Here is a 244,568-nt window from a genome sequence, read left to right on the forward strand (position 1 = left end):
CGGGACAAGGGGTCAATATCAGCCAGGATATATCCAATTTTGTTATTTTAAAAGAAAAGAATAAAAGGTTTGTAATAAAACTGTGTAGTAAAATATCACAATAAAAGCCCACTAACGAACAACAATGTACCTTTAATGGTGCAACCTGCCAGCAATGTAACAATTACCTGATAACTTGCTCACACCTGAAGAAAACAGGTGCCCGTTGTTTTAAAATACAAAATCCACCCCAGCTAAATACAACCCATAGAAACACTTATCACATGCACTAAGTGTTTCAATAAGAAAGTGATTGGTACCACTGCAATAAAGTAATCTTAAATATATCACTTCACCATCAGCACCTATGTAAGGTCTAGTTTCTAAGAGCTCCACCTCAGGGACTACACTCAAATACAAAAATAAAAGTTTTAAAATGCGCAAGGGAAGGGGCGGGGAGTGAGAAGAGAAACGCAGGGAAGGGGCGGAGAGTGGGAAGAGAAACGCAGGGGAAGGGGCGGGGAGTGGGAAGAGAAACGCAGGAAAGGGGCGGGGAATGGGAAGAGAAACGCAGGAAAGGGGCGGGGAGTGGGAAGAGAAACGCAGGAAAGGGGCGGGGAGTGGGAAGAGAAACGCAGGGAAGGGGCAGGAAGTGGGAAGAGAAACGCAGGAAAGGGGTGGGGAGTGGGAAGAGAAAAGCAGGGGAAGGGGCAGGGAGTGGGAAGAGAAACGCAGGAAAGGGGCGGGGAGTGGGAAGAGAAACGCAGGAAAGGGGCGGGGAGTGGGAAGAGAAACGCAGGGAAGGGGCAGGAAGTGGGAAGAGAAACGCAGGAAAGGGGCGGGGAGTGGGAAGAGAAAAGCAGGGGATGGGAAATAGAGGGGCAGGGAAGGGGCGGAGAGTGGGAAGAGAGACGCAATTCATCTCATGTAAACAATAACGTGGCGCACAGCGTGACGTGAAAAAAGTCACATACCTTTGACGTTGCCTGACGAACTCTGTATTCCTCGTCCACACGTAAACGCAAAAAAGGAGTTTTAAAAAAATCTCAGTTTTCAGTGATTCCAAACGCCGTTTACGTGTGGACGAAACAGCTGCGTTTTCAAAAGTAGGTGCGAACGTAGCGTAAAAGAGTTAGTAGTTTATTTTCTTACTACCTGTAATTTATTGCAGATTACTTGTATTTGCTTAATTGTTTACTAAATGTTTGAGGTGTGAAATAAACTGCAATGGAGCAAAATATGGGTGTGTGTGGTTGCAGGATGTGTTTGAGTGTGCGCTTGCGCGCAAGCATTTTTCTTGTAAAACAAGGGGGGCCTTGCAAAAAAAGTTTGGGAACCACTGAGTTAGGGCAACAAAAGATGCCTGGGACAGTTCAGCCATAACTTAAATCTTTTCCTGCTCATACATGCTTGGAACGATCTTGCCACTAAAGTGGGCGCGAATGGCAGGGCCCTAGAGTGCGACCAATTTGCTCGCAAATGCGACCAAATTTTTCAGTGGTGCGACTAAAAAAAAAAAATTTGGTCGACTGTTCAGGTAACAAAACAAATAAAAAATCTCTGCAACTCTCCGTGTGGTGAACAACAGACACACATTTTGCCCCTATCGTGGACTAAACCAATCAGAGATAGTCAGGGGCGGGACCTCTCTGATTGGCCGTGGTCCAGTTGAAAGTGCAGGTGGAAGAGAGAGGTGAGTAGTTTGAATAAAGCGATATCGATTCATTAACGGATTCCACACAAAGACGTAAACACAGAGCGGACCCGACGCATCAGAATCAGCTTTGTCTTTCTCGGCTTTCTCACCCAACGGCCCATAGACGGATACACTGTCGGAGCTTAGCGATTCTGATGACACCACGATAAAAATTACACTTCATACACTCTCTGTGTGTACTTCAAGAACAGTTTCCCATCTCAAAGCTGTTTTCTCCTTCATGTTTTTCTGTGTTTTATTCTCAGTTACTTTCACTCAAAGGCATCTGCTGTGATGTTCACAATTCTGATGAAGTCTCATGTGTATCAGTACTGATAAATGATCAGAGTTATAATATTTCTGACTGTCTGAGGCTAAAGTGAATCAAATCAGGACTTTGAGAACCGGAATCGAATGGATTATAGAAATCAGTGATGATACCCAGCCCCAGTGAGCAGCCTACGCCCGACAGAAGTGGATGTAGCTGTGGGTAATAAGAAAAGATGAAAAGAACGATTGATAACTTTTTTGTTAAGGCCTGAACCGTCTGAAATGCACTGCCCAAGTGTCCCCTCTCCCCAATGCCTTTCAGCAACAGACAGCAGCAAACAGGTCGTCAGAGGAGGCCAAGATGATGATTAAGTTTAACATTTTCTACAATATTGACAAAGCACTTTAAGCACAAGTTTGTTAGTTAATAATTTAGAAATGAATATTGTCTGTATGGACTTACCCCCCAAAGAAAGTGCACATGTAAAACTGCAGTGATAAGCGATGTGGTTGAAAAATTTGAGTGCGCCTAACTTTTGTGCCGGTACGCCTAAATTTTTTAAGTTAGGTGTACCGGTGCGCCCATGTCAAAAAGTTAGTCTAGAGCCCTGAATGGGATATCATAGCGTGGCTCAAGCACGTTCATCATAGTTTAAACCCCTTGTTTTGCACAACGGAATACGGCCTCCCGTCTGCAGCTAAACACACCAATAGCTTTTGTAATAGCTTTAGCCCGGTCGGATTGGGCAGCAAAGGGCTGCTTAAATTCCGCAAACTCCTCTGCTCCTCCACTTGGACCGCTAGCGCTGGCCATAACTATCGCTGGCCATAACTATCGCTTGACAGACCCACCACGTGCACCATACACATACTTTTTTTTCTTCTTTTTCGAATCTTCGGATCACGTGCGCGCTGAACCGTGGAGTGGGATCAGTTCGGATTACGAATAAACCGTGATCCAGTGCACCACTACTCTCTTGCTCTCTGTCCTGCCAGGCCCTCTTATTGGCCTCTGTGACCTCCTTAGTGATCAGGAGGGGGTGTAGTCTCCCCAGGACACAATAAAACATGCAATAAAATATAAGAACAAAACACTGTACATTATTAAAATATTGAAACTAAAAAAACACATGCACATGCAACACATGCAAAATAAAAACACTTAGGTGAACTTGTCCATTTCACCCCGTGACATAAACAAAGAAATTGTCTGTGTGGTGGCTGACGGGAGTAAAAGTGACTCGTGAGATAATTAACCAAGAGTTTTTGAATTGCCTTTTTTATAACGTGGCCTACCCTTTTTAGTTTTGTCAATATTGTAAATACTGAAAAGTGTTATTGTAGGTGTTGGGTCTGCACTTCAGCAGGCCCGCTAGTTCAGACTTATTCCTGTGAACAAAGCAAGACAGCTCAACCAGTTTTACTCGCTAGCAAGGGGAGGATCTCAGAGCAGCACCTCTGCCTTCAGTCTCAGACCACTCCAAAAACCCAGCTTCCCCTGCAGCCTTTTATTCTGTGACACACAGTTTATGCAAACACACATTATAAACCCCCCCCCCCTATGGTGCATCATAAAACTAGGGCACTGAGTGTGTGTGTGTGTGTGTATGCATATGCAATCGTGTGTGCGTATATGCATGTGCACGTGAGTGAGTGTTGTGTGGATGTGGGTGTTTTTGTGTGACTTCCTGCTGATCACAAAGGGTCATCTCCCCTCACCCTTTATATGGCACAGGTGCAAGCACAGGTGAGGACATAAAGGGCAAGAAGTAAAACATCCTCACTAAATAAGGACATCCAGAACCTTACATGCAATGTCTGCAGTTAAACACTATAACTAATTACCTCCCCCACCATTGAGCCCGGGGAGGAGGACAGAAACAGAAGAATGTCTTTGATCATACAGTTTAAGGCAAGGCTTACAAATTTAAGTACAATATTGGCAACATGTAACAATTTCAACCTAACAGTTGGGCTTGAATATATTTGATATAGGCCACCCAATTAAGGTAAATATTATGTTTTTAGTTGTTAGAAGAATCTGATGAGCGATATTTAATTTTTTGTTGTTTTGTTTTTCTGGTTTCCCCCTGAGGGATTGCCACCTTAACGTTGTCAGGGGCTTGCATCCCTCAGTGACTCTAAAAGCTAAACTAGCAGAAGCTTAGCCTTCAGGTGGGACACCCAAGTTGATCATGTCTTAGGATAGTGGCCTAACAAAGTGTAATCAGCTGAGACTGAAGAAGTCACTTGGATGAGAGACAAAACGTTTCTCCCACAAAACGCTACGTCCAGATGAACAGAATCAACTTTTGGAGATAGAGTTATGAACCTTTCACATGCCATGCTAGATTAGCAACATTTGTCTGCTCAAATATAAATATGCATAATAATAATTAAATTTTAAATAGACAAAAAAACCCAACAATGTAACAATGAAATTAATATTTTACCTACATCCTCAACTTGTATAACACATCTATGTCCACATGACAATTATGACCCAAGAATGTGTTTATAGTTTAAGTATCCATGTGGACTGTCTTTTATAATAGATGATGAACTCTCCACCTAAACTAACTCAGTCAGTGCCTTGTGTCTCAGATATTTCTCCAAGCAGTAGATAGCAATGGGATCTCTGTCTGCATCAAACTTATTTGCAAAAAGGTGATGCTGTTCAATCAACCACTGCAGGTCTCCAGCACCATACACACATACTGATTTGACATGGTGGCCTTTACATTCTGGGTATACTGCTTGCAGGGAACCCTCTGACCCCTCGTGCCACTGCCACTTGACCATCCGGGCAATTGCATTCATGTCCGTCATGTCGAATTTACGGTTGGGCCATGTTGAGCCAGGAACACCAGGTATTCGTTGTATTGTTGCCCACAGAAACTCATCAGGACTGTAGGTGTCTTTGGCCCACTCAATGAGGGCCTGTATTCGCTTGTCTTCAAACACACTGCGAACGTAACCTCGGTTGACCACAATATAGGCATTTCCTGATAGTATGGGCAGATTGAAGGGAGCTGGATCCTTTGTTTTTCCTATTGGCTGGGACAATTGAAAAGTTAATATGATGGTGAAGTTTTTTACAATAGCAAGGTGAATTGATTAATAGCTACATGATACAATGTAAAAAATCTCCAAATGAAGTACCTGGACTTTTCCATCAACTACTCGGTGAGCATTAGACACTCTTCCCTTCTTTCCTTGAGGCATTTCCTCTGACTCCAAACTGTTACCTCCTTTTAGTGCACGCAAAGCTTGCACAATTTCCAAGTTAGTTTTTAGAGGGAAATCCTGACCACAGAGGTTGATGAAGTATTTCCATGTTGTACTGGTATTATAGAGATCAGCCATGCAGTTAAGATCAGCCTGGACACGTGTCCAGCCAGTGTAGACCACATTCATAGCTTCGCTGACCATGAACACATTTGAGAAACAGGAAGTAATGGCTTTGATGGCAGCAAAGACTGAGGCCTGTGCTTTTTTGTCCACATGGACACAATAAATATTTTGAGGTGCGTAAATAGCTCGCAGTAGTCGCTCAAAGTTCTGCACCTATGGATAAAAATAATTTAGTTTTCTTTGTGAAATGTTTTTGCTGGAACTGTACTGTACTAATGACTTAATGGACAACAATGTTTGATATATATATATATATATATATATATATATATATATATATATATATATATATATATATATATATGCGTTGTTATGGGTTAACTGTCCGTTGTTATGGGTTAACTGTCCGTTGCCATGGGTTACCGGTCCGTTGCCATGGTAACCGGTCCGTTGCCATGGGTTACTTGACCGTTGCCATGGGTTAACTGTCCGTTGTCATGCGTTAACTGTCCGTTGCCATGCGTTTACATGTGTTGTTATGGGTTAACTGTCCGTTGCCATGCGTTTACATGCGTTGTTATGGGTTAACTGTCCGTTGCCATGCGTTTACATGCGTTGTTATGGGTTAACTGTCCGTTGCCATGCGTTTACATGCGTTGTTATGGGTTAACTGTCCGTTGCCATGCGTTTACATGCGTTGTTATGGGTTAACTGTCCGTTGCCATGGGTTATATGACCGTTGCCATGGGTTAACTGTCCGTTGCCATGCGTTAACATGCGTTGTTATGGGTTAACTGTCCGTTGCCATGCGTTTACATGCGTTGTTATGGGTTAACTGTCCGTTGCCATGGGTTATATGACCGTTGCCATGGGTTAACTGTCCGTTGCCATGCGTTTACATGCGTTGTTATGGGTTAACTGTCCGTTGCCATGCGTTTACATGCGTTGTTATGGGTTAACTGTCCGTTGCCATGCGTTTACATGCGTTGTTATGGGTTAACTGTCCGTTGCCATGGGTTACCGGTCCGTTGCCATGGTAACCGGTCCGTTGCCATTGTAACCGGTCCGTTGCCATGGTAACCGGTCCGTTGCCATGGGTTACCTGACCGTTGCCATGGGTTAACTGTCCGTTGCCATGCGTTAACTGTCCGTTGCCATGGGTTATATGACCGTTGCCATGGGTTAACTGTCCGTTGCCATGCGTTAACTGTCCGTTGCCATGCGTTTACATGCGTTGTTATGGGTTAACTGTCCGTTGCCATGCGTTTACATGCGTTGTTATGAGTTAACTGTCCGTTGCCATGTTAATGCAACGGACAGTTAACGGACAGTTGTACTATATATATATATATATATATATATATATATATATATATATATATATATATATATATATATATATATATATATATATAAGATAGATGTGTGTGTGTGTAGAAAATTTTGAAATTTAAAATGTAAACAATCCAAATGTAAGCACCGTTTACATCTACTGCAAAGATTTGCAGTAAAATTTTATTATACAAAATACATACCTTGTGATGGACAACCATAGAGTAAGCCAGAGGAAAGTCCTCTTCTTCCTTGCTTAACGGGAATGTTATGTATTTCCTACTTTTTTGGAATTTCCTGTAAATTCACAGTTTTGAAGAAGTAACGTTGCTTTTAAAAGTCCATATATTAAAATCATGACCAAGAGTTAAAGAGTTACTGAAAGCTGCCATTTAGAGCAACAAACCTGCAGTCTTGGGTTGCATTGATGTAATACTCATCAGGGATCTGAATAACCTTCTGGAAGTTGTTGGTGATGGTCAGTAATTTGGCTTGCAGCAATGCCTCCTTCTCTCCCTGCAGGATTGCTGAGCAGTTGCAAACTTTCTCTGGGCTCTCATCTTCATCGGTATAAACTAGCCATTGATACTTGAGGATGTAGGCAGGACTTTCGCCTGTTTTTAGCTGACTAAGTAGGAAAAGTATCCATAGTGATCCCAGTACAGCACTGAACTTGAATAATTGTAGCCAGCAGCCTCGTTTTAAATATCGCATTATTTACAGTAAGTAGAAAATCTCAAATACAATAATAGTAAAGCTTGTGATAGCTGCTAAAAATGTCTGTCAGACACCTGTGAAACAACAAAATAATAATGATTAATGTTTGTTCCTTTCATGAAGGTATGCAAATCAGTCCATCCATTACTGCACCTGGAACCAAGCAATAATGTGAGTAAGGAAAACATACACAGACACACTTTTTTTTTCATGTGAAACGCTACTTCTTTTTGGAACTTTAGAACAAAATATTCATATGTTGGACTGAAATGCAAAGCAACACTACATGTTTGGAAATCTCTGTCGTTTAACATCGTAAATCTGAGTGGATTCACTTGAATCCACGTTTTTTTTTGTCTTCCATGTTACAGTGGGGCAAAAAAGTATTTAGTCAGCCACCGATTGTGCAAGTTCCCCCACTTAAAATGATGACAGAGGTCAGTAATTTGCACCAGAGGTACACTTCAACTGTGAGAGACAGAATGTGGAAAAAAAAAAAAAATCCATGAATCCACATGGTAGGATTTGTAAAGAATTTATTCGTAAATTAGGGTGGAAAATAAGTATTTGGTCACCTCAAACAAGGAAGATCTCTGGCTCTCACAGACCTGTAACGTCTTCTGTAAGAAGCTTTTCTGTCCCCCACTCGTTACCTGTATGAATGGCACCTGTTTGAACTCATCATCTGTATAAAAGACACCTGTCCACAGCCTCAAACAGTCAGACTCCAAACGCCGCCATGGCCAAGACCAAAGAGCTTTCGAAGGACACCAGGAAAAGTATTGTAGACCTGCACCAGACTGGGAAGAGTGAATCTGCAATAGGCAAGCAGCTTGGTGTGAAAAAATCAACTGTGGGAGCAATCATCAGAAAATGGAAGACATACAAGACCACTGATAATCTCCCTCGATCTGGGGCTCCACGCAAGATCTCATCCCGTGGGGTCAAAATGATCATGAGAACGGTGAGCAAAGATCCCAGAACCACACAGGGGGACCTGGTGAATGACCTGCAGAGAGCTGGGACCAAAGTAACAAAGGTCACCATCAGTAACACACTACAACGGCAGGGAATCAAATCCCGCAGTGCCAGACGTGTTCCGCTGCTGAAGCCAGTGCATGTCCAGGCCCGTCTGAAGTTTGCCAGAGAGCACATGGATGATACAGCAGAGGATTGGGAGAATGTCATGTGGTCAGATGAAACCAAAGTAGAACTTTTTGGTATAAACTCAACTCGTCGTGTTTGGAGGAAGAAGAATACTGAGTTGCATCCCAAGAACACCATACCTACTGTGAAGCATGGGGGTGGAAACATCATGCTATGGGGCTGTTTTTCTGCCAAGGGGACAGGACGACTGATCCGTGTTAAGGACAGAATGAATGGGGCCATGTATCGTGAGATTTTGAGCCAAAACCTCCTTCCATCAGTGAGAACTTTGAAGATGAAACGAGGCTGGGTCTTCCAACATGACAATGATCCAAAACACACTGCCCGGGCAACAAAGGAGTGGCTCCGTAAGAAGCATTTGAAAGTCCTGGAGTGGCCTAGCCAGTCTCCAGACCTCAACCCCATAGAAAATCTGTGGCGGGAGTTGAAAGTCCGTGTTGCTCGGCGACAGCCCCAAAACATCACTGTTCTCGAGAAGATCTGCATGGAGGAATGGGCCAAAATACCAGCTACTGTGTGTGCAAACCTGGTAAAGACCTATAGTAAACGTTTGACCTCTGTTATTGCCAACAAAGGTTATGTTACAAAGTATTGAGTGAGGCAAATCTGAACACATCCTGTCAGCATTTTTCAGATGAATACATTTAAGTAAACAACTTAGTTTCACACTTTAGGATCTGTAGCCATTACAAGAGTTATAGAGCATTTTGGGGATTGCACAGGCATCGGTTTTCTATTGCCCATTTGCGGGGAGTAAGCGCGCCCCCCATTTGCGAGGTGTGCCCACTGCTTGCTCCACAGGGTGGAGACCAACAGAGAAGGGCGGGGGATTCTCTGGCTTCTGGATTCATCTGATAACCAGCTCGCAAAAAAAAAACGAAATAAAAACAAACCAACAAACACAAAAACAGAAGATATTATGACACAGCCTTTCAATTTGCACCGATGTGTTTTCCAAATTCTATCATACACATATATGCAAAAAGTGAGCGCGAGGGTCCTCGGTGCACCTGCTTGCTGCTGTGTTGAAGTCTCTCACACGCACGCACGCACGCACGCACGCACGCACGCACGCACGCACACACACACACACACACACACACACACACACACACACACACACACACATTGTTTTAATCACTTTCTGTCCTGTGCTTGAAGTTTGATTTAGGCTTCTGCAGGAAATCTATGTCCTTTTAACCCTATGTTCCAACCTTCCACGCCATTCAAGTGTAATTATATTTCATGGGAGGTGCACATCAGGTCACGTGGAAGGTTATGGTGTAGATTTCAGGGATTTTTCTCATCATGAATGTATTAATGTAACACTTCCAGCTCTTCAAGAATCACAGACGCTCAGAAGGGTTGGCTTTTCACAGTTTACTTCTGCAGAAGACATAAAACACATTCAACAGGTGTCTTCTGGTGGTACCGGCAATTGTAGCTCCCTCACAGTGCAAGCGCGCGCTGTCTTAACAGACTTACAATTAACTTTTTAATAAAGAAAAGGTGGAAAATAATAATTTCTCCCATTTTACAGTCTGTCATACTGAGCTTGTATACAAAAGAAATCTTATGACTAATAAAATACATTCCACAATCGTATAAAACAAAATAACAGGATAAACATAAATACCACCGACTAAACATTTCCCTCTAGTGGACAAATTAACAATAGCGCATTACATCTTCACTTGCTTGTGCTTTACAGACAAAATGGCTGTTAACAAGCTCACATACCTGCAGAAGACATAAAACACATTCAACAGGTGTCTTCTGGTGGTACCGGCAATTGTAGCTCCTACAATGTAAAGCAACATCACAAAAAGCACAGAAAAACGGTAAATCCAAACACATTTCCTGCTATGCGCAGCAACCACTAGGGGGCTGACAAAGACTAACTGCCAAAGAGCATAAATACGGCAGAAACACTATTTAACAGCAACCCGCCTTTGTTTCAGTTACACAGAAACTTTCTAATATCAATATGAACCTATATACATCGACATATATAACTTATGTAACAACATTCACACCAGAAACCATAAAAATGCCAGAGCCTTTCATTACCGGACTTACCCTCACAGTGCAAGCGCGCGCTGTGAGGAGCGGAAGCCTTAGCAGCTTCTAAACGTTAGGGTGAGATCCGGTTTCTGGGTTTTCAAAATAAAATACAATTTAAAAAAAAAAAAGATAAAATTCACACTTAAAATGATAATTAAGAACAGGTAAGTGCATGTTTTTCATATGTATTATTAACTCTGTTACACTAATGCAGTTTAAAATGCTCTGCACAAACACCTTTAGACTCTTTTAGGCCACAGTAACGTGATGCCAGCCAGAAAACAAGTGTTCCAGTATGTGTTTCTTGTGTTTTTGTGGGTTTTTTTTCTCTTCTTTGGTTCTTCAGTTGTATTTTAAAGATTCAAGGACAGGGGCAGGTTAGCTGAGAGTAAATGCTGTGCTACATTCATATCGCCCTACACATTAATGTCAAATAAATTAGATTAAGATTTGCAAGCTTAGCAAAATTAAGGCTATAAATGATCCATAATGCAGCTCTGCATTTCAAACCTGTCAGAGAACAATCGGGGTACATTTAATACATATAATTAATCGTCTTTTCCTTTCTTTTTTTTAGGCTTGCTTTATATATTATACTTCATATTAAAGATTGACAATCCAAAATATATTACTTTTAATTAAGCCTTTCTTCTCTGCGGGCTCTTTTGAAACACACAGAGTTGGTGTTTAGTTTGGTGTTTACTTTAACACAATCTGCCGCATGCGTGTGTTTGTGTGTGTGTGTGAGACCCTTAACATTAATTTCCTGTTTAAATTAAACGGATCAGAGTCATGAGCTTAATGGGCACGCTCTCTTTACGTTTCTGTCTCGTTGTCATCTTATCTTTAATGCTGTTGTGTACTGTTGAAAACACGCAGTTCTTTGAATCTTTGGGCTGAAGGAAGGACACTACTCGGTGTATATATGCTCAATCAACAATCATTTATTTCGGTACAAATCACAATAAGAGCATTACAACGTCCGGACGGGAGAGATGCCTGCAGAGGTTCGACAGCATGTCTCAAAATGGTGGCAACTTTCACAGACTTTTATAGCTAATCCCAGCCCCCCTCTTTGTCATAAAAGCTGCATCTTCACATGTTTTTCTAATTCTTAGTGAGCCTGGCTCCTGACCTTGCCTCCCTGTCTTTCTGTGTGAAACTGGAAGGGGGGGTAAAGAATGTGGTTTTATCTCTTCTGCCCAGACACCTAGTCTCCCTCTTATGGCCTTCTTCACATGATTCAGCAGTAAAACATTCTCAAGAAAACAGTGTCAGACATTCACAGCTGATCAAGGATACAGAGTAATGCACATTTTGTCTAATGAACTACAAATGATTATGTTTCTTTTATTCAAGAGTATAATAGAGACTAAACTACATACATAGCACACCATTAGAACTAAAGGATAATATATGGCCTGCAGCTGTTAAGCTAATTTACTACCTTGACTACTGGTCATAAAATGGCATATGTTTAACTACTAGTCTTTAACAGTACACGTTCTGTTATTTTTACAGCCTTTGCCCTTTATTTTCGCCCTCGTGACCCCCCTGCTGTGAGTTTTATAGTAATGCACAAAGCTGACAGGTGAATGGATAGTTCTATAGAATAAAACACAAAAGCGGCTAAATAATCACCTACCATGGAAAATGCAGACAAAAGACGGCCAAGCGTCATTTCTCCAAATAACATGTTGTGTTTGTCTAAGCGAGACAGTCACTGGGTGTCACGTACGTTCACACAAATACACAAACGCATGACCTGCTGTCATCTATAACATAATCTGAAGATCCCACTTCCTCTTCCTCACATTTAATCTGATGACTGCTGGTGTCTCGTTTTTGTTGCAGTGATGATCGATTGATTAGTAAGAATGTGCAACTTTATGATTGGATCCCAAAAAACTAGTCATCACACACAGTACTGTGTAAAAGTCTTGAGCCACCCATTATTCTTTATGTCTTGGCAGGTGGATGATTTATTGAAACATACATGGATATACATATACAGCATATACAGTAAAAACAGAGCTTGTACTATTCTAACGAGCTTCAGAGTGAATATTAAGTATGAGTGCCTTTATTCTTCAGCTCTATGTCAGCTCTGTGAGGATCTTCAGGATCAGTTCTCCAGGGTTCATGAAGGATGTTCAAAGCTCTTCTTTGGATGTTTCTGCCTTTTGTTCTGTTCTCTGTCATAATGATCTCACAGAGATCTGGCTCTGGGGAGGCCCATCCATCACTGATAGTGTTCCTCTATATGTTCTTCTATCCAGGTATGATTTAATTATTAGCAGATGGGTTCCAGAAGGTGGATCAAACTGATTGTATTTTTCTTCCTTCATAATTCATCTGTTTATCAAAGATCTCCAACATCACAGACTGACCTGCAGCTGAGACCATGACAGAGCAATCTGTCTGAGAGACTGCAGTCAGTCCAAATTGGGCTGCAACTGTTTGGAGATGGGTTGCCTCCCACCAGACAATCTGTGCAGTTACTCTGCAGTCAAAAGACGCTGAGGGTGTTACACGATCAACATCTGGGCCTTTAGTTGGTTTAGTTGGTTGCTGGAACTACTTGCAGTTCGTCATCAAACAAAAAAGAAAATTCAGTGTAATCACGGGACAACCACAGATTTATCTTTCCCTCGTCACAAGGAGGTTGTCATCCTATTTTTACTCTAATCCAGGGGTGGGGGACTCTAAATTGCGTCCTCAACATGTCTTGAAGTTCTCCAGAGGCCTGGTAATGAACTGATCATTTGATTCCGGTGTGTTGACCCAGGGTGATATCTAAAACCTGCAGGAGACGGGGCCTTGACCCCTGCTCTAGTCCAATATGATAAAAGCTAGCTTGGCTCGTACTAACTGCTAAATGGAAGGAATCCGGTCTTTGGGTGATGACGTGATGAATCCTGCTTCCGGGCCCAAACTACTCTGTGTTTAATAAGGCTTTTGTGTTTTTTACATGTTTTAATGCTTTGTATCTTGTTCTATTTAATCTCAACAAGCCCTAAAAACAGTCAGTGATCACTGTCGGCCCATGCAGCAGTATATTAATAACTAATCTGGTATTGTGGATGGATTATCTCAGCTGTTCTCCCGACTGAAGTTCGGTCCGTTTACAGCATCCTGCCATGCGATTGCATTTGTCCCGAACCTTCGGGAACACTCACGTTAACTTTGAGTGGAAAAAAGTTAGCGTTCATCGTCTAGCTTCAGTTTATATTATGCTAACATATCTGTGTCGCTAGCGATCAAGTAGCACATCATTATATACCAGCTAACCCAATTTCAGTAATCCTACAAACGTCACTGCTGTTTAGTTTCCTGTCTTTATTTATGTTGGAAGTGATAGCAGAGCTGTACGTTTTAATTTGTTTTGCAAATCTCTCATTCAGAACATGGTATATTTTATTAACAGATAAGTTACAGAATAGAGTAATCTCAAGAAACATCCTTCAGCTACTTTTTTACTTTTACTTGAGTAAATGAGTTGAGTCAGTACTTCAACTTTTAGTGGAATATTTTTTAACAGTAGTTTATGAACTTTTACTTAACTAATGTCTGTACTTTTGCCAGCTCTGATACTCAAATGGGAATGTCTGACTAGTTGATGGTATAAATTTCTGGATTCAGACTAGTTTTTGCACCTTTACAGTATAGTTTCTCGGTTAACATCTCTCACTTACTTTTGCTCTCTGCCTTTCAACCTGCATTAAAGAGAACACCTCAAAGGCAAAGTATGGTTTAATGCCACTCAAGCAGATCAATACTAAAACTCCATCCCTTTTAATTACATTAATTAAATTTCATGCAGCAGTTCATTCACTTTAGTTAATTTGTGTGAAAAAAAGCAAAGTAGAAAGTTGTGATTTAACATAAACTTTATTTTACAGTTATTACATAGGAGAGAGAGAGAGATTCTTAAGCATTCTGGGCCTGAGCTGCCATCATTCGCTCTTTTTGCTTCATTAGACATTTCCTTGCACTGGCATAAGCTCCCAGGTCTCCATCTACAAAGAGGAAAGATGACAATTTAATACATGAAGCGACTGTGCAGCAAAACAGAAAAAGCTCTCCAAAAATCAGGAAATCACAATATGCAAAAACCCAAATCTCCTTTACATAGGAAAAGAAAAGCAAACTCACAAACTCAAAAGCTGGAAATAATGACACTTAATGATAAATGTTGTGTGCCATGACTGAACACTTATTGCTTATAAACTGCACACATCAAAGCTCTGGAACAGCTCAGTACTTACAGCGTGACTGGAAGTTCTTTGTCACCTCATTGAACTGCTGAATTTCCTTAGCACAGTTCTGCTGGTAGCTGTGTCCTTCTCTCTGCTGGCAGGCCCTCAAACGCTCCTGGATCACCTTCACGATCTCCTGATCCACTTTGCTGAGGGACAAGACAGAAACACAAGGGGATTTTCATTTTCTGTCAAAGTCTGTCAGACAGACTTGCCATCTTCTGATCTCTCCCAAATTGTTATGTGTCTTTCAGTCTGGCTGACTGGAATGCTCTAATGCTGTTTGAGACCGTTTCTGAAGCCAGCAAGCACCATACTGGCAGTTTGCTTTGTGTCATTGTGCTACAAGGTGAACTGCTGCCCCCTATTCATGTTACTGCACTCTGGTGAACACAGTTTCTTTAATGTTCTCCTATATTTGGCTACACTCATGCAATCCCTGCAAAAAAATCTCCAAAGCATGCTTGGGGATATGTGCTCGATCCTGTCACCACCATGCTTTTTGCAGAAGGTGTGTTGGCCAGGTGATGAGCTGTAGGTATTGCTCTGCCAGAATGCTGGGACTTCTGGCCAGTTACATCTTTTGCTTCATGCTCTGAGTCATTTAGAAGCATCAACACAAACGCAAAGAAGTCTGTCAGTATCCTGTCACATAAAGAAAAAAGCCCAGAGCCTCATGAAAGATCCACCCCACCCCAGACACTGTTTTAACTTTTCAGAACAGTAGAAACAGTGAGAAAAAAACAAAAACAAAAACTTTTTTTTTTTAACCAAAAGCTATTTTGTAAAGTGAAAAACAAATCGTGCAATAAATGGCTGTAGAACATGACATGTCCTGTTTTGGCATGATCTATGTTTTACTTAGACATTTTATAAATTCTATGTTTACTTTTACAGGCTTGTACATATATTATAGGCTTTATACAGCTGTTTGTTTTTTAAATAGACATATTGTAAGCCTCTTGTCCCCCAGAGCTTTGTATTGAGAGGACATTGCATGCAATTTCACTATATATTCATTCATCTATAATATGAACCAAAGCCTAACCTTATTTTTTATTTATTAAATACAGTACACATTTTCTTTATAAAATGAATTTGAGCTTTGTAAATATTAACTCGGTTACTTTCCACCCTACTGATTAAAAAAACAAAAAACAAAACAAAACAGTGTATGAGACTTTTTTGATGTCAGAGGGGCATGCTAACAAAACTTGTACTTCCTGACCTGCACCATGTTATTTATTCAAAATGCCCACAAACCTTTTGACAAAGATGAAGCCCAAAAGATGAGGTTGTGATGTGAGTATTTTGCGTTTTTGTAGACGATTTTACCTAGGCATAATGCAATATGTGTTTGATTCATTAACAGTGTGTGTGTTACACTTGTGCCTCCACTCAAGTTGAAACATCTTTAGGACTTTTAATGCACAATAAATGATGTCTGTATATATTTGCAAAACGCATTTCAGTTGCTTAAATTTAATTAGTTTACAAAACAACTCTAAAACTATGTTTTCCTTTGTCATTAACATTACAAAGTGCAGACTGGTGGACAAAAAATGCATTCATGTGAAAAGTTTTCATCCCTCTGAATCTCACTCGTATGTTACTTACTAGTCTCTCCTCCACTGCATCTCTGCCTCGTAGTAGCAGGGGTAATCTCCCTCTTTGCACTCCGTCAGGTCAGGAACACGACGGAACTTCTGGTGGTAGTACACGATCTTGTTTTTAGCCCGAATACTGTCAACAGCATCTGGGCGAAGGAAGGAAAGGGTTCAAAGCTCATATAAACTCAGTCCAGGCTGAGTAGGTTGTACATTGCTAGCATAAACATCTAACTAACCGCGGACTTCTACCGCAAAACCTGACATCTACTCGCACAAAACAAAGCTTGTAACTTATCTAGATTTAAACAATTCAGTGGAAGAAAAAGCACCACTTTAAATAAACCAGAATGCGTATACAGCGTCCTCAGTTCTTGTGCTATGTTGTAGAGCTACCCTGTTAGCCGAGTTAGCTTCCAGTTACCTCTAAATGTGGTGACAGGCAGGTCCACGGAATAATAGAAGAGCTTAGACAAAATCAGAGCTGGGTTTGGCAGTGCTGTTTGTTTGTCCACAACCGGAGTCTGCCGAGGAGGCTCTGGGTATGCCCCTTTATCGTAGTCTGCAGGCATTTTTGTACCCTGTTTTGAACAAAACTGAAAAACCCCTACAATTCGACCTCGACAGGTCTCCTTTGGACGGAGCGCATGCGCAGGAAAAGCAACATAATGGCGAATTAGAGGTCAGCAAATAAAAGCGTTCGAACGTCCTTATGCCAGTCTTTATTACTGAATTAGAATTATTACAAATAAAAAACAACTTAAAAGAAAACTTGGAACGAGCTCACTTCAGTTTTCGTAAAATATGAAGGTCGAAGGGTAAAGGTTGCAGGTTGGACTGTTGTACTAGTTAGCTACAGTAGGGGGCGGCAGGGAGCCGACTATGATAACTTAAGTTGGAATGCAAAAGTCTTGAACCGCCCTTTTTTTCCTCAATATTTTGCTAGGAAAGTATGGAACTCCAAAGTGTTCAAAATTAAATAAATAAATAGGTCAAGATGAAATAAATAACTATGTGAATAAATAAGACACAGATATGTAATGTGAGAATGATATTGTGAAATCATGGAACACATTTTGAAAAAAATGCTCATTATTGTGAAATATATTACATTCTGCTATATAAATTTACTTATTATTGTGAAATATTATTTCATGGTCATTATTTTTCACAATAACAGAGATTATTCCTGAGGCATTTTATTTATTTCCAGCCGTTTTTATTCCAAAATGACCTTTTTTCAAAGTCAGTCTTTATTTCAAAATCCCGTTTTTCCCGATGGTCTATTTATTTCATAATGCGACTTTTCAGCAGAATGACTTTGTCTGTCAATCAAGAGAGACAGGGCGGAGCCAGTTGTGTGATTGGTTGCTCCTTTACTCAGACGTAAGTAATAGCACATGAATTGTCGATTTAGGTTTAATGGTGCAATGCATCTCCTATGCAGCTGGCGGCAGTATGCAGCTCAAAATAAACTTAAGGCACCGACAAATGCAAAACACTGGGCGCGAATAACGTTACAGGTGTATCAATTCTTGTTAAGGGCATGGCTGCAGGAAACAAGTCCGTTTCTGAGTTACTCAGAGAACTTGCTAACCGCTTAGATTGAACGTCTTCACCTCAGTCTGAGTATTGCAGCAGTGTACTGGAGATGAAGTGGTCCCTGGTCCAAGTTCTCATCACAACCGCACAGGGTTAACGTTAGCAAATGCTAACGCTATCACAGCTAGCTCCACTCCACGAAACGCTGTTCAGGGTAAGTAACGATATGTTATTATTGCTTGGTTAGTCTGTCTGTCTGCCAAATATGAGCTTTTTAAACAGTTTAGTCACAGATTTTTTTTAATACTGTTTTTTATCATAGCAAAGAATTCTATAAATTAGGTAAGAGAAAATAATTGTCTTCTGGTTTAATGTCTGTATTACTATTTACATTGTTGTAGGTAATAGTTATTCATGACTGTTTTAAAGTGACTTATCTTCTGTGCTAATATGGAAGACAAGTAATCTATGTGAAAGAAAAGAAAGCAATTTTAGTTCAACGTAGTGATTTTGTAAGTGGGTATAATTTGAAAATGCTTTTACTAGTATAGTGGATGTTCTTTAAATATTTAACATTTAAAGTGTGTGTCACTTTACAGACTCCAACTTCAGTTTTGGTTTGGTCTCACCGTTGTAGGTCATAACACAAACAAGTCGTCAAGTCAAGCAGCTGAGGAAAGGGCTTAAGGAAACCATGGTATGGCCGCTTCTGACAGAAAGATCAGACATCATTCCTCTTTTCTTACCAAGGGAATCAGAGACTGCTCCCTGTTGTGAGGTAAGGTCAGGTCACATCTTTTAACATCTGAATAGTAAAGGTATTTGGTTAATTTATGAAGGATGAACATTAATTGTTGACACAAAACACCAATATACTGTTTTGTATGCTTGGGTTAGTTGAACAGCTGGGTTACATTTAATAAAAATACACCTAATGTTGCTGATGCTCTTAAGACTACAAGATAAGTAAAGCTATAAAATGACTGTGGCCTGCCACAGAAGATGAAGATGAGGAAGAAGAGGAATGCTCTCGAGGATAAATGCAGAGTGGCAGGTTACCTTCGGTCCTTCATTGAAAATGGTAAGTCTGCTGCGATAGGTATTTTGCCATTGGTTTTCTCTGATTATACTTTGGTAAATTACATACAGTCCAGTGATCTTGGGTCATTAACAAAGTACACTATAGTAGAGCTGGGCGATATGAGATTTTTTCATATCACGATATATATATTTTTTTTATAAAAGGACAAGAGCGGTGAGGTCTATCACAATAGTTTAATTTTTCTATTGAGAAAAAGTTATTTCGCAATACATATCGTTATCGTTCTATCGCCCAGCTCTACGCTATAGTATAATTTTGTTTTGTTATTTGCTCCATGCAATACATAAGTGGTGGCATTATCAGTTGCACTAGAATTGTATGTAGACTACTTTTAGCTTTGTTAACATAAAAATATCTATAAAAGCTACAACAGCAATTTGAGTGGGGCAAAAATGTCTGGTGCCCTGTAAGTGGTCATCTTTTATGGTATTTCTCTATAAAAGATTCAAAATAATGAATATAGGATGTCATTATAGTTTAAAACAATCTTCTGTTGCAGCATCTTGTGCACAACAAAAAGCCCTCATCAAGTTTTGGACAGGATGGGAAGTCTTGCCGAGAAATGACTCTGGAAGTGGTCAACAGCAATCTTCCAAAGTCTTCCACCGGTTTTGAAGTACTACGTCTTCCTGCACACTACTGTACCTATGAGTCATTTCTAATGGACATTCAGGTGTGTCTCAACTCTACTGACTCAGGTTTTGGTCTGGTTTACGATTGATTCCATAACCACATGGTAAAATTAGACCATTTCTTATTTCTTGCATCACATTACTGTACTCGGTGTTCAAAGAAACGGACAATCTAGTGAGTTCTAGTTCTTTTTAATACACTTGACAGTGAAAAATACACACTACAGGTGTGCATTTATGGCTTTTTTAATATAAACTGATGAAGAGTTCAGATATCAAAATCAGTTGTTCACTGTACATTATAAATTACACAATATGTTTTGTTTATACTCGCTACTGATACAAAAAAAAATTTCTAGAAAAAATTATTTGAATTAAGATGTTACACTACTGTACTGTGTTCATTGTATTAAATCTGCTCAGAGTTGACATGTACTGTATATCCAACCAAGAAATGAATATCATTAAAGTGACAGCTGTATAAAACAAATCCTGTTTTATAGCCACTCACTGTTTTGTTGAAAATGAAATTGGTTATGCTGTTTTGAGTCAGTATTAGCTACAAAGCTGTAAAAATTAAAAAAAAAAAAAAAAAATCCTCCTGACATAGAAACTGATTAAATGTAATAATGTCTTTCTACAAGTGATTCTGAAGTATTGGTAGCACAGCAGGGTCTTGTTCATTCAGTGCATCTGGGAGCTGAATCTCAGGAATGGTGATCTCATTTGATGGGCGGCGATTATGTTGTCCTGTCCAGTCCACACCATAATCCTCATCAACCTGAAAGAGCATGCACATGTTTTAAATCTAAACTGAAGAGGTGTTTCCTGCAGCTGTTCCTAGATGGACTTATTGAGTCTGCCAGGGCCTATGTGAGTTGCTTAGGCATTGGCTACCAACTAATTATTCATTCACCCATTCTAGGTTAGGATTGGTTCTCTTCAGGTATAACAAATTTAACTTTGTTTAAAGTATTGCCATCTATACCTGACAGGTGGGATAAAAAAGAATGGCTTGGGAGACACACAGCAAATCTCAAAGTTTTCCAATTAATGCTGAAAGAACCAAGAATGTAAATGTATTCTTGTTTTAGCTTTGCCGAAGACACCAGAGAAAGTATGATATCTATAATGCTGCTGAAATAGACAAAACCATTTCAATAAACTCGCTATTTAACATCAACCTTGTTATGCATTATCAGAGAACATTCAACTATGTACTATTTAAAGCACTAATGACCCTGTTGTCTAACAAGATGTGATAAGTAAGTAGACTGTGGAAAGCTGGTGGGTCTACTCTCTGTGTAAAAGGTTCCTACAGGCTCCACTGACCCCAGTCTCCGAGTTAACACACTAACAGCTAACACTGCTAAACGTGTCTCAACGCCGAGATGGCGCCGATCGCTTTAGCCGTAGCTGCCCCACTTAGTTTAGACAGTAACAAAAAAAAGTAAGCGATAATAATTCATTGTCAAACGTCATAATTAAGGTCAACATCTAAACAATGCTGTGTACAGAATCACACAGGTGCTCAATTACAGCATAAACTTACCTTAGACCTTCCTCCGTCATTTCCCTCCTAATTGTGCTCGGAGACACAGAAAACGTATCGGCAATTACCCCGATGGTTATCCCGGACAGCACTAAAGTCCTGAGTGCTGCACCGGGATTTCTAGACGTGGACGGCCAACATTTGAAGACTGTTCTTCCTCGGCGTATTCCAAACGAACACGGTGCTGAATTGCTCTTAAACCTTCGACAATGCTGTCATCGATGCTAAGATTTTGAAGAGCAATTATTATCCAGACATTTCAGAAACATCATCTAAACGACTCAAAACAGTATCTACAGGTAAATGATCCCTCTCTGATTTGCTTAAATGAGCAGAACTGGCTGAAGTTCACACCAGTCCGCCATCCTCCGTGACTTTTGACCTAGCACGCTGTTGCTAGCTGTAGCAGCCGTCCGCGGAGCCGGTATCCAGGAAAACTAGTCGATGGTAAACGATAAGCCAATAGGTGCAAAGGTCCAGCCCACTTACATTGATTGACAGACAAAGTCATTCTGCTGAAAAGTCGCATTATGAAATAAATAGGCCATCGGGAAAAACGGGATTTTGAAATAAAGACTGACTTTGAAAAAAGGTCATTTTGGACTAAAAACGGCTGGAAATAAATAAAATGCCTCAGGAATAATCTCTGTTATTGTGAAAAATAATGACCATGAAATAATATTTCACAATAATAAGTAAATTTATATAGCAGAATGCAATATATTTCACAATAATGAGCATTGTTTTCAAAATGTGTTCCATGATTTCACAATATCATTCTCACATTACATATCTGTGTCTTATTTATTCACATAGTTATTTATTTCATCTTGACCTATTTATTTATTTAATTTTGAACACTTTGGAGTTCCATAGGGGAAAATGGGAAATTGTGCTTGAAAGTACTTGTACTCATCAGTACTTGGCATGACAACTTTTATTCTTTAATATAGTCTGAACTTTTTTAGGTAAGCTTTCTATCCAGTCTATTGTGATGAACCAAGATTTGAACCTGACTTGAACAAGAATTTCAAATTTGGATTCTATGCTATTCCAGACCTGTTGCCACAGATTTTTAGTGCAGTTCTCGTGTATTTCAGCATACCTCAACCTTTTTTACCTTCACTAAAAATAGCCTCTTGACAGTCACCCCTTCCACTGAGACCATTTCAGCAAAAAGTAGATGGGTCAGCTGAAGGGCCAGATGCATCTCTCAGGTCCTGTGTCAGCTCTTTACTGGATCCCCTTGCCCCCTCAATTTCTTAAGGACATGAGTTTCTGAATTCATCGGTGTGGAGTGGTCCTGGGCTGAAAAAACTAAATCAGGTCAACATTGGTCACATGATCACATGGCAGCGAAGACTTTCTTCCTCCTCCTCTCCTTTCTTGGTTGTACGGTTCCTGTCCACTAGGCCTCCCCACCACCTCAGACCTCTGACATTACCATCTTCCCTCCTCCTATCTGGTCAGGACTTGGCAGAGATCGTCTTGTTTGAAAGCGAATACGTCCCCTCATCTGGGCCAAACACCAAATTAGAGCCCTGTGTGTCATCTTATGTATGACTCTAGCATCTGCACTGGTTTCTCTCTCTTTCTATCTGTCGCTGGGACAATCCGCAGACATGGTCAGTGCTCCTTGTGTTTTTGGTTGTTTTCTTCTTTAGAGGATAGTTAAAGCTGCACTTTTTGGACTGTCTTTGCCTCCTACATGTGTGCATGTGTGTGTGTGTGAGATGATTTATCACTTTCTTTGACCTTTTGAATTTATAAGAGTGTATGAAGCACACTGAAATCTAGTAATGGCTACGCTTAGGAGAGCACGTGGAACACTGCGCTGGTGACCTTTTTTTTCCTATAACAAGACACCATCGTTTCAAGTTTTCTTAATTATTTTATTTGGATTTCTGAATTACAGATATGAAACAGAAACAGAGTGAAGCAGAAGCACATGGCCTGAATACAAAGGCAACAGATTGGAAGATCATGACAGATGACTCTTTTTGTGTTCCGCTAACTTAACACTGTTAAAGATTTGGAGGACGTTAAAGAAAATGAGGAAATGATCACAAACAGTTGCTCAAAAACATGACTGATGTCACCATATAATACAGTAACTAAAATGAATAATTTGTTTTGCTATGTAAATGTGTGCTACACTTTTAGTATAAAGTGATGTGGGTGTCTCCCACCACTGATGTGTACATTCGAATGTACACATCTGGACACGTGTGGACATCAGCTTATGTTGTACACTGGCAGTGTGTTTATGACCTGACAAATAATCAAAAGGAGATGGTAACTGTAAAAATGAAAGTAACACTAAACACCCATGGGTTATCTAAATGTCATCAATTTGGGCGTGCACCAACTCCATTGTGGCTTTTCAGTCTCATCGCAAATTCCATGCTCCTCGCCACGGGCACATGGGGTTCCTGCCTTGCAAGCGAAGCAAGAAGCACAGGGGGAGGGTGCGTTCATGGCCCAAAGATAACCCCAGCCATCCCGTCCACCTCACTGCCTTCCTGGGATATAAGGCGGGCATGACCCACACGCTGAGAGAGGTGCACCGCACTGCCCTCAGTATGTAAACATTGATGGATGCAAGACTTTAGACAATCTGTTATCTATTTAGTATATAGCATGCATTATTTTAGAGATGTAAATAGAAATTGAAAGTTGAATAAAATCAAATGATACAGAAAGAATAAACTGGGCATTGCTCAGGCTGCATTCAAGCTGTTAGTGTTAAAAACTGAAAGCTGCTTTGATTTTGTGCTGAGGCTAAACTTAAAATGCATTCCTTCACGTCTCTTTTGTTTTGCATATTTTTACCTTTTTATCACCTTCTGTTTACTTGCTGCATGTTTCACTGACTTGAATCTGTCAGTTTTCCTAGCAGGATCTGCCTCCTTCTGTCTTCCACAGAGCAATCAAAGCGAGAAGAAGTTGAGGCGGTGACCATCATCGAGACTCCGCCTGTCATTGTGGTGGGTGTTGTGGGATACATCAAAACGATCCGTGGTTTGCGCTCCCTGAAAACCATCTTTGCTGAGCACCTGAGTGACGAGTGCAAGCGCAGATTTTATAAAAACTGGTACGCGTGTGTGATCATTTAAAGCTCTCCTGTGCATAGAAGTAATTGACCCGCACATACGGTCTTGTCACACTGTTGTTCCTTCAATATGTGCTGAGCTTTTCTGTGTTTCAGGTATAAGAGCAAGAAGAAGGCCTTCACTAAGTATGCTAAGAAGTGGCAGGACGAGACAGGCAAGAAGCAGCTTAACAAAGACTTCAATGCCATGAAGAAGTACTGTTCAGTCATCAGGGTTATTGTTCACTCACAGGTAGGTTCTAAAATCACCATCCTGCATCACATTAGCTCCGTTTTTAGTTTTCCATCTGATTTCATCGGCTAGTATAATCACTGATATTTATTTACTTGATCTCCTTCTGTTAAATCTCTCCCATGGAGGGGGCAGAGGTGTCAGAGTTATCCAACTGCCCACATGCAACAGAGACAAAAGCCTCCAAATCCCCAAACTCTTGGCTGTCGGTAGCTGGATGGCTTTGACTACAACGATCACCCTGTGGGGAGCACTGGAGGGCAGTTTCAAATAGCAGTTTATAAATAATTTTCACGGGGGATGAAGGCCACTCACAGAGTCTTTGCCTTTATGTTGGCAGCATGAAGCCAAAGATCAGCCAAGATTTCAGTTCTTAAAATCCTGCTAAGATCAAGCCTCCTCAGCTCATGAAAAAAAACATCAACATGCACATTTAAATATCAGAGTTGTTCCAAGTGACTGGTGTTACATCTGAGAGTTCAAACATGGCCACATGCTGAATAATAAATCTAATTATAGTAACTTGAAAGCAAGATGCTTTTCAGTATGCTTCTCAAGTTCTGCACTTAACAACATAGTTGTTTTAGACTTGGGAGCTGCTTCTGTTTGCAGCTTGCAGGCTTCCCTAATTACTTTCCATCTGCCTCCAGATGCGACTGTTGCCCTTAAGGCAGAAAAAAGCTCACGTCGTGGAGGTGCAGCTAAATGGGGGTACCATCTCGGACAAGGTGGACTGGGCGAAGGAGCACCTGGAGCAGGCTGTGCCCGTATCTGCCGTCTTCTACCAGGATGAGATGATTGATGTCATCGGTGTCACGAAAGGTCACGGCTTCAAAGGTAGGAAATGTGCTGTGGCAGCTCCAGGCGTTGAAAAGTTTAATGAGTAATAAACCGGAAGGTCCAACCATGACTTTTACGTCTTTGGGCTGATAGGCGTGACAAGCCGCTGGCACACAAAGAAGCTCCCACGGAAGACTCACAAGGGTTTGAGGAAGGTAGCTTGTATTGGAGCCTGGCATCCTGCCCGTGTGGGCTACACTGAAGCTCGCGCTGGTCAGAAAGGCTATCATCACCGCACTGAGATCAACAAAAAGGTTTATAGCTTTAACAACTTACTATATTATATTTGCACACACCTAGTCAATGTTTGTTGGTTGCCTAAACATCTCTTTAAATAAGGAGTATTATGAATTATTATTATTAGTATGAGGGGTTTTCCATAATTGAAATCTTGATGTCCTCTTTTGTTTTTTCAGATCTACCGTATTGGTAGGGGTCTTCACATCCAGGATGGAAAAGTGATCCGGAACAATGCGTCTACTAACTATGACATCAGCCAGAAAACCATTACCCCCATAGTACTCCCAGCTTTGTGTTACAGTATCATATTGTGCATGAAAGTTTTCTCGTATCCAAAGTCGATATTTATAATGTATCAACAGTAATATAAAATGAAGAGTTTGCATCAGGTGAGATATTTTAACCTTTATTACTACATTTATGTCATAGGGAGGCTTTCCTCGCTATGGTGAAGTGAATAATGACTTTGTCATGGTGAAAGGCTGCATTATCGGGGCTAAAAAACGTGTCCTCACCCTTCGAAAGGTAGGGTGAGGAATTTAAAGTCTTCAGCTCTTACAGGTATCATTCGTGTAAGTGTAGTTTAACGTTTTTGGCTGCTCCTCCTCACAGTCTTTACTCACGCACACATCGCGCAAGTCCAAGGAAGGCATCGAGCTCAAGTTCATTGACACCACTTCCAAATTTGGCCATGGGCGCTTCCAGACAGCCCAGGAGAAGAGAGCATTTATGGTGAGTGTGAAAAAACAACCATAAAGAAAAAAACAACAACCAAAAAAACCCAACTGAATACCAGGAAGCAAAGATTTTGATCGAGTGAGGCAAAATAACAGCACAATATGATTCAAATGTTCAAACTATCCACTGATGACATAATAAAATCTGTAATTATCCTGCTGTGTTTTAACTCCCGACCTCTTGTTTACCTGCAGGGGCCTCTGAAGAAAGACACCCAAAAAACAATGCCAGGTCCTCTGCCAGAGGAGGCCTGAAAGTGTGGATTATAAACCCTACAAAACAATAAAATGTGTAAGTTATACTTGAATTTTGTGTTTTAACTGCATTTGTGTTTCTAATCAATAAGGAACACACGAGGAAAGTTTTCATCAAATTTTATTCTTTCCTGGATGGATGGACGGATGGATGATAGTTGGCTCAAACAGCATTCCCTTTTAAAAATACATCAATAACCCTTTAATTTTGTGCAGTTAGCAGTTGTCAGCATTGTAAAAAACATTTCTCTTGTCAGTAATGAACTTCACAGTAGGGGGCACTGCAGCATCATTCTCACAGTCAGGAGGTCACTGCTGAGCTCAGCGAGGCTTCAGGAGACGTTTGTCCTGCACTGGTAACAGAGAACCCACTCAAGCTGGGACCCAGCTGCAGCAGCCTCTGAATCCATTAGAGATTCAGGATAATAGCTGAACATCAGCAATTTTGCCTCAACATCTGAGGCATCAGCCGCGCCTACTCTGACAGGTACTCCTGAGACTCCATGGACGATTGCTGGGATGAGGAATGGATTGAGGAATGGTGGGATGCGGGTGGGTTGTCCAGTCCAGATGTCATGAGGGGCAGATAAAGATCATCCATGTTGGGCATGACAAACACTTTCTGTTCAGAGACAAAGGACAACACAACCATATTTAATTACTAATGCAATCATTAAACGTTACTGTCACAGACGCAGGAAATTTCTGCTCATGCTGATATCAATCTGTCAGAACATAAATGCATGAATTATTAATCGGAATCATCCCCGTGGGCAAACGGAAACACTGATGGACTGACCTGGAACTCACACTGCAGTTTTTTCTCAATCCACTCAGTTACATGAGTGAAGGTGACCTCCCTCTCCCCCAGCATGGGACGCACATGAAGGTCCAACCTGGGAGGCACCCGGAAACTGTACCTGAAAGAGAGCGGCTATCACCATGGTGTATAATGAGTAAAGAAACAAAACCTGCAGTTTGCACTGAATTTCTTGATGGTAATTAAATTCAGTGAAGTGGTAAGACAGCCAAGAGAATCAGCACCATATCCTATCAGTAGGAGGAGGAGGGATGTTGATGGCCAGCGTCCCAGAAAGCTCCAGGACCTCAACGCTCAGCATCAGGGGCATGTTGGAAACCTCAGATATCTTCTTTCTTATGTACTCATTCTCTGTGGCTTTCTGGAAGTATTTGGACTTTGCTATCTTGTCCACGAATCTCAAGATTTTCCTGCTTGTCCTGCCACCTGCGTGCCTGTAAAGGATAAAGACCAAGAACAGTCAATAGGGACTACCTCATAGTGATGAAATGTCATCACCATGCCTTCATATTTCTAGGTGGAAAAATTCTAAATAAGTTTTTAAGTTACCCGTCAGCCGCCATTACAGGACTCTTGTCTCCCACGCATCCGTGTAGCTCAGATGGAGGGACCTCCTCTTCATCAGATGACCCTGCGCTGGATGACTCTTCATCACTATCAGCCAGTATACACAGCTTCATCTTAGAGCTGAAAAAAACATAACAGTTCTAGTCATCATATCAACCTGCTCAGGTTAAAAACACATTTCTTCGCAAACACTGAAATGCTAAAGTGGGTCTCACCCCACTTTCTGGGTCTCTGGTACACTGTGAGCCTCATCCTCTCCCTCTTTACCCAGCTTACACAGGTTCATCTTTGTCTCTAGGGTCATCTGAAGGCAGCCGGTGTACACCAACTCCAGCTGTAGCCACAGACCTTGGGGATAAAGGTGTGGGGGAAAAAAGGAAGGGCTTAAAGCTTACAGCAGCTGAATTCTTAATTAGTTCAAAACCCTGAGTTTGGTTTAGTCTCTCTTCTTAATCCGTTTTGGCACGGTGTTGTGCAGAAGGGACATTAGACTGGCGGATGATAGCTTTGGCTAGTTATTGTTGGTCGACGATAGCTCGGGCTAAGAGGATTGCTAATCGCTTCAGCGGGAGACAATGGAAAGCTTTTAGGACGGCCATGACAAACCAAACTCAGTAATGAAACAATTGAGATCTTGGCCTGTACTCACAGCAGGAATGCGACTGAGAAAGAGATCTGGGTATACGCTGTTAAGTAACCAGTAAAGTCTGGCTACTCCTCGCATGCAGTTAAAATGCGTGCGTTAGAAAGTATTTGACAAAGGAAGCATATGAACACAACCATGGTGTACCTCTGGAGTCCAGCGTAGGTTTAGATGTGCTAAGGATGTGAGGTAGGCAGGTGCCCATGTCCAGATCAGCTAGAGTCAGCTCATTCATGAAGTACGGCAGCTACAATGAGACAAAGGGAGTCTTGGTGCATTCACGTCAGTAAAAGAAAGCTCTTAAAATATAGTCAGGCAAAAGCACAGCAGAAGTATTACAAGGCTGGCTAATTACCTCCATGAAATGAGCGAGCAGGGGAAACTATACTGTGTGAATATGTGTGTGACTGTGTAAGAGAAAAAAAACAGAAGGTCTGTGTCACAGAGGAGTGTATGCAATGAGCAATGGGATGCTGCAGGACCATCAGTGCTCCTCTAAGCATTCCCCACCCATTGCCCTGGGAGCCAGAGGGAGTGCATTATCAGCAGTCTCTCTCTCTCTCTCGCTCTCTCTCTCTCTCTCTCTCTCTCTCTCTCACACACACATACACACACACAACCCCATTCAGCTATCTTAGTGAGGACCTTCATTGACAGGTTTTCCTAGCCCCTTCCCCTAATCCTAACCATTAAAAATGAATGCCTAACCCTAACCCTTACCCTAAACCTAACCATAACCATAACCCAACTGTAACTCTGACACTAAAACCACATTTTGAGCCTCAAAAAGGCCTTCAAACATGTGAGGACCGGTGAGTGTGTCCTCACAAGTGACTGTTGGTTCTCACAAGTATAGTAGAATGCAGATTTTGGTCCTCACAAAGATAGCTAGACAGGAACACACCACACACACACACACACAGAAAAGGAGAAAGGCAGCGTTTGTGCACTTAATGTCATGTATTTTGACCTCTGACCTGATGTTCAGGCTGTCCTACAGTTTATTTAGTTTCCATCTCTTTAAGAAGCCACATCATTAGTCACAGGGACACTGCTGATGCTGTGGTATCTGACTAAGCTCGAAAAATAAATAACATTTTCAGCTCCCCTATGCCAACTGCTAACTTTTTGTGATCCATGAAAGGCAGCATAGAATGAGCAACACCCAACCTATTGGGGTGCACTTGTCCCCTTATAGAGCAGTAAACCACAGGCGTAATGCATCACAGCAGTTCTGGTAGCATGCAGGGGCCAAATGTGATTTTTATGTTTCTCTTTCCTTTAGTTTGCTAAAAAACAAACAAAAAAACCCCCACACCTAACCTACACACATTCTCATACACCATCACCTTGATCTTGCTGAGTTTCTTCTGGATTTTGTGCGCCACCTGATCGGCCCAGTATTTCTCCCAGAGAAAGTCCCAGAAGATTCTTCCCACCAGACAGTTAACCCAGGTGGGCTCACTCTCTGCAGAGCATTCCCCCGGCCCAGTACCTGCATCAGCCTCAGCTCCACCCTGACCTCCAGAACCATGCTCTTTGGCGTCAATCTGCAGGAAATATTTTTTAAAAAAAAATGAGACATATATATTTCCACAAACATTTTTCAGGAGTAAAATGACCAAATAGGACTGAGAAACAAAATACGCACTTGCACTGTCATCTAAAATAAATACCACTCTCATTTTCTGTGGCACCTCCTCTAAACATCTGAACAGACTGTCCCTCTGTGGGGGTTCCAATCCCAAACCACCTAATTCAGCATTAGAAGCACAGACAAGTATGTTCCAGTCCCAATGAGTTACTATTTATAGTTTTCCAGCCAGATGATATCTGATATTGCTGAATACAAAAATTTGGTCCAGTCAGCAGGTGTATTTAGCTGAGCCAGCATTCTGGACAAGGCTCATGTGAGCACAGAGAACACTATAAAAGAAAAGTGGATATAAAGCAGCTCTGATCAGTGTGGGTTATTGTGACATGAGTTAAACAGGGCTAAGAAACACTGCTATATCTCCCCCCGATGGAAAAAAAAACTATTTAAATGGAACCTGAAAAACAGTGACGGGAAGTTTAAAGTTTACATCACTTCGAGAGATGCTTGATAGTCAATCTAAAGCTTGTTCACTGACCTTTTTGCAAGTCGTGGGGCTTCCCTTGTCACTGTGGCAGGGGCTGGGGGTGGGATTGCAACTTTCTGAGCCCATTAGCTGAGTCATGTAGGAGCTGTAGTCCAATAGGGTTCTTGCTTTCATTGCTCCTGGGAAATCAGGCAGCTCCTCTGTGCTTTCTTTAATGGTCTCTCCACTGCTTAGTGTTTCTGTGTGACACATTTGAAAGTAAAGAGTTGGTGAATCTAAAAATATTGCTGAAAGAATGATCGAATAAGGCAAATTTGGCATTGAGTAACTTGTAGTACATGTATTTTAAATGAAAGAGGTGACTTTTCCGGGCTACATATAGTATCGCAACCAGCTGAATTTCTCCATATCACTCAACCAAGTCGTCTTCTTACCTGTGTTTCCTTCATCTCTTACACTGGTCTGGGCTAAGGCTCTAGAAGCTGACACAAAATGCTGGAACCACTCCTCCTTCTCTCTTCCAGTGCGACCAAACAGGTAGAGGGTGACGGGAAACTGCTGGTGGGGATCTGTGTTTTTCTCTTCCCTTTCTTCTTCGGTTTCCTGCCCTTCAACCACGCTTTCCTCCCCTACCTCCCCCTCAGCCAGAGTGATGCAGATTGGGTACTTCCTGTTCCACACCCTCTTACGAGCCAAACCAGGAGGCACCAGAGACACCTGAAGTAAAAATGTTGAAAAGAAGGACCAACTATTCATTTCATTTCTGTTCCATCTGCATTTATACAACATGCTCTGAAAGCACTGCCAGTGAATGTGTGTTAACTTTACTCTGTTATCATACAGGGAGAGCTACTTTAGTTTGCCTCAGTGGGCAGGTGAGATAGCGGAGAGGTCCGGTTTATTAGTTTTGGTCATAACTGTTTCAGTGGGCGCAGAGAAATAAGAGCAAGGGGTTCAGGTGGTTCTAATGTCCCTCTGAAAGGCAGGCTTGCTTTCTCACAAATGAACTGACCTTACAGTTAGCCAGCTGGTAAGTGCGTGAACGCAGAAAAACGGCTTTGTGGGGTGTCTCGTCGAAAGAAGCCCACCGGGCGATGTTGGCACGTGGGTATGCTAGTTGCAGCCGGCTGCCTTCCAGTGTAACATAGACAGAGTGTGTGATGGAGGGGTGGAAAGTCTCAGGGTCATAGCTGTGGGTCTCATTCATCCAGCCCTGAAAGTGAGTAATAAGAACATTTAATCCAAAAGGACAGGATTCAAGCAGAAACCTCTGCAGCCACAAACCATTTTATGTTTTCTTGGTAAAACTAAAGTACATCTACAAATACAAATATTTGTATTTGTATTGAGGCTGCATTTAACCAAGAGTTAACATTTAAGCATTAAATACGGCTAGGGAGGCAAAGATTGTACTGTGGCAAATTAGATCCACAGCAAGTGGTGCAAACTGTGACAAACAGCTCAGCAGGAGGGGAAACACGAGCCCGGGCACAATACAACTCTCACTTAACACCCTCTTAAGGCCCTCTATCCTGATACAATTTGTCTTTTTTAAAATCTTTTTAAGTATCACTGTTCTAGTCAGACTGACACAGAAGTACTTTGAGAAAGCTATTATCAGACTGCACCTCTCTTTCATGGATAATAATCGGTCCTCAGGGGCTACTTTTAAAACAGCAATTACCTAAAAACGATTCCATTAAGCACCATTCAAAGCACTATCTTTCTTTGATGCTATCTAATGCCCGCTGATCTTTGATATTTTGATCTCTCATCCTGCAAAACAAACATTTGAGCATTTCCATGTAGCCAAATTAGCAAAAGAGGAAACAGAAAAGGAGTGGCTGCAGAGGTTATTTTGCATACAGAGGCAGATCGGAGTGTGCGTAATCACAACAATGGCTCTTTAAACGGCAACATGTTTGTGATGGAAATGCTGTAATAATCTTTATCATATTAATGGTTGCAAATGAACACAAAGCAGAATTAAAGCAGGTGGAAAGCTATTAAAACAGATTCATTGTGGCGATACAAACTTTGACCTGCACAATTTCATTTAGAGGGAAAACAACAGTCCTCCTGGGTATCTGTCGTCTTGATCTGCCACAGTTTGACTGCATACGGATTTAGAGGTAACATTTAGATTAGTCTTCTTCTATGCTCATGTATAGAGTAATTTTTAAAACTAATTTATTACCTGTAGGTTGTGTAGATTTGCGAGCTCTCCGTCCAGTGGATTGTCATTCACGGCACTGAGTTTGCTATGTAAGACCCAGTTCCTTTTGGCGGCTGAGCGCTGTGGGGCAAACATGAACACCAGTACCAAGCCCAGCATAAAGCCACATGCAACCCCCACTGACAGACCTGTCACGTAGGGAGGAAGAGGCAGGACAAAGAAACCATAAGCTAGAAGGCCCACAGGAAAGAGCCAGTAAAGAGGCAAAGATGAACCCGGCACTGTCACTTGACACTGAGGGTAAGTTCTAGGATGTGTCTCTCTGGAGCTGTTCTGGCGCTCCACCACCTGAATCATATCCCCATAGGTGCAGATTTCCAAATGTTTGTCTCTGCTGAGGGTGTGCCGTTCTGGGGAGATGGAGGATTTTGTTAATGAATCCTTTTGGAGTCGTCTGACGGCAGTGTCACACACCCCTTTGTGCTCACCGTCAGTCCTCCTCCGACACCTGAGGCCTGCTTCGTCGCTGCTTCCATCTCTTCCACCAGTGCTGTGGGAGGCTGGTGATTCTCCTGCACCAGAAGTCCTCCCCTGCTTGGGGCTTCCAGAGCTTTCATCCCCCATAATCTTACTCAGCATGCTCAGTGGGTCCTGCATGGCCTCCGAGAACTTCCGCCGCGTGTCCTCCAGCTCGGCGATAAGGGAACTGCCCCGTGGCTCCGTGGGAGACATGCTGCCCGTGGAGGGAGGTGAAATCCAGGCGTCGTTCTCACCCATTCCTCCTGTTTCAGGTCTGGCCTCCAGTATCTTTGGATATGTAAGCTGCTTAAAAGGATGCAAATGTAGCTTGGAGTCAGACTTGGAGAGGTTGACCTCGGGCTCTACACGGCGGGAGATCTCTGTGCTGAGAGACTTGACCAGACTGAGGAGGGGCTTGCTTCTTAAAGAGCTGTTTTCCCTTGGCTCCAGATCCGTGGAGGAAGATTTCACTAGGTTGGTGGTGACAGGCAGACCTGCTGATGATTCTGATAGATCAGCTAACGAGCCTGGGGAAGAGGGGGAGTGAGGCAGGAAGAGAGGCTGGGAGCGTTGCCCTTGGCTAAGGTCCAGATTGATCCACAAATTGGGTTCAGGCCGGCTCTCCCTGCTTTCTGGTTTATCTTTGGAAAAGGTCACAGAAGGACCCTCCTCATGGCGGTCCAGACTGAAGATCAGCTTGCTGTCCTCCATGATGGTTGTTAATGAGGAGCTAAGATGAGGATGTGGTCAAAAAGATGGAGTTGTAGCCCTCCGAGACACGAATGCATGAGAGACTGTAACTGCATGGACAACTGGAAAATCCTTCTCAGGGTGGGTGCAGTCCATTGTGTTGGACCCTGAAAAAAACAGTGAAAATATAGTTTTAAATCCACTACTTTGACCTGCCCTTTATTTCCTTTCTCTCTGTTCCACTCTTCCAAACCTTTGAAAGTTTCTTTCCCCTTTCTCTTGTCACTTGTTTTTTCTCTCAGTCCTTTCTGCACCTCTCCTTCGTCTTTTAAATGAATATCCTCAGATGTGGCTCTTATTTTCTTAAAAACAAAAGTAAGGTAAAAAAAAAAAATCTGGTAATTCTTTGTTTTTACATTCATCGGGCCCCAATATGCCCAAATATCAAAGAGAAATTAAAAATGCATGTCGTGGAAGAGTTCGGGTCTTAGGAGGTTAAAAACCCTTTAAATCGATCACGAGCATATATCATTGCCAGGCAGACTGTATAGTTTAATTCACTGAGAGTCAACACATCAAACGGCTGTAATCTTCCTGATTAAAGAAGCTTTTGTAACAGAGAACTAAATCACTCAGGGCACAAGTTGCATTTGATGAATCAGTCAGTTTCAAGTGCATTTATCCATAAACTAGCTCACACACACAACACAGTGTGATCTGCAGTATCAGTCAAGCTTTATGAGCAATGTAATGTGACCCTGCTCATCTGCATCATAATAAACTAAGAAATGCGGCTATTAGTGAGCAAATATAGTCATGCAAGGAAATAAGAAGCAAAATTTGAACAACATGATTAGTAATTGGTTCTGTGTGTTATAAATGATCTTGATGAAACCAATTTTCAGGGCCTGAAAAAGAAACCGGTTAACTTGCTTTGGGTGCCACCAAATCTCTCTGTGTCTCTGCATGACGCTCATACGGCGAGATATTAATTTTAGCACCAAGCTGCTGGGCTGCTTGTCAAATCTAATTAACCAAAAGTGCTGCTATTTGAGTGCTTAAGCTGCCCTAGACAGTACTGCATTACCCTAATCAATTTCCACTTGCAAGTCAATTTGGATCAGTTCGTGCTGACAGGGGGAGGAAAACCTCCGCTGCTCAGTGGAATATAGAGTCAGCAGGGAGTTGGCAGCTTTCCAGGCAGGACTGTGGATGCAATTTTGCACAAGTAAGAGTGAGGAGGTGTAACCCTCAGAGGACTGGAGACAAAGATACAGGCAAGCCTAGACCTCGTGTTCTTGGTTTGTCGTTTGGGAGTGGAAAGTGGAGCAGATATTCCTCTGGAAAAAAATATGAAGGATTAGAAGCTAAAATTAGAATCTACACACCAACATTTTTTCTGTCACAGGAAAGAAATAATGAGCAGGAAAAAAAGAACTAAAAACACGGTTCAAAGGAAACAAGCTCATTTTGTAAGAGAAAGTAAAATGCAAAGAAACCGAGACAGCAATAAATCCTTTGTTATAACAGTTTAGTAGCTTGTTAAGAAAATAATAGAGAAATGATAACTGAAAATGCAGTTCTTGGCATTAAAAAGCTGTCAACAGCTGGGTGACTCCCAGCCTTTCAGTGTGAAGGCTTAACCGTGACAAACTATCAGACCTGAAAACTTTCTATAAATGTGCTTTTTTTTAAAAATGTCACAAGCTAAAAGATCTTATACTCACGCACAAGGACACTGATGGAAAAAGTCACACACTGAACTCTAAGAATGCACATGTCGTATTTCATAGGTCTGTAAGTTCAGACTCTGTCTTCAGGTTAAGCTTCTGTATTGCACACGTCATTTATACCTGCCCATACACTCAGAACACGTTTGGTCAATTCAACCATCGTCCTATATTCTCTGTAAATATTAACCACATCATTTAGTTTAAATTTAGGAGCATATTGCCTACTTGTGCGTATTTAGTATTTGCACTGTTCTTCATGTTGAAGCAAAATGTTTTGTTTTATTTGCACTATGTGTTCACTGGGGTCTCCGAGATTTGCAGTTCCATCTCTCTGCACACTTGCATACAGCTGAGATGACAAAGTTCACGTTTGACACTGAAAGCGATATCAAATGATGTGCATTTGATATATTCTTCCAGCATATTCTTCCAATCAGCAGACAGCAACATATGAGTCAGAATGGATTATCCCTGACGTCAACACGGTTTTGAATTCTGCCAAAGTGTCATGTCTCCCCTGCTCTGTCCTCCTCTTGGCCTTTTTATCCTGGATTAAGTGGGGGGAATCGGATAAAGAGGAGACAAAATAATATTTCAAATGTTATTTTTTTCTGAGAAAGATTTAATTCATTAAAATAAATAGATTTAACTGTTACCTGGGATCATTTGAGGACTGGCCCTAGAGGCTGGCATCACGCACCTTTATTTCCATGCCATCCCTGTGCCTCTTAATCTTGCCCTCAAACAACCATTTGACCACGGTGACACATTTGGCACTGGGTGGTGTTTGTTTGGGTATCATAGGGTAAGTATCAGTGGACTTGAACTGAAGCAGGTTATTAAGATAATACTTCAGGGGCTTAAAGAGTCTGTTGGAGCACATCCTCCCTCAAAACTTTTTTGTTTTTTAGCTTTTAAACCGTTCCCCGCTGATAAGTAGAGCTATTTCAAAACAAACCAAATTCACCAGAGCATGATGAGGACGAGAAAATCAGTGTCTCAAGACAAAATCCTACAACTCTGATTTTTTGGTAGTAAAAGAATCTATTCTATTGCACTGACAGAGATTTTTCCCAAACAAAAGAAAAACAGCAATGCGTTAGTACTTACCTAAACGTGCCATGACTGACCATCTGCCCCTCTAATATATCAGTGGCAGAGGTTGGGTGAGGTCCAGAGTAATTTATTGCGCTTCCAGCGCAGGCTGCAGTGATCGGTCTGGATGTGCTGCAGAGTGCGTGCTCTGCACACGGGGATTCACGCCACCCAGCCAACCACCTACCGCAGGAACGCTCACCCAACTTCATTCACATCACCTTCGCTGGGGAAACCATCCAAACTCCCGAGAACAAATGACTGGCGTTTAAACGCGCAGTTCAGCTTTGAGAGACAAGCAAGCCAGCGGCGGTGCCACGACTTGACATCACCACTTCCGCCCGCTTCGGGAGGCGTCAGGCCGAAACAGAATAATGTGATTATTGGTGTCCTGGCTGCAGAGTGGACCAAACTGTAATCCAGATTAGATCTCAGAGGCCAACAGTTGGCGGAGTGACGACTCCTCTCTGCTCTGCCCCACAGCGTGAAAACAGAGCCTGAGCTCAACCCTCCTCTCCGCTCCACACCGCAGTCCCCGCTGTACGCAGACTTATGTAATTGCGCGACCTGGAAAATTCACGCCGGGATTAATGTTCAAAAGACTGTTTTTATGGCAATCCAGCTAACATTGAAGCCCCGCTTTCATCTGTGCGTGCAAACAGGAAACTTTTCATGACTCCCTTCTAATTAATTTACTAATTACTTAATTGACTTAAATCATTAACATTGTTTTTTTTAAAGCTCCATATTAATGATTTGCATCATTGGGTTTGTGCTTGTGTGACTTAAAGGAATATACATTTAGAAAGAGAAGGATTAAACGGGAGGCAATAACCTGATTTCCCGCGACTGCTTTTAGGTTGCCAGCTGTGTTTGTGCTCGACGGTTGTATTGTTTTTATTATTATTATTATTACTATTATTATTATTTGTGCTTCAGATATCAGTTATTGCATAAACCTTTGGGTCCTGTGCTGAAACATGCAAACAAACAAAGGGTGGGTGCTAGCTTAATATAGTTTTTCGGGTAATCCACTGACAATCATTAATTATAAGTAACTGGGGTCTTAAAGGCTTGAAGTGTTGAGGCACGGACCGCCTATAAAACAACAGTGTTGCGACATGGTGCATCAGTCCTAAATTTAGTGTCTGCTGCCACCTGTTGGGAAAACAGCAGAACTCATTATTTGCTCACTTAACCTCCTACGACCCAAACGTTTTCATGGCATGCATTTTTCATTTCTATTTGGGCTGATTGGGACCTGATGAATGTCAAAAGAAAGAATTAATTTATTTTATTTTTATTTTTTTTACCTGATTTTTGTTTCTGAGAAAAATGAGATCCACATATGAGGACATTTGCTTTAAATTTTGATAGGACAGTGGCAGAACAATGTCCTCACGAGTGGCGATCAGGCCCCTGTAGAGCAAAATTTAGTATTTTGATCTGGATAACCCAAAATCTGATGTCCACATATGTGGACGCCAGGTCCCAGGAGGTTAAAGCAGCGTTGTTGAATGAACATTGTGTCTAAGAAAATTCTTGTGCCCTGAGTGATTTACTTCTCTGTTACAATTCAGCTACAACTGAGCAAGTATGATCAAATGTCAAATTCACTTTAGGAACATAACATCATCTGGTTCGATAGGATAAAGTAAAATGGGAGGCAGAGCCTTCAGCTTTCAGGTTCCTCTTTTATGGAGCAACTCCCAGTTCGTATTTGGGAGAGAGACACTCTCTTTACTTTAAAAATTAGGATTAAAACTTTCCATTTTGATAAAGCTTATAGTTATGGCTGGATTAGATGACCTTGAATCTTCCCTCAGTTATGCTGCAATAGGCCTCTGGGAGCTTCCAGTGATGCACTTTTCATTTCTTCTTCAGTCACTTTCTCTGAGTTGGTGTTAACACACCATTCTGCATTTAATCATTAGTTATTATAATTTTTCTGGCTCTCTTCCACGTTGTGACTTTTGTCCTCCCTTATCTGACCCTCAACCAGTCTCAGTAAATGGCTGACCCTCCCTGTGCCTGGTTCTGCTGGAGTTTTCTTTCCATAAAAAACGTGTTTGTCCTTCCCACTGTAACCAAACACTTGCTCACAGAGGGCCATAGGGTCTTTTAAGTATAAAGCACCTTGAGGCGATTGTTGTTGTGATTTGGGGTTATATAAATAAAACTAAACCGAATCTTCATCAGCTCTATCTTCTTACTTCCCCCCTTAAGGGATAGCTGCATGCACTCTCACCTTTACTTATTATCTTATGAATTCTGATGCTTTTCATGTCAAAGTCTGACAGCTCAGAGTACTGGACAGATATCTGACTGATATTTCAATATTGTATTTTGAACGTCTGACAGAAGAAGAAAAACAAAGTACATGATGATTTGTGGTGGTGCAGAGCTAAATGGTTGTCTGCATGCATCTTGTATGCAGACCTCCCCTGCAGGGTCTGAAGGGAAATCTAAATACAGTGTGTCCACGGCTCAGAAAAAGCCTCTTTTATCATCAAAAAGCCACTGTTGGATTTAGTAACGAGGTGCAGCATCAGCTCTGGGTCTGAAAAGCATGGATGCAGCATGCTGGCTGGCCTTACTGCATATGTATTTGTAGCGATGTACTTCACAGCACATATATATTTGGCAAGGGAATGTTTAAATGAACATAAAACGGGGTGTAGTAAGGTTTGCAGCAAACTTTGCTGAACCGACTCTCTGTGAGAATCTCTGTGGGTCTTTTCTCAGCAGTGTGCACTCACAGCAGTTTTCATGTAGTTCATTTTTTAAAACTCCTCTGTATCAGATCCATACACCTGATATTGAAATGTCTATCAAAATGCAGCTGTTAACATGACTGTGTTTGTGTGTCAGACTTTATTAAGTGTCAGCAGCCTCAGTCTGGAGAAGAAAAAGACAAAAATGCACAAATTTACACACAAATTCAAATTTCGTTGTTTTTTTTCTACCATTGCACAGCTCAGCTCTTCCACAGATTTCAGGTTCATATGGTGGAATAGTTTGTAATACTATTGTATTACCACTCCTCTAGTTAAATCTAGTTCATTCACACAGAAAACCATACTGATTATTCTGCAGCTACTTAACATATTTGCTTAGTTCAAATTAAAATTACAGCTAGAGGCAAAGAGAGTACTGTAGTTACAAAAATTGCAGGTGTAAGGCTTTTCTTCCACATGTGTGGTCTGCAAACATCACAAGGGTCCATTTGTTTTCCTGAATGGTACCTCATTTGTATTTTCAGGCGACTGCTTTGCAGAAAAAAGTCTGCCACACTCTCCACAGTGGTACGTTTCTCCCCAGATTGGGTCCTCACACGCACAGTGAGATTATCTCTGCGGTGAAGTGTTTTGCCACTTTCTTGGCACACTAATGTGTGTGTGCGTGTTTTTTTATGAATCTGGAGTCCATGCATCCGGTAAGAAGTCTTACCACCAACATCGCAAAAATGCTTTGTGAGTATTTTACTTGTATGTTTTTATTTGTTTCGTTATAGCAGCGGTGTAGCTTTCTGGTACTATGTACGTCGACTGTGTGTGCATGTGTGTAGCACCATCCATAGTTAGTTATAAAGCTTCCACTCGATACGCCTAGAAAAACAATTTAAAGAACTGAACCAGATTTCTGGTGTCGCAGACTTTCCCCCTCATCATTAGAGTTGATTAACTTCTGCTTCATGCAGTACTTCTGTGATTGTTTTCTCCTGCTGTTCGAGGATCTCCTTTGCTGCGTACAGCTGCTGGTGAACAAATGACCACGGCTGAAACGTCATGCCGTCCTTGTCTCAGGTGGGAGATAAGATGCAAAAACACAGACAACAACAACTGAACTGTCATTTGGTGTATAGGCACCATCGATAGTCAGGACCTGTTTCCCGACTTGAAGGCACAGGTAAGCAATTCTCTAATCCACTGGGGTAAATCCTAATATACAGCCAGTGAATTCCAGAGTGGAACAGAGTCTAACCCCTCTCCTGAACACTGGTTCCAGAGCCTGAGCTATGCATTGAGATGAGCCAGACTATATATATATTTGCTAACTCCCAACCTCACACACCAGGCTTGGGCTCCTTCCGCACCAGTGAGGTGACATCCCATGCACCACAAGCCAATTTTGGAGGCCAGAGATTGGGGGGCCAAGACCTCTGCCTCTGACTGCCACCCAATCCACTAAGCGCCAAACCCCTACGGCCCCTCCTGTGATCTCATAGGACAGGGGTAGGGAACTCCAGGCTCGAGAGCAGATGTCCTGTAGGTTTTAGATCTCACCCTGGGTCAGCACACCTGAATCAAATGATTAGTTCAATACCAGGCCTTTGGAGAACTTCAAGACATGTTGAGGAGGTAATTAAGCCATTGAAACCAGCTGTGTTGGATCAAGGACACTTCTAAAACCTGTAGGACACTCGGTCTCGAGGCCTGGAGTTCCCTACCCCTGTCATAGGAGAACAGACCCACGTGGCTTTTTGGGGCTCACGGTGTAACATAAAAACAACATTCAGTGATTCAGAAGTAATCTAAATGCTACATTTAACAAAGGTGCAAAGACAGCATAGTCCGTGCACTGTCAGAAGTGGCTCCAGTTGAGAGGTCAGGTTTGTTTCGTCATAACCCTTCTGATCTTTCACCTTCACTGGAGATGACCAAGTAATTGCAGACAGAGTGCAGGTGTTTCATTCTTCCAACTGAAAATTAATAATCAGGGTGTTTAATCCAGTTCAAACTGCAACATGAGTTTCTAAATGAGCATCAGAAAGGTGATTTAAGAGACTTTGAGCAGCTCTAAAGGCAAACAGGGTTTTAAGCAGGTGCACTTAATAAGAAGCATGAGTCAGGGCAAAAAACAACACTCAGTTAACACTGTGAATGGGTTTAGGCTGTCGTGTGCTTTTAGTAGCTCCTCTACTCTTATAAAGTGTTCGTACTTTTTTGATCTTGCTAAGTCTCATTGTTGCAGTCAAGAACCGCTTTGAAAGAACTATTATCAAAATGACCCTCTCTTTCATGTGTAATCTTCTGAGCCCAGGGGCCAGTTTTAAACAGCAATTCCCCCAAAACTACTCCATTAAGCACCACTGAGAGCGCTCTCCTTGATGCTATCCACAGCCTCACATAACTGCTCCTCTTTATTTTGATCTCTCATCCTGCAAAGAAAACATTCAAGCATTTAAATGCAAGAACATCACAATCTCACTTCAGCATGTCAGCATGCTGCCAGTTGCAAAATAGCACAAAATTAAATTTGCTAAAGTAGATAAAAATGTAAAGAAAAGTTATTTATTATTAGGATACACCCCATGCACAATCTCATTTGAAGGGTGGTGATCTAGTTCCCAACACACCAAAAAAGAAACTGCAACAACCTAAATGACTTTTAATGCTTTTTTTAAAGCCATGATGGCAGGAGTTTAATTAAGTTACTGCATGTGTGTTGACATTCCGAGTCTCTGATTGTTGTCTTTTTCATAACACTTAAAAAATGTACATATTTACAAAGGTCTTTTCATTATGAGATCATCAAATATTGCGATTAGATCATGACTTTCAGTCAAAGAAGTATTGTAGCTGATAAATACAAAAAACAAATGAAGTTTCTTTATCCTGATTTAGGCATTTTCTCAGAAGTTTTACTGGAATTCAAAATAACAGGAAAACTGTTGAAAATTGACACAAAGAAACAAATAAGCTCCTATGAAATCTACTGAACTTCCTAATTTTGTGGCATCATAAAGACATCGTTTAAAAATAAATAATCAAAAGCTTCTTTCCCTTCATTCAAAGGACTCCCAGACTCTAATCCATCAAAATGCAGAGTTTTATGAAGTAATAACATATTGAAAAAAATCCACATACATTATCTACATTATCCACAGATCTGAGACAATACACATACCAATATTACATTTAACACCATTTACCATCTAAATGTATGCACGTCATGGCTGCAGCCAGAGACAAGTGGATCACCGTAATGTTAAACCTTAGTGTCAACTGTGGAAATTAAACTCACAACACCAGAGCATCACAGAGGGCAACAAGAGCTGCAGATGTGTTGTTCTACACTCGTACTCATGCAGTCAAAGTTGAACTAATCTTGCATCAAAGCCCACTAGGGAAAACAGCAAAATCGTGTTAACCAACAGCAGCATATAGCTGTAGAAATGATGCAATGGTCTTTAAAGCAAACCAAACATTATGAATTACAGTTATTTGACACCACATCAGGCACAGTCGTGTTAAGTGGATGATATTAAAAGCTATCCAATTTCAACTAGACGGGAAAAAAAGGGATCACTCTGCTTTGATACATGTTTGCAAATGCAACTTGAGATTAGGTGCAAACAACACATATAGCAAGGCTAAGGCTTCTCGCCCATATGGGTGGTCTTGTGTCATGTCATGTATGAATTTTGACTAAAGCGCATACCACAAATATCGCAAGGGTATGGTTACTCCCCAGAATGGCTCTTCATGTGCGTAATCAAACAGTGTTTATACCGGTACGTTTTGCCACATTCCTGACACACAAACTCTTTCGTCAGTGTGTGTTTTCTTTCGTGAGTCTGGAGGCTGCGGACTTTGAAAAAAGTTTTACCGCAAACATCACAAAAATATGCATCTCTGTGTTTCTTTTTCAAATGGAAAACAAGTTCTTTTGGACACCCGTATTTCATCCCACAAATAATGCAACTGGTACACTTCTCGTGCGTTTTGATGTGCTTCATTAAAGAGGCGGTGTAGTGAAAACGCTTCCCGCACAAATGGCAAAACTTGCGACCTTTTTTCCTTTTAACCGAGCAGTTCTTATAAGACAAAGCTGCTTGGGCTTTCTTGCCGTCACTGATGCCGTCACCTTGCATCATCTTTGCTCTCTGTTTCACAGTTATGGCCTGTTCTCCTCTCTCCGTCTCCTCACTAACTGCTGCAGACAAGTTTGAAGAAAGCATCTGCATTTCATGTATTTGCGTGTCCGACTGTTCTTCCTCACTTTTCACAGTTCCTGGAGGAGAGAAAAAACTCTCATTCCTATGCTCCTCCTGCTCCATCTTCACCTCAGGCCTCTCCACCAGGCAGTAGTTCCCACTGTTACTGCTTAGATCTGCAGTGGGCTCAGGGGTTCCTGGATTCTCAGGGCTCGGTGTCAAGTCAAACTCTTCTGTGTTTGTGGGTCCCTCGCACTCCTGCAGCAGCGGGGAGTCACATTCATCTCCATGTTGGACGGCACTGTTGGTCATTGGAAGTTCTTCAGCTACAAAGGAAAATATCCACAAATGTTACCCAATCACCTGTAGGGTTTCCTCTTTGCTTTTAAATGGAAATAAATGTAAGTGCTAGAAAATGCTGTCCTGAGAGTTTCTGGAAAAGTGCTCTTCACACCTCTAAATAGAGTTAAGAGAGACCAACATGTGAGATTTTGGTTTTATTTTAGTTGTTTTTAGTGGATTCTATGCTGTTTTATCTTGTTTTTTAATATAGGGCTGTTTTAATTTTTCATGTATTATGTGTTTATTTATTTATTTTTGCTATTTTCTGTTATTCTATTGTTTTTAACTTATTTTCTGTACAGCACTTTGGTCCTGTGCTTTGTATTTTAAAGTGCTTTATAAATAAAATTGGATTGGATTGGATTAAAGCAGTCAAGCCTTAAAGTCAAGAGTAACGCGGCCCCCTCAAAAACCAAAAATCCAATGGAGTTCACCCGACCTTAAATCTTCATTCTAATCAAAATAAAAGAAAAAATAATATATTTGCTTGAAAATGGTATTAAAAAACAAACAAAAACAAAACATAAATAAGACAGGCTGCTGGCTATAAATTGCTATTGCTATCCAGGCCAATGTCTTTAATACGATATCAGTAAATTTAGGTAAGTGTAATGAATAATATCACGAACTAACTATCTCCTGTTTAAGCATTTGCTTAATGTGAATACATTCACATTATTGTTACCCTCCTGCACATTTTTTGGCACTTAACTTCTTCTGCATACTTTGTGCTTACAGAAACTGTTCTGGTATCAAATGTTTAGCGTTTTGTGTCTTTTAAAAACACATATCCTGCTTTAGTAAAATCTCCTTGTGCTCGTAGTGTCAAAAGTTTGTCAGTGGGACCTAAGGTTTTCGTGTGGCAACCGTTTGTTTCTGGGTATCTCAGCAGTGATTTCTTCTGAGTTTCAGTAGGAAAAATAAGGAAAGAGACACAAGCTGCTCCTGATTGGTGGATACAAATTCAGCACCTTCAGATCAATGACTGTATAAAAGACAGTCATAGACTCAGACTGCTTGGTTGGAAGAGAAACACAGAGGCAGGTGTGTATCAATGTGTGTGTGCATATATTTTTAAATAGTGTTAGGTAATAACGATGCACAACTCACTCGTGAGAGTAAACGTGTGCACGTCCACATTTTTAAATACTGTTAGGTGAAGACGTCCTATGGAGTATCTTTAAAAAAAATCTTTTTTTAATATTTGAGGCAAAATCTTCAAATTTTCAACATTCACATTGCATTTTTGCCAAGAAATGCTTTATCTAACATATATATCATTTATATAACTATGTAACTGAGCATACTTGTGAATGTCAGTTATTACCTGGAGCACCTGGAGCTAGGGAACACTTGATTATCAGAATATACCACAAAGTCAGACCTAAGGGATATCAATCTGCCCAGTTAGGAAGCAGGAACCATTGCAAATTAAATTCAGCTCTTTTGTTACAAACGAAAGTGATGGCAGGTACACTGGAGAGAGAACAATAAGACAAAAAGGTGTTGGTTTTGCAGGTGGTGGCTGCAGATCATTGCCATCTCCTTATACTTTCCGACCACCCTTCTCCAGTTATGTTTCTTGCTAGAGTCCTTGTCACTTCTGGCAGCATGAAACTATACTTGCGGGTTTTCTTGTCGTTCCCTCACCAGTGCAACTTTTGTCACTTTCATTCACCAAAGCAGATGAAATGCATTTACGATGGTTTGTACTTCACAGCTGAACAAACTGATATCATTGGAGTAACTACCTTTATCTTATTCTGTGATGATTAAGTGCTACCTTACTATTTGTTAGCTTTGTATTGAACTATCTCTCATTATGCAGGAGCAAAGCTTTCTGGTATTCCGCGCGTGAATTATTTGCGCATGCGTGAACATCATTCATAGCCACAAAGCTGTTTATAAAGCTACGACTACAAAAAACATGACAAAAAAAATGTAAAGAATCGTCCTAAACCTGATTTCAGCTGGTGTCGCAGACTTTCCGCCTCCTCTTTAGCTCGAACGTCTGCCTCGTGCAAAACTAACGTGATGGTGTTCTCCATCTGCCCGAGGATCTCTTCAGCTGCAGCGTACAGGCGCTGGTGAACAAACAACCTGAACTGAAACATCGTGGCGTCCGTGCCTCAGGTGGGCGATAAGAAACAAAAACAGCAACGGTTACCAAAAAAAAGAGAAAGAAAGTTGGTTTTTTTTTTTGTTTGTTTAAAAAAAGACAAACTCCAACGTACTCAGAGCATCAGCCCAACAGCCTATGGACAGTTAAGAAGCCACTATGTTACCTCCGGTTTGGGCCTTTCAAAATTGGAGCGTACACGGAATGTGCAAGTAGAAGTCACATTTTTGGGAGTTACAACAGCAAAATACAAATTACATCGAGGCTAAAACAATCCAGAAAAAAATCTAATATAAAAGCTGAACTTAATTCGTGCTCTAAATACTCTAGGTTTCACATTGATGAAGCCTTTCAATATGCGGAACATTGAGGGTTCATATATAGAAATAATTAAAAAAGTTTTGCTGTATTTTCATATTTGCAGGTTCACAAAAGGAATCACTGGATGACGGTGAAATGTACCATACAGTCATTGATCATTACCCACAAAAAAAGAAAAAAGAAACAAAAGAAAAAAGTAGCAGGATGCTTTTAGTTTGAAGGTCAAAAACTTGGACCGGAAGTTGTTTTGTTTTCAACCGGTTCTTTCTGTGGACTTCAGTGTAGGTTCACGTTGAACATACGGAAAGAAAAAGCGATGTCTTTTTGCTCTTTCTTCGGTGGAGAGGTCTTCAAAGACCATTTTAAGTCAGGTACCGCTATGACTTTTTTTGTTTAAACTTATTGTATTTTATTTAATGTTTCTATATAACTTAATCGGTTTTGGAGACAGGTGAACTATCCAATACAGCACAAATAACTTTTCAAACTGCTGGTTAGCTCGTTCTAACTCGTACTCATTGTCCTATAAAACCTATTAGGAAGTACTGTTTTTATATCCATGGTCGCAGGTGATTGTGATGTAAATAGCGAAAAACGTTCAACCTGTTGTGTAACCATGTTCAAGTTACATAACAACCAGATTACCAAACTAGATTAAGCTTCACATACAAGGATGTCATTAATTTTTTTTTACATACCCTTAACCACAGCTAAAAAGGTAACGATATCTTTAAAGAATTAGTGTTTCAAACGATGTAAAAAAAAATCTTTATATATATATATATGTGTGTGTGTGTGTTTGTGTGTATATATAATAACTGTATATATTATATAAATGTACATATTATTTTAAAACTGCAGTAGAGACACTATCGCTTCATGTTACATAACAGTCTCCTGCCTATTATTCCTCAGGGATTTATGTGTGCACCAAGTGTGATAACCAGTTGTTCTCCAGCCGCTCCAAGTACGAACACTCTTCACCCTGGCCAGCTTTCACAGAGACCATCCATGAAAACAGTGTGTCCAAACATGAGGAGAGGCCTGGGGCATACAAGGTACCATAATTAAAATAGTTTTAAGTTTTTAATTGACTAGGTTCTTCTTCAACTGCCCATGCGCAGTTTCACATGTGTATGATCAGTTTGAACCAGTTTGAATAGGATTTATATCACTTCATTCACCTGCTTGCTTTATACATGCTACTAATGCACATTCACCTAATGTATATATTATGTATAATGTTCTTCCTCCCCCCCACCCCCCTCTTTTTGCACAAGTCGAGAGGCGTGTCATGTTACATTTCACTGTGTGTTATACTTGTATAACTATGCATGTGACGAATAAGGAATCTTGAACCTACTCTCAAGCACTAGCTGGCTGTAAGTCAGAGGACTCCTGTGATGGACTTTCTTGGCTGCTCTAAATGCTGGTTAATTAATTTCTATCACTTTTTTCTCTTCTATCTGTCACTTTTGTCTTGTTCAAGGTGCGGTGTGGGAAGTGTGGGAATGGACTTGGTCATGAATTTGTGAATGATGGGCCGTCCAAAGGAGTCTCTCGCTTCTGAATATTCAGCAGCTCACTGAAGTTCATCCCTAAAGGTATAAACAGCCAGGCTATTTCTCCACACGAGGTTGAGACTAGTGTACCTGTCAAGTTATAATTTGTGATATGAGCCTAGGAATCGCGATTTGCAGTGAGCTCAAAGTTCTAGTGTTGTTAACCAGCTCCCATGTTATTTTTCATCTTTAAATTTGCTTTAAAACCAGAATGTTATGTCCTCGTTCATGTGTGTAGTGTAGAGGAGCCTAAGGATGTGTTACTGTTGTGACACAGTCCTCAAAGGTATTAGTTAAAATCAAACCAGAGTTTAAACATTTCTTCAGAGGAGTTTCACAGTTAACTGTGCTCATCAAGATTTACATATTCCATCTCCTTTTCTTTGTCCCTTGTCCACAGATAAAGTTGATGGACTGTAAGGTGAGATTTCAGGAGTAAGTGCTGCTGGATGGATGTCTCTTTGCATTGCTAAAGGTGTGAACAGTCAATGAAGTACTCTGGGACAAAGCCCAGCGTGGGAGCACCAGAGCTCTGATGGACGATGGTCTCACTAGACAGCAAGAACAGAGGACAGCTTTCAACACATCTGCTATGCAATCATCACAGACTTTGCAACTTATTGATCACAACCTCAATGTCTCCATGTCTCCTTGGTTTTTATTTCGATTGACAGTGCAGTACTTATCACAGTCGTCCCATGAATCTTTTCCAAAGATTGCTCATTTAAAAAAAAAAAAAAATGTCCTAAACTCTTGTTTAAGGCGCTTGGTGTTGAAAATTAGGGGCCACGCAAACCTTTTTTCATTGAATGAAATGATTCCTGTGCAATATACCTCTCTCTCTAGAGAGGCTTTATGTAATAGGTCACAATAACCTGAATACACAGCAATAAAAAAATATATTTTAAATTATAAATAGACTATTTGTTAATGATTATATTTTTATATTCATTTAATTGATGAATTTTTTGTTCCAGTATTTGTGAATGAAGGTAAGTAGGTATGCATTTTAGTTTTTCAGAAAATTGCCACCAGGTGGAAGCAATGAGAGAAGGATCGGGCATTACACAAGAGTCACGGAGCTGCTGACACTTGATCTGTGCACGAAGGTTTTTCAGGCCTAAGCTGGGCAACTGTAGAGATAAACTGCTTTGGCTCTGATGACTTTTGACTGAAATGGATGAAATGTCTCACTGCTCTTTTTCTGGTGGTGAAGAATATAAAAATCACTTCCAGCCTGGTGAGTGAAAGAAAGTGTGAGGCTGCATGTGACTGTGTAACAAGACACTGCTGTAAAAATATAGAAGACTGTGCCTCTTTCCTCATTCTCAGGTATATATGTGTGCTCCGAATGTGGCCACGAGTTATTTTCAAGCATGTCGAAGTTCGAGCACTCTTCTCCGTGGCCGGCGTTTTCACAGACTATCCGTGAAGACAGTGTCTCAAAACACCCTGAAGCTTGGGGACCGATAAAGGTAGTAAACAACATTTGTTAGGAAGCTTCAAATAATAAGCTGGACTAGATGTGATTTAACACTGTTACCAATCAGGTATAAGGTTTGACTTGCACAATCTGGATTAAAATACTTAGGTCTGTTGTGGGAAGTGTGGCAATGGACTGGGTCACGAGTTCTTGTATGATGGACCAAGAGAAGGGCTGTCACGCTTCTGAATCTTCAGCAGCTCACTTATGTTTATCCCTAAAGGTGACTATCAAGGGTTTCCTACATTGCACAGCTGGTTTCATACATTACACCCCCACTGTCCACCTGCAACCAGCTGTTGTTTCTTCTTTTCTCTAAACAGAAAAGGCTGATGGACAGAAAAGTGAGCAGTGAAAGACAAGAATTTTCCCTCCTGCTGATGTGTTCACAGCAAATGAAGTACTCAGGATAAAGTTTAATGGATCTCCTGGGCACTGATGAGAAAGTGGACACTAGGAAGAAAGGACTGGTCTAAACAAATCGTTCAACTGTGAGCATACAACACAAAAAATAGCTACAGCTACAGGAAATAGCTCAAATTCAGCCACATTGTTTGAACTTTGCACTTTTTTTTTAACTTGTCCCCTGGGCAAAGAGTGTCAGATGTTTATCAGCCACAGTCTCAGTTTAAATTAACCCATGTCTGGGAAAATGTGTTAATGACTGTGTGCCAATGTCTAATTTGTGATTCCACCAGCTGATGGTGCTATATAGCCTAAATAAGCTTTGTTTTTCTGCATTATTAGTCACTCTATGATGTTACTGTATAAAAAAACAAAAAACCCTTTTGGTTTGATTGGTCCCAACCTCTAAAGCTCTCAGAGTTTCATGACTGGACTCATACAGTTAGAATCATAAGGAACTATCTTCATTCACACTGCGCTCAAGGAGTGAGCCCTACATGTGCTATAGTACCTGCCAAGTACCTCAAACACTGCACCAATTTGGCTTAGAGCATTGATACTGATTTAAAGTCATTTTAGTTGTTAATTTACCTTACGGTTGTATGAAAGTATCACATTGTACATCAGTTCAATATACATTTATTGGCTACTTTCTTAGGTAAACAGTGCTAATACTGTGTAGGATCTTCTTTTTCCTTCAGAACTCTTAATAAAGTGCTGGAAATATTCCTCAGAGATTTTAGTCCATTTTGACATGATAGGATCACACGGTTGCTCCAGGTTTGTTGGCTGCACATCCATGATGAGAATCCCGTTCCACCAGATCCCAAAGATGCTCTATTGGACTGAGATCAGCTGACTGTAGAGGCCAATGAGAACAATGAACTCACTGTCATGTCACGGCCTGAACTGTTGGTGCATGGAAGAATGGATCTGTGCTTTCATGGTATTTTTTTTTCCAGTCTTCTATTATCCAGTTTTGATGAGTCTGTGGGAACTGTAGCCTTTCTTTCCTGTTCTTAGCAGATTTCTCAGCTGCACATCATTTATGAGAATCCTGTTCCACCAGATCCCAATGATGGTCTATTGGACTGAGATCAGCTGACTGCGGAGGTCATCTGCGTAAAGTGTCCTATCCAAAAAAAACTGTTTGGGATGATTTGAGCTTTGTGGCATTGTTTGTTATCCTGCTGGAAGCAACGATTAGAAGGTTGTTCCACTGTGGTCATAAAGGGATGGACATAGTCAGCAACGATAGTTGGGTAACTGGTGTTTAAAAGGTTCTCATTTGGTGCTAAAGGTCCCAAAGTGTGCCAAGAAAATATACCCCATCCTATTACACCCCATCACAAGCTTGAAGCGGTGACACAAGAAGGGATGGATCAATGCTTTCATGTTGTTTACATTAAATTCTGACTAAATGTTGAGACTGATCAGACCAGGCGACGTTTTTCCCGTCTTCTATTGTGGAGTTTTGTTGAAAGCCTCAGTTTCCTGTTCTTACCTGAGAGGAGTAAGAAGTCTTCTGCTGCCTTCTGCTGCTGTAGCCCATCTGAGCCAAAGTTTAAGATGTTGCATATTCAGAGATGCTTTTCTGCATACCTTGGTTGTAATGGGCACTTATCTGACTCACTGTTGCAACTGTTATCAGCTTCATGCAGTCTGACCATTCTCCTGTACTGTCTGACATTAACAAGGCATTTTCACCCAGAGACCTGCTGCTCGCTTGACATTTTTTCTATGTGTGTGGGAAAATCCCATCAACAGTTTCTGAAATACTCAGGCCTGTCTGGCACCAACGACCATACCACATTGAAAATCTCTTAAACGACCTTTCTTCCTCATTCAGAAGCTCAGTTTGAACTTGAACAGATCCTCTTCACCACGTCTACATGCCTAAACTGATTGGGTGGTGAGATATTTGTTTTAACAAGAGGTTGAACTGATGTACCTAACAAAGTGTCCAGTGACCTTGACCTTGATTAGTGTGAACTGAATGACTGGAGTAAATAGAGAAGAAAGTCTCTATCAGCTCTCTGCACTCAAATTATCCTCATTCTCTGTAGCCAGCAACAACAAAGCAATGCTGAACTTATCAGCAACTTTTCACAGATGTTGTTCATTCACTTTAAGTAATTGTAGTAAAAGTAAGATGCTTCTGCACAAATAAGGCCTGATTTTCTTTTTCTAATGGAATTTAGGTGAGTTTTTTCTAAGATCCACTGATTGAGAGTGCTGCATATATCTGTACATCATGTCTCCACCGCACCGTGCTGTCTGCCTTTCAAGCCGGCAGCTTGTTTCCCAATCTAGATCCTGCAGTTATGGGGCGCTGAGCAGTAATACTCTGGTACAGACGTTAGGGGGTCGTGTGTGGGTTTTTTTTTCTCCACTTGGTAAAGTTTTCTAAATATCTCAGTAAGCAGCAGTTCTTGGCTGGTGGAGTGGTGGAATTTTAAACAAAGTGAGCATGTGGGTGTATATTCAACAGCTCTCATGCTGTTTAAGTGTCTAGGATGAGCAGGTGTGAAGCTGCTGATTTTCAAAGGCTGGTAGATCTAAGGGGGAGATGAAAGCTTCGCTGTCAGACAGAGGATTAAGAACGGAAGTGCAAACATTCATAGATTGTGATGTTAAAGTATTTAAAGCATAGACTTCTTTGCTCGTTTTAGCGGTGCTGATGTTTTCTGCAGCTGCATTTCCCAAAAAAACGAAAACAAAACACTAGTGGAACATCTCACCTGGTCAAACATCTCCCATACAACCTGTAAGTAACATATACAGAAATGTTACTGGATAGAAAAAGAGCATCAGTCTTTCACTTGGAAAAACTGGGAGACGCTAATTTCTCAGCGTATTTTTCTGTGTGGAAGACGCAAGGCTGAATGTAGGGTCGTGATCTCCAATCCTTCAAGCAGCGCTACATTAAAAATGTATACAATCCCATAAAAGAAATCCCTGAATGGGAACACTGAAACCACAGTCGGTAAATAAAGTTGTCACTGCATCCACAGTCCAAGGTAAAAGTCTAGCACGCTTCTAATTGCCTTCTCTAAGCAAAAGCTAATTTTAGGTTTTAGATTTTTTAATGGTTCAAAACCACAAAGCAGTCTTTTTGTAAATCCTGGATTTTGATGCTTACCAGCGCATAGTTTAAAAGTTAGTATCTCTCATGGTGTTGTGGTACGTTAGTGCATCTGGATTTGGAGCAAGAGATGCTGCCATCTCTTGATAAATGATGTGTTTTTCATAGCAGGCCTTGATTATTTTAGCAGGAATTACATCCTAGATATATTAACAGCATAGTAAAGCAGTCTGGTTGCTAATGTGGCTTGCCTGCAGTTGAGACCTGTCACCTACGGAAAATACATTTGGCAAACTATGAAACAAAAAACAGCAGCAGCTGGTCATTGTAGTTTCTCGTGGCCTTGTTAAAAGAAAATGTGATATGTACCACACAGCAGTAAATGTTCTCTGCAAGCCAGCTGCTGGCATCAAAAACTTGTTTAAACTAGTTTTTTTTAAAACCCAAAAAACCATAAACTAACATTTTAGGAAAGCACGATCAAAACAGCAGCTACAAATGTGCAGATATGATGTGATTTTGTCGGGTGTTTCTTGCTGTCAGAGCTTTGTCTAAAGTACTGCTCAGTTTTTCCACAGACTTTAAATCATCAGGCAGACTACACCGGGCCCAATCCCTCAAACTGTCAGCTCTAACCCTAATGTTGGCTCCAGTGTTTACCTCAAACTCTCATTAATTAACTAATACCTTCCATGTGACTGATTAGATGTTGCTCATTCTCTGTAATGTCAACATACGAGTGCACAGACTAAACTGCCCTCTGGGATGAGACAAAAATGCAGAGATAAACCAGATGTGACAACGAGAGATGGAGAGGAAAAGAAAATTGCTCCAACCCCACCTCCAACAAAAAAACAAAACAAAAACAGGAGTACAATTAGCATTTGCTATCTGTGAGAACAGCCTTTCTGGCTGGCATCTGAGCACAGCTGTATGGCCAAAAGGAAGCAAACAGGAAGGAGGAAGTGGCAATTCTCCGATAGAATCACAAGACAGACTTTATTTCCACTGACCTCTGTGTCTCATCCTGCTCGTAAACAAATGGGATCCTTAATTACATTAAACCACCACTGCTCCAAAGTCTTCCTCAGTTCCAAAGGCCAAGCCTCGAGGTTGGGCTAACCATATGTGTGTGTGCGCCAGTGACTCATTCACAGGACATCTTGCTTTAATTGTACCCTATATGAGGCTGTTGCTTAGATGTGGATGTTTACGGGCACTACACCTGCTTCTGTTTTGAGCCAAGCCAGACAAAAAAAGAAAAAAAGGGGGAAAAAGAGCTTATTTTGCTTCCACACGCCATGGCATTAGATTCAAGTTCATCAAGGTAGCAAAGCTCACTAAAACATCTGTCACCCAGTGGCTGCGCGTCTGCACACACCGCAAGCTGTGATCATTTTGCTGGAGGAATAAAGTGCCTGAATGCGTGACTGCAACTTAAATAAAGAGATATCCTTTCATCAGGGGGTAATATTTGCAGTATGTGAGCTAACCCACTATATGTCTCCATCCATACATACGTTGAGGGCCTGCCCTCCACATGTTTTAGGCATACATATGTTGGCCAAAACTCCATCTCCCTGCATAACGAATGAAAGAATAAACAAAGCTTTTATACGAGACACTGGTGGATGATTTCCGCTCTGGATCAAAGAAAGATGGAAACTCGAGGCGATCCAGGTTGGGCATAGTTATCAGGTCAGCATGTGTTCGAAGGAGACAGGGCTTAAACCGAAATGAAAATCCTCTTTGCAAGGTAAACCGCACCTCAATGATGTGTGGTTTACTGGAACTCATGTTATGTGCTGTGGGTATACAAAAAAGCATATCTTGATGACTTATAAACATAGTAAAAGCAGGAAGAAGAGTTATAAAACTACAGTTACTTTAAGGAGGAAACAATAGGCCACCTCACATTTCTGTTCTTTCCAGCAAAATGTCAAAGGTTTCAAAATGCAGGAGACAAAAGCAGACAGAAGAGCCAAAGCAGCGCACTGCACAGCTTACAGCATGAGGGCTCTCAATGAAAACAAAATAAACAACACGTGAAATCTCAGTGGCTTCTGCCACTTTATTGTCATCTCTATCACATTCCTGTCTGCGAAAGCCGCCGACTTCAAAAACACGGCGAGGGTTTTTGAACATATACATGTTTGCAAACATCACTCAGCTGCTATCTGATCTGCTTTAGAGAGATAGCACCCTGAGAGAGCAGCGCAGGTTGGTCCTAAAAGCTTCAAAGGAATACTTGAGGTGTGTGGCACAGGTATTGTTTGCACAGATCAGGCTAGGGTGGTGGTGGGTGGGGGTCATTATTTTCGGGGATGCTGGACCGACTGAGGGATAAAAGCGGAGGTTTAAGAGGAGAACAAGACTGGCTGATTGTGTGCCCACATGACAACTTTTATCCGGCCTTGATCAGAGACTATACGGGGTTTGAAAGGCCTCAAAGGTGGGCACTGTAATCCAGGAAGGAACTTTGGGAAGGTTCTGCCCTCATGTCATGCAAATCTTTTTACTTTTCCTGTTATTTTTCTATATGAGTTCAGCCTCACAGATCACCAAAATGGTCAAATGGAGTCAGGGAAACCTTTATCAAAGCGCTAGCTTCAGGCTATGGAAATACGAGCAAGGTTTAGGATTTCAGTTGAAAAGCTCGCAGATATTCAGAACAGTGACAGACTGGGAAAATGCAGTGTTTTTGTCAGCGCATGCCGAGAAATGTCACAAGTCTTTGACGTCTAAGTAAATGACTGCACACTACAAACATCTTTTTAGACATTTAAATTGTGCTGCAGAGAAGAAAGCAATTACTTCAGCCTTTCTCTGGGTATCGTGCCACAGAGTCATTTTTTTTATTCACATCCCACCCCCTTACCCAGACTACACCCACCCAGTCAGTTAACCCGAACTCCCTGCAATTTGTAGCTGCTCATCCTCTATCATCTTCATTAACAATCTAAGCATGCTTCATGTGCCATCCAGATCATACTGTGCGACTTAAAGAAGACTGCGAGCATGTCGATGCACACCCCTTCCTTGTTTGAGCCTGCATTTTTCTCTTACCGGCTGTCTGTATTTGCATTGTATATACACTGTGTACTGTACATATGGGGTTGCATAGAAATTGTAAACCCTTTACTCCCCACAGACCCCAGATGGGTGGTCGTAATAGTCAAAATTGCTCCTTTGGTCATGCTAATTGCTAACTTCTGTGCAGAAAATGTTCAGAGGTGCCTAAGCTCTTCATTCCACTCGACTCAATCAGAAACCTATAATCTACAGCATACATCATTCTCGGCCTCAGTCACTTGTATAGTATTTGACATTTTTCAGATGACTTTTTCACCAAAGATCAACAAGTAGAGACAGTGAGAGGCAAAAGAGGTATTTTTGTGAGCTTGTGTGCAGTGATAGCTACATCAACAGTTTGACAGTTTTTTAAAAGTGTGCTATGTTAGATGGGTACAGTGATGATACACAGATCAGGCATAACATTCTGACCACTGACAGGTGACGGGAATAACGCTGATTATCTCTTCATCGTGGCACCCGTTAGTGAGTGGGATATATCAGGGAGCAAATGAACATTTTGTCTTCAAAGTTGACGTGTTAGAAGCAGGAAAAATTGCCAAGTGTGAGGATTTGAGCAAATTGACAAAGGCCAGAATGTCAAACTCACAAAAGTGGTTCAAGAAATCCAGAACTAGACAATGGAGCAATGAAAGAAGGTGGCCTGGTCTGATGACTCAAATTGTCTTTTACATCATTTGGATGGCATTCAGGTGCGTCACTTAACCTGGGGAACACCTTGCACCTGAATGCACTATGGGGAGAAGGGTAGCCAGTGGAAGCAGTATGAGGCTTTGGGTAATATTCTGCTGGAAAACCTTGGTTCCTGCCATCCACATAATCAGATTTTGACACATACCACCTACCTAAGCAAACCATGTTCCCCCTTTCATTGAAACAGTACTCTCTGATGGCTGTGGACTCTTTCAGCATGATATTGCACGCTGCCACAAAACGAAAATGGTCCAGGAATGGTTTGAGGAGCACAACATTGAGTTTGAGGTGTTGACTTGGCCTGTAAATTTGCCAGATCTCAATCCAATCGGACATCTGTGGGATGCATGTTGGCCCCACCTCGCGACTTAAAGGACTTAAAGGATCTGTTGCTAACATCTTGGTCCCAGATACCACAGCACACCTTCAGGGGTCTGGTGGAGTCCATGCCTCCATGGAACAGGGATGTTTTAGCAGCAAAAAGGGGACCGACACAATCTTAGGCAGGTGGTCATAATGTTATGCCTGATTGGTGTAAATCATTAAGGGGCAGTTTACGGCCTGTAAGTTTAGCTTAACATAAAGCCATAAAGCAAACATGAGGATGTTTCTGATTAGCACAGAGAAAATCAAGCAAATCATGTTTTTCAAATCTATATGAAAACCAGAATGCAAAAGTACAGTTTTCCTAAGGGTTCATGCACCAGATAGGTACTTACTGCCAGGGAGGAGCAACGTCTGACAAAGAAGTAACTCAGCACGTAAACCGCAGGAAAATAGCAAATTATTGTTTTTACATCGCACTGCTTCAATAGGGCACAAGCGGGATGTAATGCGTGAGCTTTGGAGCTTAAGTTTGGAGAAAAAGAGCCGTCTTCCAAGTTAGCTTCATCTTAAGTGTACAAACAGGAGAATTATATGGATCTTCTTATTTAACTCACCATCAGGAAACAAAGGACATTCCTCAAAATACTGTTTCTTTAAAGCACATGTGAACTCTGTGACACTCTACCCAAAAGAAGAATAATGATTGTATTGTGTATTATATCTGTGAGATTATATCTGTGTGTATTGTATTTATATGTGTGTGTGTGGATGTGTGTGTTTATTTGTATGATCATATCTGTCCCCATGTATGGGGGGGAATTCCATACCTCCATCATAAACCCTTCAGCACATATTGTGAAACACACACACACACACACACACACACACCTGGTTTCTTAATTACTCTTAGATTAATATGTCTTCACCTTCAGCACCCACACCCGCAAACCTTCATTTACTTCCATTTACGTCTGTGCCAGAAGAGCACACATCCCCATCAACTCCTGTGAGCTATTCTGCAGTAATTGCTCCTCTTAGTCCTTCAGCCTCTCCCTATTGGCTTGTCAGTGCCCTGGATTTTTGCAGAGAACACCGTGTTATGCCAATATTAACGACACTGACGACAGAGAGCAGTCTGCGTTTTTTTCCCCCTTGTGTATCTTTAACAATGATTGGAGGAAGCGAATGATTGCTCGGTCAAGAGAACAGAATCCAAATTCTTTTAAAAATTTATTTTGGGGGAGTTCACAGAAGTAAAAAAACTTCTTTTGGACCAGCAAGCTCTGTTGTGTCCCCAAAAATCACAGCCCTCAAAACCTAAAGTGAGTCCAGATGAGAGCTGAAGGCAGAAGAAGAAGAAGGAGAAGGTCTGCGTGTGCGTGACTTTATGTGTGTTGGTGTAGAGGGGGTTTAAAAAGAAGAGGTCAGAGTCTCAGAATACATTCCCACAGGAATGAGGCTAACAGACAACCCGATGTGATTATCAGCTTTAGAACAAAGTGAGGGTGTGGCGGTGTCGGTTTGACTAAAGAGAGCAGATATGCAGATTTTTTTCATGACTCCACTGCAAAATGATAAATGTGTTGATGTGCAAAAGTTGAATTTACAACTAAGATTAAAGACATAACTTTTTTAATATAACCTTTAAAAAAAACCCCACTCAGATAGCCAAAGTATAAAACTGAAAATTCACTTCGTTTGTACAAGAAAGTGAAAATTTGGGGCTGCAACATAGATTTTGGTGACTTTGGACACACCCAAGCTGTATCCCCTCCATTTTTTTTATCCTTTTGCTTTAAAATATGCGAGTTGAATGCATGCATTAGCACAAGATAACTGAAAAGATAATGCAGACACGTGTATGTTAAAGCAATATTAACACTGTCAAATGCTGGATTCAGATGAGCCAAACAAGTCAATCTTTAAAGTGAAAAATCCAATTTTTCACTCCTCATCTATCTCCCACAAGGTCTGATATGTCACGTCTTTGGTACACTCTTGTCGCCCTTGGCCAGAACAACCATCAGCACCTTAGCTGATGGTTTGCTTGTTTGAGTCACACACAATTTCACATTCCAGTGAAACGCAGACAGGGCCCACGGGGGTGGAAGCCTATCTCCTGTTTCTGCAGCATAAAAACAGTTTGGCACACGTGCTCGCTCTCCCTCTGGCCTGCAGGATCGCACAGGACAGGTGAGACCTGACTCAACTGTGAGGCAATGGACAGAAGACTTCTTTTTTCTCCCCCCTCCCTTTTCATTTTGAGGCTGACAGTTCTCGTTTTCTCACAGCCGCGGTGACAGATTGGAATTTGGAAAACATGGGAAACTCCAGAAAAAGGGGGAAGACAAACTGCTTTGGTTTTTACAGCAGTAATTACAGTCAGTTAACACCCGCCTGATGACTGTTTGTGTTTTTATTTACAGACACACATTTACAGACTTGTTACACATGGGGCATTCGCTTCAGTTGATCAATTCGCATCTTTTTCCCCACCCTTTTAATTGTTTTGGACCAGCCGAGCGATTGTGAAAATGGACGAGCGCCTCCATTTGGGTGGCGGTTCTGGCCCGGTAACAGTAGCACAGTGTTCAACCCAAGTGTCCGTGTCAGTGAACTGCACTGATGGAAAGAAAGTTGTTTTTCACGCAGTGGGCGGAAATAGATGGTGACAGTGACACATAAAAGGCAGGGCTGAGGTTTAGAGCTGACGTCATGGCAATCAACATTTAGGAGGACTGGGCCTTTCAGTGAAAGGAAGCCACACAGAGCAGCCCACAAGCATTTCACTAACAGTCTGAGACCGGGTACCGCAAGCTGTACATGAGCGTGCAGACAGGGAACAATAGGGCTCCACAGGCACGTGGTTATATGTAGTATAAAAGCGTGAAGTTATAAAAGTCTTCGTGCATGCCAGTGCACTGCTTCACCTTTGCAGCTCTGTCAGATTTGGAGCCACATGACTTACTGAATCCCCCAAACTGAGCTCGAAGGCATGAAACTCTATACTCCGTCTCTTTTTTAACATCTCTTTTTAAACTTTCTCTCTCTCACACATGCACAGCTCCTGTCACACAGGCAAAAACACATATAGGCACCCTTCACATCCCCGTCTCCCTGCTCCTCCGCCCTTCCTCACACACCCAATATCACTTAAGAGCCAACCACCAGATCCCATTTTTCACCACAGAGCTGCGGATTAGAAAAGAAGGCATTTCCCAAACGGTCTGCGGCTTATGTGATGACATGATTGTCATTCAGTTTAATTCCCTCCGTTCTCTTTAGATTCCTGCTCCCCTGATTCTGGTGCTACAATAAAGCACAGAAAGTAAATAAGAGTTAAAAAAAAGAAGAAGAAGAAAACACGAGGCTCCTGTAGGGACATGCTTCCTCGAAAGGCATTTTAGATTAAATTGTCAAGATGAAAGACGTATAGAAAATTGTTATGTGCAGCTGGTTTCCAGTCGGGGAAGGCTTTTGTGCATTTTTGTTTATGCAAAACATATCCATAGGCTTATACGTGCATAACTGCTACGTAATTGAAGCTCCTGGTTTTGGGGTATTGCCCAGATTTAACTCCAGCGAAGTCAGAATGAACGCCAGCGAACTCTCCCTCAGCTATAAATTATTCCCATGTTGAACTTGAGGAATGATGTGAGCCTAGCACTGTCTAATGCTTCCAAGGCCGTTCAAAGTCTTGCATAATCTCCGAACATCTCTCCTCTCAGATCTTTACTACATTGATCCATTTAGTGATGTCTCTATAAAGTTGCAGAGCAAGTCTGGGACTCCGAAGGTCCCGCTGGAGGCAAAACAAAGAAGAAAAGTTTGATACACCTGCGTGAAGGTGGCGGGACACGAGGGATGGTGGGTAGGAGGAGAAGAGGAAGCTGTGGGGGCAGAAAAAAGTGCGCGGCTGGAGAGATCAGAGTGATTTTGTTCAGTCCTCCATCTCCTCCTTCACGCTGTCCATCAGTCATTCTCACTGAGGTTGCTTACATTTGCAGATAAAAGTTAGGAAGGTGGGGCCTCGCAGCTGCTTTGTTGTGGGCCTTTGAATTCATCCTCACTGCCTGAGGGATCCACCACTGAGCATATTGCATGTAGGAAATAGTGTGCATGGCATCTGTTGTTGCTTCAAAGAGAGATTCAGGCACAACGTGCACATTACGAGCATAAAACTTTCTTTTTGACAAGAAATCTAGGCGAAAAGCGAACATTGTATTGTATTTTTTTTTTTTGTATTTTTGTATTTATTTATTTATTGTCATTGTCAGAGAACAATGAAATTGCATTTGGGGCTTCCATACAACCCGTAAATAAAATAATGAAGAAAATAATAAATACCCCTTAAAACCCAAGTGTAAATATTTAACCCAGTGTGACTCCAGTGCAATAAGACAATCCTTAGCAACAACATGAGAACATGACAAGTAAACATGAGAACCTGACAAGAACATTCATCAGAATCAGAGGGGGACGCTCTTTTGTCCGTATATACTACTTTGCAGTTAACTACTACGAAATGTCTTGCTGATATTCATTCCACACACACACACACACACACACACGGTTCAGGCTCCATTTAAAGGAAAATACAGCCTTGCCTCTGCACTGCTTGATGAGTATATCCTGGTTTCAAACATCTGTCATGATGGTTTTAAGGCGGGGACTCCAAACTCATTTTATATTGTGGGCCACATGCAGCCCACTTTGATCTTAAGTGACCAGTCAAACTCTTCTTTTTGATACTGTAAAATTTAATCACACATTTAATCCCTGGGATATTTTAACATAAAAAAGCGCAATTTTAACAAAACACCTCAATTTTCTTCATGATAAAGAAATGCTGCTTTGGGCCTAAAATGTAAAAAGAAACATGGGAAATTACAGAAACAGTTCACTTAGCTTATTGCACAAACTTTTTGTCTTTTGTTTTGGAAGGGGGCGATTTATGGTGAACCCACTGTAAATATCATACATTTCTATAGTACATAGTGAAAAAACTGGAACTTTCTTTCATTTAACGGTTAATCTTTTAATTATTTACTTTGGTGTAGTATGAATGAACATGGAGGAAGTCTTTATCAATGCGAAAAGCTGACAAACTTGTGAAAATAAAGTTAAAAATCTCAAATGTATGCCCTTCTTCACATTTCCAAAGCCATCCATTGGGCAGGATTGGAGTCTTTGGCAGGCCACTCTGGCCTCAGGGCCTAATGTTTGACACCCCTGTTTTAAGAGTTCTGCTGGGTTTTGCAAATGGGCGACAGCTTCTTCCTCACACTGGAAATTACACAACGAGAGTGGAACATTCAGCTTTTTGCTGTGCAGGATTTGTAATTTGCTGTAATGGCTGACACATGTACGCGCCATCGGCAGGCTTCCGGCTATGGAAATCTCTATCTGTGGTGCACACAGGGATGCGGCGCCAGCACGCACCTGCAGGCACAGCGGTGGGAAATATAGTCTGGACTGCACACATGCATACATAAAAACGTGAGCACACAGAGATAGAGAGGAGCATACAGGCAAACACACCCACAGATTGATATACTGTATTATCCGACCTCAATCCTATATACACAGATGCAGCTCACGACTTGTATATCACATTTGTTTCTTCAACACTGCTGCTGCCTGTTTGTTTCTTTAATCTCACTGTTTATATTTCTGCGTCCAAACCTGCCAGTATAACTCCAGCTAGGGCAATTAGCATGAGGGAAAAGCAAATAAAACGTCTGATGAAAGCAAAGCCCGGATCCTGACCTCACTCTGACTGAATGTGGCACTACAGCCAGCGGACGGTCATTTCCAAAAGCTGTGAATTCCTCGATGCCAAGCTGGCCTCTTTTGCAGTGGATTTACAATGGCTGTTTGTGTGTCAAAACATATCATTATTCTATATTTGCCTGGGTCATGTACGAATCCACAGAGACCTTTGTTTCAGCAGACGGCGGAAACTGCAATCACGGGCTCTGCAATTCTTAACTTTGAAAGCTTTTCCTTAAAGGAAAAGTTAGACACTGCGGGACAGAGCTATTAAGAGACTGTCAAGACTTAGATGAAAAGATTGATACCACTCTCCTATCAGGATGCTAAGAATACTAATAGCAATCAGCTAACTTGGCGCAAAGACTGAAAATGGGAGGGAAATCTGAAAAGTCACAAACTTCACCCAGGATCTACAGAGATCACGTTATGTGTCACTTCTGTAGTTTGCACAGAAACTGTAGAAGTAAAAAGTGTAAAAACACATTTTTTTTGCACTTTGGAGCGAAACATAGAGCGTCTGCTGTTTTTAGCCTCGCACTTCACACCCTACAACCGCTGACACTCTCTTGCCATTTTTGATTTTCTATACACACCAAATACAATATGTTAATAAGCCAGCTCCTTCTGTTACCTTTAAACACAACTGGCAAGATGTTTCACTCGTACAGAAATCAAAAGAGCGCATTTTCAAAAATGCCGAACTCTGTTTTCTCTGAGGATGTTAAAGAACGAAGGTGAATGATAATAAAAAGCTTAAAATTCTCAATTAGTCGGTGCAGTGCCAAGTGGATTTACTATATCTGTCTGCTCCAGGGCTGAGCGTGTCACAGACAGATTATCTACCCTTTAACCCCCCCCCCCCCCCCCCCCCCCCCCCCATCCTCTCATCCGTTCAAACAGCCGGTGTGTTAATCAGGTTCAAAGTCTGAATTCATCTCGTTGCCTGAAGAAACTCTATATCTGCTCCAGCTCGGAGTCAGGGGAATGTCCCAGAGCCAATCCTTCCTGCTCACCCCCAAAGATGACACACTCAGTCTCAGATACTGTATTTATGGGAAGAGGGTACAAGAGAGATATGGGTTGCAGGTATCCCCTCCTTATGTTAGGCCTATTATTTTTGGGGGGGAGGTTTGTGCCAAGAGACCATGTGTTGAGCTTCAGAGTGCAAGAAGAGTACAAGAGGTTTTAGATAGACGTCCTCGGGGCTCGTGTTATTCACAAAGCTGACTGGGATGTCTATCATGAGTTCAAAGGGGCGAGGAAGATTTTCTTTGGTGGGGAGTCATCTTACATTTGTAAAACACTGACGTGGGCTCTTTAGAATAAAGTGCTCATCATTTTTTCCCACATTGCTGAGCTAAAGAAGCTAAATCATGTGCCTTACACTTGACTTGACATAAAATGACTAAATTCTTTATTAACTTATTAAAAAAATCATTTTCCTAATGGTGCTTTAATACGCTACAGTTGTTTTCTTATGATGATACATACTGTAATGATTTATTAAGAATGTTATGCCTCATAAATTTTTAATTATACAGGATAAAAAACCCTTCATCCTATCTGTGCTGGAACGATCTATCTATAAGATGTCACAGCAGGAAAAGGGTGGGGACATGTAAAAGGAAAAAGGGAGGGGTGTAGGGGGTGTAGAAGAAGCAAAGAAACCTTGAATGAGAGCTTCCAGGACCCTAGAGCGCACAGACACAACAAGCTGGAAAGTCTCAGCTAACTGAGTTTTAAAGGACAAACGATTCAAAATGATCAGAGGACATCTTTAGTAGCTCTTTTCTGAATTATGAATGTAACTTCTGACAAGTCCACTGTGCCACTCCACTGCTGAGAGAAGCTCCCCGTGTGATGGATCAGCTTTGCGCAACAGGTTCTCCAAAGAACATTTAAGCTCGAACTCTGATCCATGTAGGGAACAAAAAGAAGCATGCTGTCACCGCTTTGGCCCTTTGGCATCGAGCAGGAGATCAACTCATGGGATGTAGTGGATGCAGATTCAGGGTCAACTTTGGGAAGGCGCTGTCCAAAGTCTCGGTCTTTTTCACCATGGTCCTAATCTTCACCTACTTCTTCTACTGCCTCACCGGATTTTGTGATTCGGCTCCAAGAGCTGCATACAGACAAGAAACTTCAGACTTGGACTATGACATTTTGGACGATCTGCGGCCACCCCGGCGTCTCTTCCCCGATGCGCCGTTTCAGCGGAACCGCACAGGCTCCGAGGACGCTCCGGCTGAGCCGTCACAGAATACGCTGGACAGCGAAAAGGAGACTGTCCAGAGCAACGGCATCCCCGTGTCCAACACTTTCGGGACCAAAAGGTTTCCGCAGGCGATTATAATCGGCGTGAAGAAGGGAGGGACACGCGCCCTGCTGGAGTTTCTCCGCATCCACCCGGACGTGAGAGCGTTCGGCGCGGAGCCGCACTTCTTCGACAGGTTTTACGATAAAGGGCTGGAGTGGTACAGGTAAGGATGAACGCACGAATCCACTCATACAGAATGTGGCTGGCTTTTAGCCCAGGTTTGACCGCAAATCATAAAATGTAAAAACTGTAAATCGTGGACCATCGTAGGCAGTCCAAAACTTTAAAACGACACAGGGTGTCTGCTGTAAAAACTCTTTATAAGAGCTCTTTATAAGTGAATCTGACGGGTTTATTTGGAAAAAGTTTGAACACGATTGCATATTTGGATGTCATGCGGGCCAATGCAGGATTGTATATGCTGTAAGGGTAAAGGGTCAGCTGAGCAGCACTGATGTTTTTGCTGACATCTTATCACCTGTGCAGATGTGCTGATTTCCTCCGTCAATAGAAGAGACAGCAATGCATTGGCTGGTTGATAGATTCGGATCAGCTTTAGACAATGCTCCCTCTCTTGTGCTGCTCTAGATCAAAAGGGCTAGTGAGGTCCCAGAGGAGCGTTTCATCATCTTGACAGTCATCTAAACACCATTTATTCACTTCAGCATGACATCCTGTATAGTGTTCCCCTTTTTGCTCTGCAACAGAGCCACAAAGAACCCATGCAAACATCACATCGATTACTCTAACATGTAAAATCTACAGCAAATACCTCATCATATACCATATAAAGCACCTTGGGGTGATTTGGAGCTATATAAATAACATGAAATTGAATTGAATTAGAGAATTTTAAAAAAGCAAAAACACAAAAATCTGATTGACAAGGAGAGCAAACACTGAGTGATGATCTTAGTTAATGTGATCGCACAGTTCCTTTACAAAAGGCACATAAAATGCTACTGTCATACTGACAGCACATGATTTGGGGTGGCCAGGCTGACCAGAGCCCTCATTTGGGTGTAGTTAAGGCCCTAAAGAAGGATTTATTTGTCCGTGAAGCTGGTCCTGATCATCTCCATATGTTCTACGAGCTTCTGGACATGATCCCAGCTGAGCAGCGTGTGAGAACACAGTGCCATTTGGGGACCTTTAAGCAAGAAAGGTGTCATAACTACACAGAGGTTTGACAGGGTAAGGATCATGAATAACAGGCACTTTGATAGCAAGATGGTGTAATTTAATCTTCCTTTGCCTTATTTTCTAAACCCCCTTTGCTGCCTTTTAATAGGGAACATAAGGACACATGGAAACGGTTTCACCACTGATAATTTTAGCATGCCGTTAAATTTCCTCTCTCTCACTTTTTCTCTGTGCACACACAAACACTCATATATACCGTATGTATGTTAGCAATCTTAAGCACTATGTTACCTATCCTCTGTCTCTCCATGCCACATTTACAACTCATCCTTCTCCCCAGATTCTTCCTTGTGACTTTCTCCTTCTCTCCTTGCTTCTCTTCTCCTCACTCTCCCTTCAGAATAGCAGAATGTGAAAATACCTGTGGCCAAACTGGTGTTTCCGGGGCATTTTTTTATGTGTGTTTTAATTAGGCTGACTTGTGCTGTAAAGCTGTTAGGCCTTAATGGTGTAACACAGCACTGCCACTAACACGGCCTGTAAAAACACGGCCTGTAAAAGGTAGATCAGTCGTGCAGTAATATCGCCTAAACCCAACGACAAATCTAAGTCACCACATGCAACATGAACATTTTTCAAAGTGTAGCCAAGTTAAGAGGTGTAATTACAGTAAAGTGATCACCTGTAAGTGTTTAAGAGATTAAATGGGAGTTCTGCATGGATATAACTGATAATACCTGCATTTGTTCACATTCACAGTATCAGAACGTGAATGTGAATTATGGTTTTGTCTTTTGCTGTGATTTTTTTTAAAGAAGTGAACTTCACTGAAAGTTGAGGCGGAGAAAAGTTGGAAGGATTAATGCAACAATGGAGAGCGACAGCAGCAACATGATACCGGATGAAATCACTGAAAGATGATTCCGCTGTTGTCACTGAATCGCAAAAATTGAGCAAATCTGTTTGCTGTCATCTGCAGTGACCCACAAAGAAGCCGCTGGAAGTTGTAGACAGCAGCATTTTGTGTGTGTGTGTGTGTGTGTGTGTGTGTGTGTGTGTGTGTGTGTGTGTGCGTGTGTGTGTGTGTGTGTGTGTGTGTGTGTGTGTGTGTGTGTGTGTGTGTGTGTGTGTGTGTGAGAGAGAGAGTCAGTGACAGAAGGAACTTATCCATGTGGAACAAGCAAGTCCTCCTCATCTGACTGTCAGTCACAGGGTCAACTCTCTGTCACATCTGGATGTGACACACACACACACGCACACACTCAATGCAGTGTAAAGCAGGAGTTTAAGACAGGCTCTGAAAACGCAACCCCTGCTTTGACATTTAATCTTTCTGAAGTTCTCTGTCTCATCTCATCTCATAAGATAGAGAACCGATTGCTGTAGATATTCCTCCGGATCATCCATTTAATATTACCACAGCACTTATTTATCCATATCATAGGTGATAAAGTGATGATAAACCGCTTTAATCCTGAATCTTTTCCTTCAGACAAATATGACCTTTGCGTGCTTATATATCTGCCATAATCCCCATGAAAAAAAAATGATGCGTTGGAACTGCTGTTGATTATTTTTACAGACGAGTCACGATTTTATAAGTAACAAACAGCCGCTTGCCAAGATACATGGTCACACACTTGCATATCTGAAAGCAATTTGTGCACTGTCATAGTCTGCTCTCTTTCCTGGATGGAGAAATAAGCACAAACCAAAGGCGACTGTAGCAGATGGATGAGGGTTGTAATCTGTCATATTTGAGTCATTGCTGTCAGATGTTGGATGAAACCAGGGGCGATCTGCATGCTGGAGACACTTCATAGATTCAGCAGACAGAAGTACCCTCCCGTGCGTGTTGTTCCAACAGCACTGTCTTCTCGAAGACAAGCTCAGACCTCATGCATGTGTGTTTTCCATTGCTTTTATCTGAGCGATCAAGTCAGTCTCCGCTCTCTTTCCCTCTCCGCCCTGTCTGTCTCTTCATGCCGTTCTCTCGTTTGCATGTGTGCATACGAGCCCATTACGGGAATGGAAAAGCCACAAATAGTGCATTGAAAATAAGGCAAAGATTTAACGGTTTTCTGTGTTGTTTTACGGCTTTAAAGAGACTTCACAGAGTGATGGGTTTCATATGGGACTTAAGAGCCACCGCAGAAAGCTGAAAAACCTCAGCTTTCCATGGCACAATAGTTGTAATTGTCACGGCTTTGTCACAGTGATGAGGCCTGGAGTGAGTAATGATTAAATTCTGTCTGATGACGTCAAAGTGAGCGCATTTATTTCTCATCTTGTAGAAGAACAAACTCTTTTTAGAAAGATTACTTCTTCATTTCTGTTTGAGGAAAAACTCAAGTTCTCATGGCTCATCAATATTTTACAAGGTTATCAATTAGCTGACCTGTAGTCTTGACACCGCAGGCCATGCCTGATTGGATTGCAATTAAAACATGGTATAAATCCATTAAGGGTAACAGCACAAGGGCAAGCAAAAATGCCAGCTCTGCTAAAAATTACATCAGAAATGGATTTATGCAAACAAGACTGGAAATAGATGACAACAGATCAAAATAAGAGGAGGACATGCCGATCTTTATGGGGTCAGACTGATATACACATTTGATTTTATTACTTTAAAACGTATAATCAGCATTTACACCAGCACCAAAATTTAATTTTATCCCTTGATTTTTCTAGCATAACCATTAAAATATACATATCTGCACATTTTAAATGTCTCTTTTTATTTATTTATTTTAGATTACTGTTATATTTCAGCTTTAGTTACTCTGGAAATCCTGACGATGAGAGTCCTAGCCAAAAAAGACAGCAGTGCAATCAACTAAGTTGCATAAACTAGACCACATGCACAAATATAAACAGAATAATACACAAATTAACTATACAAAAATACAGCTGGTGAAAATAAAGTACGACGACAACCAAAAATTTATAAACGTCAGCAGCAATGAAGCCTAAAACATCAATATTGTCTCACGCCAGAAACAAGGGTAATATTCAGGCAAAACATTTGCAGGATGAACGAACTGCATCCAAGTCATTTAAAATCGCCTTAGATTCATTTTAGTGTGACCACTTCCTTAAATTTTAGCTGATTGTATATAAAAAATGGACGCAACCACAGTGCGGTCACCCATTGGTTAATGAAATGCTGGCTTGAAGCCTTAAGCTGGGCGCTCTCACTGCCACCATCAGACTTCACTTGTGCGTGGTGAGGATGGCAGCTCCAAACCGTACCCTGCTTTATCCTCCTTTTGGACTCTCATGGAGACTTTAAATTACAAAGTGAATGTCACGTTCTATTAGGTAAGACTTGAAATTTGCATCTGAGCCCACAAACTCATCAGAAAAGTGTTTAATGAGGTCATAGATCAAAGGAGCCAAAGGCGTGTTTTCCCACAGGCTGAGGTTTTGGAGAGACATGGCTGCTCACAATGTCACATCAACATGTGTTGCTGTAGGGTCAAGTGAATAAGACCCCGTTCACACCGGCCTTTTAAGAGGGGGAAAATGTGTATTCTCCAACCAGTTGCTGCAGGCTGATGGCAGGCACGATGGAATCTAGCGCTAAACTCTACATAGGCCTAGAGCTCTGGTTGGTGACCCATAGCAACCACCAGCAACCCCAACCAGTTGGCACAGACCTCCTTGCAGTTGCTTTGGTTGCCAGCAGAACGCCACAACTGCTGGTAATTTGCATGGAAAACGCCAAGTGGTCTGCAAACACTCATCAACAATCCTCAGAGCTGTAGCGAAGCTGTGAAAACAGCAACACAAACTAGAAGTTGCCTTCAAAGTAAAAGTTGCACCTTTTCAAATGTATTGGCTGCAGCACCGGAGTCAATCCTTTCTTCGAATGTGAACATTCTCTGTTTACGGTTTGCATCGCAGTTCTTTCAGTTTTCATTACGTGTTTGCAGACATGTTAGCGTCTTCTATGCACAATAATGTAACTGCTGTCACTGAAGGTTTGCAAACCTATATGTCAAGTATAATCCGTTCAGCTGAAAAAAAAATAAGATATTTTCAGGCACTTTAGTCAGCTGGGACAGATTTGTGTGCACATCATTTAACAACTTATATCTTTAATATTATTTGAAGTATAAATAAGACAAGATATAGCCACAGTTAAGTCCATAAGTATCTGGACAATGACACACTATAATTTTGTGGTTTAACAAAATCATTGCTTTTTAGGATTTACAACCATTTCTATGCATAGCCCCCCTTTTGCATGTGCTCGCCCTGAGTCCAAATAACAAAAGTTATGTCGCTGTCTAAATACTTAAGGAACTAATGGTACAGTTTGGATTGTTCCAAAGTCATCCTGTGCTTTGTGCATGCTTTATCTCAGTATTATCCGAGAGGGGAGATTCAGGCACTTACCCTGTCAGTTTGGATTTTTGACAGCTGAAATGGTGAAAGTGGAGCCTAATGCACGTCCACGGGGGAACGTTTTCCAGAGTGAGGGTGATTTTCTCAACACCTCATTCTGTGTACAGCCCTCAGGCCATTAGCCTTAGACACTGAACATGGCTGATTGGTGTAACAGGCCAGGAAGTGGTCTCTGTAGTGTTGGGTTGTAGTGTGTTTTAATGGTGCCAGGTTTTGGCTGGACTTAAGTCTAGGTGGTATTATAAGGTTTGAAAATAGCCACATTCACACTTCATATGGTGAGAATTATAATAATTTGGGGTGCTTTGTAATCCATTATGGGGCGCCTGTAAAATCTTGGGGAGGTTTCTGTCTTGTCTTTTTTCCCCCCCTCAGCTCTATGCTGCAGTTAGCTGGTGAGAAAAGTACTTTTTGAAGAAATAATAGTTTGGGCCAAAATTAAATGTTTCAAATGCTTGGTAGTCATGTTCAGTCAGGCAACCATTTCCAGAAAAGAATAGCGTGAGCCTGAAAAAACACGAGAGTATCCAATGGAAACACAATAATATGGCTCCTGGGAAATTTGAAAAGACTATGTTTTACCACATAGCTTCGATGTTTAAAGGGTTTGAATGAATCCAGATCTATAAAAGAAAAGTATGTATCTGATTCTCATAAGAGATGAACAACAACAGAGACACACTCACAATTTTCTCTTTTAGCTCCCGGGTTCATCAAACTTCAGCAAAATCTGTCTTGATTATTAAAAATCCCTGTTTACATATTTATGACAATGTTAACATGCTGATTTAATAATTATAGAGTTTTCACCGCCTTAGCGCAGGGTGTTAGCATGCTAACATTTGCTAATTTAGAAGATCACAGCAACTCTCTGCATGTCCTCCTTCACTGCATTTATGAATCTTTCTTCTGGTCTTCCTCCTGTCTGGCGGCTCCATATTAAGCATCCTTTGTCCAGTATATCCACTATCCCTACTCTGCCTGTGTCCAATCAATCTAAGCCTTGCCTCTACTCAACTTTGTCTCCAAAGTCCTCAACCTGGGCTGTCCTTCTGATATACTCATTTCTAATACTGTAAGGATGCCCAAAGAAAATCAGAGCATGCTCTTCAGCTCTGCCAACTCGAGCTCAGCCCTTTTTTGGCAGCCCCATCATGTCCAAATAAAACATCATATCAGGTCTCACTACCAACTTGTGGACCTTCTGTAACAAATCACCCCGACACTCATCGCCACCCACTCCACCCTCCTGCCTGCATTCTGTTCTTCAGCTCTCTTGCGCAATGACCTTTAATTTGGATGATTGACCTCAAGTGTTTAAACTCATCCACCTTAATTCCATCCATCCATTTGCTTCCGCTTATCCTTTTCAGGGTCGCTGGAGCCTATCCCAGCTGTCATAGGGCGACAGGCAGGGTACACCCTGGACAGGTCGCCAGTCTGTCGCAGGGCCAACACACAGGGACAGACAACCATTCGCACTCTCATTCACTCGCACATTCACACCTAGTGACAATTTGGATTATCCGATTAACCTATCCCCACAAGCTGCATGTCTTCGTACTGTGGGAGGAAGCTGGATACCCCCATGCAGGCACGCTGAGAACATGCGAAGACCTTCGCTTGCTGATAGATTCAAACCCAGATTCTCCCCCCAGTGAGAATTCTGCCCATGTGGGCGCCAACTTCCCAGCAAAGCATCACGGACTTCACATCCTGTCAGGACTCCTAATTATAACTGGACATTCAGTCTTTAATTGGGCATCGACCTGCATAAAGTAATTCCTTTATAGATGGACTCCCCCCTTCCCATGTATGTGTGTGATTTTAACTCCTTTCCACCCACACACTCACACTCTGGTCTCTGTGGAAGTGTTGCACTTCAGCCAACCTCATGCAGAGAAAACCATTTACTAACTCCATTACTTTGTAGAGGAAAACATCATCCAATGCAATTAAAACTAGAGGGTGGCAACAGTTTTTTCTCGCAGCTGGGTTCCAATTGTGATCAAACCATCCAGTGGTCCTGTGACTGACACTTGCAGAGGTGTTTAGTGTGTTTGTGTCTGGTTGAAAGTCACTTCAGTGGTAACACACACACATACGCAATACTATTTGTAAAGTTTCTGCTCCACACTTTCTCATTCAATGTTTCACTTTCTACACATCAGCTTATGTTCTTTTCCAACTTTGATGTGTGACACTTTTAGGTCTCAAACATGGCGATAGCAAGGGAAAAACTGCACTTTGTATCCTAGAGACAATAATGCCTCCTGCTGTATGTGTTCACTTCCTTGTAGCTAGATGAGATTTGCCCCACACTCTTGTGTGTACTGGTTTAGCCCACCTTAGCTTGGTCAGAGGGGAATAGCAACATATGTTTCATCCAGACATGATGCTGTAAATCAAGGTTCCCACACTTATCCTGTCAGACTGACAGACTTTCCGTTGCCTCCAGGTTGCTTCTGTCACCCTTCGAGCATAGCGACACAGTTGGGAAATGTTTCCCTCAGTTTGACATTTATGCTCTCTCTCGTTTTTATAGCCTTGATTTTTCACCACCTGTTTAATTGGATCTCAGCTGAAAAGGCCTTTTGGTGTGGATGCCTGCCAAAGCAGAAGCCTCCTTCAGGAAGACCGTGTGTAGCGTATCTGTGATAACTGATGGAATTTCAGATCGACAAACCGACGTGATAATTGGATTTTCCGGCTCCACTTCTGTGCAGAATACCTTTTGTTTCTGCGCCGCAGGAGTATGTGGCTCCCACTTCAGCGGGAGAGCCCATAATCTTGGGGGGCAGGAAGTCTCTTGGCCACATCCTTGTTGCCAGGGTTGTTATTTAATCTTATGATCCAGGCTCCCTCGAACATATCAGTAGAGTAATCAGCTCTGGAGCACTTCAGGGAGGAAAAGCACTACATCCTTTTAACAGCAGGGAGTTCCAGACTAGAGTGGCGAGTCAGCAAGTCTTTCCGATACAACGCTAAATAGAAAACATGTTTGAGTTCTTCTCTTTGCACATTTAAATGTTAACAATAGTAGGCTAAAAGGCATTTCCCTTAAGCTAAATCAAAGAGGTGTATGTAAAGCATATATTATTGCAGATTAATTGTCCCTGATCTGTTTACAGTATACTGACACCACATACAGACAGATTTATGACAGAAAATGGCCTCTATCGATTCTCCGATAATGAGACTGATTGTGATGAGGGAGATAGGGACCTGAGCAGAGTGGGGGTAAAGTCACAATTCATTAACTATTCATGAATATGGAAAGACAACTTATGGTCAATTACAGAAGTGTCATTTATGTGAAGAAGTGAAGGAGAAATCCAAAACTATGAATGAGAAAGCAGAAGACGGACACTGTGGGTGTAAAGATGTTCATTTTCTCATCAGTATTCACTGACACCTCCGTGCTCAAATATGCACATGTGCAAAAAAGCAGTCATACACACAGCGACACACACTGAGCACAATCTGTCATATAGAGACAGACGTATTGATCAGACACAGATAAACAGGGGACGGGCAGGCAGTGATAGGCCATTTGCAGCTCTTGAAATTGGATAGTAATCAATTAATGGTCTTTTATTATGGGGATCATTTAATGGGGATGGATTGAAACGGCTTAACTTTAAATGCAGAGGAAAGACTCAAATCTCTAAAAGTTTCCTTCTCACTCAAAGTCATGTACTTTATTGTGCACTTTTAACCTTTGTTTCCTCTTAAAACTTCTACAGAGAACATTTTACATAAATAAGAGACCAAACTAAACACTGAACCACAGAATAGAGTTTCCATCAGGAGTTAAATGAGCAGGAACACCTTGTTAGTACCACATCTTTTTACTTTAGAGCTGACTTAATTCTTTGTGGCATAGATTTACTAAGTTTCTGGAAAACCTCCTCAGAGATTTAGGTCCACGTTGACATGGCAGTATCAAACAGTTGCCCAAGATTTGTCGGCTCTGTACATCCATGATGGGAATCTCTCGTTCCACCACATTCCAAAAATGTTCTATTGGGTTGGGAGCTGGTGACCTGAGAGGCTGTTTGAGTACTGTGAATCCAGTGTCATGTCCAAGAAACCAGTTTGACATGATTAGAGTTTTGTGACATTTCACGTGATCCTGCTAGAAGGAACCATCAGAAGATGAGTACAGTGTGGTCATAAAGGGATGGACTTGTCTGTGACATTTTTAATTAATTAGTAATAAGGGTCCCAACAATCTACCGCCAGCAACCCTAACTGTTGATACAGGCAGGATGAATCAGTGCTATCATGTTGCTTATGTCAAATTCTGACCCTACTATCTGAGTGTTACAGCACAAATTCAGACTCATTAGACTAGGTAACTTTTTTTTCTCCAATCTTTTATTGTCCAGTTTTGGCGAGCTTGTGCAAACTGCAGCATCGGGTTCCTGTTCTCAACTGACAGGAAAGGAATCGGTGTGGTCTTCTGCTGCTTTAGCCCATTTCCTTCAAGGTTCAACACGTTGTTTGTTCAGAAATGCTCTTTTGCATGCCTTGGTTGTAGTGAGTGGTTATTTGAGTTGCTGTTCCCTCCTGATCAGCTCAAAGCAGTCTGGCCACATCAACGAGGCATTTTCAGCCAGAGAACTGCCACTCACTTTTTTTTTCAACCCTAGAGATGATTGTGTGGGAGAATCCCAGTAGATGAGCAGTTTCTGAAATGCCAGCCAGTCTGGCACCAACAACCATATTTTATTCAAAGTCATTTAAATCAACGTTTTTCTCTGTTCTGATGCTCAGTTTGAAATTCTGCAAGTCTTGACCATGTGTGCATGCTTAAACGCATTGAGTCGCAGCCAATTATATGTTTGCGTTAATGAGCAGTTGAGGTTAATGACGCTTAATGAAGCGTGTGTGAGCACTGTTTTTACGAAGAAGGTTAATGCAATTGCACAAAACCTATCTAGGTGGTCAAAAGTTCTTATAATGAGATTTTACTGTGTTTGGTTGACTTTGTTGAAGCGTTAAGATCTTCATTTTGAGTGAAATATCAACAGCCTATTTCTTGTTCTTCATTTGATGTACATTTTCTCATATTTCCCTGGTATATTGTATTAGATATGTTTTTAAAGAGCAAAAGTAAAGTCAGTGAACTTGCATGGACTACAGTCATCTGCTGCTTTGTTTCCGTGAAAGGGAAGTCATGAAACTTTGCTGAACCTTAATTCCCTCAGATCAAAGAGGAAACACTTTAAATAATGTGGGCATGCAACTGTCATTACTCAAGTAAACCCATTTGAAAGTGTTTATTTTCCTAATTGATTAAAAGCATTTTTACTACATTGCACTAATACACGGTTACTTTACAAATACTCATTAAAATAATCAGGAAAATGAAAAACAAATCCCCCCTCGGATGTCATCTACACTTCTGAATGGCCTTTTGTCATTGACATTTGGAGTTAATGCAAACTTGCAATCTGAAACAAATAAAGCACATATGCTCCATTACTTGTTTATTTTATGGGAAACCACATGAACGCTCTCTGTTTCCAGTAACACAGTAAAGGATGTGTTGGGTAAATGAACTGCAGGCGATTCATTTGCTGCTTTAAACATTGCTCATCATCCATTTGTCGTGCAAACAATTTGTTTCCGAAATCCAAATCCACCACAATGCTGGCTCAGGCAGTTTGTCAATGTTAAATGTAAACACATGAATAAATGCTGGACCTGTTGAACGCCATGTTTTCCCTCACTGTCTGTTGGCCAGATATTGCTGAAATAAGAGGAGTCCGCATCAGTCAAGGGTGTTTCATGCAGCTGTGACTCGATGGTTTTAAATCAAATCAGTAGAAGAAGAAAAACTTGCTTAATCATCTCAGGAGAGCAGGTGCCATGAAAGATAAATCAGCAGATTAGATGTCACAGCGCTGGTTAAAGCTTAAGGTACATTTTGCATCATAATGCAAAATCTATCACCCCAACACGGTAACACCTAATTTAGCACAAGTCTTTCCACTGGTATATTCTACCCAGCATCTCTCCTCATTACTGCCATGTGTTTAACACACTAGCTGAGCTCAGCAGCTCGCCATCCCGGTCGCACTTCCTGCAGACTTTGGCCTGCTTGAGTCCTTGTTGGAACCTATTGGGGAGGTGATGGTGAGGGGGTGGGCATTTTGCTCTTGCAGGAAGAAGAGGGGGTGGAAATCTGTAGGAAATTGCTGTTAAGTGGTTCTCGAGGCTTTGTGGTTTTGACTCACTGGGCCCGTGGTGAGTGGATGGTCCTGTTCTGCAGACCTTGCAGTGAGACCCGGAGGGGCTGTCTGGGGCCCTCGAACATTAACAGAGTAGTGTCTGAAGCTTTGATCACACAGATTTTGAGATGCTTTAATAGCAACAGTGTGTGATGTTCTTACATTATCTCTTAGTGGTCTTTTTGCTGAATGTAGCATGGGATTAAAACAGCAAGTGGTGCTGGTTTTGAGTTATAAACATGGAAACTTTATTGTGGTAGCTCAGAAACTAGTGGTGTAGCCGGATCAAGAGTGTTTTGTTGAGTTAAATACATGTAACATAGCAGGTTCACACAACTTGGCTCGACATATAACGTAAGCAGAATATGGACATAATGTCTTCAAGTGGCCAAATTTAAAAAAAAAAAAAAAAACACTTCAAGAAATCAAAACAAGTGAAGTTAAGCTCCAGACCTGCTGGATGTACTGAAGTGAAATAGACTGTGTCAATATTTATCTGACAGTTTCTTCTTTTTTAATTTAGGAACCTGATGCCTCGGACACTCGATGGGCAGATCACTATGGAGAAGACACCCAGCTACTTTGTCACCAAAGAAGCTCCAAGTCGCATCTGCACTATGAATTGTCAAACCAAGCTTATTGTCGTCGTCAGGGACCCGGTGACGAGGGCTGTGTCTGACTACACCCAGACGCTGTCCAAGAACCCAGGGCTTCCATCCTTCCAGAGCCTCGCTTTGAAAAACTCCTCCACAGGTTTGATTGATACCACGTGGAGTGCTGTGCGCATCGGCCTCTATGCCAAGCACCTGGAGAACTGGCTCCAGTACTTCCCTTTGTCTCAGTTTCTGTTTGTTAGCGGCGAACGACTGGTGTCTGATCCAGCTGGGGAGATGGGCCGAGTTCAGGACTTCCTGGGTTTGAAAAGGGTTGTTTCAGACAAGCACTTCTACTTCAACCAGACAAAAGGTTTTCCCTGCTTGAAGAAGCCAGAGGGGAGCAGCAGACCCCGCTGCCTCGGAAAGTCTAAAGGCAGACCTCATCCCCAGATCCCCTCTGAGGTACTGCAGAGACTCAGAGATTTCTACAGGCCCTTCAACCACCGTTTCTACCAGATGAGTGGACAGGACTTTGGCTGGGACTAAGCAAGAGTCTTCTTTGTGGAGAGATGCTCATTTACTGTTTCCACAGGGCTAATGTTCTCAGGGTACTGGGAGAGACAAAGTCCATTCTGCCTCAGTGGAGTCAACACGACATGCAGCACTCATGAACTGTCACTGTTTTGTTGTATTTTGAGGCTCAGACGGACATAGTGCTGCTAATATGAAAACGACAAATTTAGTTAATGGCTTAAATATATAACCGTTAAACTGTTTTTGACATTCTTTATGTACAGATTAGAAGAAAAGGTGATATTTATAGTTTCTGTTGAATACAACAGGTATTTTTTTTATTATTATTATTAAAGAAGTGTATTTATTGCGTGACAAAGCCGGACATAATACCAACATCTGACAGGACATTGGGAGTAATGTAATACTCTTTGCCTGCATTTACATATTTTCCAGTCTTTTGAATGCTACATACAGTTTGATGTTGCAGGACATTCCTCAGTGCATTGCAGTTGATATACCAATGATACCTCATTTGTAAATATTAAGTCGAAACCGTAGACACATTCCATTTGTAAGTATTTTCCAATAAAAGCCGCATCATATTTTATATTGTAATTCCTGGATGGGATCAATTGTATCAGCTGTTACTCACAATAAATTGCTACTTTTGATCTGTGATTATTCTGAACCACTGTAACTGTAAAAAAAAAAAGTGTTCAAATTACAGTGTATAAAAAATGTGCCTCTGATTCTCTGTGTTGTGAAGTAAACTTTTATCTGATGTGACAAACGAATTTGTTTTCATTTCATGTGTTAGCGTTAAGGTCAGATTTTGTATGGTTACATCAGGCTGCAAAATTGTCACCAGAGGTTGAAGACTGTACTGTACTGCCCATTCTCTATGTAATACAGTTTACACAGCTGGATCTTTTCATATCAAGAAAACAAAGTCCTGTGAAAACAAAGGAATGTGTAAGTACCATCCGTGAAAGTTTTTAGACTGTTTAAACGTTTTAAAAATATGGTTTCTTAGAGAAAAAGTGTCTCTGTGGCTCAGTTTGCATCAGCTTAAGGGATAAGTGGACCATCTGGGGGTAAGCTGACCATTTAAATGAATGAGTAAACCAATCAAATGAAGTTTAAATTTCAATATCTTTTGATTGCATTTAAAGAATAGAATAGAATAGAATAGAATAGAATAGAATATATCTATTGTCACTACCATACATATATTGTACAGTGCAACAAAATCTGATTTTCAGCTGTACAGGTGTTCAAAGAAAGATTATATTAATTAATGTTAATGAAAAATGCAAGACACAAGAAAACCTCCCCCCTAAAAAAATAAAATAACAAGTAAAACAGAGACATTATTGAGCAAAATTAAATAAAAACATAAATTAAAATGATTAAATAAATTGAATACTGTTACCAAAACTATCGGAGATTGAAACAAAGTAATGCCACTCAAATGAATAAAAAGAAAAAAAAGTTACCACCAGAATTTAACTGCCCCAAAAGTGAGATGTGTAGCATCAATATATGTTTATAATCAGGTGCAAAGTATATTCTGGTTGTCATCAGCGATGGGTTCTCTAGCAGTTCAGATTTAATTTAACTTCAGTGGCTTTTGAAGGGCTGAGTGGCTCAACTTAGCCCACACATTTGACTCACTTTGACCCAAAGGTGCCATTTTGGAGAAAACTAGTTAGCTCATTAATTCAGGCTAATATTTAGCTAAATTATTTGCACACATCATAAATACAAAGACAGCAGGCATTACATCTGATATGCTATTTTTTTTTTTTTTACATTTCTTTGACAAGCCAAATATGATATATAGCACTAAGATGCCAAAGGCAGTTTTTAAAGTAAATTGGTGTTGTGCACTCGTCTCAGGTGCATCACAGTCTGGCAGAAATGAGTTTCAAAATTAACAGTCACATATCAATAAAAGTGCCTCTCTGACTTCTTGGGCTGTAATCTGTCAACCATCCATCTCATGAACGATGTCACAAGGCTAAAGATACGTTCAGTTTTTGGCAAAATCATTTTTGTATATGCTTTATTTATCCAGATAAAAGTGTTTTTGATATTAAAATGTCATTTTCAAGAGGGCAGCAGAAATGTCATCACAGTTGTGAGTACAAGCTTGTGTCCACCTGCAGCTGGGCTTGTGACTCCTCCCAGTCTTGAATATAGGATTTTCAGCAAATTAGGTGAAAGTGAATGTGTCTGAAACACGATTCAGTTCCCCCCTTTTTTATATCAGTAATTTATTTCAAATATATGTTCTTTTGCCTCCGTTAATAACATGCTTCCCCATAGAAAAGAAAAGTTAACCAAAAGATAACTTCTTGCTGTCTGCCTACCACTTTTTCCCTATTGACTATAATTCTGATTGATAAAAGTTGTTTATTCAACTTTTGACAAAGTATTGTGCTGTTATCCTGGCACTAAGATGCTTTTATTCTTTCCTCCCTCTCTTTCTCTCTCACTTTGCCCTTGTTCACCCCTCCTCCCATCACTAAACTCACTCTCTCTGCCCTCTAGTCCCCAGTCTCTCGCGCTGCTTGTCCTTACCACTTCCATGCAGTGCGACCACATTACAGTCTGAGGTCTCCATGTGTTGTGGCCTTTAATTATGAAATATGTCAGATCACACAGAAAAAAAACCCTCCTTTCACTCGGGGCTTACAATTAACAGCAGAGATCTTCTCTTTCATGGTGTATATTCCTGTGTGGAAGAAAATAAAAGGTTCCTGTGAAGCAACTAACAAAAGAGCTTGTGAAGTGAAATATACACATAGTGGCGTCATGCGTTTTTTAAAAACTAATTTACTGAAATATGTCTAACTGTTAAAATAACTGTTAAAACAGAATTTAAATTAAGAGTGAGCTTTGTTTGTGGAAACGTCAGTGGCTTGTGAATGAAATGGCCGGCTGCTTGCATGAGCATGCTGATGTGTGTATATGTGCAAGTTTAACATCACAGCACGCACACTCCTTACGTCTTCTCTCCTTTAGCTCCAGTCAGTATTTCTCTCACATTCCCCTTCTGTTTTATTTGTCTGGCATTAACGTTTAGTGGGTCTCACTAAAATTTTTAACATACTTGGCTCATTTCATTTGTGCCAACTTTTATTACTCTGTATTACCAGGCACGCTGATAGGGCACTGCCATTTTGCCGTGCCAGCCCAGCAGCAGGCATTAAAAGATAACTGATATCCCATTCTGCCATCTGGGAAAGATGTTTGTATCAGTCTTCACAGGACTAGCCCAGTCATTAAGGGTGATTAAATCAGCAAGACATTCTGCATAATCTACAGCTGTCACTAAACATTGGTAATGATGTGAGAAATCTAATTGAGGTGAATGAAGAATTGGCAAGTGATTGAGAGCCAGGAACAAAATGATCTACTGCGCATTTATAAAAGTAGAACTTCATCCAACTTTTTAATAGAAGCAAATAAGTCTTAAAGTGTTGTCTCTGAATATGCCCTCACGAGAAGCCGCCCTCTCCTTGCGGCTGCCGCAGCAGTCTGTCGACATCACCAGCATTTTGTCATATTTTATGACCGCCATCAATCCAGCAATTCACAAAAGTCTTGGTTTCATTTAAAGTGTCAGACTTCACCAGACATTTAAATAACAATCAAAATGTATATGGATGTATTTTACAATTCCAAACCAGTTTGTTCTCAGAAAACAACTCATTTTCATTCTAAAGAAAGAAATTGTCTCTGTGTTCACTAAAATATGAAATATCAAAGCGTGTATTTGCAGTTCGTTGGTTTTTAACCAGTCGTGATCCACAATGCAACTTTAAATTGCCCAGGTCTGTGTAGGCCTGTAAAAAACTAAGTAAACCCATAGGAATTAATAATCCAAGTAGCAGCCAGGTGCTTCTAATTAAATTAACTGATCATCAGCAACCACCTGTGAAAATGAGAGGGTTTGGAAGTTTGCTGGCACATTCCGCTGTGTGAACGCAATGCCATCACAGTAAGAGTCCCAGCAAACTCACCTCAAGGTCAGACCGTGCCATTCTCAGAGAAACTGCAGAAAAGCCAGCTCATACTAACTGTTAAAACACGGTGGAGGAGGGGTCATGTTTTGGACCCCCTGCTACAGGACCTGAGCGCTCTGCAGTCAGTGATTCAAGCATCAACTTCTCTGTATACCAAAGTACTCTAGAGTCAAATATGAGGCCATCTGTCTGACAACAATTGCTTGGCTTAAATTGTCTCATGCAACAGGACAATGATCCGAAGCACAGCAGCAAACAGCTGCTGAAAAAAGCCAGGTCAAAGTCTAGACCTCAAACTGTTTAAATTGCTGTGCCTTTCACATACAACAGAACAACAGCAGCGCTGTGCTAGGAAAACAGTTCTTTTCTATGGCTTGTGTTGAAGCAATAAAGGATTCCTGCTGCATCAAGCAAACTGCAGCACAAGCGTTTGGGCTTTGAAGACCTGCACATTTTGCAGTCAGGCAACACAAATTTTGGGCCGTTTGTTCAACATAGTAGTCAGTCACATCCAGATGAACAGAATGAAACTTTTAAAATAAAATTAAAATAATACTGTAAATTAATTAATTAAAAAACTGCAGTAATAAATGGTAATAAACCATTGTTACTCTGCAGTATAATCGAACCTCTTCTACACCTGCTCTTAAATGACAGATAACATAATGTGCTTTTTAAAAGTCAGAAAAGTGCTGTCAGGAGTGTCGTGTGTGGATGAGAGGACGGGAGGAAGGGACCCAAACGCTGGACTCACGGTGTCGGATAATGGTATTTATTGAAACGGCTGGCTGAAATGAAGTGACTGAACAGAACTGAACACACGGGAACGGCAGTGACAACATCAATGACACCACGGTGAACAGAACGAAACTGAAGACTTAAATACTCTGACTGATGATGACGATTGGAGACCGGTGAGTACACAGCTGAACATAATCTGACTAATGACACATGCAGTGGAACTAGAACATAATGCACAGAGACAGAAGGTTGGCACAGTGAAACACAAGCATGTAGGAAACTGAACACGAACAAACTGAAATCGCTGGGTCAACGACCCAGGAACCCTGACAAGTGCTAACGTATACACAACATTTCCTCTAAGATTGCTTGAAATATAGATAATCTATAATACCATAACTGGTCAAAACAACTAAAATGCAAAAGATACATTTATAAATTGCACGTTTGTAATCCTCCCCTTGTCATGGGAACAGTAATTTGTTTAGCTTTCACCAGCATGCAGCTTCCAGTGATTTCAGTCTGCAGTTGCACGCCATCAATACAGAACATGAGGGATTTGTTTTTATGAGAGAAAAACTACCCAATGTGGATTGAGTTACAGGCCACGGTGACTATTTGAAATTAGGCATGATGGTGGATGTCTATTTCCTTCTTTTTTTTTTGATGACTCTCATTTTTGAATAATGGGCACCCAGCTAACTAATCAGAAACACTCGGGAGGGGGGGCTATGAACTGAAGACCACGCTGAGGGGAAGAGCGCTGATTTCTACACACCAGATTAAAAGTAGGATTAGCGTGTAAAAGTGGTTTCCCCTTTGAGCAGCCACAAATGAAGATAGTTCATACTGAGCACTCCACACATTTTCCACCCTTACCGCAGACTCCGTGGATTCAGGGAAGAAATGCTTGGGGATTTTCTCCCTTTTCGTTGTGGTTAGGCCTCACACTATCTTGTTAAATTTTGACTCCGCTTTTAATTGATGAGAAAGAAATTTGGGCTGGGGAGATTTTCAAATGCTCGTGGCAGTTCAGTGCAAATTAGGAAAACTTTTGAGGGACGCCGGATTAAGAACTTTTACAATAGGATTTTATAGCATTGTTTTTCTGGACACATTTCAGCACATGTTTCCATTTCTATTTTAGACTACAGAATACCAGCTCCAGTTTGCTTATTGAGCTTTGATTGGAAACCTTTACAGAGAAGCTTGCACTTAGTTGATGAGGTACAGCGTGTTGCCAAATGAATGGAAAGCTTTCACACTAAAAATAAAACTGTATTCAACTCTTCTGGAAACACTCTTTGGAGGAGCTTTTATTTTTATTTTGCTGCGTCCACATCTGTATGGAAGCAACGTGTTTCACAGTTTAGCTGTTAAATCTGCTCCGGTTTGCCTTCCGCCAGCAGCTTCAAACAAAGTGTTAACAAACTGTGTGCAGTCAATCACTTTGAATGAAAGAGGTCTGCACCTGGGCGTCATGCATGGTTCTTTTTAATTTGTCAAAGACCCCATTCATTAGTCGGTGAGAATGAATTATGGCTCCGCAGTTTGGCCCGTGAAGATATAACACATCCGTTTTTAATTTCCTCCATTGTGTTAGTAATAACTAATGATTAATGCAACTGTCATGTGCACACGCACAGGAGAGTCCATCAAACACGGGATAAAGACACATATTCACCGAAAAACCTCAGTTGATGTATAAGTATGCACATAGAGTCCTGTCACACGGAGCTGCTTTTATGCCTTTCCAAAAATGACATCAAATCAATTTCTTGGCCGTATGAGAGCATGTCTCTTTGATGCAATATGTCATATGCATTCCCTCTGACTCAGTCCTTCCTATGGTTGGTATTTTTTTCCCTAAGAATAGCCACACCACAGCCCCATCTGGTGACTTGCAGTGCAGCACGCAAATCTAGGCCTAACGAATGGTCAATTGCTCAACACACAGACAGACACGAGCTGGTAATCAAGGGATAACGCTTTATTCTCTCAGAGAATGGACAGTCCAACGTCTTATTTAAAAATTTATAGTTGTTTTTCAGTTAGACTCAACGCTGCAGCATTCTTGCCTTACACTGTATATTCAAAAAAACAAAGGCTGGATGCTGATTTAAACTGATATTACACACTATTATAAAACAAACTGAAAACAGTTCAGTTTCCCTTCAGTGAATCATTAAAGAATAGGTACATGTTCAAGCCTGTATTCACATGCACATTGTTTTTCATCTGAACCTGCGATATTTGACGCAATTACCTCAAGCAAGATGATACCTCGGCACTAAGTCTCGCGATGAGCTGATGGCTATTAACAAATGTTGAAACAAGTCTGCCAGAATATGCCATAAATGTCATTTTACAATAGATTTAACAGGTCTCAGATTCAACCAGCCACATCCTGCCAAATTATTCTACCCTGTAGTCTTTTTGTGAACCTCTGTCTTCAGACACAATATGTGGTTGTTTATTCTTGCATTGTGATAATCTGTAGATGAGGAAGTGTTCATAAATGTTGCCACTTTCCGCGTTTAGATTTTTATACATAGCACATCGCTGGTCCCAAATTCTACAAAAGCCCTAAACTCATCAACATTGAGTCAGTCTGGGATTACATGAAGTTACAAAATGTGTTAAATCCACAGGCTGAGGACAGTTTGCTCTGTCTACGATGTTCACTGTTACCATTCAAGGGACTGTGCATAACATTTCTGTCAATCCATTTTTTTTTTTACCCATTTCGGGGTCATGTTTGGGCTGGAGCCTATCCCAGCTGTCATAGGGCGAGAGGCAGGGTACACCTGCACAGGTCACTAACCTGTGCAGGTGGCAGTCACACCTATTGCCAATTTGAACCATCACTTGACCTAATGTGCACATCTTTGGACTCCCGGAGGAAGCTGGAGTATCTGGAAAAAACCCACACAGGCACAGGGAGAACATGCAAACTCCACACAGAAAATCCGAGCAGGCCAGTAGCCTCAGCCTGTAGTGCTAATCACCACACGACCACATAACAATTCTCAGATACTAAATGCACACCAGCAGCTCTCTGACAATGTACTCTGATCGACTCTGTTTATAAGACTCAGTTACCACCTGGGCTGACATCATGAGTGATGTCACCGTTATTGTTGCTGAACCGAAAGACTGTGGTCCTCAAGTAATCCCTGCTCAAAGCGTCAAAAAAACCTTCTCAGGCTCGTTGACACGGTGCTGGTTTATGTGCTGAATGTTAAACCAGAGCTGAGCTCCAGCTTTGAAGCCGTTGTTAAAAACCTGTGAGGCTTTAATACCTGCAGTGACACGGGTACAATGAATAGTATGATTCATACCTCATAAAAGACGACACCTGTGAGCACATAGCATACTAACCCTGTGATGAGGAAAAAAATGGGCCATGGAAACATTTCCCAGCTCCTGAATCTAATTGAATCTGTCATAACTGTTCTAATGACAGACATACATAACCCCAGAGTTCCCTGCAGGCCAGGGCTTGGCACTAAGAGTGTTGCAGACAACATGCCCTACAGGTGTAGGAAGATGATGTATATAGACTCAGGTTACGGCAGATTGGCCTGGGACAGGCTGATGGAGGCTCTGATTGATCCTGAAAACAGAGAAGCCTGTGGGAGAATTGTCTCTGAACCTGGAAGAGAAGTTTAAAAGTCTAAGAACTATCAGGGTACGGTGAAGGTTGACATCCTAGAAGTCAAAATTACACTGGATGTGCAGAAACACCACAGCTGATAATCTGGGTTAATGGAGGCCCTCTTTTATGTGTCTCAGATTGTTTCAAGCAAATCAAAGAAAGTATCAAATGCAGTATTTAGGTGTGACGCAATTAAACATTCGGAAGGAAATACATCTCGGCTGGTTCAATGAGCAGCAAAATACACCCGGTTTAACAAACGCTTTGTTAGTTATACCTGTTAGGCTGCTTGTTAATGCAAATATCTAATCAATTACATGAGATGAGATGAGATAGCCTTTATTTGGCAGTTGCAGGTCTTTTGCCCACAACCGAGATGACAGACCTTGCCGACCGTACATACAATACAAACATCACATTGGGGAGACAGGTCAGGCTAGGTAGCGAGGAAAAAACATTGAAATGTGTAACACAAAAGGATAATACAGGAATGCACAGGTATCAACACACCATAACACAATAAACACAGACAAGCAACATGGGAAAGTGTTCCAGTGTGTACATCTCATCTGGGACCGCTGCAATCTTTCGACTGCGCCTCCAGCTGACCCGATGTCCACATCATGGGGGAGGTAACCGTTGGAGGTGGCGTTGGATAGGGAGGGTGATGCGTCAGTGAGTGCTTATCAGTATCAGTATATGTATGTGTGTGCGTGTCCATAGTTGAGCTGAGACAGTGTCCTTCGCCCCGCCAGGCTAAGTAAACAATCTTCCAGCCAACCCAGGTGGCCTTGTAGGGAATGGGAAGGAACAGTTGTTCGGCTCCAGCCTTGAGCCCACAGCTGGCGCCGAAGGGGTAGCCGCATTATGATGGTAATTTTTCTTTTGCAAACAACTCATGAGAATTTCAAGCTGTTTTTAACACTCCGATACTGGTCTCTCAATCTCCCGTTAATAGCTGCGAGTTTCTCCGTGACGTTATTAGCCGTCGATTCTGTGGTCTTGTCACTCTTTTTTGCTCACATAGCAGATTCTGAGACCTCACAACCGCATCCAACTGATCCGAGATGTTGCTTCCGCCCAGAGATGTTGTTCTGAGTTGATGGTGACAGCACCTTGGTGCGTTTAGGGTTGTTGACATGGACAAGAAAGCTGCTGAAGTTCAAACTGAGCATGAAAATGGAGAAGAAAAGTGACTTTTAGTGACTTTGACTGTGACGTGGTTGCCAAAGTATTTCAAAAACTGCTGATCTACTGGGATTTTCCCCCATAACCATCTCTACGGTTTACAGAGAAAGACCCGAAAAAGAGAAAATATCCAGTGAGCGTCAGTGCTCTGGGTAAAAACTTGTTACTTTGTTAATGCCAGAGGTCAGAGAAGAATGAAGGCAACAGCAAATCAAATAACCACTTGTTACAACAAAGGTATGCAAAAGAGCGTCTCTGAACACCCAAAGCGGATTAATCCTGTCTTGTACTAACAGTTCAGGTTGTGACATGACAGTGAGTTCAAATGCTCAAATGGCCTCCACAGTCAGCTGATCTCAGTCCAATAGAGCCTCTTTAGGATGTGCTGAGAAAGGAGATCCTCATCATAGATGTGCAGCCAACAAATCTGCAGCAGCTGTGTGATGCTAACATGTCAATATGGGCCAAAATCTCTGAGGATGTTTCCTGCACCTTGTTGAGTCTGTGCCGTGAAGAATTAAAGCACTTCTAAAGGCAAAAGCAGGTAGCTACAGTATGTACTGAACTGGCTGGTAAGTGTAGCCATGTTCCTAAATTAAGAACAGCTGGGTAGTGAAACCTGTATTTCAAACTCCCGCAGTGACAAATCTGATGTTACTTTCAGCTGCTCCCTTATTCACAGGGGGCGCCACAGTGGGTAGCTCCACATGTTTGATTTGGCAGATGTACTTTTTTTTTTTTAAACTCCGGATGCTTTTCCTGATGCAACCCCAAAGGGATTTGTCTCTTCTCCTGGGATTGTAGAAGGACTTTTCACTCATTGGGTAAATGTGTAAACTGCTACACTATGGAACTGATCCCGTGCTAATCAAACAGGTTTTTTCAAACTGAATTCTTCTGAGGACAACAAACATTTTCAACCCATAAGCTTCTCTAAATTGTAATAATTCCTTAGATATATTAAAACTTTAATACTTAAATGAACCATACGTTTTGTTTTGTTTTTTGTAAAACTCATGGTCTTTCATGCAATTTACATCTACACTATAATGTAAGGAATGCTTTCTTAACGTTACCTGTACCTTACTGTTATTATTGTAATTTTAGATTTTACTACATAACCCACTGGGAACAAAAGCAATGCCACTAATTATTGTGGGGGGAAAAAATCAACTTTTATATCAACATTTTGAAGTAATTGTTTTTAAGTATTTTGAGTGTGTTTCAAACATCTGGTGTACAAGATTACAAAGAGACACTTTTTCAACATTAACATAAAAACATATATGTGATTATACATAGATCACATCTGCGCTGAGAATACTATTTGAACTTTAATGCATTTATAAAAAGATGAATACTGATATGAACTGTCATTACCAATGACAAGTATTTTTTTTTTAATGGAGGACTTGTTTTTATTATGAAATAGCTTTCTTATTTACTGTTTTATTTACTGTTTTCTGAAAAATATGAAGTTTCTCAAAAAGGAGAATACAAGATGCTGTTTTCAAGTTTCTGCAATCCTTTTATTTTTTACAGCAAATGATTAAAAAAGAATAATAAATTACAAAAATATAATGATCTAATGCTCATTTTAGTTTTGTTTTTTTACATCATTACACCTTTCATTTTAATACTATAAATTACTTCATAGTCTGGTGAAAGACATAGTGACACTGTGTGATGAATATGTTTTTTATATCATGGCTAAAATACAGTAAAATAGATTATAGTTGTCCTGATTTTGCTCAAACGGTGTCACGAAACTGTGTGTTGTACTTCGGCTCTTCTAAAATGCTGGGCAAGGCAGCAAGAATTGATCAGAAATACAGTCTCGGTGGCACAGCACTGCCATCTGCTGATGCGCAAAGATTTTAAAAAAGATTGAAGCACCTTCTCTTCACGAGTCTTTATTATCTCATCTGCCTCAGTTAAGTCTCTTTTCCCGCTAATGGTCTTGTCTGTCTACTGTAAAGCTCATCGTAACAATGTCCTCGATCCCAGCCTGCAGCTCATCGTGCTCCTGCACGGCGGAGACTCCTTTAGGGGTCCCGGTCAGGATGAGATCCCCTTCCTCCAAGGTGATGAAGTCGCTGATGTAGCTGATGAGATATGGGACGGAGAAGATCATCTGAGAGGTGCAGCCGCTCTGTCGAAGCTGATTATTTACTTTCAGCCACAGGCTGACCTTCGCCGGGTCAGGGATGCGCTCTTTGGGGATGAACTCGCTGACAGGACAGGAGGTGTTGAAAGCCTTGGCCATGGTCCAGGGCAGACCTTTGGACTTGCACTCGTCCTGGATGTCTCGGGCTGTCATGTCCAAGCACAGAGCATAACCCGCAACATGCTCCATAGCGGCGGACTGCGGGATGGCCGTGCCCCCTTTCCCGATCACCACCCCCAGCTCCACTTCATGGTGCAGATTAGTGGTGTAAAGGGGCACCAAGATAGGCGAGCCCTCTCTCACATATGCAGTAGGAGGCTTCAGGAACAAGACAGGCTCCTTAGGAATCGCGTTTTTCAGCTCTTTGGCGTGATCCGCATAGTTTCTCCCAACGCAAATGATCTTCCTCCCCCATTCCCAGAACCGGGAAATATTCCGTGCTGTCATCGTGGAGAACCGTGAGCTGTTTCGGCTGCCTTGATGCAGTCAGTACGAGTGTAACTAAACTTTGACCGACACCGTTTTGACCGCTCCGGAACATCAACCTACGGCAAGCCTGAAGGGACATGCGCAGAGCACAAACGTCGAATCAATGCTATCTTATTTGAGATAATTACTGGGACTAAAATGTAAAACAAAACCACTTACTAACTTTATTAAACTACTCTTGTGCAGAATTACGTAAACAAGTTAGACAGTCACGTGTAACTTGTTTACGTAAATAAATACGTAGATAGATCATTCCCGATCTATATACCCGAGACTTGATTGGCGGAGCCTTGGAGGTCAAAGGGAGCGGAGGCGGAACTGAACCAAAACCAAACTTTTCTGGTTTGCACAAACGTGATAAGACTTTAGCTACTGTTGTTATGTTATTCAAGTCACTAGTAGGGAGTGCCTGCACTCTATTAGGAGCTGCGACAGCCTTAAAATTCGGTACGTCCACACGGTTTTCTCTCATTTTCAGCCCGCGAAGGTTTAGCGTAGTTTTCGCTTGCTTCGCTGCCGTTAGGTGGGTAGATGGCGTTTGTTCGTTTGTTTATGTTTTGTCGTCTTAAAATGGGGGGAGCTGTCACATGAGCACAGCCGGCCTGTCTGAGCGCATACCTGTTTCCTCTTATATAACCTCCTCTATGACAGTCATATCGGTGTAATTAATTAGCGTGCCCACAAAAAATCCAACACCGAAGCGTGTTAACGTGTGGCGTTCACTTGTCCAGCGGGGCGGTGAGGTGTGTTAAGTTTCTCGCGTTTGTGGCATTAAACGAATGTAAGGCAAGGAGTATGTGAATATATTACAGAGGTACAGGGGACTAGAAGTTAAACTGTCCCGATTTCTGTCTGATGTGGCTCGGTGTTAAATATCGGCTTTTATCCCCTCATGAAGCTCCGGTGGAAGTCAAGGCCCAGGCAGCCGCCCTCCTTCACAGTGTGGTCAGGAAATCTAATCTGGTGGAGCAAGCAAACATGAAGATTGAACTGCTCCCTGCGCTGTCTGACAACTACATGTACCTACTGATCGATGTGGACTCCAGAGAAGCAGCTGTTGTAGACCCCGTGGAGCCAATAAAGGTCTGTTCAGTCACTGTATCATATCAAGTAATGTTATATAAACCAGTTGACAACACTTTAACACCAATGCAGAAAGTCTACCTACAAGTGATTGTGTTAATCTTTACACACTATTCAAGTCAAAATTGTGTCCTTTTACAAATATTTGATAGCAACATAGTTTTCTTTTTGTTTTGTCTTTTATTTATTTTTTTATTTTGAGCCTGAAAGTATTAATATTATCATTATTATTGTTGTTGTTGTTGTTACTATTATCATTATTATTATAATTATTACATGATATGGTATCTGAGGAAGTGTCTAGTTACAGGACAGTTTGCAGTTCGTTCAAGGTGCAATTGTACCTGCTGCCAGTTCACCTGAGGTTAGTGTGTGTGTGAGGAATAACCAAGTTAAATTAAGTATTTACTACACAGAGTACTGTAGTAGTTGCTTCATTTAAATGAGAGAAAGTGTGTGAAATAGTTTAGACACTTTTTTTGTTTAGTTTTTGTGTTTCTGACTGACTTTATGACTATACCTAAAATGATCCAAAATCTTATACTGTTGTACAGGTGCTACAATCTTTTGTAAACTGAGGCTGTTTGTGATGAAATGTGATTTTTAGATCTACCAGTGTGGGTCAAATAAAAAAAATGTGGTTTTAGGGAATCTTGTGTGCAAGTCATGCCTATGTGGGTTTTTTCCTTCTTTACTTTTTATTGGACAGACGTGACAGACGTCAAGGGGGACCTTGACACTGTCACGTAGACTGTCTGCGTCCTCACTATATTTGCCCAGGTTCCCACAGAGACCGGTACCAGCTGGTCTGTGAGATGGAGTGATCTCCAAACAGTGCACAAGAGGTTACATAGATGTCAGTGAGTGCCTTTAGGGATGGTGCCTTGACACAGACATGAGATTTGAAATGACTCAGCATGATGGTGCAATGGTTAGAAGTATTAGAATTGTTGCCTTTCAGCAAGATTATAAAGATACCTGAACTGGCATTTAGGTGAGTGTGGGAAACACTTGCGCAAGTTCCACACATGCAAGGTGTCCTACCACTGCCCTGAATAAACACATTAGTTTGCAATGAACAAGTTATTGAATTATTATAGATATTGTTATAGGCTGCAGTTACAAGCAGTTTTTTTATGACATATCAAGGGGCAGTGTTTAACAGTTGTAATAGTTTTGCATTGTTATATAATAAATCCCAAAAGTTGAGGTCATTAACATTTTCACTTTGAGTAGAATATAATTAAATCATCATTTTTCTCCTGCTTTCAAGTATTAGATTTTTTTTTTTTCACTAAAAATGAATCTTGTAAATCTCAAAAAAACACTATCTGGTCTCTGAAACATTAATTAAGCATTAATCATCCAATTTTTTTAGATATGCTATTTATGCATATTCTATTTATATAATCTGTAGTTCAAAATGTTGTATAAACATTTATACCAGTTCTTAGCATGGGTCAAAACTGACCCCAACCATATTCTGAAGGCTTGAAATGCGAACAGTTTATAAGGGTTAAAATAGTCATTCATCAATGAGAATACATATAGTGTTCAGCATCATAACTCTGAGAGAATCCACTCTGCGTTTTGCTGGTGATATTGTGGACTTAAGAAAAATATATTATTGTTGTTGTTGTTATTATTATTATTATTATTGTTGTTGTTGTTGTTGGGTGTAGGTCAAAACATAACCCTAGACTATTGAAAACACTATGTAATTCTATCCAAGCGTGATAGATTTCTTCTTATTTATGTATTTATTTATTTTACTATTTTTATTTCATTATTTTTGTATGGGAGGTGCCTACTTTCAGGACAGTTTGCAGAAAGGTGCAGAGTACCTTATATCAGTTTGAGGTTAGTGTGAGAAAAGGTTAAGTATGCACTGGATAGAATACTGTAACTGTTGCAGGAAAATGCATCCAATCTTTTTATTCAGAGAATACTGAGAATGAAATTTGATATGATGTGCATTTTTATCTGCCCGACCTTTGTTTGGGCATTATAATGATATGTAGTGAAGGACAGACACAACTTTCCAACTACGCAGTAGTCCTTAGTTTGGAAGAAGACCAATCTCCTTTCAACTATATACAGAATCTGCATAGTTTGAAAGTCTACTATCAAGTCAAAGGTATTTATAATATTAGAAAATATCAAGTATTTGGTCATTGCTACATTTAAAACTAGCGTGTGAGTAAGAAATACCAATTTGATGTTTTCAGCAAGTTTTCAGCAAGTCCAAAATCCAAGAACCCTGACTGGCCCTAATAAATTAGTAGTAGGGCCCAAATCTGTGAATTCTCCATAGAAAAAGCTGTAACTAACAGCTTTTTCTCTCCTATTCTTCATTAAGACCTTTAATAACTAATTGTTGTTGGATACTTATTGATAAATTAAGTAGTTATATTGGCATGGCTCCACTCAGCATTTTTTTTTGTGTGTGTGCTTTGAACAGGTTGTTGAAGCTGTCCGAAAGCATGGTGTAAAACTCACCACAGTTCTAACCACCCATCACCACTGGTAAGCTGCTGCTTATTTTATAACATTGATGAATTTATTATTTTTTTTTTTCAAGATTATTTCTCCATAATAAGTAAGCTAAAAAAATACTTATTGTACCTGTTAAGGCAAAAGATACATTTTATATTCATCACCATTACCATTAATATAACCACGTTCACATCCAACGTGCTGTGTGAACAAAGTATTAGGTCCACTCTGATCATGGAAGGCTGTGACTGCAAAGTAACCTACCTACTGTACTGTACTCACTCAAAATTTGTAAAGTCTTTTTTAGGACAAGGTATGCTTATATATTTCTCCACCAGTTTCTCACGCAGGGCTGCAGTAGGAGTCAAGTGATTTTGTTTGCTTTGATTTACTTTCTTTTAATTTTCTCATGCTGATGTGCATCTTACTACCTGGTCACATGCTGCATTTAGCAGCAGCATTCTCCAGTCTAACAAAGTGCTTCTAGGAAAAGCTTGTGGCAGACATTGTGTTTAGCTTGATGCTGGCTGACAACACAGACCACAAACTACCTGCATCATTATACTAGCATTACTATAGTAATGGTGCAAATAGCCTGCAAGAGAAGGAATGATGGCCTAAAAGGTGTTGCTGTGCAAACATGATCCCAAAACATCAGATGCTGAAGTCAGAAGATGCTCCTACTACTTAAGACGTCATCACCCCACCCATTTCCTGTCATTATGTTTCCCAGAAATCGGCAAATTGTCTTGATTGTTTTGCTGTGAATACCATTTACTGGTATTAAACGCTACTGCCCACTAAATGCACGCTTTATAAATAAACATTTCCTTTGGCTTCTTATGCTAAGAACCTGCTAAACCTGTATTGGACAAAAGAGTAATACCAACACACTAATTTTCTGTTTTAGGGATCATGCCGGTGGAAATGAGAAGATGTTGAAACTAATGCCAGGTCTGAAGGTCTATGGAGGGGATGACAGAGTTGATGCCATTACAAAGAAAGTTTCTCATTCCAACGCTTTCAAAGTGAGACGAGCAAACTCTCTGCTCTGTGGTCCAACTATAAGCTTCAAATGAATGATTGCTCACTTATGTTTTTCTCTCCTCAGGTTGGCTCACTCCATGTTAAATGCCTTTCTACTCCTTGTCACACGACTGGTCACATTTGTTACTACGTGACCAAAGAAAACAGCACTGAACCACCAGCTGTCTTTACAGGTGTGGTTACTTAAGTTAAACATTTATATGAGATAAACTGCGAGTGTAAATAAAGACATGTTTTGTGTGAACTTAAAGGCCCTAAGAACTCCTGTTTTTCCCATGTAGGGGATACTCTGTTTGTGGCTGGCTGTGGGAAATTTTTTGAGGGTACAGCAGAGCAGATGCACAAAGCCTTGATAGAAATTCTGGGGCGCCTTCCTCCTGAAACGGTAACTGCAAACATAGGCGTTAATTTTACAGATTTTTAGGATGGAAAAGGAAAGACTTAAATTCTTCAGTAGTTGATGAGTTAACTTTGCTGTATGTTTAAGGTGTGTGACTAACTTTAGCGTGTTTGTGTTTAAGCGTGTCTATTGTGGTCATGAGTACACCGTCAACAATCTGAAATTTGCACGTCATGTGGAACCGCACAATGAAGTAATTCAGAAGAAGTTGGCCTGGGCAAAGGTACGTGATTCATACAGTAACCACTTCAAATCAGTTATCCTTAATTAATTAAAACAACTTTGCAATTTTTGTGTATTTATCTGTCTGTAGGAGAAGTGCAGCAACGGAGAACCAACTATTCCGTCCACTCTGGCAGATGAATTCACATTTAACCCCTTTATGAGAGTAAAGTATGTATAACTTCATTAAAAACAGCCTTGTGAAAAAGAGTTTTCACAGGACTTAATGTAGTCTTGTAAAAAACTAAGTACAGCAATACTACTTCTATAGGAATTTAGAGAATAAGCAGTAGCCAGATGCTGCTAATGAATTGGACTTAATTAACTGATTATCAGCGAGTGTGGACTTGTAGAAAAGCTGACATTTGGGCAGCTTGCTGGTCTGGCGCATTTAGGGGTCTGTTAATATAACTAAGGTAATACAAGTCTTCCCAGGAGTAGATGTCCCGGCACAATCATCTAACAGTCAGACTGTAATGCTCAGAGAAAGTGAAAAAAAGAGAGCTCCATCTTAAACTTGACAGGCATAATTTAGCATGTTAAATGTAAAAGTTTGTGACATTACAATTAGAAAAATGCTGAACAAGTAGGGCTGGTTTGGAAGGGTTGACAGGAGAAAGCCTCTTCTCTCTACAAAGAACATGGCAGCATGACTTAAACTTTGTAAAGTTGGATCAAACCACAATTGCCTTTGGACAGACGACACAGGAGTGGAGATGTTTGGCCATAATGTACAGCGCTAACACAGCATATTTGAGGTGTTATTGGGGTGATGATTTGGGCTTGTTTTGATCCACACGACCTTGGACATGTTGTCCAAAAGAATTTTAGAATCAAATGTGAGGTTATCTGTCCAGAACTTAAACCTTGGCCCAAATTGGATCATGCAACAGGATGACGCACAGGAGCAAATCTATACCAGCATTGCTGAAACCAAAAAGAGTGGAGGTGTTGCAATGGCGCAGACAAAGTCCAGACCTTAATCCTGATTAAAATGCTGTGGTGGGACCTTAAGAGTGCTGTGCAAAAACAAATGCCCACAACTATCAATGAACTGAAGCAACGTCATGTAGAGGAGAGTATGTCGAAGTTCCTCTGCAATGATGTGAGAGACTGCGAGTCATACAGGAAATCATTACTTATTGCTGCTAGAGCTGGTCTACAAGCTACTGAACCTGGGGTGCACTTACTTAGTACAGGGCCCTGTGAAATTTCTCTTTTTCACATCACTGTAGTAGTAATTACAGATGATTATAATTTGTTTTGAGGTACCTACAGTGAGAGTGCTGCCTGACTACATTTGTTTCTCCCCCCCCCCCCCCCCCCCCCCCCCCCAATGTGTAATTTAGAGAGCCGTCCGTTCAAGAGCATGTGAAGCAGACAGACCCTATCGAGACCATGAGAAGTCTTCGGAAGGAAAAAGATAATTTCCGAGTGCCCAAGGAGTGAAAGTGCACCAGAGTTGGCATTTCAACTGATTACAACACTGCAAGCTGTCAATTATATACTCAAAGAAATACCTGCAACTAATCTGTAAACCGACTGAAAAACAGCACATCCATTGCATTGACTTTAACTCAAGGTCCATTTTTTTCTATCACAGTGTTCAGCATAACATATTAGACTATAAATCTATAAATAAATCATTCTTTTAGATATATTTGAGTTTTTTGGGTTGGCAGTTTTAAGGAATAAATGGCCATTATTTGAATGTTTTAAAATGAGAAAAATGTAGTTATTCTGTAAATGTATCAGAAAAGTTATTTAGTCTTATGCTTTAATATATTGATGTTCAAACTACTGTTTCACTCAGCGTTTAAACATTTAACAAGACGAGGACCACATGAGTAACAAATGTTGGCGTATGTGGACACTTTCCGTGAGTTGGTTTAATAATAGGTAATCATTTCTTCGCCTACAAAACTTTGTATCAATGTTTCTTCATGTCATTTATTTTCACGCTTGCTTAAAAGATGCTAGTTTGGTTGTTTATGTGCAAAATACAGCATAGCTGCCTTTACATATAAGTAATCAAAGTGATCTGTGAGCTCAGCCTTGTCTACCTCTTGTGTCAGCATTGTTAGAAACCCCAAATCATATTTTGCTCGTAAAGTAAAATCTTTCAAGGACTATTGCATGAAGCAATTTGGAAAAAGCAATAAAGCACATTTGTTTCAGTAGGTTTACACAAAAGTTTGTGTCAATAAATTGTGTCATAAGCAAAATATATTCCTGATGCAGAATAAGGCCATTAAAACTGTTATATTCTCATATACATCTCATATTATTGGATTATTACAGTAGTAGAAGTTTGCCTTTGGCGAACGCTTTCATCGGTGTTATCTAACTTTTCCAGTTACATTTTGGGAGATGCTTTGGGTTATAATTGCTAAATCTTGTCTATTAGCAAACCATGGAATTAAGCTTCTCTCATGTCTAAATATGATGAAAGTATTAAGAAGCAGGTCCGGTAGCATTTTTTAAAAATAATTATTATTTTGTTTCATTTAGTAGGTGATTGATGTGGACACATTATTATTATTATTATTATTATTATTATTATTATTATTATTAGGACTGTGTGCACACAGTCCTAATAATGAAATTGAGGGGAAAAAAAACATATGTGTAAGCACATTATGGATATGTAGCCATACTTAATCTGTGGGCTACTCAGAAACAATAGTTGTGGGCCTTTCAAAGAAGCCCGGAAAAGGGAACCACAGTTTATAAAATGTGTTTTTTCACCCACAAACTGTATATCTATTTTTTTCTAAATCCATACAGGACATATCTTTTACCCATTGCACATACGAGGGGGGAGAAGAGTCTTTCCACTTAAGTAAAATAGCTCATCTGGCCAGCAGTAATGAAAAGTTTAATGTTCTGTGTCTGGAGTTGGGCAACTTCAGGTTCTGGCCCGCACCAAACATAGCACAGAGTGACTCTGGTTTAATTTGATGCTGCATGACTTCAGACATTATATAGAAAGCAGAGGTCCAAAAGTTGGCCAACGAAGGACAGGATCAGTGCATATGAAGTAATCTACCAGGGGCACCCCCACACCTTCTACAGGTTGGGTCTGCCTCTGGCACCAACTTAGCCCTTAAATTCAATCTTAAATTGAATGAGTGTGTGTCGAGCACACAATGATATAATGTGAACTTGGCCAAGGATAGAGTCCCACAGTTCTTTTGTCAAATGAGAGTTAAGGTCCTGTTCCCATTTAGATTTGATGGCAGCTACTGAAGAACATTTTAAATTGGAAATTGAATTGTACAAGGCTGATATTATGCCCCTAGAGGCTGGATTGACTATTAAAAAGCCATACTTTATCCATTGTTTAGTAATTTGAACTATATAAATGCACCACATTCATGTTTGCTTCTATATAAAAACTCTTTGCAAAATAATGATTAGCCATCCTAAAAGGTGTCAGATAATGTCTGAAAATGCCTATTCATGCTTTACTAATAGTTAATTACTATTATAAAATAATTATAGTCTTTAACAATGTAAAAATGTGAATAATTATTTGAAATTTTAGATGTTAATAATTTAACTGGTTTTTATTTTTAACCAAGGCTTGTACATTTCCAGGGGCAGAGAAGCATGAATCAAGAAAAAACACATTGATAAATAAGCCCCTACGACACACACACACACACGTATATATTTGTAACAAATTTAAAGGCGTTTGACTGTTTCCAGCTCGATTAAAAGGTCTTAGTTTTGACCCTTTGATTCCACGATGTCGCGATAACTTCTTCGTCTGACAGAAATGTGAGTTAATAATTTGAAGATGGGCACAGTCCAGCTGCAATAAACGACCTGATCGGATACACTTAAAGAGAGGTAGCTCTTCTCTGATTTTTTTAAAACTATTTTTAGATTTTAGAGTCATGTGACATCATCAGGAAGTACTCGGCTACATGACACTGTAGTTTACGGGCTGGCGCAGCTTACACCGGCCAGCATGCTTATATCGACTACCTGTTTATGCTTGACGAAGTATTTAACATCTCGTGCAGAAGACAGGTGCGTTCAAGTAAATGATTCATACGTTGACTAATCAAACCTCTTCTTGAAGCGTCGCTCACTGTGGTGCGCATGCGTGTGCGGGTACCATGAAGGTAAAGGTGATCTCCATCCTGGAAGACAACTACATGTACCTGGTGATAGAGGAGCAGAGCAAACAGGCGATAGCTGTGGACCCGGCTGTGCCACACCGGGTGAGAGACATTGTTGTGCCTGTGATTTAAAAATGGCGTCATACTTCAGAAAAGACTTCAACTTATTTTTTTGATCATCTATGTATCTAACAAAACAAGGAAACAGTTTAAAAATTGATTCAGTGAAAAATCGAAAACTGGTTTGTTAAAAATAAGGAAATTTTAAAAAGCAATAAGCAATATTCATAGATACTGTAGAGAAAGTGCACTACAGATACCATACTTGCTTTGAGAGTGTTTATGGAGAGGTCAGAGGTATACAGAGGTCAAAAGGAATTGCACTGTCTCCAGAGAAGGCATGATAGGGTGCAAAGAGACACACTCTGGAAGTCAGTATGAGGAAGTGAGGAGTGACAGAGAAGTAGGGTGATGCAGGACCTGTATGAGGACAGCGAGATGGTGGTGAGGTGTGTTTGCTATGATGAGGCAGGAGTCAGGCAGGAGTCTCTGTGGGGACTATCATGTTTGCAGCAGACACTGTGATTTGTAGTGAGAGTGAAGCAAAACAGAATACATGTGTGTGAATGAGAGGGCGACAGGTGTGACTCTGCAAGGGGCAAAAGAAGGGAAGGTGGATCAGTTTAATTATGAGCCAACAAAAGAAGAAGAATTTTAAGGGCTGCAATAAATGTTTGCTTTCCTCATCATTTAATGCACCTTGTACATTCTCCTACTATTACACTTTTCTGAAGCTAAAACAATCATAGGACAAAGAAGCTGCACCTGAGGACTGTTTGGCTGTTTTGCTTTAAAAGTGACTGGATGATTTTTTTCCCCCCACAGCTGCTAGAAATAGTGAAACGAGAAGGCGTCTCCTTGATAGCTGTTCTCACCACACACCATCACTGGTAAGAGGAGCGTTTCGTGTCAGGTAACAACACTGCAAAGCATCTCAGTCAAATTGAGGCTAATGGAGTAATTTGGTGCCTCTGCTTACTAGGGACCACGCTCGTGGGAATGAGGCTCTGGTGAAGGAGGTCCCTGGCCTGAGGGTGTACGGGGGAGACGATCGAATCGGGGGTCTGACGGATAAAGTGACAAATGCACAGGAACTGAAGGTGTCCACAAAGCACCTACAGGAGCTCGATGAAGATGCCGTTTAGCTGCGTTTTGAAATTTTACAAACCTGTTGTCTTTTTCAGTTCTGATTTTTTTTTTGCCTCGTTGTCCTTTTCTTCATCTGCAGTTTAGCTCCATCAATGTGAGGTGCCTGTTTACTCCCTGCCATACCTCTGGTCACATGTGCTACTTTGTTTGGGAGGATGAGTGCACTGACGCCCCTGCTGTGTTCACAGGTCTTTTTCTGTACACATAAAGAATCAGTGCACCGGTTGAAATCCAAGACACTAGTAGATTTCGCCATACTGCTTCTGACTGTACAGTAAAGGCAAAAAAAATGACTCACTTCATGTTGCAACTGTTGTGTCTTCAGGCAAATAATCTTAATAACTGATTTCTGAGTGGCTAGAGATATGAATACTATAAGTTGTCCATGTTGTGTGCGATGACAAAAACTGACCACTGCCTCCTGTGACATCCCCTTGTCCTTTCTTTGGGTTGCTAGGGGATACGTTGTTTATTGGTGGATGTGGACGGTTCCTTGAGGGTACAGCAGAGCAGATGTACCACAACCTCACCCAGGTGCTTGGTTCCCTACCTCAAGACACGGTTAGTGGAAACAAGAAATACTAACTGTTTGCGTATGCATGTGTGTACGACCTCTACAGGGTTAACAACAGCTAGCATGACCTCAGATAAGTCTAAATCACTATAGTGAATCATCACTCCACAACAATCAGTGAATTGAGGGCAGGACTGGCTCTCTTTTCACCCTTCATAGTACAAACTGTCTTAAAAATGGCACAAAGCCCAGAATGAGTAAAGATACTGAAGCTGTGCTGTGAGCTAATCCCTACTTTAAATGAGGCTTTGTTCATCTTTTAGAAGGTGTTTTGTGGGCACGAGTACACCATAAAGAACTTGAAGTTTGCCATGCTGGTGGAGCCAGAAAATGAAAAGGTTAAGGAGATGCTGAGCTGGGCCAGGGTGAGCATGATACAGGAAGCTGCTACAAGAATAAGGCTTGCAGTTTTCTCTGGTGTTAGCCTGTCTCCTGATACGCAAATATATACAGATTACATAGTAGGTGATCCACAACTATTTCCAGTGTGTTAAAGGCATTTATGTTAGATCATTGTTGTTGTTGTTTTTAAATATCTTGGACAACAATGGTGGTCTGTTGCACAGATAAGTAATCCTTTACAGGCTTTTGCTGCACAGAGAATAGTCCAAGCCTTAATCTTTAAATACATTTAAATATGTTTATACCAGGTTTCTTAAAGTGTTTGCTGTCTCTGCAGGCAAGAGATGATGATGACAAACCCACAGTGCCATCTACACTGATGGAAGAATTCGAATACAACCCTTTTCTTCGTGTCTCGTGAGTCTGGATGTTTATGTATAGCATATATAGAGTGATGGGTCAGGTGAAACACAATTACTTTAAAATCAAGTTAGTCACTATAAGCAACCTTTAATTCCTGTTCCAGAAACAAAAACTCCCTTTGTGGGGAACCCTTTGGGTCATTTCCAGCTCTGTGCTTTACCAGCTTTGCATCATTCACAGTTTAAAATAACCCTTGTTTATGTTATAATGGCTCTTGGAACTGCCTCCTACTAACTAAGTAACTAACTTTCTTGTGATTGGCTACCCCTCACAAACAGATTAGATACATTTTCTAGTCACGATTCATCTTTGTTTATATTTTGCTCAGAAAATGGGAAATGGGTGGAGGGATTCATTGAAACAGCTACAAACATATACATCAAATAAAAGTATATAAGACAAAAACATATTCTGTACAATCCTAACAAGCTTTAAAGTTAATATTTGATATGACCACCTTTATTCTTTAATACAGCCTGAACTCTCTTAGAGAAGCTTTCTCATCATTTCTTTAAGTAGTCTTCAGGAAAAGTCTTCCAGACTTCTTGAATTAGCTTCAAAGCTCTTTTTTTGGATCATGGCTGCTTTTTGTTCTGTTTTCTGTCCAGATGATCCCACACTGCTTCAAAAATGTTGCAGTCCAGCCTCTGGGGAGGCCAGTCCATGACTAATAGTGTTTCACTGTTTGTTTTTCTATCCAAGTGTGCTTTTACTGCATTGACAGTGTCGTTTCCACATTGCACTGATCTTCAGTGCAGTTCTTGTGTAATTTGGCATACCTCAGCTTTGCCTCCCTGTCCTTAAAAATTGCTTCTTAACAGCCACCCTTCCACTTCCTGCGGCTGAACAGATTTTCCTATTTGTTAATGGCATGACTTTCAGATGGTGTTCATCTGCTATCAATATATATATATATTTTTAGGCGTGCCACTTCTTCTTTTGTCTTCCACTTGTCCAGTTTCCTCTCTTTCTTCTTGTTTTTTTTTAAGGACACTGTACACCAAGCTTTCAGCGAATAGTTTTTTAAGCTACTATTTTGTGTCAGTCAAACTGTATTATCTTTGGTATTTTTCATAGATGTAACTGTAACAAATTATGTGTTTTTGTTACAGGCTGCTAGAAACAAAGTGCCTAAAGATACTGTTTAAAATAGGTTCTTTGCTAATTTGTCACAACACCGGTTCATCACTTGAGTTGGATTCGTTGTTTATGCTCGAATGATTCATAGGTCAGTGTTAAGTGGCTGAGTAAATAATAACAATAAAAAAACATTCCTTTGAAAATGATTCACACTATTTTGCTCAAGACCACTTTAAAACGTTACAAGATAGTTTGATTCCTTGGAAGCAAAAGGGTGACTCAAGACTTGCACAACACTTCACGTACGACTGAAAAACAGGAAACGCTCAGTAACCGTGTGTTATTCTCTATGCTCGAATCAGTTTGTGGTCAACTGTTTTTAAAACCTGGACTGAACTAGAGGGAAGCTCTTAGTTTTCTCAAATATTTTTATTTTGTACTATAGTGTAGTGTAGTGGTGCATCAGTTGTGTTTCTTCCTTTTCAAATCTTTTTTTACTGCAGGGAGGAAGCAGTGCAGAAGTTCACGGGGAAGACTGACCCCATAGAGGTGCTGAGGGTCCTGCGAAAAGAGAAGGACAAATTCAAGAAGCCCAAGGAGAGACTTCCTCCTCACGCCATGCTGGCTCTGGAATGGGGGCTCCTCAGACCTTGAAGTCCACATTCACAGGCATCAGCAGTAGTATGTAAATCAGTTAACCAGAGCTAACAGAATGAGGATGAGGGTGAAAAACTGAATGCAGCGAGACACAAGACCTGTAGAGTGCATTGTTTTGTTGCTTTAAAACAAAGTCTGACCAATACACCCCTGAGTGCTGGTTAACCATCAAGTGGAATCCCCTCTTTGCATTTAAAATGCAGTACAAAGCTGCTGTCATTAAATATTCCTCAGAAACAAATTAATTTAGAGGCCGGTCTCCCAGTCTCTTACACACCAACTGCACCAGTTAACGTCTGTTAATACCAATTTTCAGTAAAACTGTCGAGATTACATTTTGTGTATTTATTGATTCAAATAACTGGTTTTGGAAGAAATGTAACCTTCAGTTCATTATTATTTGTATGCATGTGAAACTTTCATTGCTTTGATATTTACTTTTTTTTTTATAGACATTTTTCTGTCTGGTAACATTGCTACAGTTCTCTCATTTAACTTTTTTGGTCAGTTTAGAGATGATGTATATGTGTATATATATATTTCCCAGTGTCTTTGTCCTCTTAATTCTGGAAGTGAAAGCTTCAGATCTAATTTACCTTAATTTAAGTGAATTTGTTTGTCATTTAGACTCTACCTTGTGCTCACTATTTTGGGACAGGTATCGAATATGTTAAAGTGTATTACAAGGGTAGAAAAATACATGCAGTGAACATCACTATGAATGTAAATTGATGATTTTCATCCCAAAGATTACATGCACAAAATACAAGAGCCTAAAAGCTGTATATGGGAGTCAAAAGATTATTTAATAAAACATCGGTCTCAATCCATATTCAGGACACAGTGTTCTTTTTTCAGTAACTTATAAAACACACAGCTATAATTAATGTTTATTTTCAAAATGTGTACACACATGTAACGATCAAATCAATGAATACATTTTGCTTACATTTTAACAGGTTTTCACATATTTACTAAGAATATATGAGCTTGTTGGCTGTGTCAACTTTATACCAAAGTTTTCAGCAGCACAAAGGTGGCCCAGTGGCTAAATCACTGCGATGACTTTTGCTGAACCTGTTCAAAGCAGGTTAAATGGCACATTTTCATCTTTAAATGCAATACAGATTCTCTGCTGGTGGAATACCTTACATATGTGCACGTTATTAAGCCGTATCTTAGTAACATCACAAATGAAGCTCAGCTGTAAAGCATCATCTCTGATTAGAATTGGATGACACTCATAGGGATCATTTTGTGTGCAAGAGTCGTCGTGTGATGTGTGAAATGCTCATTTTTTAATGTGAGTGTACATAGAACCTGAAGCAGAAATGCCAGTTTAACAGAGAAACTTGATAACCACCTCCATTATCGCCGACTCTGGTTTTAGGTTTTGTCAAGGCAGCTAAGGAAGAGACAGCCTGACTGTGTTGGTCTTCCTTCATTGTATACCCCTCTGCCATAAAGCTTTTAGGTGAGGAAAGTGTTTTACAAAGAGGTATTAGCAAACAAATATTATATATTTGGACGATCTGTAGACACAGCCTGTCCAAAATTTGTGCAAAATAAAACTCTGCAGAAACACTCTGCTGGACAACAAAAAACATGTATCACCACTTCATAGCGAGACCATTGGTCATTTTTTCCACAGTGTGGTATTGTGTGTGTAACAGCTCTTTGGCTCTTTCATCTCCTACACTGTTGAGCCAGGACTGGTACAATTCAGCTACGCGAGCGTCATCTTCTGGCAACAGGGGGCGCTCTGCTTTGTAGAGATCCTCAACTTTCTGGAGCAACTCCTTTTGGTTTTGGCCAGTCGAGGGCTTCACCTGCCCGCCGCCATTCAGGCATCCTGAACAAGAGGTAAAGACAAACATAGATAAACATTAAATAACAAACGGCAAGCTGATGTGACTATTGTGGAGTTTGTTTGTTGGTTATTCCCCTGACGATGTAATGCATGCATGTTGTACTATTCACTTCACAGATGTGACTAAATGCTGCATCTTATAATTTCATGTCCATTTGTATGTAGCAATGCCATTTTTAAAACATTCGGACCAGCTTATCGCTTACCGTGGCTAATTTGCATGTAAAAATGATAGTGCTGAGGTAACAATTCAGTCTCTTATGTGGGTAACCTCCTATTCTAATAGGTCAAAAGTTCAATGGCTCACATGAAAAGAAAAAAAAAAAAAAAAAAAAAAAAAGGTATCTGGAAAGTTGAACATCTGCATTTTTCACCTCACCTGATGGGCAGGCCATAACTTCAACAAAGTGGTAAGGCGATTTTCCCCTCTTGAGTTTTTGCACCAGGTTCTGAATGTTGCGGAAGCCGTAGGCTGAGGCAAAGCACAGCAGGACAACGCCATCTTTCTCTAGACTCACCTCCTGGAAGTCTTTATTCCTGTGGCAAAGAGTGATTGTGTCGGGTTCTTGCATCATATAAATCAACAGAAACTGAACATTCCCCTGACATGGTGGAGTGGCATAATCAGTCTCATGAGTAGTGTTACTTTGAGATGATCTAGCTACTGTGAATGTGCATCACGAGCACAGAATGTGTCCTCATTTATATTTGGTTTCGAGCTTGGCTGTTCCAGGACACATCACACCACCGTGAAGCGCTTCTGCTGCTTTAAGAAGAGGCGACATGCTCACCTGAGGGTCTTGTAGGTAAGATTCTTCACCTCCTCTCCGAAAAGGTGCTTGGCAGCATGTGTAAAAACATGATGCAGGTAACCTCCTGATCCACTCCCAGCATGACTCAGGAACTCATCTCCACAGAAACTGCTGAACCTGTGATAAAAAAAATAAATGAATAGGGAATGAGTCTAGCTATGCAGGTGGAATTGTATAATTACTTTATGTGAGTGAATTATCAAATTTAAAAAAAAAAAAAAAAAGCAAAATGAAAAAGAACGTACATTGTATCTGGGGCAGCAGACTCCAGATCATTAAGGGACACATTTTCCTCCTCCAGCATTTTCAGAACCTCCCCTTTAATAGATAGGAAAAATAAGACCGACGATAATGCGAGTCCATACGCACAAAGACCACTATAGGAGTAATCACTGTACCAGACGTGATGACACAATCCACTTCACGGGTCTCAGCGTTGGGCATGTAGAAGTCTGACCGTGAAGCCTCAAGTTTCTTGTCAAAGCAAGGCATTACTGCCACATGGTAGATCTGCTGTGGACTCAGCTTCTAAAAATACATGGAACACACATTTCAGCAGCCTCTCTTTTTGAGACTTTTGAACTGTGTATATTTACACCACTCCTCAACAAATACAAAGCTCACCTGTCGTTCAGCAAAATAGCTTTTGACCAAAGATCCCATCATCTGCTGGGGGGAGCGAGTGGTACTAATAAATGGAAGAATATACTCCCCGTGAGTCTTCTCTGCATAACAGATCCACCCTGAACCAAAGACAGACACTTGCCTAAGACAGTCCAGGCTGGGTTGAAGAATAAAGTTGGTCAGACTAATTATTGACTTTCAAGCTTGTTAGAATTGTACAAACTCTGTGTACCCATTATCTACTCTATTTCAGTTTCATTTTGCACATTTCAATAAATCACTCCATCTATTTCCACCATTTTTCTAGCAAAATATAAAGAAATGAAGGGTGGCCCAAGACTTCTACACAGTATTATGTCAGTTATGTGGCCCATCACTGTTAACTAACCCAACTGCATACTGGATTACTAGATATTATTTGACACTGGAGGACTGACTTCTGTTAATTTAACCTTTGATCAAATCAATAAATATACCAAGTACCTAATAAAATTTTAAACATTCTATCTTTCTTTGTGAGAGTGGAACATTTTTTTTTTTTTTTTTTTTTTTTTTTTTTTACACACAAGGACAGTAAACGATGAAAGACAAACAAGGATGACGTGAAAAAGGCAGGACCCTCCAACATCACTAATTTTACTTTGTGCTCCTGAGTGTTTCTGGTGGAATACCTGGACAGGCTGACGTTAGCATGGGCAGGGCCTTACTATCCTGTTCCTTCCTTTGGAAACGCTCCACAAACTCTCTCTGACTTTCCAGCAGACTAAAGGTCCGACTGAAGCTGGTATCAAACACATGATGAACTCCTGCAACAACAGTAACAACAACAATTTTCAGAGGTGACTATGTCAACCTAAATAAGCCCATTGTTTGAATGCATATTTACACTCACCAAGGTCTTTGAAGAACGAGGTAAGCCTCCTGCCTGCCTCACTACTGCTCAGGTTATAATGTGCTGCCAGGGAGGCTCTGGCCTGTGGTGACACTGACACCACCACAATCTTTTGCTCTGTCTCATTGGCCTGGAGTTGAAATGATTCACAGGTGAAAATGATGCCAGGCTAAATTATTAGTCTCATGTAAGTAGCATTCAGATGACGTAACTCTACCTTGTTCCTACGGAGCACTTTGAAGAGCTCTTCATGGCTTTGCTGTGTGATGAGGACACTCTCAGCTGAGGTGATACAGCCACTGCAGGCCAAACAGTCGTTCAGTGTGATCTTTGCTTTCTCCAACTTCTGCTTCCCACCATCCTAAAAACACATTTGATGAACTCAAAATATGGGGCGGTGCAATACCTGAAATTCAACAACTCAAACTCAAGCCTTTAAACCCACCTTGTTGACTTGTACATAACTGCCATCATCTTCTATCTGTATTTTGGCCACAGATTTACCTTGTTTCTTCTCTACTTTGACAGGCTTAACACACTCCTGCAGAAAAAAGTCAACAAGAAAAAATAAATTAGCAATTTTTTAAATGCTAAATCCACATACAATGTTCTTTTAATTCTTTTATTGTTCTCAATTTTGGGGTTTGCCACGGTGGATCATCTTCCACCACCTGGCCCTAGTATTCCCTCCTGTCACACCAACTCTCTGCATGTCCTTTTTCACTACATCCATGAATCTCACTAAGGTCTACCTCTTTTCCCCATTCCTGCTTTCTCTGGTTCCACAAAGACAGTGCAACACCTTCAGACCTTCTCTATCAACACTCTCAAAGCAAACATTGCTCCTTCTCGGAGCAACATACTGAAACACATACTGCTGCTCACTGATTGGTCACCTTCACCTTAGGTCTTCTTAACCTAACTTCCACACCTTTTTTCTCATATCTTCATGGTGTGGCTCATCAGCTTAATCTGGTTAAAAGGTTCACTAGGCATTTCATTCCTCCATAGGTATGTCATCTCGATCAACCGCCTTTCCATTCATGTACAATAGAAAACAATTTATGACAACGCCCAGAGGCACCAAAGAAAACTAAAACAACACAGGAAAAAGTATATGATAGGACATAAAACACAAAACCATTGCTAGCGAGCGCGATAAGCTCTTTTTAAAAGACTTGTTTCCAGCAGTTCGTCATACTTGCGTCATGATCGCTATAACTAGCAGTAAGCTAACTGCGCAACATCCGTCTCGTCACTTTAAAGTTCACGGATTTTACAAACTGAGACAAAATTACTCCAATTTATAAATATCGTAATATGGCGAACTTTGTTCGAAAACTACTCTATGTCAACTCACAACAGATAAGAACAGTTACGGTTAGATATGCTAGCGACTTGGGTAGGTTTTCTTCAATTAGTATTATTTTTTTATACATACACGTGAAGCTAATCACTCGTTAGCGATGTCCCACAAAAATACATATGATATTGTAAGATGTTACACGAGTGTTACAAAACCTGCCTGAGAAGGAGTTATAAAATCATCGAGGTCTGTCAGCTGCAGCACACCGCTGAAATGAGAAGCCATATTTACTGCCGTAAAGTTTACTCGTATGTCGCGAATAGCAGGGAGAAACACAGACACAAACCTTAGAAATGTCAACTGTATACCTATGTCAATAAATACATAAATTATATTGTTTTACGAAGCCAAAACACTGATACCCACAATTATCTTTTTTCTACGAATGTTTTCTTTAAAGCGTAAAACCACTTGACCCTTAAATGACCCCCCCACTGCAAGGTCATTTAAGGGTAAAAGATCACCAGTACATTTGCCAAAGTCTTATTTTTGTACTGCTTAGTGTTGCCACTCATGACTCATAAAGGTCTCTGTGTAAATATGAAATGACTGTAACATAAGGCAACGAAGCATTGAAACAGGCGATGTGAAGCAGGGACAAGAGTTTGTTCCTTCTCCATTTAAATCAATACAAATGTAAGTTCATAAAATTAGACCTCTTGAAGAAGTCTCCCTTGCATTAAGTGCAATGCCATGGGCCATTATCAAGGTTCGATGTGAGCAACTACAGCCAGCATGAACCTAGACTACACACTTGTTACATGGATGTGGAAATTTATTTCTGCCACAGTAAAAAAAAAAAGTAAGGCAGAGCTGGGTCGAAATCTTGAGTTATTATCTCAAACTTTCAAGTTACATATTTCCACTTACTAAGTATCTTAAAATTTCGAGTTATTTATGAAATTTCAAATTTTTCAATATATCTAAAGTTTGTCTTACAAATAGCAAAAAACAGTTTTCTTCAGCAGTGGGAACATGTTTCTGCTGAAAATTTTTGTTTCCTGTCCATATGTTATGTATCATACATTTTCAAGATACTCAGTAAACTGACATTCTAACATAATAATCTGAAATTTTGAGAGGATGATTTAAAATGTCGATTTAGCTCTGGCATTAAAGAAGAAGAAGAAGAAGAAGATAAGTATTACAACTTAGAAGTGATTTAAAGTTACCTTTCACTCAGCAGTTAGCTCTAACCATACCAGGAAAAATACCAACTGGAGCATAACAGAAACCGTTGTTTTCCTCACTCCTTTAAGTTTAACTCATTTGGGATTAACTCGTTTAAGAGTGTGGGTGCAAAGGAGCACTCCTCACATGTATTATTGCCACCGGTTTGTGGGATTTCCCAGTGGTTTGTAAAGACATACATGTATACAGCGAGCGCCATTTATAGTTTGTTTTCTTCTAGAAATGTCTCTATATATTATTTACCCGTCACACGTCATTTCAACTGCGCATATATGAAGGAAAAATAGAAATAGAAATATTGTATATTCTTTCCTAATAAATCTTATATTAAATGTACTGAGCTGAATGAGAGCTGCCTGTATTATGTGTATGTAAACATGCATTTTCAACATAATGAATTTTCGCCTTTCTGTCCGCGAGAAGACATACGCACGCGCTCTTTGTTGTTATGACTACGGGGTCGTAAATCCGCCATGTTTTCCTCCCTTTTGCAGCGTTGCGACAGAGACGGAGGATTGAAACGACATGAGTGTGGAAAATAATCATACGGCAGAAAGTGAGCGGGAGCAAACGAAGAACGGCAATGAGACGATCACCATTCAAACCACGCTGGGAGACGAAGGTGAGTCCTCATAGCAGCTAAAGCAGATCTGAACTGTTTATTGATTATTGTGTTTGGGCCTAACTTCCTTCATCTTCAAATGTTGCTAACTGCCGTTAGCAAGATTAGCTTGTTTGCGACCTCGCCTCAGCGTTGTCCACGTTAGAAGTCCAGCCAGTATTTGGGAAAACTTTACAGCAGACAGGTGATGGCTTACTGCAAAAACAGGTGAGGTTGCCGCACATTGTAAGGGCTTGTTTCTGTGCTTTTTAGATGAAGATGTACACAAGTGCGGACGCTGTCAGTCCGAGTTTTCCACATTGGAGGCTTTCATCCAGCACAAGTTACACCACTGCAAACGTGTGGAGGCACGGGACGATGGCAGCCCAGAGGTATAAGATGTGATGTGTGTTTTCGGGGAACACTCTAAAATCGGAGGGTTTTTACTGAGTCACATCAGGTTGAATGCTGTAAAATTTTCACAGGTTGCTGCGGTCAATGGAATTTCTTCTTCAGAGGCGAAAACGGCTGAAGTAGCATCTTCAGCAGAGGCAGTGAAGACTACCGACGGTGAGTCAAGCAGCAAAATCTATTCCCCTGTTAGCCGTTTAGCTAATGCAATGATAGACCTCATAATACAAATTTTAAAAATGGATCCTTTGTAAATATAAATAAACAGAATTTAATGATTTTCAAACCTCTTAAACCCATATTTTATGAAAAAGCATTAATGATGCCTTTCCAGATGCCCAAGCTTGTAATTACATAAATATTAGTGCACACTCATAACATCAGAGATGCAGGCTTTTGACCTTAGCGCAGACGACAATCCCATGGTCTCTCTGTCTTTAATCCAGAGGACACTGCATCCATCTTTTCCAAAAAGAATTTCAGATTTTGACTTTATTTGACCGCAGATCTGTTTTTCACTTTGCCTCAAATCCATTTTAAATGAGCTTTGGCCCCGAGAAGCCGTGATACAGTAATTTTGATGAGATAATCGTGCCTGGTATCAGTTTAAACATTTAATGTTTTTTTTGTGTTCTATTGTGAATAAATTAAGGGTTTATGAGATTTAGAAATGGATTCTGTTTATATTTACAGTTTACACAATGACCCATCTTTTTGAATTTGGCTTGTATTTACCTGCATTTCCCACATTGTATTTTTCTCAATGTGTGTTTAATCCCAGCATTAATCTAAATCCTAAGAGGCTGAGATGAGACAATGTTCAGTATGTTAGTGACAAGTCTCTTCAGCTCAAGTTAACATTGTTTTAAGCTTTTTATTAGATTTCAGATTGAATTATTACTTTGGCTTTTTTTTCTTTTTCCTCCTCACAGATGTAAGCGACACTCAGTTAGGTCGAGGGCGCAGGAAGAAAACTGCTTCCCTTAAAGTGTCTGACCAGTCAGATGAAACAGAAGGAGTCGTATCTGACAGTGGTGACAGTGACAAGCTCATGTATAAAGTCAACACAGAGGGACGTTACATTTGCCACCTTTGTAAAAAAACATTTAAAACTGTGAGTTTGCATTTATTTTAATTGGAAAATGTAAACACAATGGTTATTAGGAGTTTATGTTGCTAATTTGGCCTGTGTGATTTATTCATTTTTTCTTCTTCTCAGACCAATATCTTGAGAACGCACATGAAAACTCACAGTGACCAGAAAAACTTCTCATGTGACCTATGTGGGACGTCGTTTCGAACAAAAGGTTCCCTGATTCGTCACAACCGTCGCCACACCGGTACGACGAGAAAACCGACGTCACACGAGACCTATTTATTTAATCCGACGTCATCTCGTGAAAATGACCTAACTACATTTTAAATGACATCTTTTCTCTTGCAGATGAGCGGCCGTATCGATGTACCCTGTGTGGCCAGGCCTTCAGAGAATCCGGTGCTCTCACCAGACACCTCAAAGCTCTCACACCATGCACAGAAAAGATCCGCTTTGTTCAGTACAAGGAAATCCTGGTCAGCAAGGATGGAGTGCAGAAAGGTTGGATTTAGCTCCTGTCTTTGTGTATTTGTTCTTAAGAAACTAGCTAAAAACTAACAAGTCGTCTTTATGGATGTATAGTCAGTTTAATTTATAGTGTATTATGCCTCAGTTTGAAGATTTGCTGATTCTTTGCGATTTGTTCAGGAATCGACGCTGATCAAGCTGCAGTGGCTGCCCAGCAAGAGGTTGTAGTTGTGGAGGAGCAGCAGCCGGTGGAGCAGGAAATGGTGGAGGCTGAGACCGCTGTGGTCAGTGTGGTAGAGTCTGGTTCCCAAGAGGTTCTCCATCAGGTCCACTTTACAATGGAGGTTGATGGAACTACACAGGAGCAACAGGTTAGGATGAAGATTCAAACACTATTTTTAAACTCTTGCTAAAATGCACACATAAGACATACTGAATCCTCTCCTTTAAAGTTATTTGGTGCATTTTTGCACGAGATTCTTTTGAGGCAGTTTAAAGTAGAGTTACACAGAATTTTTTTTTTTTTCTTCAAATCTGCAAAGAGATGATTGCCAGCATTCATAATTTCTGGAACTTTTCTTTGATGTAGTTTTCTATTTGTTCAAATGTAACATTTCTCACAGTGCTCCAGCTTACTACAGAGAGCTTTCCTGTAAAAATGAAATCAGTTTATCCCACTTATATCTAACATGCTTTTCAATATCTGCACCCCTCTGTAATTACACTGCAGATACACTAGTTGGCAGTGGTGGTACTATTGAGGTTTTGCAGATGTGTGACTGGTAACCATGTGACATTAACTGGGATGTAACAAGCAAGGTGAAAATGTAGGATTAAGTGAATAAGGCCTGAGTCACACAGGTCAGTGACCATCTGGCAACCGCAGGTCATGAGGGGAAAAATAAGTTCACTGACCGGTTGCATGTGGTGGCTGCAGCTTGATGACAATTGCTGGGAAAATCATTGCTAAAGCCCCAGTCACACAAGCCTAGAGACCAGTCAGTGACACTGGTTTTCTCATAGCGACTCATCTCTCCCTGGGGAAAACATTGTGTATTCCTCGATCAGTTGGCAGAAACCTGTTTGTGATTATTTGGTTGCTAGCATATCGCTGCCATCGCCTTTAGTTTGCATGTAAGAGACAGACTTGTCTACAAAATGCTCACCAGCTACTCTCCGGGCTGCAGTGACTGGTGAGAGGCAACAGTCAGCTGCAGGATAGTCTAATGAAATTAGCACAGATTGTGTTATGACTCATGCTCTCTAGTTTAAAGCCTGTCATTCTTTCCTTGTCTGTGCTGTCGGTCTCTCTCATGTCAGGTGGTGGTGGAGCAGTCTCAGGCAGAAGCTCTGGCGGCTGCTGCAGCAGCAGGTGACAATCTCATCTGTCAGGCCATCATCAACTCTGGCATTGCACTGGGGACAGAGGAGACTGTAGTTGAAGAGACAGAGACCCCACATGCAACTGAGGAGATAAATAAAGTTGTTTCGGAGCACCCTGAAGCCGACGGAGGCGTCATTGAGATCCAAGTTAAAGAGGAGTTTGTGGAGATGGAGGAGGTAAGTACTGGGAGTGTGAATTGACACAGCATATACATTCACCAGACCAGGAAATGGTACGCTTCGTTATTTTGTTAAAAGTCAAGGTTTTTCATCACGAGACACTGTTGTATTTTCTTTCTGGTGCATTTTAAGTTTTCTGTGGTTTTTGTTTTGTAGGAAACGGGTGACAGTGGTGATCGGACATCATCAAAACTGCACACTTGTCCACACTGTAACCGCTCCTTCAAGGGATTGAATTATTTCCGCTTTCATGTTAAGGGCCATTTAGGTAAGTCTCTACCCAGCACTGCGACTTCATCAATTAATGGTTGTATGGAGGCTGTGTCAGAGTAAACTGGTATGAAACCACTTGACTACAGGAATCACATTCTTCATGGGCGTGTGGATGTTAAACAGCAAGGACTGAAGGTTGCTGACTCTAGCACTGCTAACGTTAGCTAAAAATACGACTTCATTATTAAAGATTGTTTGTCACTTTCCAGTGGCTCTTAAATATATGCTGAATATTCTTGCTACATTTAACCACACCCATTATACTGGTGCCAGGATTTTGTTTAAAAAAATATAGATAAATAAGTAATTTATTTATGTTTTAATTATTAGGCCTTTATTTTCACAGGGCAGTAGAGTAGATGGGGAAAGTGAGGAGAGCAAAATGTTGCGAATGACTTGGAGTCCACTCTGTCATTCACACGTCTTTTGGTTGCTTGCTCAACTTTGTTAGCTATACTTTCGTAATTTTATTTAACCTGTAATTTTTTTTATTAGGGTTAATGAGGTTTTTTAGTCACCAGAGACCTCCCTCGTCCTTGTCATGTTTTTTTGTTTGTTTGTTTGTTTGTTTTTTTGTTTTGAAATTAACTCTCATCGTGTGACTCGGTCTTACCAACTTCCAACATAGTTGTTCCTGTTGCCAAATACAGAGAAATACAGAAAGTCGCCGCTGATTTCTCTATCGTTATTTACACTCTACAAAGTCATGCCAAGTGTGCTGGATTCAGTCTTTTGTTGTCTCAGTTCTGACCTTCTTGCTTTATAGGTGCCACTTGTGGTAAAAGATGTTTTGTTCTTGTGTTTCCCTTCCTCTTTATGCAGGTTATAAGCCCTTCAAGTGTACATTGTGCCATAAAGAGTTTCTAACTGGTTACCTGCTGAAGAAACACATGGAAGTCCATGTCAACGAGAGGAGATACAAGTGCGGCGAGTGTGGCAAGCTCTACAAAACCATCGGCCATGTACGGGAACACATGAGGGCACACTCAGATGACAGACCTTACCACTGTACCAGATGCAACAAGGCATACAAAACCAAGGTAATTCATTAAAAAAAATTCTTGAACTAATGGCATGGGGGATTTCACTCCAGTCTAACAGATTTTCTTCTCTTTCTCAGAATGCCTTGCAAGTGCACCAGCGGACTCATGGTGATGTAAGACCGTATGTGTGTCAGTTTTGCTCGAGGGGCTTCAGAGAGAAAGGCTCTCTGGTACGACACATCCGCCATCACACCGGCGAGAAGCCTTTCAAGTGCCCAAAGTGTGCACGGGGCTTTGCTGAGCACGGGACTCTCAATCGGCACATGCGCGCTAAAGGTCAGGACGACACACAAAGCCTAACTGACTTATGTACTGGCAGCACAGATGCAAACAGCCCAGTTAACACAACCTGTATTTATACCAGGCGGCTGCCATAAGGATGACGCCTGTGAGCAGCAGGTTGTTTTAACAGAAGGACAGACAACACTGGACAGTCCCGATGCAACAGCCATCATCTCAGACGATCCTAACGCTGTGTTGGTGGAGTTCTCCTCAGTGGTGGCAGACACACAAGAGTATATAATCAAGGTTAGCACTACAGGTTAATAGAAAACATAGTCTTTGCATAACAGTTATTAGATGGGCAGAAAAAAACAAAGCTGTTAAACAGTTGCTGTGAGGGGGGGTTCAAAGTTTGGAGCATGTTGCCAAATCTGTCCAGAGTTCAGTCACAGCAGGTGCTATTCTCTCTTTTAGATCAGCGACTAAAGTGCAAGCTGAAGTGTGTAATTTCACTCTTCAAGTTGTACTAAATGATTATATCTGCAGCGAACTGATTGGGTCGCTGATTACAGCCAAACAATTTCCTTTGCCATGTTTAGGGCCTAGATTACGAGATTTCCGAACCACAGCAAAATGTTGTATGTGATATTTCATTAGTTTTAAAGAGAAGTGTTACTGCAGAATGACTGGAATGGGGTTGAAATACTTGAAGAGCAATTTTGTATTCAGTGGAAAGTCAAATCAAAATCAAATCAAATCAAATCACTTTTATTGTCACATCACATGTGCAGGTACATTGGTACAGCACATGTGAGTGAAATTCTTGTGTGCGAGCTTCACAAGCAACAGAGTTGTGCAAAATACAATAATGTAAACAAGCAAAATACAAGACTGGCTACATCTGAAACTAATAAATATATGTACAATATATAATAGTATATGCATTTAGTCAGAACTAAGGCAGTTTGTAAAGGTCTGAATTTCAAAAGGAAAACTCCTTTTATCTTTTTAAACAAAAAATCAAAAGTTTTTTTAAACCAAATTAGTACTTTGAGCATTTTCCATTCATACCAGAGAAATTTAGTTTGAAAACCAGCAAAAACAAATATGGCTTTTGTTGAGCACTGTTTGAAGCATTTTTTTTTCTGTACAAGCTGCCTTAAGGCTGTGAAGCATTTGTAAGAATTCATGAACGCATATATTTGGCCTATGATTTTGTGGACTTGGGGACCTCCTGTTCTTGTGTCCATATGTGGGAAGATTGAAATAGGGAGAGCAGGAACTGGAAGTACATAATAAAATGTGCAACAGATATGACTTTGTCAGGAATTGTAATGTAGGTGGATTTCAAAGCAGCCAGTAGATTAAAAGCAACTGTGTGCACTCTAAATCAGGGCCAATTAGACTTGTACTCTGGAGAAGGACGTTGTGTGGTCCTGTTAGATACCTTAAGTCCATTTGCAGTCCACTCAAAGGATTTGTTTGCATGCATCCACAGTGTCTAAATAAACACAAAAATCCTGATTATTAATTTGCTTTGTTGTTTTCCATCATTCAGACACAAACGGAGGAGGAAGTGCAGCAAGAAGTGACGGTCATTGAAGACAGCCAAAATGAGGTTGGTTCACAAGGATTATATGAACGTGTGTTGGAGCATTTTGCAGAATATGTGAATCTCATTATTTGCTAAAATTCAAGTTGAACCCATATAGTGTTTTAAAAAAACAAAATGAAACAAAAAAGCCATCAAACTCTGTCCCTCCCAGATGGGAAACCACATCGTGAAGGTGGTGCAGAGACTCGTCAGCCAATCGCAGAGTGCGGGTGGCGCAAGCAGCCACCAGATCATTGTGCGAAATGTGGCCGAGAACGAGGAAGGCCTGTCCATCTCTGACTGCGGCGATACCATCACCATCGCCACGCCCGAGAGCCTCACCGAGCAGGTGGCCATGACGCTGGCCTCCGCCATCAGTGATGGCAGACTGCTGGCCAGGGCAGGTACAGCGGAGGGAACTGTTACTATGGTTACCACGGAGGAAACATTGGAAGAAGGAGTACAAGTGGTGCAGCAGCAAGAGGAATATGTCATCACCTCCCCAGACGAGGTGGAGTTTCAAACAGTCGTTGTATGATCAAAGCGGATGCTAACTACAGACTGTTGTGGCTTTGATTATGACTTTGTAGCCAGTAACTGTACAGTTTATTTGCACTTCAAGTGAAAAAAACCCAAACTAAGGCCAAAGTGTTTTTGATTCATGCGGTACACAAGTGTGCCACAGGACTACTGCTTCATCACACAGCTCATTTTTGTTGGTCGATCTACTAACATTATTCTCTTCATTAAATGTTTTGTCTAATTTGGGAACTTTTGGATCTTAAAATGATAGGCATGCACAAATGCAGGTTTGTTTTTTGATGAAATAAATGAAACATGCCATTTGTCGTTGCCTAGTTTTTGGCAGTTTTTGTACGGCAAATAAAAATAGCTGTTTTTTACATAAAATGACATCATTTAATTTCAGTTTTTCCTTCCTTCATGTCTCGGTCAGGTGTGAAAAACACTGTGGCTGTTCTGAGCTGGTCAGTCACAATGAATCTCTAAGTTTGATAGATGTAAAAATATCAGATTAGCTAGAGTTTGCATCAAATAAATGCTATTTTCTTACATAGTTCAGTTTTTTTGTGGGGGTTTTTCCAGTCATGTTTTCTCTGAGTGGAAAAACTCCTGATGCTTCTACTTTGTGTCTTTGCTGCTTGACTAAAATAATGTGTTGTTGGTCATTTTACTTTATGGTCTTAAATTAGTTCTTATTTCTTTGTTGTAGAAGTGTATATGTGGCTGTAGAGCAGGGGTCGGCAACCCTAGGCACGCGTGCCACGGCTGGCACGCGAAGGGTTAACCGACGGTGATATTCCGTTTTTATGGGCCGATGATTTATTTTATTTATTTTGTAACGGTATAAACAATGAAAGATGGTGGATTGGCCAGATGCTGGCCGGTGTATAAAAATAACTCAGTAGTTTGGTGGTGGCTATGGCGGAGCTTCCTCAGATTCAGTAACATTAGCAAGTGGTGGAGGCCAGCAGGTGGATGAGGGAAAGGGGAGGCAAGAGGAGAGCCCCTAGGCGGCCGCCGGTCCGAGTGTGAACTGAACTTCAGGTAAGAAGTTATGACCTGTTGTCTATCTGGGTCAGATATAAACCAAGTTTAAGTGGAGTTTATTTTCGTTATGCTGACTTTTTACAGTCAGTTACAACAACTGGTACTGCAGCTGGGTGGGTGCTATGATGTTACTGATAGTGAACTTTATTTTATTCATAAGGTTAGTAGAGTTGCCAACCGTCCTGTAAAAAGACGGAATGTCCCGTATTCAGAGAAAATATTACGCGTTTGATATTGAGGTGAAAAGGAACACAGTTTGTCCCGTGACTGACTCTTCTCTCATCCTCTCCCCTCCCTCTCCTGTTGCTTCTTCAATCATGAAACTGATCAATGATCAGCTGATCGGCTTTTCTCTCTTGTTTGTTTATCGCCTGCCTTGCGCCAGAAAGAGGAAACCAGCGGATGTCGCGCTAAACAACAGCAGCACGTTTAAGCTTGATCAGCTGTTGTTAGAATTGATTTAATATTAATTTCCAGTATCAGCTGATGTTTGCTGGAGCCACAGCTGTAAAAGCTGCTGGTCATGATGTCTGTTTGGATATGTGTTGAGAGGGAAACATGAAGATGAAACCAGGAGATGTCCTTACTGAATCATCAGAGCTGAACAGGTGATGGAGAAACAGGTTTACCCTTTAGGTGACATTAATGAGTTGAAGGGAAGTTATAAGGGAAGGAAGAAATACACGGATACATCCGTAGACTCCAGACACAATGCATTTTTGCGACTTTCAGGTGTATGGACCAATGTTTTATTTTCTGATCAAACCAGAAATCTTTAATGAGCAGCTAGACTTCTCTCGCATTAACTGGCTGAGTTAATGCCAGTTAATGCAACATTGAAGCAGCTGGAATCCATAGCTGTGTGTGTTCATGGAGCTTGCATTTTTACCTGCTGGGCATCACTACCTGACAAGTTTAACTGTCTTCAGAACATTGCAGAGGCCTTATTGACAGTACTTGGCTCTACATATCTGTGTGAGCAGATTTTCTCTCACATGAGTGTCTGAATGCTGGACACTCGGAGACCTGTGTCTCTGAGTGGGAGACCAGAGATCAGAGTGTATTAACAGACATGCCATATTGGCTCAGTTTATTTTTCTTATCATTGTTGTGAGGAGACCATAAATAGCATTTGTATTTTCTGTTGTACAGTTCATTTGCTGTTATGGATAAAAAGTCGTTTTTTGTTTCAAAATAGCTGATAACTATTTGCTGATAGCTGCGAACAAATATAATTCTATAAAGTGGTTCTATATAGTGTGTAACTATTAATATAGAGCGCTATTAAATTTATTGCTAATGCAATCATATGGCACACTGACTTCTGAGGAAATTTTAGATGGCACTCGTCATCAGAAAGGTTGCCTACCACTGCTGTAGAGTGAACACCACCTGCCGTCTTGGGAATCCTACCTGTTTTGAAAGCATACACACCTGGCAGGTAAAGCACAGCATCCACTGCTGTGGCTCCTTTGTAGGAACATGAAAGCACTGCTGTTCTGTCATAATTCCTACAGAGACAAACTGGATCTATTGATCCATTAGCCCTGTGGTCTTGTGGCAAATTCACTGTGGATGATTGGCTTAGCCAAAAAAAAAAAAAACCCCTCCAAAAAACCACTGTTGTATTTGATGTGTGTATAACCTTGAGCCTATCTGTAGGCTCCATCTCTGTAACCAGTGCTCCAGTAGCAAGGTTAGCACAGATGCTATAATCAGAGACGTGTCCCTGGCTCATACTCTACAGTTTCTGGGTCATCCCTCAGCCCTCTGAGAGGGCCTCATGCACATGAGCTACAGAGGGAGACAGAGAGAGGCTGGGAGTGAGAGAGAGAAAGGTATTTATAGAAAAATGGGGCTTCGCTGTACCTTTTCTCGCAAAGAACCATTTCAGGACCAAGTGTGCATGTCCCAGTTTCCTGATCGTCAGCCACAGGGTTTGGACTGAGGCTGCTTCACCCAGGATGGAGAACCTGACTTTCAGACACTCTCCCTTCTCCTCCAGCCTCCACCACCACTGCCTCAGATTGCTACTTCTCTGAGAACAGGGGGAGGCACTGGCCTACGTAATCTCCAAATGTGACCTCTCAGGTACACTTGATTTACTTACGTGGGTAGAAGCCTTTGGAGGTAGTGAGCTCAGGTGAGGAGCAGCGTGAGGGTGTCCTGGGACACTCTTTGGCTGCATCGGCCCCCAAGCTGGGGGTGAAGATAGGCTGGCTGGAACGTGCCCTGCCGCAAGCCGGGCAAGGATGAGGCGTTTCCTGAGCAGAAAGGGCCGCTTCTCCCTGCGCCAGAGCAAGTCGGGAACTCGGAGTGCCTCCAAAGATTTCTGTAAGTCTATTTCTCAGAATGATAATTATTTTTATGCTATTCCCGAGGTGTTTCATCTAGTGGAAGTCAGATAAAGAGGGAAGCTTTAAAAGGACCTGGAGCTCAGATGTGTATCTGTGTCACAAGCCGGAGAGAAGAGGACAAGAAAGTCTCGATAGTGCCGCTTATGTTCTTGCAGGGAGAGAAGATTACGATTCACATCTCAGTAGTAGCGATTTTCCAGTCTGTTTTAAAGCCTTAATCAGCTACTGTTTGTTTCTGAGATCAAACTCTGTGGGTTTTTGAGTCTGTATATATGTATTGTATTCACCGCCCTGAATATTCATCCCTGTGCTCTGGTAAGATCTGTTTTTTTATGTCTTGTTTTGAAGTAGAGTCTGACATTTTCAGATTACTTTACAAAGGCTTGCAGAGAATTTGAGCTTTTTAATTAGTCTTTTTTCTTTCTTTCTTTCTTTCTTTTCTTTTCTGTGTCTTTACAAGACGAATCATTTGCAAGAAGAAAAACAATTCTTTGGTGCTGGTTGTTGCGATTGGTAAATATTTTTTAATGTGTTTTCCTTTCCGGTTTTCTGCCTTGGGATCATGATGTCATAATTTATATTTTTCATGGAGTAGCGGCACTGGCTTGACTTGTTTGATCAAATAACTTGCATCTAAGTTTTCAATCTTGGCCACATACATGACAACTATGTACAAATTAGCTGGTTCTAATAAGCAACACTGTAATACAAATACAAATATGGATGCTGCAAAAGACAAGAACATAGACAGAGATTTTGGAACAAAATAAAAGCATCTACACGTAAAGTCAAAGTGCACTAAACAGTCCCAATAATGTCCTACATATATCTTCGATGCATTCGGATGGCTGTGGAAGACGAGTGATTCTACTGGGAGACCTACAGCAGCTTAATGAGGCCAGTGACCAGGGGAAGGTCGCTGGTTTGACATGTGGGCTAGATAGCAGCAGGCATAAATAACCTCCTTTGGTTTATTAAAAGTCAATCTTTCTAAAACAGAGAGAGTGCCTTGAAATTTTGCAGTTTCATTAAATAGACCAGTGCACCTGCTGCTACAGCTACAAGCAGCTCCATATCTCAGTTGGCCCATTTAAACAGTCGGTTTGACCTCTATTCTACAGCTCGCAACCACCTCCACTGTATTAGGAGCTTTGGACCAGATTAGCAATGCTCTTTTTATGCTTTCAGAACATGCGATAAGCAGCAAAGCAGAGATGGTTTCACCCCTTCGTAAAGTGCCTATTGATATAACCATCTTTGAGTCTGAGGCTTTGCTCTGTTAATACCTAATTCCGCCCAAGAAATGTATAAATGAGCTATTTCTTTGCGTCTCTCCAAGTTTTATTTCTCTCTCTGTTATCCAGACCTCGGCCTCCCAGCCACCAATCAGAACTGGCCAGAGGCATTTGGCTTCCGACTTGGAGGCACTGGGCCCAGCTATATCCTGTCTGTTGTAGAAGGCAGTAGTGCCTACCTGGCTGGCCTACAGCCCGGTGACCAGGTGGTGGACATAGAGGGCCAGGATGTGACCAACCTCAGCACACCGGCGCTGATCGCTTTGGCTCAGACCCTCAAGACGGTCCCACCGAGCATCGGGGTGGTGTCACGGATTGAACAGGTCAGCTGAAAGTCAATAACCCACATTCAGCTCTACAATGGTGAAGACGGTGCAAAGGTGGCAAACTTTATTCATTTTTTGCCCTCTCAGATCGACATCAACCCTGGCCCAGATGGCCGTTTTGGCTTCACCATTGTGGGAGACAGCCCCCTAATGGTTGAGGACTGCATGCCTAATGGTCCAGCTGGCCGCAGTGGCCTCAAGGCAGGGGACTATGTCATGGAGGTCAACGGCATTCCAGTGAAGCACCACGAAACAGCAGCCGCCATGATAAAAGCAGCTCAGGGACGACCTCTGCGTTTGGGTGTGCTCAGCATGGCTCGTCGACCCAAGCGGCTGAGCAGCAGCATGAGGGTGCTGTCACAGAGCGGTGATAGCGTCAGGGAGAGCCGGGCCCACAAGGCCATGGAGTTCAATAAAAAAGTAATTTTCTATCATTTTTCTGCATGTTTTGAATTGAAACTTAACATATTTAATGATGCCTTTTTTTCTTTCTCTGTCAGGTGGAGGAAGTGTTAGGAGAGGAGCCAGATGTGAAGGAACAGCTGTTTGAGGTGCTAAAGCAGTACGCTGCTGAGAGGGATGTGGAGAGCCTGGCTGAGGCCCTGCCTGATATTCTGATCACCGAGGAGCATCAGCAACTGATTGACAGTGTCAGGTAGCTATTCATTCACCCAGATATGCAATCAGAGAGAGACTTGGGGGTAAAACAAGCCTGACTAAATGCCATGTGCATCTTTCAAGAAGATTGGCTTCAATGATTTACTTCTTCTTATGCAGTGATTAACAACACTTTCTCAGAAAAACGGGAGTTTCTTAAAACTGTTCCTCCCGTACTTAGATGTCCCTGGAATACCAATGAGGGGGAGACTCACAGTGCAACACAGTTCTGATCATTTTTACATCTGGTTTCAGACCAAAGCCAAACCTGATATGATATTTAGTATTTAGACTTGGATTATAATCATCTCTTTCACTACTCCAAGCTGTATAAAATGCAAGCTCACGTACTCACATTTTATAGTCTTTACATTGGTTCCAATATGTTTCAGGAAATTCTTGTATTTACATACAGAGCACTAAACAGCCAGTTTTTTTTTTCTTATCTCAGCTTCTTACAAAATACACTGCTGCTCGCTGTCTTCACAGGCTCAGAATTTGTTAGTTGTTCCCCAGTTTACGGGGAATTTTATTGAATCATTATTATTCAGTTATTTTTAAAAGACCTGTTTATTTCATCGTGTCTTACGGTGCCTTTTTATTGGCTATTATGGCACTTCATTTTCTTATTTATTTTATTGTTATTGTGAACAGTGCTGTGTGACTGCTGTACCCTGCCTCTTGCTTGCTCATTCAGCATTTTACTGTGTCAGGGGCACGTCAAAACCACACATAAATAAGTTTCTTTTATGTCTAACACTGCTCTTGGGTGCTTGAATGTCACTCTTCTGTTTCCCCCCCACCTCAGGTATAGTATGCAAAAAGCGTATGATTAGAAGTGTGACCGCCGAATATTGCATTTCTTCCTTCTCAGCAATCATTGGAAAATCAAAACCCAAACCACAACACAGCTGCACACGCTTGCATTTCCGCTCTCTCTGTCTTTTCTGCTCACTTCACTCTCACTCTGGTTTTTTCTCGCTTGGTCTCTTTCTTTCCCACATCTCCCTGTCAGCTGTGATGCACTCTTTGATACACGCACCAGTTTTTTGTGTGGATCACATTACTGGATGCTCTTTATTCCCTCCTCTGCATACAGCTCTTAGCTGCTACAGCCAGTTTGCTGCCGGTGGATGAGATTTTGCACACATAGTAACACACAGTGAAACATGCAGATGCTCAATCTCCATCCACACAGTCGTGGCTTTGAAGTTCCATACTGGGAGACATTATGAGTTGCTGTCTCAGGTGAGTACCGAACAATTTGTCACGATTAATTTTCAGAGCGTTTTCAGCATATAACTGGTCATTGAGTTTGCCTTCTTTGGCATCTGTCGTGTGTGGTCATTTCTGATTGGTCATCAAGTAAACTGCACTGCTGTTAAAGCACTCTGTAACAAGTCGGCTGTCATAATCAATCAAATGAGTTTTCCCTGTGCCTCTTTTTTTTTTTTTTGGTGACGAATCTGTTCTACCTGCAGCTAAAAAAACAAAGCTGCTGTCCAGCCGTCTCAGTTTCATTTGAACACAGATGTCTGTCTCACAGCACTGATGGCTCATTTCCATCCTTAGAAAGCTGCCTGGGAAAAACAAATGGTTTGCAATGTTTGTTGTCCACAGGAGAGCCATCAATTATGCATTAGCTGCACCCATAGAGGACTGAGGACTGTTGAGCTGTTTTTCTCACTTTCAGCAATAACTCTAACAATAATTGTTTGAGTCTGTCTTTAAAAAAATCAACTCTACCTTCTTTTACCCACAATTCCATACTGTGGTGCTGAATCAGGAATGCTATAACCTTGAAAGGATTTGATGTACATGTGCTACGTTCCACGCTTTTGTCTTTGTGTCTGCCTGTTATGTTGCCTACAGCTAAAAAAAAAGATTTGGAAGGGTTTTTTTGAGTTTGTAGTCTCAAGAAAGGCTAAAAATAAACTTTATATTCCACATTTAGAAGAAAGGTCTTTATGTTTCAGCTGAATCTTTAGTTTGTCTGTGGTGGGAGCCGTATGGAGTTGTGCTTCCAGGAGCTGTGCCTCAGGCATTGTGTTGGTCGATGTAAACAGTTTCTGTGGACAATGAAATTTGTAATATGAATGCAATGTCTTCTTAGCTAATTTTGCTCAGACTTTCATGGTTCCCCATGAAAAAGCCCTCTGACTGCAGTTTATAGGCTTGACTTTCCAGTGAGCATCTTTTATTAAAACCATGAGGTTTACATTGCTCGTTTTGAGTGAAAAATCTCCAGATTAGAACAAGGTCCACAAAATTGAGTGCATGATCCCCTCACAATGAATTGTCATAATTTCAGCTATTTGCTTGTGACCTTTCTTAAAACTTCAGATGCATTTTGGTGCTAACTAGTAAACTGTGTTCCCCATTTATTGCATTTAACTTATCAGCATGACGGAGCTATTCAGAGCTGTTACCCTAGCCTGAATTTGCTGATACTGAATGCCTTTTTTGTCTCATTAAGTATACTGATTGTGCTATAACTCCTAATCGCAGTGATCTGAAAAGCTGTACTGGGAATCCAAGCCGCTGACTAAGTAATTAAGATGCCCGACAGCAAGATATACGATTATTAGTGTGCTCCGTCATGAGCCTGGTGCCTGTGTCGTCGTTCTGAGCGCGGAGAATCAAGTGTTTGCTCTCCTTCTGCCACCCAATCTGCCGGTCTGTGTCCCTCAATCACTGTTACTTACTACGACAGCCCTCACACACTCATGCACATGCATTTACACACGAATGTGAGAACACTCCACCCACCCTCTGATAATGAGGGGTCTGTGTCAGAGGATCTGAGGTGTGCTTAACAGCTCATGAAACTATTTCTTTTGTCCGCCTTGTGAAAACTTGACCAGCTGGGCCACACGCTGCTCAGTCTGCCTCTGTCCCCATCGCTGATTCGCCTCCCCTCCTCCCAAAGGATGTGTTCTATTTTTAAGCAGCCTACTTCTTTTAATAAAGTCTCTCTTAGGTTTCTGGCGCACTTGCCGGTGTCAATTCTTAAATGCTGTAAAGCCCAGGGGTCAGCAAGTGCTTAACAATTGAAATTAGCGACAAGCTGGGAGTACCTATTAGCTCTTTTGTTCATGTGGCTGTGCAGTGTTTTGATAACTTGTGAGTATAGTGAAGTGTCAGCCTTTGTCTGACACTGCATCCATATATAGACTTCAAAGGTGTGAATTAATTAGACTTTCACATCCTTTTGTGTTTGAGTGCCAAAATGTTTTCAGCTTCTGCTTTATGAATCAGTCTTTTCTGGTAGTTTTTGCACCAGTTTGGATACATTTCCTACCTAGCATACATGTAATGAATAGGGATGAATCACACAGTCACAACTGCCAAACTTCCTGCATGTTCACTTATGCACATTACAGTTTCATTGTGCTGACCTGCCTATGAAATTCCACTGGGGCTCCACACTCTTCTCCACTTCTCTCCTCTCTCCCTCCTCACTTACTCCTCTGTTCTTGTCATTCTTTCTTTCCTCCACTGAGGGAAGAGAAGATTTGTCACTCACTACCTCTCACTGCTGAATGATGGACAAGTCAATACTGAGGATTATCCTTTAACCGAGACCAAGAAGACAACCTTGTGTTGACCTCGAGCCTTTGCTTCTGTCTTTTGGTGCCTGTGGAGGACGAGGATAAAGGATGGGAAGGCACAAAGAGTGCTCCCCCAAACATGAAGTTGGAGAAGAGCTAATGATGCTGCCTGAGGATGTTTTGGAGGTGTGGAAGGATTTAAACCACAGCCACTCTTATAGATTGCTCCCTCCCTCTCTCTCATTTGGTCTCGTTCTTCATCTGGCTGCTTTCCGAGCCTGCAGCAGGCACCTTTGAGATCCAGGACACCTTTGCGTTTCTCATCTTTCTCTCCTTTCTCCTTTGTCCGGGAGAGTTGTTTGTTCAAAACTAGATGGGGACTAACTGAGACAGAGGGAAGGCATTTGCATTGCTTAACTGAGCTCAGACACTTCCTCAAAGCCCTGAAGAGCCATGGGAAGGGATAGGAGCCTTTCCAGACACTTTCGGTATGGCACTTTTTGTTTGATCTCAGAACAGTGTTCACTGTGCTTTGTGTTGTTGTGCTGAGCTGTATGTGAAGTTGCTGGAGCGCTGCTGCGCAACTATATCTGGTGGGCTTGTTATCAAGGTGTGTAATGATGATCAATTTTACACTTTGTGTTAGCATGTGAAAATGTCAAAACTAGAAATATCAGATTCCAGCTGGGATGAGAAAACCTCTAGATTTTAGCAAAACTCAGTTTGACATCTCCCAACAACCACTTTTGCATTTTCTTTTGGAGGCTTTTTAATTTCACTCTTTATTTTAACTTCACCGTGTCACATAGTGTGATTCCTATTTGCAGATTCATACTTGGCCCAGCTGTTAAATTAGCTGATCAGAAGTGGGTCTGATGATGATGATAATAATGGTTTTCTTGCACTGAGTTTCCCAGCTGATTGCAATTGTCACTCATCCCTCTGTGCATCATGTCCTGATCCACCCCTCCCTCAGACCTAATTATAGATTTATCTCGCCCTCCTTATAATTGAGGGCATCCCAAGGCCTACATCCAGCTTCACTGGAGAGAAGCTTTGAAGTTTCTGCTCACTTGTTTTGGCTAAGCTAAACTTTTTTTCTTTTTTTTTACAAGTAGAAGTTTCTTTGACGTAGGTCGGATTGTTTCAGCGGAGTTACAGTACAGGGATGTAGAGAGGGAGTACAGGCGATGACAGCAAAAGAAACCAATAACTGACAGAATGAAATGTGATAAACGTGTAAAAACTGGCCCCATTCTGTTTTGTATTTCCCCCCAACTCCGTTTGTCCGGGGAACCATGGTGATGTATGACTGTTTTTCAGGAAAGTTGAATGGCCTACATAGGGTGTAAGCGCAGAACATACAACTTCATTCCCAATAGTTATATGACCCTGGCCTAGAAAGAGCTCTAGTTTTCTGCCTTCTTTCTTTCCTAGTCTCATGACACTATCAGATTTTACAGCTCATGTCTTCATATCAGTCTCTTTTCCGTTTTTTGCCGTTACTTCATCAGCTCCTGCTTGTCTGTCTTTCCTTTTCTTCCTACTTTTTCTTTCTTTGTCACTCACTCTGGCTTTCTGCTGGCTTGGATGGATACTGTTTTCTCTTATGTATTGCTGTTTATAACTGGAGCATGGTCCTTGGAATAGCAGTACCAAGCAATCTGGTGTTACAGAATAACACATTGCTGCCCTCCAGGGAAGAGTTGACTTTTTGCTGCATGAATACACAGTGCACTTAATCATTGTCACCCTCATACACACCTTTTTGGGTTCATAATTAACATGAATTTAGGTGGATGAAGCATTACCTATGGAAGAATTTTTGTCACTGATAACACTGAGGAGGTTGTCCCAACATGCTACAGAAAGCAGTAAAAGGGAAAGGGAAGGTTTAGAAGATGGTAGTGAGACCTGCTATGATGTATGGTTTGGAGGTGGTGGCACTAAAAGAAAACAGGTAGGGAGAGTTGAAGATGCTAGGAAATTTTATTGGGTCTGTCCAGGAGAGAACAGGAATAGAAATGGGTACATCAGAGGGACAGCTCAGGTAGTGTGACTTGGAGACAACGTTAAAGAAGCAAGGGTGAGATGGTTTGGACAAATACACAGGAGGGATAGTGAATATATTGGACAAATGATGTTGAATAGAGACCTGCCAGGCAGGAGGAAACAGGAAGACCTTATGGTTGTGGTGAAAGTGGACATGTATTTACTACAGTCTTTGAATCTTTTGTAAAGACTCTGTATTTCAGCTACATTTTCCAGATGAGCCTCAACACAAGTCTTCAACAATGTTCTGTGCATTAATAAACACTGTATCTGTGAAGTATGTGAAGAGAGCTTCTTTTGATAAAGTTAATGTGGGCCCGTGATTGCACCATGGGGAACGCCACTTGGCATACTACACTGTTTACCACCTCAACTCACTCACTCACTCATGTTTCCATTTTTCCCTGATGATGGGTGTAACTGACAGTTATAAATCAGTTTTTGACATCAGTGAATAGAAAAAAAATGTACAGCATTGCTTTATCTAGTGTGTCTTTCTTCAGTGAAACAAAGAAGGTTTGCATAAGAGTGACTATAATTAAGTGCATTGTGTATTCATGGGTTTGGTCTTATGTGAGTGAGACTGCAAGCATCCAGACTGCTTTTCCATTATTCAAGTTAAGGGAAAATACCTGATGATGCTGCGAGTCTGTCCATGGCTGGGTTAGACCACGAGAGTCATTAAGTGTTAATGAGGTTGAAAAACATACAGCGAATCAGCAGTTAGTTCCCATATGTATTTGTGAGTGTGTTTGAGTCAAGGTGGAATAATTTCTGTACCAGGAGACACTGTGGAAAAGCAAACTGTAATTTTGCAGTGCTTCTGGCTTTGTGCTCTTTGAGTTATGCTTGTAATATACATACAAGTGTACTGCAGGTTTGTTCTTGTATAAATGTAATAAACCGTATGAAAGCTGCAGGTGCAACCAGTAAGCAAAATAAATGTCACAAGTCTTACCAACAGTACAAAAGTAGAGACTGTATTAAACTGAGTGTTTTGTTCTTGTGGATGATGAGCACTGGATGTTGGTAGTGGTTTAACATACAGCTTGGGAGTGCATGACCTCATTTATAGAAGTTTTAAAAGTCTCAGTCTGTATTTTTGGAACACCTGTGCATAGCTGGGTTTTGGATACCGATCAATGTGCAGTGTTCCAGGTTGGTTTTAATTAAAGCTATGGTCTGGTGTATATCAGTGTGCACTTGTAAAAACCTTTAAGTTTAAGTGAGTCATAACTTTGTGTTAATAATTCTCTAGAGAGTGAATATCTATATTCCCTCAGCTTTGCATCTTAAGATATTGGTATGAAGGCAACACACTACATAAGCAAGGATTTTTAAGAAACTACAAAACTGAGAATAATCTAATCTTTGCCTCCTAACGATATTCCCAAATGTACCTCTAAAATCACTGTGACAGCTTTGAAATCCAAAGTGCGCCGCTGAGCCTTATTGCGATTTAAATCAGAATTTATGCTGTGTACATGGAGCCACACTGGAACTGGTGCACTCTGAAAAAAACAAAGCACTCTTTCCTGCTCTGCAACAGTGGAAGCACCCAGGAGATTCACGGTGAAGTTAGAGAGATAGAGAGAGTTGTGTTGAGAATCGAGGGAGCATCATTTTGTAGGCAGGATGGGGAGGAAGATATGCAAAAGAGAAAAGGTGGCGGGGAGGTGCACGCGTATGTGTAACAGAGGAGCGCCCTATATTTAAAGAAGGAGCACACGATAGAACACTTTCCAAAACAGTTATTGGCAATATTTCTTCCATTTCTAGGTCACTTCTGTTGCTTTGTTATGCATTTTTCTTGTTCTTGCAGATAATTGGCCAAATATAAACCAGCAGACAGCACTAAGACTGCAAGAGAGTTTAATGGGACCAGACATTTCAAGCAATCTAAAAAGATCAGTGGCAAATGTCAGGTTTGGGTGTGAGTAGAAACCGTAAGAAAATGGTTCTTTATCAGTGTTTAAAGCTGATGCTAAAGATCTTAACCCTTCAAAGCCTGAACCATGAAATAATTGTGAGAAAATTCAAATCTTTGGAAAATAGGGTGTTCTTCTGACAAATTAAGAAAATAATTTCCATATATCATAAATATATTTGCTATATTTGGCTAATTTTTTTAGCAGTGTATTGCTTAAAAATGTATTGTGCAGTTTGGAAAAAATCAGGTTCATGATGTAGGCATTAAAGGGAGAAATTTGTATCAAATAAATAGCAGCAAGTTTTTTGATGCACGCAAAGCTTCTGAGAGGTTGTGCATCTGAAATACGAGCTCTCTTTGGCTTGATTCATTATTTGAAAAAGAAATTACAACTCTGTTTTGTTATTTTTAATCTCTGTGCATGAAACATACAAAAGATCGGGGGGAACTGGGTGCACTACCCTCATAACACACCCTTTAACACACTAAATTTAATGGCAACTTGATGTGAGGGTTTGCTTTTCCTTTAAGAAGAAAAAAACCCACATTTGGAGTAGATGATGGGAGGGCAAAATACCAGTAGTAGGGGGGGGAATGAAGTGCTTTCTCCCAGAGGTGGCTCTGGCACTGAGCTTCCTCACATTTCGTATATTAGCAGTGAGCTGTCACTGATACTGAACACTTTTACCTGCAGCCGCTAATGTGACAGGATCACACAACAAAGCTCGTCTCTCTCTTTCATTCTCTCACTTACATGCAAACTCTCACGAAAATCACACACACACACACTCAGATGTTGGACCAGTTCTTTCTGCTTGCCTCGACACTCCCATGAGATGATACGGATTGAACTATTTTTAAGCCAATTAAGTGGATCCTGCTGTTGGAGCAATACGTAATCAGAACAAGAATCCCTCTGCAGTTTTGATACCTCGGACAACAGATGTTTTGAGACATTAGTATAAAGAATATGATTTTTGTTTGGAAGGTATAGGGTGAAATACTGCTTGTTTTTATTATATATGATACTGATCTCTTGTACAAATGTAAAAAAAAAAAGATTGCTGGGTACTGACTGAACACAAGAGAAGCTGAACTGGAAACTGCTCCTCCTTTGCTGTAAAAGCTTATCCAGTCTCTCTGGGGTTTGTTCTGATCCCACAATGTTTGTCAGGATCTTCATTCCCAAGAAGCACCGGGAGCGTTTTGACGAAGTGGTTTCCCAAAGCCTGATGAGCCGGCTGAAGGGGCGCAGCTTTAGTGACCCCAGCCGCAGCCACCTTCGCCGTAGCCGAAGCGAAGATCACCCCGAACGCCTTCTTGTCTCCACCCGCGCCAGCTCAGTGCCACGCACCCACGCAGAGGAAGGTGTGGTACCCCCTGCCCGAGGCATGCGCAAGACCACGTCACTCATAGCTGGCCACTCCAGTGGCACCACCACAAACTGCAGGTCTGTGTGAAGTAACAATGATTTTGGTTTTCCTTAAAGTTTATTTAGAGCAAAAAGATAGAGGTGCACAAGTCCCACCTCTGCAAAAATAATGAGCAGTATAAGAAATTTGGATTTTTTTCTGCTAACATTTAATCAGTTCCAGAGTGTGCTGGCTTCAGCTACACAGTATATGTCATTTTTAGTCTTCAAGATGCCAGTTTCTTTAAATAACTGTCTATCCTCCTATGTTTGATCACTGCACCTTTCCAAAAAAATCCCCAAAACTGCCTGAACCGCCGTCTCTGTGTAAGCAGGGAATTTATTTAAACTGGAACATGTAGGATTTCAGTGAAAAATAGACCCTTAAGTGGTAAAACCAGTGGCGACATAAACCTATTAGGACAGTCACGCCTGCTCTCTTTTCCTGCAGTGATGCCGTTTTTCATCATGAATTGACGTCATTCGCTTTTCCACTCATATAAACTCATTTAAAGATTTAATGCTGAGAGGTTTTTGAAAAACACCTTTAAACATGATTTAAGCACCCTTTCACCTTCTGCTAAAGTTATGGGAGTAAACCGCCACAAGACACTCCCGATCTCCTCGTTATACAGCTCCCTGGGGACAGATTGTCCATATTTAAGTAGGCTTGTTCATGCAGGATGTGAATTTAAAGTAGTGTGCTGAATATGGAAGTCTGCTCAGCTTCTTTCAGAAAAGGCAGACGAACTATGTTTAACTATGTTATGTGACTCAAGGCTACATTCACTGAGCTTGACAATTAATGAACTTTACCCCATTTATTGTAACAGTTTCTGTCCACTGGATGTTATTTTAATGATGTTTAAAAGTTTAAGAGGGCTTTCTTGTAACCGGTTTTCTAATATTTACTACAGTCGTGCTGATTTAGCCCCTGAATGTGATAGATTATTTCAGGTGACCTGCTTTTCTTTTACAACAAAGGAGCTCTGAGTATGGTTGTTAACTGAAGCTTAAATTTGCTTCTTTAGGACAGTGAGAGTTTGCAAGGGCAACATGAGTTTTGGCTTCACTCTCAGAGGCCATGCTCCAGTGTGGATTGACTCCGTGATCCCTGGTAAGAATGAAGCAGATAATGGACTTCAATAAGAACTCCATATAGGTAAACTGTCTGTCATTCCTTCTCTGTTCTTCAGGAAGTCCTGCAGACAAAGCCGGTCTAAAACCAGGAGACCGCATCCTGTTTCTCAATGGACTGGACATGAGGTTGAACTGCATAAACTGCACATATTCTTTGCATGTTTTTGCATAAAACAGTGCAAATCCTAAAGCAATTTGCTTGTAAAGAAATAAAAAAGAAGAAAAGTGATAGGAAGTTAGCATAAACATGTTGTTATGGTCCCACTGTTAAAGATATTTTTTTCATTTGTAAAATTTGGAGCCTTTGAATATATTACAAGACTGAAGTAAGACAAAATATGACAAGAAAGTACCCCCCAAAGCAACTTTTCATTCATTGGTTACTGGTTATTTGGATGACATAAGTAGTAGTGACATCACTAAATATTAAGTTTTAGCTTTTCTACTAAATAACTGGTAGACTGGTAGAAATGCCTTTGACATCCTGGATACCATCTGTCCGCCTGCAGGACCTCCTCCCATGAAAAGGTAGTGTCCATGCTGCAGGGAAGCGGTGCCATGCCCACACTGGTAGTGGAGGATGGGCCGCCTACATTTACCCTTGCAGAGCAGGACCTTGCAGGAGGCGGCGTTCCTACAGAACAGGCCCGCTCTCCTGTGCTCAGCTCCCTCCAGTGGGTGGCAGAGATTCTGCCTCCCAGTATCAGGGTTCAGGGTCGCACCTTTGGGCAGCAGTTGGAGCACCTGCTGACCATTCAGGAGAGATACACAATCTGCAAAGCATTGGAGAACTTCTTCCAGCATAGGTAAGCAAAGCACAGGGAGAAAAGGAGAGTATGGATAGAGACTAGGGGTGCAACGATACACAAAATTCACGGTTCGGTTCGGTTCGATACTTTGGTGTCACGGTTCGATATTTTTTCGATACAAAAAAAATGTTCATGCCTTTTTAATTTGTCATTTATTAAAATTATAAATATATATTTTAACTCAAAAGTACAGTTTTTAAATTTAATGTTGCTGAAACAAAAGTAATTAAAAAAATAAATATATCTCAGGGCTCTCAAAATTTCAAAATCCCTGGTAGCCCTTCGGGCAGGGACTCTTCAGTTTTTGGTAGCCCAAAGTAAATTTAAGTAGCCTGAATAAAAAAGAGAGCAATTTTTTGATTAATGTTTTGTTTCCTGTTTTGTTTCCTTTACAATATTATACATTAAAGTATAATATTGTAAAGGAAACAAAACATTAATCAAAAAATTGTTGAAAAACAAATTACAACATTGTATAAAAATTACAATCATCAACTCAAATACTTGGTTCTAATTGAACAGAAATTTCTATGAACTTGTAAGAACTGTGTAGGACTTGAATCAGTCTGTGTCAGATCCTGAATTTGAAATTTCCGCTGAAGTCACAGGTAAGAGACAAGTGGAACCAAGATCTAGGACATTTGCTTTTTGAAGTTTGCAAAGACTGCTAAATTTTGCCAGTGGTAGTTCACTCTTTGCAACATAGTACGCTGTTCTAAACAGATTTTTCAGGTTTATTTTTAGTATGTTATTTGCAATTGGTGTTTGTTCTGGGAAAGATATTGCAGACTGAGCAATAATGCATTTCTTGCATTTCTCATGGGTTCTAATGGGGGCCTTTCTTAAAATGACTGGTCCCAGTAACAAAGGCGCTTGTCGACTCAGAAATCGAGAGAAAACCAACAACACACCCGGCAGAACATTATGTTATTTACACGGGTGCACATAAGTGGTCCGCATGTGCGCATTCGCTGTCAAAATAAAAGACGCGCACCAGATAAGAAGTTGCAACGCGCGTTTGCATCCATATAAAAAGCACTGTTTTTGTCCGCTAGAGTGGGATTTTCACGGCACATTCTGCACCACATCTCTGTGCGTTCATCATTTGTTTGAAGCCAGCTCACCACCTGCAACCACTTTTCCGAGAATACGCGCTTCTTTTGTGACATTTCTTTGGAGGTGGAGGAACACCAAAGTAATTGCTTAAAGGAGCTTCTTCGACATCTTTAAGAGTTCTAAACAAATGTCTGTCCTCCTCCAGAAAATCTTATGTATGCAAACACGTGTTGCAACTTCTTATCTTGTGCGCGTTTTTTTATTTTATTTTGACAGCGAATGCGCACCTGCGGACCACTTATGTGCAGCCCTGGTTATTTAGCTCTCATATTGCAGCCACAGAAATTATTTTGTCCATGAAACCATAAAGCTGCACTTTCTTTTTGCCTTATAGTCTGATTTGTCATAACTTTTCCGTTTTGTGGTAAGCTTTTCTTTGGCTGTCACTTCTTCACCCTGACCTGTCTTATTTGGCTCAGCAGAACTAAAATGTATATCCTGCTGCTTTTACACACACACACACACACACACACACACACACACACACACACACACACACACATATAACGCTCAGCGATTCTCTGCGCGATCAACCTCTCATATGTTTAAGCTTGCTGCGGGAGATTTCACTTGTCATGTTTGCATAGTAAGCTAACGATTGATAAGACGATGTCAGAGGAATTGGTGCGCAAATTATCATCACTCACCAATCAGTGCTGTCGCTCTCTATACACAGTTCGCGCGATTGCAAAGTGAAAGCAAAAAACAAGCGCAAATTCAAACGCGATTTCAATATGTCACATATTGACAGTGGCTCATCGATGCCAATGACATAATTACCCAGCTACATTTCCGAAAGAATGCAAAAGCATTGACATATATTTTTCCTTCCTACAATAGCCCAACGGGCAGGGCAGAGATCGATTTTGGTAGCCCGACGTCCCGGGGCTAGCGATTTTGCAAGCCCTGTATCTGATTGAGGAATCACTCATCTTTGGAAAAGAGAGTTTATGACAGAGAAATGGCTCTTTCCAAAATAAAAGCTATACTATCCGCTTCTTCTGGGCTATATTCTCAGCAGCATATTGTAGCGGGTCAGGGCTGTTCAGGGTTCTGTTTGTACAGTTATGTTTTGTTTATGTTGCCATAGTGACGGGTGACGCCCTCTCGCTGCGACGGTGTGTCCTTCCGGGGTCAGAGGGCGCCCTGTGTGTTGTTGTTGTTGTTGCTGTGCGGTTGCCACGCTGAGCAGTTAGCTAGCGGCAGTGTTCTTCTGCAGATGTCAATAAACGGCTGTGCTCCCTGGCTAGCTCACGGGAAGCAAGACCAAACGACACCTCCATCTCCTCGTTGTCTGAGCTCGCCACATTGGTGTCAGAAGTGGGATGATGGTGGCACCCCATGTTCTGACCCGAGTGACTTTTCCCCCTCCGGTCGTGACCAGCCGGTGCGCCAAAAGAAGGCACCTGGACATTTGAAAGCAAAAAACAAGCGCAAATTCAAACGCGATTTCAATATGTCACATATTGACAGTGGCTCACTGATGCCAATGACATAATTACCCAGCTACATTTCCTAAAGAATGCAAAAGCATTGACATATATTTTTCTTCCTACAATAGCCCGACGGGCAGGGCAGAGATAGATTTTGGTAGCCCGACTGGAAAAATCGCTAGCCCCGGGACGTCGGGCTAGCGATTTTGCAAGCCCTGTGTTACAGGCATGGCCCTTTAAGGATGAAGCCTGATGGGAAATGTATTCGGGATGTGTGTAGCGGGACTGCCTGGTGTGTGTGTGTGAAGAGAGAGAGAGCGGAGAAGGGGAAAAGGTAACGGTTAGCTACAGAAGAGACGAAAAGAAAACAAATAAAAGGAATATAATAACTCCCTCAACAGCCAGAGTTGTGTCGGCGATGCTCGCGGTGAGTAAACTGTTTCAGCCCACTAAAAATGTTGCTGTTAATTTCGGCATGTTTCAGTTTACAAACGGCGCCCCATATGTTCGTGCCTTAGAGAAGAAATAAAGTTCGGTGAAGCAGTTTCCTACGCCTCCTTCGATCTTTTTGCTAGCGGAGTTGACCTGTATAGTAAGCTGTTGCCAGTGTTGTGCCAAAAAGTGATTGTCTGCCAAAAACTGATTTCCAGTGTTTCTGTGTATTTTTTATGTGTAATATCTTTACGTATGTTCGTAAATAGACTTCGGTGAACAGGGGATACAAAGGGGTTACATAAAGAATTAAAACATTATCTGTTTTTTAAGTATCTTTACAACTTGTACTTACATTATAACCAATCCGGTCCTTTATCCCCACTTAAAATATTTTTACAGAACTATTGTAATATTTGCTGCCATTTCTGCTGTCCTGTTGGGCAACTTACTCTTACAAAATACATTTTTAATGTTAATGAGATTTTTTTTACTGCATAAATAAAGGTTATATAAAAGTCGCTGCCAAAAACTGATTGCGGCTTGTATCTTGCTACACGAATGTTGTTTGTGGCTCAAGATGACTTTATGTCATCCATAAGGGATGCATTTGACATATGTTTAACATATTATAGCCCAACAAGTTACTTATAGCACTTTAAATATGAGCAATCGCTTTTTGGCAAATACCGGAAATCAGTTTTTGGCAGACAATCACTTTTTGGCACAACACCGGCTACGAGTCAGTTACGGAACCTTCAAGTAACTGCCAGAGGTTTCCTTACTATGGTTCGGGGCCGCGGATCTGGCACGGTAACACCTGTATCTGATTGAGGAATCATTCATCTTTGGAAAAGAGAGTTTATTACAGAGAAATGGCTCTTTCCAAAATAAAAGCTATACTATACGCTTCTTCTGGGCTATATTCTCAGCAGCATATTGTAGCGGGTCAGGGCTGTTCGGGGTTCTGTTTGTACAGTTATGTTTTGTTTATGTTGCCATAGTGACGGGTGACGCCCTCTCGCTGCGACGGTGTGTCCTTCCGGGGTCAGAGGGCGCCCTGTGTGTTGTTGTTGTTGTTGCTGTGCGGTTGCCGCGCTGAGCAGTTAGCTAGCGGCAGTGTTCTTCTGCAGATGTCAATAAACGGCTGTGCTCCCTGGCTAGCTCACGGGAAGCAAGACCAAACGACACCTCCGTCTCCTCGTTGTCTGAGCTCGCCACATTGGTGTCAGAAGTGGGATGATGGTGGCACCCCATGTTCTGACCCGAGTGACTTTTCCCCCGCCGGTCGTGACCAGCCGGTGCGCCAAAAGAAGGCACCTTGACATTTGCAGGACTTTGTGTGGGGTAATGGGGTCGTCGGGGACGACTGACCCCTTAGGTGGGGGCTATGTAGCGGGTCAGGGCTGTTCGGGGTTCTGTTTGTACAGTTATGTTTTGTTTATGTTGCCATAGTGACGGGTGACGCCTTCTCGCTGCCACGGTGTGTCCTTCCGGGGTCAGAGGGCGCTCTGTGTGTTGTTGTTGCTGTGCGGTTGCGCTGAGCAGTTAGCTAGCAGCAGTGTTCTTCTGCAGATGTCAATAAACGGCTGTGCTCCCTGGAAGCAAGACCAAACGACACCTCCGTCTCCACCTTGTCTGAGCTCGCCACAATATTAAACATATCAGGTCCCCATAAGGAGAATCATGTGCTAACGGCTGTCTAAATGACTCGGGTAAAGTTTGTAGCATGCATGCTTGTTGTTTTTGTCTGCTTCCACTTGTCTTTGCACTAGGATGATGTCGGCGTAAATGTGCAGTCATATTCGTTGTGTTCCCACTAGTGCTGTCAGCGTTAATCTCGTTGAAATGACGTTAACGCCACAACATGGCAAATCTCCGTTAACGAGCTACCCCTGCATGGGGCTAGACAGCCAACACGTTAAGCTAACTGCGCTAACGCACTAGTTCCCACCCATGTAATTGAGCATTGCGTGGCACATCCAACATACTGTTTTACTTTAGTCCATGATGCGCTTACCTTCAGGGTCATACGTCGCATGAAAACCAAAATAATTCCAAACGCCAGATCTGAATGAGGGTGGGGGAGGTTCAATTTGCCATGTTGCAAGGAGAGCTTAACTTCTGTCTCGCTAGCTTGCCCTGCGCTCTTCCTTCTAACGATCCTGTCTGTGTTGAACGCTTAGTGGATCTGCGCTCGACAGTGCAGCCTAGGCAGTAGTCGAACGCAGATTCACTGAGCGCTCAACACAGACAGCATCGTCAGAAGGAAAGTTGATAAAATAAATTACAAATGTTGTATTGTTCGATACATATGCGTACCGAACCGAAAGCACTGTATCGAACGGTTCAATATCGATACGAGTATCGTTGCACCCCTAATAGAGACCATAGATTGTGTACTGTATAAGGGGGAGACAGAGAAAGCTAGTGACTCAATAATATTGCTAGTAATATATTAATATGGTTGTATTTTGCTCAGCTAGAAGCAAATTAAGTTGTGGGTTTGGATTTCAGTTCAGTTCAATAACTTGGGCCAACTACATAGATGATGGCCATACACCTGAGTTCAAATTTTCCTGTTACCCTCTAATTCCTTTGACCTCTAACTGGACAGCCAGGTGATCTCTGTCCCGTTGCCTGTGCTTCAATGACAGGAATGTTGACACTCTGATCGTGGATGTGTTCCCAGTGCTGGACACTCCAGCAAAACAGGTGATCTGGCAGTTTGTTTACCAGCTGCTTACGTATGAAGAGCAAGAGCACTGCCAGAGCAAGATTTCACGTTTTCTTGGATACAAATCCCCAGGTAAGTGCACAAATTTGTTGTAGTTTACATTTTTATGACACTTGGTATTACATATGGATTATGAAAATGTGTTTGTGTGTGAGATGGAGACTCTTCTAATGAAACGGCAGTGTCCTTTGATGTGGTCTCACTTTTCACATAACTTCAAATGAAGCAGTGGAGACTGCCAGCAAGACCCATTGCAGCCAACCTTTGCATGGAGGAAGTGGAAAGTAAAGCTCTTGGCTCTTTCACAGAGACAGCACCTAGCCACTGGTACAGATACATCAGTGACACCTGGGTCAAAATCAAAACTCAAGAACACAAAGCCTTCACAAGTTCCCCAGGGAAGATGCAAAGTTAATACAAAGATAATAATTTAATGTTTCTGGCTGTGCTGTTGTATTACGGAGGATGGAAGCCTCAACATTGAAGTTTACTGGAAGCCCACACAGACCAGTACCTACTCTTTGACTCCCACCACCCTCTGGAACACAAACTTGGGGTGATCGGGACGAATCGGGCAGAAAAAGTTCCCTTGAAGCACAACATCCCAGTGCACTTTAGACCCAACCACACACTCAGACAAAAACTGGTTCATCCCAAGGACAAAACTCCCAAACACAAGCTAAACAATGTAGTGTATGCTGTGCAGTGCAGCGAGGAGTGCTCAGACCTCTACATTGGAGAACCCAAGCAGCCGCTCCATAAACACATCGCACAGCATAGAAGAGCCACCTCGACAGGACAAGATTCATCTGTACATCTGCACCTAAAGGACAAAGGTCACTCTTTTGAGGATGCCAGTGCTCACATTTTGGACCGAGAAGAGGAGTAAAAGAGGTCATCTATGTCCGCTGTGAATCACCATCTTTGAACAGAGGTGATGCTTACGACACCAACTGTCAGCCACCTACAATGCATTTTTGAGATTCCATCTAAGGCAGCTCAACCCCCATTCACATCTTGTGTCAGGTGATCTCAACAGGTCATATGATAGGAAGGCTGAGAATCGATACGCCACTCACTGTGGTTTCATTCGAAGCCTCTGGTAGCAATGACTCATGGCTTGGCTCATGTTACGATGCATAATGACCACCTCCTCAGAGACAGTTTCCCAATTTTTCCAATTTGTGGGACTCACCATCTTTTGGTTTAAGAACCGAAGAAGCTTCTTGAACATCTCCAAACAACTTAAAGAAGTCAGTCGACTTCGTTTCAAGCTCTTAGGACTACTATGACCAGGATGACTGAGAATCTGCAGAGACGTATGTCCTGACGATAATCACGGGTCATTTTTGGGGATCTTAAATAGAATCGCTAGTTCGGTGAAATGCAATCAACCCAGGTGCTGCAGCCCCTTACACTCCTGCATTGCAAATACATGTGTGTGTGTTCCAGTTCCACCTCCACCACCACCACCTCCCCCTCCTCCGGAGCCCGAGGTTGTCCCTGAGCCCCACCGCCGTAGCAGTTCCATGAGGGTGACAGGGACCACGTACAGGAGCAGTGTGAGGGGACGTAGCTCTGATGACCTGGTCATTGGTACACACTTGGGCATGGGTACTGAACTTTACTGTCTCTGTCATCATCAGCAGCAACATTAACACCCCGACCACCTCGGCACGCTTGACTCCTATCATGATCATGACGCCATTAGCACTGATATTGTTATCATTGTGCCTGTCCACACGGTCCTGTTTAAATTCACTTATTGATCAGAATTAAATTTTCTTCAAGCTTCTTTTATATGAACAGTTTTGTTGAAATCACTACATGCTTTTACATTTGCATATTTAATGTATTATTTAATGTATTTAACATGATCCCATGCAGTCATGTAGTAACATCAGTCTAAATCCAGTATATCTCTTTGCTGATCTCACTCACTCTGCTCACTAACTCACAAGCCACCCAAAGCCCAAATACTAACAACACATGCAAAGCTGGAATCTATATTTGGGTCTATCTCACTCATAAGAGTCTAAGTTCTTCCAATGGTTGTGTTATCATAGGCCACCGTGCAGAGCCATTACTGGAGACGGGGATGAGGCTAGCTCCAGGAGAGAGACAGTCAGGGGATGGTACCTCTCTCCCTGAAACTCCCAACAACCTCACTAATGTATGTAGCCATGCCCATTTTAATGAGACAAGATGCATATAATAATGGCAATTAAAGAGTTAGGATAAGAATTCTCAAACCAGTATATATATATTTATATATTCGTTTGCACATTTTCACCATGTAAGCTGTCAGCAGTGTACGCTGAACTGGAGAACATGTATTCAGCCAAGAGGTCCAAGTCTCTGAAGAGTCGCCCGCCTCCTGCCCCTGAGAGTTTGCTGGATCTGGACCCTCCGTCACGCACGGCATCCCCTACGATACACCTTAACACAGGTAGCTGATTGTAGACGTTTGCATTTGGAGCTGGAGTGGAATCTTACTCTAATACACAAAATCTCCATCTGTCTGTACATCATGAAAACCTCCTATATGATCAGGAGCTGAGCACCCAAACCTGACACACAGGTACATCTTAGAGCCCTGAAATTTCTTATCGGTGTCACATATTATTGGGGCGTTGTCACGTTACCTAGCAACCACCTAGGTAACGTTTGTGTGTGTGTGTGTGTGTGTGTGAGGGAGAGAGATTTTAGGGAAAACATAGAAGTGAAGGGGAATGACAAAAAAGGGCTGCAGAAAAAGAAATATATACAAAAATCCTGGGTTAAACGAACAGATTTGTTTTCCTGCTGTACATAAATACACAGCAGAGCAGAGGTTTGAGACAAATACAAAATTTAATCTCCTCAAAAAATTCTTTTCCCAAGGGCTAATTTTTTTTTTTTTTATGACCCACGTGGGAAGGATCAGAGCAGTCCTCACAAATTAAATCTGGATCACACTGGGTTAGGCTCTGACGATTTAAAAATTTTACATCAGTAACAAAGTGCTGTCATCGAACACTGAGCTGCATACATATTTGGTGATGGTGGATGTGGAACTAGAAAACACACCATTAAGTACACCTGTCAGTCAAAAATTAGATTTCTCTGATAGTAATGTAATTACTGTATGTAATATGAACACGAGAATCATTACTTGTATTTGTTCTCATAATTCACTGACTGCAAGGTATCATTAAAGAGACATTTCTTTTAACTGCTACATTTCAACATAATTAAGAAAGGCAAGATTCTGTTGTCATCATTACAATATATCATTTCCTTGTCCTAGGTAGCCGCAAAGGCCCTTCATCCCATACATCCTGGCCGGAGCCTCTCCCCAGCCCCCCACAATCCCAGTTCTACCCATCAGGGTTAACAAGCCAGACCAGTGGGGAGTCCAACCCTTACATCAGCCTTGACAGTCCCCCTCCCTCACCTCCAGAACCCCCTGACTACCCGTCTAGCCCCCCTGCTCACCGCAGCAGCAAGCGCCGTTACACCTTCTCCAAACCGCCTCGCTCTGAAGACACGGACCGCTTTCTGGATGCACTGAGCGAGCAGCTGGGACAGAGGGTGGCAATTGTCGATGACTTCTTGACTCCTGAAAACGACTATGAAGAGGTAGAATCACATTAACACTGCACCAATTTTGCAAAGCACTGAAATGAAATTATCATCGAGTAACTGTTTAGCTACTGGGAAAACTAATGTTTAATTTTTCACAGTAATCAAAACTCCTTTAATTTCTACAAGGTGCTTTATGCAGTAAAAATAAAATGCCTGTTAAATCCTTTGTGGCCACAAAGCACAGGACACACAAAGACATTGTTCTGTGTTTGTAATAAAAGATGCTGGGACATGTTTCCCCAGTTTGTTTAATATAAGATTTCAACAGTTTACCAGTTTAGTCTCTCTTGTTGTATAGGTCAATCTGTCTCATGCCTCTGGCTCCTATTTTGGAGTAGGTTATCTGCTTATATTTTTATTTTTGCAGTACAACATGTCATATTTGCTCAATCCAGCATGAAAGATGAATAAAAATTGTCTTTTCTTTATTTTTGTGACTAAGAATTGCATGTTTTAAAGGGTTCTATGTGCTTTATTTTAAAGTATTATGAAATTATCTTTGACCAGAATAGTCTGTTACCCTCAGTGAATTTCTGTTGTTTCTGTGACTTCAAACAACATCATAAAGCATCATTAAAATTTACTGCCAATCTTAAGGTTTTCTCATAGGTGGACTGCCTTGACCTTGGTGTTTTTAAAATCAAAGACAATTTATAGAATAATATGTGTCATAGAGAGAGGTTCACAAGCTGTTGTTGACCTGACAAATAAATCTTCAAATGAAAGAGCATGTAAAGGATTTAAAAACTTAACTGCAGCATTTGCATTGAAATACATTGAGGAGGTTGTAGAGAACCTGCTTACACATTTATGTATTTTATTTCTGGTTAACTCTTGTAGTTTGACAAATGTACCAAAAAAATCCACTTTGGCATTAGGTCTAATGAAGTGTAATTGGTGTTAATGCCAGGATGTTGTGCAGATGGGCTTCCCAGATGAAGAGGATGATGATAATGAAGACGATTTGGTGGTGGATGAAGAAGAAAGTGGAGGATTTGTCGCTCCAGAGCTCAGCAGCCCGAGTGATGTCCAGAGCAGCAGTGGAGAAGAAAATGCCTCATCTCTGACCTACTCATCTTCCTCTGATCACATTCCCCCACCCCCCATGACCCCTCCTCCACCCCCACCAGTCCAGTTCAATGATCCACCTCCGCCTCCTCCGCCCCCAGCACCTGCACAGAGTCAACCGCAGCACCAACAGCAGCAACAGCAGCAGCAACTAAGCTACACTCCCGAACACTCCCCAAGAACATACGTGCCCATCCGCCGGAAATCCGGCCCTCCTCCCCCACCTCCTCCCCGCAGTAATCCACCACCTAAACGCCACTCCTTGCATAAAGTCCTCCCTACAAGGGAAGACCTACAGGTGCATGCTACCATACAAGAGCTAAAAGCCTACCAAGAGCAACAAGCCTACCAGGAAAGGCAAGCCTATGAGGAGCAACAGGCGTATAAGGAGAGGCAGGCATATGAAGAGCAAAAAGCCTTTGAAGAACAACAACTCCTGCAAGAGCAGCAGGCCTTGCAGGAACAACAAGCTTATCAAGAGAAACTTTTCAAAGAGAGACAGGCTTATGAAGAGCAGAAGGCATTCGAGGAGCAAAAAGCTTTTGAAGAGCAACAGTTGTACCAAGAGCAACAGGCCTACCAAGAAAGACAAGCGTACGAGCAGCGTCAAGCCTACCAGGAGCAAAAAGCATATGAACAGCGTCAAGCCTACAAGGAACAAAAAGCATTCGAGGAGCTTCAAGCCTACAAGGAGCAAAAAGCATTCGAGGAGCTTCAAGCCTACCAGGAACAAAAGGCCTATGAGGAGCAAAAAGCCTATGAGGAGCGACAAGCCTATAAGGAGCAGCAAGCGTATCAAGAGCAACAGCTGCAGCAGATCTACCAGAGCCACCACTCGATGCCTGCCCAGCCAACGCAGCAGAAAGCCCATTCACCTCTTCCTCTTCAGTCCTTACCTCCTCTTCCCTCTCCAGACTCCGTCCATCACCACGCAAACCACCCTCTTTACATGATGCGCCAAGCACAGCAGCAGCAGGCCCACCAGACTCATCATCACCGACGTCTGTCCCGTTCTGCGCCTCCCCCACACCAGCCGTCACCCCAACCAACAGGCCATCCCAGCCAACAAGGTCAGTACGTAGAGGGCATCTACCAAAGTCATCAGAGTGTAAGACCCCAGCCCCACCATTCCTCAACTGAGATGCTCCACCAGATGCACCAAGCCCCGGCTCATCATTCCTCAGCTGAGGTGCTGCACCAGTTGCAGCAATCCCAGGCCCACCACTCATCTGCTGAGATGCTTCAACAGATGCAGCAAGTCCATGCCCACTACTCATCATCAGAAGTGCTCCACCAAATGCACAAATCCAAGGCCCATCATTCGTCAACAGAGCTCCTGCACCAGGCTCAACAGATGCAGCAAATACAGCCTCTCCACTCCTCCACCGAACTTCTCCACCAAGCCCACCAGATGCATCGAGGACAGCCCCACCATTCCTCAACTGAGCTGCTCCATCAAATTCATAAACCCCAGGCGCACCACTCCTCTACAGAGCTTCTTCATCAGGCTCATCAAATGCACCAACCCAAGCCCCATCACTCCTCCACAGAGCTTCTGCATCAAACCCAGCAAGAGCCTGCATCCCTCCCAGTTCAGCTAAATCGGGATGGCCACTCCCATCAGAGCAGGAGAAGTCTAAAGGGCCATCATCAAACTGAAGTGTCGGTGCAGGGGAGGCACCAAGAGCAGCAGATCCACCAAACCCACCACCCCCAGCCCACAAAACCCTCCCCCCAGAGACCCCACTCTATCCAGCAGACGCACCACCATTCCAGCACTCCTCAGATCCACCACATCCATCACATGACCCCACAGCCACCTCCTCAGGACTACCAGCACCAGATTCAGGTCATCCACCCTCCCCAGCAGCCTCACAGGCCCCAGCCCCTTCTCTCCACGTTTCAACCCCTGCAGCCACACCAACCCACCCTCTCCACTTTTCAGCCACTGCCTCAACACCCCCAGTCCTCCACCCAAACTGCCCGCCCACAGTCACAGCCCTCGCATCATTTGCTGCAATCTCAACACCAGTCACAATCCCACAGCCAGAGCCAGCCCCAGTCCCTCCCCCACTCTCTTTCTGACCCCACGGAGCACCTAGAGCCCCCACCACCTCCTCCTCTTCCCCCACCCTGCTCCCCTCCACCTCTACCAAGACCTAGTCTGTCCAGAATGGACTCCAACCATATGAGTGTAAAGAGGCTGCGCTGGGAGCAGGTGGAAAACTCAGAAGGGACAATATGGGGACAGGTGAGTTCTGATTGGAAGCCAAAGCTTCTCAAAGTGCCACCGAGTTTAGATTTAGAATTCTAAATGTAAAATATTTTGCAAAACTATAACATTTAGACCTTTTTTAAACTAAAAAAAATTGTGTTTCTAACAGTTGGGAGCAAATTCTGACTATGAAAAACTGCATGACATGGTGAAGTATCTGGATCTGGAGCTGCACTTTGGAACACAGAAGAGCGCCAGTGAGTATAAGGGGCTGTGTGCCTAACTGGAGTGCTTTTATCTGTGTGCACAGCTAAATATTCATAAGAGATAGGGAAGCCCAGTATAAAGAGTGAAAAATACTTTGATTAGTGATTCATTTGATGGGAAGACAACATTATACGTCAACATATCAGGTTTTCAGATGTCTTTAATCACAGTCCAAGGATACAGAGATTTTTAAACAAAGAACGAGGCAGCTTCCTCTTTGGGTTGAAGGACCTTGGCTTGATCTGTCATTGTACTCTATATAATTTGCCTCTAAGAAATCAATGTAAGCTATGTAAAAGGAAAATTTAGACTAAATCTGTTTGTCCAGTCTCTCTCACCTACCTTTCTAAATTTTGACATTTAACTTCCCCGGTCTAATTTTCAGTGCCTGCCCCAGAACCATCCCCTCAGCTAGAAACCTTCAAGAAGAAAGGTGTTATAGAAATTCTGTCCCATAAGAAAGCTTACAATGCCTGTGAGTATGACTGCCTTTAATAAAATTTTTCAAATGTCATTTGTAATTAAGATGTCAAGATGAAAGTTAGAAACCATAGTTGTAGCTCTGTGAATCAGAGTTAAGTACTTTGATGATGATTATCTTCTGCCTCTAGCCATCCTGATAGCCCACCTGAAGCTGTCTCCAGGGGAACTGCGTCAGATTTTGATGAACATGGCCACAGACAGGCTGGAGCCAGCCCACATTAAACAGCTGCTACTGTATGCCCCCGATGCAGAGGAGGTCAAAAAATATGAAGAGTATAGACAGGACCCCAGCAAACTGAGCGAGCCAGATCAGTTTGTGCTGCAGGTACAGTTCTGGTTTACCGTTACCGGGCTACTTTTGAGTTTCATTGATCTTGCATTTATCTTGATCTGCCTGTTGTGCATATATCAGATGTTATCAGTACCGGAGTACCAGACCCGCCTCCAGTGCCTCCTCTTCAAGTGTTCTCTTCAGGAGAAGACAGAGGAGCTGAAAGGAGCATATGACTGTATTTACAACGCCTCCATGGAGCTGAAGACCAGCAAGAAGCTAGCTAAAATACTAGAGGTAGCCCTTATGTTCAGAAAGGTTATGTCACTGTAGATTAGAAACACATGAAAATACCACATACTTTTTTGACTAGTCTGTGAGATACTGATAAGAGACAGAGTCACTGTAGAAGCAAAGAAGGACATTCGCTAAATTATGTCTTTTTTGTGTGAAAGAAGAAGAAAAGAAGAAAAATTTAATTACTGGAGCAAAAAAATTACACTCATAAACTAGGGGTGAAAATTAACGATCAAGATAAATTACTGTTGATACAATAACAGATCTGCTTACTAATTTGTGCCCTGTTTAGTTTGTGTTGGCGATGGGGAACTACTTGAATAACAGCCAGCCTAAAACCAACAAAACTACAGGCTTTAAGATCAACTTCCTTACAGAGGTACACCGAATGATATTTAACATATTATGGAGTATTTATGTATGGGCTTGCATGTGTATTTTATGACTCCACAATATCGCGTGCAGCTGAGCACAACTAAAACAGTGGACGGGAAGTCAACATTTCTGCATATCCTGGTTAAATCGCTATGTCAACATTTCCCGGATGTGTTGGATTTTTCCAAAGATCTTACGATGGTTCCACTTGCAGCAAAAGGTAGATACATACATTTGCCTTTTAACATTCGTTGAGAGTGCCAAAAATGTACTGGCACGATTGTCAAATTTAAGTGGTTGTTTTCATTTTGGCTAGATCTGCTTTTTGTCTCTGAGCATCTTTTTCCTCTTGCCTCTGGTTTCCTATGTTGCACGCACACCTGCTTTTAGTAAACCAGAGGAACATCACCTCCGATCTGAATGACCTTCATACCACAATCCAGGACATTCGCTCAGCTTGTCAGAAGATGCCTGCGACCTCTGACGACCGCTTTGCTGTTGTCATGAGTGTATCCTTAAAACCCCCTCACTGGGGTCAGGGGACAAAGAAAACACTATGTAGTAAATAAGATTAAACATTTTTGTGCCTTAACTCTGTGGTGTTAAGAATTTCCTGGAAAACAGTCATCCTGCAATCCAGTCTCTGGAGTCTCTCCAACAGAGAGCCATGGAAGAATTCAGCAAGACTGCCTCCTACTTTGGAGAAGACGGCAAAGCCACAAATACCGAGGCCTTCTTTGGTATCTTTGCCGAATTCATAAACAAGTTTGAGGTGAGCAGGAAATATTGAGCCATTCTTCATTCAAATGATTATCTTTGTTGTGTCTGCAGCATATTTCCTTTGTAGTTCCCTCCCAGCCGTCTCAGTTGCTTTTGCTCAACCGCTTGTGATGCATAACCTAAAAGGTTGCAGATAAACAGTTGCACTGTGTTATCATCTGATGACTGCCTCATTACTTGCTATATTTTCTGCTTTGCCAGTGTTTTTATTTTTAGAGAGGGCCGTGCATTGTGTTTAGTAATGAGCACTGTCTGCATTAAATCAAAAAAGCACTCTGCTAGGTTACAGCACTGATAATGAGCTTCATGATGTAAACTAGCAGGGCCACTTTGTAAACACTCAGCATTCATTAACGTGTTCCAGCCCGCCAGACGTTTGATATTGGAGGTTTTAGATACTATACTTTAAATTTTAAAAAAGCAGAGTTTTGAAAAATGTAACACTGTTTTGCATATTTCTGTCATTTGCATTTAGTGTTCAGTATGTTAAGTGCAGCAGCTCTTTGCTTTTCCTTTTTCCTCTGCTGCTTTTTCTTTTTGAACTTTGCTGTGCTTGTGGTTTTCAAACTTATCAAACTTTTATTATTTTTTTGTTTTTTTACACCTGTTTATTAACATTTCTATGTAGTGAGTAGACCACATGAATAAAAGTACAGGGCTACACCTCTTTGTCTATGATTTCAGGTGTATAAAATCAAGTACCTGCCCGTACCTTCTGGTTTTTATAAACATCACTGGGATAAGTCAGTTCATGAAGTTTCTCACCTCCCAGATATTCCACAATCAACTCTAAAAGGTGTTATTAAAAAGTGGAGGTGTTTAAGAACCACAGCAGCTCAGCTACAAAGGGGCAGACCACATAAAGTTAAGAGCAGAGTCAACCAGTGCAACCTACATCATTAACATCAGCGCAAAAACTGTGCACCTGGAGCTTCATGGCATAGGTTTCCATGGCTGAGCACCTCCTGCAGGTGTACTGTACACGTGGCCCAGTACTTTTGTCCATATAAGGCACGCACAACGACTGTCACAAAAAATACAAATATATATCTAGAAATATTACATATTTCAATAAGCAGGATGCATGCAACAAAGCAGTTGGTTAGAAAAACTAAAAATAATACTACATGGAAAAACAAAGGATGTATATAAAAGTAAATTAAAAGAAAATCCTGCATCATCTTTTTTCTGCATTTCTTTGCCACAGAGAGCTCTGAGTGATCAGCAAGTTGCTGAAATCCCAAAAAGCCCCAGGAGTCCACGAATGGCCTCCCCGCTGGCCTGGTAACACACATGCACGTGTGGAGATTACAACATGCAGTTGTTCATACAGAACAAAGTATACCCAAGTACACAAACATCCTATATACATATACCAGTATATAAATACACTAACATACAAGCACATAAACCACACATCACAATACCAAGCAAAAAAAACAAGTTAGATGAAGGGAAAAGCAGAAACATTGGCATCAAAGACAGATAATGTAGCTTTAGACCAGTGTTGTACTATATTATATGTATCTTCAATAATGAAGACCAGTCAGTAGACTGCAACCTTGTTTAACCTTCAGGATAACTCTGCTGTTTGATAGTCGCTCAGTAACATCGCATAGTTTAAGTAATATTTCTCTAAGCCCTCTAAGTTTAGGTCATTGAGCACCTGCATAGTGCGGTACGACAATGATTTAATAAAATCTTTGTGGCATAACCACGATTAAGACATAGATCCAAAAATAGATATTTAATTTAAATATATTCACACTCGTTGGTTCAGATGAAAGTACAAAAAGCAGTTTTTGAATTAGTTTGACCTTTTTAAGGTGCCCACCGCACTGAATGTAACCTAAATTCTTTACTAAGTGATGCTTGTTTTCTTAAGTAAGTCCTCAGCTTAGGATGCTTTCTTTGCAGCACTCCTCTAGTTTCAGTGGAATTTTCCATTTTCTACCATGCCAGCTGTGGTGGTAAGATTTTTTTTTGTATTGCTGTTGTATAATGCTTAACTCCTGACCCTACCAACTTGTGTATATTAATCATTGGCTCAAAGTCACTGTTGGTGGAATTTTCCATCTCAAACCGTGCCAATATACCAGTAGGATTTATTTATTTTTTGGATTGTTCATTTTGTTTCTGCATTGCTCCTATATAATGCTTTACTTCTTATCCTACCAACATGTACGTATATAAAGGTGACACTGGCTCCAGTCTCGAAGACACTGATAACAGATTGCCGAAGTGGGATTATGTGGATCTTACAGCGGGCACTGTGCAATAAATGAATGTTTAACTGTAGTCCACTGTTTGGTGTTATATCTATTAAAGTGTAAATAGGGATTATATTGTGCGTGTGGACTGTACAGAATAAGCCAGAATATGAAGAAAACATACGCTACAATTTATAAAGCACTTTGTTACTTTAATGTATTACCCAAGTATTTCTTTTACTGAATGTGTGATATGATGGGACCATAGAGTTATACCACTGAGAGGGCGAAATATCATATCGTGTAGCAGCATTTGATATCATTTTCACACACAACTAATAACGCAGTATACCAGCTGTTCAGATATTCCAGTGCTTTGTAAAAACTGAAGCTTATAGCTAATATTTTTTGAAATCATAAGACAAATTATTACGGTAACAGTTATGTGTGCAGTCAGTAAAACCTTTGTTTTCTAATGGTATAAGTTGTAATGTTCTGGCTAAAGTACAGAATGTAAACCTCTAAGGCACTGGCGTTCATTTAAGGCCTACTAAGTGTTAAGTCTGTGTTTTGTATTGTAATCTAAATCTGACAAATATAAAGAGCTGTGTGAGATCCACATTTGGGTGAATGTCTTCTTCAGAACTTAAGCTGTCTTTATACAGGAATGCTGAATGGACTGTATTTATGCCAGGGCAAAATCAAACACCTCATATACCCGTGTCCTTACAACCTGATTACTGCTCCACATGGCATTGCTGCAACCAGTTAATCTCTGCTACTGAGGTGCAGTGTTAATGAGCCTTTGTCTTTGTAAGATAAGCCTGTATCTGCATTTTTCTCTCCTGGACGTGAACACACACACAATCTCAATGTTACTTTGATAGCATACTATCACTGCCCACATCTTTAGTGTATTTTACATGCATTTAACACATTCAGCAATCACAGTTATTTTACTGGCAACGGGACTCTGTTGTGAAAAGACTTCCCTGTGTGGAGTAATAAATCTCTTACATTTTAACTACACCGTGTCGTGGACGAGGTAAAAGTGGAGTTTGATCTTTTGGAATGGAAGTGGAAGAAGCTTTGATTCCCAAGTCATTCATGACACATTTGTGAATCGGTTGGCTTGCACGAGTTGACTTGCAGAGAGCCCAGCTGGAATGATACAAAGTGTGACGGTGTACTGAAAGGTAAGCTTGTTTTATTCAATTAATATCCAACAGAAAGCCTAAGAGGGTAAAATGGCGAGCTGCAGTTGTTGCCGTTATCTCAGATATAGCTGTTTTGTCATTTTTAATTCTACTATATTGGAGGAACTTTGACTAAGTCTTAAACAAGCCAGCAGATGTGTTTAAGAGTGAAGTACTTTTGGTGCTGTATAAAGCAGTCTGTCTGACATGGTGGTCAACTCAACTGCACACGCGTACATATACTCATTGGCCACTTTATTAGGTACACATTGGGTTGCACAACTGCTCATGAAGGCAAATCTTTAATCATCTAATCACATGGCAGCAACTGTGCCAACTCAAGAGGACATGCTGAAGTTCTAACCAAGCATTGGAATGGAGGAGGTTTTTTTTATTAAGGTTGTTTGTGCAAGATGAGCTCGTCTAAATATTTCAGAAATTTTTGATCTGCTGGGATTTTCCCACACAACCAGGGTTTCAGAGAATAGTCCAAGAAAAGAGAGGATATCTAGTGAGCAGCAGTTCTCTGGGAGAAAATGCCTCAGACTAGAATGGCCAAACTGCTTCAAGCTGACAAGAAGGCAAATACCCACTTGTTGCAACTAAGGTATGCAGAGGAGCTTCTCTGAACACACAACATGTCAAACATTTAAAGTAGACATGCTACAGTAGCAGAAGACCACACCGAATACCACTGCTGTCAGCTAAGAACAGGATACAGTTCACATGGATTCACCAACGTTGGACAAAAGGAGACTGTAAAAATGTTGCCTGGATGATGAGTCTTGATTTCTGCTGCACATTTGGATAGTAGAGTCAAGGTCAAGGTAACTTTATTTATACCCATAGGCAAGGTAAATTTGCTTTACAGAAAAATTATAGCATTTGGCATCCCTTCAAAAAAATAAAATAAAAAAAAAGATTTGGTGTAAACAACATGAAAGCATGGATCCACTCTGTCAACAGTTCAGACTGTGGTGGCACAGGAGATTCCTGTCACATACGGTCAGCTGAGAAATCTGCAGCAACCGTGTGATGCTTTTGTGTCGATCTGGATCAAAATCTCTGAGAAACGTTTGCTAAACTAACTGAATTTATGCCATGAAGAAAAAAGCCAGTCCAACCCAGTTCTAGCAATGTGTAAAAAAAAAAAGTCTGGTAATTGGATTTTATGTCTGTGTTTAAGGTGAAAAGAATTTTCTACTTCATTCATTGTTGGCTCCTGAGACTGACTTTAAATTCCTGGATTCCAGATGACCTTTGACCTTCCAGTAGAACGCCAGGGGACCAGCGTGCCCCCATCCCCATCCACATCGCCATCTCCAGGGCATGGCAGTACGCTTGACACCGTGGATATAGTGGTGCTGGTAATCTATTTTCTACTGGTGCTGGGAGTCGGCCTATGGGTAAGCACAGAAAATGATACCAACATTTTTACATGGCAATCTGTATTCTTTGTCATACAAACTAAAACGAATTCAGATCTAATGCCTTTAAATATAAAACATATTGTGAAGACCTCTGTATAGTATCTGTATCAGTGCTTTTTTCTTACTTAATCTTTGCAATCGGCAAATGTCCTTCAATGAGAGCAGAGTGATCTGTATCAAGCTTTATCAGAATTTACATTCCACTTTTTTATATTGCCCCTTTTCTTGCCCTTCTCCTATAATTAACTTCCTTTGATAACCTGGATGCTCACAAATGGAGATTAAAGATCATATTACTGTCCAGCGACAGTAAGAATGCAGTGTTTTTTTGTTGATAACAACAAAGAAAACACCTCTAAATGTAAAAAGGTGGATTTGAGGTACCTGTGTTGACACATGAAGGCACATGAAGCTACAGAGTTCACCTACATGGGTGGATTTTGTAGCTCTACAAGCTAAAATAAGTGAGCCGGTGGGTCTGAAAGCCAGCCGGGATCTTTAGAAGCAGACGCATTGTGATAATTTATACACAGAAGATACGAGGGATGTTTAGATTTGGGATTGGGCAGCGAAATTTGGGTTTTGTGGTCCCTGAGATATGTTGTCTTAGAAGTTTTAGAAGCCTTTTAACTTAATCTCTATCTTACAAATAGATTCCATCTCAGCATTATGAATAAATAGGTCTTCTGTTACTGTTACCTTTAAGAGGTTCTATAACATTTCCCATGTTTTTTCCAGTCCATGTGGAGGACAAAGCGCAGCACGGTGGATGGATACTTCTTAGCCGGGAAGAACATGACCTGGTGGCCGGTGAGTTGTGCAGAAACTCTATCTAGAGCACACTTTAAAAGTCAGATGGAGGCAAAATGTTCTGATTCGGACTCTCATCTATATTTAGGTGGGTGCTTCGCTGTTCGCCAGTAACATTGGCAGTGGACATTTCATCGGCCTGGCAGGGTCAGGAGCCGCAGCGGGAATTGGTGCCATTGCATACGAGTGGAATGTAAGAAAATAATCTGTCAAAAATAACTTTGATATGAAATATTAATAGGTTTAAATTCTTGATGGTGCTGATATTTGTTAACTGACAGGGTATGATGATGGTACTGCTGCTGGGATGGCTCTTCCTGCCCATTTATATTGCCTCTGGTGTGAGTTTTCTACACACACTCTGAACAAAAGAAACAATAAGTTGTTGCATGCATGATTTTGGTCATTTATTCCCCCGTGATCTCATAGGGCTTGACCTTATTTCTTCTACAGGTGACAACGATGCCAGAGTATCTGCAGAGGCGGTTTGGTGGTAGAAGAACTCAGTTGTTTATAGCCATCCTTTCCTTATTTATTTACATCTTTACAAAAATATCGGTAGGCTATAATCCACAATAGTGATTTATTTTGTGAAGCTTTATCTGGGTTAATTTCTTTCTAGTTTCTTAGCATAAACCTATGTGTGTTTTTGGCCAGGTGGACATGTATGCAGGTGCCCTGTTCATTCAGCTTGCCTTACAATGGAACATCTACCTGGCTGTGGTGCTGCTGCTGTTAGTCACTGCTATCTATACTGTAGCAGGTGAGCTACAGTCCCGCTCATGTTGGCTGTTCTGTATTTTACCAGCTTCTAGAAGTGCATAATGTGCTGTTTGCTGTTCACAGGTGGTCTGGCTGCAGTTATCTATACAGATGCAGCTCAGACTGCTATCATGCTGGCAGGAGCTCTGACCCTCATGGGCTTCAGTAAGTGAGGATATGAGTGAAAATCACAGCTTCCAGTTTCCAACCCTTTATGATCCAGCTGATCTGACTATTTTGTCTCTATGTGTAGGTTTTGTGGAGGTTGGAGGCTGGAATGCTTTCATGGAGGGTTACGGCAAAGCCATCCCATCAATTCGTGTACCCAACTCGACCTGTGGCATCCCCCGAGAAGATGCTTTCCACATATTCAGAGATCCAGTGACTTCTGACCTCCCCTGGCCTGGTGTTATTGTCGGCATGTCCATCCCCTCCATGTGGTACTGGTGCTCTGATCAGGTCAGTGATTTTCAAAGCTAAAGTTATGAAAGTTAAAGTTATGAAAGGAAGCTTTCCCCTCAGAGAGTGTTTAATCGGTAGAGTTCAAATCAAAGGCTTCATAGGCAAACCTCGTTTCTACAGTGAAGGCAGTTCAGAGCTCGTGAGCCCTGATTTACCAACATGAGCATTAAAAATGAATTTAAGATGTAAGATGTCAAGAGATCTTTCATCTATAAAATATAAAAGTACAACTTAGAGCTTTTACATCTTGTTGACGCCGATTAAAAATTTTCTCTGGAGTACTCAGAGAGTTTTAATCTGAAAATCCTCATCTTGAGAATTACTCCGTAAAGAAGCTGGCATGTTTCAAAGGTCCAACTGAAGTGAGATAAGAAAAAGCACGGTTAGTTTTAATTAGCATTTACAGTCTTTCCAGATACACAGCAGCATCTGTTTAGCCCCTGATATCTTACAAATTCCTGAGTGATAGCAGTAAGCTTTGTGGTTCCATTCTGCCTTACATTACACAGATATGTAGTTACCTGCTTTACATATATATATTTATATATATATATTTATTGGTCAGCTTTTAATTCGGGACTCTCTGCAGGTCATTGTGCAGCGCTCTCTGGCTGCCAAGACCCTGACCCATGCAAAAGGAGGCTCCCTGCTGGCTGCGTACCTCAAAGTTCTGCCCTTCTTTGCCATCATGATCCCCGGCATGATCAGCAGGATACTTTACACAGGTACAGTGAGAACTGTAGGCTGCAGCTGGAATACTGTGTTTGACCTTACTGCATATTATAACATTAGCCTCCATAATGGTGCTGAAAGTGTGTGAGGTATTTAGGTAACACTAAACAAAAATATTGTGGATATTTGAGTTTGACTGACGCGGGTGTGTTTCTACTGTGCATAGACGAAGTGGCTTGTGCAGAACCTGAGGTGTGCAGAGAGATTTGTGGCAATCCAGTGGGGTGTTCAGACATCGCTTATGCCAAACTGGTCATGGAGCTTCTTCCTGCAGGTGAGAGACTCTTTCTGCTGCACCTCGTTTCCTGCTTCATGCTTTACGTGACGAGTCTTTTATGGTAACTGTGCGTCTTTCCTCCCAGGACTGCGGGGCTTGATGATGGCTGTGATGATTGCTGCTCTCATGTCTTCGCTGACCTCCATCTTTAACAGTGCCAGCACCATTTTTACCATGGACCTGTGGAAGAGTTTCAGATCCCGTGCTTCTGAATGGGAGCTCATGATTGTGGGCAGGTATGTGACCGCGTCAGGGCATTCTGATATAAAACATGCAGCATGTATATCGTATGCTGAGACTGAAGTTTGAGCAGAAAAGCATTTCTGCACTTTATTCTCACTTAGAGCATCTACATTTGGAAAACTGAGCATAGTATTAGTTCAGTAAGTCGATCTTGTTAATGCCAACCTGCGTAAACTTTTATGATTCAATCAACAAATCTCACACAGGGGACACTGTTTAAGTTGCTGCTGCTGCCTCTGCAAGCTATTTTGAATCCCACCCCCACCTCAGCTCCTTCTTTTTATGCTGTCTGACTTAATGAATGTAATCTTTGTGGTCTTTGATGCCTGCTCTGTTCTGTAAGAGGCGTTTTGATGCTGCTCTCCCCGCCTCCAGCTTTGCATGCATGCAAAATGAAAGAGTGGGGTGATCCCATAAGAGAGCTCATATATGAATTACTGCAGATGGAAATAACAACCTACTTTAATTAAAGTGGTCCTGTCTGAGAAAGCTTTGTATAAGGCCCTTTATGTGAGCTCATCCACCAAACTTTACTCAATAATGGCTAAATGCATTGTGTCGTTTAGATTCCAGCGCCTTTAGTTTTCTGCTCTTTGTCAAATCTGTGCATTGCAGAACCTCATTATTATTGCATAACGCCCGTTTTATGGTTTGATGTGTGTGCTGCAGAGTGTTTGTGCTTGTGTTGGTTGTGGTGTCCGTTTTGTGGATTCCAGTCGTCCAGGCCAGTCAGGGTGGCCAGCTCTTCATCTACATCCAGTCCATCAGCACTTACCTCCAGCCCCCCGTCTCCATCATCTTCCTCATGGGCTGCTTTTGGAAGAGGACCAATGAGAAGGCAAGATGTTTTTTCTTCTTCTTCAGAATGTTCTTGCGATTGATCAAGTAATTCATGGAAAATACACCCGCTGGTCACTTTATTAGGCACACCTGTTCAACTTCTCGCTACTGCAAATATCTAAACAGCCATTCACATGGCAACAACTAAATGCTGCCATGTGACTGACAGACGTGTTCAAAACGACTTGCTGAACTTGAATGTGACAATAAGGAAATTTAAGTGACTTGGCACAGTTGCTGTTTGGTGTGGCATGCTTCCAGCAACTTGTTGAATCTATGCCCTAAAGAAGTTAAGTTCTGAAGGCAAAAAGCAGGTCCAACCCAGCATTAGTGAGGTGTAGCTAATAAAGTGGCCGTTGAGTGTATATTCATGTTCCATTACACTGTGTATAATGCTGATGTTTGACTCCCTCCCTGGTGCAGGGTGCTTTCTGGGGCCTGGCTATTGGCCTTGTGGTCGGGTGTATTCGTATGTTACTGGACTTCATCTACCCTGCTCCACTGTGCTATGAAGAGGACGACAGACCTGCAGTGTTAAAATATGTTCATTACCTCTACTTCTCCATGTTGCTGTCCTTCATTACCCTCGTTGTGGTGGTTGTAGTGAGCTTGGCTACAGAGGAACCAAAACCAGAGCAGGTGAAGCCACTGTTAACTTTCAAGAAAATGCCGACTGTCTTTAAACACACTTTTGCTAAGACATGAGCAATGGATGGATGGAAACATTACAAGGATCAGCTCATAACATCACTCTGTAGCACCACTAGGTGTCAATAATACCACAGGGTACATTTATAATGAGACTGTCTTGTTAATTACCTTTTAAAGTCTGAAGAGAACATTTCAACATATGTAGTGTAAGTCGCACCTCTCTACAATACATAGATTTCTTTAACTCTCAGAAAGTTTGACTGTCACTTTTGTTTCTTTAAAAAAAACAAAAAAACAAACAAACAAAAAAAAAAAACAGATTAGTCGACTCACATGGTTCACAAGACTCGACCCAGTGAAGCCTCGAGAGCAGGTGTTTGCATCAGAGCAAAGCAGCACAACATTAGATGTAATTGCTATTCAGACTGATGATGTGGGAGCCACTGGGAGAGAGGTGGGAAGCAGCAATGGAAACGCGTGTCATCACAGGAAAGGTGGGTCTCTGTCCTGCTCTCTTTTCCATTTGGCAACTCTTCAGCTCAACGCATCTATGAGACAATTCCAAGTTATTTTTCCCCTCCCTCTCTCCTTTTAACCCTTTAGATTCAGCATCGTCTGCCAGCAGTGTACGCAGTCAGTCCAAGCTGATGTCTGCCCTCTACTGGCTGTGTGGGATGGAGAGACGGAACAAGGAAGATGATCCCGCTCCGCTTCCTGCACCTGAACAAACGATCTGTTCTCTGGAGGAAAAGCCCCGTCTACAACTCATTGTTAATGCAAACCTCATCATTTGCCTCTCTGTAACCGCCTTTATCATTGGTTACTGGGCTTGATGGGCAGTAAATGGACAAAGAATGGGCTGCATGAAAGACTGTAGAGATTTGAATGTTTTATTTTTTCACTCTTTGTAAAGTTTTATCTTAAAAATTATAAAAATGTGGTTGACTTTTTGTAATACGAATCATATAAAAATGTCATGTCAATTGTTGCTTAAAAAACAACAACAAAAAACCCCTCAAGTAATGGACAGAGTGCAGGCAACTTGTTTTTTTCTTTTCCCAAAGAAGAGACCATTTATGAGCAATAATATTTGGCATAAAAAAATCATTCAAGATAAAAACTGTTGAACAATCTTTATTTAGATCAAAAACACATTGCGCAGTGCATTTTGTGCAGAAGAACCACCATAAAAATGCTTAAACAACCAAAACAAGAAAAGAAAAAAAAAAGCTGAAAATAAGGCAAAGCTAATGAGCCATAGTAAAAAAAAATTCTACAAATTTTAATCACATGCTGGAGTTTGGTCATAGCTTTTGAGTGTGATAGAAAAATCAGTTATATTTTTGTCAGCTTTGTGAATCAGGTCCATGGAAATCAAAGAAAATTCAAACTGAAAACTGCCCTGAATAACTAATAAATGGCAGTGTGTGCACGCTGGGATGGGACAGCAGTGGAAGAGAAACTGTTATATTGCACTCACACTAAAATATTTGGTCATTAGCAACCATAACAATGGCTCAACATTTGAACTCAGTTTGCTTTGACTAACAGTCATTTCCTTTGGTCCTTCATAGTATTGCTGTGGACATGAGGGAATTATTTACTCACTGAAAATTTTTCTTTATTTGGGTTTATGTGGTAAAACCAGATTCACATTTTAAAGAAGTGTTTGCATAATTGAAGATTTAATAGTAATAGTTTTAAAAAAATAAAAAGATTAACTTTACCAGCATTCTGAAGCCAGCTGCGATATTCAGCTGCGATATTGCTGAGGTTTTATGTTAAAGCCCCGCTAGCCTTGTTCCTCACAAGGCCCTGCAGTCCAATCAGAGAATACCCAAGCAGTATGTGGAGCAAACCGTTTAATGTGCAGTCTAATGTGGAAAGTGATAGCTGGACAGGGCCCTTGTGGTCTGAACGACTAACTTAAGATGAGGTTTCTGGTGTGAGTCAGTATAGCAGAGGAAAAGGCAGCCATTCGTTTCCAGCGACACTCTGACATCATGTGAGCGGTACTTGAAGAGCCGGAGTGATTTCATTTTGAGTTACCCCGTCTTATGTTTGATCATAAACAGTCAAGCCCAGACTTTAAAAAGCGGTGCTCTCTGTCTGGATGCTGGGGTCTGGGTTCAGGGCTGGGGGGGTGTTAGTGGTAGTAGTGGCGGTGGCAGGCTCTTGACCAGCAGAGCTTTCCCGTTCTTCGTCCTCAATCACCTCAGGAATGATGGCTCTTCCAATCCCCTTTAGAACCAGGCCTCCTTCTGGAAAGGATGTTGAAGGGAACCAATCAGCAAACAAATCAATAAACCAAACCATATATAGACACACAGTTTTAGACCGGGGAGCTCACACTCACACATACAAACACGCACACACAGCAAGACACCAAGGATTGCTCTCATAAATCTATTCTAACCAGCACTACTTGAGTAACTCTTTTTAGTTGGTGTGGCAGTCATGAGAGTTTCCTTGGTGTGTTAATCTTTAAATGCAATGCAAATTATTTAAAAAAATAAAAAAAATAAAAATCTGTTCACACACACACACACACTCTCTCTCTCTCTCTCTCTGTGTGTTAGTAACCACAAATACAAAAAATTGCAAGCATGTTAGTGTTGTTGCAAAGCATAGCTAAAGCCTAGGACAAAAGCACCAAGCCTACATATAAATGTATATGTGCACGCCCACACACGCCACTTTTCTCTCCCCCAGACAGATGCACATGCAGTAGACACAGACCGAGGTTAATGCATCAGCCAATCAGATCCTTACCATTACCTGCCTTACAAAGCTCATCTTACAGGCAGGCCCGCAGCTCAGACATCTGCAATATTTACACATATGCCGTCATGCATCAGATCACCACAGCTCTTTTGTAAGTGTGTGAGCCAAAAATGAGACAGTGAAACCAAAAGCCACTGAGCTAAATATAGCACTGCTCCGAGAAGAAGCTGAAATCACTCAATAACAGAAGTGAATATAGTACCAGCAGACGGCCAGCAAGTGAGTGAGTTCAATAATGGGAATGTCTGCACAAAGAAAATCATTTAAACAAAACCCACACCAAAGAAAGCTTCTATTCTTCAGTAGATCTGGTAACTTCCTTCAAAAACTTGTCTGAATAAACAACAATTGCCTTTTATCTATATTGTTTTCAAAGGTGGAGTGTAACCATGGTGGAAGTGGTCAGATGTTAAGTTAAAATGATACTTCACCATTACTCGGAGGTCATTTTAGCAAATATACATTTCAATATTTGTACTGCACTGTAGTTTTACTTCCCACTTTCACACCATTATAATTCATGATCCCATTGAAATCCATTTTACAACTGCATTACAGTTATTTACATGATCATTTCAGATTAATGATTTATTATGTGGTTTATTATCTGGGGTCGCATCAAATTTATCACCGTACTGTTATTTAATTTGCATATTCTTCTGTACTCTTGTATTTTTTTCTTGGTAGCTCTTCGAATGCACGACCCTTAAGTAGAGTTTTTAAAGTTAACAAAAAATAAATTAATAAATTTAAAAAATATATATATTAAAAAAAAAAAAAAAAAAAAAAAAAAAAAAAAATCACATCTTTGCAACCACTGCACTGCAAAAGTGGCCAAATCAACGATTACTCTGTTTAGAGGTTAAAGCTTTGTATGTACACATACAACTTATTTTAGCAATGTTTTTGTTGCAGTAGTTGATTTCTGCCACACTGTATTGCTGACACCATTTAAGTCGATGATGCAAACCTTTGTATTTGTATTTTAGTATAAAATATTTTTAGTATAGTATATTAATTTTATACAAAAAAAAGAAACTGAGACACAGACTGGTTTACCTGTTATGATCTTTGAGGCCGAGTTGCACATGCCATTGCCGCTGTCATTTGCTGCCGGTTGCGGAGGCGGTGGCATGCTGGGACGGGGTTTCGGTTTTGGAGCTGGCCTCGAGGGTCGAGGGAGAGATCCGGAGTGGAAGAGCGGCGGAGTGTCAGGAGGGGTGGGACTGCTAGGGGGAGAGTGCTCTGACTCTCCCTGGGCTTGTTGGGGTGTAGGCGGCTGTGGGGGTGGATGGCTCGGAGCTTGGATTAGGGCATCTTTGCTGTGGACACGACGGGGCGTGATGGGTGGGTGCTGCGGGGAACCGGGTGCTTGGGTGTTACTGAGCTGAGAGGCGAACGGGCTGGCCTGTTTGGGTGGGGCTGGGGCTTGCTTCTTGGTGCCTTCAGAGGAAAACGTACTTATTAAATCTCATTTGCTATATTAAACCACTAAAATAACAGATTTAGATTTCCTCACCTCTGCGGACCATGTGTGGACTAGGCCCTTTGGAGCTTCCCTGAGGGTGTGGGGTTCCTACAGCAAGATGGACCGCTGAACCATTCCTCTGCGGAGGCGGGGTGGACATGTGCTCACGGGCCGGGCTGTGAAAACACCACAGTTCCAATTATTAATCCATTTCCGTGTCATACACCCTTAACATTCAAGGATCAAGTGCGGCACCAGTGCTCATGCATAAAACCAACTGCACACCTTTCCATTCAAAGAATAATTATACTTGATTAGGTTATTACAGAAAGAATGACTCAAAAGGATCGATAAACGCACGAAGAAAGCACGGGATGCAAAAATCATGAAAGAAGTCCATTCAGCGGACGGAACAAGTGTTCAGTAATGAGACACATGCATAAAAACAAAGTCTTCAAAGCTTCAAAGTTGTTAAACCACCAAACAGACGAGCAGACAGGAAGGAAAGACAGCTTCTCTTTATAAACAGAAACCGAGAGTTCTGTTGATCATCACAAACAGAGGGCAGGGGGAAAGTTGTGCAAAGCATAACAGTGTTTTTCATTTATTTACATTATTAATTAATGAAGCAGATTTAATACTTGCAGACATTATAGACATTTTTATGCTCATGATTTTTTTGTGACGTCCAGTAAATCAAATTAATCAAATACATGGCAAACAAAGGGTGGCGAGCTCCGGATCGGATGATTGGCTGCAGTGGAGTACCGGTGCTACCTCAGCTCACTCCTTACCTGCTCTCCTCTGTGCTGAGCTGGGTTACAACCTGATGTTGCACTGTGGCTACCTGGACCCCACCAACCAGACCACCACCACCACCACCACCACCGCCAGCAACACTCAAGCCAGGCTGCTCAGCCTCTGAAGGAGGAGGAGGCGGATGGGGTTCGAGCTGTGTAGGAGTCCCGGCTTCCAGAGGGGGTAATGGGGGTTGGAAGGTGGGTGAGGTTAGTGGTGACTGCTTTCTATTTAAGACGCTGGTTCTGCGAGGAGCAGGCTCCGGCTGTTTGTTAACAGGGCTAGGGAGGGGGGGAGAGGGGAGAGTGTTCAGGAGGGCAAACCACAGGCCATCAGACAAGAGTGAAGGAGCAAGAGACTCAGAGACAGAAGTAAACAAAAACGACAAACAAAAACAAAAACCCCCTCGAAAGAACCCAGCGAGAGCAGTGAGAGATGTTGTGATGTCGAGACAGAAAGAGACGCCACTTCCTGAGTGGAACGAAACCGGTTCAGAAAGAAGAACCCAAAGAGGACATAAAACCACATGAGTGACCTTTAAAATAGAACAACTTTGAACTGCAACATTAATGCGGCGACAGGTGAAATAGAGGAAAAAAAAAAAAATAGATGACAAAAATGCAAGCCCACGCAAAACATAAAACCAGCAACCTACAGTGCAACCTAAGCTTTAATTGGAAATTAAGGAGATAACACAAGAGTACACAACAGTAACACAAGAGAAATAAAAACTTGAGACATAAATGGATTCCCAAACATTATTAAAAAGGCTTTGTGTTTCATAAATGTTATGGTCATGTTACGGACGAATCTCAGCAAAATATAACTGATTAGCTTAAAACACAACAAATGTAGTGCACAAATCACACAAAGCATCATTTCCCTTATTTCACTTATTAGTAACTGGATTCGTGGGATCTACGTTAGACTGCGGCACAGCCTTGAAGTCTGGACTGGGCAGATCTTCAGTGGGCGTTTCAGTGACCGTGATGGACTCGTTGGCCACGACATAAAGGGCCGACACCGCTGGGCCCCTCGACTCCTGCCTGCTCAGTGTCTTGGGACGGGACGGCAGGGTGAGGGGCAGGCTGAGGCTGAGGTTGGGACGAGACAGGTACCTGTCTTTACGAGGGGTGTGACTGTCCCCGTCCTGCCCCATGCTGCCGGGGCGTTTCCTGTCCAGGATAGGTTCGGGGTCCGGGGTGGGTGGATGGCTGGGCAAGGAGAACATGCCTGACACGTTGAAGTCCACCTCTGGAGGACAGAAGCAAATTAAGCAAATTAAAAATGACCTACAGCTTGCAAGAAGACTGTATACAAAAGATGCACAAAGCCTCTGTGACATCACTCACTGGCCACTTGGAGCCATGATATTTTCAAGAGACGGTAGAGTGTGCTATAATCAGCTGACTCTAGGAGACCGTACAGGTGTATAACTTATACACCTACCAGCTAATAAGTGCCAACCAACACACAAACAGAATACTACAATTTCCCTCACTGAAACTAGAGTAACACACAATAAGCCTTTTTTCTCCAGATAATTTAATTAAAAATACTCAAAACTAGAGTCAAAAGGTCCAAATTAGTCACTCAAGTTAGCAAAATTGAGGACTAGCAGATACCTACAGACTCTGCATCCTTTTCTTTAAGGCTCAGTAAAGTTATTTTAAAAATGCACCCTCTGCTCAGCTGTTACAGAGTAAATTCATTATAGAAACCACAACTGAATAATAGTTGTGGATTTCATCATCATAACAACTTAAAGCTGAGCTTTGATAGTGAACTGGGTAAAATTATCATCGCAAAATCAGCACAAGCATGCTAATTTTAGAATTTGGTTAACAATGTGCTCTGAGCTTCAGCCACATCCTACAGAGCCACTAGCATGGCTACAGACTCTTAGCCTTGCTGGCTAATGTGGAGAGAAACCGTTTCAGCTACTATTCATCAATTTAATGAGCTTCAACATTTTTCAAAGTACCCACTGTCAACCCACAGAGGATGAGCCTGCGCGTTAACATTGTTGCATGAAAACTAAGTGCTGGCAAACTCCACAAATCAACAATGGAAATTTATGCAAATGTTATCTTTTGCAGCAGCACTCAACGGACGCATTACCACACGCTGCAAAGGTTCAGGTAGATTATATCATCGAGAATAAGCACGCCAAACAGCAGACAACAGACAGAGAGAAGGAGAATTATTGCAAATACAACAACAGTGTTTCACCTTCAGGGAAGAACCAGTCAGCGTGTTGGATAATAGGCTCAATGATGGCAAGTACATGCACAGATGTAGCTGCTGCCATCTCTGCCAGCGTCCTGAGTACGAGCACAGAGACGGAGATAAGAACGGGAGGAAGGTCAGTCAGCCTAAGAGAACGACGCGCTTTGCATTTCAGAATGATGACATAAAAGTGAGGTGAACCGTCCACGACATGCTCACCCTTCGGTCTTCGACCACAGCAGGTTAGGCCCCAGGACTATTGCGATGTTGCTGGGAGTCATTTTATTAACATCACTGTCCTGAGCCAGTTTAGCCAAGAACTTCACCAGATACCTGCAACGGAGACACAAACTGCCTTAAAAAACAAAAATATCTCCAAAATATTTTTCCCACCTTTAATCATACACTGTCCCCAACCTAGTGGGTTTCTGACTCCTCGAGAAAGTTACGGCCTTGCTGTGAATGTGGCCTGAGAGGCTCAACCAGTAAACTGGTTTACTAGAGCATCAAAGTAACATCTGGTACAGTGGTGAAATACACACCTATTTTTCCATCTACAGTGCTGTGCAAAAGTCTTGAGCCAACCCTCATTTCTAAGTATTTTGCTCTCAAGGAGCCAGATGTTCTTGTCATTTTTTAAATTAATGTTGCGATTTTTTCCACTCATTTTTTTGTTAAGCGTATTAAACCACTTAACTCTGACTCCTGAACCAGTCTGACATAGAAAAAAAGGGGAAATAAAGAAGGTGTTTAACTCACAGAAACAACCACTTTTGTGTTTGCACCTAACAAAGAAGCTGTAACTGTAGAGCCAATTTGTTACCAGCAGCCTTTTGAAAAGGCAATTTATTCCCATTGTTTAACCAAAAAGATGATTCTCAAAGAGCTATTTACTTTAAAAAAAATCCAGCAGAGTTTTTAGACCTGATGCAGCATCTGAGTGATGCATCTGTCCCATTCATTTGATTCACCTTCTGTCCATTAAAGTCTCATCAGAAATGGTCTCAGTGGAAGTGGGGTGGGTTTCAAGAAGCTTAAAGAAGGCAAACTGGAGGAATATGTGGAGGTATGCCAAATTATACAAGAAATTCACTTAAAAATCCACTGCAAAATCTGTTGTGGTTTGGGGCCCTGCATTTTAGCCTGTGGTGTTTGAGATCTTGCCAAAATTGAATTATGAATACAAAAAAAAAAAAAAAAAAAAAGCACTGTCAGATTTGATCCAACATGCAATACCATCTGAAAAGTGCCCAAATGCCAACGGCTTCATTTTTCCGTATAACAATCATCTCAAACCTGCTGCCAATGCAGGAAAACCACACCTGGATAGAACAAACACAGTGTAACTATGGACTGATCTCTCCAGAGCCTGGACCTCAACACAGACATCATGTTGACAGAACAGAACAAAAGGCAGCCAGCATCAAAAGAAGAGCTTTGAATGTCCTTCAAGAAGTATTCCTGAAGACTACTTAATGGCAAAAAAAAGAACTCTCAGAGAGCACAGACTGAACTGTTCAAGAATAATGATGATATCTTTATCTTTTGCTAATTACAGCTCCAATTTTCCATTTTTCTGGCAATATATAAAGAAATGAGGGATGGCTCAAAATCTGGTGAATTCCTCACATGAATAAACATGTACAAAAAAGGTTACATTTAAAAAACAAACCAAAAAAAACAGCGTTATTTAAAAAAATAATAATAATAAGGCTGGCATAAATGATAGTAATTAAAAGAGAGTAATATAGAGTACCTGAAGTTGGCTTTGTGGGCCTTTGGCAAATGGTCACATGTCACCCACAAGGCCTGAAGTCTTTTGTCAGAGTCTAAGGTACTGAAACATTAACAACATTTACTGCAAACATACTTCACATGTATCTAAAGTTTATTAGTGCTGCACAAGTGTTTTACAGGACATTACAGGAGTCGTGTCTTTGTGTGCAGTGTCTTACTTGGAGGCCTGTATCCACTCATCATAAAGGCTAAATGTCATTAGAGGTTCAGGAAGTTCCCTGAGGTAGGACTTGAGAGCTCCTGTGTATCAAAAACAAAATATATGCCATGAGACAAAAACCTGGAGCTGATGTTTTTACTTTCTGTGGATTTGTAGAAGTAGTACCAGCCACGGCATGGGGATCAGAGTAGAAGCCCTCGAGCTGTGAGGTGGAGCAGTCCAGCGCTGCTTTCAACTTTTTCAATTTTGAAGCTCCAGCAGCAATTCTAAATAGACCCTGAAAAGAAAATAAGGGAGAGCAAGGTCACAGCAGTGCCTGGTTACAGGAGGCTGTTTCTCTCCTAAAATTAAAGAAGTGAGTCTGGGTTGGTAACACAAAAGAAGAAGTAATGCAATCGAGTAATGAATGTCTGCAAAAGTAAAGAGAAATGCTTTTGCTACCAACAGAGATGTGACTCTTTCAGGATGAGCACCAGACGGATGCACAGCAAGAAGAGGTTTGTTTCCATTTAGAAATGTCTTGAATCGTACTTCATGGGGAGTCTAGTGATACCGTTTCATTTCAAGAGTGCAACAGCGATCATACTAATGGGTAACAGATGCCTGTGTGTGCACACACACAGAGGTTTTATTCCCACAGGACAAAGACTGGCTAACCTCAAGTTGGCTGCAGATGTTTCCAGACTTTACATGCCATCATTTTTAAAACGCAGTCCACATGACCCACATGTCCTTCCAGTTCAAACACACAGGAGGTTTATGGGTACAAATTTAATCCAAATTCTGGTCAATTAACCCTCAACTTTGCCCTACTTTAGCAAAGTCTCCAATTTTCTTCTTCCATCTCTCCATCCGTACCTCCTCCTTCATGCCGGTCTCAAGCAGCATCATGACGCAGGCCTCAATCGGCAGAGCGATCTCACGGTTGGTCCTTTTCAGATGCTCCTCCAGCGCCGTGCCAAATGCCGGCTTCTCTATCCAGGAGTCTAGGTGAGACAAGCATCGGCAATGTTCTGCGTTGGCACTCGTTTCACTAACTGTCTGCAGTTAACTTCATGGCTTTCAACAATTTTTATATAGTTCTACAGCTGACAACAGAAATACCACATTCTTTATTTAGACTTTTAAATGAAGTCTTTGCAGGTATGTTTGTGTGATACGATTGCTCTTTTGTCATGTGCATGAAAACATGTAAAAAGCCAACTTGAAATCCAGTTATCCTGGCTTTCATCTGGATAAATCTGGGCCAAACAAATAAATCTATAATCAGATTACATCAGAAAGCTGATTCTAAGGTTCATATAAACACACTTAAAAAAAACAACCCCAAAAAACCCTCTAATGTGACGATGTAATTGTAGTGAGTCGTTTCACTATGTTGCAATAAGCAGTGCACTTCGCAAATGAGATAAAAGCTTCTTGTCATAAACAAATTCAACAGTTTGGGGCCCACACACACATATACACACACACACACGTCATCTGTGATATATACCAGCCAATAAGACAGAAAACCTGCAAAATTTATAACAGCACACCCTGCTAAGGGACCACAAAATAAACAATTATAATGTGAAGTCCTTTGTGAGAACTGTTAAGCAGGATGACAAGCCACTCTTTATTTCTCTAACCCTAAACCAGCAGATCAGCAACAAAAAGAAGAAGCAAAGTTTAAGTGTTTATGTTATTTACATGTTTAATAATATGTTTTGTGTCTTATTGTTCACCTTGCTGTGTCTGGATGGTGGGTATAACTACTTCCAGAGCTGCCAGAGACCTCCTGTGGTACTCTGCCTGGGTCTCTAATAACTGTTATACAGAAACACACACACAAAATCACATACACCAAATCTAATGTGAACATAGTACTTGGTTATCACACATCGCCTAGTAACTGTTACAGTGGAACGTTCCATATTTGCATTTCCATTACCAGTAAACTGAGGTGCACTCACCATCACATAATAGCGTGCATAGTCTCCCTCTTTAGAAGCAAAGTTGTACAAGTCTGCAGAGAGCTGGTCCTGCATGAAATGACAAAAGAATGACGTGTATGGTAAACAATGAGAAACTGTTCACGAAGACATGGATATGACAAAGCTATGAGCTTTAATTACTCGGTCCAAAAATGTGCATAGCATCAGTGTCCTGATTTAGTCCCCCTTATAAAGCCTTCTTTGTTCAGCCAGTTCATCAAATATGATCCTAACCTTATGCAGCAAGGCTCATGGGAAAGAGTCGACATGAAATCTACCTTGCATATTTCTACTTTATTGAGTGCCTCATCCATCTCGTCTTTGAGCGAGTCAACTTTAGCTGCCATGGCTGGATTGGTGGACTTGGTCGCCTGTAACCACCTGCAGAACAAAGGATTATTTAAGTAACCATGTTAGTGGAAACATTTGAAAGATTGGAGCCATACTATTAATTAAAAAAATTTTTTTTTAAATTGTTATCAGGCTGTGTGGAAATGTACCGTGTTTTAGCAGAGTCATAATCGAGAACCAGCTTAGCAAGCTGCTTTCTCTGTTTCAGTATGTTGGGAATCTCTACCTGTGAGAGAAACAAGAGGAACCATGAGAACGACATGACTACACATGCACTGCAAAAGGTATAATGAGCACTTTTGAGCAATTTTCCTGTGAGAACCTTGTGTCAATTTTAAAGATACAGAATAGCAATGAACCCAAAACAGTGCTAAAGGCATCGTTGAATTTGGTACAAACACAAAGTTCAGCTTGATGTCTCTGCTGCTGGGTCTTTGTTTTTAAAATATAGCGCATGATTTTAAAGGGATTAAAAGGAAGAAGCCAATCAATGGTTGTATGCATGAGCTTTTACCTCTGCCAGCTGGTTGAGAGGATCCAGAATGTCTTTCTCCATCTGCATTTCATGCTGCAGCAGCTCAAAAGCCAACTTGCCCTCGGCTTCGCCACACACATCCATCATCTTGCTGTTCACGTGCACAGAGACATATATGCAAATATCCCAGTTATCACTACTTTTCCTCACAGCGAGTAAAACATATGTAAAGAGCTTCAGCTAGATCCCACATCCCATTTTTATTTAAATACTTTTACACTGATCTTGATAAACACTTACTTGTTCACCAATTTTTCCCATTTAAAGGTGATATTTTCAACTTAAACGATGCTGAAACTGGTCTTTCGATGGAAACTCACCCAATCATACTCTCTTCTCCAAGCTGACTGCCGCCCTCCTGCATGGTCTGGGACAGCCCGGTCAAGGGCAGCTTTTTCTACGAGAGAGAAAGAGAGAAAGAGAGAAAGAAAGAAAGAAAGAAAGCAGCTCAGTCTACTTAATAACGTTCACTTCATTGACATGTTTTCTTTTCTGATTTGGATCAGACTCAAATTAGTTGCACAAACACCAAAATACCAAATACGTCATATATTTAACTTAAATATGAATTTGCGAAAAGGGGGATATAAAGGCAGGTCTTACAGCATCAAGGAAACATGTAGACAACCCCCTCCCCAATTCAGCTTAGCTTCAGCTCATTTTTTTTCTCCCCTTCATTATCTATACCCTGCCTGCTGTGGCTCTACCCAACAGTTTAAGGACAACTGATCCAACCACGTTGGCTTATCTGTTAATTTCACTTTGCCTGCAGGAGTGCCAAACACTGCACCATCAAGATGACTTAATTTAGAAAAGTAATCAAAGTATGACAACGTAACAGGGATTCCTTCAGAGTTGCGTCAGTTTTATTGGCCTTTGGGCTGGGTCTGCTAAATGGTGATAGTGAAGCTGGAAGGAGAGTCTCTGTCATATCTATGTGTTACATAAGAAAAACACATGATAGCAGGGCCCTAGTTCAGAATGGCTGTCACAGTGATTCATCCTAATTATGCTCTTGTAAATGAAGCCATATCCAAAGTGTGGCATGTTGCTAACATGATGGGATGAAAAAGTGAAAATGAAAAAGCTAAATGATGGAATGAATCTGACAGAGAAAAAAAAAAAAAAAAAAAGAAAAGGTGCCTCTTACATGTCTCTTCTCTGTGTCTGTGCCCAGCTGACCTTGCAGACAGGAAACCAGCCTCTTGTGCGTGTTGTGAGACACCAAACGAACCAGCTCCAGCCGCCTCTCGATCTGTGGGCACACACAAAAAAAAGAAGAAAAAAAAAAACAAAAAACAAAAGATAAAATGCAGTGTTATCAAATTAGAACAAGCAAAACAGGTCTACCGTGGAAGAGATCAGCTAACTGATTTAAACAAGGATGAAGGAAATAAGTGTAATGGACCGTTTAACCTTCCTGTTCAGCAGAAACAACACAGGTGAGGGCTACAAATCAAAATACAGATGCTGCACATGCACACATTCATCTCGCATATTTCCCACCCTGCTAGTGTTTTTGAAATATGACGGCAGTTGTAGGTTGTTTGTCCAATTCTGTTACATGGCGTGCAGCTCTGACAGCCAGATGGAAGGAATCAGAGTCAAGAGCAAGTCTTTACCGACAACAGGAAGCGAGAGATGCTATCAAAGAAAGCAGATGCATCAGTCTAACTGCAGGCCTGAGCTACTGGTAATGGAGGGCATCAAGCACACTTTCCCAGTGGTTTTCGATGTCTTTGTTTCTCTTTCACTCACATTTCCATGACCCCCTATAGCATGCTATACGTTTTGTAGCTTGACAAAACGGTTTAATTTTAAGAGGCTTGAAGCCAGCAACAACAATTCCACATTCTGCCCTCGTTTGCTGTCTGCTCCCAACTGATTTGACTAATTTTCTCTACGGTGGCCCTGAGTGCACAGGACACAAGTGAGCCAAGAAAAACACAATCACCAAATACGACAGCATGTGCAACATTTGGATAAAAATGCTGAAAATTAAGACAACAGTGATCTGCAACTACAAAGAACATAGCAGGATAACCAACACATATTTACACTTTGAGTTGACAGTAATCTTGTATTTTATTGCTTCATTTTTCCAGCACCAGGGTGGGACTGTGGCCTTTGGTAACTGAGTCACCAAGAAAAAACTATCATGTCCCACAAATCAGGTTGAGAGTTCCTCTGTAGCCAGACACTTTATATCGATGGGCTGATGGAGACTGTGGTTTGTGGGTATCGAGGCTGTCAGGTCACTTGGTGAAGACCTTACAAAAATAATACACTTTTGAAGTTGTATTTGGGCGTGGCAAGACCCAAATATGATACGCTAGATTTTCTTATGCTGTATATTTTCTTATGCTGTATATTTTCTTGTGCCTTTTTCCTATTAGTATTTGGTTTTGGTCTTGTCAGCGTTACTGAGCGATGACCTCGAGTCTAAAAATGGGGCGGCCTGTGATCGAGTGTGAACCAGATGGGATGCAAATTAGCGCCTCCAAGTCTGTTGGTTCTCAGCTGGCAAAGGATAGAGTGATCGCTCCAAGTGGAGGAGTTTATTTATCTTGGGGTCTTGTTAAGACTTGTTCAGTTGCAGTGATACAGATGCCGTACCTGTCTGTTGTGGTGAAGAGAGAGTCCCAGCTGATTTATTGATCGATCAATGTTCACACCTTCACCTATTGTCACATACTCTGGGAAATGACCAAGAATCTTACTTGATTGTGGATACAAGTGGCGGAAATGAGTTTCCACTGAAGGGTGGCCGGGCTCACTCCAACTTGCGAATTATATTTCTGCGCCAGATCTATGTCGAAACTTACACCACAACCAGAACCCCATTTTAGCCCTACGCCACAACCTTCTAAGTAACCTTATGTGCCCATCCCGAGAACTGTGACTACGCATCGGCTCGACACAAAACACTTGGGTTGCGTGGAATGTTGCCGTGTGGGGATAAAAGGAGTTTTTTGTTACTACACAAGTTAGGACGCAAATTTCCCACAGAAGTCTAAATAAAGCTTTATAGATGAGGTGAGAAGTTCAGAGTAGAAAAGGAGACAGCTAAAGTAGTTCAGGCATCTGACCAGGATGTCTCCTGGGTGAGGTGTTCCAGGCATGTCCCACTGGGAAGAACCAGGACACAGCGGAGAGATTACATCTCTCGGTTGGCTTGGGAACGCCTTGGTATCCCCCGTGTAGAGGTTAGGACGTAAATCTCCCACAGACAAATACACATTTGCATTCAATACATTTTCTGGAAAATCTGCTTAGAAACTTGTAGTGGATACAATTTTATTATTACAGTTACTATTACAATTACTATTATTAGTGATTAACAAACATAAAAGGAGAACTTTACAAATCTTGGTATAGATAACTGGCCCAATAACTCTCTGTCAGACTGTCCTCAAATGCACCACCAGTGCAGAGTTTCAGGTACCTATAGTGACGTTGTGAGAATTACTGTGCTCTGCTGAGTTTTTAGTTCCTGACTCTTCCAGATGTGGGTTTGAAAAGTCTGCTAAAGATGGCAATTATAGAGAGAATTTACTCTGTAAATGATCAGCAGTTATGTGAAGTAAAAAAAAATAATCTGCTGAAGCTTGCATAATCACCAACATGGTCTGCCATAAGTATCCACTTCCTCTTCCTGTTTCAGTATAAACATTTAACTGCAGCGCTAGATCTGAGAGCTGCTCATTTGCTGTCTGATCCCATCTTCTTCCTTCGTTTTCATCCTCCCAAATTCACTGATCTCCTTGCCCTGTTTGAGTCTCTCCCATACACTCGTACAGCTTTACTCCACCCTCCCTTTACTCTGCTCCTCCTTTCCTGCAGCTGTTGCAGCATGCCAAACCACATCTGGACTTGGCTTCCTTGCCTGGATCCAATTGATTCACTCACTATTCAGCTGATTCCAGTTCAATTGCATCCAGACTTCCAACACTTTTGGCCAGAAAGGAAGAAAAAGACCTGAGTGACTGCAAAGTGGGCGGTATTGTGGACTGAAAAGACTGGATAATCACAGTACTAGTGTTATTAGAGCATTTGGTTCTATTTATTGACTTCTTTTTTGTGAGAGCACACCAAAATAAACTGGGGACAGACTTCAAGATATTCTACAAGCTTGTCTATAAAATACTTTGTCATAAACTGCAAAGTGTTTTTTCACAAAAACCCCACAAACTTTTCTTTTGCTTGATCAGAACTAGAGATGGCAGAATACCACTTTTTTTTTATGTCCGATACCGATATGAATCCGATAGTGTGTTTTTTAATCACTAAAACTGTGTTTTTTAATATCTTGCTGCTTTTTGTATAAGTTCATACTCAAGTTAAACAAAACCCCCAAAAAACACTAAAGCTATTCTGTTATACCTGTATGCAAAAAATACACTGCACCCAAAATATTTCATAGTTCAGCAATACTGATCAATCTAATAAACTTAAACCTACTCAGTCCTTCCTATTCTGGTATTTTAAAGAGTAAGCAACCTAAACAATAGGGTTCTAAAACTCCTAGCAAAGAAAAAAAAAATAATAATAATAATATAGGGAACCACCCACCCTCCACCTCATGTTGCTTAATTGACGTAATCAACTTTAATTTGATGCAGGTTGGGGGGAAAAATGCACAGAAATTAATTATTTTTCAAGAATAATTAAATAGATTCAATATCTTTCTTCAACAGAATTGCAGACTGCACAGATGGTACCTTCCCAAAGGATAAAGTACTATAGCTTACTAGGGTATATTAGACTTAATAGTTACTATATACAGTAATGGACTTCTATACATTTTACATCAGATTAAAACTTTGGGTGTAAGATTCGGCTAAACTTTGCTAGATCCGCCCCTGCACAGTTACCAGCCGTGAGCTACGTAGAAAAGGATCCTGCTGTAGAAAGGAATATTAAATAAATTCTAACAAGGTTATCAAGGTTAAACGTGCTGATGTTGTTAAGCCGCTGGTTTCCTTTTTCTGGCGCGAAGTGGGCGATAAACAAACAAGAGAGACGGACTCGCGACAGAAAAGCCGATCAGCTGATCATTGATCAGTTTCATGATTGAAGTAGCAGCAGGAGAGGGAGGGAGAAGAGGCACTCCTCCATATATCGGTTGTTAAGCTTAACGTGGGAATGCTTTACAAACATTCAGAGATGAACTTACACACTTGCTTTACTTCTCTCTGGGATAACTTCCTCGGAGATGAAATGCCGCATTGCTAGAGAGGCTACAAATACACACAGCCGCTCTATCACGTGACGCATACTGCTGCAACGTGCTACGGTTATGAGCCGAGTTATGCCATGTCGCAAGTTTTGTGAGGTGCTTTTTGATATTTAATGGATTGGATTACATTTTTTATTTCTCTCCGATATCCGATCCAGTAATTTACGTCAGTATCGGACCGATACCGATACGTAATATTGGATTGGTCCATCTCTAATCAGAACTGAGAGAATATGAGAGGAAGTTGCTAAGATTCCCTACAGCACAGAAAAGGCATCAAGGACAGCAGATATGGGATTTATTAATTCAGATATGATGGTGGTGGGTTGCAAATTGACTTACACAGTATATTGGAATTAAATGGAGGTTTCAGTAGCATGCCTAAGTCATCAAGTGGTAAAGTTGGAATTGTTGGAATTACAAAGGGGGACAAAGTGTTTTCATACAGCCCTCTGAAGTCTTTTTATAAATAAATGAGATGTGCATATCTTTAACTCTTTATAGTGGTAATACAGCAGAGACAACTATGTGCGGGCTGGAACCGTATTAAAATAATAAATGGTGTGGTAACAAAATCTAATAAGTTTGTCTCAGGGTTTAAACTTGTAGGATCATCAGGAAGAGCCACCATTAAGGAAACAGAGAGATTCCAAGTATAAGAGTTGGGAAAAAAAGAAAAAAAAAAAAAAAAAGATAGGAACACTCCCTGATCATAGGCAGAAACAAGCCCACACACAGACAATTAACACAACAGAAATGAGCACTTCCACTCTCCAGTTACTTGCTGTCCAAAGGTTTACAGTCCTACAGTCTACTTGCCAACTTTTCCCCCCTAAACAGCAATGAAATCAGAATAGAGAGAGCTGACAACCTCTGACCTTCCATAACAAAAAAAAAAAAAAAAAAAAAAACATGGAACATTTAGTGAGTCACACAGGATGCAGTCATGTTTTCTGGATTGGACTGAATGGCTGGTTAACTGCCGGCTGGCAGGTGACGCTGTGGCTGACCTTGTTGGCAGGCCGGTTTACTATTCGACGGGCCGATGACTGAGCCGAATTGAGACTTTAATGCAAAAACAAAACAAAGTGTCATGTTTGACTGAAAGGAGTAGTCTCACAAGTTCTGTGAGAAAAACGTGTCTGTCCTTTAAATGTGTCTGTAAGTAACTGGTTTTGTTTACATTAGACTGGAAATATGACAAAGTGGTAAGACAGTTTTCCTCCAGCATTTAGCTTGTGATGAAATAGTAAAGGAGTTGTTTAAAATTTAGTTTTTTTTTTTATCCCAAGATAAGACAACCGGCTGGAGAACTCTCTACAGAGACTCCTGAGTTTTGTTTTTCCTCACCAGCCGTTTCACTGGTAGCCACTTGCTTGTTACACATTATCAATTATCAGTCCATCATGCCCTCATATCAATTTGAGTACTTAGGCATGGGTCCAGCTCTAGCCTTGCTCACTAGTATGAGATCAGGCAGCAGAGATACAATCCAGTCTGACAGCCGCCTCAACTCCCCCTCTGAAGCAGGACGTGTCCAAACAAGATGAATGCCTTAGCCAATGCAAACGACTATGGAAAAATGGAAAAGACTAGAAGTCATATAGAGTCAAATTTCAATTTGAACTTCTCAGGGAAGGCAATTGTGGAAGAGTGTGGGGAGGGGGAAAGGAAAACTTATTCTCTCTCTGTTCATGTTTGGAAAGAGGGGAAAAAAATAAAACTTTTCCAGGCAGTGTGATTAAATTACAATGGCGATACTGATTCACTGCTATGTGAATCAGTAGTGCAGCAGCTACACACTGTATGGAGATGACTAAACAGGCAGCAAATCTGAAAACAGATTCTTTGCGTGTATACGAGGTCTTCGTTATTTGCAAAAAAGAACAGATTCTGACATGAGTTTTCCACTATGCTCGTCGTTTGCCAATTACATTCCTTACTGAGAGCCGGAGCTTAAGGAATTCCCAACAGAAAGCTCCTGTCACTCTGTTATTTGATGTCTTTGCTAATCATGGTTTATCCATAACAAAAACACCATCTTCCATCATAAGTGAGTTCTATGAGTGCACAGGGCACCCTAGGTCGCAGGTTGATGATCAATCAGAAATGCGTCTTATGCACTACTTTGTGTGAATGGGGTTCAGCGGTCAGCTGCTATCATAGAACTATGACTTCCTTGACTGAATGGGGGTTGGTGAGTCTTTTCCCCCATCAAGCCTTCATCTTTACCTTCTTCCACAAAAGTTGCTTTCTTCCCTGAACATGATTTATTCCTCTCAGTTTGTCATATTTATTCACACCATTTTCCCAACAGTGATCTCACAGTTTCACTAGCCAGAGCTTCCCCATCCCCCTCCGCCACACAGCGCTACAGTGGACATCAAGTATAATTTCAAGATAACAGAGAATCGCCAGAGCTTGCCTTGAGTGGAAAACCATAAGGCGCTTCTGCTGTGCCAAACCCTTGAGCTGGCTAGGCAATGCTGAATGAAAGACTAGCCAGTAAAGTTTTAATGGCAGCAGTTATACTCCGAGATTGCATACAGATTTGGCATCAACAAGGCGCAAAGGCACGATTGCTTTAACAGAACTTTTGCGAGGAGCTTGTAAGTCTTCTGATAACTTCCGTATTTTACTCTACCAGAAAATTATATCTAAACAAGCCGGTTTTACATGCAGACATAAAATAAGCTATGGTTAGGCAGTGAACAGGACATCTTTCATAGGTGGCAGATACCCAGTTCCAGTGTAAACATATTTTATCGTGTGCTGTGGGCAAAACCTGAACTGTTATAGGGGTTCAACAATAAAGTCCAGTGAGGCCCTGGAGTTTACTGGACTAACAGATTTGAGGAAAATTAAATGTGAAGTCATATTAAGAAACTGCCTTCAGAATGACATTTATTCTTCATGGTATACGTTTAACTAGGGGCTGGAAACATTTCTGAGAGATTTTGTTCCATATTTACATGATAGCATCACACAGTTTTGTCACATGTAAATCAATGATGCGAATCTCCTGTTTCACCACATCCCAAAGGTGCTTTATTGAATTGAGATCTGGTGACTGCATAATTCATTGTCATGTATAAGAAACTAGATGATTTAAGCTTTAAGATAAGATAAGATAAGATAACCTTTATTAGTCCCACACGTGGGAAATTTGTTTTGTCACAGCAGGAAGTGGACAGTGACACAGCTATCCTGCTGTTATCCTGCTGGAAGCAGCCAACAGGACATGGATACGCTATGGTGTTACGCATATGGACATTACTAAGGGACTCAAAGCGTGCCAAGAAAATATCCTCCACACCATTACACCATCACCAGGAGCCTGAACTGTTAATACAAGGCAGGATGGATAGAGCCTCAGTTTCAGTTAGCTCATAGGAGGAGCGGCACACAAGTGTGGTTTGCTGCTGTAGCCCATTTGTTTCAAGGTTTGACGTTTTGTGTGTTGAGATGATTTTCTGCATAGCTTGGGCGTAATGAGTGGTTGAGTTAATGTTGCCTATGAAACATCATGCAGACAAATTCACTGCATTTAAGCACTGTTACATTTTTTCTAAATAAAGAAGGTTGCATTGACTTTCAGGTAGGCTTGGCAGCAAGGTTACTATAGTTACATATAACTAAACTAAAAATTTAAACTAGATGTGAAAACATGTTCATTTAGACTCTGGATGTTTACAGTACTATAGCACATTATGGATCAACACTAAAACTAATAAAAATTAAAGTAAAACTAAACATTTTCAAACTGATGAAAATGAAAACTAGAAAAAAAACTAATAAGAAAATACAAAACTATTATAACTCTGCTTGGTAGCCATTTAACTGATGGACTAAAAAAAAAAAGCATTCAGTCGTGTCACATCCTGAAGGTGTTTTTGTACATGTGCATAAACTTGAGTTTGCTGAAATAAGCAGCTGCACCAGTATATAGGTCTCTTAAACCACAGATGTGAGAAAACTTTCTATGACATTTAGACTTTGTATTTATTATTCTTCTACCCGGTTACCACCATTAAAAACAGCATTGTTCACATTTGAGGATAAATGCTTATCACCTGCCCACCCCTCATTAGACTGCCAAATGGAATTTTTTAAAGATAATAAAAACTATTGGACGTAAAGTCCCTTTAAATAAGAGAAGATAAGATTTACCTGCAGGAGGTCATCGCTCAGGACCTCAGTTTTTTCAGCCCTGTGAAGAGAAACAAAGGCCAGTGGTCAAAGACTGAGGACATACAGAACACACCCGTGTCCTACAGCAATACAGGTGAGACACGAAAAGCTTGCACAAGAGAGTTATTATTGCATTTTACGACTATCCGGCATTGCCTTCATTTTTTCCTCAGGCTTCACTGTAGTAAAAACAGGTGTACCTCCTTCACGCAGTGTCATTGCAGGCATGTTAACCTGACTGGCCTGTTATCAGCTGAGCTTGGGTTTTTCCTCTCCTTTTTCTCCTGGTGGTTTTGGTGAAATATGAGACTAGTGATGCTGACATTATATGCACTTGTACTTATTTATGTATAGTGCATTTATTGCTTTTTGTGTACAGCTCTCTATTGCTAAATAAACTCTGGGACTCTACAGACCACCAAAGTTGAGCACAATCTCCAGCACAACCAGTCTGCAGTTTGCACTCTGTGCTGTATGCCTGCAGTAAGTGAACAGAATAAGCTGAAATCTACAATCAGTTGTTATAATGATATACTTATTTGCTACTATTGGTACCCCCAGGCAGTGGATGGCAGCCCCTCCCCGAGCCTGGTTCTGCTGGAGGTTTCTTCTAGTTAAAAGAGAGTTCTTCCTTCCCACTGTCACCAAGAGTTTGTTCATAGAAGGTTGTGTGATTGTAGGGTCTTTACGTTGCACTATAAAACCACCTTGACTGGATTGTTTTTGTAAATTAGCACTATACAAATTAAAACTGAACTGGATTTGTACAACCATGTTGAACATCGATGCATAAATGTAATGCTGATCCCCCTCCTGGTCTAAAAAACACACTTCCCCAGGTGTCATCTGCACCGTGTTTGTTATGGCAACACGTAAAGGTGTGCCTTTTTCTATGAAGTGAGGAGGAAGTTGCCAGGTGGCCTGTTGATTTCTGAAACACACCAAATACATGCTGAACTGTCGTAGAGTCTGTGGAAAATATTATGGCACAACAGCTCTCCCACATTTCTAGGAAATGCTGACAAAAAGCCAAACCCTTTAAACATCAGCAACTGTTCTTTAGCCATTTGATTTACATCTCGCTCAGCTGGTGAGATTGTCAAAGGAGTGATTGGTTTCCCCGTCAATAAATCCATCAACACATACACAGATGTTGTGTATTTATGCACAAATCTCTGAAGGCCTGTCCCCACCCTCTAACAGCACCAGCCAAGAAACACACAGTAGATTTACACCTTGCAGGGGATAAAATAATCCGCTCACATGCAAGAATTATTACCCAATACTGACGTGGGACACAAAAATAAGATTTTCACATTACACTCTCAAAATGCAGTACAAGCTTACCTCACTCATGCCTGAAATACTCTCACTGTTTAGCGAAACTGCTTGTGGTGGCTGTCTGCTGTCTCGAGCTCAGATCACAAATAAGACCAATTCACATTGGTAAAACTTTGCAAAGCATAAAATGAATAAGTAATTTTTTGAATGATTCTGAAGACAACTTTTACTCTGAGCTGCTAATTATGCTGTTCAGTACTCCATATGCAGTCTCTCAGATATTAGTGCGAGAGTCTGTGGAAGATTAAAATGTGAGGCATTACAGTGGATCACAGCAGAAGAGTCCTGAGTTCAAACCCGAGTAAGCCCTTCTTGTGAGAAGTTTGCACGTTCTCCCTGTGCTTGTGTAGGAAGATTAGTCTATGGTAATGCCCAGGACCGTCTTGCAAAGCAGTGACTCTAGAATGAAGCTGTGTGAGTGAATGTGCTCAATAAGACCAGAAAAAGTACCTGATATATGCCTCTCCATTTTCCATTTAATTAAATATCTCTAGGGTCTGGATGATGGGACACACCTCAAGGTGTACTTGTCAAAGCATCCTAATGAGGACCAGTCTGAGATTTAAAACCAATGCAGTCAGGACATTTTGAAAAAGTGGGGACCTTTTGGTTAGTCCTTACATCTCATCTCTTTAAAGGCCTGCTTGAGGGTGAAGAACTGGTTTTAATGTTATATTTATGTTACGATTAGCGTGAGGGTCAGTCAGTGTCTTCACAAAGATATTTACGCAAATGTGTGCATTTTTCTTGCCAATTTATTCCACATAGTCAGCATCAGATGTCCTAGCTACAAAATGGTTTTACCCAAACAAAGAAGAAACTGATTTAAAATAGAATATAGACAAATGGATACAAGTCAGTGACTCCAATGTATTAAGTAAACAGAAACTGAAAACAAGCCATTTATTAACATAATGCAGCTAGAATACCTCCACATGGATCCATATGACGTCATTAAACATTAGGCTTTACAGGCTTGTCTCTGAAGGAAAAAGCTGCATGAGCAATCTTTAGATTCCTATCAACACGGAATTAGAATCGATTGAACTGGAGTGGAGTGCAGCTTGGCTCTAGCCAGAAGCTACTGTTCTTAAAAAAACCGACAGCTGGAGCCGGACCTTGGAAAAAAAAAAAAGGTGAAGGACAACTGTAACTGTAAAACATGCACCTGTAGGAAAACTGACCAAAACAAACACACAAAATCTTAAAAGCTGCTCGCAAAGATGGATCATATCATGTTTCACTGACTCAGTTTTGGTAAAGGACACTGTGTAAGCATGTCCTATAAAAACACGCTACCCTGCCATCTTCTACCGCAATGCAACTACATCTAAATTGAATCGCTTCCTCTTATTATTCACATGCAAATGAAATCTGGCTTCCTCTTTTATAAAAAACGACTTTGTGGCTGCATGGCGGCCCGAACCCTGCCATGCCTCTGCTGTCAACAGCTACATAAATGCTTACTCCACAAAAACTAAAAACCTGTGTGTGTGTGTGTGTGTGTGTCCAGCCTTTCCTGGGCCAAACAGAAAACCACAAATCATCACAAACTCTCACGCGGGTGGACACAGATTTACTGGTTTATGATCTAGATCTTCACAGCCAGCTTAATTTCAATTCTGTCAAATTGTATTTGGAGCATTTATTAGCAGGAAAACCTTTTTTTGTTTTACCCCCGAGCTCGAGACAGAGATCTAATCTAGACCTTTATAACTTCACTTGATGGATTATGATGTGTGATCATGTGTAGCATAAAGACGGGGGGGGGGGGGGGTGTAACATTTAACCTTAATTTAACTTGAGTGCTTTCTGTGATTTTTTTTTTTTTTTTTTGTTTATTTTCTAGCTCCCACCCACTCTTACTTAAGCTGTGGTATTAATGGCACCCGAGGATTTCTTGCATGTTAAACTCGCCCAGCAGTAATCCAGAGTGGGTGTGGGCAAGCAAACTATTTTGCCTTTCAGTATGCAAGCTGTCATCCTGCCTTCTCAGTTGAGTTTTACTGCTCTTACACAACAACATGTGGAGTCATGTATGCAAGGAATCCAAGGCCAGCACCTGCAGGGTATCACTTGGAAACTAATCGACAGCAGTCTGGTTAATTAATACAGCAACAAATGGAGACACTGAATCAGAGACGCAGGAAGAAGGATGGTATACGTAGTTTGCCCTATCAACACCCATCAGGTAACATGCGTGTGAGCACATCCTACCCTGTAACTGAACATATACCTGCACATGTGAGTACATAGTGCAGTAAAAGGTGGGGTCATTCTTGGGTCCACAGAAGGGCAAGGGGGACTGTTGACAGACTTAATTAAATAGGTGTTGATGACAAAAGTGAATTCAGAATCGAGGCCTCCTTCAAGTACACTAAAAGAGTGCAATATAGAGAGCAAATAGAAATATTTGTATTTATCTATTTAGCATATATTTAAGTCTCTCCATCCCTTACAGTGATGCCTCTTTATTAATATTTGCCACTGTTGTTTTATTGTTTGCGGTTTGTATGTTTTGATAGTATCACATGCATCCTAAGCAGGGCTTCTCTATTTAAAGAAAGACATACTTTCATTGCCTCCATTTGAGCCATTAATTTATTAAAGGCAATAGCTGTGACAGTACATGAACTATTACAGCAGATTAGATGAGAGCCGTTTGTTCTCATCTAAAATTGGTTTTATGTTCAATAGATTATACAATCTAAAAGAACATTTGATTATAATGTTATTAATAAGGATTTTTAAAAAATCTGTTGTAGCCATTTATCCATTGAATCCACTTACTTAATGCTAGTAAATTTAAATGTTTTCCCAAAGTTACAGCCACATACTTTTAAACCAAATCTGGAAAATCTACTTTTCAAACTTCTTGTATTTTTTGAAACAAACAAACAAAACATTGTTCTGGTATCTGGACAAGCTTTGTGTGCTTCTGACACAATTTCACTGCAATCTAAACCTTTAGAAATTCTCCAGATTTTTTTAATCACACAAAATCGTGGTCAGCCCCTCCGACACCGCCCACAATAAAAATCAGCCAGATGACAACAGGGAGACATAAATTAGAAGCGCTGGCCTAACACAATAATGTATGACATCACGTTGCAACAATGTTATGTAGCCTACCTTCCAACAGTCTGGTTGGCAAGTTGCTTCATACGATTAAACTGCTTCTTCATGTTGCAAGTCTCGTGAGCTTCTTCCTACAAGTCCGTAAAAAGTTTGCGGCACCAACGAACGCTGTCGATCATCCACCAAAAAAAAAAAGAAAAAAAAGTTGCGCTACGTCGCAGCCATTGTGCTACCAAGACCTGACTTCCGACCGCTTTTAGTCACAAAAACTGAACCGTTTTCCTGGTTGAACCCGGTGACATCGGCCGTTACCGTTAAGACGCGCAGGGAAGTGAGCAGAAACAGCGGCGGACGACCTTCAGGGTCCCCATTGCCAAGAATGTCAGCGCTCCTGTTAGACTGGCTGATTTCTCTACTACAGCTGTGATAGGAAGGAGGAAGTGCTTTTACTTCCCGCACTGGAAGCCGCATGGGCCCCGTGGTGACATGTGATACCTTAACATGAAAAAAAAAGACTTTGGTCATTGCAAAGTCACATGTTTTAACGTGGGGATGAATTCTTCAGAATAAATATCAGAGTTTTAAATCGGGGGTGATTGTCAAGTAATGACAAATCAGAGAAACGTGACAGAAACTCATAAATGCAGTAGTATGTATTGTAGTGTGGTGCCAAAATATATTTTTTTAAAAACGTGGTTGTGATGCACGTGAAAGCCATTAAGAATTAATTAACAATAGCAGAAAATTATACAACTTTAACCGCTGCTTCTGGATCAGTCCGGGTCACTGCTCACCCGGATTGTGACTAACTGTCTGATTTCAGATCAGTTCGTCACCAACCAGCACAGAGTTTTCCGGAGTGATCTGCCGCCACCTTGTGCCTGTCACGCAAAGGCTTTGTTCAGCAGTTCTTCACCGATCAGTTTCATTATTAGACTCATATGGGCACGACTGCCTGTCTGGGTGTTGGGGGATTAATGTGAATGAATGGTAGTCAAGGCGGTTGTAATTCTCCCAGGTATAACCTTGTTAAAGAGCTCATAACTCTCTTAGCACCACCCCACCTTGATTATATTAGAAGGGCTGTTGATGGTCATTCCTGCTTGAGGAGCAATCATTTTACGGGAACTGTAGACCCTGTTTGTCACAGCAATGACTGGTAGGGACTATATGATCCCAATAAATTACAGCAAGCACGCAATCATTCCTGTGTGCCCTGAGCTGAAAACTTGTCAAACTCTGTTAAAGGTACTTTAAATGTGGTCATCTGCTGTTAAAGAACAACTAGTGCCATAAATAGTTTCTATGTATAAACTGTGATGTACTGCTGTGGGGAAAATGACCTTTTTTAAAATCAGTTACTGGACTAAATTATCTTTAATTAATTATTCTGTGGGGTTTATTCTTGTAAACCTGCCCTTTCACTTTTGCTACTATCCTTCTACCACAATTCATCCTCACAAATCATCACCATCCTACCTGCACTCTTTTCTTCTGTCTTTGCTTTGGATGGTTGATTCCAGGTATTTAAACTCATTTACCTTCACTGTCTGCCTTTCACGCACGCACACACACACACACACACGCACACATGTATTCTTTCCATCTCACTTTTGCTGACATGCAGGCTGACACCTATCCTATAAATACAAATAGTTCTAATAATTGTAATAAACTATAAGAAACCTTAAGAAACTGCAAACTACTCAGCATTACTGTTTGAGTTGCTTTTCCTGTTGCCATGTGCACAATAGCTTCAGTTCTCCTCTGTGACACAGGAACTTTTTCATCTTAATGAATGACTGAGCTGTGCCGTGTCATGAAATTTAAGTGAACTTAAGTGATCCAAGGTAAACACTGTGCTCTGAGAAGACACGTAAGAAATTTGACCTTCAGGGGGAAAGAAAAACAGACAAGTCTGAACTTTTCATTTTCAGGTAATACGTCATCTCTGCATTCAGTGCCCTTACACCCTGCTTTGTCCTAATCTTCCCCTGTCATGAAAAAAAGGTAATAAAGAAACCTAATCAGCAAATACATTACACATTTACCTTAGCGAGTGCTCTCTCGCAATGTCAGGGCATGTTGTAAATATGCCTTCTTGCCGACATATTTATAGAAAAAAAAGTCAGTTAAGCATCATTGCCAGATAATCTGACAAAGACAAAAGGAAAAGAACAAAAAAGGACACAAGAAAAAAAAGTAGAAAGTTCATTATGAGTAAAAAAAAAAGCCAAACAAGTAACACTGGTAGTTTTATGACTAACACTAAATGTGATGACAGAGACTGGGCAAAACAACTTTTCTTTCCTATACAATAAAATTAGACGTCTTTCACATTAGTAAAGGTGTGTGTGTTTGTGTAAAGTTTTTGCATTCTCTCACTGGCAGTGTTGGAGACAAAACAGTACAACGCTTCACACTGCAGTAGGTTTAATTTCAAATCAGAGTTACAGCTGATGATGGAACTCAGTTCACCAGCCTCTTCTTCAAATACAAAGAAAAACATGTTGTTTATCTGGAGATTAGGTTGGTATTTGTGTGTTAGACTGTATCTGCAATTTTATTTCAGCTTCAAATTACCAAGAGCGCGATAGAAAGTAATGTTCAACCAGATGCTGGAATGATGGCAATAAGACACAACTTTATAAAAGCTCTCAGACTGATGCCCTTTGTATTTTTTTTATTAAAGCTTTGGTCAGAATTGGATTATTTCAAACACAAATGCTGCCCATTTTCAAAAGGAGACCAAATAGCGATCTTTTCAGAGCGAAGAAACATCTCTGCTTCAGCTTTGTGTTGCTGCTACCCATGTCCCAGGTCTCTATAGCGGGAGCGGTGAATGCCTGCTCGGCATTGGAGGGTATCATGCTGTTTCCATATTGTACCCCTGGGCCTCCCCACAGCAGTGGCCCACATGGGAAAGCAGACCAGGCGGTGGGATAAACCAATTACCCCCCAGTCTGGGTGGACTCCTGCCGGCGCACCATGCAGCAGCTCCGGGCCGAGCCCTCCTAGGCTCGATCCCCATGAGAGCCTGCTGGAATTCCCAGAGATGAGAATAGTGTGGTCTCAAAGGCCTGCAGAGAGACTATATTTTGCTTGGAAATTTGACATGGTGGCCTCCTGGGACAAAGCTGAAGGAGGAGACTTCAAACTGTGCTTCCGTAGGATTAAAAAAAAACATTTGTGGAAGCCTTCATTTTTGTGGACCATTCATCAACATTAGGCACTTTTAGACCTTTATCCACTTCTTATACTCACAGATATCTCTGCAGAGACACATGCGAAGAAAATGGGCTTTTTTCTAAAACTCTGATCTCCAGAAATATTACCCATCTGCTAGAACTATAATAAAATATGCACATAACAAATTATATTTTCTACAGGTAATTACAAATTAACTTTTACTAAATGAGCACATTTTGGGTCTATATGCTGCTGTGCCTTGGCAGAAGCAAATATGAATACTAACAGGAATGATGGAGAAAAATCTAAACTAGAATATGAAACTGAGCCTAAATGTGCAAGAAGAGAAAATATTTATGGAGTTAAAGAAAACAGAGGGCTCTCCTCTCCTCTGACTTCTTGCATTCATGAGCCCTGATGGTTTCTAGATGACAGCAGCCGTGACAATGGTCATTATGTCTGCCAGAGGCCTAGTCGCCGCAGGGCCATTGTGTGTGCCCCATTCACCACACAGTCATTTACACTTTCATTGGCAGCTATTTAGTCCTCATAAAACGTTCAACACACCAATTTGTGAGCCCTGCTCAGCCAAGGAGAAGTGTGGAATAGGCTCAGAAAGCAGTTGCTTTAAAAGTCAATTAATTGTTCCCTTCTCCTGGGAGGGGCTGAAGGGGAGGATCCCCGGGCTTCAGGGGGCCTCACATCTGTCTATTCATCTTCTTGGGCCATGATGCACAGGCCACACGGCTCAAAAGAAACGCCCGATTCAGTCTGCTCAGAGTTGTGGCCAGCTAAGATTCTGTAATTCACTTCGAGGAAGGGTTATCCTATTATCATAAGAATCTGATTCCTGGGCGAAAAGATGTATTAAAGAGTGAAAGAAAACAAAAATGAGCTTGAAGGGAAGTTTGGCACTAAATCCTCTTCTGTGCAGACAGATATAAAAAAAAAAACAACACAGATTATGCTGCATGCAATGAGAAAGTGGGTGGGAAGTCATTTAAGTCATCACAAAGGCACCTTTTAAGAGGCCAAAGCATATTCTGTCTAAACAGAGGGCCTCATGAAATGTCTGTTTTATTCATTGATCATGAGCTCATTGCACTTCTCAACACTTCATCAGACACAGTTATGAGCTGACCACAACATCTGTGCAAACTGTTTAAAAGAGTGTGTAAAAAAAAAAACCCATCTGTGGATTGATTGTGTAAATAATGAAATGTTGATTTATCTGTTACAAAAAAACATTCTTCTGAATAACATTATTTATGTTATTTATTTTAAAATGGCAAAATGAGCACATGAGAGCGACGGAGACGTGTAGACATATTTGATTTATTTAAAGCTCAGCAATCCAGAGTCTCAGTTGTTTCTAGATTTCATCCACTCTCCAACCGAAAAAAAAGAAAGGAAATAAAGTAAAATATCTACGGCAAACATCTCCAGCTGCAAGAAAAAAGATCACTGCACTGCGATCCTGAATCAGAAAGAAAAGAACTGCCTCATGCAGGATCCAACAGACAGGAGTAAACACAAAACAGATGATTTCACAATGCTGTAAGTGATAAAACGTCGTATATATGTACACTCCTATTCAGTAAAACAAACTGGCAATAATAAATGGCTGTGCACCCTCCTGCCTCAGTTCATAGGGCAATTGTCACAGAGAGGCAGCAAAATGAACAACAGTTAATGCAGGGAGAGGCACAAAAAGAGAGCAGCAACTCAACCCCTCCTTATTCTCCCAGGACTGAGGGCATTGATGGAAGAGAGACAAAGGCCGGCCCTCTCTGAGCTGCAGTGCAGGAGGCCCTGCTGGTTAACTCTATTCTCCTCCTCCAAATTAGTTTTTATCACCAGCATTTCAGCGGCTTTTCGCTGCTGGTGCCACCTTGGTGGAACGTGACAGCAAGGATCTGAAGTGCGCCAGTGCAGAGGTGGTTAGACTTCTCAGCTCAGTATTGCTAAGATGACTCGCGCACACACACCCCTCCTCAGTCTAAAGGAAAGTCGCAGGAATTCTGGCGTGCCGTTCGGGCATTGTGGTAGACAGACAGGAAGTCTTTGTATCGCGGGGCACACCCTAACCAAGCTTCCCCAAAGTGTTCCGACCCAGTGAAAAGAAACTCTCCGTCTCCGGGCTTGACGTGGCACTGCAGGAGTGTGTGGATGTGTCCACGCCAGGACTGACATGACACCAGTGGATCCAGATGTTGCTCAAACACTCCACTGCGCTGCCAGTACACCCTCGGCGCTGATACCTCCACTGAGGACATTTGACGCCGAGAGTCATGGGTGACCTTTTTGATGTAGCCTCGAACAACTTAAAAAGACAGGAAAGCAGAACCACGTGTTTATGCCGCATCCAGTGGATGTTTCAGATAAAGTGGTCACTTAATTAGGGGAAAAAGCTGGCTTGATGGGGGCTAAACAAAGGTTAAGTGTAACAAGACAGAGGACTATTTTTGAACTGGGACATATGAAGAACTACTCAAGCAGAGTTTAGTCTCCCTTTAAAATGAACAAACAAAAGCACAGACAAAAAATGTCACAGCCTCACTCAGCAGATCATCAACATCTGTTTGAGTTTGTCTGCACTGCTGTTGTCCCATTATGCAGCCTAACATGAGATGGGTTTTGAAGTGTTGCCAGGTGGAGAGTGCATTCAGCTGTAATTCAATTAAATTTTGTTTATATAGAGCCAAATCACAACAACAACAGTCACATAAAGGCATTTTATATTGTAAGATAATGACCCTATAATAATAGAGAGAAAAAGCTCAGCAATTCCCTAGAAAGCATTGGTGACAATAGGAAGGAAAAACTCCCTTTTAACAGGAAGAAACCTCCAGCAGAACCAGGTTCAGGGAAAGGCAGCCATCTGCCTCGACCAGTTCAGGATGAGGGAGTCAGGAGAAAGGAGATCCTTTAGACAGTGGTGTGATGTACAAGATTATATTTCAAGGAAAATCTTACTGTTGCTGAGTCATTAAGATAAATTCAATGATGCAGCTGCAGGAAAAGCCAGAGGGAACAAGAACAATAGCAAGAGACGTGTCATCTTGTCATCTCGCTGAGTAAGATACCCACCAAAGTCGCTGCTGCAGATAGCCATGAGAAGTTCTGTGTCATTGCAGGGTCGACAGGATGCTGTGGGTGGAGAAAATCATTTCACAAAATTAGAAATGTGCTCTTTGCTGGGCAGCTTTGTGACTATCGAGTCATCTGCATCGAGTAATCTTCCGCTTGTTCTGCTATGTTGTTTCTCGCCTTACCCACTTCTCTCTGTCAATCACGTCCTCGCTCGGCCTGCTTAGCTCTCTTTTCTCTCCTAACCGTCATGATTCAAAGCTCTATAGCTGACAGTGACTGACAGAAAGGTGTCACTTCTCCTCGCCAACACTTCACTGACCTAAAATCTGACCCACATACCGGCTCCATTCATCCCCCTTCTCACATCACACACTGAAGAAACCATGGCTTGGCCAGAGGAATGCTGCTTCTAGCCTCTGCCCATCGCACCACCAGATCAAAAACCCACGCTAGTCTCGACCCCACGTTTGACTCCTTTTGTATCTGCCTAATTGACTGACCCCGTGCCAATGCAGGAGCCTGCAGGAGTCAAACACTCCACCAGACTGGCAATACAGAAAAGATAAACCTGCAGCTGTCTATTATCGGCACAGAATGACATCACCACACTGAAACCAGCCTGCACACATGGATAAATGCTAATAAACAGACAAGCACAATGATAAGGCATTTGTGGAATCTGCAAAGTATTTGCAGTCTCAATTCAGGCCCTTGGCCCGGTGCCCTCCAGCCACTATGCAGTCTGCTCGGTCCCATCTGCTTTGTCCCTTGATGGAAACCAGACAACTAGACTGACCAGCAGCTGCATGCTGCAGTCCACAAGGCAAGACTATAATTCAATAACCACTTTTTTTTTCAAATTGGGAATTATGACTGGTAGGCAAGTCTCCCTCGAAGATCCAAATCTGCCTTTTGAAGTCACTATAGCAGTACATACCTCTGAAACCATGAGAAAGGTTTATATATATATATATATATATACGTATATATATATATATATGTATATATATGTATATATATACGTGCAAACGTGACTTTAAAGCAGAGCCTTTAGATTAATACTGCGATATTGACTGCAATGATTTTGCTTTAGCAAATAAGAAATATTAATACGTTCATAATGGTGCTTTATCGGGACCTAAAGCCAAATTTTGATTTAGGTTCAATGTCCTCGAACCAAAAGATTACTACTCACTCTCCAGCCCGCTGGGGCCGAGGTTTGGCGCAGCACTCCTGTTGGTGAGCAGCTCGTATTTGAAGCCCACCGTGCGTCTGTTCCGCGGTCCATCACTCTGAGGGCTGGCCTGGAGGTAGATTACGGGCTTGTGAGGTCCGTCTGCCCGGAAGCAGAACACCTGATACTCCGGCCGCCCGCTGTCCGTCACCAGCAGCTCCAGCTGCCCGGCACGCTCAATGAACACGCTGGCTCCGCCGAAGGAGGGAGACGGTTTGATGCAGATGGAGGTGTGCCGGGCGGAGGACAGATTGGGCTCGAGGACCACTCTGAGGGCCTGACCCGGGTAGACCCACCTCACCGAGCCCTTTGTACAGCGTAATCGCACCTGGAGTACAATCCTGGAATCCACGCCAGCTGCAAAACCGCTGGATTCGGGGGGAAATGCCAAATCAAATACTGCATGGATGTCATCACTACTAATAAAAACTAAATGGTTCGATCCTTAATAAATTATTCAACCATATTAATCTAACAAAAAACTCAAATGGACCAGATTCCAACTTATTTGTTTATCCCTTCTGCATTAAATTTAAAAAGTCTGTTCATAAATTCCGACCATCAGATCCGCAGATTTAAATATGAATTATTCATTAATGTTCTTTCATCTACCAAGCCTCCTGTTTTAATCCTCTAAACGGATTGTAAATGTTCTACAAAGCGAACGGTTTGAAAAAATATAAGTTACATAAGAAAAGTATCAAAGCTTCTCCCCAATCTTTACCCGAGGAGCAACATTGCACTCAGTATTTTCAAAAAATCGTTTAAAGAAAAGAAAAATCCCATCTGAAATCAGAGTTCTTACCTTCCAGTCCAGTTACACAAATCAGCTGCACAGCGGAGAGCCAGAAAACACGTCAAAATAATCAGATTTGGCAACATCTCACCCACACAAAGATAAAAAACCCCAGAGAGGCTGGTAGCAGTGCATGGCTGGAGAGTTTGTCAGTGAATAAACAGAGTGAGGGCTTTCTGCTGCTGCTCTCTGGGGACTGGGGCGGGGGGGCATCGCTCCTGTGCTCTCTCTCTCTTTCTCTCCCTCTTTCTCTCTCGCTACACAGCAGTTAGCACACTCTCCCCTCTCTTTGTCAACCTCTAATTAGGAGCGATCCAGTTGTTGGGTACTGCCGGCCAGCTCTTTGTCTTTGCTCTATAAAGACACAATCGGTTTGAAGGCCCTCAGCCATCTGTTAACATCTTTGCGCTTTTCTGCACTGTAATTCATTCACTCCCGAAGTGTTCAGGGTGTATTATTAAGTTTTACTGGAGTTCTTAAGTTGTATTTTGTATCTGATTCATTCAACTTTCAAAAATGTTGCTTGCCATAAAATTGCTTTCATTTTCAAAAAAAAAGTTACAGTTCCTGGGAGGGGAAAAACGTCTGATTTCAAATCCCCGACTGCGTTAAGAGAAGCCTGGTCTCTGTATAGACATTCTTTTAGAGGCAGGCCATCTACAAACAGAAAGAGCAGGCAAAGGAGGAGGGAAACATGCATCCGAACTTGAGCTTCATCTAGTGGCGGGATGATGCACCGCAAGGTCTCCCCACATCTGGAAGGCAAAGTAAAGCCTGCTGCGGGCTTCTTCTGCAAAAGAGAGCGAGTGCAGGAGCAGGCTGCTCCCCTCCTGCCTCTAATTCTGCAGCTGGGTACAAAGTGGAGTGAGTCACTGAGTTGTCATCAAAAATTCATCCACTGAGGAGCTCTTCTGAATTTTTAACCTGCGGGGTCTTTGTGTTTAAGTAGGTTGGCATCCCTTTAAAGTCCCGCTGGTAGCGACATCTCGTGGACGTGTGCGGAACGTAACAGTAACGTAACTGATCCGAGAGCTGGCGCTTCGTGTTTGTCGAAAACGCCCTGACAGGAGGGGATTTTGACAATGAGTAGAAGCAGTCACGGGGACAGTCCCCCCCATCAGATGTCGCCTCAGCTGCTTGTAAGCCGCAAATATGGAGGAATCAAATCATACCCGACATTACAAGTGTGAAAATAGGCTTGGTAGTTTTTAGTCCCTGTTTACTATACGCCTTTTTAAAATCGTGAAGTTCTTTTTCTGTTATTTTAAATACGATTATAGAAGTGTTCGCCGCACTTCCGTTTCCCATTTAAATATGACCTTGTTTGCAGCTTCAGTTCAACATTAGAAAACGTTAAAGAGGTTAAAAATAAACAAACAAATTTAAAAAAAGAAAAGAAAAGCAAGAGTCAATTTCCAGGATCGGCTCACAGAGAGACAAAGCTAACAAAAAAAAAAAAAAACAAAAACAAAAATGAATGGAGGCTTTGTGTGTGAAGCGTGACCTCTTACAGTGCAGACTGGATCCGGAGGCCAAACGAACCAAGGTGCTGCATATCTTTAATAATAATATAAAAACTACAATATCTACACGATCAATCCATCGCTTTAAATTCGTGCATTTTGTATTTTTTTTATTTAACTTTTAATGAAATGTATTCATCGCTCATGTGCATTCGGGGCACGGGGTCACGGTGTCTGTGGTCATGTCTGCAGGCTTTATGTCCAAACCACAAATCACTCAAACTAATTACAGATGTGTGTCATTTACTGCGTTTATTTCTTTATTTATTTGACTAAATAAATTCAAACTGTTAACGCTAACACTCAATGCCTGACTGACAGTGGCGTTAAGGCCTCTCTGTGTCCATAACGTAAACGCGATCTCATCTACTGAGATAATTAATTACAAAAAAGAAAGAAACAGATTCAAAGATTATAACTTTGATTTTTTTTTTAAAATTTATTTTATTTTTTCGGTCTTAGGTTTTAAAGCTCCACAGTTCATTTTTTACTCTCGAGTTAAAACCCTTTTCTATTTTTTTTCTATTGAATTAAATGTAAAAACTAATGATGAAGTTCATGATTTCTTCGGCGTGACCTCAGGCCTTCACAGTATGAAGTGAAGTTCTTGGGAACGTAAGCTCCACCGTTTGGCTGCCTTGACAAAATTTCCAATCAAAATGTTTATTTTTAAACGATAAAAAGATTTTATCTGCTAACAACATTTTCCACGCCCACACAGGTCAGTGCTTACAAAGACTTTGTCAGCTTTCACATGTTTAAATAAGCGTTTTAAGGTCAGGACTTGACGCAAAATATAAAGTCGCGATAAACAATTTTCTGGAGACACTTCTAAATATGAATCTGTGCATTTCCTCTTTGTCAGGAATGATAAAACATTACACATTATATTTACATTATTTTTGGATAATAATACACTCCCACGAATTAATATGAGCAAATTAATAAAAAAAACCCCAATTACAATAACCTCTGATCTTAATTAAAATCGCGGTGTTTTGTTGAACGCAGGATGGTGCAAACCTAAAGCTAGAAATTGGGCTGAATCACGTACAAAACTTCATCACAATTCAACCAAAACCACCTGTCAGCCAGCGAGAAATCGTATTTGGCATCGCTGTCAAAGAATGTTCCAACTGAATGAATTTTAGCCAGCAAAGATTGTTCCACAAAGATCGCGATCAGATAACTCTACAGAAACTCTGCAAGTATAAACAAACAGTGCAAAAAGAAATAGTGAGAGCGGGTGGACAGTCAAAGAGCAACAACAGCAACAACAACACTCCTTAAACTTCAGTTTGATTTTAATTTCATCAGCAGCGTATTAAATATCGGTATGTACACGTTTGAAAGTTACATAGAAAAAATATAGTATTACAGTAGGCCTGTTTGTTAGTAGCTTGTTACACAGTTACCTCCTTGGCAGGTATTGGCCTCCTCTGAACTACATGAAATACTCATCTTTTATCTTTGAAGAAGCCTTTGTCCGTGCTGCTCTCTCTGACGGTGACTGTCAGGAAGTTCAAGGTGACATCGGTTACGGTCACAGTGTCCAGGTGAGCGAAACAGGGGGTCCAGGATGAGGCTGGATGCTCGGAGGATTCGTGGATGGAATCGGTGTGTGAAGGTGAAGCTTGTTCCCGGGGCAGAGAGTTCTCGTTCGCTGCAGGCCGCTTCATGCTCAAACAGTGAATCCTGTGCCTCCCCTGCTCGCTTTTGCGCAAATCCGAAGCTAATGCGCACGGGTAAGAGAAGCCCGCGCCCCCCAAATGTCTCTGCTCGCTGTGGGATTTGGGTGTTATCGTGGTTTCCTCCTGAAACCTCTTGGTCAACTGCATGAGGCAGTGATCTGACGTCTCCCCGTGATGATGCGGGCGTCGGCTGTGGTGAGACGTGGGCTCATTCGTGAACTTGCTACGTTTGGCGTCTGGCTCTGCTGAGCTGCTGCCGTCGTCTTTATCATAATGCATGTGCATTTTGGGTTTGCGTCCTCTCTTTTTGGGGAACTGCTGAGCAGCTGCTGGAGTTGTTCTGGGTCTTCTCTCCAACTCTGGTGGGCGAATGTGGACACTTTCCCCTCTGTTGACCGCGCTGGGCGGGAAGATTGTGGGAACCACGGTGCGCAAACCCTCCCTGGCCCTCGGTGTTATGATAGGCTCGGGGATGGGATAGGAAACCTGGATCCCTCTGTGAGCCTCTCTTCTAAATTCATACGTCTTTTCTTTGGCTTTGGCTTTGGCCTGAGGAAGCAAAAAAAAAAGAGAAGAAAAAAAAACCCAATTACATTTATGACGAAAAGTTTCCCAGAATTGAAAATCTTAAGTCTCTTGAGCAAATGTAAAGTTTTAGAGGCCTTGACCTAAAGTTTCTGTGATTTAAAGGGAATGAAAGGCTGTAAGAATGAAAATACTGTTAATATTCACATGTAAAGTCATGTAAAGTTCTTTGTCCAACATTACATGACCAGAAACCTTTGAGAAAAGAGATCTTTGGAGACATTTTTTCAAACTTACAATTGTTTTCAAAAAACTGAAACCACAGCACAGTGGCATCAAAGTTTATAGGAGTGCACACATCACTGAAATGATTCAGCCTGTGTACACATGAAGCCACGCCTCGGAAAGACAAGCGAATAAAACGGAATACCCAGAAATAAATACAAACACTCACCTTTAAAAGAAATGTCTCAGGCTTGGGTCCCCTCTTTTTCGGCCCGAACATCTCCCTTTCTCGCTCCCTGAAGAATTTTTATAAATCGTTAAAAGAGTCCGCACGACACAATAAACAATTATTTTTCATTAAGTCAATGATTAAATTGGAACATCTCATTTTACTGGACTATGGGCTGAAATTCAACCCGCTTCCATCAGCTTTCACTTGTAAGCTAAATACAAATCGAATAAAGCGAAATATATATGCATCTGTTTGGGATTTATTTATTTATTTTAAATGGACGACATCACATCTTGCAGCTACTTAAAGTGGCTCTGCTGACACTTTCCTGTCAGGAATGGGGATGTGGGGCTCATAGATTTAAACCCAGACTAAATGTTTTATTTAAAGTGACACTTTTGCAAAATGCGCGGTGCCAACTCGATTCTGCAGGGAGAGGGAGAGAGAGGCCTACTTGTTTCACTGTCAAACCCTCACCTCTCTTCGAAGGCAGAGAAGAGACGTGCATCCAGAATGTTTTCCTCCGGCTCCCAAGTGCTGTACCTACGTCACAACAACCGAGAGGAGAGGTGTTTGGCGACACACAGACACACACTGAGAAACGCTCATTTGTCAATGCGCAAAAACACGCGCTCCTGACACTTTTATCAAAGCAATCTCGCTTTGCTCGCTCTGCAATTACAGACTACGTAGCAGGACAGTGACGCATGGTGAACTCAGCCATTGCTAAAGCTAGTGTAGACTTCAACACATCTCAGCGGGCTGAAAGCGAGATGTGTTCAAACACCTGCCAGGTGCACACGAGCCAGCAGGCGCACGGCACACGGCACCGCCGTACACCGAGTGCGTGAAATGCATTTTATTTTATTTTTAAAACAAACCACACATCCACAAAGCTGAGTAACGCCACACTGTGTGATGGTGCAGTTGTGCAAGCGGCCAGGATGGAGCGCTGTCCTTCACAGCTTCGGTTATTATACTCACTTCTGAGACCAACCCTTCCATTTCACGAGATATTCCCAACGACCCTGCAAAAACAGACCCACAACAGAGTCAGGTTATCAAATGTCTACGTGTCGACACTGCAAACGCACATGTTTGCGTTAGAGACGCAGAGACACAGCCTGCTGGTGGAGGAAAAAAAACAGCGAATACCCGTCTGATTCGCCGTTTAATGATGGACTCGGCTGCGAAGACGCTCTCACCGACAGCCGAGAGCTCCATGGTTCACCATGCACCTCGTTTATTTCTGTGTTTTTTATTATTTTTGGCTTCCCCTCGTCCTCTTCGGGTTGTTTAATTCCGCACATCCCATAATACGCACAACAGGACGTCATCACGTCTTTTTCTGTTGCCAGGCGCCGCGGTCGGTAGGACGGATCGTGGCGGAGCGCATTGGCTCAGTTGTTGCTACGTGCTCCGGATTTCTGAGTGAATGGGGCGGAGTCTTGTGCTGTGGCTGCCGTACAGGAATGTCTGGCACAGTGGACTAAGCAAAGTCAGAGGGTCTCGGAGCGGGTCTACTGACCCCCCCAGAGGTCCATGAGGGGGTACAAAGAGCCCTCCCCTACACGGCGAGAAGAAAACGCTGAATTCCACTAGAATAAAAAAGAAACGCGAACAAAGATGGAAGACTAACTCCTTTATTTAATGAAAGATTGTATACTTAAAAAGCTCAAATAAAGGTGTAAAAAATCCACAAAATATAAGTCTATAAAAAGCAGAAGCATGAACTACTCAGCGCTAAAATAACAGGCTAATAATTATTATGATAATAATGACATGCAGATGCAAATGTATTAAATGAAACCGTATCAAGCTTGTACTGAGTAACCCCGGGTTACTGTTTTAACTGATCTACAGATCTAAATAATTTTTTTAATGACCTGTTTATTATAAAAACATAATTTAATGTTAGATGTAAGCAGTGTCGTGTTCACACGCCGAGTCTCTAAAGAAGGTTGTTCCCACTTGTTCCCATTGCTCCGTCCTTGAAACACTTTCACTGTCTGTGTCCATAATTCAGCCAGCATGGCTCAAATTACATAATAGATAATAGAAATATTATTTAAAAATACGAATTTTAAAATTGTCTGTTTTTAGCGGCAATTCCGGGACCTACTGGTGTAAATCTTTATGGCAGAAGAGAAATCTCTGGCACATAAAACAAAGTCGGTTTGTTTTAATTTGCTATTTCAATGGCAACAGTTATGGAAACGATTGTTACAAGAAGATCTAAAGAGTATGAAGAGCAAATTTACGATTTAATTTTAAGTTCTGCAAATTAACGCACAAGCAGCAGCATCCTGTCAGAGTTTATCCTGGGAAGATGTGAGAGGAAACAACATGTCAGGGACTTTGAAACTTTGAGGAGAAAAAACTGTCCAAGTGAAATTTACAATCAAAATTGTAAAATTTAAAGGATAATCAGATTTTATCTGCTAACAACATTTTCCATGCCCACACAGGTCAGTGCTTACAAAGACTTTGTCAGCTTTCACATGTTTAAATAAGCGTTTTAAGATCAGGACTTGACGCAAAATATAAAGTCGCGATAAACAATTTTCTGGAGACACTTCTAAATATGAATCTGTGCATTTCCTCTTTGTCAGGAATGATAAAACATTACACATTAGATTTACATTATTTTTGGATAATAATACACTCCCACCAATTAGTATAGAATAGAATCGAAAAATCCTTTAATTGTCCCACAAGGGGAAATCTGGTTGTAACAGCAACCAGAAAGACACATATACAAACAAACAGTACACAGGACACAGAGCAGAAACATACACAATGTTTTTCTTACATATTTACATCAAGGACAATGGTTACTATAAACAGAGTAATGTATGGGCAAACTAATTAAAAAAACAATTACAATAACCTCTGATCTTAATTAAAATCGCGGTGTTTTGTTGAACGCAGGATGGTGCAAACCTAAAGCTAGAAATTGGGCTGAATCACGTACAAAACTTCATCACAATTCAACCAAAACCACCTGTCAGCCAGCGAGAAATCGTATTTGGCATCGCTGTCAAAGAATGTTCCAACTGAATGAATTTTAGCCAGCAAAGATTGTTCCACAAAGATCGCGATCAGATAACTCTACAGAAACTCTGCAAGTATAAACAAACAGTGCAAAAAGAAATAGTGAGAGCGGACAGTCAAAGAGCAACAACAGCAACAACAACACTCCTTAAACTTCAGTTTGATTTTAATTTCATCAGCAGCGTATTAAATATCGGTATGTACACGTTTGAAAGTTACATAGAAAAAATATAGTATTACAGTAGGCCTGTTTGTTAGTAGCTTGTTACACAGTTACCTCCTTGGCAGGTATTGGCCTCCTCTGAACTACATGAAATACTCATTTTTTATCTTTGAAGAAGCCTTTGTCCGTGCTGCTCTCTCTGAAGGTGACTGTCAGGAAGTTCAAGGTGACATCGGTTACGGTCACAGTGTCCAGGTGAGCGAAACAGGGGGTCCAGGATGAGGCTGGATGCTCGGAGGATTCGTGGATGGAATCGGTGTGTGAAGGTGAAGCTTGTTCCCGGGGTAGAGAGTTCTCGTTCGCTGCAGGCCGCTTCATGCTCAAACAGTGAGTCATGTGCCTCCCCTGCTCGCTTTTGCGCAAATGTCTCTGCTCGCTGTGGGATTTGGGTGTTATCGTGGTTTCCTCCTGAAACCTCTTGGTCAGCTGCATGCGGCAGTGATCTGATGTCTGCCCGTGATGATGCGGGCGTCGGCTGTGGTGAGACGTGGGCTCCCTCATGAGCTTGCTATGTTTGGCGTCTGGCTCTGCTGAGCTGCTGCCGTCGTCTTTATCATAATGCATGTGCATATTGGGTTTGCGTCCTCTCTTTCTTTCTAGAACTGCTGGGACACTTGGAACGTCAGAGCAGCTGCTGGAGTTGTGTTGGGTCCTCTCTCTCTCCCCCTCTGTTGACCGCGCTGGGCGGGCAGATTGCTGGATCCTCTGTGCGCAATCCAGAAATCTGGCCCTTTTCTTTGGCTTTGCCTAAGGAAGCAAAAAAAAAAAAAAAAAAAGAGAAGAGAAGAGAAGAGAAGAGAAGAGAAGAGAAGAGAAGAGAAGAGAAGAGAAGAGAAGAGAAGAGAAGAGAAGAGAAGAAAAACAATTACATTTGTGACGAAAAGTTTCCCAGAAATGAAAATTTCTCCGGTAGGGAAACAGGAGGTCTAAGGAGGGGGGAACAACTAAGCTGTAGTGCCTCTGCACCTCACTGTACAATACCTTGTGCAATACTTTTTGTAAATAGTCAACAGTGCAATAGACTCAATACTTGAAATGTGCAATTCACTTGTATTTTTATTTTTTATTCCTATTTATTCTATTTATCCCCTTTGTATATTTTATTTATATTTGTCTCTGTATTTATATATGTGTGTGTGTGTGTGTGTGTATATATATATATAACAGTTCTGTAACTGTAACTTCGGTCGTTGCTGTGCTTTTTTTGGAAGTCGAATTTCCCAGAGGAACCCACCCGAGGGATTAATAAAGTTCTATCTTATCTTATCTTATCTAAATCTTAAGTCTCTTGAGCAAATGTAAAGTTTTAGAGGCCTTGACCTAAAGTTTCTGTGATTTAAAGGGAATGAAAGGCTGTAAGAATGAAAATACTGTTAATATTCACATGTAAAGTCATGTAAAGTTCTTTGTCCAACATTACATGACCAGAAACCCTTGAGAAAAGAGATCTTTGGAGACATTTTTTTAAACTTACAATTGTTTTCAAAAAAGTGAAACCACAACACAGTGGCATCAAAGTTTATAGGAGTGCACACATCATTGAAATGGTTCAGCCTGTGCACATGAAGCCACGCCTCGGAAAGACAAGCGAATAAAACGGAATACCCAGAAATAAATACAAACACTCACCTTTAAAAGAAATGTCTCAGGCTTGGGTCCCCTCTTTTTCGGCCCGAACATCTCCCTTTCTCCCTGAAGAATTTTTATAAATCGTTAAAAGAGTCCGCACGACACAATAAACAATTATTTTTCATTAAGTCAATGATTAAATTGGAACATCTCATTTTACTGGACTATGGGCTGAAATTCAACCAGCTTCCATCAGCTTTCACTTGTAAGCTAAATAAAAATCGAATAAAGCGAAATATATATGCATCTGTTTGGGATTTATTTATTTATTTTAAATGGGCGACATCACATCTTGCAGCACAGCATCCTATCAGAGTTTATCCTGGGAAGATATGAGAGAAAACAACATGTCAGGAACTTTGAAACTTTGAGTTGCTATAGAGTTATTTAAAATAATGCACACAAACGCTTACATACTCTGTCTATAATAATAATAACAATAATATTAATAATGAAATATTTTTTTAAATGGCTTTCTTTCTGCTTGGACAGATCAGCCATTTATTTATTCATTTATTTAATTTTAAATAATTACTTATTGAGAACATAAAATCATTTCCAGTTATTAAAGAAATTATCAGAAAAAAATGCAGAAATTGTTGGCTTCATCATCATCATTATTATTATTATTATTATTATTATTATTATTATTATTATTATTAGTATTAGTATTACATTTTCTGGAATATCTTTGATATTTTTTAATGCGATTGTAACATTTATTCTGAGTATTGATTACTGGGGCAGGACTGTGCCTTCCAGTTGTATTTTCTGTGGGGCTCATGTTCGTTAAAATAATGCATGAAAATAAAATTAGATAAAAATAATATTAATAATAATGCATTTGGGCTTCTCTTGAACTAGTGGGTTTTTATTCTTAAACAGTCCTTATCACAGTGAATTGTTAGGCCATCCACGCGTGTCTTTCTGATGTCAGTCAGAAAGGTTTCCAGGTTTGAAATGTATTCCGCGCAGTTTATTTCACGTTGCTCTGAACAGCAAAAACACGAGGACGGTGCTTGAAATGCGCAATTTTCGTTCCAAGATTCTGCGACTTTTTTCCTCCTAAAGTTTATCTATTGACATGACAAACAGGCAAAGCTGCACGACCAGCTCAGAGTACGAGAGTGTATCAGTTGAATAAGTAAAGCAAGTCTCTGCACGGATTATTTGACATTAAACCTTCATGCTGATGTTGCGTTTGGCTGTGTGCGCGCTGCTGATCTGTTTTGATTGATAGTTTTTGGTCCATTGGCAATTTGTTTTGTCTTAAAGACTCTGCTTCGTCCACAGATGGATTGATCATGAAATTTTAAGATGATTAAAAATATTATCTGTAGAGGCAAAATCTCTCTATATATATATGTATATGTATGTGTATTTGTGTATATATTTCGCCCCTGATCTCTGATCTTGAATTTTCACATGAGCACCTCAAACAACACCTCAAGTGAAACTCTTGGAAACAGGAGGACAGAGGCGGACAGATGCTGAATGTAATTGAATTTATGTGAATCACTTAAACGTTTAATCTCATGTTTGGGACCTACTGAATGAAATTACCCCCCCCCCCCCCCCCCCCCTCTAAAAAAAAAGAAATCAGGAAGGAGGCACTCAGTCTGCTCTGAGGAGAGGTGCAGCACCAATTTGTCCGTCTTTACTCTCGATCGTCTGAGAGATCGTGGATAATTGGCTGATAAACTTGTGCTGCTGTCTGTTTTTTCTCTTCTTCTTTTTTTAAATTTCCCAGCAGTGGAGCAGACAAAGGCGGGAGCGCAGCGGACAAAAGATGCGTGGTGGCTGCCGTCGAAATATGAACCACCATTTTGATAGTCATAGCCTGTAGACCGACATTTCCTGTCGGTACTAGAATGGCTGTACAGCCTACACTGCTTCTGCAGAGGCAGAGAGCGGACTGGTGCGTGCTGACAGGAGGCAGCCGCACATACAGACACGTTGCTGCTTCTGCGGCTCTCCATATTTGGCTGCGAGTCGGTGAAAAGTGGGTCTGCAGGAGCCGCAATGGCGACAGCCGTACATGAATAAACAGAGCTGGCTCTGTGAGAACATTATTGGCTCTCTGGTTTCTGGGCAACTGCTGCGCACAGCTCGCTGTCCTACTTACCGGGCGACATTTTCTGCTCAAGGTGGCTGCTCAGATGTTTTAAAAACAACAACAAAAAAACCCACAAGCGAGAAGATGTGAAGCCGTGTGGCTTTGACCTGCAGCCTGAATCAGACATGAGCGCATGATTTGAATTAGAAAGCATTATCTACAACAGCAAACGCAACCGCAGCTCCATGTCTAATTTCTCACCAGAACCTCTTTCAGGTTTCTTTAAGGCGCGGGGGGGCTATATGTGTTTTAATTGCTCTTTTGAAAGGAATGAGCTCCATTAAAAAAAAAAAAAAGATGCTTAAGGAAATTTTTAAAAAGGGAGAAAATGAAGAGCCTTCGCTTCTATTTTGAATCCCTTCATATTTCTGTCGTTTCTGGGGTGTCGCAGGCCTCCAGCGGTCCACGCGCAGGGATTTAAATTAGAGAAGTGATCCCTGCTGCTCGCGCACTCCTGCGAGGCTGCACTGCTGAGATGAAACCGACACTGTGTGCAGGCTGCTGCTGGGTACGATGATAAAGGGGGTATGTGAAACATCACACTTGGTCTATAAATATGTTCCCCTGTTAAAACATGTTTCGGTTTCCTATAGCTGCTGATGCATGACTGGCTCACAGGTTCAAAGCCACGGAAGGCCTGTAGAGAGAGCCTCACGCATAGAGAGAGCGAGAGAGATTTCAAAAGCCAGGGTGGAAAAAAGCTGCATGAAATATATAAGATATAGGAAAATATCGACTAAGCTTCACCACTCTGAAAACAGAGTATGCGTTTATTTGCCAGTTTCAGTCGACCGCACACCTTCCGGTGGGCCTGTTAGGATTCATCGAGCATTTGAGACTTCAGCAGGTCACCTCAGCTCCCCAAAATGGCCACAAATACATTTCCAGTTCATCCACAAATAAATGATTCCTGGATAAATAAATAGTAACTCATAATCTATTGCCCGCTTTAGCTGAAAGTCTGGTTAATTAAGTCTATATTACAAGATTATTAAGGGGCCATTTCCAAAACGAAATCTCAGAGAAAGAGGGGGAATGGCCTGAAATGTTCGATAAAGGTTTATGTGAGAGTGTCATTTAGACCGGAAGTGAGCTCATTCTTGTAAAAATGCCAGCAGATTACCTCCTCATTATATGCGTCACCTATTGTGCCTGCAGTCTTCCACCTACGTAGGTGGAAAAATGCATTTGTTTATCAAAGAGGTTGTTTTTTTTCCTCTCTGAAAATCAAGAAACTGATATAGTTGGTCTCCTAAAAACTAACTCTAAGTTGGCATTAATGTCAAGATTACAGGGCAGCTAGTTCGCCCCCCCACGCCCCCACCCAAAAAATAATAATAAAAAAAAAAATAGAAGAAAGCGACGTTAAATGGTTCACTTTGCTCCGGGATCACTTTTAATTAAACCTGGCAATAATATATTAATTATTAAAGTAATTAAAGGACTTCACATGACTCGTTCTGTAACGATAGAGCACCATTGTGGCCCTCTTTTGTAGGTTTTCATTTCCTTATATGGTTGTTTGATTTTGATCAGTCAGCTGTCACTGACAGACAATGACTTGACTAAAGAAACAACCAAAATACACCTCACACATTTCTCCGGGCCTTTCTGTTTGTCACACCATGCAAATGTTATGCCTCTAATCAGTTTGTAATCCTCTTATAACAGAGTAGATTGTTTCTCCGTACAGTTTCAGACCTGGCTCCAGGCTCCCCGGGCCTTCATAAAGTCTGGAAGAGGCCCACAGAGTTTGGAGGTGTCAAGAAAGGTCAGTGTTTAGAGATGATTCACAAAAAGTCGTGCACTCGAGTATCAGCCCTTTCTGTATGATGACAGTGCAGAAAAACTTGCTGTGTCATTGTGCCGCAGGCCACACAGACCTGTTTTACAGCAAGCTGGAAACACAATAAAGCCTCCTAGCAGACTGGTTTTTTTTCAAACCTCTTATTGTTGACGTCCTTTCCTTTCTGCATTGTGCTGGACGGCACAATGCAAAACAGCATCAGGCCAAACACCCTCCATGAAGACTTTCTTCTTGATAAAATCTAAGAATTACATAACCTCCTTCCTTCAGCAGATTTTAGATTCCTGCTCTGGATCAAGCTGCTATAGAAAAATAATTCTTGGGTAAGGTTTTAATAATACAAGTGACCGGTGCAGTTGTGCAATACAGAGCGCTCTTTGTGCGGGGTCATTAGTGATTATGCAACATGATCTGTTTTCCTATTTTGTTTTTGCTTAACAGCCAAGTTAATGTTTCTAAAGTTTAACGCTTCATTCTGTCCAAGCGTGAGCCAGGAGGCTTCAGACAAACTGCAGGGTGAGAGCATTGATACGCACGGCGGTTTTTACTGGAACTCTAAAGGGCGGCCGTGAAACGTTAGCCCATAAAAGGAAGCCAGTTCAAATTATAAACTGACAGCGCTCCCAGTTTGCCCCCAGCAGATATCAGTGCCACACATCAGAGGTCAAATCTCTTTCTTTATTGTGAAACATACCAGTCAGTAAGCTGCGCCAACAGCTGTAAGTCAGCCAACTCCGGGTATAACATACTTTATAACAATCATTTTGACTTTTGAAATGAGTGCAAGAAGGAATGAACAGAGTAAGGTGAAAGGAGGGGACGGGAAGAAGTAGCAAACAGACTCAAAATCATCCGAGAGGGCGAAACTCTTCAGTGGATTCACGCAACTTCTGATGCAGCAGACATCTGGGAAATGCTTCTCGAACGACATGCTCAGTGTCAATAAATATGCACTCTTCATTTTTAACATTATAGCATTTTTAGCATTCTCACTGGCTTTAAATGTGCATAAGACAGCCGTTTAGACTCAAATGTAGGGTACATCCAACAGCTTTGACATTTGAATTCTCAGCAGCATAGTCGAAACAGCTCGCACTCATCGGATTGCATGTAACAGTATACAAAGTCAGTCTCGTAACTCACATTTAATCTCTGTAGCATACTCATTTATGACCCTGGCAGCTTCCTTTTTTCCTTGTACAACAAATAGTCCTCACTTGTACTCCTCAGATCATAGGATGAGCTTTGAAAGAAAAATGAGATGAATGTTGTAAAGCAGTGTGACGTTAAGCCTTCTAACAAGACTAGCAGTGTTTTAAACTCCAGCAATATATCAGCAGTATGGTAATAAACCCCAATCTAATCAAGGGAGGGGGTGATCTTGACGGGAAGACACGTTTGATAAATGACACCATCTTCTTCATGTGCAACGGGCCTTTAAAAGTCTACATGTTATTTATTTATTTTCCTAAAATGATTCTTAAGTGGGAGAATGTGCAATATATTAGCAGATTGTGCAGGTTGCATCGGCTGCTGACTGCTTTTGCAGCGTCCCAGTAAAAAGAAAAGGCTGGGAACGTCACTTAAAAGCCGTCGTTGCAGCTGAGTGTGTCCCACTGTTGCCACTGTGTTTACACAGTTTTCAGACGCACCTGCTTTCCAAATTTGCATTTCATGGGCAATCATAATCCTTAAACCAAGCTGCAAACAAAACAGGCCATTTCAGTGTCAGGGTATTTGTCTGGGATTTAAAACCCCCCCCACAAAAAACAAAGAAAAATCAAAGAGACTAGCTGTTTCTCTGGTAGTAATGACACAAGTAAACGTGTGGAAAATGTAATTAAGTGCTTTCGAATTGATCTTTGATCAGCATATACTCAACAACGTCCTCTCTAGCTTCTATCAGGACCAAAATAAGAGATACCGTTAATACAAAAGACGTATAAACCTTCATACATCTCGGGTTATAAGTTTGGTACAGGTATGAAACAACAGCAAAAGTTTCCCATCAAGCTCCGTATGACAAATTAACAGATTTTAAACCAGAAATTATTTTCTTTTCTCGGTGAATATTTCCACCTGAATGTATTCGCTCAAATCCTCGAGGGCACTTTCTTGGCTATGACGTCACAGAGAGGAGTTACAGTATAAAACATTATAAGAAACATATTGAATTTTCATGATAAATTATAAATTTCCATATATACAAAATTCTGGTGTTTTTCTTCTTTTCTTTCTTTCTTCTTCTTTTTTTTTTTTAAACATATGCACATATGAACAGGATCGTCCAATTGGTAAACACTAGTCCCGTTTTATCAATAGTTTCTTAGAAAGAAACGTATTCCTTGAAGGTTACAGTGAGACTGTTTGTTGTGATGTCAGTGATGATGATATTTCCCATAAAAGGGGAGGTTTTTTTAACAGGCGCTTCTTTAGATGCCTCTGTGGATATCTGCGTGTCCTCTGTCACAGGAGGTGCATCTTTGACAGCAGGCTCTGGCTCCGGCGGCGTTTCTGCTGGAGCTTGCTTCTTAGTCTTTGGGCAGCTGAGGTCCATCGGCTCCTCTTGACTACCCAAATCCTCGTACGTACATACACCGCTCTGGCGTGGGCCGTTGCAGTGGAGGTCCATAGGTTTATCCTGAGGTGGCGTGACCACAGTGCTGGGCACGCTGAAGCTCCTCGAACTCAGGTAGATTTTGGATACACTCCTATCCTCCACGGGATCGGAGAGCTTTCTCTTGCGGTCAGCGGGAAAAGAAGGGATCCGGATCTGGTCGACAGCTGTTGGCGTTGGAATGTTGGTGTCAACAGCCCAAGAAGTCATAGGAGAGCTAGCGGTCAGCTGTAAGGGTAAATCGTCCGGTAAATCAGCTTGACCACGAGCCACTTCGGTGTTGTATTCCTCTGCTGTGCTTGGTGAAGGTTTGGAGAAATGCCTGTCCTTTGGGGAACACTTTATAGGATGCTCCGCTACAGAGAGGGAACTTCCATTACAAATCTCTTTGGGGATACCGTTCTCCAGGTGCTCCTCCAATTTGGTTGCATGTGCTGGGTTGTTTTCTGACGTCTTCATGTTTTGGGGTTTGTCTTCCCTTGATGATTCCCCGTGTTTACCCTTTGCACCGTGAACCTTGTTACTGTCCATATATTTGCTCATGACAATAACAATACGTCCGTTCTTGTTTTTATTCTTGATTATCTTCATTTTGCTGCTAATAGCACTCGGCAGGGTTGCATCCTTGGGATTGGGCTTAAGGGCGTGCTCACTCTCCGCCTCTTTAACAGCCGGTTTCCTCACTTCCACGGCCAGCTCCTTGACTTTGCTCAGGCAGCCTGTGTCTTTGTCACGGATCCACTTCTGCTGCAGGGCCAGAGGTAAGTTCCAGCCTGGATTTGCAGGTTTACTCGCTGCCTCCTGAACTTTAACCACCTCTTTGAGCCTAGAGGCCTGCGTGTCGTACATATTTGGGTCGGGCTCATAGTGGTGGTGCTTCTTGCTGTTTAGCTGATAGATGAACTTCTTCTTGTTGCTGGCCAGCTGGTCACCGGGGACCTCCTGGCTGCTGGGCTGGTACTGATGGTGCTTCTTGCTGTTCAGCTGGTATTGCTGAGGCTGGGAGCGCTGCTGTGCCTGAATGGGATCAGACTTCAGGTTGCCTTCTGCATCCTGAGATGTTTCTTCAAAACCAGCAGGAATGCTTGATCTTCGGGCAAACGAGGGCACCTTCAATAAGAGATGAGACTCAATTCAGCAATTTACCCACATTTAGACAAAGCTTGCACTGTACTCCACAATACGGTAACAAAATAAAGAAAATGTGAGAAAACTGACTGAAATTCTGGGATTGTTTAAAGTAAAATTAAAGCTCTTAACCAGAGAAGGGTTAGGGTTAAGTAACATACCGACCTTATTATGGAATCTCTGCTTATTTGGCAACACTAAAGGGAAGTGCTTATAACAGCCAAAATGCTTGTGCAAGATTTGTTTTCAGAAGTAGTAGTTTTTCTAAACTGCTCCACCGAATTTGTCATGCATATTTTTTAAAACTGAAAACTGAACTGAGTACACTAAGATAGCTTCATTAAGACATTAGTCATAACAGAATTGTGTGGTCAGGCTTGACAAAGGGGTGACTGTACCTCAGGAGGTGCAGCAGGTCATCTAATAATAGGAAGGTTGGTGGTTTGAAGTATACTGAAACCCAAGTTACTCACCAATGCTTTCACTGGAGTATGAATGTGTGTGTGGAAGTACAGCAGCAAAGCGCTGCATAAGAACCAGTCCATTTACAAAGCCGTTTGTTCTTTTATGGGTTGGGCATAAAAAATAATAAACTAACATTTGTTGCTTGAAGACCTAATATAAAAAATTATAAAACCTATCAGCGATCGAATAAAACTATCCAACGAGCTCTCAGCTCGCCGCCACCCTCCCACCATGTTGCCCCCTCCTGCTTTACCAGTACAGGCCGACCACGCTGACGTCAGAGACGCGGTAGCCGAACGATTTGACTATGACCTCAGGTCAGTGAAGTGCCACCTGACGTGTCACGCTCCATCTCAGATTGTCGGCCACGTGTGACTCTGGCAGGATGGTATGCCTCTTAAGGAGTGACAGTCCATAACAATCAGCTCCGAGTCGCTCAAAATATATAATCACACTTGGCTCAGGTCATGTAAGCTCAGGCCTTTAAATGCCTGAGCTGAGGAAATTAAAGCGGAATGCTGCTTTGAACCATATATTTTCGTCTTGGGATAACAAATGGCAACATGAAAGAAAACATTTCCACTGGTACTGATTCACTTGGTTCAAAAAACAATGAAAAAAAAACCCCTCAGGCATAAGACCCAGTTTCAGAATGAGTGAGGAGTGAAATTCAGCTGCACCCCCCCCCCCCCCCCTTTAAAAAAACCAAAGAAAGAAAGCAACACACGATAACAAGACAGCAGCTCTAGCACACCTGACAGTATCCCTCCTGTTTAAGCCTTTGACAGATTCAGTGGAAATGTTTCTACGGAAACCGTGTTGTGATGACTCATACAATACCTGGAGAAAAAGATGTTTTGGTTTCGGCCCACGTTTTCGATATCCCATCAGCTGCTCTTGCCTCTCTCTGTGAAAACAAAGAATAATGGCATTAAATCTCATGCAACATGCTCGTCTCCCATAAACATATAAAATGCTTCATTTCCCAGACATCTTTAGAAACCTACACGTCTGACGCTTGAATTATTCAAGGTCAAAAGTGGAATTTTGATTTAGAGGACTAATGAATGCCCGCATGTGACCCACTGCAAAGCATTATGGTCCTTATTTGCATAGCTCTCCATGGTAATCGGTCCACTCCTTATTCTCATTATACTGAAGAAATTCAATTAAGGCTAAAGCAGGGAGAATCTCAAACATCCTCCCTCCTACAGCACACCCTTCCCTCTTCTTACATTCAATCTTTAATTAGGGTCATGAGGTACAAATGAAAAGGGATAAATACTACATTGTGGAGTACATCTGGGATACACCCTAATGCCAGGCCTTGTGCAAGACAACGCCTACACTTTGAAAGTGCAGGGTGAAGAGTATCAGATTAATAACAAACATCTACTGGAGCTGTTTTTATTGAGGGAGGAGATGCAGACGTGTGTTTTTGTAGTTGCACTGGCTAGACCAGGCCCGGTCTTTGAAATATTGCTCCCTGATATAAACCTCTACTCATCACTTGGCTCATAAATAACAGCAGTGGGCGAAGGCCGGCTGTACACAGGCGTCACCAGGCGCGAGTAAAGCCAGCCTATTGTTGCTACAGATGTTCAAACTATCGGCGCTGCCAGAAGATTGCCACAATAAACAGTCGACGCTGTTATAATGTGTATGATTTCAAAAAGGCGACTAACGGGGTGACCCCTATTCACAGAAGATTTGGCAATTACAGACTCCCTCGTCGAATCCCATCCCCCATCCACTGGGAGCAGAGAGGAATCCACACACACACACACACACACACACAGTGCAGAGGCAGCACTCCATGACCATCAGCACACAGCCACACACACACAGAACCAGGCAGGCGGGCAAGCAGGCTGTGGGGGAATATGAGAGCGGTACACTGGAAACGTTGAAGAGCGCTTGCGTGTCAATTAGCCTTTTCAGAGAAGCAAATTCCTTTCCCCAGCCATCATGTCTTTACCCAGTCCCATGAGCTGCTGCCTCCTGGTCTACAGAGAGAGAAAAGATCTCAGGGGCTGCATGGGTCCAGCAACCCAGACAAGATGTAGTTGTTTGTGCGCTGTAGAGTTTGAATGAACTAACATCTCCACCTCTTAGGTAGACATTGACCCATTCTTGATTGTTTTACGGGCCTCTGGGTAAACCCAGATTGATAGCAGGCTGTCAACACAAGCATCCAAGGTCCAAAATGAAGATAATTTCATAGGATGTGTCAAAACTGAATGCTGAGCAGAAGCCAGCCTAGCCTTTTGGCAAACTAATAGTGAGGAGAATCCCATCAGGCAGCAGCGTGGCCCTCCTCACATCGAAACCCACAACAAACCTGCTGTGCTCATGTCCTGAACACTAGTCACACTCTCCACAGTGCAGCTTATCCTCTGGCTCCTGACTGCACAGCAAATTAACGCGTCAAACATTATCACGCACAGATTACACTGCCTTTTAACTGTCCTTCATGCATTTTGTGGCAAATGCACCTTCTCCTGTTTTCTCTGTTAGATTGGCCAATGGCCATCCTTGTAGCTCTCCAGGCCAAAAATAACAACAACAACAAAAAAAAAAAATCACATTTATTATGATAGATTTTTATAAAAGAGAAAATGGAGGTCCTCGTGCAGATCCCTTCAGTCCATTAGCACATTGGGGAATTCTCAATATCATATCCCTAGAGTTTTTACACCAGGGAGAAAAGGAGGGGGGGTGGGGGGGGGGGGGGGTTAGCGCTAGAGTTACTAGCGCGCCCCTCCTCCCATGCCCTTATATGGCCATGGCTGCACTGGAGGCTGAGCGGCCTCGTCCGAAGTCCACGTCTCTCTCACCTGTGTTGAAACGCGACGAGGAGGCGCGGGTCAAGGATGTTTTCCTCTGGCTCCCATGTGTTGTATCTGCAGAGAGGAGCAAACAACTGTCAGAAAGCTGGCACGTGCAGCCTGGCTTTTCCACCCCCAGCTGACAGGCGCACAGGGCTTTGCCTATGACACACACACACACACACTCCCACGTCTTCACAACTAATGTGCAGTTAGAAAGGAAAGCTGTATCCAGATCTCCAGTGTAATGTAAAAACAAATGGTTCCTGCTTTGTTTTTTTTATTTTACTGTTATTAAATCAAGATGATCGAATCTGCAAGGAACCCCGCTAAGTCGCAGTGCCCGCAGCAGGTTACCAGTCATGGGGACATCCACTGGCAGAGGGGGGAAATGTCAAACAGAAAGCGTCTGTGTGAGCTCTCCAAACGCTTCTCCAGCACCAACATGCAGTCGGCCATTTTAGCACTCCTGTCTCGTAAAATTCGCTGGCAGAGCAGAAATAATTAAAACGGGATTACATGGCTGTGCCTAGCCCCCCCTTCCCTCGCATAAATTAGTGAAGGCATCCGCGGATACACTGAAACGCATACCGACCGCGCTCTTCCAGCTTCTACACACACTCACGTGCGCGCGTACAAGTCACTGTGCACGCTCGCCCTTCATGGTTTGCGTTTTTTTAAGTAACAACACTTGATCTTGTGACATAATATTGAAATGCATCGTTTCGATGCAGAATCGCTGGAAATGCATTAGAAAGCGTGCAGTAAGACTTACTTGGGAGACCAGCCTCGCCACTTGACCAGGTACTCTATCTTGCCCTGTGATGGTGGAGAAGGAGAACATTTTTTAAACCCGACATTTTCATCGTCCGCGCTTTTTTTTAACCCCCATTTCTTTCCTACAAAGACGCTTCGTGTCTCTTTACCTTTCGTATGCGCTTCTTTTCGATCCCCTCCACCGCAAAGACGTGCTCTCCAGCGGCAGGGAGCTCCATTCTCGGCTCAATCTGATCGAAAGCGGACGGGGAGTAGATGTACTGCTGGCTACGCACAGTCGATGTGCCGTCCGCTCGGTGCGTGCTGTGCGCGCTTGGTAGTTTTCCAGTTGTATCCGAATTCAACTGTATCCCCCCCACCCCACCGCTCTCCCTCTCTCTCCTTTGCACACTCCACGGTCTTGGTACTGAGCGTACAGACATTCACAGTAGTGCGGCTGCGAGCAGCTCTGTTCGTGCAATAGCTTCAGCTCGCCGTGTGACGTCAGGAGGGGAGGGGGGCAGTGTGGATTGGGGGACCTTGCAGAAAGGTTTTTTTTTTTTTTATCCCGAGCGTACCGGACGGCGGGACGAATGTTTGGGAATTCAAATCAATCCCAACTTTATCGTCACGAGCACGAAACCCGCCCCTGTAATGGTGCTAATGTAATGCTTTGCTGTCAAACGTAAAAGTGGAGACGCTCGTGAACACCCCAGAAGCCACTGAAATCACTCTGAATGACTTTTATTCAACTACACTTCACGCACAGGTGTAGGTAAAAGGCAGACTCGTTTGCATCAGTCATGCAAATTAAAATGAGCGCGATACTCCAGCAGAAGTTAAGGTGATCTGTTTCCAGCAGTATCGGAGCAGTCGTGTAATACTGCGAGTGATTGGGGCTGAAATTCCGTTTAGTCACCTGTTTTTATGCTGTGGAGCAAACACTGGTTTATCAAGAGACCAGTCTATAAGCGCGGGAACAAAGGTGGGCCCCGACCTTTTACGCGAGAGCCCAGTGTCACCAAAGCTCGGGCCATCACCCCACATCAGACTAGCTGACTAAGTTATTTAAAAGTAGAAGTTCTCTTTTTGTTTGCTATCCCTCTCCGTGAATCAGCACAGTTGTAGATGTGCACAGTGGAGCTTTCTAACGGCGCTGTGCAAATATAGGTCACACACGCTGAGATAGTCAAACCAGTGCCATGTTCCCTGGGCTCGGTGCTGTTAATTTGACAAACGAGAAAGGGGTTGCTGTGCAGCTTTTACTCTACCTGTGACAACTTTAAAGCAGTCGAATCAGCTCCCACAGCCCCTTATTCGACCCCATCCCCCCAGAAAACACCACGATAGCCTTTTATAGCTTGAAATATTGGCCGTATCCACATAAAGACAATTTAAATCAAGCGGCATAAACCACATGAGCAGTGAGCATGTTTTCTGGGCTGTAAATGTCATCCACGTTTAGTCAGCTGATTTATATGGACTTTATTAGTGCACAAAAGTACAGTTTTTGTGCGTAAATTGTGATCGCCACAAACCGTAATCAGCAAAAACGGCAAATTTCGTTTGTGTGCGATGAGCCGATGCTGCCATAAAGAAACTAACAAGCCAAAAAAGCCCAAGCTTTTCTCGCTTCAAAAAAAAATTCAGCACCACAAGGGTTAAAATGAAGCCTCTAAGCAGAGCGGCAGCGGACAGCCTATTAAATACAGGCACGATATATCTCTGCCCTGCCATATAAGGTAATGGCGCAAAAGCGCCGAAATATCGCATTTTACACTCTTTAATTCCCGAGTTTGAGCCCTGAAATGTGTGCTGGAGGGGGTTAAGAGCCAACCCGTCACAAACAAGCTCGATTAAAGCCAACTATTTATGCGCTATTCCCGTTTTTTCTCCATGCCCTTCATCCGCGGCCAGGGAGCGTATACGCCCTGCTTCCCTAGCAACAGCACGAAAGGGGAGAGAGAGGCAGAGACACAGAGGGGGGGAGAGAGAGTGAGAATTTAAGTTTGTGACAAACAAACAAAGGTCGTGACAAGAAGAATACGTTGTTAATCTTTTCTGTCGAATCGAAAAGCGCCTTCAAAATCGTCGAGCTCCAAACTGCACAGACCAAAGGGGAAAAAAAACACAAATCTGGGAGCTGTACAGTCTTCACAGTCAGCTCTGTTTACTCAACAGAAACCCAAAATACAAATTATCTATCATTTTATGTTTGTACCGGCGGGAGGGACGCCTGATGTCTGCGTCAAGACAAAGACATTCATTTAGAAAATCCTCTGACTCTGCTTGTCGGGGAGATCTGATCACAGCGCAACATCATGTAACCTGAATATATTTCACAATGAGTCTGCAATCAGTGGGCTTCATCTCAGTGGGATTTAATAATCGCGCATTATTCTGAATTAAAACACTGTTGCCAACACCAGGAATGACACTTTTATTATTTTTACAGATGTGTGAGGATTCTTTTCTTTCTTTTAGATTTTTTCCCCTCCCACACGAGCTTGAGCTCACTTTATGTGGACCGGTGTGAATGTTTTATCACACCTGCGATTTCCATTTGTCCCGAAGCACTGTGGTAATTTTTCTGATCACTTTGGAAAGTCATCACATGTAGATCGAATCGTTTACAGCGCCACAGCTGCGTGTTCTTGTTTGGAAATGAGAAGGTTTCTGGTGTTCCATTCGCTCCCCGTGCCCTCTCAGGAATGCGCTCAGGTGAGCTCATGCCCTGTTGCACTTGTTCACCTGTGACTTTTCAGAACGAGATAAACGTCGCTCCGTGGAAATCGACCAGATTTCGAGGGCAGATTCGATTGCCGACAGTGAGAAAAAGAGAGAGACACAGAGAGAGGGAGACTAAAAAACACACACACACAAAATACACAAAAAAGTGAGCGAGTATTTTATCAAAGGAAGGGCAATCAAAATCTACCGATGCCGATTCAGAGAAAAAAAATTACAGGTGGGATAAGTTTGTGTTGTGAGTCTTTGCATTTTATCCAGGAAAATGCGTCATAATAAACACCAAACGCGCCCAAGCAGACTGCACAGTCAACGCTGTTCTTATACATTTTTTATTAATTAAATAATTTCATTGTCAATAGTTCAAATTTTATGGACTTGTTTTTTCCTTTTTCTTTCCTTTTTTCTCCTTTCTTCTTATTTTCCCTAAGCACCAGAGTGTTTGCAGAAACCCCTCTCCACGTTTATTTTGTCCTTCCTGTGGCCCGTCAAGGTCAATCGAGCCGTTATCTAAAACACGAGGATAAACTCAGGGTCAACCAGTCTGTTTTTTTATCTCCTGTTTGAAGGGACTCTTTTCAAACAACCTATGGCGTCATCCGCAACAAGGCTCTTCGTGCCACTGGTTCAGATTATTACTCAGCAGTGAGAGAAAAGAAACATTTTAGGAAACGTGTTTAGGTTGGCTACTTTTATATCAAAACTACAAACTTTTTTCTTTTTTTTAAATTAGAGGAGGTGTTGTGATAATCCTGAGTGGGAATTCTACAGAGGGGGGAAAACAGGCAAGATGCAGAAACTACATGGCTGTGTGTGTGTGTGTGTGTGTGTGTGTGTGTGTGTGTGTGTGTGTGTGTGTGTGTGTGTGTGTGTGTGGGCCAGGGTCAGGTAAAGTCGTGATCTATGATCTTTAGTCCAGCCTCAGCAGGAAGCATAGAAAGCTGAGTCTTCTGACCTTTTTTCTATTGCAACACCAATTCTTTCATCATTTTCCCTTTCCCCCCTCTTTCACACACACACACACACACACACACTCTGCATACACACAGCTGGCTCACTCGAGGTGCAATCCACAAAATGGTGGCTCTGGGTAAGCCAGGAGGCCTTCCCTCCTTGGCACCTGCCACCCGCTGCATCAGGGCTGCCAGCTGAGGGAATCGAGAGAAGCGAGAGGAGGGAAGGAGGTAGCTGGGAACTTGTGACTGTTGCAGTGTTCAGGAAAAAGGAAAAAAAACGTTGCAAAAAGATGGAGGATGGAGACAGCAGAGAGGGACGAAGAACCGTGGCCAAGCATCTGATTCATTCCTCCACAGAGGAAAAGAGAAAAGGGTTGACTGGTTTAAGGACAGAATACAAGGACAGAGTGGAGAGGAGGAGAAGGAGGATGAGGGGTGGGGGGTATTGCAAAAATGTTTAGAGGGCCCTGAGCCATTCTCAGAGTGCTCAGCAGGCAGTCATTAAGCTCCGCTATCAAACAGGCTGATGTGGCAAGGACATGCAGATGAAACAAGAATGGCGAAGACAGAAGAATCAGGGTCGCGCTGTTGCCGAAAACAGATTATGAAACCTCCGAATGACTGAAACAAAGGCTCTTTAATTGGCTACTGTAAATATGTGCTGTGATTCCCAAACGCGAGTCTGTTCGGGGATAATTACGCTGTTACAAAAGCTTTCTCCTTTCCAGTACCTGCATCCCCTTCTGCTTCAAGTGCTAACACAGAAATCTCTCCTTTCCTTTGTCTGCCCCTGACATATGTTTAATTATGATAATTGTAACAAATGAAAGCTATTAGGAAGTCATTCATCTTGCAGATTTTAATGCGCTATGAGGAACGGGTGGGGAGATTTGTGTGTGTGTGTGTCTGTGGTAGCTGGTGAAGGGTGGGGGGGCAACGGAAATTCCTCCTCCAGTGTCATTGTCACGGCCATTGTTGCGCCGAGGGGTGCTCCTCTGCCAGGGTGGCCCCACCACCACCAACACCCTGCGACCACCCTCCTTTCCTCCCTCCATCTCCATCACTTCTTTTCCTCTCTGCCCCCCCTCCACAAGCCTCCTTGCCTGCGAGGCTGCCGTCGTGTGGGGTTCACACCCTCCCCTCAACTCCACCGCCATACACTTTCCCCATTGATCCCCCGCCTCCTCCCTACCCAGGAGCCTGAGCAATAGGTGGGGGAAAGGGAGCCTGGGAGAGATAGGAAGGGGGGCATAGAGAGGAGTAGGCTTCCAGGGGGTTGGTAGGGGTGAGGGCCAAGGCCAGTGGAGGAGTAAGAAAACGAGGAGGAAGGGGGTGGTGCAGTGGAATTCTAGCAGACTGTAGCTGAATACAGGACTTGTCGATACTGTATTGAGCTGCAGCCATAGGCGAGGAGCGAGGACATCAGGCCGCTAACAGGGACGCATCTTTGTGTTCTAGCACATTGCCACAAATGTGCATTCAGAATGCTGCGACATGCTGGAATCTCTTGTTCACTACCATCGGCGACAGATACTCTGCAGCTCCATGCAGCAAGACACAATAGTAAGCTTGTTCACGCAGCACAATAGTAAAGCACACAATAGCATGCTTTCAGACAACAATAGCTGAATAATCCACTGAGTAACTGCGTGGATTTTATTTTTTGTTTGATCTAAGGCAGAAATGAATCTTACTGGATGGGATGGTGCAGTTATTTTCACTGGTGCGAAGACCTCACAGTGGCAGGAACAGCTCTCTCCAAATGTGCCTTTGACCCAGTGTTCAGATTTAGCTCCCTTCACTCTAATGCCATGCTAATTATGAGTGACACAGGCCCTTATCCTGAGAGCTCCTTTTCCTCGCTTTTCCTCCTCTCCCCTCCCCTTCTTCCTCCCCCCAACCCATCTCCCGGGAACAGCTTATTTGCCTGTTTTTAATTGCGTTTTAATTTACATGTAAGCCTGCAAGCACCGTGATGAGAAGCTGGTTTTTTTCTTCTTTCTTTTTCCCCCCTTCTTCTTCTGCTTCCCCATTTCTTTCCATCTCTCTCACCGCTGAGGAATCATTAACCGCAGCTTTAAAGAAGAGGAAGGGCAGGCACGATGGAGCAATAAGACTCTACACTGCACAAACGGGCACAACAAACCACGGCAGGGGAAAAAAAACCAAAAAAAACCAAGCGCAGGTTCCTCTTTATGGGGTCAACACCGGTTCAGGAACAATCAAGTGTCCAGGGCAGAGAGAAACATGGCAGAGAGCGAGAGATGGGAGGGGTAAATGGGAGGGGAAGGGTGGGGGGTGTTGCGAGCTGATGATGTAGATGAAGCGAGCATCTCTCCATCAAAATGCAATAAGAGGCAGAGTGGACAGAGAGCTCGCAGGTAGACAAGTTTAATGTGCTCGACTATCTATATGGAAATTCAGCCACACAGTGGGCTGTTCACTCTGCTGCTTCATTTTTCATAATTCACTTTGGCTTTTTTCTTTCCTTTTCTTTTTTTATTGGCTTCTCGGGGGGAGAGGAGCAGAGAGATAACGCAAGCTTTCTTTACTTGACAAAGAGCATGACAGGGATTTAAGATTTGTATAATATTTAGAGAGATAATCAAGCCGCCACGGAGCGTCTGCCATTTCTCACAATAAGGTAACTCACAAACTGCCGTCCACAGCAGTTCTAAAGTCACAGTATAAACAAAGACTTTGCTGCACAATGTTATCTATTGTTTTCATTCTTTGTATTTCACTCTCTGTTTTTTTTTATTTTACATTCTTGAGCTACACTTTCAGAACCTCAATTTAAAATCTCTCCAACTTGGAGCTGTGCATGCATCCTCTCTGTATTCACATTAGCATAAATCTGTTTTACATTATAGAAAACTTTTCCGACAATAAGCCGGAATACCCACACGGCTGTATAATCAACCCTCACACCCACTCTGATGGCCTAAGGCAAGCCTGTCAGGACTCATAAAAGCAGGGCTGGCAGTATGTGCGCCTGTCAGTCATCGCCCTGTCGCTCGAACTGCTGCACCAGACATCATACACTCAACACAGGAACCCGTTGTGTGTCACAGGTACTGCAGCTTACCACATCAGAACAGAAAGGCCTCTTCCTGAACACAACAGCACAGACAGCCTTTTGTCTGTTGCATGTCCTGTATTATCCCCCTCTGCTGTTCGTGAGGTCCTGTTGTCACTGCGACTTGTTGCAAATACGTCAATTCAGTGTAGCACATAGCACACCCATATGTACATAGCACGTGTGTCAGCTGAATCCCTTTAAAAACATTTTTTGTCTTGTTTCATGTTCTTCCGTGAGAAGAAAATAATCACTATTTGGGGGACTTTACTAATAATAATACAGTTATAGACAACGGGAAAACTGACCTGCACGACTGCCTGATGAAAGCTGAGGTCAATACACTTGGTTAATAAGAAAATTAGAAAAAGACGCCTATTTAAACTTGCTCATGCTGTTTGATTTGAGTTTATGACTTTTAATTCTTTTGTGTCTCTTTACTGTTATTTTATCTATGCTGTGGATTTGTTGCTTAATTGCTTCCAAGGTGTCATTGAGTGTTTTGAAAGGTGACTATAAATAAAATGTATTCTTCTTCTTATTATTAACATTTCATTTCAGTGTGTTGGATCTTTGTTAGGTATGTAGAAACAATATTTCATAGATATAATACTAACCTTTCATGCGCATAGATCACTCCTTTCAATCAAAGACAGAAAATCAAGGCATAATTTAATGCTCTGTGGGATAAAACACATGGGTCTAGGATTAAACTAGGATTGCTGCACTGAAACTGCATCACTTCCAATGTAAGCGATGGAGGGAAAGAAAACCTGTAAAAAAATGCTTTACAGCTCAGCCAGAGTTAAGGTGATGCCTCCAAACCAGACGTGTTTTTAGTGCAGAAAGGTGCACCGGCGACCAAAAACTCCTCCACCGAATATGTCGCATAAAATAGACTTAAATAATTATACAGACTCTAATGTTGCTGAAACAGTACTTGTATTGGACAAAGTATGTCACCGTGAACCAAATGTGAGCCACTCTGTTCTCCAGAAACAGAAAGCCTATATTCTTTTTGGCGTTTCTAAAGTCAGGGAGGAACCTTTGAGCGTGCCAACACTGTGATTCCTCTGTGATTTAAATACATTCAGATTTATTGGTGGAACTCAATGTCGAGAGAAATCCCTCGCAACAATAAGCGCCATCAGGCTCTCTAGTAACGCCTGAATCAGCAAAGCTTAAGATAATACACCAGCTTCTTCTTTGTTGGCCGTAAGATGCCGAGAAAATATTGCCTTGCTTACACTGGGCGTCCTGTGTGTTCCAATTCGATATGGTTTCTCCGTGATATATCTCTCTTGTCTTCTTGTGATGGTTATTTAAAGGGAGGCCCATGGATTTTCTCCCCCGCATAACATAATGGCAAATCAATAGCACAAGCCATACAGGGAAGAGTGGGCTTTTCATAGAGCAGCCTAAAGGATGGGAGGCTAAATTGAACTGGAGTTTTGGCAAAAAAAAGGGGGGAGGAGGGGTAGATGGATTTTAAAACTGCATTAAAAATAAATGTGTAATCATTCTTGTCTTTTGTGGGTCTGAATGAGAAATTTCTCCTCCTCCTCATCATCATCATCATCATCGCTGTTAAGCTGCGTGATTGTTTCTGAAAGTTCAAATGTGCAACAATTTTAAATTTGGGGATTTTGTTAATGTGCAGGTCAGCTAGCGTGTCTGAACATGTGACAGGCGTGTGGAGGAGTGTGTTGTGCCTGAAAGGTCTCAGGTGTGTGTGTGTTTTTGTTGTGTTTGTGTGTGTGTGTGTGTGTGTGTGTGTGTGTGTATGTGTGCACACCTACTTATGCATGTTTTTCCCATGGTGAGGCCTGTCAGCCAGGAGATGTCTGACATCATCCACTGAGCGAGTAGGTTTTCCACTGCCTGAGTTATAATATATGTGTGTGTGTGTGTGTGGTGGGGCGGGTGTAGGAGGAGGAAGATGGTTGTTATCATGACTTATGGATTGGAAAGCAGTTCCTACTGAGCAGAGAGAACACAGGAGTGGTTACACAGAGGAATGCTGGGTTTTTTTCTTTCCTTTCTTCCCATGGTCAGAGTGGAAGCGGTCAGGACAGAAGGATGAGGAGAAGACTGAAATCAAAGAAAAACAAGGAAATGAATCTCCGAGAACCACCAGTAGTGACGACAAACACCAGGGGAGAGAAGAGACAGCTGTCAAAATGCCTGGAGGTCTTCTTGTGTTTACACTTTCCATTTTGTCAGTCAGTGCCTCCTCCATAGTCTTTATCTCTGACACAGCTCGCAAGCCCTCCGTGACTCACTGCGCTCTGAAGTGCTGCGAACCTGTCTTTGCGGGAGGAGGAGGGAAGGGCTGAGGATCACCAGCAAATCCTGCTTAATCATTCCCGCCACCGCTGCTGCTGATAGCCTTTGGGTACGATTTAAGGATGGGGATAGTGGGGGTGGGAAATAAGGGAGTTGCACCACACATCCAGATATCATGACAGCTGAGGCAACAGTTTGTGACTGTTCAGCTTCACTCCCACACTGACCAAACTGAAGGTTGTCTTCTTTAATTGTGTGGCGAGTTGGAGCGCCCTCGTTGTGGTGAAGCTTGCCAAAATCTTGGTTCCTTAGTTGGAAATTTGTTGTAAAGAGCATTTATTGTCTTTTTCTTTTGGCTGAGAAGCGCTGATGACTAACAGGCTGTCAGGTTGATCCCACTTCTCTCCACGTGGGCGCAATCAGATCAAACACACTAAACTTCTAATTCATGCTTTCATTGGCAATGAAAGCATGAATTAGAAGTTTAGAAGTTTAGTGGCCAACACAAAGCATTTTAGGCAGTGTGCTGAAAAGAAATTTTTTTCTACCTAATGCACACAACACAGTAGATGATGAAGAGCTCTGGTGTAATTTTTTTTATAGATGATATTGTGTCACTTTATCATATCGCAGATCTTGGGGTGTGCCTCGCACCTTTGCAAAAACTCCACAAATAAACAGTGTGTGCCCTGTGCACGCTCAGAGGTTAGACTGATATTACTAAAAGTGGATTATGGGCAACATCACAGTTTCACAGGTTTTTCTTAAACACAAGGCTGGTGAGGTTTATTTACACGCACACACACATTTTCTGCATATACTGGATTGCCTGGTTTGAGTCTAGTCAGAGTAATAGAAGACAGAGCCAGGAGGAGAGCTGGGATGTGCAACATTAAACTAATGCTGAACTCTCACTTTTCCAACTTCCAGCTGAATCTGACTTATCGTGTGCATTATCTCGCTCACAGAGTCATGCATACGTGTAGAAATGTGCACACAGGGCTTGTTTGTCACCTTTTTCTTACTTCGGATGGCTTTGTTCTCAAACACTTGAAGCTAAAGAAGGCTGAATTGAATCTTCTAATTTCAGCAATAACAGATCATTTAGACAAAAATATACACCCTCAAAATTCTGCAGATTGCTCTGTCGAATGCAACTTACTGATTGGATAAAGTGCTATCTTGTGAAAGTACCCAACTCTCAAAGACAAACCCTTGTGGTCTAGGCAGAATCACACCACAATGTTCACACATCCTGCTAGAGGATGGATGCAGCTACAGAAACACAACCTAACAAGCTATGCAAAAAAACAACAACAAAAAAAGCTTTATGCTTGGTTGGACTCCTTCTCACACACACCGCAGACACTAACAAAATCTTTCTAGTTATCAATCATACATGTGAAAACACGCACAGCAGCCACTTGATCATCTGCTCTGTCCTATTTCTGCAAAACTGCCAAATCATGTTGTTTCTAGCAACGCGGCTCAGTGTGCATACCACAATGAGCACATGTTGCAAGGTGAAGAAAAGATCAAGTGCCACATTCACAAGTCCACTCATTTTCTCTACTGCAAAGGTTCTAAAATCAGGAAAACCAGAGGGACCTTCCACACTTAATTGCGTCTTGAGGACATGTAGTCTCCTTAAAGTTTAGTACTGTGACTGGATAGTGTAATTTGAGCCACAGCTCTGGGAGTTTGCCGTACAGGCTGTGAGCTCAGAGCTCCAAACACATATATTACGAACAGAATTTGGGGAGTGATGAGTTAGGATTATCTCCCCAGTCTATGGGTGGATGCTGGGGTGGTGAAGGGGTTGAAACAGCAGCCAGATGACATGTTGGATGGATGTGAAATTCTCCAGCTTAAATAGACTGCCGAATTGGGAGGGAAATAGAAAATGACTGAGAGTTGACTTCTCGAGCTATCTTAAAGGCTTCGCTCCCTCAGTAGTGGTTGGAAATGAGGAGTGCAAAAATGTGTTCACTGGACTTGAAAACCAGACTAAAATGAACTGAGCAAATGTGACTCTTTTAGTATTTTTATTTTTAACTAAACATTATCTATGAGGTAGGGGAAAAGATGCAAGAGTGTCCTGTAACACACAAAATAAGCTCTAATAAAATACATCCTGAAGTTCCAGTCGATAAAAGGACCAGCCAGTGTCCCGAACAGGGGCAGAAATGTTCAGGCACAACATCTGCAGCCTGAAGTTACTGCCTGCACGTCATTTACAAATCACCTCCAGTTTATTTAGTGCAACAAACTCCATGAGACTTAATTCGTTTTGCACCTGATTCCAGGCAAAAGGAGCTTCAAATTTAAACTTAGTGCCAGCTTTAGGGGCAGATAGAAGGACTTGAAACCAAAGATCATAACTTCCTGTATTTTTCTGATGGATGCAGGCCAGTAAGTTAGGTGGGAGCAGAACAAGAAGGGGCTTGTTAAGGAGAATATACCAGCTGTTGAGTCGCCACAATAAAAAAGCAACCACAACCTTTCTTATAAAACTCATTATTGCATTATTATTAATCTTTGGCTCACTCTACAGTGTGTCTTTTGTCCTGTCTCCCTCCTGCTTCCTCAGCCTGGTTCTGCCGGAGGTTTCCTGTTAAAAGGGAGTTTTTCCTCCCCCCGTGACCAGGCGCTTGCTCAAAGGGGATCATCGGACTGTTGGGGTTTCTCTGCGTTAGTGTGGAGTCTTTACCTTACAATATTAAGCGCCTTGAGGCAGCTGCTGTTGTAATTTGGTGCTATATAAATAAAATTCAATTCAATTCAATTGAATATAAACATTGCAAAGATGCATGTGTATAACATCAAAATACTCTGAAACTGGCAAAAAACAGAGTGTAAGCAAAGTCTCTTTCTTGGCTCAAAGGAAAAGCAGAACTTAGCTTTAAAGTAAAAGGCAAGTTTTAACTTCATTTGTTTTCACCTGTTGCTGAATGTGAGGTGCAAAATGTTAACAGCGATAAAAACGTCCCCTGATATCTGCTAATCACCCATCAGCAAACATTTTTTGTGAAATAAATAAACTGCTTCCTGTTCATGTTATTGCAATAAAACACAAATTTTCTGCAATATTTAATTTTGACTCACGTTTCTAAAGCTGCTTATATTTGTGAATCCTCCATAAGAAAGTGAAGTCATTCCACGGGGACTAATGAGGGGCCCATTTAAATAACACACTGTCAGTCACAGGCAGGCAAACTCTGGACAGATGAATTAACTAGTGCTGCCTCTGCCCTATGACCCACAATTTGACTGCAGTTCTCATGAAAGTATTGATAAAAATGGCCACATGAATGATTGCATCAGTTGCGTTATTGATGGGCACGCGGAGAAAGCGTGTAATTAAATAGTCCCCGGTGTGCACTCAGGTCATCCTGATCGCTATCAGCAATAAACAGGAGGTGGACAGCGAGGGGCTGGAGATCAATGCGAGTGTATCGGATTTCAAACCCGGAAACACAGATTTACCCGCCCCCTCCCCCAATGCAATTTTGTGGCATTTAACAACAAAATTTACAAGTGCAACCAGAAATCTGAACATCACCATCAAATATGCGTAATTCTTCCTCACACGATCTAATTTTGTGTCATGTTTCCTTGTCACACGTATATCTAAATCCTTCTCCCTCTGGGCTCGTGCGCGGTGACCTCTTCCATCATCTGCAGCGGAGAATGACTTTGATTCCTGTTTCGGCGCCTCGTCTCATCCATCTCTCGCTTCTCTCCATTGTCTGAAGCCGCATTTAAATGACAGTGATACATATGGCGCATTACAAAGACAAAAGGTGGACAAGGCCCAGTTTTTGCTCGCATAAAAACCGTGACAAGACCACGGCGCGACTCGACCTCACAGCGCCGCATAAAACATTCACGCGAGCTGGGAATTTAACGGCAGTGTCTTTAAAGGCAGCATCCAGGGACTTAGCCGGGCTGAGGTGTGCGCTGGGATCCCATTAAAATGCTCTACAGAAAATGAGATTTGGGAGAGCCCTGTGAAAAACCATGCGTGTAATCATCTCTCTTTCTCTCCCAGTTTATCTGCGAAGGATTTGGAGGAGGCTTTGATTCCCCACCCGCCCTGCCCCCCCCAACCTCCTCCATACCACACATTAATATTCATAGAGAAGATTTCTCTTTGCTGTCTGTTGTTGTAGCCCACAGACTTGGCTTATTAGGAATCTAAAATATGGTTTGCAGACTCTCTGATGGGAAAGGCTATTGTGATTTGTGTGTGTGTGTGTGTGTGTGTGTGTGTGTGTGTGTGTGTGTGTGTGTGTGTGTGTGTGTGTGTGTGTGTGTGTGAGAGAGAGAGAGAGAGGGTGATACTTGGCATCAGTCATGTTATGAATACTGCAGACTATTTATATTGATGCAGTAACTCTCATTATGTGCATATGCTTATTTAGTTTTTTCGGTAAAACCATTTTGGACTTGTTGGTTTTTTTTTGTTTTGTTTTGTTTCGTTTTGTTTTTTTGCCGCTCAGTCTTTTGTTAATTTGTTGCCTTGTACTGAGAAACAGATTCAAAGGTCTGTGCTGCTCAGTCAGGGCTGACTGGTTGATCTTGCGGCTTGTTTTGGCCACTGTGGTGGAGTGAGTCAGAGTGAAAAAGATCGCTCTACTTTGCCTTTTCTGCATTGGTTCACGATGTGCAGAGAGAGAGAGAGAGAAAGAGGAAGGTGACTCATGTCTCCCATGAACAGCCTCATTAATTACATGCTTACACTCATTAAATCACCTTGCAGATCTCAGAACAACAAGCTCCACAATGGCAAAAACATTACGGCTCTTCTTCTTCCCTCAGTCTGACTATAACGTTTGCTTCTCCAAACCTTAAAACTGGAATAAATTTCCAGATCTTGTCTCTTTTACTTAAATATGCATTTCTCTTCCTATTACTTCTTGTTTTTTAGAGGATCAGGTGTGGCAGATGCCAGATGTTGGCCTACATGCAATATGCAAAACTTCCAGCTGTCTCTCTCTCTCCCTCTCTCTCTCTCACACACACACCCTATACCAAGTAGCCAAGTTTATATATTGAGTCTAATGCAACTAAATCTCATAATATTACGGTAAAATCAGCATCATGCTGGCAGTAGACTGTGCTACAGTGTTTAATAAAGTGGCTACTGGGTGGATATTAAGGTCAGGAAGCTGCATAACACAGGGGATTTATGTCATTAGAGAGATTACATTACAGATTTATGTCATCATTATAATCCAGTGTGTACAGATAATTTGAAATACATCTAACCATTTTTTTAAGCATTTGTGCCTTCATTCGATGGTAAAGATCAACAGGAAACACAAGGAGAAGGCAGCATAGTTCCCATGGTGCGTGTGTCAAACCACAGGCCACAGAGCGCTCAGTCATCAACGTTTTTAAGTGGTTAGATGCTCGAACATCTTTATCTGCATTAAAGCTAATAAAGAAAAAAACAGCAAGCACATTAACATGATACGTAAAAAAAAAATGCAAAAATCCCCCAAACGCATACTTAACATGCATGGGTAAAGCATGGCCTCGTGTCCCATCTGAACCTCTTCTCCAGATTACACTCATGTGAGAAGAGCGCAGTTAGTTCCTGCTCTCTCTCCCTCTCTCACCACTCTCCTCTTTCACATGTAAATGAGTCTTTAATCTCTGCTGCTCTAATAGACAACCATGGCAACGGAAGGCAGGCCTAATGAGGCAGGTTAAAATATGCCTGCATACAAGCACCACTCACACAATCAACAGTTTAAACAAACACCTACACACACACACACAACCACGCATTCGCTTGCATCCATGTAGTGTAGTCGTCGCCTATTGCTCCGCTGCTGCTGAAGTTGCTACTGTTGGAGAGAAATCTCTGAGAGCTTCTTCAGTTTCTAATTTTGGAGGCGGTTAATTGAGAGACACACTATTGCAATTCAAATTCAAAGCCTTTAAAAGATATTGTGCATATGTGTGTGTGTGTGTGTGTGTGTGTGTGTGATCAGTTGCCTGACTAATTAGGGAATCGGTTTAAACGAAGCATTAAATTAATGATCCATCCAGTCTGCTCCAGTGCATGAAAACCAGCATAAAATTTATGATCGTAAGTGGAAGTGATCTTTACAAAAAGAATAACCAAACACATAACTGACCTCAAACACAGTCAGCTCAACCAGCTGAAAGATGCATGGAACTCAAGATGCAGCGCTCACACACACACTTGCAGACACATGCACACACACACAGCTGATAAAGCTCTGAATACACCATTAAAAGGCACTCAAGTAGTTCTCATTTCCATGTGAGTGGTACTGATGCTACAGCACTCAGTTGACTGTGATTTACAGCCATATTAAATACATTAGACCAACATGTGTTTTCAGCAAAGGGTTACCCGCAGAAAAGCTTTTCAGCATGCTGCAGCACCAAACCTCAAACACACACACATACACACAGTGAGTAAAGGACAACGGGGGGGATGCATGTTTGTTGCATGAGAGCTACAGTATAAGAGCGGCACACTGTAATTATTGCATTAAGAGGATCTTTGACAGCACCAACCTTTCAGTCCTGTTTTACTGGTTACTTACAGAACATTTTGTTCTTAATCTTTACAATTTAGCTGGCTCACATTCAAATTTGTATGGCTGTCTTTGTGATGATAATTCATTGTCTGGTTGACCTAAAACTAAACGGAACCCTCAAACAGCTCATTGATTCATCAAGTCTTCACTTCCAAGGTCTCAAACTGGTGCTAGGCCTCACAAAGACAGCCATCCGATTACCCACGCATGTAGGCTTACATCACATCAAACTTATCTCTTGAACAAGAAACTGCCACAGCAGCATTGGTAGATTTAACCAGAGATGTCATCATGAGATAATCATACTAATACTGGTGCTCTTTGGTCTTTTCATTGGTTTCCATTGTGCAATCACCAACTGTAACGGCACAATAGAAATAAAAAATGACAGCCATTTGTTAAAATCTAAATAGAAAATTGCAAATTACAGTAATGCTGCCCAAATAATTATTAGAAAAGCTCATTTATTCTATTCTACTTCTCCACGTCAGCTGTTCTGCAGCAAATGACCCGCAAAATGTTCCAAATCCCCCCAAAAACACAGCGCAGATGAAAAGAACCCGTCAGTCTGTGAGAGCTTCTCTCATCAATCTTTTTTTTTTTTGTTTCATACATCCTCGCAGGGAGCAGAAGCTGACACGTTCCCACAACACCTTTCATTGTAATTATTCTGTGTACACCGACACAGTGCTATCACCTCACACTGAGGTCTGTTGCTACCCCAGCCTAATTAGCAATTAACAGTCCTATAGTGATGAAAACACCGTCCACCGGGATTCACTGCGGGATAACGGCTGTAAATAAGAAAAGAAAGAGCATTTGAAACAAGACTCGTACTTGTATCCTTTCATGACGTGTAATGAATCTAATGAGTGATTGTTTCGGGATATTAATAAATAAGCTACTGCTTGCTTTATGATTCCAGCATGAACATGTTGTTTAGTCTTGAGGATAAAGGCGTAGGCTGATGAGTGAAAAAACACACTTTGTCTTTCTATCTTTGGTGCAATGTTATTTTTGCCCTGAGGCCCAACACAATTAACACCCACTGCCAACTGGTAGGCTGTGTGTGTGTGTGTGTGTGTGTGTGCGTGTGTGTGCAAGCTGCAAACATCTCAGTGCACACATAAACAGCTTTAATTTATTTTTTCTATTAATTTAGGAAAAATACAGTTTTTCCTGACAGAATGAGCGCCCTGTCTCGATTATTAATGCGTTTACATATCTAAACACGCATCATGAGGGAAATTTCTGTTTGACTGATTTATGTTTTCATCATTTCCGACTCCTAATTAATTGCTCTTCAGAAGTTAATTTCTCAGTAAATCTGATATAAGTGTGCAGTAAAGCTGTGTTTGATTTGGCTCGCAAACAAGGCAAATTAGGGCAACACACACAAACTTGGAGTTAAAAAGAACACGCACGCACGCACACACACACACACACACACACACACACTCCTCAGATTGATCACTAAAAAGCAAATCAATGGCATTTGGACGTTTAGGAACGTATCAGTAAATCAGTTTAACTGGTTACAATACGAAACAATAAACCTTCCTTCAGAGGTAATGAAAGAGTAAAGTCCCTTCCATTAATTTATTGCCTCTGTGTGGGTGTGGGTGTGTATAAATGAAATACGAGTGGATAATCGCAGGCCAGGAATTTTTCTGGCAGTGTGACTGGGCAGGTTGGTATGCTGTCCAGAGGAATGCGGAACCTGGAAAGTCAAAACAATGTTCGACAAAGGAATGTGGGGGAAAAGTGACGAAGGACCCAAGAAGGGCCGCGGATGACAGGACCAGGGTAAGGGATGCAAAATAGAACCAGCCAAAAAGTAGAGAAGGAGGAAGAAAAGATCAAATGAGGGTTTTTTTTAAGTCATGCTGGAATAAAAATAGTGCCATCCAGATATGTCAAAGTAATGGGAAAACTATTAAGTATAGTTGGAATTTATAGCCTCTTCTCAGCCACCCCCAAAAAAACCACTGTGTGGAGCATGCTTTTAAGGAAGAAAAAAAAACAAGCATACGCACACTGCTTAGGTGCTCGGTTTATTATGAGGCTCTGAAATCCCTCCATAAAGGTGGTTTTGCCACAACAACCGTCTTCATTCTCCACCTTCTCCCTGCCTCGAGCCTCATCCATGTTCCAGCCTCCAGTTGGGACACTGGATGCTGGAACATGGATTGGGACATCCAGAATCGCTCTAAATCTGTGTAAATAAGGAAACGCTCCCATTTCGATGCAAACCGCAAAAAAAAAGATGCATGAAAAGATGTGTGAGCCCTGTAACACAATACAATTCAGAGGTGTGGAAATCTCCCCTCCTTAATCCAGAAATCAGTGCTGTGGAAAGAGGGATTTGGGGGCTGTCACTGCTAAGCTCCTTGTCCCTAGTGTATTATTGAAGCTGTGGCATAGAAGAGAAACACTAGGAGGATGATACCACCTCTCGTTCAGCATAAACAGGTTCTAGGAAAATAAGCAACTTCCCATACCCAAATTTTCAGGCGCGACATAGAGGAAGAGTGATATGGATGCTTATCTCTGTCCTGCATCTGGGTATACACAGCCAGCCTTAAATGCTGAGCCACAATCTTTACATGATTATATGGTGTAAGCTGGTGTCTGGAGGAGGAAAAGCTGGGTGAATATCAAGAATGCAAAGGTGTGTAATTGTTTATTAGCAGTTTCACACGTAGTTTTCTTCGTTTTTTAAGCTCCACAGCTTTTTAAAGATTACATGCAGACACCTGAGACACCTGCATTCAGACAGACAGAATGAATTCACTGAGAGATCTGTTCACACATATTTGAACACTGTAAAATAATTCCCTTAAACTGCAATGAATTACTGAATGTATTATAAGGTGTGTAATTCTCTCACACCTTCAGGTAATTGGAGGGGGGAAAAGCAGTACTGGAGCTGCAGTAATGCTAGAAATGGAGCTTAAGTGATTCTGGCACGCTGGAGCCATACATAAGGCACAAGCAATGGTGGGGAGGTGAGTGGGTCGCAACTCCAACCCTGTTCTATTCATAGACCCTGCCGATAACAGGTTGACTACTCTGGGAGAGCAGCGGGGACAGAGAGGGAGAGGGGGAGGGGGAGAGGAAGGTGATGGTGCGGAGACTAAGGGAAAGGTGCAGCAAAAATTCACCTGTGGAAAGGAAACAGAACGGAGCCGGAGGAAGGAAGCATGTTTTAGGGTTAAAGTGGGAGGATAAAACAGGGGATAACGAGGCATCTGGCGCAGAGAAAACACCACCCACACACCTGCAAGGCAGGAACCTCACACTTTCAAATAAGACTGCTGATGACAGTTGTGAAGAAAAGAGGGATTTCCATTGAAATAAGGTGGAGTGGGAGGCAAAACAATGCAAGGGGGAAACTGGAGGATTTCCAAAGTTGCAAACATGAAGAATCATGTCCCCCGACTCCATCTCCCCCTGTTACATAAAAATAAGCCTAACCCAACCTTATGAAGTGAGGCGACGGTGAGGCAGACTAGAGACAGACACAAGAAGCAGCTGCTGGGATGGGCCTATCAAACCAGACTCTTTTGGCATGCCCAAGTACAGTTCAGTTACTCACATTTTTAAAATAGCTTATTACAGCAGCAGAATACGGTGGTTACGGAGTCTAGGAGCTCACCACACCCCACAAATACGTTCCATTCAATTCAATTTATAAAGCGCTAAATCACAGCAGCAGTCATCATGAGGCAGTTTATATTACAAGGTAAAAACTTTATAATAAAAACCTCAACAATCAGCAAGCACTTGTTGACATTGAGAAGGAAAACCTCCCTTTTAACAGGTAGAAACTTCAGGCAGAACTGGTAATAATTAATGATTAAATAGAGAGTGATGTATGAACACATGGTGAGTGTAATAGGGAGAGTGAAGACGATTCAATACATCATGACAAGCCTCGGCCAGCTGAGGTCTGTTTCAGCACAACTAAGAAAAGGTTCATGGTCACCTGATCCAGCCCTGCTGGTGTGGTGGAGGGGTCAGCGCTGCACTGGAGAAAGGAGTGAGAAATCTGCAGCTTAAAAAGATAAAGTTAATTTACGAATGTGTGTTTGGTAAATGACTCTGAGAAAAGTGACACATTGTATGTGTGAATGATGCAATGCAGCTTAAGTTAACTATGTGAACTATCTCATAAGTTTGGCTCTGTTCAGGTCAGATATGTGTTAGCGCAGGAGACCACGTCCTGTCTGTCAGCAGCAGAGGAAGCTGATGCGCTTGAAGAGATTAGAGCAGTGTTTTAAATACAATACCGGCAAATCACATCCTGCAGCCATCAGCTTTTACTGTATACTGTCTTACGTCGTCATCAAAAAGTCTTATTTGCTTTTAGCAATTGTTGAATTGGATTCAGAATGGATGCAATAAAAATAAAAGGTCCAACATTTCTTCTGACAGCAGGGGCTGTGGCTCAGGTGGTAGAGCGGGTTTTCTACCAATCTGCAGGTCAGTGGATTAATCCCTGAATGCATGCTGGAATAACCTTGAGCTTGACACTAATGCCCAAGTTGCCCACGATGCATTCATGAGAGTGCATGTGTGTGAATGTTAGAAAGCACTTAGGCATAAATATCATGTATGTAGTAGTAGACCCAGCTGAGTTGAAAGGTGCTCTGTTTAAGTCCAGCTTATTTTACCACAAGCTCCTCCAGACTGCAGGTGGATCAGTAAACAAGAAGCAGCATTTTTTGAGAGACAGAAAGAAGAATAAAAAAACAAGATCTTATACTAAATACTAGTATTTCGTTCATGAGGTCAAGATTGTTATTGAAGACAGATTTTGTTGGCCCAAATAAGTTTGGCAACTCATGTCAGTACAGAGAGACCACACAGGAAAAGAGTTTGGATTGAGATTTCCTCCAGTGACAGACTAGTCACCAAAGCCATCTGGCGGAGGCACAGGCGGACTCTTTCAAGCAGGCCTTGAGACCAAAAACAGAGCTGATTAAACACAAAGGGCAGCATTGGTTGGGGTGGCTTGCTTTAGGCACCGCTGACATTCATGAAGCCCGGTTTCAGTAATAGATCTGTTCATTTCAAGGCTTATCACACACACACACACACACACACACACACACACACACACACACACACACACACACAGCATGGCAGTTTGTACTCTGAAAAGCTCTCACGGCATGAGCAATTTTATGCTTTCCTGTGATAAAAACAAGGTGAACTTTAGACATATTCTGTCAGGCTTTGAGCGTATTTCACCTGCGCTGCAGCTACTGTTAAGCTATGATCTTTTTCGCACAAGGCTTCTGTTGGTCTGTAGATAATTTCATTAATTATGGAGCCGTGAAACCAACAACAAGCATGTTCCAAAATACATAAATAAATATATAATCTGTTGATTTTATAGAAACGTTTCTGCCCACTTGACTTGATTCTCTCAGTTTCCTCTGACTGAGATTGGAGCTGCTTTTACTCCATGTCACATGGCCGCTCCATCGAGGAGCTCTGCCAACCTAGCCAAGCCCCCTATGCCAACGGAAATAGCCTCCTCTAATTTAGCTGGACCGGCTACATTCCTCGCCTAAAACAAAGCCATTGCTGTTCACCATATTAAGGCGATCTTGCAACAGATACCAGCTCCATGTTAAAACGGACTCTAATCCCCCTTTCATGCTGGCCTCTTGGGCCTCATCCAGTTGTACTAGTATTGACAATTGAACTCCCCCAGGCATGTGCACTCTCATTTTTTCTGGCTTTAGTAATAACAGTGATAATGCATTTTATAAATAACACATGTTTCATTACATGCAAATCTCGCAGGGGAAATGGGGAGAGTGGTGGGGGGTTAAGCTACGTGATAATTACAAGCAGGTAAAAACAGCATGGAAAAGAAAAAATGTGCAAGGGTTTAGAATTAGAGATCAGCTAGTGATAACTTGGAAATATTGTGATTATTAGTGGATCAGTGTTCTTAGGATTGCCTAAATGTGCTTGGAGGTGGACAGGGTGTGCATTCTAGATGGAGAAGACACCTCCTCCAAAATTCTAAGCCCCCTGTGCTTTATGTTACACCTTAGGCCCACAGGATGAGAAGGGATCCTAGACCTGATGATGCTTCAGATGTCATTTACACTTGGGTCAATCGAACTCTCCTTCCTCTTATCCACCCTGCTCATTTTCCTTCTCTTCTCCTCGCTCTCCCTTCACATGCTTCCTTCTTTCTGTTGCTCCCTTATTCTCCGTCGGAGCCCTGACCCAGACGTCTGTTCCCTGTCTGAGCTCCTGCCAGATTCCTGCAAGGGGAGGAATGCACAGGAGGGCCTCACCGAGTCGCAATTAACATTTCGTCATTGCCGTGCCTGCACCTATGCAGGGTGCTTAATGATGGCATATTCATGAAACGCAAATATTTGCACTGAAAAGCAGTCTCCCAGCGACCGGCGAGAGTAGAAGGGAAGATAATTGAAAGGAGCTTGCGGCACTTCTAAAAAAAAAAGAAGAAGAAGAAGAGCTGAGATAAATGGAGGGCTGTGCTTTAAAGGGACTGGTGGTAGCAAGAGGATGCCCTGTGAGGAGTGTGTAGTGACAGGAGAAAACCCTCTCTGTGGGGGACAGATGCGCATGCTGAGAGGACACCGGCATGAAAAAAGAAAAAAAAATCCTGGCACATCAATGTGAAGAGAGATGTAGAGAGAGCAGGAGAAGACAAGGAAGGGTGTCAGGTAGATTTTTTTTCTTTATTTTATAGAACAGTGCCAATTTAGATGGAGCATTTTAGAGGTATGCTTATTATACACAGAGAAGAAGAAATCAGAGGGAGAGAAAGACATGATGCACTGATTTTCCAAGAGGAGCAGACTGCATGCTGTCCTCCATTTCCCCAAAGAACATCCCTCCCTACTGCTGCCCCCAGCTGGGAGCGCACACACACATAGACACGTACACACATGTGCGTACACACACACACACACAATCAAGCCTGGCTGTCTGGTTGGGGGAAGGGTATGCTGAGATTCAGAGAGATGGAGAGGGATAGTGATGGAGAGGGGAAAAAGGGATTGGTGAGGAGACAGTGAAGGAGAAGGATGCAACAAAAGGGAGGGGTTGATAAGATTGGGAGAAAAAGAAAGAAAGACGGAATTGAGGGGATGTCGAGAAAAAAAGGACCGCGAGCGAAGAGGCGAGGAGGTGGTGCGGCGGTAACAAAAGAAAAGGAAAAATCACGTTACATATGGCATCACTGCATTTGCGTCTCCATCTGCTCGCCAACAGTCAGACTATAAATCACCCACCTGACTCAGCATACCACTCTGTCCACACACACGCTCACAAACACGCCTCTCTTTTCATCATTCCTGTTCTGTCCGCCACCACACACAAACACAAAATTCCAGCAAAAATTCCCCCCTTCCAGAGAAGTCATTCAGGAGTCAATATCACAGCACACACACACCCACTCACACACACAACGCTCCTCTTCAAATCTGCACGCTTATACATGCACCCCAACCACCACCCCCAACCCCAAAGCACACGCATACATATACAGTATATGTGCACACTTGCACACACATGCAGTCCTAAACGAGACAGCTGGAGCTATCAGACCAAAGCCTGAGAGAGCCAGCTTTCTTCAGATGGATTTGAGATGTGGGCTTTACCGTATCATCTGCCAGCACTGCTGGGAATGAGACGTCACAATCATAAGAGCCTACTGCCTTATAAGGCAATTATCTCTCTCTCTCCCCCACCGTGCCCTCGCTCTCTCTCTCTCTCTCTCTCTCTCTCGCTCTTCTCCTCTTCAGTGGGGGGAGGGATGAGTGGTTTCAATTATGTGCGACAAAGACCAAATTAGGCACCTGGCAATTTCAATATGGCCTCTTTATCTGCATTAAGTTGATAGGATGTGGTTTTGATGGGGAGGTAATGTGGTTGCGTGCATCTCAGCCTCATGGATGAACATGCCTATTTGTTTGCACACAGGTAAACAACTTGCGTTTGTATTTTTTGTGTATTGCAAGAACAAGATACCTGCAAATCTTCTGGAAAATCTGAATAAGATGTTCTTTTATTTTATTTTCCCTTTCCTGACAAGGAAAAAAAAACACTGCACACTGTCGTGCACATTCCATTATGCCGGTCACACAAAAGCTCAGCAGCAGCAGCAGGCCGTGATCGATCCGTCGGCAGCTTTGAGGGCGCATTGAGACTTTAGTCTCATTGACTACTTCACAATCAATAGTAGCTGATTACTGGCTGGTGAAACTAGCTAGAGTATCTGTTCTGCTGCTGTGGTTATGCACTGGGTTTTCACACATACAGACCACTGTGAGCACAGGATATAGACTTAAAAACCAGTAACTGCTCTTCAAAATTGCTCTCACACAAAGCACGCTGTAAAATGTGCAAATTGACAGACACTGAAGTATAGATAATGTGTCTGAAGGAGGATGGGAGGTTGCAGTTGTATGGAAGCTGTCATCGGTCCGTCTGGATGCTGCATACATGTCCGTGAGATACGACAACAATAGGATGAATGCAGCTTTTATTTAAATGACCTTTTCGGCTATTTAGTTTAGCACAGTCCACCTAAACCTATTATCTCCTGACACCATATTTGAGACTGGAAAAATCAACTCTTCGTGTTGTATGAGTGTGCACTCAACCATCCCCTTTTTTCCATCTCCATGTATGGTGCTCCTGAGTAAGCTGTGAGGGGACCGGCGAGGCTTGCTGCTCCTCTCCTTCTCTGCACCTCTCTGGCAGCTCGGCGTCTGCGCGGTTCTAATCCACTGAGCTGCTCAGGAAAGAGTGCTGACGGTGCCCTTTTCCATCTACTATCCTCTAATCCAGCAGGGTACGGGGTCTGAGCGAATAATCCTGGATTAGGAAGTCTCCCAGTGGGGCGACCGTGGGGTCCCTTGTGGGGGCCCCGTCACAGTCAGCTGTGCCTGAGGCGTCGTGAGAGAACATAGCAGCCAATCCAAAGAAAGAAAGAAAAAAAAAAACAAAAACAGGCAAACAGTGTCTGATTAGTAGTGAATTGGTTCAAACCTCGCCTTGTCACCCTGAGGGGAGCTGCAGTGCTTATTGGAGATGAATAATGGTAAAGAGGGATAATGGTGGATAGGCCTTGTGATGTTACAAGCGCTTTGAATGCAAAGATTTAGATTGAAGACTGGGAAGAACTGAGCCCCCAGCACTTTATTACAACGGGACACACACTAATTGATGCATTGTTGGAATGGCAACAGTTTTCTTAATGACATCCCTGAAACGTGTGTGCGCATATGTGTGTGTTCCCATCTTGACAAACGCAGACATATTTCAGCTGAGGGCTTCACAGTCTGCTGGGAAACCACACAGATGCTCAAAACAATCACAAATAGTGACACAAGATTTTACTCAACATGTGTCACGTTTCTCATGACGACTAAGGTGAAAGCTAAACCATGTTGGGGATGAAGAAAAGTCATCCACATAGATTGTACTGCCACCCCCACCGCACGCACTGAGCAAAGATGTAGCTGCACATTAAATGAAAGGACACTTTCAATCTCTTCAAATTGGCTTTCTCCTTAAACTGAAGGGAAAGGCAATTTTCATCATCTTCTCTATCTAAATCGATGACTCTCTGCCAAGCCTGCATATAGATGCAATTAAATGCAAATTAATGACACCGCGCTCTGGAGAGTTTTTCCTGCAGGTCAATAGAAGATTTGTATTTCGGTCACCCTATTAAAGATTGATCCAAAGCTCATCCCGAGGCTGAGAGTCAGGGCACAGAGTATTACCGTGGCTAACTAATCAGTAATCAACAGGCTTTTCCATCTGGGCATGTGACGTCCTCCCTCAGCACACAATCACCAGTTTATTTACCTGCATGGCTGCCCAAGAGAGACGAGAGTTTGCGTCAGTGCACACATCCCACGGCCCCAGTGAAGCACAACGGGGGACGGCAGGGACAGCAGGGAGGCTTAATACACTGAGCGTCTGTGTGGACACATCGTGGCTACACCTCAAGATGACTCCAAACTGTCAATTTCATCATCATGATTGGGTAAATAAAGTGCAAAGTGGCTACTTCTACCCATTTTTGTTGTTATAATGGACAAATAAGTTTGTTTAGTTATCTAAAGGCTGATGTTCTTCTGGATGTTTGCCATTCTGCAAAATTTTAGTCCATTTCTTGGTTGTTTTAGGATTTTCAGTCCTGTCTGTGCCACTCAGTACATCCATTCGTGCCCAGTGAAGACAATAAGCTTTTAAATCCTCATAAATATTTAGATATGTATTTTTAAAAAAAGGTTTAAAGATGTACAATTGTTGGAGGAGACTATTACAAGTTGTGGATTGATGCGTGTTTGGTTTGGTTTTTAGAGGGCCGGGATGATGTACAACACCTCGTCTACATTTGTAATAATAAAGAAACATGTCCCACAGTGCAACTCACTGATGTGTTTTTGTGTGTACTTTCAGGCAGCTGTAACCTACATACATGGCTGTAAACACAATGAAGCACCATTAGCAGATAGAGAAAAAAAAAGCACATGTTCAATCTTGTGCAATTTACTGAACTTTCATAATATGAAAGTAAAGGAAATGCTGTGTTTCCTTCCTTGTTCTGCCTCTACCAAAATATGCGAACACACACACCATCACCACCAGGAAACCCGGCAGGGAGAGGGAGGGGATCTGAGATATGCATGCAATAATAGAGATATGTGTTCGCATTCACCTGCACTTTCTCTGCATGTCACATTCACACAACCAATTGCAAAGTTAATGCGGCACACAGCACGCTCCGCAATCCATCTCAACACCTGTGACATATCTCAGAAGCATTCAGAGACTTAAAACAACCCACAAGCTCTAAAATACACACAAAGTCATAACATATATCTTCACCCCTGTCACCCTCAATCCCCCGTCTTACTACTCCCCCACCCCTCCGCCGTCCCCGTCTGCCTGTAGCTATTTTGAGAAACGCCTCATTTTCATTTCAATCTTGTGTATGATACAGTGCATGGCTGCCATAAGCTGACTCCTTCACCTAAATGACAGCAACAGTTGAACAGAGCACTGAAAAGGCAGGCATTTGAAAGAGCTCCTATTGTGATGATAAGAGGGCAAGTCAATCTATTTGCATTTATGGATGAAAAGAAATCCTTTTTTTTTTTTTTTTTTTTTGCATTTTCATGCATGAATAGAAGAAAAAAAGAGACAAGGACACAGATGTATATGGGAGTACAAAACCACCGATCAGCTTGTGTCTTCTGTCACGCTCGATCGGTTTTCCTTGCTGAATGATATCAGCAGCAATAAGCAAATGACACGCTACGCGGAGAGTGGAATTTGTATGGGAGATAGTGGCTCTTTTTCTGAATGTATCGCACTGTGAGTATTGCTGAGGTCTGAAGATCAAACGTAAGCCGAGCTGGATGAGCACTTTACCAGAGCAATGAGGCAGTAATTCAAGAAGCAGATTCTTCTTTAATGCCGCTGCAGACCTTGACTGTACAGAGACATGGTTCTCATACTTGCTGGGTAAATTCAATAGGTGAACCTGCTTTGCCCTTCTTCAAATTTCAGTGTAACTGATCAATATATAAATGTAGTGTTGCACTCGTGTGAGCGTAGTTTGTTTCGTATATCCTTTAAAAACACAGCTAAAAATGAGATGGCCCTAATTTAACTTGTCACTACTGTAAGAGATGCAGTGATGAGTTAGTGTAGTCTTTTATTTTTGTACCACTTGTAATGTGCATTCCACAGTGATTATGTAATTTAAGGTAATCAAAACATAACTGAACTGAGTAATGTTATATTCTTTGCAGCACCATACATACTGCTATCATGCTGAATTTGTAAGCTTGCTGACTTACAAACAAATGAATCATTTTAACAGTAAGAGAAAAAAATCCAGAAAAAAGAACATAGATAAAAGTTATAAATTAAATTTGAGTGAAATAAGTATTTGACCCCCAAGCAAAGCATGACTTAGTAGAAGCAGAGCAGTGAGACGTTTCTTGTAGTTGGTCACCAGGTTTTCACACGTCTCAGGGGGGTTTAGTCTGCTCCTCTTTACAGAAACCTAAATCCTTTAGGTTTATTAGCTGCTGTATGGATACTCGAAGACTGGTGAGGCCACTCCATGACCTTAATGTGCTTCTTTAGCCACTCCTTTGTTATCTTCGTGGTATGTTTTGAGTCATTGTCATGCTGGAAGACCCATACATGACCCATTTTCAATGTTTCATAATGTTTCATAATGTTTCCACATCTCTGCCTGACTGTGGCAATGGTGCTTTTTGACTTGTACTCAGTATTTCTCGTCCTCCAAACACGGTGGGTCGAACTGATGCCCTCAATTTCAGTTTCATCTGACCAAAGCACGTTTTCCCTTCCCTTCTCTGAACCATTTAGATGTTCACGGTCAAACTTAAGATGTGTCCCTGGTGTCCTTTGATTGCTCATTGCTCTTGCCCATGGTGGTGGACAGGATGGACAAGTGTGCGTCATACACATAAGAACTTGAGATCAGGATTCTGTCTGGATTATAATGACATGCAAATCAATTTATAACTTTAATTGAATGAGTTTTTCTCTCAATTTCTTTGTTGATATTCTCTCTCTGTTAAAAAAAAAACAAAACAAAAACAAAAAACAACACTACTATAAAAATTAGACACTGTTGATGCCTTTGTGATCTGAGCAAACTTACATGTTCAGCAGGGGATCAAATAATTATTTTCTCCCACTGCTGATATTTAACAGTACATTTGTTCTAGATTGCAACAGATTGACAGCATAAAACTACAGTCTAAGTATATTACTGCATGGTGACAGCTCAAGCAATGTGCCCAGTATGTAATGGCAATCTTTCCACTGAAACAAAGCTGCACATTAAAAGTAACGTCGCCATTATTCTTCCCTTGCAACTGCCTCTGAATGCTCACTGAGAAAAATCATGTCAGGACTTGCAAGTGACACATGTGGAAAAGTGCATGTGCAGCTCTGGCTAATAAAGTCGATCTATCACTGCAGTAACACCAGAATCCCCACTGCAGTTCAGCATGAGTCTGTCCTCTCATGCTGTTATCAGACACCCCGGTGGATCAGCCTGCTGACTGCAGCCCTGGAAGGCCCATTAACACCTCCAGAGGGTAAAGCCCAGCCCCCTCTATAAACAGCCCAGCCGGAGGTCCTTCCTAATGGGCTAAGCTCATTCCCAGCCTGGCCTGCTGCAGGTGTGGAAGCCGAGCCCTGTAATTGATAATTAGGGGGTAATAACCCAGCATTCAGTGCAGGCCTTAAGACAGGATAGTAGCCAGGCCCCACACTGTCACTCAGTCAGAGGCAGTGGAAACTAGAGAATTGAGGAGGAGGTGGGGGTTAAGGGCTATAATTCAACAAGGGGTGCATTTGTCTAGAGGTGAGGAAAAAAAAAAACTTGGAAACAATAACACATGTATACTCCGGCTGGATTTAGAGTATATGCAAGGACTGATAGAGAACACAAAGAGCCTCCACAGAACTCAAGTGCTTTGCGTAGGTCACTGATAGCGTGTGTGGGGCTTATGATACCACAGGTAACAAAGTGAAGCTGCAGCACTGTTGGGGGTGTGCTACAATAGGTCGACCATGTATTTCCACACACACCCATTTCCATGTTACTGTTAAACCA

General features: G+C 41.7%; 18 protein-coding genes, 1 long non-coding RNA gene and 2 pseudogenes across 28 annotated transcripts; 10 read left to right on the plus strand and 11 right to left on the minus strand.

The window, feature by feature from the left end:
• Nucleotides 1-3,362: 3,362 nt before the first annotated feature.
• On the minus strand, nt 3,363-10,804 carry LOC146576067 (beta-1,3-galactosyl-O-glycosyl-glycoprotein beta-1,6-N-acetylglucosaminyltransferase-like). Its single transcript, XM_085271088.1, has 5 exons — nt 10,256-10,804; nt 7,038-7,422; nt 6,835-6,928; nt 5,108-5,512; nt 3,363-5,002 (listed from the first exon to the last, which is right to left on the minus strand). Exons 2-5 carry the CDS (start codon nt 7,343-7,345, stop codon nt 4,517-4,519), a joined length of 1,293 nt encoding a protein of 430 aa, XP_085127214.1. The 5' UTR covers nt 7,346-7,422; nt 10,256-10,804; the 3' UTR covers nt 3,363-4,516.
• A 3,647-nt stretch (nt 10,805-14,451) lies between these two features.
• Nucleotides 14,452-17,055, minus strand: ndufb10 (NADH:ubiquinone oxidoreductase subunit B10). The gene is made up of 4 exons (XM_085271091.1): nt 16,870-17,055; nt 16,456-16,594; nt 14,848-14,987; nt 14,452-14,598 (listed from the first exon to the last, which is right to left on the minus strand). Exons 1-4 carry the CDS (start codon nt 17,015-17,017, stop codon nt 14,510-14,512), a joined length of 516 nt encoding a protein of 171 aa, XP_085127217.1. The 5' UTR covers nt 17,018-17,055; the 3' UTR covers nt 14,452-14,509.
• A 907-nt stretch (nt 17,056-17,962) lies between these two features.
• Nucleotides 17,963-20,208, plus strand: LOC146576069 (uncharacterized). Of its 3 annotated transcripts, none has more exons than XR_014892209.1 (4): nt 17,963-18,201; nt 18,625-18,765; nt 18,942-19,068; nt 19,589-20,208. It is a non-coding gene; the product is annotated as an uncharacterized LOC146576069 (long non-coding RNA). The 3 variants fall into 3 exon arrangements; XR_014892208.1 differs by having other exon boundaries at nt 18,987-19,068; XR_014892210.1 differs by lacking the exon at nt 18,942-19,068.
• A 2,236-nt stretch (nt 20,209-22,444) lies between these two features.
• On the plus strand, nt 22,445-26,734 carry LOC146576070 (large ribosomal subunit protein uL3-like). Its single transcript, XM_085271089.1, has 10 exons — nt 22,445-22,898; nt 23,661-23,853; nt 24,199-24,367; nt 24,482-24,617; nt 25,268-25,454; nt 25,551-25,711; nt 25,874-25,975; nt 26,127-26,222; nt 26,310-26,429; nt 26,630-26,734. The coding sequence occupies exons 1-10, from the start codon at nt 22,833-22,835 to the stop codon at nt 26,687-26,689; spliced, it is 1,290 nt and encodes a 429-aa protein (XP_085127215.1). The 5' UTR covers nt 22,445-22,832; the 3' UTR covers nt 26,690-26,734.
• A 63-nt stretch (nt 26,735-26,797) lies between these two features.
• Nucleotides 26,798-37,539, minus strand: LOC146576071 (testis-expressed protein 2-like). The gene is made up of 12 exons (XM_085271092.1): nt 37,029-37,539; nt 32,998-34,352; nt 31,813-32,013; nt 31,235-31,517; nt 30,852-31,039; nt 30,069-30,269; nt 28,867-28,966; nt 28,292-28,424; nt 28,059-28,196; nt 27,734-27,943; nt 27,489-27,609; nt 26,798-27,311 (listed from the first exon to the last, which is right to left on the minus strand). The coding sequence occupies exons 2-12, from the start codon at nt 34,204-34,206 to the stop codon at nt 27,165-27,167; spliced, it is 2,931 nt and encodes a 976-aa protein (XP_085127218.1). The 5' UTR covers nt 34,207-34,352; nt 37,029-37,539; the 3' UTR covers nt 26,798-27,164.
• A 4,587-nt stretch (nt 37,540-42,126) lies between these two features.
• Nucleotides 42,127-46,578, minus strand: LOC146576072 (uncharacterized). The gene is made up of 2 exons (XM_085271093.1): nt 46,256-46,578; nt 42,127-44,279 (listed from the first exon to the last, which is right to left on the minus strand). Exons 1-2 carry the CDS (start codon nt 46,407-46,409, stop codon nt 43,480-43,482), a joined length of 954 nt encoding a protein of 317 aa, XP_085127219.1. The 5' UTR covers nt 46,410-46,578; the 3' UTR covers nt 42,127-43,479.
• A 375-nt stretch (nt 46,579-46,953) lies between these two features.
• LOC146576073 (methionine-R-sulfoxide reductase B1-A-like) lies at nt 46,954-49,213 on the plus strand. The gene is made up of 4 exons (XM_085271094.1): nt 46,954-47,106; nt 47,651-47,793; nt 48,225-48,339; nt 48,698-49,213. The coding sequence occupies exons 1-4, from the start codon at nt 47,052-47,054 to the stop codon at nt 48,715-48,717; spliced, it is 333 nt and encodes a 110-aa protein (XP_085127220.1). The 5' UTR covers nt 46,954-47,051; the 3' UTR covers nt 48,718-49,213.
• An 87-nt stretch (nt 49,214-49,300) lies between these two features.
• On the plus strand, nt 49,301-50,716 carry LOC146576074 (methionine-R-sulfoxide reductase B1-A-like; annotated as a pseudogene). Its single transcript, XR_014892211.1, has 4 exons — nt 49,301-49,537; nt 49,630-49,772; nt 49,889-50,003; nt 50,104-50,716. The product of XR_014892211.1 is annotated as a methionine-R-sulfoxide reductase B1-A-like (transcript).
• Nucleotides 50,717-64,854: 14,138 nt separating this feature from the next.
• On the plus strand, nt 64,855-79,166 carry LOC146576075 (heparan sulfate glucosamine 3-O-sulfotransferase 6-like). The gene is made up of 2 exons (XM_085272624.1): nt 64,855-65,638; nt 77,794-79,166. Exons 1-2 carry the CDS (start codon nt 65,145-65,147, stop codon nt 78,410-78,412), a joined length of 1,113 nt encoding a protein of 370 aa, XP_085128750.1. The 5' UTR covers nt 64,855-65,144; the 3' UTR covers nt 78,413-79,166.
• A 7,987-nt stretch (nt 79,167-87,153) lies between these two features.
• On the minus strand, nt 87,154-90,903 carry fahd1 (FAH domain containing oxaloacetate decarboxylase 1). Its single transcript, XM_085271097.1, has one exon. It carries the CDS (start codon nt 90,612-90,614, stop codon nt 89,952-89,954), a length of 663 nt encoding a protein of 220 aa, XP_085127223.1. The 5' UTR covers nt 90,615-90,903; the 3' UTR covers nt 87,154-89,951.
• Nucleotides 90,904-90,945: 42 nt separating this feature from the next.
• LOC146576077 (hydroxyacylglutathione hydrolase, mitochondrial-like) lies at nt 90,946-98,175 on the plus strand. 2 transcript variants are annotated; one of them, XM_085271095.1, is made up of 9 exons: nt 90,946-91,103; nt 91,555-91,739; nt 94,201-94,265; nt 95,146-95,263; nt 95,347-95,455; nt 95,564-95,667; nt 95,804-95,905; nt 95,996-96,075; nt 97,254-98,175. In XM_085271095.1, exons 1-9 carry the CDS (start codon nt 91,037-91,039, stop codon nt 97,351-97,353), a joined length of 930 nt encoding a protein of 309 aa, XP_085127221.1. In that variant the 5' UTR covers nt 90,946-91,036; the 3' UTR covers nt 97,354-98,175. The 2 variants fall into 2 exon arrangements, with proteins under 2 accessions (XP_085127221.1, XP_085127222.1); XM_085271096.1 differs by lacking the exon at nt 90,946-91,103 and adding an exon at nt 91,269-91,399.
• Nucleotides 98,176-99,621: 1,446 nt separating this feature from the next.
• LOC146576078 (hydroxyacylglutathione hydrolase-like protein) lies at nt 99,622-105,151 on the plus strand. 2 transcript variants are annotated; one of them, XM_085271102.1, is made up of 9 exons: nt 99,622-99,759; nt 99,995-100,136; nt 100,920-100,984; nt 101,077-101,194; nt 101,323-101,431; nt 101,701-101,804; nt 102,081-102,182; nt 102,497-102,576; nt 104,166-105,151. In XM_085271102.1, the coding sequence occupies exons 2-9, from the start codon at nt 100,032-100,034 to the stop codon at nt 104,314-104,316; spliced, it is 834 nt and encodes a 277-aa protein (XP_085127228.1). In that variant the 5' UTR covers nt 99,622-99,759; nt 99,995-100,031; the 3' UTR covers nt 104,317-105,151. The 2 variants fall into 2 exon arrangements, with proteins under 2 accessions (XP_085127228.1, XP_085127227.1); XM_085271101.1 differs by lacking the exon at nt 99,622-99,759 and having other exon boundaries at nt 99,775-100,136.
• On the minus strand, nt 105,107-110,131 carry ciao3 (cytosolic iron-sulfur assembly component 3). Its single transcript, XM_085271100.1, has 11 exons — nt 110,043-110,131; nt 108,963-109,058; nt 108,735-108,878; nt 108,518-108,647; nt 108,297-108,431; nt 107,626-107,744; nt 107,400-107,529; nt 107,247-107,319; nt 106,981-107,118; nt 106,569-106,726; nt 105,107-106,171 (listed from the first exon to the last, which is right to left on the minus strand). Exons 1-11 carry the CDS (start codon nt 110,106-110,108, stop codon nt 105,930-105,932), a joined length of 1,431 nt encoding a protein of 476 aa, XP_085127226.1. The 5' UTR covers nt 110,109-110,131; the 3' UTR covers nt 105,107-105,929.
• A 1,407-nt stretch (nt 110,132-111,538) lies between these two features.
• On the plus strand, nt 111,539-119,254 carry e4f1 (E4F transcription factor 1). Its single transcript, XM_085271098.1, has 14 exons — nt 111,539-111,696; nt 111,949-112,067; nt 112,161-112,245; nt 113,019-113,200; nt 113,306-113,426; nt 113,531-113,683; nt 113,831-114,021; nt 114,971-115,210; nt 115,370-115,481; nt 116,309-116,526; nt 116,607-116,805; nt 116,894-117,057; nt 118,310-118,369; nt 118,518-119,254. The coding sequence occupies exons 1-14, from the start codon at nt 111,600-111,602 to the stop codon at nt 118,881-118,883; spliced, it is 2,307 nt and encodes a 768-aa protein (XP_085127224.1). The 5' UTR covers nt 111,539-111,599; the 3' UTR covers nt 118,884-119,254.
• A 2,535-nt stretch (nt 119,255-121,789) lies between these two features.
• On the plus strand, nt 121,790-153,372 carry grid2ipa (glutamate receptor, ionotropic, delta 2 (Grid2) interacting protein, a). 2 transcript variants are annotated; one of them, XM_085271104.1, is made up of 23 exons: nt 121,790-122,248; nt 123,636-123,889; nt 123,980-124,312; nt 124,393-124,547; nt 133,257-133,532; nt 134,525-134,610; nt 134,690-134,759; nt 135,143-135,439; nt 141,081-141,232; nt 142,613-142,774; nt 143,227-143,333; nt 143,462-143,609; nt 144,450-144,781; nt 145,710-148,106; nt 148,240-148,327; nt 148,723-148,812; nt 148,949-149,145; nt 149,233-149,388; nt 149,681-149,767; nt 149,854-149,983; nt 150,154-150,272; nt 150,371-150,535; nt 151,751-153,372. In XM_085271104.1, the coding sequence occupies exons 1-23, from the start codon at nt 122,167-122,169 to the stop codon at nt 151,829-151,831; spliced, it is 5,964 nt and encodes a 1,987-aa protein (XP_085127230.1). In that variant the 5' UTR covers nt 121,790-122,166; the 3' UTR covers nt 151,832-153,372. The 2 variants fall into 2 exon arrangements, with proteins under 2 accessions (XP_085127230.1, XP_085127229.1); XM_085271103.1 differs by having other exon boundaries at nt 121,791-122,248; nt 145,698-148,106.
• A 123-nt stretch (nt 153,373-153,495) lies between these two features.
• Nucleotides 153,496-163,740, plus strand: slc5a11 (solute carrier family 5 member 11). Its single transcript, XM_085271110.1, has 16 exons — nt 153,496-153,949; nt 155,203-155,355; nt 156,118-156,189; nt 156,278-156,382; nt 156,471-156,530; nt 156,643-156,747; nt 156,847-156,952; nt 157,036-157,116; nt 157,205-157,410; nt 158,003-158,138; nt 158,312-158,419; nt 158,508-158,658; nt 159,335-159,503; nt 159,929-160,144; nt 160,476-160,650; nt 160,760-163,740. The coding sequence occupies exons 2-16, from the start codon at nt 155,203-155,205 to the stop codon at nt 160,987-160,989; spliced, it is 2,073 nt and encodes a 690-aa protein (XP_085127236.1). The 5' UTR covers nt 153,496-153,949; the 3' UTR covers nt 160,990-163,740.
• On the minus strand, nt 161,275-186,552 carry arhgap17b (Rho GTPase activating protein 17b). 4 transcript variants are annotated; one of them, XM_085271106.1, is made up of 21 exons: nt 186,158-186,552; nt 181,664-181,703; nt 173,405-173,509; nt 172,575-172,651; nt 172,234-172,345; nt 171,869-171,945; nt 171,647-171,749; nt 171,348-171,416; nt 171,120-171,201; nt 170,251-170,378; nt 169,558-169,669; nt 169,391-169,472; nt 169,192-169,272; nt 167,655-167,768; nt 167,439-167,530; nt 166,325-166,460; nt 165,203-165,487; nt 164,460-164,584; nt 164,000-164,383; nt 162,929-162,980; nt 162,277-162,417 (listed from the first exon to the last, which is right to left on the minus strand). In XM_085271106.1, exons 1-20 carry the CDS (start codon nt 186,208-186,210, stop codon nt 162,973-162,975), a joined length of 2,265 nt encoding a protein of 754 aa, XP_085127232.1. In that variant the 5' UTR covers nt 186,211-186,552; the 3' UTR covers nt 162,277-162,417; nt 162,929-162,972. The 4 variants fall into 4 exon arrangements, with proteins under 4 accessions (XP_085127231.1, XP_085127234.1, XP_085127232.1 ...); XM_085271107.1 differs by having other exon boundaries at nt 162,282-162,417; nt 162,935-162,980; XM_085271105.1 differs by lacking the exon at nt 162,929-162,980 and having other exon boundaries at nt 161,275-162,417; nt 186,158-186,551.
• A 3,371-nt stretch (nt 186,553-189,923) lies between these two features.
• Nucleotides 189,924-197,094, minus strand: LOC146576084 (meteorin-like protein). Its single transcript, XM_085271112.1, has 4 exons — nt 194,425-197,094; nt 193,581-193,987; nt 192,383-192,442; nt 189,924-191,615 (listed from the first exon to the last, which is right to left on the minus strand). Exons 1-4 carry the CDS (start codon nt 194,499-194,501, stop codon nt 191,287-191,289), a joined length of 873 nt encoding a protein of 290 aa, XP_085127238.1. The 5' UTR covers nt 194,502-197,094; the 3' UTR covers nt 189,924-191,286.
• A 127-nt stretch (nt 197,095-197,221) lies between these two features.
• Nucleotides 197,222-199,998, minus strand: LOC146576085 (chromobox protein homolog 8-like). The gene is made up of 5 exons (XM_085271111.1): nt 199,767-199,998; nt 199,596-199,639; nt 199,089-199,154; nt 198,609-198,675; nt 197,222-198,178 (listed from the first exon to the last, which is right to left on the minus strand). Exons 1-5 carry the CDS (start codon nt 199,833-199,835, stop codon nt 197,396-197,398), a joined length of 1,029 nt encoding a protein of 342 aa, XP_085127237.1. The 5' UTR covers nt 199,836-199,998; the 3' UTR covers nt 197,222-197,395.
• Nucleotides 199,999-201,984: 1,986 nt separating this feature from the next.
• LOC146576086 (uncharacterized) lies at nt 201,985-205,652 on the minus strand (annotated as a pseudogene).
• A 2,452-nt stretch (nt 205,653-208,104) lies between these two features.
• Nucleotides 208,105-215,896, minus strand: cbx4 (chromobox homolog 4 (Pc class homolog, Drosophila)). Its single transcript, XM_085271113.1, has 5 exons — nt 215,405-215,896; nt 215,254-215,297; nt 214,488-214,553; nt 212,491-212,557; nt 208,105-211,167 (listed from the first exon to the last, which is right to left on the minus strand). The coding sequence occupies exons 1-5, from the start codon at nt 215,675-215,677 to the stop codon at nt 209,767-209,769; spliced, it is 1,851 nt and encodes a 616-aa protein (XP_085127239.1). The 5' UTR covers nt 215,678-215,896; the 3' UTR covers nt 208,105-209,766.
• Nucleotides 215,897-244,568: the final 28,672 nt, after the last annotated feature.

Source organism: Mchenga conophoros, linkage group LG4 (genome assembly GCF_057382185.1).
Source record: "Mchenga conophoros isolate Kocher_MC1m ecotype Shallow Benthic linkage group LG4, M_conophoros_male_GT1.1, whole genome shotgun sequence".
In the NCBI taxonomy this organism is placed as follows: domain Eukaryota; kingdom Metazoa; phylum Chordata; class Actinopteri; order Cichliformes; family Cichlidae; genus Mchenga; species Mchenga conophoros.

Coding starts and splice junctions, on each gene's coding strand:
- LOC146576067 (XM_085271088.1), bottom strand. CDS start 7,345: ATGCGATATTTAAAACGAGGCTGCTGGCTACAATTATTCAAGTTCAGT. Junction 6,929..7,037: donor AATGCAACCCAAGACTGCAG/GTTTGTTGCTCT, acceptor GTGAATTTACAG/GAAATTCCAAAAAAGTAGGA. Junction 5,513..6,834: donor CTATGGTTGTCCATCACAAG/GTATGTATTTTG, acceptor TTTTATCCATAG/GTGCAGAACTTTGAGCGACT.
- ndufb10 (XM_085271091.1), bottom strand. CDS start 17,017: ATGCCTGCAGACTACGATAAAGGGGCATACCCAGAGCCTCCTCGGCAG. Junction 16,595..16,869: donor GCCTGTCACCACATTTAGAG/GTAACTGGAAGC, acceptor TCCTTCGCCCAG/ATGCTGTTGACAGTATTCGG. Junction 14,599..14,847: donor AAAGAACTTCCAGTCACGCT/GTAAGTACTGAG, acceptor TCCTCTTTGTAG/ATGGAGACCTGGGAGCTTAT.
- LOC146576070 (XM_085271089.1), top strand. CDS start 22,833: ATGACTCTAGCATCTGCACTGGTTTCTCTCTCTTTCTATCTGTCGCTG. Junction 25,976..26,126: donor AGAAAACCATTACCCCCATA/GTACTCCCAGCT, acceptor TTTATGTCATAG/GGAGGCTTTCCTCGCTATGG. Junction 26,430..26,629: donor AGGAGAAGAGAGCATTTATG/GTGAGTGTGAAA, acceptor GTTTACCTGCAG/GGGCCTCTGAAGAAAGACAC.
- LOC146576071 (XM_085271092.1), bottom strand. CDS start 34,206: ATGGAGGACAGCAAGCTGATCTTCAGTCTGGACCGCCATGAGGAGGGT. Junction 27,610..27,733: donor CCTCCTACTGATAGGATATG/GTGCTGATTCTC, acceptor GCTCTCTTTCAG/GTACAGTTTCCGGGTGCCTC. Junction 27,312..27,488: donor AACTGCAGTGTGAGTTCCAG/GTCAGTCCATCA, acceptor GTCTCTGAACAG/AAAGTGTTTGTCATGCCCAA.
- LOC146576072 (XM_085271093.1), bottom strand. CDS start 46,409: ATGTTTCAGTTCAGGTTGTTTGTTCACCAGCGCCTGTACGCTGCAGCT. Junction 44,280..46,255: donor GCGACACCAGCTGAAATCAG/GTTTAGGACGAT, acceptor TTTCCTTTGTAG/CTGAAGAACTTCCAATGACC.
- LOC146576075 (XM_085272624.1), top strand. CDS start 65,145: ATGGGATGTAGTGGATGCAGATTCAGGGTCAACTTTGGGAAGGCGCTG. Junction 65,639..77,793: donor AAAGGGCTGGAGTGGTACAG/GTAAGGATGAAC, acceptor TTTTTAATTTAG/GAACCTGATGCCTCGGACAC.
- fahd1 (XM_085271097.1), bottom strand. CDS start 90,614: ATGACAGCACGGAATATTTCCCGGTTCTGGGAATGGGGGAGGAAGATC.
- LOC146576077 (XM_085271095.1), top strand. CDS start 91,037: ATGTTATTCAAGTCACTAGTAGGGAGTGCCTGCACTCTATTAGGAGCT. Junction 91,740..94,200: donor ACCCCGTGGAGCCAATAAAG/GTCTGTTCAGTC, acceptor TGCTTTGAACAG/GTTGTTGAAGCTGTCCGAAA. Junction 95,668..95,803: donor GGCGCCTTCCTCCTGAAACG/GTAACTGCAAAC, acceptor TTTGTGTTTAAG/CGTGTCTATTGTGGTCATGA.
- LOC146576078 (XM_085271102.1), top strand. CDS start 100,032: ATGAAGGTAAAGGTGATCTCCATCCTGGAAGACAACTACATGTACCTG. Junction 101,432..101,700: donor CGCCCCTGCTGTGTTCACAG/GTCTTTTTCTGT, acceptor TTGGGTTGCTAG/GGGATACGTTGTTTATTGGT. Junction 102,577..104,165: donor AACCCTTTTCTTCGTGTCTC/GTGAGTCTGGAT, acceptor TTTTTACTGCAG/GGAGGAAGCAGTGCAGAAGT.
- ciao3 (XM_085271100.1), bottom strand. CDS start 110,108: ATGGCTTCTCATTTCAGCGGTGTGCTGCAGCTGACAGACCTCGATGAT. Junction 107,320..107,399: donor GGATTGTGTCATCACGTCTG/GTACAGTGATTA, acceptor TATCTATTAAAG/GGGAGGTTCTGAAAATGCTG. Junction 107,119..107,246: donor TCTGCTGCCCCAGATACAAT/GTACGTTCTTTT, acceptor TTTTTATCACAG/GTTCAGCAGTTTCTGTGGAG.
- e4f1 (XM_085271098.1), top strand. CDS start 111,600: ATGAGTGTGGAAAATAATCATACGGCAGAAAGTGAGCGGGAGCAAACG. Junction 112,246..113,018: donor GGCAGTGAAGACTACCGACG/GTGAGTCAAGCA, acceptor TCCTCCTCACAG/ATGTAAGCGACACTCAGTTA. Junction 115,211..115,369: donor AGTTTGTGGAGATGGAGGAG/GTAAGTACTGGG, acceptor TTTGTTTTGTAG/GAAACGGGTGACAGTGGTGA.
- grid2ipa (XM_085271103.1), top strand. CDS start 122,167: ATGAGGCGTTTCCTGAGCAGAAAGGGCCGCTTCTCCCTGCGCCAGAGC. Junction 148,107..148,239: donor AAGGGACAATATGGGGACAG/GTGAGTTCTGAT, acceptor TGTTTCTAACAG/TTGGGAGCAAATTCTGACTA. Junction 149,768..149,853: donor AGATCAACTTCCTTACAGAG/GTACACCGAATG, acceptor TATCGCGTGCAG/CTGAGCACAACTAAAACAGT.
- slc5a11 (XM_085271110.1), top strand. CDS start 155,203: ATGACCTTTGACCTTCCAGTAGAACGCCAGGGGACCAGCGTGCCCCCA. Junction 158,139..158,311: donor CAGCAGGATACTTTACACAG/GTACAGTGAGAA, acceptor TACTGTGCATAG/ACGAAGTGGCTTGTGCAGAA. Junction 158,659..159,334: donor GAGCTCATGATTGTGGGCAG/GTATGTGACCGC, acceptor TGTGTGCTGCAG/AGTGTTTGTGCTTGTGTTGG.
- arhgap17b (XM_085271105.1), bottom strand. CDS start 186,210: ATGAAGAAGCAGTTTAATCGTATGAAGCAACTTGCCAACCAGACTGTT. Junction 173,510..181,663: donor TGAGCGATGACCTCCTGCAG/GTAAATCTTATC, acceptor GTGTGCCCACAG/ATCGAGAGGCGGCTGGAGCT. Junction 166,461..167,438: donor TGACTGGTTCTTCCCTGAAG/GTGAAACACTGT, acceptor TCTGTCCTCCAG/AGGTGGACTTCAACGTGTCA.
- LOC146576084 (XM_085271112.1), bottom strand. CDS start 194,501: ATGTTGCCAAATCTGATTATTTTGACGTGTTTTCTGGCTCTCCGCTGT. Junction 193,988..194,424: donor TTGTGTAACTGGACTGGAAG/GTAAGAACTCTG, acceptor CCCCGAATCCAG/CGGTTTTGCAGCTGGCGTGG. Junction 191,616..192,382: donor TATCTGCAGCAGCGACTTTG/GTGGGTATCTTA, acceptor TGTCTTTTTAAG/TTGTTCGAGGCTACATCAAA.
- LOC146576085 (XM_085271111.1), bottom strand. CDS start 199,835: ATGGAGCTCTCGGCTGTCGGTGAGAGCGTCTTCGCAGCCGAGTCCATC. Junction 199,640..199,766: donor TTAAACGGCGAATCAGACGG/GTATTCGCTGTT, acceptor CTGTTTTTGCAG/GGTCGTTGGGAATATCTCGT. Junction 198,179..198,608: donor CTGAGACATTTCTTTTAAAG/GTGAGTGTTTGT, acceptor TTGCTTCCTCAG/GCCAAAGCCAAAGCCAAAGA.
- cbx4 (XM_085271113.1), bottom strand. CDS start 215,677: ATGTCTGTACGCTCAGTACCAAGACCGTGGAGTGTGCAAAGGAGAGAG. Junction 212,558..214,487: donor CTCGTCGCGTTTCAACACAG/GTGAGAGAGACG, acceptor TTGTTTTCACAG/AGAGAGGCAAGAGCAGCTGA. Junction 211,168..212,490: donor CAAAACATCTTTTTCTCCAG/GTATTGTATGAG, acceptor CTCTTATTGAAG/GTGCCCTCGTTTGCCCGAAG.